General features: G+C 37.9%; 1 protein-coding gene across 1 annotated transcript; it reads left to right on the forward strand.

Annotated features, from left to right (window-relative positions):
- Positions 1-9,633: 9,633 nt before the first annotated feature.
- CFTR (CF transmembrane conductance regulator) lies at positions 9,634-174,832 on the forward strand. The gene is made up of 28 exons (XM_078059826.1): positions 9,634-9,859; positions 10,417-10,588; positions 38,042-38,152; positions 42,057-42,165; positions 52,711-52,926; positions 56,358-56,447; positions 57,308-57,471; positions 58,281-58,406; positions 62,419-62,665; positions 64,591-64,683; positions 71,411-71,593; positions 79,506-79,697; positions 100,086-100,180; positions 102,305-102,391; positions 104,106-104,832; positions 106,839-106,967; positions 114,217-114,254; positions 114,727-114,977; positions 116,498-116,577; positions 122,238-122,388; positions 123,274-123,501; positions 126,121-126,221; positions 139,830-140,084; positions 153,348-153,503; positions 162,095-162,184; positions 170,787-170,959; positions 171,818-171,923; positions 173,129-174,832. The coding sequence occupies exons 1-28, from the start codon at positions 9,634-9,636 to the stop codon at positions 173,327-173,329; spliced, it is 4,797 nt and encodes a 1,598-aa protein (XP_077915952.1). The 3' UTR covers positions 173,330-174,832.
- Positions 174,833-223,167: the final 48,335 nt, after the last annotated feature.

The following is a 223,167-nucleotide window of genomic DNA, read 5'->3' on the forward strand; positions in this document are numbered from 1 at the left end:
AAGGACCAGTTTAGCTTTCAGTAAATCACTAATGTGAGCGTGTGAAATTTGAAACACACACACACACACACACACCATTTATTGAGCACTTATTCTATGTCAAGCAATGCATTAAATTTTTTCCTTATAGGAACTCATTTAATTCTCATAATAACCCTATGTAATGAAAATTCTTGCTTCCCCCATCTTACAAATGAAGAAATCTCAGCTTCCGGTGGAAGAGTTCTAACACCCTGTGCTATGCTACCTGTTAGAAAATAAATTTTAAAATGAGATAATCTAAGGCTTGTTTTCTTACACAGCCAAATGAAAGTATATTTTAAAATTATGTCTGAGTGAACATAGAAGCAGATTCCAGAAAATAGTCCATTTTTCTTGAATTACTCAGATTGTTACAAGCCTCAGATTGGTTCAGGTTTGTGTGAGCATCCGGGTGACTGAATAGAGGTCTACACTTTTTCTCAGATCTTTAAATCTAAATTTATTTTGCAACATTTTCTTTAATCCTCAATTTCTTGAAAGCAAGCAAGATATAATGTTAATAATCAAATAGGCTGTTCTTCCCTACCCTGTTCTGGGCCAGATAATTTCCAGGACTCATTTGCTTTATTATTTAATAGGTATTAACAAAAAGAATTCCTAAAGACAAGTAGAATCATAACCAAAGTGGGTTTTGAAAACGAGAGCAGCACAGTTGCAGCTGGGGGCTGGCTCTGAGCCCGGCGATGAGCCTGCAGCGTTGGACTGGGTGTTCCGTCCGGCCTGGCTGTTCTCCAGGGAGCTGTCAGTTGCCGGGTTCCCACAGTGCCAAGCACTAGCAGGTGCAGAAAGGTTCAAGGTTTCTGTTCCCCAGTAGTGTTGAGGGCATGCAGGCTGTCTGACGGCAAACAAGACGAGTACCCCGTGGGCCCTGAGGGGCATGAGGAGTGGAGCTCCTGCTTTGCTTTGGGGGGTTGACATTGGCGTTGACAGGTGTGTGAGAACCCTCTACTGCTCCTCACAGGCCTCTCCCTGGCTTCTGAGAGGAGTGAGGGGTTTGCACAATCTTCTGGAGAAACAGAGGCCTGGGACACTCCCATTTTGGAGGCTTTCAGTGTTTGTTTGTTTGTTTGTTTGTTTGTTTGTTTTAAGGGGAAAATTGCCAAGATAGAGTTTTAAAAATTGTGTTTTATTTTATATGTTTGTGTTTTAAAAATTAATGCTCCTAACATGCAAAAAATGAAATGTGGTATACTGTGCACTTACACAAGATATATGAAGAGCTACATAAAACTCCAAGGCTTTATCAGAATATTATCTTCTAAGGAACTACTGGTGGCGGGAGCTGATTATGGGGCAAATGTTTAAAGTTACCTGATGGAAGGATTTTTCTTCTACTCCTCACAGGGTATCTTTGTGACTAGACGTAATGATCTCTGGGACGATTTTGTTTTCAGTCCCCAAACCAGGAATGGGGAAAGAATGCAGGCCTGCAGTGGGGGTAAAAGAAAGGAAGGTGAAAGAGATTTAGGGATTTACTGTAGATTTTGCGGGGCCAACGAGATTCCAGAATAAATGAAAGAAACATTGATGCTGGTCATGTAAACCTCTGGGCTCAGGCAACTAATGCTTTGCTTTGTCAGTTCGAGTAGCACTTTAAGCTCCAAGAAGCACTTTGAAAGTTGTAGCAGAATTCTGTCTTGTTCACTTTTCCCCTTTCCTGGCAAAAAGCTGGAGCACTATAGGCTTTCCAAAAGCATTTGTGGAATGGAGTCAGAAAGCCATTTTATTCACAGCATGCATTCCTTTTGTTTGTTCTGCAAAAATATTTGAAGTGTTTAGAAATTCATGGCATAAAATGATTGTGACATATATCTCTCCAAGCTTTTATTCATTGCTCATGCAAACATATATATATATAAACTTGTATGTCTCTTTTCACCTACTTCTTGGGACACAAGTAAGGTCACATGTCTTTTTGACTTTTGAATGTTGAAGTTAGCAAGAAGTTCAGAAATTTTTTTTGTAAGTTGGACTTTTGAAGTTTCTTCAGCAGTTTTGAAAGCCTACCCAGCATCCCATGCTGGGTATGTACACAAGGCATCCTTCCAGTTTCATCTGCAAAGTGGCCCATCTTCCACCAAGCGGTAAGCACTGGCATTAAATTTTTTCTCTCACGGTGTGTCAAGTCTTCCTCGGGCACCCTTGACATGCATATTCGAACATTTCAGCCAGGGTCATCTCCACTCATGAAATAGTTTCTAACTATGTTGAATCTCAAAAGAAAACGAGAAGAGAAGGTTTTCTTCAGTCCTTCCCGCCCCATGGATACCTACCTACTTTACATTCCTATAATAAATAGTCCTCTCAGTGGATTCTGAAGAAATGAAGAAAAAAAAGGAAAAAACAAAACAGAAAACCCCTTTGTGATAAGTACCCGTTTTTCAGCTAACCAGAGAAACAAATGGACAAACTGTAAAAGGCAGCTCCTTTTAAACAAAACAATCCTATATGGTCCAGTTATACACACAACATGGTGATTAAGTGCTCAGCTCTGGAGCTTCATTCAAATTCTGGCTCTATTTCTTGAATTGGTGCTTGGCATTTAACTTTCTGTACCTCAGTTTCTTCATCTGTGAAGTGGAATGACAATGATAATCAAACATGCCAACTTTTTCTGAGTTATGTAATATAATTTATGCAGCAAACTGGTATGTAAAACCTGTATTTTTTTTCCTTGCAAAAACAGGATCATGCTAAGCTTAATTTGCTATTATAAAAAATTACCATTTTTTTTATTTTTAGGTAAAACCTTGTGACAGTCACATTTGTTTAGAGGAAAGCTATGACACATACTTGTCAATTTGATTTTCTTTAGTTAGCATGATATGCTTTGTTCCAAAAATGATTTAGACAGTTTTCATACCTATCTTTAAGCATAATTTTTTGCACATGTAAATAAGAGTTCCAAATGCCGTAGTTTCATCAGTGCTGCTTCTCAACAGCCTTTGAAAGGAAGAGGTTCCAGTCACTCCTGGAGACGCCGAGATGTAGGCTGTGGAGACCAATGAGCCATAGTCACAGAACCAGGAATTGGTTGTCCTTCTGACCCTGTGGATTCATCACCATAGTTTCACCCATCGCATTGAACTTGAAGATCAATAAATGACCAGTATAGTGTCCTAAAAGAATAAGATCTCACAGACACTGTCTATGTAGGGTAAGTTAAAGCAAATCAGAGCCTGGGGGTTTTCAAGTTACAGTTTCCCCGGGCTGAACAAGACCTCCCTCGAATAATTGACTTCATGTTGTATCCTTGGTGTTAATCATGAATCGGTATAAGAAATGATCATAAAATAAATGTTTCTGAAAAAAATTATAGCTAAAAATGCCGTCTGTGATATCAGTCACTGACAATTCTACAAGCCTTTCAATGGCAAACTCTTCCAAAATTGGGGTGAAGGGAGGATGGCTTTTATTTCCAGGTGAACTTGCATATTAATTTCTATCAAATATCAGATAATGGGAATAATAAAACCTGTTGGGCTTCGAGGGTCGGGACATTCACAATTACTCTTAGTTCCTAGTTGCATTAGCAGTCTCCCACCGAGTCTCTCTTATTCTTTATTTCACATATCTTCTTTATTTACATGTTGTTATTATAAATTATCTATTTGGGGGAAAATAGTTATAAGTAACTACTTACTGTATACTCCACTGCCTTTCTAAGTGTGACTCTTCTATGTAGCATATGAGTTAGTATAGAATTCACCTAAAGAAACAAACTACTACTTTTCTTCCTAGGATCCATGTATATAAGACCATAGTTTTAATGCTATAGACAGCATCTGGCTTTCAGCCTGATATCGCTAGAGAAAATTTAATCTGGTCTTATAAATTATCTTGTTTCTAAAAAAGCTTCAGCAGGAAAATGAAAAGAGAACTAGCATAAATAATGAAACATGTCATGAATGACAGTTTTAGAAAACCCCAGAATTATTAGCTTTTATACTCATGACAAAATTGTATCATTCAAGATATTGTTCATAATTGTTCCAGTTTATTAACAGCACCAATAGGTTCTCATTTTGTGCAGATTGAGGATCTTTAAGATTTCCTTTATGAGGAAGTGCCTTTAATTTACAGAAGACCCATCAGGGTGCCAGATTCCACCTGGACACAGTAGTTAAGAATATAACACTGGTGATGAGCTGAAAATTTGAGGAACTGAAAAACAGAGCTTCAAATGTCATTTCAGTGCAAAAGGAGTGAGGACTTCCACCATATAAAAACCTAATTCCGCCTCTAAATCAAAATTATCTTATAGTTGGGAGGGTACCTGAATTTGTCTGTATTCATCTAGTCTAAATACAAGCAAATAACTTCAGAGGGAATGAGAGAATCTAATGTTCCTGAGAATTCTGATAGCCTTAGGGAGTTCAGTTTTCTGTAGCATTTTCTTTTGCAATGCTGTACTGATTTCTGATTTATCACCAGTGATATGTAACAATAATTTCTAAAATTCATTGAGTGCTTATTCAGTTTGAAACCCTTTATGTCTGTTACATGCATCATATTTAAGTAATTTCATCCAGTGATTCTCAACCAGGGACAATTTTGCCCTCCCCGCCCTAGGGATTTAGGTAATCTCTGGAGACAGTTTCTGTTGTCACAACTTGGGTGGTGGCGGGAGGCTAGTTTCACAGGCATTCAGTGGGTAGAAGCTAGATGCTGCTAAACATTCTATAATGCACAGGACAGTCCCCTAATCAGTGAATTACCTAGCCCCAAATGTCAATAGCACTGAGGTAGAAAGAACTGGACTTAATCCATTCAACAACCAGGTGAGCTGGGTATTTTTATTATTTTTTGTTATTAAAATATATTTGACATGTAACATTGTGTAAATGTAAGGAGTACAGAATGTTAATTTGACACACTCGTATTGTAAGATCAGTACCACTGTAGTGATAATTAGCACTTCTATCACCTTACCTAATTATTCTTTTTAGTAGTTGGAATAATTAAATTCTAGTCTCGTAGCAAGTTTGATGATTACAGTACAATATTGTTGTCTCGACTCACTGTGCTGTGCGTGAGGTAGGTATTATTAACCTCATTTTCAGGGAAGAGAACTGACAGCGGAAATGTGACCACACAGCCAAGTAAGCAGTGGTGCCAGGATTGAAAATTTAGCTCTTTATTTTCTCAAAGCCCAAGCTCTTTCGATTATGCTGCGCTACCATCTTCAGAGAATTTTGACGATCACTGGTAGAATCTGAGCTTTGAAGAGTGGAGATCCTGCCTTATTCTGTATACTTGCCTTAGCAATGAGCTCTTGCCTGAGAAAAGATTAATGTTAATCATTCATCTCTTGAGCATCTTCAGATTTCCCCTTGAGGATGACATTTCAACTCTTAGGTCAGTAAGCCCAAGAGAAAATTGTTATTTGCTTGCATATACTGTATTACTAAACAAAAGATGAGTAAAAGGAAGACAGAAGACACAATTCCTGTCTCCAAGGAGGTTGTGGCGCAAAAAGGGTTATGTGTGTATATAAATAAAAATATGTGTTATGTGTGTTTATAAACAGAATTGTCAGATCAAACATCATGTTGAAAGCAGTGAAAGTAAATGATCATCTGGCCTCCTCATGTACCAGGACACCTCTATCCGGGTCTGAAATGTCTTTGTAAGACTGTAATGTGTATTTACATGCTTGGTCATCATTGCAGCATGCTGTGAAGAGCTTTGACTGCCCTTGCCCTTCCAGCTTAGATAAGTTTATAAGCAGAACCAGCCTAGGCCCGTGAAGCTAACAAGGCCTTGCCTTTCCCTTTTTTTGATGAGCTTTTCTTCCTGATGGGGGTGACTTTTTCCTTCTTCCTTTTACTTGGCCAGTTTTCAGTGCACTCATGGCCACTACCTATTTATCACTATTAAAGCCCGTTCTCAGGAAAGAATCTAAGGAACACTCTCAAATGAAATGGAACATAATGGATAAGTAAAGTATAGTGAAATTTCACTCTGGTGATGTCTAATGGTGGGACTTCAGCCATCATCTGGCAGAGTGAGTAACGTATGACAGGAAGGTTATCTCATAAGGTTTCATTTATTGAGATCATTTGTAGGAAGCAAATGACACATTGCTGAACACATAGTAGGTACTAATAAATGTTGGCTTCCTTTTCTTCTCTTCATCTTTTTAAAATTAATTAAAAAATATTTATTTATTAGAGCGAGAGTACAAGAGTACAAGTGGGGGTGGGGGGTGGGGGAGGGAGAGGGGCAGCGAGAGAGGGAGAAGCAGACTCCCCACTGAGCCAGGAGCCTGACTGGGGGAGGGGGGTCCCCGGGATCATGACCTGAGCCGAAGGCAGATGCTTAACCAACTGAGCCACCTAGGTGCCCCTTATTTTAATTAATTTTTTAAAAGTAATTTCCACACCCAACATGGGGCTCAAACTCACAACCCTGAGATCAAGAGTCACATGATCCTACTGACCCAGCCAGGCACCCCTCTTTTTGTTTCTTCTCAACATACCTTTAAAATGATGCCGCACAATTTGTACACCAATGTTCATAGCAGTGTCACGATAGCTAAAACCCAAGTGTCCACCAGTGGATGAATCGATAAACAAAATGTGATATATACATACAATGTAATATTGTTTAGCCTTAACAAGAAAGAAATTCCACAATATGCTACAACATGGATAAATCTCAAGGACATCATGCTAAGTGAAATAAGCTAGTCACAGAAAGACAAATACTGTATGATTCTACTTATATGGGGGTACTTAGAGAAGTCAAAATCATAAAGATAAAGTATAATGTGGTTGCCAGGGGCTGGGGGGAGGGGAGAATGGGGAGTTATTGTGTAATGGGTATAGTGTTTAAGCTTTACAAGATAAAAAGAGTTGTAAGGATAGATGGTAGTGATGGTTGCACAACAATGTGAGTGTATTACCACTGAACTGTACATTTAAAAAATGGTTTTAGATTGTAAATTTGATGTTATATATATGCATTTTCCCACAATACAAAAAATGCCATACAAATGGCTACCTAATCTTTTTTTTCCTAAGATTTTTTACTTTTAAGTAATCTCTATACCCAGCATGCGCCTTAAATTAGAACCCCCAAGATCAAGAGTTGCATGCCTCACCAACTGAGCCAGCCAGGCAGGCGCCCCTGGTCACCTAATCTTCTAAATTGAATGTCAATTCTGCTTAAAACAATAGGAAATCTGTAGGGGAAGTATGTGTAGTGGTTAAACGCTTGGGCTCCAGCAACACAATGTTTAGGTTCAAATCTGTTTTCTCTGTTATTATATACTGTGCAACTTGCTTGGGAAAATTGCTAACCTTTTTGTACCTTAGTTTCTTCACCTATAATATATGGATAATGAAGAAGATACCTGTCCCATGAAAGTGTTATAAGTATTAAAAAAGACAAACCATGCCATGTATTTGGCACCGCACTTGGCATATATATATTCAGTAAGTGCTCAACAAATACAAGCTATTATAATAAAATTTTATGAGTTGATATTTAAGCAGCTTGGAGAGAAGAGCTTCACAGTTTCTTACTACCTCTTTCCGTTCTCATCCTGGCCATTGATTTCTTTCCTATTCCTGACGTCTCGAAGCCACATTTAGGATTTCAGTCATGATCTTCAGCCACATTTGGACACTTTCCTGGAGCATGAGTGTACATTCCCTCATTAGGTATGTACTTAGATGCAAATTTAGAGTATCATGTCTCAGTTCATTTGTTCATATCTGTTAACAGTGTTAATGTTCTGAATAATAGTGAAATCTTACTTATGCCCAGAACAAATTTGGGTTGTAATCTTTTATGATAAAAATCTGGGGTCTTCCTATATGTATGTGTGTATGCATGCTTAAAATGGAATATCATAATTGAATGTCTTTTATTAAAAATATAAAACTCCAGTAGCTACTTGGTTTGTAGATTTTTGCTTTCTTATCTCAATCCTGAACAGGTCTAGCAGTTATAATTTCATGAAACCAATATGAGGAGAGAAAAACTGGGTTGGTGTGTAAGTTATGGTATATAATAATACAGGAGGGATGATTTGATTAGAAGCAGTGTTACACACTGGTAGGAGTCATGGTTTGGAATTAGACCAAGTTTGAATCTTAGCTCTACCATTACAGATAGTTACCTAACTTCTCTTATCGGTTTCCTTAACCAAAAATTGGGGAAAATAACACCCGTTTACATGGTTGTTATAAGGTTTACCTGAGATGATGCCTGGCAAATAGTAAGAACTCAAGAAATAGTCACTATTTCATTTATTCTTTCCAGAGGAAGGAGATGGATTGACAAATACTTGGGGTCTTTTCAAACCATAGCACTTGGTCAGCTTCTGTGTTCTTTGGAACTTGATTGTTAATCCCTTTATTATCACTTGCTCTTTGGTAACAAAGAGGAACTGATTGCTAATTCATTTCAAAATGTGTGTACTATATTTGATGGGTCACACTAGCAGTTTTAAAGCAAACAATAGAGTGGGGGTGGGGAAGTGGATGGAGTGAGTTCAATCACATACCTGGGAAAAGTCAATAATGAAGACCAAGAGAGCCTTAATGTGTATGTCATAATGGAGAGAGGAAAACATGGGCACAGGATTTGAAGCAGGGATCATGAGTTAGAAATGCTGAAGTTCTTTCTTGGTATCCAACTCCATACATTTTGGTTTATATCTTTGCTCCTATTTTCTCTACTGTTAAAATTTAGCATAATGGAATTTAAATGTTTATACAACCCACATTAAGATGGGAAAAAAGGTAACATTGAAATTCAAAGTGGAGCTATAAAAACCTGCTGAGTGCGTTCATTAATTTAAATGCGTATTTCTTTCTATTATTGTGAAATGCACGTTTTATTTGTACTGTATTTGGGTGACCACAAATCAACAATAAGGTAATTTACAAGTAAACACCCTTTCCTTAGTTGTAGAGGCAGTAATCAGACCACAATGTTTACTTTCATTTGAATTTTTCAATTTTAATTCAATGTGCCCTTGCTTTTACACAATAGGATTCAGGAATTAAAGCCTTGGCTCTTTAAAAGCCATCAGGCAGGCGCACAATCCTTACACCAAAATCTAGGGGAAGTTAAGGCGCCCACACCTGGGAAAGCTTAGATGCCCTCAGAGAGTCGAAGATGGCGTTTCTCTGAGTCAGGTCGGAGTTAGCACGCTACCTTCCCTTCCCAGACTGGATTGCTTTCGGTGTATTAGTCAAGATGTTTTGCTGACCGAGACTAGGAAATCTATAGGAGGGCGGGTTAGTTTACACACTGTCGACTTGTCATCTTAGTCGCTAACACAAAAGCCTTCCTTCAGAACGCAAGTCGGGCTGAAAACTTAAGACGGTGAACAAATCCTGAGCGCGTACAGGACAAAGCGATTACCACCTTATACGAGTTCCCCCCACGAGTGCGTCTCGCCAGGGTCTGAGCCGCACTCAGCTCACCTAAGCCTGAAACTAACAAAGCTTGGTTCTTCCCTCCGACACTCAAAGGAAGCGCTAAGGTGAACACAGCAGACGCTGCCGCCGAACTTTCGGGTCTCTAAGGCTGCATTTTGATACAGGAGAGACAGATTTTCGTTCCCCCTTCAAAATGCACCTGGCAAACGGAACGCGAACCCGGCTAGGCTCTCGCAAGAAGGGTGAGCAAGAAGGCTCAGAAGTTGGCGGCCGCGTGCCCCGCGTCCCGCGGAACCCGGCGCTGAGGAGGGTCCAGGAGGCTGCCCGCGGGCTGGTTCTGCTCCTGCGGAGCGTCGGACGCAGGACCCGGAGAGCGGCCGCCACTGTCCCCCACCTGCGGGCTGGGTGGGGGCTGGACGGTAGGCTCGCGGGCCTGGAAGAAGCGCGCGCGAGGGAGGAAGGCTGGGAGTCAGAATGGGGAAAGGGAGACGCGGGGCAGCCAGGGAGCTAAGGAGACGAGAAGAACGAGCGGTCAGGGTGCACAGAGGGTGGAGAAAGCCGCTAGGGCAAGTTGGGGGCTGGACCAGGCAGCGCCCAGCTTTTAACCTGGGCAGTGGAGGCGGGGGAAGGAACTAAAGGAAAGGGGAGGTGTGTGGGGTAGGAGGGGGGGTGGTTGGAAGCAAATGACATCACAGCAGGTCAGAGAAAAAGGGGCGAGCAGCCTGCGCCAGACGAGTAGGGCGTTTGGCATTAGGAGCTCGAGCCCAGCCTGCCCCGGCAGGGACCCCGACGCCCGCAGAGACCATGCAGAGGTCGCCTCTGGAAAAGGCCAGCGTCCTCTCCAAACTTTTTTTCAGGTGAGGGGATGTCCTGCCGAGTTTTGGAAGGACACGTGCCCACGAAAGAAGAGGGCGTGTGTATGGGCTGGGTTTTGGGGAAAGAGGAATAGCTTTTTTTTTTTTTTTTTTTTTTTAAGATGCGCTATCATTCATTGTTATGGAAGAGAATGTGGATTTTGTGAACAAAATAGAAAACGTGAAGAAGAGATTAAAGAATAAACTGAAGCCAGTTGTTTGGATAGAGAGTTTTAGTTTAACTTTGAAGTCTGAACTACTTGCAACTGAAAGTTGCACTCTGCAGACCGAACTGTGCTACTGTGCAAGTGTTTTCTTCCATTTTTCTAAGAAATTAGTGAATGAAAAACTTGATAATAAATACTTCAGTTTGGTCCCTTGTTTCTCCCCACTTCATGCCTTGGAAACTTAGATGTCTTTTGGCATACTATTCCAAGTGCCATGTTTGCATGTAGTAGGTGCTCAGAAAACACTTGTTGACTGAATATTGAACTTTGTTAAGGGGAGACGAGTGAAGTGGGTAATATGAGCTTAAATGAGGTTTTTATTGTTATGATACTGAGTAAATCAACAAGTATATGCCACCATTCCATTATTCTTTTAAGGATGAAAGCAAATCCTTTGAAATATCTATCTTAAAAAAGCCAATTCTACAAGCTAAACTTGTTTTTTTTTTCAAGGGAGGGGGTAGGGGCAGAGGGAGATGGAGAGGGAATAATCCCAAGCAGGGCAACACCAGGCTCCATCCCAGACCCTGAGATCATGACCTGACCGAAATCAAGACTCCAGGGCTCAACCCACTGAGCCACCCAGGCGCCCCTACAAGTTATACATTTTTTACAAGGGGGTGGGGGAATCAGAATTATCATGGAAATGTGAAGCTATAGGACTGGATACTGAAGTTATACACAACTGACATGTAATAAATTATACTCTTATCCTACTTTGCATGTGATGAGTCATAAAAGCTTGCAAACTTCATCTATGTTTTTAAAAATGGATTCTAAGTTCCGAGTTTTAGGCCAAGTGTAATTAGATGAAGCATTTTAAATTTGAAGTGTTCTTTGGATACTGTATCTACTTTGTTCCTGTTATTTAATGTGAATGAATGAATAGGTACAACTCTGTCATGGAATATTACTTGACTCGTAATTATCCAATGAATCAGCATACTTATGTATCAGAAAAGCCAAATATAAATATGCCCATATGTGTGTGGGGGGAAGGGACTTTCATATCTTTCTATGTTTTATTCTTTGCATGTGCAGTAAGTGTGGAACTCAGATGCTAAGGAATGGCCATTGACCACTGAAGGAAAGTTCATCCCTGTGGCTAAGAGAGAAGGACTTTACTCTTTGGAATTACCTTTTGTATTTGTGTTTCAGCACTTTTTGTTACCCCATCTATAAAAATTGGATTATCTGTTCATTTATTTTCCTACCACTTACAAAATCAGAATGCTAATTGGCATAAATTGTAGACTTTTTAGTAGAGCACATTGAGGAACATAAGTGCCAGTCAGTCTAAAAATGCAGTTTTCAGAAAAATGAATATTGTAGGCTTACTTCTAATTACTAAGGAAATTTTAATTAGCACATTGTTGATTTAAATTAGATGACTGTTGATCTATCAAAATATTTTTTAACAGATCACCTTATAAATTTTAGTATAGTTAAAAAAATGCTTTGAGGTTGATTTGTTAAAAAAAATGTAATAGTTACTAGGTTTGTTAAGAGCATACTCATTCCCGTTCTCCAAACTATTTCATAATAAATTGCTCTAATAAGAGGTGTATTTTTAAAAGTTAAGAGTCTACTATTTATGGGAACTGACAATCACCTAAAATAGCAGTGATTATAAACTTTCTTCTCGGTTTTAATTCTGAAAGGGTAAGAAATTTTTTTCTGCATTGGGTCAGAAATTTTTTTTCTGCATTGACCACTACTGCTTCGTGGTCAAGGGTGTTAGGCTTTGGATTCAGACTGTTTTGATTCAGGTTGTTTGGATTCAGCTGTGTGACCTAAGGCAAGTCCCTTAACATCTCTGTGTTTGTGTGACTTGATCTATAAAACTCGAGACTAATAGGACCTATGTCATAGGGGTTAATTTGTTGAGAAAATGCATGTAAAGTGGTTAGCCCAGTAAATGTTAGCTAGTGTTATTATCATATTTTAACATTCATTACAATACCAAGTTCTTTATTTATATAAGATCCTCAATTCATCTTTGTTGAATATAATTTTGTGACTATCAGTCTGTAAGAATGGGCCTAGGTGAGAATTTAATTTAGGTAAAATCTCATCTAGCATGGCCTTACTACATAAACAGGAAAAAAGTCATATGCTTATATCATATGCTGTTAAATACTTTAGAATTTAACTTTCTGAATATGATCCCTTCAGTTTCAGAGTCATCAAAGAGTAAAGCTATTATGGTCTGGGTTATAGATTATATTAAATCTCTCATTGTTTTGTTTAGGTTTTATTATTGGAAAAGCTAATAAAGTTTGGGATAATATTAAGTACTTTCTTAATTTTGCATGGGCTTCACATCAAGTACAGAATTTGAAAGACATCTGAAGTCTTGAATACCTTGAATTTTAGTCATGGCATCCACACCAGGAGTCTAGATCAATGCTTGAAGAATTGTCAGAGCCCCATAGAATCCAAGTGCCACAGATTCTTACAAAACTGGATGGGGTTCCTGATAAACTTCACAGAGAAGCCTCAAATAAGATCAAAGAGAAATACAGTAATATTAGGATCTAAGGCCAAGAATTGCATAAGTCTCAGCTTAATAATAAGATCATTTAAGATACTTTTATAAGTACTAAATCATTTAAGATACTTTTTTAAAGAAAGATTTTATTTATTTGTCAGAGAGAGCACAAGCAGGGGGAGTGGCAGGCAGAGGGAGAAGCAGGCTCCCCGCTGAACAAGGAGCCTGAAGTGGGGCTCCATCCCAGGACCCTGGGATCATGACATAAGCCAATGGCAGCCCCTTAACTGACTGAGCCACCCAGGCGTCCCTAAGATACTTTTGTAACTACTAAACACAAAATAATGAGAGGTTTTTTAACAAACTAGAATTTATGTATTAGAATGGGTGTGGTGCATCAAAATAGCTATCAATGAAAACCAAACTCTCATTCTAAACATTCTGCCTTTGATCAAAATATTTTTGGATTTTTTTTATGAAATTACCTTTAAAAACAGTATATAAGTTTCCTCTCATGGGTATATTTTTATCTTCATTACTTTTTAGCCGCTATTTTTAGTCATAACTTGCATTAGATTATTAGTCCTATTACCCAGACTGGTCATTTGAACTTGCTCCTAAATGACTTTTGGATTGTATCTTGAAATCAAATCCACCCTGAAAGTGTAAAGATTCTTCATCATAATTTGCTTTGTTAACAGCCAAGTGCTACTTAAGTTTAGGTATTATCATTCAGAAAAATGTATTGCAAGCTTTAGACATTTCCTAATGAAGAGAAACATAAGTGCTTTTTTTCTTTTTGAATATAAGTGCTTTGAGCAACAGAAGCATAATTACAATAGGTTTATAATGAAAGAACCATAAAGATCACAGTTTTGAAGAGGACCATACTTGTTTGATTATATAAATTATGGCACATTGTAAAAAAATCTGTTACAGTGATTTTATATTTACATTTCACTACTTGTTTGTAAGGCATGAGGAAATCTAAAATTATGGCAGAGTCATAAATATTTTTGCAGTTTGTTGGCGGGCATTCATAGAACCACTGCCGAGAAAGACCAGTTGGCCACTCAAACAAGGATCTAGTCCTATCCTGATCAATACACATGCATTATCTCAGGTTTGTCTCTCAGCCAAAGCTGAGCCTCTCCCAATCAAAAGAAATAGATGCATGAAACAAAAGGCCAACATGAGATGCACAATTCATCTTGAGATGTCCAGTTGCCAAGGGGGCCTGAACCATGAGTCCATCTAATCAGTAGGTGCGCAAATGTCATCCAATGAGGACAACCCAGAGTTTCCTTATACTCACTTGGCTTTGTCTCCTGGAGGAATTGAAGGAGACCACTTTTGGAACAGACACCCGTTTCTCTTGGACAGTGTTGCCTGAACACTGAAAAATGTTGACTCCCTACACCAGTCCCTGACTATCCCTTTCTATCCATCCACCTTTTGCTGATCATGTTTTATTTATTTTTTTTAAAGATTGTATTTATTTATTTGGCAGAGAGAGCGAGAGAGCAAAAGCAGGGGAACAGTAGAGGGAGAGGGAGAAGCAGGGCACCCACCGAGCAGGGAGCCCAATGTGGGGCTCGATCCCAGGACCCTGGGATCATGACCTGAGCCAAAGGCAGATGCTTAAACATCTGAGCCACCCAGGCGCCCCACTGATCATGTTTTATGATACAGTTCAGATTTTCCAACCTGGGATGTGTCGATCTTGATTGGTTTAACTTTCAGAATTCTAAAATTATCTCTTTTGCGTGATGTGACTGAAATTGAAATTATATATACATATATAAAATATATATTTTATTATATATTTTATATATTTTATATATGTATATATAATTAAATTCCTTTTAGTTAATGTTCTAGTTTAAAAAATTCCTCCTTGGTTTTGAAGTGTATTTCAATAGTTCAAATTATTACTTACTTGACAGTCCAGGAGTATTCTTAGATACTTAAAAACGCATAGCAGATTGTTTAGCTTTAATGTTCAATTCTTTGTTAAACAGAGAAGTGGAATCTATTTTTCTTAATTCCTTCATCAATATTTTATGTATGATGTGGCAATCAGAATATCCCTCGGAGCCAACTGATACACTAGGGAAATCATGGTTTTCCAGTTTTCTGTTTATGTTTTGTGGGAGGAAGTAGGACTTAGTATGATAATATTCAATGCATAAATGTTCAAACTTGTTTAAAAGGCCCTTAAATGAGCACCACTCTAAGATGTATTATTATTGTTAGTGTTGTTTCCCAGGAACCTGTAATTTCAGTGTGGTACAGCTACAATATAAATATAGGATTGCAAAACCATCAGGGAAGGGTGTTAACCATTTAGCATGCAGCTATATGTTATTTGTCAAATTTTTTAAAAAACACCTCTGACTCAGCAGCAATTTGGGCAATTTTGATTCCACGGATTCCTGACGCATCTGTGTAGAGCACGTCCCTGGAACCAAACCCAGAGCTGCAATGAGGTCAAGAGGGGAAAACAGATTCTGGTGGAGGTCTGGCTGTGGACCCTGATTGAAGGTGTACTGTATCCAGTACGTTAAGTACCTTATCACCCAGCAAAACATTACCATTTCAGGTGCTTCTCACCAGCTCCAGAAGAATTTACCTGGTAGTTGTTTGAGAGGAAAATTAGCATTACAAAAAAATAGCTTAACTATTGAGCTCTGTGTCAGCCAGGAGCTTAGGCTTCTTTTAGCAAGAAACCTGTAAAAATTCAATTAAATTGCTTGGTGTAGAGAATGAATGTATTTCTTATAGAGCTCTGAAAGATCTGGCTTTCATAGCTGTTTCCAAGTGGCAAGGCTTGTCAAGTTTGCTATTCTCTTTGCAGCTCCCTTAGCTTATTACTGTCTTTTAACGTCAATGACGATTTCAAATCGTAAAGCCCTGGATGTCAGGGCCTTCTATGATTCGTTTAATATAGTATTCAGACCACAACAAGACCCCTGGATGGTTTAATAAATATTTCTTTGTGATGATAATGATTCCATGGTGATCAACCTGAGAGGCTTCTAGATATTGTAGATTGATGACATTCAACAGTTTTGTAATGCACCATCGTTCTGATAAAAAGGGGTCAACGCAAGCAGGGGCATGGACAGATTTTTATTGCTCAGAACAATTATTCTGTCAAATTTTTCTTGTTTCCCTTATGGCCAGGTCTTAGCCTTTCTGGGGAAGCCTGCTTACTATTTCCTCGCTCATGGGATAAGGAAATGATTTAAAGGTTTCTGCTAAGTCCTTATTGTTAGGATTCTCAGCCCTGAAACTGGGCTTTACTCTGATATAATCAGAGAAGTCTCCCAGAAGTTGCTTCAAGGAGCTGAATCAGAGCAGTACTTCCTTTGTAGGTAATGACTCAGGGCAGCTTAGAGGATGCACTAATTCATTCATTTGCCACCTTCTGTATTCTATTCAGGGCATTAATAAGGTTGAGATGGACAAGAAAGAAATTGGTGTTGCCTTTGCAGAATGAATTCTCTGAAACCCAGAGTCACAAGGCCTTGTAAAAACACTCCCTGGGGCATCCAATCCAGTCTAAGGCTGGTCAAGGAAGGCTTGCTGGAGAAGTGACTCCTGAGTTGACACCTAAAGGAGATTGTTCAGAGAGGGTGGGGATGGGTTAGGAAAAATGTAAACATGGAAGCAGCAGACTTTGTATAGGACTGGCTGCAAGAGGGACCATGACACCTTCAAAGAATTCAGAGACACTCCCTGTGATTGGAGCATATGATGTGTGACAGATTTGTGGGAGATGGGTCTGAAACTCTAGCCAGGGCCTGATTATAAGGGGCTTGGTGAGCTTTGTTTGGGCTTTATCATATTGGAAGTGAAAAGCCATGGATTTCAAGCAGAGGAGAGACACAACCAGTTCAAAGCTGTTGCAGTTCTGCCAAGGAAATGGAGAGCTGTAGGGATAGAAAGATGGATTTGAAAGGCATTTGGTGGGGGGATGTGCCTGGCTGGCTCAGTCGGTAGAGCGTGTGACTCTTGATTTTAGGGTCGTGAGTTCTAGCCCCATGTTTGGTGTAGAGATTACATAAAAGTAAAAAATCTAAAAAAAAAAAAAAGAAAAAGAAAGACATTTGGGAGTGGGAGTGGTCTTGGCAATTGATTAGAGGTGGAAGGTGAAGGAGAGAGAAGCATCAAGGGTAATGTCTAGATGTGCTGACTTGGATAATGGGGGGGATGATGGTGAAGTGTGCTGGGTGAGGAGATTGGGAGAAGGCTTGGGGGTGAGGGTGGAGGCCTGGTGGACCCTCTACTTCTCTTTAAGGTTAAAAAAGGAAATGATGCATATGGCTCAAGGCCAGGCAATACTATATTTGAAAATATAGTAAAGTGATTTTCAGCTTGAGGTAAGAGAAATTAAGACGTCTGAGGTGACAGTCAGGATTATAAATACTGCCCTCCCGCTGTTCAGTGAAGTCCAGGGCGGTGTCCAGGGGAGGATTTAAAGTGGCTCCTTGTTTGGCTTTTTTGTGCTACGGAGTCACCTTGAGAGTGCCAGGAATCAGCAGCTGCGTTCTAGGAATGGCACAAGGTAAGATCGACTTAGAAATTCTACCCTCCCCCCACCAAACCCACTGACTCAGGTGGAGTCTGAAGTGCCTCCAACTCACTGGAACTTTACTTCTTTCACAGTGGTTTTTACGTATCTGATTTCTATGATCATAGACATTCAGGGAGGTATGAAAATCGGCCAGGGCTGCAGGTCCTGTCTGCAGTGACTGAATAAATAAGAGCATGCTTACTAGCATGAAATATTTTGTGTGTGCATTAACGAAAGGGTCTCATTACTCTGGAAAAGATTAGGTATCATTGTTTCATGTTCAAACTTTGAGCTGTTAAAACACACAGTGTTCTCTTTCTTAGCACTGCCTACCGAGCTTCCACCCCACAACCCCGTCCCCCTGCCAAATGCCTAATGATTTTCTTAACTTGAAGTTCTTAATTTGAAAGAGAGACCCACAAATTTCATCTGGTACCAGTCAGGTCAATCTGTGAGAATGAAGCTGAAAAGGCAGAATCCCAGAGTTTGGACAGCTGTGTTTAGAGGAAGTTGAAGGCCAGAGTTTGGAGCCCCGTGTTGGTTGTGGGAGCAACAAGAGAATGAATCTCCTGCTAGTGGGGGTTACCAGTCCTACTTCTAGAGGCAGCATCTTGGAGAAACTTTATAGGAAGCTCTCTTTGCACATTTTGTTTATTTTAAACATCCCTGTGAACTCTGGAAAACAGAGCTAACAAAACTTTACTTTCTCAACCCAGGTTCATTGCTATACTTATTTATTTATTTATTTATTTAAAGTAGGCTCTACGCCTAATGAGGAGCCCAATGCAGGGCCCAATGTGGGGCTTGAACTCACAGCCCTGAGATGGAGACCTGGGCCAAAATCAAGAGTCGGACACTTAACCGACTGAGCCACCCAGATGCCCCAAGTTCATTGCTATACTTTAGATCAGAGTTTGGCAAAGTTTTCCTATAAAGAGCCAGATAGTAAATATTTTCAACGCTGTGGGCCATGTGGTTTCTGCCATTGTAGGAAAGCAGCCAGAGACAATATGCAAACAAATGGACATGGCTGTGTTCCAATAAGGCTTCATTTATGGGCACTGAAATTTGAATTTCATATAGTTTTCACATACAATTTTCAACAAACGTTAGGTATTGACATAAATCAGTCACAAAATATTCTTTTTTAAAAAGTCTATTGCAAGAAGCGTCAAAATATACAGCTTTAAAATTACTTAAAGATCTAGAAGAAATTTTCAAGGCTCATGTGTAATTCACATCATTGTTATTCAGTAATTGAGTGATTTTAAGAGGAAGTGAAACACAAATTTTAAAAGGAAGTGAAGCAATATGGACTTTTCCGAAGAGGAAAATAGTAGCTGAACAGCTATTAGTTAATTTCTCAGAATGGTTTTGTCTCATAGGAACCTATTGACCATTTCTTCTTGACTTCCTGTTCGCATATGCATCTTTTGATGTGTCCTGCAAGGCAGAGGCTCTTATCCATTTTTTTGATACCAAGCATCTGTCTGACTCCTTGGCCTAATAGGCCCTTAACATATACTTGTTGAATTAAATAAAACTTGACTAATTCAGTTTATGGATATACTTCTAAAATTTAATTTTTGATGGAAATGTAAACATTTACTTGTACATGTGTACCTTAAACTTTGGTATTCGGAAGATAGAATGTCGAATTTTGAATAAAAATATTAGTTGTTTTTACCAAATCCCTGTGTTCTGAAGTATAACATAAAATAGGAAAATCGGTTTCCTTTGTTTTCTTGTGTAATGTTTGGGACTTTATAGGAAATTCCAGCTTAGTACACTATCATTTTTCTTCAGAAGGTCAATGATAACCAACTTTGCCATAGATAGACTTTTCCCCTGAAATAGTTTTCTCTTCAAATCTCATGTTAGTCTTCAGGGTGCCTGATAGTTTAATTTTAAATCAGGTTATTAAAATGATTATTTCAAAAATTTCTTCCTAAATATATATACCACAATTTAGTCTTTAAAAAAAGAGGATCTTTAATTCATTTTAGTCTTGGATCTCTGAATACATTTTTTCAATAAAATAGTAAGTAGGCTGATGAAATATTTATTACCAAAAGCACTGCTACCTTTCAACTCAAAGATAGGGTTGACCTCTAAAAGCTCACATTACCTCTTTCCTACCCCTTTCACCAGATATCTAATAGGGTTACTCTCTTTTATCCAGAAAAGTCAATGTATAGCTTGTATACATGCATTGTGAATGAAAGTGCACAATGCCAATAAATCTCCCATGGGTTAATTTCATTATGGAGTCAACTGGGACCAACATCATTAAAACAGTTAGACCTTAGTTATTTACATAAATCAGTTAATTCAGAGCATAAAATTTAAAAAGAGAGAGATAGAGAGAGAGAGAGAAGCAAACCAAGAAACAGACTCTTCACTATAGAGGACAAACTGATGGTTACCCGAGGGGAAGTGGGTGGAGGGATGGGTTAAAAAGGTGATGGAGATTAAGGAGGGCACTTGTGATGAGCACTGGGTGTTGTATGTAAGTGATGAATCACTGTATTGTACACGTGAAATGAATATTACACAGTATTTTAACTAACTGGAATTTAAATAAAAACTTTAAAAAGTATGTATATACCTATAATGAGATCCAAAATTGTATTCACACATTAAAGAGTTTATAAACTGATAAAATTAATGATCAGAGGTAGCCATCCCAATAACATCAGAACTAAGTTTTATGTAATGGAATTTTATTAGAAAGACAATCACTACAAAGTGAACTCATTAATGTAAAAGTAATAACTTTAAAATGCATATGTGATTTTTAGTCATTCGTGAACACATACATGCATTTATTTAACATAAATATTGAATGTCTGGTATGTTTCAGGAATATAGTACTTTGAAAACTTAGAACGTATAGCAAAACTTATACATTCTAATTATTCTTTTACTAGAATTTTTATGTTAATATTTTTAATGATGTAATTTTTTTTTCCCTTTGGAGCACACAGGCCATCATACATCCATAGATCTTTCCCTTGACCCATTTAATGAAGGAAGCTTAAGTTCTTTATTGATTTATAAAATTGACTGAATAAAGGTCATCTCACATAATAAAATTAACTTGAAGTCAACAATATAATTCCTTGACAACAAAAATTGATGTATTTTTTAAAATTAAAAAATATTTCCTATGAAATATAAACATAAGGTGATTACATTTAGATATGTATATTGGAATTTTTTAGAAAGATATTTTATTTATTTAAGAGAGAGCAAGAGAGCACAGCAGGGGGAGCAGCAGAGGGAGAGGTAGAAGCAGGCTCCCTGCTGAGCAGGGAGCCCGATGCTGGGCTTGGGGCTTTGGGATCAGGACGTGAGCCGAATGCAGATGCTTAACCAACTGAGCCACCCAGGCGCCCCTATATATTAGATTTAATCCTTGAACAGAGTCTTTGGATCCCTTGAGATATTAATTTGGTAATTTGGCAGCCTTTTTGAACTCATGTAAAGCTTTGCTGATTCAATTGGGGTTTTCTTTTTGAAGATTTTATTTATTTATTAGAGAGAGCACGTGCGCGCGAGCTTGTGCGGGGGCAGGGAGGAGGAGCAGAGGGGAAGGGAGAGGGAAAAGGAGAGAATCCTGAGCAGACTCTACACTGAGCACATAGCGCAATGTGGAGCTCAGTCTCAGAACCCTGAGATCATGACTTGAGCTAAACCACGAGTCAGAGGATGCTTAACCAACTGAGCCACCCAGGTGCCCCTGATTCAATTGTTTTTGAAGCTGTTAAGGGTAGCAACACAGCTCGTGTCTTTCCTAAGTCATACTCTGTCACTCTAGCCACTAATTACTGCAGAACAGAGCCAAATTCTGGGATTAGTAGATATGTGTAAGTTATTATGAAAAAACAATGAGCCACCAAATCTGCTGCTTCTGGAAATTTGATCAAAGTTTAGTTATTCTGTTGAAAGAGAAATCTAACTAGAAATAAGATAAAGAAATTCTTTAGGTAAATACATGTGCTCTGAAAATTAGGAGCCTCTTCATAATTAACAATATTTGTATAGCTTTAGGGAAGTGCTTCTTAAACTGGTCTGCCAAATACCTGCTTTAAAAATATTGATATATTAATTATTAAATGAATTGTTAATTAAATTAATGATCAGTTAAGTAAACTTAAATTAAGATATATATGTATCTTAATCACACCAAATATGCAGATTCCTAGATCCCACTCCTTCCTTACTAAGTCAAAATCTCTGGGAGAGGGCAACCACATTTTTCTCAACGTTCCAGGGAATTCTTTTTGTCTACTAAAACCTGGGAACCCTTAGGTCAGTCTTAAGAAAATATGTTTAAATGGCCGAACTACTGCTTCTCAACCTTAGTAAAAGATTGGAAAACTACAGATTTGAGGACAAACGACAGGATTCCACCACATAATCATGAAATGGGGGATATGGAGGTGAGTCCATCTTCTCCCAGCTCCGTGAACCTTCTCTCCCAACAGTCCTCTTTCCCAACCTTAGTGTCCAGAGAAGAGGATTTTGAATTTACTGACATTTTTTCAGTAAATTAACAATAGAAACCTAGATACAGTTTAATGTGCCACATAATTCAAAATTTCCTCTCACGTAGTTCTTGAAATCTGTACTTTGGTCTCCCACTATCTCCTAACATTTACTAAGCACTTTCCATGTACCAGGGATTGTCTATATTACCTCGGTGAATTCTTCAATTCCAAACAGATTCTACATCTAAGAAATATGTGGTTTAGAAAGATTATGAAGAGTTTATACAAGGACAAGCTAATTACTGTGAAGTCAAGATGTGTATTTATATTGATCTAAATCCAGAACTCTGCTCTTAACCAGTACATACACTATCCAAAAGCCTAGAATGGAGTTGGTGAATTTTATAATTTCACTTCATTCTTACATAGATTTTCTTAATTTTCTTGTCTCTGAAATTTATTATCTTTGATACAAGCATTATAAATAATATCATTTAGGGGCGCCTGGCTGGCTCAGTCGGTTAAGCATCATGGGCTCAGATCATGATCCCAAAGTCCTGGGATAGAGCCCTGCGTCAGGCTCCCTGCTCAGCGGGAAGCCTGCTTCTCCCTCTCCCACTCCCCCTGCTTGTGTTCCCTCTCTCGCTCTCTCTCTCTCTGTGTCAAATAAATAAACAAAATCTTAAAAAAAAATGAATAATATCATTTAAATAAGCATTAGACTCTATTCTTCTTGGAAGTGCCAGAAACATGCCCTCCCACTTTGGTCCATGTGACAAGCTGCTTGGAGTTAGGGGTGAAGAAGAGAGGATGGGGACAGGGGGAAAGAGCATTGTCTTATCTTAGGTTAATGGGGTCTTTAAGAGTCTAAATGTCCCGTTTGGAGAATGAAAGATGTGCTCAGCCAAAAAGCATGCCAATAGCCAACCATTGTCACATGGGAACAGCTCAGTTGTATAAAACCAGACTGCACTTCTTATTCTGATTTGTTCCATCCAGGTACTAGCCCCCACCCTTCATTGTTTTTGTTTTCCAAATCCACCTGCCTGTCATTTTCCACTTCATCAAACCTACTGCTCCAGGCTTTCTGCCGAGTTTTTGCATCCACTCTTCCCATTACCAACTTCAGCCCTGAGCTGTGTCCCAGGTTCAGTCACTTCAGTGTTCCCCCCTACCACCTACCCTCATTGGGGTCCTGCTGGGATCATCAATTCCTAGATGTTCATCATTTTTGTCTTCTGTTTACTCTTATTCTGTTTCTTGGGACTGAAGGAAGAGGCAGAGTCACCTGTCAGATGGTTCTTCAACTTGATGTTTGACACTTTGTATATGTAAGTCTTGGATTTTCCTAGTTGCACTGGTTTTCACAATTTTTTAAAAACAATAGTTTTATCAGTGAATCCCAGTTTCCAAATGAAATCTTCCATGGAACTGCAATATATACAAATAAAAGTGGCTATATAAGACATTATTCCATAAATACAAAGATATAGTTAATTTCTTGCTCCCAAATAAGGGCTGAAATGATTATATAACATTTATGCACATTTTCTTGGTCCTATATGTTTGCTTTTTCCACAATGTTATGTTTTGAAATTGAGATGCCTCTTATAACTGATGGCAAAGGAAACTTGTCAGCCATCAGGCCCAGGGATGAATTATAGTATGGAAACTTAGCAGTATATTGAAGGTATATATTCCTGTGACCTCAGTTGAATTATTTGTACTGGTTGCACCTCACAAGGTTGACTTTTAACTGAAATTTAGTATCTTGCTTGAAATTTCTTGAGAAAGATTACTCTGGGAACTAGTTTTGAAAGAAACAGTTAATATTTAGTGTGAAGTTTGTCAGCCCAGACTCTGTAATTAAAGCAGAAGTTGCCCAAGCTCAGCACTTCACCGTGCCTTGAAATTATCCTGCCTGTCCTACAGGTGAATGTGTTATGAATGCAGCTTGTCACTGTAACCCTATTCATAGCTGTGAATAGCTAAGTGTGAGTCAAAAGAATATTTTTGATCTGAATGCGAAGAAGGCTTAGAAGAAAACTTTAATTATGATACTAAAGAGAAAGGGGTAGGTAATTGCATGAGTAAGTGTATAATATTGAAACTTTCTTTAAATAAACTGTATTTTTTAATGTTTCTTTTTGGAAAGGCTAGTACTAAATTGATGGTGAGTTTTATAATCATGTCACTGTATTAGGTGGTGTAAATATGATAAAGTATTGTAAAACCATGACGATACCTGATGTGACTTGTTAGCATTCCATGGAGATTGCACAATTCTGTTAGGCTGGGATGAGACCTTGTGTGAGCAGGAATGCCAAAGATACGGTGGGTTGTTAACTGAGCTTGGCCCAGTACATCCATAGGGACATGCTCACTTCTGCAGTGTGGAAATAACCAATGACAGATGATAATATTTTATCATATGTGCAAAGAGATGTCAGGGGAACCTCTCCTCCATAGTGGGCACTAAGTGAGTTAACCTGACTGTCCAGGAACATGTTTGGATGAATCCAGTATGCTAAAATTTTCATACAGTACACATGAGAATATGTGATGTTTCTAATTCCTATTTTTAAAATAGTAAAACATGCTTAAAAATATTGACACCTCAAATCAAAAGTTGGTGAGCTCCTTGAAGTATCTCTGGGGAACACTAGAGGGTGGGGCCCACAGTTTGAAAACCACTGAGCTTGTCTTCCCTCCATGTTGGTTGTCCTTGACCTTCTCTTGAGTTTCTTAGTTCACCCACTCTATACTCAGAGAAAATAGTCTCACATTCTACTTTGTGTCTAATCCTTATTGTCAACTCCTAGGCGGCAATATATAGTGGAAGAAGCATGTACTTTGGAATCAGACAAACCTGGCTGGAATCTTTATTATTATATATCCTATATATATCCTTATATATATAATCCTTTGTGACGTATTAACAGTATGATATTGGGCAATTTACTTATCTTCCGATGATGATGTTATGCTCATCAGTGCAATCAGTTATCCTCATTTAACACAGCTCAGCATTATTATGATATCTAACATTCATTGAGTGTTTACTATGTGTATTAGTCAGGGTCAGAGAGGTCAGAGAAACAGACCAATAGGATATACCTATATACATATGATTTATTCTAAGAATTGGCTCACATGATAATGAAGGCTGGCAAGTGCAAAATCTGCAGGGTGGGCCAGCGGGCTGGGGACCCAGGAGAGCCAATGTTCCCATTTTATTCTGAAGGCAGTACACTGGAGAATTCTCTCTTGCTTCAGGAGGCCGGGCTTTTGTTCTATTTAGGCCTTCAACTGACTGTATGAGACCCACCAATATTATGGAGGGCAATCTGCTTTACCCAAAGTTAATGATTTAAATATAAATCTCATCCAAAAACACCCTCTAAGTTAACACATAAAACTAAGTACTTTCCATGTATTAAATGACAGCAATTAACGCCAGACATAGAGCCGTTCCTTAATAAATGGTAAAGACTGCCATCAGCATGATTATTGTAATTAATTCTTATTCATCTTCACCACCAGGCTCTAAGAAAATACCTCTCTTCTCTAAGTTTAACCCTCCTCTTTTGTGAACTAGGCCCAGTGAATTCTCTGAATTATGGAGATCACATTCCCCGAAATCTCCTGCCCAATTCCACATCTGCAGCCTGTGCTTTGCCATTGGCTTTTTCTTTTTTTTGGCTTTTCTTTTTTTCTTTTATGTTCAGTTAGCCACTGTATAGTACATCATTAGTTTTTGATTAGTTCAGCGATTCATTAGTTACATGTAACACCCAGTGCTCATCACAACACGTGCCCTCCTTAAAACCCATCACTCTGTTACCCCCGCCATTGGCTTTATCTCCAACTTTTAACCTTATCTTCAGTCTTCAGAGTATCCCCTTTGTTCAGTTGTCCCTCTGCATGCACTGTCCTAACATGGAGCTTTTCTGTTGCTGGGGGCCAGTGTATTAGTTTCCTAGAGCTGCTGTAACAAAGCACCAAAACCTGGGTGGTTTAAACCACAGACATTTATTGTCTTACGGTTCTGAATTCGAAAAGCCCGAGATCAAGGTGTCCGCAAGTTTGGTTTCTTCTTTGGCTGGGAGGAATCTGTCCTGTGCCTCTCCCCCAGCTTCTGGTGATTTGCTGGCACTCTTGGCATTCTCTGACTTGAAGAGGCCTCACTTTGACCTGTGCCCTCATCTTCACGTGGCATTCTCTCCGTGTCTCTGTCGCTGTGTCCAAATCTCCTTTTTTAAATAAGGGCACCAGTTGTATCGGGTTAGGGCCCACTCTAAATGAACTCATTTTTACATGATCACCTCTGTAAAGATCCTAATCACCAAATAAGGCCACATTCTGGGGTATTGAGAGTTAGGATTCCAGCATCGCTTTTTTGGGGGGAACACAATTCAATTCCTAATAGTAACAGTGTTCAGAAACAGAATGAAATATGGAAGCAATTTGAAACTGTAAAGTGTAATACACATAAGGAGTTACACTTGTTTATGAACCTTTAAAAAAGCTATGTGTGTTTCATCTCTCATGTACAGAAATGACATGCAGATAATGCAGAAGATGTCAAGTGACATGATTGTCAAGGAGGGTGGAATAAAAGGGGCCATTTGCTCTTGGGTAGAATGAAGAATTACTTTCCATTGATAAAATTTTGGTACATCCCCATTAAGAATAGATAGAATGAAGGTCAGACATTTGGAAGAATGTTTTGGTAATGAAGGGTGTTAAATATGAAAATGTTTTATTGAGGGGAATTAAATAATCTTGGCTAGAAATGATTATTGGCTTTAAGTTATGACTCAGAAATGTTATTTAAGAATGTTCACTAAGCAAGCCCTAATATTTGAGGGTATAGCATACGAGGGTATAGACCCCTTGACATTTGCACTGCATTTACCATAGACTTGAGAAAGTGTTGACTTTGTTTTTGGCTTTTAATACATTTGAACAGAAGTATTGGCTGAACAGCACATATTTGCAATCATATCACTGTCCTCGGGCTATAGACATCCCATCTTTGAGTAATTAGTTAATACATTAATTTATTCTGTTTGTTGTTGTCCTAAACCCTGGAGAAGACAATGGAGATATAAAGATTTATATGACACTTACATTGTTCAAGAAGTTAGTCTTATAAGGGAAATAAACTAGCAAAATATAGTGTGGTAACATTAATTTAGCAGTTTTGAAAATAATTGAGTGACAGTTATGTGCTGTATGATAGTTGGAGGGGATACAGCAAGAAAAGAAAAGATCTGTAAGTTCTTTGCCCTCATGGAGCTGACAGTGCAGGATGTTTGGAGACAGGGGGGATTTTAGACAAGTAAACAGACAGTTTGTGGTTATGGCTCAGGTGGAGGAAGTGTGGGCAAGGATGGAGCACACAGGAAGAAAATTAAACCTGGATTGCAGAGAGGCTCATGCATACATAATTTATATGACACTATTTCCGTGCATTTCTTGGAAACAGAGGTCAGATTTTATTGCAAGGGATTTATTAATTTTTCTTCAGGGTAAGCTGGCCCTAGTTGGTATTGGTACAAAACCAAAAAATGCCCTGCTAGGTGATGAGACTAGGAGAATCCTTTTAAAAATTCAGAGCCCCCTTATCACCAGTGGTTTCATCCAGTGGGAACTCCTGCAGAGTTCAAAAGGAAGAGAATCTGGCTCGATATTTCCTGGAAAGTTCATTTTCCTAAAGTGTGTATGGAAGCAAGAGATCATGACATTTTAAGATCACAGTAATTCCTAAATGCCTATAAAATGATTTTCACTAAACTATGGTGATTTGTGTTATGATTTGTGTTTTCAGTGACCCGATTGGAAAGGTGACGATTTTGAACTCTTAAATTGCTTATTAGGATCGGTTAATAATTCAGTCATCTATTATTGTGTGTTTTACTGTTGGGGGTAAAAAAAGCTACTTAGGGTGTTTATGGACCTTTATTTACCCATATGTTTCTTATATGATAAAAGATGTAAATATTAAGTGAAGGGGATTTAAAGTTAGGCTCTTACAGTAGAGTTTTATTTCCTTGGTCAGCCTTGAACCATTGGCTGGCTCCATGCCTCTTTCAGGCTCCTTTTTTTCTGGGATTCACAGTGGGGCAAGGGTGAGGGTACTGCCACCTGTCCTCCTCCCTGAACCTCTCAGGAGTTCTATTGTCAGTGTCATTTCCCCGCCCCCCCCGCCCCCCGGAATATCAAGGCTCCAAGAAAATGAGAAATAGCATTAGCATTGCTCCACAACCTTAGGAACAGGATCTGAAATTTAAATCTTGAGTCATGCAATGTGTCACTGAAGGGAGAAGAAAGAGAGAGGATATTAAATTTACCTTTCAATGCTATAATTTGCAATTTGCTTTCTAAGGGTGAAATAATAGCAATAGAAGTATAAAACGGGTTAAAATGCCGCCAATAACCAAATTCCACATATAGTTTGAAGATGGGAAATCATCTGAAGCTGAGAAGTCTGAATCCAATGCCCTGCTCCTCTTTGAATCATTCTGAGAAGTAATCATGTGTAACAGTGTGAGAGGACAGACAGCATAAATAAATTAAAGTGAAGTGAAGGTTAAGATAAATGAGAAAAATTCTAAAATGTGACTGACCATTTATCTGGTTAGATGATTTCAAGCAGAACCCTCGATACCAACTGTATCATGACTGAATTTAAAAAATTGTCAACTTTGTTTTCCTGATGCAGCATGTATCAGTGTGACCCGGGGAGTATTCGTTCTTAACGATCTTTATCTTAGAACGTTTCCAAGGTGGCCTCCAACCTCCATTTTATCATTCCATTTGTCAAGCAAAATAAACAAGTGAATAAACATCTTTGAATAAACTGTGTTGAGTGGAATCACATCGTATTTTATTTTTTTTAATTTTGGGAAAAATTTCGTCAAGCCAGTAAGTAGCAAGCATATTTCAGAGAAGATCTGATAAGTAGTGATCCTTGTTGTGCACAGAGTGAGTGCTCATTAAGTGATCTGGGTGTTGAAGGTGTTGAGTTAGCTTCTGCTTTGCCTATGGCGGCTCATACCAAATAGACCCCTGACTCCACAAGAGGATTGCTGTCCCCGGGAGAGGCATATCATCTCCACACTGGGAGAGACACTTTATTTTTTTTTTTAAGATTTTATTTATTTATTTGACAGGGAGAAACACAGCGAGAGAGGGAACACAAGCAGGGGGAGTGGGAGAGGGAGAAGCAGGCTTCCCGCGGAGCAGGGAGCCTGATACGGGGCTCGATCCCAGGACCCTGAGATCATGACCTGAGCCGAAGGCAGACGCTTAACGACTGAGCCACCCAGGTACCCCTGGGAGAGACACTTTAACAGAGAAGAATCAAGTACCTTTGATTCCAGATGTTGAGTTTACTCTAGAATGAAAACCAGGGCTTGGAAAGGTTATAGATATTTTATTGCTGAAGAATGCAGAAGCCCATCAGAGACTGTTTACTTTGGGTCCTAGTCATGGTGTCCAAACAAACAAAGAGCTTCAATAAAGGATTCAGGCTTCTAGAAAAAGGGAGGGAATACCAGGTAAATGGGATAGTTATGAAACAAATACCACCAAAGTTAAATCAATATATGATGTGGGTGATATCCTTAATGTATCATTCATGTGAAGTCGGTTTTTTTCCTACCTTAGAGAGAAGAAGAGACAGAACTCGTTCTCCTTCTTTGCCTCTCAGCTCGCACTGGGCATGCTCGGAACCACTGCTCCGCTCTGTTCTCCAGAATGCGATTGTCTAAAATAACAGTAAGAGTGCTGAGGTTCTGACAGTCACACAAGTTTCTCTCTGTCAGCTTTTACAAATGCCAGCCAGTAACCCAGTGGCATTTCTACCGTCAAATCTTAAGGCCAATCCATTTCCCCGCTTCCTTATTTTCTTGGTTTCAAATATATTTCTTATTGCCAATGGAAATAAAACCCAGAAATTGGAGAGCGATGGTGTCACTTGTCTTTCTTGGTTAGTAAAGAGCTCCTAAGAGTGAACTTATATAGGATGCAGCAATTTTATAGGGCAGTTAATCATCCTATCTTTCTAGCCAGTTGTTCCAGCTACAATTAATTTGGTGGCCTTTGTTGGTGGCTTCATGCCCAGACAGAATAAAAAGCAAACAAAAATCATGGAATACCACTCTGAGGCTGCTTTTCAAAAGTACATGGGCATAGGCTATGAATCACAATGCTCTGTTTCTTCTCTGTTATCGTTCAAGATGGGTGGGAATTTTTGTACCATTGCTTGTTGTCTCAATTGATTGAATCCCTGAAATCCAGTGAATTAGGTCGAGCTGGTACAAGTGGTTTTTCGTCAATGGTACCCATTCCTCAGTTTCTTTACGCTATTATCGCCATGGTCACTTTTTCTGTATTTATAGTAGTTTCAGCTGTGAAGCGCCTTGCTTCTGGGGGGGCAGGAAATAAGCAATTTGCACCACTTATGATGCATGTCACCAATCTTTAGATCCTCTCACGGGAAGGGTGTTAATCACTCGCGGTAGCCACCCACACACTAACCTGTTTAAAAGGGCTTAGAGTGTCAAAGTCACTATAATAATGACTTTGCCTTTCAGGAGTTCTAGGGGTAAAAAATAAAATGGGGTAAAACTTTCCAAAATTGACACTGACAGTCAATTTCTGTATGCTATTTGTCTTAATACCAGCTTTATTGAGATATTATTCACATGCCAAACCATTTACCCATTTAAAACATTCAATTCAATGGTTTTGGCAGATAGTGAAACTATCAATTTTAGAATACTTTCAGGGCACCTGAGTGGCTCAGCCGGTTAAGTGTCTGCCTTCGGTTCAGGTCATGGTCTCGGGGTCCTGGGATCGAGCCCTGCGTTGGGCTCTCTGTTCAGCGGGGAGTCGGCTTCTCCTTCTCATCCTCTGTCTGTGCTCTCTCTCTCTCAAATAAGTAAATAAAATCTTAAAAAAAATTTTTTTTAGAATACTTTCATCACTCTGGAAAGAAACTCCATACCTATAAGCAGTCATTCCCCATCCTCTATCCCACCCCAGACAGCTGCTAATTTGCTTTCTGTCTCTATTGATTGATGTTCTGGGCATTTCACATAAGTGGAACCTTGTAGTTTTTGTGACTGACTTCTTCCACTTAGTGTGGTGTTCTCAGGATACGTCCATGCTGTACTATGTGTCAGTACATCATTCTTTTTTATCACTGAGTAATATTCTAATTGTAAGAATACCCATTTATCCATTCAGCAGTTAATATTTGGATTATTTCTACTTTTTTGCCTGTTATAAAAAATGCTGCTATGAACATTTGTGTACAAGTTTTGGCACAGACATCCGTTTTTATTTCTCTTGGGCATGTACCAGCAAGTAGAATTGCTGGGTCATAGGGTAGCTTTATGTTTCATATTTCGCGAACCTTTCAGGCTATTTTTTCAAAGTGCCTACATCATTTTACATTCCCACCACAGGGGATGAAGGTTCTAATTTTTCCACATCTTTTCAACACTCATTATTGCCTGTCTTTTTTATGATAGCCAATCCTAGCGGCTGTGAGCTGGTATCTCATTGTGGTTTTGAGTTACATTTCCCCAATGGCTAATGAGCTTGAAAATCCTTTCATTTGCTTTTGTATATAATTTTTTGGAGAAAACTCTATTCAAATCCTTTGCCCCTGACTAAATTGAGTTGTCTTTATATTATTGAGTTATGAAAGTTCCTGAATACTCGAGATAAAACTCTTTTTATCAGATATGTGATTTGCAAAAATTTTCTCCCATTCTTTGGGTTATTTTTCCACTTTCTTGACAGTGTCCTTTAAAGCATAAAAGTGTTTAATTTTTATGATGTTGTTTATCTATTTTTTTCTACTGTTCCTTGTGCCTTTGGTGTTATATCTAAGTGTATGCTTTTTATTTTTTTTAAATTGGTCCTAATATGGCACATTTGATACAAGTGTAGGCTTTGGTATCACAGTCTTATTTTTTTAATTATAACTCTTCTGTGGGCAAATTTATTTAAGCTCCCTCAGGCTCAGTTACTCATCTGTAAGAGGGAGGTAATACTAGGACTTATGAATTGTTGTGGGCGTCAGATGAAATAATATATGTGAAATCCCTAGCATTTTGCAGGGCTGTGGTAAAACTCTATTAATCTTAGCTGTTACTATTGTTATAATCTCGGTAATAATAAACTCTAGTGCTCTGAAAATTAAACTGAAGCCAAGCGATTTCATACATGAAGAAGCATGTAATAAGGTACATTTGTACTGCTTTATAGACAACATTGAATTTGGCCCCCATGAAAACCAGGTAAAGTAGTCATGGTAGTTGTTCTTTCCATCAGGAGCTGTAGCTGAGAGATCCAGAACCTTTTCCAAGGTCACATGACTGGAAAATGATAGAGACAGGGTAAGAGCCTAGAGTGGTTTTTTCTTAAATTCACTGATTCAGTTTCTTCAGTAACAGATTATAGTAGGAGTCAGGTGACTGGCATTTGTAGTCTTCATGATGAAGTAGTAGACAACCATATCAGGGGAAAAAAAATAATTTTGTGGGAAATTAGCACTGATAGTGAACATTATGTGAGAATCATGGAGTTAGAACACATTTGACTAGAGGGGCGCCTGGGTGGCTCAGTCAGTTAAGCATCTGCCTTCGGCTCAGGTCATGATCCCAGGGTCCTGGGATCGAGCCCTGCATCGGGCTCCCTGCTCAGTGGGGAGTCTGCTTCTCTCTCTGCCTCTCCCCCTGCTTGTGCTTGCTCTCTCTCTCTTTCTCAAATAAATAAAAATCTTTAAAAAAAAAAACCACATTTGACTAGAAAGTTTATGTTGGATAGCCATAACAAGTAATGGATTATAACTGTATGTTCCTTCTTTTAATTAAAAAAGAACTTCCTCCTTATTTCCAAAGTTAGACATGCTCATAGTTAAACATTGGGGAATATAGATAAGCAAAAAAGAAAATATCTTTTCAGACATTTCCTTAATATGCATACATTCCTAATATATTTAGAAGCATCTTATAAAATGGGCAGATAGATTTTCTATTTAATGTTTGGATTCCGTAGGCATGAGGTTAAATTAATTTATATTAGGATGCCTGTATGGCTATAAATTCTGGACTTCCAGAAGATTTTTCAGAATTGGATCATTGTCTTTTTGTTAAGCAGCAATTAATTATCTTTCTAGATTGTCTAAAATTCATTGACTACATTTACTATACTTTTCACTCATCTGGAGAAAGAAAAAGAACTTCTACTGTTCTCCTGGTAAAATTAGACCCTCATGAATAATTAACTCTCAAGCACAAAAATGGCTGATCTTTAGCAGAGCATGTTCTTTCTAAAGTTCTTTCGAGCTGACTCAAGTGGCTATTACTTATAAATTCACCATTTTATGGATAAGCAACAAACACTGTTTAAACACATCTGGAATCAGAGAATGAGGACTCCCTGACCTGACCCTCACCCCAGAGCTATGACTTTGGGGTGCACCCTTGAAGCCTGTAAGATTTACACAGGACTTTTGAGGGCCAGATACCACTACTGTCTCAAGTGTTATTTTCACTAAAATTCACTGAGAAAAATACATCTATGAGATAATATTGAATCTCAGTTGATAAAACAACTGTGACATTTGAAGTATTATTTCTATGACTTTTTTTCTTTAAATCCTTATAAAGATGAGAATGACTTCTGGTCTCAAATCAATCCTTCCCATCATAGCCATTTATCAAAAAACAAAAACAAACAAACAAAAGAAGCAACTCCCCCCCCCAAAAAAAAGCCCAAAGCAAAATGATAGCACTTTGCTGCAGAAATCTGAGATTATCACAGTGTGTTCAAGTGATTCCTCCTCTTTCCTCTGCGTTGAACTTCAACATTTCCTTCAATTAGAACTATCCAGATTATTTGGGCTAGTTCAAACTCAAGGTAAATAAGTTGGATGATGAGAAAACCTCTGGTATATTTAAATTTGTCTACACAAAATAGTTTAGAGTAATTTCTACTTACTTCCTCAAGTATTAATTATTTCATGCAAAAAGGAAAAAGGCTATTCGTCTTTGAGTGTATCAGTTTGTCAGTGTTTGGGAGAAGTGTTGTGCAACCAGTACGTGTTTTTGCTCTTTTATTTCATTTGGCCGGTTAAAGAAAATGTACAGTGAAATACTGTGGAAGCATGATTGCCTTATACAGACAAAATCATTTTGAACTGAAAAGGTCTAACACCTGACCTTCACCTTAAATTCTAGCACTTGAAAATGTCAGATGTCTCTGTTGGATTAAAAAAGCCAAATGTCAAATGGGAAAATGATTATAAGCTCTAATTATGTGGTTTTAGGGGGATAGGTTTTATGAAAACCAAGGCTTTAATAGTGGCGATGATTGAAAAATTATTTTCATTATAAGAAATTACAAGTCACTCTGCAAAAATTGGAAGTATTGTCCTAAGAAATGAAATTAATTAAAAACACTTTCTTCTGTGTGTGTGTGTGTGTTTAAAAAAATGAAGTGATAGCATCTTTCCTCAATAAAACCTGAAGCCTCATATAGTTATGTGAATAGAACAGTATATCTGGGATACTAGAACTTTGGAAACTGTCACAATTTCTAAGACCATTTTTTAAGTCCATTGTCACTACATAGTGACTGGTTATGAATGAAGAAGGATAAAATTAATTAGAGATGAGAGGAAGAGACGGTGGGAGCAAATTTGAAGAGGAGAAGGAACAGGGTTTATTGTTTTGGGTTGTTCCAGGCGTACCTGCTTTGCTTCATGAGCCACCTGATGCTCATTGATTCCCAATGAAAGAAATATGGAAGTAGAAATCCTGACCAGGCATTCCTAAATTCTATCCAAGTATGTTTAACCTACTCAGGATTATTCAAAAGGAGTGGCGGCTGGAGTTTTACAATGACTAATATTCCATAAAGTGTCTAACTGTAGATATCTGGGGAATTTTTTGTTTTGTCTTTGTTTTTGCATTTCTAAGATTGGCTTGAGGCAGGCATGAAGAACTCATTGGAGCAGAAATTTCATTCAGTGTTATCAGTTATCAGAACACATTTTTTTTTTTTTCTCTAGGGTAGTAAGTCTGGTGATTGCTAGGCAGCCTAAGGTCAACTGATTTTAGTTCTTCACTTTAAGCCAAGTTTCTATTTCAGGATACAAATATGGGTTTACTGTGGTAAACCTATCAGGAAACACTAAATTTTATTAATAATTGTAAATGGCTAACTTGAGTTTTAATATTACTGAATACGTTTAGTTTGATGATGCTGGGCTATGGAACTCTAGATAATCAAACCTATATATCAAGGTGTAATATACATATTAAAATGGACACAAATTACACAGGGAAGGTTTTTATAGAGGCAGCCAACAAATTATATTACTTTAAAATGAGCTTGAGACTCATTAATGGGAATGATCATCAGATATTAGATATGGACCAAAAGGTGTATGTTTATAGATTTTTTAAAGAGATGAAAAGATTTATTTTTTAATTTCCTGCAAATGTCTTATGGTATTTGGAATTTACAGATAGTAAAATTCTGTTTATTTGTAAATTTGGTATCATAATCTCAAACATACTAAACATGCAATGTTTGTTAATAGATGGAGTATATTTTCCTTTTTACTAGGCCTTCTATAGATCCCTTCCTTTCTGTCTTCAATGCCATTACCCTTGTCTCAAGTCTTTCAGCCATCTGGCGGTCAGTGATCTTCTGCAGTTGGCCCTTTCTGGCTGAGCAGATTGTTAAATTTTCAGGAAGTTTGTGAGCTCGTTGTTAAGTAAAACTAGTATTAAAAATTAAGTGATATAAACGTATAATTGAATTATATTAAAACAAAGGTAATAAAAACTCAGAAGTTGTCACTACCTAATTTGACATTTTATTATTATCTATGCTGTTGAGGTTATTTACCTTCATTGTAGCTGAAAGGTAAACATACTATGTTATATTATGCAACTGTGTATCTCTTCCCAACTCTGTGTTCAGTGACTTCACATTTGGTAGCTTGAAACTGATCACAGTGGGAGTATTTACGCCACAGAAATTGGCAAATGACTTAAGTCACTTTTTTTTTCCCCTGGAAAAGGGCTGGTTAAAGATGGGCCTGCCTACCACCCCACTGCGTGCATGTGGCCAGGTTTTGGGCTTCCTACGTCTAGACTCTTATCTCTGTGAAGATTATTTTGTCTTATCCATACTAGTTGGAAATAATATACTTGAAAATAACTGAAAGAAAAGAAAAGAACTGGGGTATCCTGTCTAACTATTGACCATACTAGCTTCACTAGTTTCCATCATAAATTGTTCTTTCTTAGAGGTGTAGAGGGCAGATGTGTGTAACTGCTGTGGGGTGAGGAGACAGAACATAGAGCTATGATTCCCACCCTCAAGTAATGATTCAGAAGTGATAATTAGGTCAACGAATTAATACAAACTATTCATTAATCCTTCAGCTATAGTCAATTCATTCAACAAATAGCTTCTTGCTGAGGACCATGTACTACAAGAACAACATTGTATAGGGCTATTGATTGAGGGTCCATCTTCTTATCATTCATAGATCATTTTATATTTAAAGTGATATTCAGTGCTTATAAATTCCTAGTATCTTGTTATTTGGGGCAGCTTTTTAAAAAAGGTTTATTTACATATGATCCAGCAATTGCACTCCTGGGTATTTACCCCAAAGATACAAAAGTAGGGACCCGAAAGGGTACGTGCACCCCGATGTTTATAGCAGCAATGTCCACAATAGCCAAACTGTGGAAAGAGCCAAGATGTCCATCAACAGATGAATGGATAAAGAAGATGTGGTATATATATACAATGGAATATTATGCAGCCATCAAAAGGAATGAGATCTTGCCATTTGCAACGACGTGGATGGAACTGGAGGGTATTATGCTGAGCGAAATAAGTCAAACAGAGAAAGACATGTATCATATGACCTCACTGATATGAGGAATTCTTAATCTCAGGAAACAAACTGAGGGTTGCTGGAGTGGGGGGTGGGGTGGGAGGGATGGCGTGACTGGGTGATGGACACTGGGGAGGGTATGTGTTCTGGTAAGCGCTGTGAATTGTGCAAGACTGTTGAATCTCAGATCTGTACCTCTGAAACAAATAATGCAATATATGTTAAGAAAGAAAAAAAGAAGAAGAAGAATGTAGCAGGAGGGGAAGAATGAAGGGGGGGGAATCGGAGGGGGAGAAGAACCATGAGAGACGATGGACTCTGAAAAACAAACTGAGGGTTCTAGAGGGGAGGGGAGTGGGAGGATGGGTTAGCCTGGTGATGGGTATTGAGGAGGGCATGTTCTGCATGGAGCACTGGGTGCTATGCACAAACAATGAATCATGGAACACTATATCTAAAACTAATGATGTAATGTATGGGGATTAACATAACAATAAAAAAATAAAAAAAAAAAGGTTTATTTATTTATTTGAGAGAGAGAGAGAGAGAGAGAGAGAGCAGGGAGGGGAGGGGCACAGGGAGAGGGAGAAGGAAACTGAAGCAGGCTCGATCTCATGACCATGAGATCAGACCTGAGCCAAAACCAAGAGTCAGATGCTTAACCAACTGCGCCACCCAGATGCCCCTGGGGCAGTTTTTTTTTTTTTTTTTTTTTTTTTGTTTTTTAAAGAATACTTTTAATATAGAATTTTTTCCTCTGGGAAGGGTTCTACTATTATTCCTGATCCTTTCTCTCAGTCACATTAGTTCAGAGGTATTGGTGTTTTATACAGATGTGTCCTATAAGATATGAAGCACTGGTGTTTTTATAAGTTGGAATATTTTATTCTCATATTTATGCACCTAGCATTTCCCACCTGCCAGAAGATGTAAAACAGTATCAGATTCCAAGTCTATATTGGAGACCAAATCAAGTGAATATTTACATCTGTCCCTTCTCTTTGTTTTAGCTGGACCAGACCAATTTTGACAAAAGGGTATAGACAGCGCCTGGAATTATCAGACATATACCATGTCCCTTCTGCTGATTCTGCTGACAATCTGTCTGAAAAATTGGAAAGGTATGTTCATGCACATTGTTCATTAGTTGACAGGTGGAATTAATACTATTAATTATTAATACTTTAGATGATGGAGAGCTAACTTATTAGAAGGCATAATTCTTAAAATGGCATATTTAAAATAGGAGCATTTTATTTTCTTGCTGAAGTCTTGACCAATTAAGAATTAAACAAGAAAGGTTGAAAGGTTAACCATTTTCCTGATGAATGACTTTTTTTCTGAAAAATAATTCTAAGTTACCTGTCTTTAAAGCACGTTAAGTAGATTTTGTGGAGACTGAAGTAGCATCTTTATGAAACCAATCATGTATATTTGCCTCCAAAATCTTAATATGTGAATATGAATGTACATACTTGGAAGTCTTAAGGTAATGGCTATCGGATATCAAAAAAATGTAAATATTTCATATTTTCGAGTACATATTGAATGCTAGGTATAGTATCTCCTCTCAGCTCTTGGAGGAAAGCATCATTACTTTCGTCTTTCAGAGAGCAAACTGAGGCTCAGAGAGATGATGGAATTTTCCAGCTAATGACTGACAGAGCCATGATTCTAACGCAGATCTGCACTTAATCACCTCCTCAGGATCAGTGCTTCCCATTGTGGACAAGTTCTCAGAGTTCCCTTTTCTGAGAGTATTAGTTAGAACCCTTTTGATTGCCAGTGACAGAAACCCAATTAACTAGCTTAAGTAAATAGAAGGAATGTGTTGGCTCCTGTAGCTTACCTGTGTGAGGGGTGTAGGCAGAGAACTGGCCTCAGAGACTTAGTGGAACCAGAGACTCTGATGCCACTTGGTGGCATTTGCTTGTGCTGGTTTTATCCTCTCAGACCAGATTTCTCCATGCAGCGGGTCCTTAGAACTCAGCTCATTTCTTTACAAACCACAGAGAAAAGAGCCCTTTCTCCCTGGCCAAATGTGAAAAATCCCAGAGACTCTAGGGTCACACACTCATTCCTTAGACCAAAGGAAAAAAAAGAAACAAAAGAAAAAGAAAAAGAAAAAGTAGCTACTAAATGATTGCCCCAAAATAAAAAAAGTTGAGGCTTATAATTTGTTTACCTTATTTTCATTAAACTCATTTCCCTTTAAAAAATATTTTCAGGGGCGCCTGGGTGGCTCAGTCATTAAGCGTCTGCCTTTGGCTCAGGTCATTATCCCAGGGTCCTGGGATCGAGCCCCACATCGGGCTCCCTGCTCTACGGGAAGCCTGCTTCTCCCTCTCCCACTCCCCCTGCTTGTGTTCCCTCTCTCGCTGTGTCTCTCTCTGTCAAATAAATAAATAAAATCTAAAAATAAAATGAAATAAAATAAATATTTTCACGGCAAAGTAAGATATTCAGCCTTATTTTTCTTGGTTTTATTCAAAGAATCAGGCTAGTGGGAATAATAGATTCATATTTCCAAGATCAAGGACCAGTCCCTGTTATTGAGCATGTACTGTGTGGAAATGCCATGAAACAAGGATATTTTGGTTGGTTTGATTTGGTTTATTTATGATGTTTCCCCCCAGTGCCTAGAATAGGGTCTGGCATATAGTAGATGCTCAATAAATATTTGTTGAATGAATGATAAGTGAATGTGAAATGACTAGCATTATGTAAAAACCTGTAATACTGTTGCAGAGATAAAATATATAAATATAATACATTGTAGGTATATCAGCAAGTTCACAATAAAACAGTAGATATTGAATACCTAAGTTCTGAACGGATGCCGAGGGAAAGATTAATCAGAGAAGGGCTAGGTTAATAAAAGACTGTGTACTCCAGTTAAATTTGTATTTGTGGCCAAATAGAGGACACCTGAATTTGTAGGATTATCTGGCCTAAGAATTTTTTCTCCTGTTTTTATTGTACTTCCCATATAAATTCAATTAAAAATACACCTTTTTTTTTTCAATTCAACAACTCTGTGCCAGTAGAAGTCCATAAATTCTTTCTTACTTTTGTCTTTATTTTGTATCTATTTTCACCCTATGCATTTCTATTTTTAAAAAAATAAAATTTTTAAAATTATAATAAAAAATAAAAAAATAAAATTGTTGTTTAGAATTTATGGAAACATTTTGGAAGAGTGACACACCATTTATAGTACTTTGTACCTCTGCATCCTTGGAAAGTGACCCTGGCTTCACATTTCATAACTGCCTTATGGCAAAGGTCCTTAGGTGGTTACCACGTAGTTGAGGCACACTGGACCATTTGGCTCAGTTTGCGACATTGAACGCTTTACATCACCCTCCGTGCAAACTGCACCTCTGTTCCATGAGAAGCTACAAAATTGATAAGTATAGAGCTTCTTCCTTTGTGATTTAACTCTCAGTGTTTGGGATTCTTACTGGGTCTGTTATGGTGCTGCGGAAACCACACCACCTACTCTTCCCTGCTCATTCCTTCTCTCAGGCTACACATTGTTCAAATCCCACCCATTAAAAGAAATTCTCCCACTTTGCCTTTCCCTCAGGTTGCTGCCCCATTCTTCCCCCCTCCCCACTTCTTTCATAGCTATTATTTCTCTGCTTTCCTGGTCTCTCCACTTCTTCACCTTTCCTTTACACCTCAGGTCCCTGAAATATGGTTTCCATGTCTACCATGTTGCTAAAATGACTTTGACCAGGGTCACCAGAGGTCTCTTAATGTAACATAAAATGGCCTCTTCCTACATGACTTCATGTTGACCACTTCTTCCCACCTTGAAACCATTTCTTTGGTCTATGTATCACCTCTCTTTCCTGACTTTCTCATCTGACTCATTCTTTCTTTGAAAGAGAGGCTGAATCTGCCTCCAAATTTAGCTTCTTACCCTGTTGTGAGTCACTGAATGATATGGACGGGAGCAAGGCCTGTGTGTGAGTGAAAGAGTAGAGAGGTGGGTAGATGGGATAGGGTGGTTGGGCATTGTAGATAGTAAGCTTCTTGGGGCAGCCAGAGTCAGTGCACAGAGAATGCCAGGTTTGCCCTCACACCTCAGTTGTGTGTTCTTCCTTTGGGGTAACTTAAAACCACCTCTGATAATCACAGATGAATAGTAATGGACATAGCTCTTAATTAAAGGCAAAACCTTTACCGAGTTCTTGCCTGTGAAACTTTTCATCTCTGTACAGTTTAGTAATGAAGATCAGGGTAAGATTTAGAGACATGTTTTAACCACTTGGGAAGAGAAAGGGCTTTCATTAACAGATAGAAAGGGCTCTTATGTAAACATAATACACTGATGAATTTACAGTTTTTAAAAGAAGATTTATTGGATACCACCATTCTTTCAGACTATGTGGTCTCTTTTCCTACCAGAAAATATAGAATTTGATTCTCTTCTAATTTCCCAAAGACTTTTACTCTAATAAATGACTTTAATAGTTGAAAATGAAGTTTGACAGTATTTGTTTCATACCCCTACATTTAAAAACAGCCACTTAGACAAGTTTTTCTAATGTTAAATAACAGAAAAATCCACCTGACTTTTTATGTTGTTTTTTTTTTTTTTTTTAGACAGTTAAATTTGTAAAATCTACTACAGTTCTAAACAAGTAAAGATCAAAAGATGAAGGGGGAAAAAAGTTAAATTTTTGTTTATTTTTCACTTTGTACCAAGCACAGTAATGTATATTCATAAGAGCCATACTTTATTTGTCCACCTCTTGCATTGCTTTAAAGAAGCCCAGAACCTTCCTTTAATACTAAAGTCTGACCTTGTCATGAAATCAACTCCCTGAAAATTGATATATAGTGACGCATCAAATTCTGCCAAATATCTGACTGAGTGTTGGTGTTGGAAGGTCTCTTCAAGATTTTTTTTGTCTCTTCAGTCACTTGGGTTAATCTCCTTGGACGTCGTTGTGAGACTAAAACTCAAATATTTGCACATGCAACTTATTGGTCCCGCTTTTTATTCTTTTGCAGAGAATGGGACAGAGAGCTGGCATCAAAGAAAAACCCCAAACTCATTAATGCCCTCCGGCGATGCTTTTTCTGGAGATTTATGTTCTATGGAATCTTACTATATTTAGGGGTAAGGATCTCATTTGTAAATTCATTATGGATAATAAGTATATTCATTATTATGATTTTATTTTATTTTATTATTATTATTTTTTTAAAGATTTTATTTATTTATTTGACAGAGACAGCGAGAGCAGGAACACAAGCAGGGGGAGTGGGAGAGGGAGAAGCAGGCTTCCCACGGAGTGGGGAGCCCGATGTGGGACTCGATCCCAGGACTCTGGGATCATAACCTGAGCCGAAGGCAGACGCTTAACGACTGAGCCACCCAGGCGCCCCATTATTATGATTTTATTAATCCAAAGTAATTATATTCATTTTTATGACTAGGGTAATCTCGTGTTCAGATAAAAGGACTAATTCAACTCCAAATACAAAGAAACCACTAAAACTCTAGTAGAGACAAGTAAAAATGCACTAGGGTGTCCTGGAATGCAGGTGGCAATCTACAATTTAAAGTGTGTTCAGAAATAAATAAATAAATAAATAAATAAATAAATAAATAGATTCAGTAAAATAAATTTCTTTGAAGAGGTTTATTTTCTGTTATGATCCCAAATCACGTTATCTTACTAGTATATGAGATTGCTGGTGCTTTTATTTTTCTGTATTTGACAGTAGAATTTCAAGATACAATGTCAGGAGAAGAATGAGGTCAAGTTTAGCCAATTATCTACGTGGATATCTGTAATATTTTGAAATCATATCTGCATACTGAGTTTCAGGAAAAAATAGCAAAAATTTAAAATTTGGCAGTGAGGTACGGTTGTGATATATTTTCTCAGTCTCTTAATGTCTCCATCAGTGAGAAGAGAGCTCCATGCCTGAAAGCCCCAGGCTTTCTGGTATTGAAATGTAGTCTGGGATGTTTCCCAGCTGCTGTTAAATGTGACTCGGATCTATTATTTTTTTATATCACCAGAGCATCATTTCATATCCTTGGTTGTAACCTGTAAAAGGCAATGATGGGTTTAAAACTTATTTAGTCCTTAAGTGAAGGCTGTGTACAACATTTGCTCTGGTGGAAGTACCATCTGGATTCACATGTGTTATACTCATATTGGTCTGCATGCACTGGAGAATTAGCAGTACCACAGTGTCTAGTGTCTCCCCAAAAGATGCCATTCAAGTTGCATGTTTTTAAGAATTTGTAGTTTGTACATACCAAGAAAAAAATGCATTTAAAATTTTATCTTGACAAAAATGATCACATTTAGATCCAGCACGTTTTGTAATGCTCTTGACAATCACCTGGAAAAATTCTTCTGGCTTTTGAAATTATCTGTCATCCATCTATCCATCCTTCCATCCACCCACATCTACCTACCTACCTACCTATTTACCTACCTATCGTCCATCTAATCTTTCTACCTCTCTATTCCTATAGAAACCTGCAACAGTTTGGGGGTGAAAATATTTTGTTCGTAAGTATGAGTAAGGCAGCTCAAGAATTAATTATCTTTTAAGATGTCTTTGAGGTGATTTTTCTCACTGAGAGCACTCAGAACTTTGGGAAACAATTTTATCCATAGCATCTGGCTCTATTTGACTTAATTAAAAAAATCTTTTGTTGGTTGTCTTAATGATTATACTGTATACATTTGAGTCAGTGTATAGAAGTACAATTCACTCTGGTCATACATAAGAATGTAACATTCTCAATAAGTTATTGTCGGATTGAAGTGAATGACACTTTCAACACTTGTTATGTCATGACTGAGACTATGGTAGGACTGACAGTTTTCCTCAGTCTCTCCTCAGTCATGGTCTCCATCACATGCTGCTTCCGTTGATTAACATAAGCACTACTGAGTAGAAGCAGGAAGAGAGGCCTTGTGATCAAGCACCTTTTATGCCCTGGCTTCTGAAATAATTTATCCAGCAGCATCGAAGTTTCATGCAAACAAAAGCACTCACCTAACTGTGGAAGTTAAGATGATACATGAGCATAATTGCCGATTTTTTCTCAGTCGTGTGTACAAAACCACGACTGAATATAGTTTAATATTTATTGAGTATAATGTTTATTGTACCTAATCTATTCCAGGTTCAGCATTAAGCCCTTTATGCAGATTGGTTTATTTAATTCTTCTAGTAACTCCATGGAACAGATGTTATTTTCTCTAATATACAGGAAAGGAAATTGAAACTCGGGGAAATTATGAAACTTTCCAGAGTCACCCATATGGTAAATTTTAGTGATAGGTCTCTTTAGCTCCAAAGTCTATGACCCTTCTGCAATATCAGATTATACTTGCCATCTCATTCTATTTGTAATGACTGTATTTAGCTACTCAACAGAATGGTGTCTCTAGTAACCAGTCTTAGGTCTGCTGGGTTTCTTTGCATCTTCTCAGGAGACCCAGGTTAACAGAAGCTGAAGGGTTGAGGATTCTTCCAGGGTCACCTTCGGGGCAAAGCTGCAGAAAGTTCACAGTAGGAAGCGGGATAGGGGGACCAAAGAGAATCTTCTCCCTCGCTTATACTCCAGAAGGAACTGTGGGAAACCCGCCCAAGGGCCAGTAGTGCTAGGGTCAAACTTATAAACAAAACTAAGGGGTAGAAGAATGGAGTGGGTGTGGAGAAGGACTTATTCTTAAACTTCTCAAGTCTTAAACCTATCCCAGCAAAAGGAATCTGAAAGGCTTTCCCATGGCTGGGAGTGAGGGATGAGGTGCTCTCCAGCTAACCTGAGCCCTGGGCTGCAGGTCTGGAACCATCGGCACGTTTGAAGTGCAGAGTTTATTTCTGCCAGCTCACCCGCTACTGCTAACCAACAGAATATTGGTGAGAAGAAGGGCGGATGGGAAAAGCAGCTGAAACAGGTGTGGTGGGAAGGCATGGAGAGAAAAATTTACATTGGTCGTGGTACAGGCGTGGCGAGGCTGGTGGTTTCTCCACCTTGTCACAGAGAAAAGGCCTCACTGAGGTTGTGAAGTTTTAATTAATTAATTTATTTTTTAAGATTTTATTTATTTATTTGACAGAGAGAGACACGGCGAGAGAGGGAACACAAGCAGGGGGAGTGGGAGAGAGAGAAGCAGGCTTCCCGCTGAGCAGGGAGCCTGATGCGGGGCTTGATCCCAGGACCCTGGGATCATGACCTGAGCTGAAGGCAGATGCTTAACGACTGAGCCACCCAGGCGCCCCAGTTGTGAAGTTTTAAGTAGTGAAAATATTGAAGATTTAAGTCTTAAAGACTTTAGATAACCATGTCGTCAGTAAGACGAATGCAGCTTTTCAGGGTGCCTCATCTCAGGGCTCCATATTTTTGTCACTTACAGAAGAAGGAAGAAAATGTAGCCATTCTTATAAGACCTCTGTCGTTTTAAACAACTTATACCAATGCCTTAGTATTGATGGTATTCTTTTTGGGCATTCTTTTTTTTCTCTGCATATATCAGCTTGGTAATTGTTAAAGTCCATGAAATGAGCGAGGGTTCTTGAAATTGCTGTAACACTACTCTTGGTAAAAGGTGGACATGCTTTCAAAATGTCCTGTACATCCTTAGTCCCTCTGAATCAGGATAATTGTGATGTAAAGAGTGTTTGGTTGGTTTCAGGACTGGTAGAAAAAGTACTGTGAAATTTGCTTTTGACTGTGAAAGGTTAAGAAAAAAAGGAAACGCCATCATAAAGGAGCTTATCTCTCTGCAATAGTTGCTGTAATTTTAAATCATATTAGTTATGGCCTCCCTTCATTAGCTATGTACTTGTTTTTTTTCCTCCATCTGACTCAGCAGCCAGATACAACATTATCTTTCACATTTAAGACTCCTAGCATAGAAGAGAAACAGGCTGTTGGAAAGCTGGGCATGAGAGTCAATTAAGGATAGTGAGAGGCAAGCCAAGTGGAGGGAGTTCTGTAAGCAGATTACTGAGAGAAGATGGTGATCCCTTCTTGAGTCTGAGGCAGCTCTGGGCATATTTCCATTATCAAGGTGAGATGTGTGTCAGTGCAACTTGGGTCAAACTCCTTTTATTCATTAAACCCCAAGAAGGTTAAGGACATAGAGTAGAAGTCCTAGTACTAATGTTGCTGGAGTTCCCAAGTCCCATGTCTGTATTGCAGAAGATCTTTGTCCCTTATGTTTTGACAAAGACATTGAGTAGGGACTTGAATACAAGCCTACTGCTAAGAAAAAGAGAGTGTTTTGGGGAATTTTGCACACAGATAGTCCCTGGAGTAGGCTTTGACTTATGTATTTCACTTTTACATGATTGGCTACCTAAGGACAGTTAGCTCCAGCAAATCTCCTTCTTCTAGATACCTGTTAGGTAGGACCCCTTTCTCATCTTCCTTCCCACTCCTACCTCTCCCCAAATGTAGCTCTCTCTCTAACCCTAGCAGTGACTTGCACGCTGTATTCCCTAAACTCGCCCTATATCCTATTTCTACTCCCTAATAGAACCCCCATCTCTAAAACACACTTCCTTGTACTCTCTACCCAAATGAAGGTAATCTACACCTTCCCTCAGTTCCAACAGAGTTGGAAGTCCTTGGGGTTTAGATTTCTTTGAAATATAAGGAATTTTTATATCACTCTTTAAAGTATCCAGTAGCCCCATGCCAGGTAATGTGATCTAATTGGTTTGGGATGGGCCCTGGGATACTAGTATCCTCATCAAGGTCCCCAGGTGATTCTGATTCAGGTAGACAAGCACCATTATCACTGAATGCATCTGACTTTTGCTAGAATCTAAGGGGAGGGGTTGGGTGGCCCACATTGAGGGAACTTTTTAGTTTGATTTTTTTCTTAATGATAATATGGAAAAATTTAAAAACATATAAAAATAAATATTAACTCTTAATGACATAGAGCAGTGTTTCTCAAACTTTAATATGCATACCAGTAACCCAGGGATCTAGCTGAGCTACAGATTCTGATTTAGGAGGTTTCTGGTGAGACCCTAAAGTTCTGTATTTCTAAAAGCTCCCAGGTGAAGGTTTTGCAGGGTTGTGGGAGAAGAGAAAGCCTAGGTCGAAGGAATAGTTGTGAAAAGAGAAGTAGGCAGATTCATCAGGGCTGAGGAGCCCCTGAATAAAAGCAATGGGGGGAATCCCACTGAGATCAAAATGTAGCTTAGAGGCATATTGGAAAGTCCCAAAGTAACTAGTGTTAACTTTCCATGTCTTCCTCCGGCACCCCTCCCAGGACTACTGGAGAGAGGCAGATGACAGGGTGCATGGAGAAGGCAAAGATACAGCTAAGAGGGACTCTGTTTCTCTTCCAAGATTGCAGTAGGAGATGTTACCTCTTTTTCTGTAGAAACTTTGTTATACAGGTGGGTTGGGTTTTTATGTACCGTATTATTTGAATACTATTTGAACAGAACGGTGTTCTAAGAGCATTTAGCGGTATATGTACTTTTTAAAAAAAGATTTATTTATTTGAGAAAGAGAGAGCGAGTGATGCAAACATGGTGGGGAGGACAAGAGGGAGAGAGAGAATCCAAGAATCTCAAGCAGACTCCCCACTGAGCAGAGAGCCCAACACAGGGCTTGATCTCACAACCTTGAGATCATGACCTGAGCCAACGTCAAGAGTCAGATGCTTAACCCACTGAGCCACCCAGGTGCCCCGAGCAGTATATGTACTTTTTTTTTTTAGATTTATTTATTTATTTGAGAGAGAGAGAGAGAACAGGAGTGGGAGGGGCAGAGGGAGAGGGAGAGAGAATCTCAAGCAGACTCCATGCTGAGCATGGAGCCTGACGTGGGGCTCGATCTAATGACACTGAGATCAGGACCTGAGCTGAAACCAAGAGTTGGAGGCTTAACCAACTGCACCACCAAGGCACCCCGCCTTGAAGGCTAACGTAGGAATCCAATAGCATGTCCAGTAGAATATTGTATCTAAGACAAAATTCATCTCCTGTTCTTTCATGTGGAACTTTGGAACAAAATTGATGTGTAAATTCGGAATTGTTTGTGATCGTATTTGTTAAAACTTCCACTGGATATGAGGGCCTCCAGGCCTCCCATTCCTGGTAGGAATATGGTGCATTTTTAGCACTTGTAGTTAACCGGTATCCAGTAGTGACTAAGGAATAAAATATGGTGAAATAAAGTAAAATATATGTGATGCACTCAAATATGTATTTTTTTTTTTCAAAAGTGGGATTTTTTTTTTTCCCTTAATTCCCCTAGGGCATGCTCATGCCTTATTGCCACAAGCTCATTTTATGATCTAGGGACAAATCAGAGAACTTGTCTGGATCTCAGTTTCCTTGAATATATGGTGAAAGCGGCTGTAGTAAAGTGTTTAATCTCTATGATCTCTTCAACCTTTTAAATTATGTGTCCATGCTATGGGTCCTAGAGAAGTAGCCTTCATCTTAAATCACAGTGATCTAAACTTATAACTTGATTTGGTGAGTTGATGTTGAACTAATCATAATCCTTGCACTGATGGTCAATTGAGAGAGAAACAGGTCATGTTATAACTTTTCCATTTCAATTTATGGTTATGAATAAGAAGAAGGCTTTGGAGTCAAATGTTTGGTTCAAAGCCTAGCTTTACCACTTAGTAGCTCTGTGACACTGGGCGAGTTACTCAAACTTGAATAGATCCCAGTACATAACAAGTGCTTCGTAAATGATAGCTATTACTGTATCTTTAAATAGAATATCTACCTACCTGCACATATACTCATATCATTTGCATTTCCCTCTAAATGCTGTAAGCAGTCTTAAAGCATCCATTTGATTTTTATAGGGCACAGGAATATGTTTTGCTAGTGTTTAAAAATGATAGCTAGATTCTAAGCGTTACTTCAGAAATTAAAGTTAATATTTTAACACATCTTCCATTATTACATTTTCTGGATTAAACCTACTATTCCTGCTATTCAACAAATCCAAGAACTTTTTCTTATAAAACATGAAGAATATAGCTTAGATTTCTAGTGAGGGCATTGCTGATAAGTTAATGAGTCAATAAACCCTAAAAGGAAAATAGCAAAAGCAAAACATTTGTATTAGGCATTGAATCTAAAAACACGATTCAGAGGTAGACAGAATCTCAATATTTTTTGAGATTCTATTCTTGATGTGGTATACAAACATTTTTATAAAAACTACAAACAACTGTGGCAGTGAATAGGTGTTATTTTTTATGCTGAATATGGAAAAATTCTTCCTTTAGCACTTAGTATAAAGCCAAAAATTACCATGAGGCTCTAGTGTATCAAGATAAACAAAAATCTGACACCCTTGTTTACCCTGTAAAAAGCAGAATCTTAAGCCTTTGTTTTGGTATATAAGCCAGAACTCTTTGTATCTTATGAAAAGTTATAGGTGTATATCTGCATGTATGTTTACTTTCTTTTGTGTTTTTGTGTGCATGTTTTCTTTTTATCATTTATTAATTATCATAAGTTATATGCAATTTTCTATCCAAAATTGTATTATTCTTTTAAGTATTTTTTATGACTATGAAAGTAATCAGATAATTACTGATAGATTGATGTCTATCCAGTTTTTTTTTCCCATGGGAACGTCTACTTAATAAAGACAGGGTGATCATTGCTTTATATAATGTGTTATAAATCTGCTTCTCTTCTTAATGTGTTATGAATGCGTTTTCATGTCATTAGATGCTTTTCTACCTAGTCACCTTAATGTTTAATGAATCATGTGGCTGTACCATAATTTATCAGTTCCCCATTGTTAAATATTTATATTGCCTCTAATTTTTCATAATTATAAACAGTCCTTCAATGCACATCCCTTTAAAACCTAATTTTAGCAGATTTGCAGATTTTCAAATTGCTTTCCAGAAAAGATGTACTAATTTACTTTCTTGCTACTAAAGTGTGCAAATTCAGTCCTCACCAATAATAGGTATTATCACTTAAAAAATATTTCCAAATCGCTCAGTGAGAAAGAGTATGTTATTATTTTTACTTGCATTACTTTTGTGAGTTTCCAGTGAGTTTAAACAGTTTTTATGTATTAATTAAGCATTTATATTTCTTTTTGTATATGCAACTGCCTTTTTGTGTATTTTGGTCTATTTTAGTACTTGTCTTTTTCTTTTTGATATATGAGAAAATATTTTCCCCAGCCTAGCATTTGTTTCTAGTGAGTTTTTACCTTTTATTTTATTTTTTATTTTTATTTATTTTTTGACAGAGAGATACTCAGTGAGAGAGGGAACACAAGCAGTGGGAGTGGGAGAGGGAGAAGCAGGCTTCCCACGGAGCAGGGAGCCCGATGCGGGGCTCGATCCCAGGACCCTGGGATCATGACCTGAGCCGAAGGCAGATGCTTAATGACTGAGCCACCCAGGCGCCGCTACCTTTTATTTTCTTAACAATTAGAAGTTTTAATTTTTAAAAATTTGCTGCCAAATCTATAAACCTTTTCCTTTGTTCTCTGCTTTTGTCATCAGACATTTTTAAAAGTCCTTCCTTCCCAAATATTTTTGTTTCTACATGTAAATATCTAATCCATTTGGGATTTATTTTGGTGTATGTTTGAGATAGAAATCTAATTTTAAAAATGAGTATCCAGTTTCTTCATCATTTATTGCATAATCTATACCTTCTCCACTGAATTAAAATGCCATATTATATATAAAATTATTACATGTACTTGGACCTGTTCACAGATAAATCTGTCTATTTCTTTGTCATGCCACATATTATAATAGCTGTATAATATGACTTAATATGCAGTAATGTAAACGCTTTCACATTTTTCTTATTCCTCAAATGTTTTTGACTAGTTTCTAATTTTTTCAAATGGAATTTAGAATCCTTTATCCATTGATTCAACAAATATTTGCTGGGTGGATATTCTGTGGTAGGTATTGTGCGTTATGTTGGGATTGTTGTAGAAACTAAGACAAACAGTCCCTGCTACTTTGGTGCTGAAAGTTCAGTTCCAAAGAATCTACTTGAAATTCTGATGAAGATTGCGTTAGTCTTACAAAATGGAGGAGAATGCTAATTTTCATAGTATTTGGTTTTTCTTTATAGATAATTTTTAAGTCCTTAAAAATTGGGAAATTTCTTTAGTTTCAGAATAGTCCAAGCCATGAAGTATACAAAGCTTTCACATATCAAGAATAGAGGACTTTGTTTTTCCCAGTCATTTACAGGGATGATTTTTGTAAAGGACTGTAATTCATAGACCAAGCTGGTTACCATTGTTTTCCTTTCTAAATAAAGAAAAAAAAAATCAGGTGCTATCTGTAAGTGGTTCCCTTGTAAATATTAGAGAACATGCTGCTTCAAACAGATTAAGGAAAATACTTTGGGGGGTTGGAGTGCTGATTTTGTCCTTGAATGTTGACAGTTCCATGTTGCGGTGAGGTTTATGTTGGTTTGCTGTTTGAAGATGATCCTATTATTGGCATTTTTCTCTACCAAAAATAAAGTACATTTTTTTTTCTGTGAACATGTACCCTCCCAGAGTAGCATAACTGGTGTCTCTGTGGAATAGCCATTATTGTTCAAAGGATGAGTATGTCCTCTTTTGGTTGAGGCAAGATGACGACTAACTAATTCAGTAATGGCAATATGTAAAATAGATGCCTGAATCAGATTAAGACATATTTTACTTATTTTGTTAAAAACTGCAACTGAGGGGCGCCTGGGTGGCTCAGTCGTTAAGCGTCTGCCTTCGGCTCAGGTCATGATCCCAGGGTCCTGGGATCGAGCCCTGCATTGGGCTCCCTGCTCGGCAGGAAGCCTGCTTCTCCCTCTCCTGCTCCCCCTGCTTGTGTTCCCTCTCTCGCTGTGTCTCTCTCTGTCAAATAAATAAATAAAATCTTAAAAAAAAAAACAAAACTGCAACTGAGGGGCGCCTGGGTGGCTCAGTCGTTAGGCGTCTGCCTTCGGCTCAGGTCATGATCCCGGGGTCCTGGGATCGAGCCCTACGTTGGGCTCCCTGCTCAGCGGGAAGCCTGCTTCTCCCTCTCCCACTCCCCCTGGTTGTGTTCCCTCTCTCGCTGTGTCTCTCTCTGTCAAATAAATAAGTCTTAAAAAAAAAACAAAAACAAAACTGCAACTGAATAACCATTCAGCAAGTAGGTCTGTTGTGATAGAGATGGCAGGTTATGGAAAAAATGTACTGCCAAACAGTGGCAGGGAGTGGAGTTCAAGTTACTCACTAGGAAAACACTTAGTACACCTGTACATTTCTCATTCTAAAAATTCTGTGTACAGCTCAACTGCCAAAATATTTCATGTATGTCATGATAATCAAATGAAAATATCTCATGAACTCTGCTATATAACTATAGTAGTGCTATGTAGATGTTACTAATGAACACACCATTCCGGAAACCACACATTTGCTCTATGGTCACTCTTCACTTTTCAATCAAAAATACCTCCAAATGACTTTTGCTAGAACCAAAAATCAAATCTTAGTTCAAAGCATAAAAATATTGAAAACAACGTCAAGAGTTTTACATACGGTGTGGCCCTCGGTGTAAGCCCTTTTTAAATCCTTCTCTAGAGATGAAAATTCTTGTGTTGAAATTATGGGGCCATTTTGTGGAAAGGAAATGAAATCTAATTTCTTTGTTTTTCCTCTTTTCAGGAAGTCACCAAAGCAGTCCAGCCTCTCTTACTGGGAAGAATCATAGCTTCCTATGACCCAGATAACAAGGAGGAACGCTCCATTGCGATTTACCTAGCCACAGGCTTATGCCTACTCTTTGTCATAAGGCCGCTGCTCCTGCACCCAGCCATTTTTGGCCTTCATCACATTGGAATGCAGATGAGAATAGCTTTGTTTAGCTTGATTTATAAGAAGGTAATGCTTTCTTGCACAGTCTCCGTGTTTTAAATGTCTTAAATGTCATGTTGATACACATAAGGGATAAACGCTGAAATCAATTTTGTATGCCTGTGTAGTAAATGGCAGCAATAATTAATGTTTCTAATTTTCCTTGGTAATTAATTCAGTTCATTTCAGCTAATAATTATTGAGCATCTTCTATAAACTGCCTGTATTATGGATTTCATTTTATTAAATTAGTCATGCCATCATTTTTTGGAATCTGTGGCTCCCCATTAAAATGATACTTACTATCTGCATAAAAGTCATTGACAAAATATCATCTTGTGGTAAAATGCCATGTATCTTTATGTTCAATAACAAGAGTATAGTATGTAATTGTTAGTCTTAATCCAAGAGGTAACAGTTTCTCCCTTAATTGGTTGTAACCCAGTGGTGGCATCCACTCATCCCCTGCTTTATTTTGAGTTAGATTTTTGTCATCCTGTGAGTCCTGCAAATTAAAAATTTTTGCAACAGCACATGCATGGCAACCATAAGAACCTTCTCTGCTTTTCTGTGTGCATTGTCTAGTCAGAAGCCCAAGTTGCTGAAGCATGATTTAGGTGAATGCAGATTAAGACCTACCTACCTTACAAAACCAATTTAAGGTCATTTCAGTAACATGTGTTTTCTAGACTATGTGTGACTGCTTGGATCTACCAAGTCATTACAGAAAGCTATTTTGGTTGAATCATTTCGATACTCTTTTACCCTTCTTCTCTTTTTCCTCCCCCACTGTAAAAACTTTATATACTTGGCTTATAAGGGACCTGGATCTGAAATTACCTCTAGCAAATAACCCATAACACTTCCATAATATATATGCAAGGTCAGTTGTATTGTAAAACCTCGACAGTCATACTTTATTGTTCAAAACAGCCTTTTATGGAGGCACAAGAAAAAAAAAACGGAGTCCACAGTTTAATCAGATCACCTCAGCTACAACCTCTTCAGTTCACAAGTACCAGGAAAACATGGGTAATAAATCAACAGAAATTTTATTTTGATCCAGAAGTTTTATGTAAGTGAATACATTATTGGGTATTACTTGGGAGGTAGAATTGCACAGCATGAATATCAAAGAAAGTTCAATTCAGTCTAAAAAATATTTATAAAAAATGCTTATTATCGTCATAATAAGTGATAGCTAAGGATGTACATGACAAGCTTCTAAGTGAACTAGGTATATTACCTCATTTGATCTTCTCTAAAACTCTCTATCATAGGAGCTATTCTCCCTGTTTTATGCATAAAGTATTTTAAGAAGGTAAGACCTATAGAGAACTGTGCAAAAAGCTCAAAATTTCTGAAATAGGTGAATCATAGTCCTTGACATGGAGGATTTTCCAAATATTAGAGGGGAAAAGTACTGGAATAATATAGCAAGGCAAATTGTCTTATATAGGAGGAGAGAGGTATGAGGTACTCTAGGCTAAGGGGAGGAGAGATCAAAGAAAGAGAAGGTTAGTTTGTAAATAAGTCCATATATAACATTTAGCACAAATACAGCAATATATGCACTTTCAGATCCAGAACACATTCAGGAAAAGTTAGACGCTATTGTATCTGTCCTTTTTTCTCTCATTTTTGAGTAGCTGTGTCATGACCCGGTTTGTTTACCCCTCTAGGCACACTTATTAGCCTGCATTGGTATCAGCACTAGAAAAATGCAGCTGTGTGTTCCCATGGCTGTGGTTTGGTCCCTAAAGTGAACCTAAAGTTAACTGGTCCCATATCTGACCAGCTCCATCCACATGGCAGGCAGCCACTGTTTCTTACAGTATCCTAAATATTATACTACAAAGCTGTTTTGCTTTGTTCTAAAATCTGCAACTATGATACATTCAAATTATATTTTAAGTAATGAATCTAAATACATTATATAAATGTCAAATCATTATGGTGTGCATCTGAAACGAAGACAAGATTGTTAAGTCAATTATACTTCAATTCAAAATTGAAAAATACAAGAAAATAATGAATCTAAATACAAACTAAACTTATCTTTGCCTGTGAATTTCTAGAAGATAGAGATAATTAAAATGAACAAATATTTACTGAGTGCTTACTGTGCACAGAGCTCCCTGTTAAGCCCTCTGAACTCAAAATCACCTGAGACAGTCTGTTACTGAATCATGTGTAACCCAGCTCAATAGAATTTTCCCTGTCATATTGTTCTAATAGTGTTTTGAAATAAACTGCTTTGATTCCTTCTTCATCTGTGCTTATCTAAATGCTATTCATTATTCCACACCCACCTTAAATTCTACCTCTTCAATAAAATCCAGATTTTTGTAACTAGATATGTGAACCTTCTCTTAACCACCCTATTATATTCTGCTCCCTTTAACTCATTTATCATATCAAATTTAGTTATGTGTGTACTAGGTTACCTTGAGGTAAGAATTATGTATTAAGAAATCCTAATAATAATCCCTGAAGCCTTGAATCCAGTGATTTACATCTCCTAAGTGCTCAAAACATATACATTCAGTTGAAACAAATGTTGGATGGGTATTCTCCAACCAAAGGCATCTAGTGGCTAATCAATTCTTATTAAATTTTGCAGGCAAAGTTTGACTGTGATCTTTCACAATCGTGATTTATCTACTTAACAATTTTACTTGTGTATAGGCATGTATTTTTCTTTGTAATATTTAAGGATTTTGTATTGTTAATACAATCTTTCACAAAATCATTAATGATTCAGTTATTCATAATATACTTTTATTGACTTTAATCATAATTTTATTCAATAGAATTACTATAGGACTCTACTGTAGGTCAATAGTGTTGCTTTAAGATTATCGTTTTTTTAATTTTTAATTTTTAAAGATTTTATTTATTTATTAGAGAGAGGGAGAGAGAGTGAGCACAAGTGGGGAAGAGGGGCAGAGGGGCAAAGGGAGAGGGAGAAGCAGACTCTCCAGTGAGTAGAGAGGCCGATGCAGGGCTCAGTCCCAGGACCTGGGGATCATGACCTGAGCCAAAGGCAGGCACTTGACTGACTGAGCCACCCAGGTGCCCCAAGATTATAGGTTTTAATCTCAAATTTTGCTACCTGTCAAAACAAAACAAGAAAGCCCACCAAAATCTCCACACTATATAGATGGATATTTAAGTGTAATATCATTCCTGTTTGGGAGTAGAAAGCATGTCATTACTGTCTAGATGCTGGAAAATGAAATAACTACAGGCATGTTAATATAATATTTTTTGTGAAGAGAAATATTTATAAATCTGAGAAGATACCAAGGTAAATGGACATAAAATAATAATTTTCATGACCTTTACTTAAAAATTCATGCATAGTGACCTCATTCTTCAGCTGTTTTACAATGTTACTTATTCATATATTTGTCTTCTCTTTGTCAGCATCATCTAACTTCCCATTTTCCCTTTAGACTTTAAAGCTGTCAAGCCGTGTTCTGGATAAAATAAGTATTGGACAACTTGTTAGTCTCCTTTCCAACAACCTGAACAAATTTGATGAAGTATGTACCCACTGATTTAATCTTAATCTTTTCTGCATTATTGTTATACCTCATACAAGCCCAAGGGTTTTCCTGGGTCAGTTAACAGTGACATATGGTTAAGTCATACACATCCTTACCTTCTCTATTTCTGCCAGCGACGGTTGTGTAGCCAGGTGCCATTCTGGGGTCTCACGGGACCACCTAATGCAAAGGCATCTTGGCTTGCTATGTATTTAATGAAGCTTTTCAAAATTCGAGTTTTATCAGATCTTGTTTCCTTTTAATACTTTAAATCAGTTATTTACTTTGGCTGAATGTGATACTCTGAGCAATTCTTGTTCAGTGCTGTCTTACGACACAAATAAATGCAAGGTCTTTGAGGACAGAGAGTGTGTTTTATTTATCTTAGCATTCTCAGTATTTAGCAGAGTGTTAAACCCCCAGCAGGTGCTAAATAAGTTACAATTGAATTAAGCATGCATTTATTCTTAATATTTTGTCAGGTGGTAGAGTTGTTATACTGAAAGCCTTTGGAGACCCCTTTGTTCTTGCATGTTTACATCGTGGCTCTTGCTTTAGACAAATAGAAGTAAATTATGTAAAATAAATCCCTGACATGATACTTAAGATATTTAATCTTAATTGCATTGAATAAAAATACACTGAAAAATGCAATGACTCGAAATTTGTTCCCTGGGAAATCCTAGTCTATTTGTAGAATGTTTAATCACGTTGCTATGCCCTCCATGAAAGGAAGACCTTGATTTTAGCATGCTGGGAACCATGCTGTGTTTGACTGTCTAAGCTCTCTGTGCCCACTTTCTCTCATCTAGGCTTGTGTGTCTGTCACTGGTTTTCACTGTGATTTCATTTTCCAGGGACTTGCACTGGCACATTTTGTGTGGATTGCTCCCTTACAAGTGACGCTCCTGATGGGGCTGCTCTGGGATCTGTTACAAGCCTCCGCCTTCTGTGGTCTTGCTTTCCTCATCGTCGTTGCCGTATTTCAAGCCTGGTTGGGAAGAATGATGATGAAGTACAGGTAGTAGCACTCTAGTTACATAGCTCGGAAGGGTTTTAAATTAGATTTTCACAAAGTCTACTCGAGTGAAACCAGGACTGCTCTATTTACTGAACCGGAATCTACTTACTGGGTGTCACTAAAAAGGAATTATTTTAATAGTGTAAATAATACTCCCTATATCAATGGGATGTATTTTTTTTTGGCTTATCTGTCTATAGAATTTCTTTTTAAATATATAAAGATTCAGTTCATTTGTATAGATCGTAAGACTTAGGTAGAATGGATAAAGCATATAGGTGCATGGGAGGGAATGCATACATATTGGATAGAGCTTTATAGGTTTTTCCCACTCTGGTTCATGTCATGGATCATCACACCAGAACCTTAGTTACTTTTTATTACAGAATGTGTCAGTGATACCAGTCCCAGTGTATGATAGAGGACTTCTGGAGTTTGTCAGCTAGAAGATGATAGAACGCATACAAATTTTGGAGTCTGCTAGCTCTTGGCTTGAATCCCAAACCACTTTGCCTCACTGAGTCTCTGGTTTTTCATCTTTAAAATGGAAATAACCACTTCTCCTGGAGCGCCATGAAGTGTCCTACACTGGGACAGTCTATGGAATGTGTCTAATAGTGTCTGGTACATAGAGGGCATTTACTAAAAGATAGCTATTATTTTTGTTATTATCTATCAGATAATAAAATAAATGTCCATCTGTTTGGTACGAAGTGTGGCCTTTTAAAAAAAGCTTTTGTAGTTCTTAGTGACAATTTGACTTGGTTTTACTAAGTATTTGATTGATTGATTGATTGATTGATTTACAGAGACCAGAGAGCTGGAAAGATCAATGAAAGACTCGTGATCACCTCAGAAATGATTGAAAATATCCAATCTGTTAAAGCATACTGCTGGGAGGAAGCAATGGGAAAAATGATTGAAAACATAAGACAGTAAGTTCTTCTGATAATTTCAATATCATTAGTCAGTTAATGTTTAATATTTTAAAAATGAGTGTGTCACAGTGGACTTACTTCCAGTTCATATTTGAAGTTTCTGACTATCAATTGTTTTAAGTTACATCAATATTCATGCATCAATATCAAGTGGCATAAAGTCATTTTCATGGGCTGTAGTTTTATTTAGTTGGTTAAGTGTGTTATTTTTCATTACAAAGATATTTATGTCTTATGAAAGAATCTCCTGTATGTGTTTCTGGCTGCTTATTATACTTATTGACTACAATAATGATCACGATGCTGGAGGCTGATTGAAACCTTAAATGAAACTACCAGAGGGCACCTGGGTGGCTCAGTTGTTAAGCGTCTGCCTTTGGCTCAGGTCATGATCCAGGGTCCCAGGATCGAGCCCTGCGTCGGGCTCCCTGCTCCGCGGGAAGCCTGCTTCTCCCTCTCCCACTCCCCCTGCTTGTGTTCCCTCTCTCACCATTTCTCTTTCTGTCAAGTAAATAAATAAATAAAGTCTTAAAAAAAAAAAAGGAACTACCAGAGTCATAACTGTATAATTCTGAACCAAATAAGTGGTTTTCTGTTATTCCATTTCACTTAACTTATGTTATGGCTCATGAAAAATGAAAGAAACCCTTCTCTTTGGTTAAAATATCATATCATTGGGGCGCCTGGGTGGCTCAGTTGGTTAAGCAGCTGCCTTCAGCTCAGGTCATGATCCCAGGGTCCTGGGATCGAGCCCCACATCGGGCTCCCCGCTCAGCAGGAAGCCTGCTTCTCCCTCTCCCTCTGACTACCACTCTGCCTACTTGTGCTCTCTCTCTGTCAAATAAATAAAAACCTTTAAAAAAAATATCATATTATTGTTCTTCCTTAACTTAAGAATAATAATGCAGGGTAATATATCCATAAATTATGTTTCTAGAAACCCTGCACTTGAGAGGTCAGCTCAAGCAATGAAAGCCATCACCTGAGATAGAATCAGTACTTGGCACCTGTCTCTTGTCTTGTTTCACCTCAGATAACCTCTCTTTCACTGATTGGTAAGGATTATATCCAGCAAAAAGTACAGCCCAGACTGAGATATGATTCCTCTGACAGTTTGGGGCACAATATAAATTAGGGCATTTCTGCAGCCATGAGACCATTTTTCTTCAGTCAAGATCCGTGTCTACAAACCGCAGTCAAAAATGGTTCTAGGAGACTCAGTGATAGACACACTACTGTTGACGACCAGGTAATTTAAGGTCCTATAGCACATGAGAGTTTCACAGGGAAAAATATACTAAAAAGCAGAGTACCCTCTTGGATGGTGTGAATATGGTTATAAGGAATCGGGGCTGCTGATTCTGGTAGACAGTGGTAACTGAGCTGCAGGTGTGTGATTGGAAAAACACAAGAAATGCTGAAATATTAAGTCCTTTGCCATGTAAATAGAAAGAGTGAAAGAGTGAATATTTCCCAAACATTATTGGTCACCTGTTTTTATTATGCCGTTGAAGACAAATCCAGGAAAGGAATTATATTTTCTTTCCAGAAACATCCTTAAAGATCTTGGGGAATCGTTTAGTCAGTTGAGGTTGTTTTTCTTAGTAACCTGTGAATTTTCCATCATACTCATCCCCTTGGTCACTTCTATGCCTATAAGCACAGGCACACCAAGAATCGGATGAAGAGTTGATCTGAGGATCCGGTTGTCTTGGGCCTCAAGAGAGACCCCTGGTCTGGTCATTCTAGGTGCTGACTTTTCTTGACTTTGATTTTTATTTTTCTTCTTCCTCAAAAGATGAAATTCATCCTTTCTATTTCATATTTCTGTCTGACCAATTCTAATAGCAAATGGTTGGTTGTAACTTGTGTAATCTGGTTCCTTAATCTGGCATGAAATTATTACCTGAAAAGGCTGGGAAGTGCTGATGTAAATGTGGGAAAGCAAGAGTTGCTTCTACTCAAAAGAGCAAATGTAATATTCTGGAAGAAATCGTCAGGATACACTTCAAAGGGGTGATTGCCTCAGCCTGGGCACTTATTGAACTGGGCAGAGACTGTATAAAACTCCCTGCCAATCTACTCCTTTATCGCTCTTCTGTAATAAAGTCACTTTCAAGTTTTTTTTTAATAAGAAACTGATAAGATATTTTTATGACTCATAAAGTACAAGTGATTTTATTACAGAGAGTACTGCTTTCTGGGTGATCCTTAGAAATGTTTCTGAGTCCATTATTCTTTTCTTGTCATACCACTTCTTCCATTTTCCTCAACAGTTTCTAATACATTTCAACAACACTTTTCACAAATTTGTGAACATTTTTGTGAACAAGGTTTTCTAGCCTTTTATTAACATCAACCTAGCCACTATTATTCTTTTTTTCTGTTGAGGACTAAGGATTCTAAGCATAGATTCTCAGTGCCAGACCCTCTGCTGTGCTCTCATTTCTCTTGGCAATGACTCTGCCTGGGAGATGGTATGTTTCCCTTCTACACACTTGGATTCTGTAGGATCAAAGGGAAGAGCAGTTGGCTTAAGAAGGCATGGCTATCGCTGGCAGAGCCAGGGGTCAAACCCCAGTGAGATTCCAAAATCACAGTCTGCCTTCAGTGCCAAGTGATTGAACTAACTAAGCATTAGACCATATTACATTGTGAATGATGGTCTAGGTTGGGCATGTGGAACTTCATGTTCTTTATCAGGGTGCTCAGGATTAGACTTTTTCTCAGACTAAAAAAAAAAAAAAACCGAAAGTTTTTTTTTTTTCTGAATTCTACGACTTGAGAATGAGAACTTCTCTGAATTCTACACGTGTGAAACTAGCCCCCACGTGCCAGGCACAGCTGGTGCTGTTGCTCGCTCCCCCCCAGAACCCTCTGCGCGTCTGTTCATGGCTGCCTTTCCCCCTGCAAGAGCCGAATAGGAGGATCACAACGGACTCTAACTTTTCTGGTCCCGGCAGAGTGGGATGGAGGTTGAAGGCAGCATTGTTCTCTCTTATTACCAGCGTTGGCACTCCCTGTTTTCTGTCTGCTAGAGCACTGAAACCTCTTCTCTGTGTGTTTAAAAAAAAAAAAAAAAATTCACATTTGCAGTTTAGACTAGAAGATCAGAAGTAAAAAATGATTGTTGCAGGGGCACCTGGCTGGCTCAGTCATTGGAGCGTGTGATTCTTGATGTTGGAGTTGTGGGTTTGAGCCCCATGATGGGTGTAGAGATGACTTAGAAATAAAATCTTTAAAAAATGATTTTTGCAAATAATTATACTAAACTGAGAGACAGAGAAGCTATAGTAGCCACTCTTCTGTAACTTTTCAAGAGCTACCTGCAACAGAATCACTTGGGTTCTTGTTAAAACGTGGATTCTGGAAGCCTATTGAAAACTCAGTCAGTCAGTATCTCCGGGTGGTGGGCCTGAGGCTGCATTTTAACGAGTTTGTCAGGTGATTTTCACCCATGCTAAGGGTTGAGAAACCCCTCCTTTGCTGCTTATCTGTTGTTTTCAGTGTTCCCCAAAGCCAAGCTAGAATTTCTAAAATGTTAAGAATCCATTAGGGAATCACAAAAGTATATTTTTCCTTTATAAATCTTGCAATGTTGTCCTCATTTCCACACTTAATTACTTAAAACACCAACCAACAAATAAAAAATTTGAATCAAAATCTTTACTAATCTTACAAAGTAATAATGAAGTGATTAAAGATATTGAAATACTGTCATCATAGCAATAGAATTAATAATTGAGATTATGAATTATAATTTAAAAATAATATTTACAGGTATGATGTCCAAGACACTGGTGCATTCATTACCATCCCCCTCTCAGAGAAGGTAACTGAGGCCCAGAGAGATTAAATAACTTGCCCAAGGTCACACGGCTCATATAGGGTGGAGCTAGGATCAGAACACAGAAAGCCTTGAGAGCTTCTGTTCAGGTTTTACATTCCAAGATGCCCGGTATTTGAAAAGTTAATAAGCATCCCAAATTTTATATTTTTTTTTTTATAGAACAGAACTGAAACTGACCCGGAAGGCAGCCTATGTGAGATACTGCAATAGCTCAGTCTTCTTCTTCTCAGGGTTCTTTGTGGTGTTTTTATCTGTGCTTCCCTATGCACTGAACAAAACAATCATCCTCCGAAAAATATTCACAACCATCTCATTCTGCATCGTTTTGCGCATGGCAGTCACTCGGCAGTTCCCCTGGGCTGTACAAACCTGGTATGACTCCCTGGGAGCAATAAACAAAATACAGGTAATGTACCTAACTGGGCATCGTATGCAATGATTTTAGAACAGTTTTGAACTTTTCTAGTAAGTAAACTCTCTGGAGACAAAGTCTTGGTCTTGGGCCTGTTCGATGCACAGGATTTCCTCTCTTGATGTCTATGTGTAGTCTAATGAGCCCTTGTGATGAAAGCCCAGTGAAATAAATGAAGGTCTGTGAGATTCTCTCAAGTCAAAGAAGTTGAAGAAAATATTGTTTCTGTAATCTGGAGAATTTTATTTAATCAACCAGTAGATCAGTTCTAATGAACTTGGCAAATGTGCAAAAGATGGTAGCAGATTCACCAGGAAGTCATAAAACATTCCAGCTAAAACTAAGAATGTTCACCTTAAACCTTTAAAAAATTTTCAACCTACTTTCCAGAACGTAAGATAGATGAGAATGGCATTTTATGTCACATCCTAGCAATGCTGATGTAGCTGGTAGCTTGGAGGAGAAGTTCTAAAGTCCTCAGGTGATTATACTGGTATATATAAAGCTAATTGAATCACCACCATGAATTTATGTGTGGTTATAATTTTTATAATTAATATACAGATCAAAAATGTATTCTTATACTTTTTTGATATCCACTTAAATGTTTAACCAGAAAATAAATCACTGTGATAGAAAGAAAAATGAGGGTGAAGGGTGAACCACTTTTAGGTGGTTCTGCCATTATGTAATCTTGGCCAGACTTTGCCAATGGTGGCCCATGGACCTAATTTTGGCCTTGAACCTGTTTCACTTGATCTTTAAATTAAAAACAAACAAACAAACAGCCCATTTGCATTAGTTGCCAGCATTTAAAAGTTGGGTGATGTTACATATTCAATAAATCATGTCTTCAGCCTCTTTTGAAGAATTGGAATATATAGTAACTGGGTCCTCTTCCCTTATAAGCTGTGGCAACTCCCCCCCCTCAAAGAGGGCCTGCTCTCTCCCGTTCTACGCAGTCTCTACTCAGCCACCCTCCTTAAATTTATCATTTTGAAAATATGTGAGTTTGAGATCTGTGAGTTAGACAAATTGGGGAATGTAGTTCAGAACCCATAGCAGCTCTTAGACTAATCTTATTTCTTCTGTTAACCCTTCTCAACTGAGAGAGATAGAGATAGAGATAGAGAAGAGAGAGAGAAAAAATGAACATACATACAGACTTGAAGAGAGAACATCACAAAGACAGGGAGAGTCACTGAACAGGAACATAGTCAGAGAAACAAAACTGGGAGAAAAAGAGAGAAACCAAGGTAGAGATAGTGAGTGAGAGAAGAGTAGAGGAGAAAAAGCAAAAGCGAGGCAAGGAGCAGGCTGTCCTCAATACCTGCTGTGGTAGGACTTCAGGACTTTATTCTTCCTGATGCTCCGCCTTCCCTCATAGAGCCCTAATAATGTCTAATAGAACCCTTCTTTTAGAGTCGAGGTTCGATGCTTTAAAATCAGTTATATCAGATTTTCATACCTTTACGTAACCCAGAGAAGTGATGCTATCGATGCCTCAAATAAGGAGGGTGCTGTAGACGTGAAGACATTAGCTTTCTCTCTGTCCTAATTGTTGAATTGAGGCACATTGGAGGGTAATTCAGGGAGGGCTTATAAATTTATCACCCAGGTTAACATGTAAGTGTAGAAGGAAGAATCAGTTGCGTGTTAAAATCTAATGTATAAAAACAGTTCTATAAAATAGCACATGTTTTAAGAGTGCCTTTCAAATGTGATAAATCCTAGTGCTTGGCAAATAACTTTAGAACACTGAGAACGATTATTTTATTAAGAAGTAATTTCTAATCTATTCATAAATCTTCATAAAACCCAAATACAGGATACAGAACTATTAGAGTGTAAAATAGGTGTAATAAAGCAATAATGCTATTCTAGTTCTACAATATGTTTTTGCCTTCTTTTGTAAACAGGATTTCTTACAAAAGCAAGAGTATAAGACGTTGGAATATAACTTAACAACTACAGAAGTAGTGATGGAGAATGTAACAGCCTTCTGGGAGGAGGTCAGAATTTTTTAATTGTTTGCTGTAAATACTTCAGCATTTTCTCCTTTGCAAATCTGGTTTTCACCCTAATAGACAAGAAAGTTAGAACGATAATTGAACTGGTAGTGCTGAGAGGGGAGCCGCTGCACTTACTGGATCAATTAAGATTAGGAAGTAATGCAAACCTCAGAGGTTCTGGAGCCTGGTAAGAGCAGGGCTTGAATTTTGGCTCCACCATTTATTGTGTGTAATTTAGATTGAATTTCTTGTGGAGCCTGTGGTTCTCCATCTGTAACATGAAATATTAATATTTCCCTTGCAACCAGTGCCTGGTTTCTTGCGAGTTTGTTGTGAAGTGTGAAGCGCTCAGCAGAGTACCACGCACATAATAGTTCCTCAAGAAATGCTCCTTTCTCTGATCTCAAGTTCCAGTCCAATGTGTTTGCATACACCGGTCAACATAAAGATGTAGGAGAGATACATCCATGTGTTGTTTTCTATTTTTACTTATATCCATTCACTATTAAAAATTCTCTCGTATATCTCAAAGTCAGAAAAATATTATCAAGGATGTTCAGCCTCTCAAGAAGCAATATTTGATGATTGAGAACACCTACTGAGTTCCTCTTTCCTTATCGCTGATATCTGCCGAGTAAAGATAGGAGTTACGAAACCAGTGTCCTATTTCTACATTTTCCAAAATATCTGCAACTGGTTTTATTTATATAAGCAACTTGACAGCGAGGCCTTCACTTCACTTCACTTTTAAAGGTACAGGTTAGAGAATAATTCTTTATCTGCCTAGCAAAATTGTTTGTGGGAAAATGTCAGGTCAGAAAGGGATCAGATTGATTTTACTTCTTTGTTTTTAGGAGCTTCAAAGGCCGTTCTCGGCATGAGGGAAAAATAAGAAGTTTAACATTTTCCCTCCTAATTTCAGACGAAATCGTTTCCCTGCTCTGCTGCAAAAATCTTCCATTACCCTCTCCTTCCATCTAATAAAATAGGTAACATGCTCAAACCCTTACTCTGTGCCAGGCCCTAGGATAAGTGCTCGATACGTGTTGTCTCATTTAATTCACTTAACATTCCTGTGACCTAAGTAATTTACTGATAAGAAAGTGGATGCTAAGAAAAGTTAAGGGTTCTGGCTCAGCTCACACAACTGGTAGGGGCCGAAGCCAGAATTTGGGCCCAGAAGTCATAGTCTACAATCCGTTCACCCAACTGTTGCCTCCCATCTGGCTATATCCTCATCCTCCAGTCTTTGACTATCACCTGCCAAATTCTGGACACTTCTTGATCACATTTGCTCAGGATAGTGGTGCTTGTTTCGAAATGTTACACTCTGAAATCTCTTCTCAGCCCAGAATTTCCTAACTGTCCAGCTCTGTCTGTCTCTAAATCCCACCTTTACAGTAGTCTTTCAGGTTCAAGGTTTCTAGTCTCTTCAGTGCTCCCTTTGGACCCTGCCTGGTACAATCTCTGCTTATTCCAAGACCAGTCATTTCAGTTCTTCTCCTACAACTCTCTCAATTCCCATTTCCTTCCACTGGCTCCTTTCCTGCAAAACGTTACTTTATGGACCTTGGTGAGGTAGGTGCTGTCTAGGAAAATCATAAAATCATTTGTAGGCTTTACACTGTTCTTGTCTCAACCTTAGTGGGGCCTGTAAACCTTCTTGGGAAATCTTTTCATTTGTCTTAATTAATTTTCTTTACCATTTCCCCAGAAGCTATTCCAGATTTTTATCACTTTCCCGAAAGCCCCAACTTCTCTCAGGATCTGAGAGAAGTTGCCTTCTACAAAACAGAAAGAAAAGAGAAGCCATTATCATGTATGAATGCTTCCAACTTCCCTGTTCACCCTTGGAATTATGTGTTCCTCCTTCCTTCATGTCTAAGAGAAAGATAGATGTTTCTCCCTGCCCTTGACTGAGCTATTACTACTTCGCTTCATCTTCTTAGAACAAGGGGCCAGCAGACCTCTCTCTAAGAGCTTCAACATCTCCTTTCAACTGACTCCTTTTCCCATTCAAATGTTTTCCAGTTGAAAAAAAAGTCTTCCCTTGCTTTTGTCCACCCACCTTCATCCTCCAAACCTTATCCCTCTCTGTCCCTTTGTTGTCACGCCTGTTGTTATTTCCTCATCTTTCATGGGCTGCTCCCTACCGCAGTCTGGATTCTGCCCTCGCCGACACATCAGAATGGTTCCTTTCTTCTTGAATTGATCACTTAGCTTTAGTGCAACCACTCTTTCCATATTATTTTATCCTCAGACCATGACTTCTACCTCTTCCCTGCCTGCTGCTTCCATGGTGATGGGCATGGGGTCCCCATTTAGGCTTTCTTCTAGCATTTCATGCCCCCTGTGGGTGACCTCAAGCTCAGGGCAAACTGCGATCAATGTACTGATGAGTCTCAAATGCCAATTTCTGGCCCCAGTTTCTTTCCTGAACTTCTCTTATGCATTTCTAAATTTCCTGCATGCTCCTCAAGCACTTCACATTCATCACTCGCCAAGCTTCACACACCCTCTCCTCCCAGTGTATTTGCTATTTCCTTTGTTGGCATCAACAGCACCCAAGGGGCAAGTCCCTGGTGAATTATATATGATTCTGCCCTCAATCCAGGACTGGGAGTGGGTAAAATTACTACTTACTTATTAGGAAGCTGAAACTTAGTTTAAGCAACTAGAACAAAATTAGACAACAAATTAGGGAAGAGCTAAAAGGTCAGCCTAAGTTTCTCTGACTCCAAAATGCTTTACCACGCACCATACTGCTCTTTATTTAAACAAAACAAAACAAAAAAGAGTGACTGCTGCTTTACGGTATATTGCTTTCACATACATGATCTCATTTAATACCCTCAACAACACCAGAGACTGAAGTTCAGAATGTTAACAATGACTTGTCAACCATTAGCCAGCTAGTTGATATGTCACAAGAATAGGGTAAAGACAAAGGATATCGTAACCGTTTCATGCACAACTACAGGGGACATGTAAACATGGAAAAAGTTCAATCTTATTAGGGAGCAAATAAATAAAAATAAGATCAATAGGGAGATTCCATTTTCACCTATAAAACTACAAAAAAAAAGTTAAAACAAATCCCAAACCAAAAATCAGTGTCGATAAGGGTTCTTGAAAACAAGCACTCTCATATAATTATTGGTGGAAGAAAATTTAGAACTACTATTGACAAGACTTGGAATTTCATATGTCTTTTGCTCTGGAAACTCCACTTGTGGGAATTTTTACAAAAAAAAAGTGCTCCCCAGTTTATAACAAAGTACATGCGAATAGTTTATCCATACTCTTGGATACTATCTTACAACTAAAAATTATATTAAAATAGTATTTAATGGTATATGAAAATATTGATGATTTATTATAAGTCATAAAAAGTGGGTCACCACCTTATTTTTTCTTAATTTTGTAAAATATATATATATTTTATTGAAATATAGTTGACCTATTATGTTAGTTTCAGGTATACAACATAGTGATTCAACAATTATATACATTATGAAATGCTCACCATGATAAGTGTAGAAACCATCTGTCACCATACAGAGTTATTACAATAATATTGACTGTATTCTCTATGCTGTACCTTTCATCTCTGGTTATATGTATATATTTATATACAAAATTGTATATATCTATATACATAAGAAAGTGGAGGGATTTCTTTTTTTTAAAGATTATTTATTTATTTATTTGAGAGAGACAGAGAGAGTCACCGAGAACACAAGAAGCGGGGAGGGGCAGAGGGAGAGGGAGAAGCAGATTCCCCACTGAGCAGGGAGCCTGATGTGGGCTCGATCCCAGGACCTGGGAATCATGGCCTGAGCTGAAGGCAGACGCTTAACCGACTGAGCCAGTCAGGCGCCCCAAGAAAGTGGAGGGATTTCAGTTGAAATGTTATGTATGGTTTCTTCTCAGTAGTAGTACTACAAGTGATTTCTATTTGTTTTGCTTTTCTGTATTCTCCAAATTTCTTGAAATAAGTGTCTTCTATAATCAGAAATAAAGATTATTAGCCACAACAGCCTTCCATGGGTCCACATGCTTATCGGTTAAAAGTCCCACTTCCAAGCATGGCACAAGTCCTTCAACAGCCTGCGTTGCCCATCTTACAAGGACACCTTTTGTCATTTTGCCACATACATCTGACCTGGCCACTCACCACTGCTGAGACATGCTGTTTTTTTAAGCCTAAACCATCGTACATGCAGATCTGTCTTCCTGGAGCACCTCTACCATTTCTTGGTCTTGGAAATCCCACTTCTATCCCTCCTCAGGTCATTTACTTGGTCCAGTTCCAGGCTGAGTTGCTTGCTCTCTGTAATGTACTCCCATAAGATTTGGTGTGATTTTCAGTTCTAGCACTAAGCATGTTTCAGTATTAATATATATTCATACGTTATTCTCCTGTGTGGGATTTTTGAAGTGGTCTTTAATATAGAGCTGATGCTCAATAAATAGCTGTGAAACAAACAAACAAACAAACAAATAAATAAATAAGGGAGGGCTGCCTGGGTGGCTCCGTCGGTTGAGGGTTGAGTGTCCAATTCTTGGTTTTGGCTCAGGTCATGATTACAGGGTCCTGAGATTGAGCCCGGGTCAGGCTCTGTGTCAGTGGGGAGTCTGCTTGAGATTCTTCCCTCTCCCTCTGCCCCTTCCTCTGCTCACACTCTGTCTCTAAAATAAATAAATAAATCTTTTACAAAAATAAATGAATAAGGGAATAACAAATGCCTTTGTCCCATTTTATAAAGACTTTTTATTGTCTACTTCTTAAAAGCTTTGCTTTTAGTTGTTTGATGACTAAGGGGGACGTAGGTCATCCATATCATGAGAACTCAAAGCAGTGGTCTTCAAACTTAATTGCTTATGTATGACCTAAAAGAATTTTGAAAAACTATGACACATAATCTCTGACACATTGTGAAGTTGACATAAATTTTTGTGTAGTTTTAAGTGGTGGCAAGAGGTGTAATTCCTGTTTATTGTATATTGTCTAAGTATGTTAAATGGATTTTTGTCAAAACCTTGGCATTATAGTTTGAGTGCATTCAGTTTATGGAAGATAAATGAATTTATGAAGTCAGTTCTCATTGTAAAGCCATTCAGCTTGCTTTCTGTCAGAAAAAGTATAGCAACCTTAAAATTAATAAGATAATTAATGTGTATCAACTAAATTTTTTAAATTATTAAAAATTAAGTTATCAAATAATTAATTAAAATACCTTATCCTGCCACTAATTTCTGTAATCTTATTCTAAGCTAGGTAAGACCCATAGATTGCCTTCAAGTGAAATGAGATGTTACCTCCTTCAGTATTCCTGGCTTTGCTTTCTTTCACAAGAAAGAAAATTATTCTTCTCTGTTCCCCTTGTGTGTGTCCTAGAGGTTTTTACACTCCAGGAGGGACAGCACAGTAAGACTTAGGACTGGTGACAGGCTCCTCTTCTTTGTCAAGTGAGGCAAGTATGACTGTGAGCCGGGAAGTGGGAAAGAAGAAATGACAAACAGCAAGCAGATCTTAGGCAGACTGATTTTAGGAAGGAGTATATTTGGTGGTTGAGAATGTGGGAATAGATTCCCTCAAGACTGTATGCACGAGCTTCCTCCTGATCAGTCCTTGGGGCTGGTTACTCTGGATTGAAGACCCCGCTACCCTAAAGCTTCCCATGGGGCAATAGAGAAGCAGGGAACTTTCTTTTTCTTTCTTTTTTTTAAAGTTTATTTATTTATTTATTTATTTATTTATTTGAGAGAGAGAGACAGGAGAGAGGGAACAGAAGCAGGGGGAGTAGGAGAGGAAGAAGCAGGCTTCCTGCTGAGCAGAGAGCCCCATATGGGGCTCGATCCCAGGACCCTGGGATCATGACCCGAGCCAAAGGCAGACGCTTAACGACTGAGCCACCCAGGCGCCCCAGTAGGGAACTTTCAAAAGGGAATTCCTTCCTCCCAACTATTCTCATACAAGGGAATTCATCTGAATTATCTGGCAATCTCATCACATTTATACTTAAGAACTACTTAAGTGCTTTAGGCTTCTTAGAGGATGGTGCCAGTGGTGTGTTAGAAGAGAGGTTCAGGTTGGGTTGTAATTTCACTCTGGCCAACTTTAGTCATTTCACCTCTGAGTCACAAAGTCTACCGCTTTGAAAGAGATGGATTGTAAAATCTACCTCTGATGTTATTATTGTGCTGAGGATTAGATAATATTTATTTGCTCAGCCTATAGAAGAAGGTACATGTTTTCTTCAATATTAAATTAAGTTTAATTTAATTTAATGGTGAGTGACAATCTAGGATATTGAAATTATGTTTCCATTAAATGCTTTATTAAAATTTTCAGTGTTTTGCATCATGTACTCTAGAACTCATATACTATATAATTACATGCTATAAAGTATGGATCAGGTGGGGCGCCTGGGTGGCTCAGTCTGTTAAGCATCTGCCTTCGGCTCGGGCCATGATCCCGGGGTCCTGGAATCGAGCCCCGCATCGGGCCCCTTGCTCCGCGGGGAGCCTGCCCCTCCCTCTCCCTCTGTCTGCCGCTCCGCCTGCTTGTACTCTCTCTCTCTGTCAGTAAATAAATAAAATCTTAAAAAAAAAAAAAAGAATGGATCAGGTGCCATGTGTTTTTCATAATACATAAAACAAATACCTATTGAAAATACCTGAAAAATCTACCTTTGCATTTTCTGTATTTTCTTTTTTTCAGGGATTTGGGGAATTACTTGAGAAAGCAAAACAAAACAGTAATGACAGAAAAATTTCCAATGGTGATAACAGCCTCTTCTTCAGCAACTTCTCACTTCTTGGTGCTCCTGTCCTGAAAGACATCAGTTTTAAGATAGAAAGAGGACAGCTGTTGGCGGTTGCTGGATCTACCGGAGCAGGCAAGGTAATGTCTTCTATTCCTCACTGTGGAGAACTTAATTTGGCGTGCACTTCTTTCTTTTCCTAGTTTGTCTGTAGTGTAAGAGGGTATGTTGGAGAAATTCTTACATCGGTAGTAGGAGAACACCTGGATATAGTGTCCCTTATATAAATTATTCCACTGATAATATTCTCTAGTCTTTTTTTTTTCTTCATATTACTTCAGTGACTTTTTCTTCTGCATCTTTATATGGTATATGGCACACAACACAGTGTTTTTCCCCCCGCCCCCATGCATGTGCTGATCTTTACATTTATTAAATTTTTTTCTTCTTTTCTTTCTTTTTTTAAAATGTTATTATGTTATGTTAGTCACCATACAATACATCATTAGTTTTTGATGTGGTGATCCACAATCCATTGTTTTTGTATAACACCCAGTGCTCCATGCAGTACATGCCCTCCTTAATACCCATCACCGGGCTAACCAATCCCCCCTCCCCCCCCCAAAACCCTGTTTGTTTCTCAGAGTCTATAGTCTCTCATGGTTCATCTCTCCCTCCAATTCCCCCCCCATTTTTCCCTTCCTTCTCCTAGTGTCCTCCATGCTATTCCTTATGTTCCACAAATAAGTGAAACCATATGATAATTGACTTTCTCTGCTTGCCTTATTTCCCTTAGCATAATCTCCTCCAGTCCCATCCATGTTGATGTAAAAGTTGGGTATTCATCCTTTCTGATGGCTGAGTAATACTCCATTGTATATATGGACCACATCTTCTTTATCCATTCATCTGTTGAAGGGCATCTCGGGTCTTTCCACAGTTTGGCTATCGCGGACATTGCTGCTATGACCATTGGGGTGCATATGGCCCTTCTTTTCACTACATCTGTGTCTTTGGGGTAAATACCCAGTAGTGCAATTGCTGGGTCATAGGGTAGCTCTCTTTTTAAATTTTTGAGGAACCTCCACACTCTTTTCTTTTTTTAGATTGGAGCATAGTTGACACCCAATGTTACCTTAATTTCCGGCATACAATATAACAATTGAACACTTCTATACATTACGCTATGCTCACAAATGTAGCTACCATCTGTCCCATACAACGCTATTACAATACCATTGGATATATTCCCTTTGCTGTACCTTTCATCCATGTGACTTATTCATTCCGTAACTGGAAGCCTGTATCTCCCACTCCCCTTTACTCATTTTGCCCATCCCCCCACACCTCTCCCCTCTGGCAAACATCAGATTGTTTTCTGTATTTATGGGTCTTTTTTTGCTTTTTGTTTGTTTATTCTTTCCTTTTGTTTTTTAGATTTCATATATAAGTCAACAAAGTGTCTTATACATGGTGGACATTCAGTAACTTTATCGAATAAATGAACCATTCATTTTTACCAATCTTTGGCATAGACAGTTTTTTTTCAGAGCTAGTCCAGGAAAATCATGGTGTAGATTTAACCTCAGAACCACATAGGCAGAAGGTCCCTATTTTGTTGATTCAGGATTTTAGAGAATGGACTCAGACTTGCGTAGGATTTATTATGAGGAAAAATTACTGAGTGGAATAGATTTTGGAAAGAAATACATAGGAATGTTAATTTATTCAATGCTGGTCCGTTTCCTACTCCCTACCCCCATCCCAACTTATTATAAACCAAGAATATTTAGAGATACGTCTGACAAAAATTTACATGTTAAAAAGCAAAAACAGCTAAAGAGTTGAACTCAAGGATGAAAGCAAAGGAAGGAAGGAGGGAAGGTAGGAAGGTAGGAAGGAAGGAAGGAAGGAAGGAAGGGGCACTGCTGCTGTAAGATAAAAATGTAAATAAAAGTAGAAATTAAGAAACATTTCTGAAAGACATTCATTAATATATAGGAAGAACAATATTTTTGAAGAATTTAATTTGAAACTTGGGAAACAAAATGCTACAGAAAATGTCTAGTCATTGAATTTGGTGTCCACAATGTTAGTAATACAGTTTGCTTATTTCTCTTTCCAATTCTCTTTTTCTACATGTGAAACAGGCTTTTTAAATAAAGTAGCTGTACTTGTATATTCTTTTCTTAGGAGAACTTGTTCCTCCTTTTAAGTATCATTTTTTCCTTCTGTTTCTTATATAATATTAGTAGCAATTTTCACTATTAAAATAAAAAGATAACAATAGGAGGAGTTGTTCATCAGCAAATTATAGATGGTCTAAACAAGAAAGTTTGCTGGTGGGAGGTAATTATGTTTCATATAATTTTTAAAATTCTGTTTATATGTTTAAAGTTACTTCTTCGAAAGGTATACAAAAATAGCTTTGGATTCACCAATTATAAGACTTACCAGCAATTAAATTTCAGGCAATTTTATTAAGAATTGATGAGCAGATAATTGCTGGCTGGAGTTGCAGTTGCATCTTCTGGGAAGTAGCTCTGAAGACCAAGTCAGAGGAAGGCAGTGGTTCCTTAGGGATAATTAAACTCTTCTGAGGGCTTGGCAGCTCAATCCAGGAGGGAGCCTTTTCACAGTATTAGGAATGGAGTATTTTTTTTTTTTAATTTTATTATGTTATGTTAGTCACCATACAATACATCATTGGTTTTTGATGTGGTGATCCACGATCCATTGTTTTCTTATAACACCCAGTGCTCCATGCAGTACGTGCCCTCCTTAATACCCATCACTGGGCTAACCAATCCCCCCTCCCCCCCAAAACCCTGTTTGTTTCTCAGAGTCCATAGTCTCTCATGGTTCATCTCTCCCTCCAATTCCCCCCCCTTTTTTTCCCTTCCTTCTCCTAATGTCCTCCATGCTAGGAATGGAGTATTTTATAATCGACTGGACAGAAGATCTAGCTAACATATAAAATTGAATAGTTGCAGATATTAACATTTGAAGTCAAGTCCCATCACACTCAGTTTGGTATATCACAAGCCTTCAAGATAACCGAATAATTCTACTTGTATGACAGCCTGGTATGCTTGCAGAGATTTTATAGCATAAAGATATTCATCACAACATTGTTTCCATATCCAAAAACTGGAGGGGCCCCTAAATGTCTATATTAAAGAATTGGTTAGATAAATTTTGGTGTATAGAATGGCATGTTATTCAGTCAGTAAAAAGGATGTTAAAAATGACTGTGAAGGATATGTATGATATGCTGTTAAGAAAGAGCAAGTTACAAAATGTCACATCCATAATGACTTGTGTTTTATAAAAGCATGTATATATGTATACGTGTGTCTGGAAGGACATTTATTGATCAAATTGCTATCTCTGAGATTTTGGGTGTATTTTGTATCTCTAGATTTTCCAAAGTTACAAATATTTATATATATATTAACATATGTTATTTTCTTAAAACACTAAGGTCAGGTTTAATTTTATCCCTCTTTCCTGTTACAATTGTCTAGACTGTAAGGGACCCTTGTCTTTATTCTGTATTCCGAGGACTGTCCTAGTGCTTAACACACATTTATTTAATCGAACATCTTTGAGAAGACAGATTTTTTTGTTCTAATCTACGTTGTCTTTCATTTATGAAACTTCTGTGAATTATTTTAATTAAGCAAAATTGGTTTAAGAGTCTGCACCACTGGGTACCCTTGACTGAGGATGGCTTGTGGCATCTCCCCCAGGGCGGGAGGGGAGGGCGGGGGGGGGGCGGGATTTTCATTTCTTCCGTTGTCCGCATCACAGCTGAAGGATTCTGTGGTCTTGCTGACAACCCTGACACCACATAGTTTCTGTCATCCCTCCTGGCCTTTCCCTGGTACTAGATTTTAGCGTGGTTTTATAGTAATGGAGCAACAGATGTGTAGAAGAGCTATCAGTGCCTGCTTTTGTTTACATTTAAAATAAAATACAAATGTCTGTGAAGTTTTATCAACATTTTCTTGTCAGTGTGTGTATATATATATATATATGTTCAGTGATGGTTTCACTTAATGTCCTATCTCTCAAAATACCAAAATATTGATAAATAATTTTTATATATTTTATGTATTTTGTATATAATTATTTTTATATTTATATTATATTAATAAGTATTAACATCAACATTAATATTAACATATATATAATATCAATATTATATAGATTTAACATGGATAGGCAGATCTTTTCCATTGTTTGGGTTTATAAAGCTGTACTATATTAAAATATTGCTTCTAAAATATTTAAAAAATAAATATTGCTTCTAGCTTTAATTTTTATACAAAAGGATTTTACATAGAAATAAAATATTTTAGATTTTGTCCTTCATATAACAAAAATTATAAAATATACTGAAATCGATATCACAAAGATGTCTGTTACCTAATCCTGCCTTCTTCCTAATATATTTTAGGTGATATTATTATTTATTAAAATTTAACTGACGATTAAAAACTCTAGAAAATTAAGATATATAAAAACTGGAGAAATTTCCTTTTCACTCTGTCTCTGCTCTATTTTCCACTTTCGACCATTCTGTCCCCCAGCCCAGGTAGCCAATCTTAATTTTTTGAATATATATATATATATATATATAGCTGCATAGTATTCTACTATACAGGTGGATGTTGTATAATGTAATGAGTCATCAATTGATATTTGGGTTGTTTCTAGTGTTTTGCTAACACAAAAATGACACTGTGAATATCCTTGCACACGTGCCATTTAGCACATCTGCAAGTGTATCAGTAGGATAGCTTCCTAGAAATGGTAAAGCATTTGTGTATTCCTTGAGCTTCTGTCCCTGAAGTTTGCACTAATCTATGTGTGTACCGTATGATCTATATAAAAGTAGGATTTCTCCATAGCATCGCCAGCAGATGATGTTATCTAATTTTTAAATTTTTTCCAGTCTTATTCTAGGAGGAAGTGGCATATCCATGTATTTTTAATTTGCGTTTCTCTTATTATGAATAAAGTACAATATCTTTTCATATGTTTAAAGGCCTCCTCTACTTTCATTTTTGGTGAAATAACTGTTCACATACTTGGTACATTTTTTAATGGGTTTGCTTTCTTTTTTCCTTTTGATTTTAGAATCACTTCTTTAGAGAGAAATTATTCTTTTGTGTGTTCTAAGTTGCAAATATTTCAGTTTTGCACTTTTGTCTTTTGTTTTCTATGCACAAGTTTTTTTTTTTAATGTGGTTTGATTTATCTTTTATTTTATGACTTCTGGATTTTGAGATAAAAAGCCTTTCTTACTCCACAGTTGCTTTTTTTCCCCTTTAGGCATCCCCTAGTGTTTTCTTTAAGGATTTTAAGGTCTTGTTTTTGTACTTTTTCTTTGACCTATTTGGAATTCGTCATGAATATAGTATGAGGTGTGGACACAATTTTTTTGTTTGCCCTCTGGATGGCGTTCCAGCATCCGACACCATTTATTGAATAATCCATCTTTCCCCACTGATTTTAGATGCCACCTTTATTGAATACTAGTTCCTTTGTGCATTTGGTTCTGGTTTGTAGTTTTATTTCTGTTCCATTGGCTTGTTTCTTTTATTTATTTATTTATTTATTTTATTATGTTATGTTAATCACCATACGTTACATCATTAATTTTTGATGTAGTGTTCCATGATTCATTGTTTGCGTATAACACCCAGTGCTCCATGCAGTACGTGCCCTCTTTAATACCCATCAGCAGGCTATCCCATCCCCCCACCCCGCTCCCCTCTAGAACCCTCAGTTTGTTTCTCAGAGTCCATAGTCTCTCATGGTTCTTCTCCCCCATTGGCTTGTTTCTTATGTAACAGTAATTCATTTTTAAAGTTATTGAGCCCTTATAATTTAATATAGTGTATCATATTATTAAATTATATCATTTAACAAATTTATTGAGTCGCTACTTTGTGCCAAGTATTATTCTAGGCCCTGAAGATATAATAGTGAATAAAACCTACAACATATTCTCATCCCCATCCAAGGAGCTCACATTCTAGTGGGAGACAAACAAACAAAAAATGAGTATATGGAATATTACCTGATGGGAAATGCTATAAAGATAAAGCAGAGAGAAGATTGGTGATGGCGTGCAATTTTAAATAGGGGAGATAGAGAAGGCCACACTGAAAGGTAACATTCGAGCAGAGACTTGAAGGAGGTGAGGGCCAAGGTCGTGTGGCTACCTGCAGAAGAGTCTTGCAGAGAGAGGGCGGAGCAAAGCCTTGAAAGGGAACTGGGCCCGTACCGTTCACAGAACAGCAAGGAGGTCGGTGGGGTTGGCACAGAGTCAGCCGTAGAGAATAGAGCTGTCAGAGGAGTAGTGCAGGCTAGACCATTACTTGGGCTCTTATAAAGGAGCCTCAAGGGCCTTACAAAGGGGCTTGGAAAAAGTAAGGCTTTTCTTGCTGAGGAAATGAGAGGCCATTGGAAGGTTTTAAGCAGAAAAGTAACATGATTCGACTTAGGTTTTGATGGGGCCCCTTTGAAAATAGGTTGTAGAGAGACAAGGGCAGAAACAAGGGCATGAGTTAGGAGGCTATTGTGCTAACTGGGCAGGAGATGATGTTCGCTTAATCCAGGTAGTGATGGAAGTAGTAGTCAGATTCAGGACTGTTTCTAAGAAAGATACCACAGAATTAGATTGCAAGTGGCATATGAAAAAAATGGAAGAGTCGAGGATGAGTCCAAGGACTGAGTAACTGGAAGCTTGAGGGTACCATTACCTGAGAAGATTATAGGAGAAACTGGTTTGGGTGGAGCTAGATTTTAGAACATTAAGTTTATAATGCATATTCAGCATCCAAGTTGGGATGTTAATTGGATATACAGGTCTGGTTTCACTTGATCTTAACCAAAAGGCCGAGAAGCAATTACAGGTCTGATTTCAAAGGGGTGGGGACTGGCAGTACAAAAACTTGAGGCCACATGAGATTCCAAAGGACAGAGTATGCATAAGAAGGGAAAGGGGTCGAGGTGTGAGCCCTAGGACCTTCCAACTTTTAGAGGTGGGGGAGGTAATTTGTCATAGAGGTTATATTTATAATAACTTTACATTAAGTCTTTGGGTTTTTCTTTCTTTTATTACCTAACGTGAACTCCGATAAAAGCAATGTTTTTTCTTTCTCTGCTGCCTCCTTCTCTTCTACTCAATTTTAGTCAGTAGTATTATCTTTCTTAATGCTTTATCTTTGTATTGTTAAATATGCTTAAGCTTCTGTTACCCAGTGTGTTATGTTTAAATGATATCCTTTGACTTCCAGCTTTTCTTGATAAGGCAATCAGCAAATTTCCTTTATACCCCATTTCCTTTGTTTTGTTTGTGTTTTACTTAAAACTTTTCTTATTGTCAGGGCATATAATGTATTTAAATTCTCTTCTTCAACTCTAATTCCCACATTAGTTTAAATTTTAGTTCACAGTCTTTTATATAAAGTCTTTGCTCACTGATAGTCCTTTTGGTGAAGTTTCTTCAGTCATCTTTTGGATGATTTTATCCTTGTTTCTTCAAGAAGGGCTCATGGAAACAATATTATGTCTATATCTTTTTTTAACTGATCCCTTCTTTGTTAGATGAAGATCATATTGAATCTACCTTGTTGGGTTATTGTGAGAATTAAATAAATGAATGCAGTTAAATCACATAGAACAGCACCCAGCATAGACCGAGTACTCAACGAATGTTAGCTGTACTAATCTTTCCCTGACATCCTCCAAACCCATCACAATGATCTGAATCAGGTTCTCCATCCCTGTGAACCTCTACCATAGCACTTATCATACTCCACTGTAATTGTCTCTTTTATTCCTCTTTGTATCTTTTGTGCATAGCAGCATATCCAGAACAAGAAGTGCTTAATAAATTTTGAATCAAATGAATTAATATAGAATCCTTTAAAAATCAGAACAGATGCCTCTGCTTAGGATGATAGTTGGAGGTGGCGTATTCTGAGAGTGATTTGATCAAATGATTTAACTTAATAACCATGGTTTTGTTTCCAGACTTCACTTCTAATGATGATTATGGGAGAACTGGAGCCTTCAGAGGGTAGAATTAAGCACAGTGGAAGAATTTCATTCTGCTCTCAGTTTTCTTGGATCATGCCTGGCACCATTAAAGAAAACATCATCTTTGGCGTTTCCTATGATGAGTATAGATATAGGAGTGTCATCAAAGCATGCCAACTGGAGGAGGTAAGTAACTATGTGACATACTTCTGATTATGCATATGAAATCTTCAAACTACCAAAGGTATATAATTAGCCCCCTATTCAATCAGTCAATGTATATTAATCAAGTTTCCAACATGGGCAAACTACTCTGAGTAAATCAACTAATAAAATATCTGACCCCTGCTTTAAGAGACTTACAAAAACATAGAGAAGGTACAATTTATTTTTAAAAAGTTGGGCTGATATGGTTACAATAAAAACTCTTTATGAAATGGAGAGAATTTTATTGACTCATTAGTGACACATATCCTCAATGTGTTATATGGCATGCATTTTTTAAAAGATACTTCAAAGTTACATGAGAGGATTTTAATAATTTTAATAACCACTATAGCCTAATGGAATGAACATTGACCTGCCAGTAGAGAATCAGAGATAAAATTGTGATTATATTTTATCCTTTGGCCTGAACATGTAGTCATATGACTTCTAGTGACTGTCATTCTCTGAAACAGAGGAAAAATGAAGATGATGCTATTGACTCATTTTATTTTATTTTATTTTATTTTTTTTAAAGATTTTATTTATTTGACAGAGACAGACACAGCGAGAGAGGGAACACAAGCAGGGGGAGCGGGAGAGGGAGAAGCAGGCTTCCCCGCGGAGCAGGGAGCCCGATGCGGGGCTCGATCCCAGGACCCCTGGGATCATGACCCGAGCCGAAGGCAGACGCTTAACGACTGAGCCACCTAGGCGCCCCTTGACTCATTTTATAATAACATTGGGGGAATGGGCTAATTAACTGAAAATATGTGAAATATTCCCAGTGAAGCCAGTATGTGGATCTTGTGCTATTCAATACATAAATTGTATGGTGCAGGGTTCAATAATTATTGATGTAAATGTTAAGTCAGAGAATATATCATTTTGAGGCTTATCACCAGTATTGCCTGAATAGTGATCTTGATTCAAAGTCACTGTCTTTGGGGCACCTGGGTTGCTCAGTCGGTGAAGCGTCTGACTCTTGATTTGGGCTCAGGTCATGATCTAAGGGTCATGATTGATCCAGCCCTTCTCTTCCTCTCCCCTCCACCTCTGCTTGTGCCCTCTCTCAAAAAACAAACAAATAAACAAACAAACAAAAACACCCCAAAGTCACTATCTTTAATAGGTGGCATTTGACACTAGTGGGTTTCTTTAAGTCACCTTTTATGAAAAAAAAAATTGCGGTGGGAATAAAATGAAACTTAAATACAGTGCATGAAAAATAGAAAAAGGCTAATTGTCAGTTAGATAGAAGCCGCAATTCTTACAAAAGAGAGATGCCTCCACTGTACAAATGGCTCTCCATGTATATACTGACCCATTCAATGGGAGTTTTTTAGAGCTCCATTCTCTTATTTTCTATACATGAAAACATAATAACAATAAAAACCATCCTGAAAAAGTATTGGATTTATCTTGAAGAAGATACTCTTCATTCCTCAAAAGCTCTTCTTCCAAGAATAGTATTTCACAACCTGGAGGTTGAAACTCTCAGGAGATTTGTTATTAAACAACAACACCAAAAATCTGGGTGTTTTTAGAGACTAGAGGTATTTGTCTAGGTGCGGACTGGGATGTAGGAGTGGTTGTGTCTTGCTAGGTAAATCATAGGCTTTATTTATTAGTTGAAAGGTGTTGGAAGGTTTCTGGTAGGCTTAACTTTTTTGCTTTGAATATACTTTTTCTCATAGAAATAATTTCGTAAGTGGTGATTTGATTCCACCAAATGAAAGTATATTTAATCCAAATAGGGCATAGCTATATTACTAATAGTAAATTCAGAGCTGGGGGTCCCTCATTCATGAAATGAGTATTTACTGACTTGAATACTGTGTTAAGTGGGAAAACCAAGCTGAAAAATACATAGTCCATTATCTAAAGGGTTCATGTCATAGTGATCTGCGTTTTTGTGAACTATTGTATGGTATGTGAATTATATCACAATAAAGCTATTAAAAATAATGAAAGAAAAGAGGATAAGAGCAAGAAGAGCATATTCTTTTCTTTTCTCATTCTATGACCAACCTCAAAATTATTTTTAAAGTGTATGTTAGTGTTTTTTAGTATATTCACAGGGCCATATACCCATCACCACATCTTCAACTCCTCTGAAAGAAGTGTCATTAGCTATCAGTTTCCATTTCTTCATACCTACCCTGCCCCCCAACACACACACCTGGTTCTAAACAACCACCAATCTACCTGCTGCCTCTAAAATTTTCCTGTTCTGGATATTTAACACAAATGCAAACATTCAATATATGGCCTTTTATGCCCAAATAAACTTTTAAACTAGAAAAAGTTAAGAAGTCTTCATTTTGAAAACATTTAAGACTTGCTGCATTTTGTAAAAATATGAATAGAATAAGATCCTTATACTTGAGAGGTTCATGGACCAGCAGGGGAAAGAAACATATCAATAAGAAATGTAATTGGTGCTCTAATAGAAAATGAAAGAGCCATTTCTGTAGGAATGAAAAGAGGGAGTATAGGAATCGATCTCCATCTGCCTGATGTAAGGAATAACCTTCAAAGGAGGTACAAGGCTAATGTCCTCTAATAGAATGATTCACTGTGGAATTCCAATGGTGACAAGAGTGAAATTGATGGCTTTGGAGGAATTTTTTTGATTAAGAACATTAGAGCTGCCAATAAAGTAGAGAGAAGGTTAGGTTGGTCTGAAGAAGTGGGAGATTAATGAATAAATGGTAACTGGATTATTGAGAAAATTAAATGGGATAAATATATGGTGCGTAACATAGCATCTGGTGTAAATTAGCCATTCAGTAAATATTATCTCATTTCTACTTTGTTCTGAGGTGGAGAATACTGCTAGAGAGTGTGATGTAAGATAAATACGTTCTTAGAGTCAGTTCTTGTTAGTGAGTGACTACTATGGAAATACAATGGAACTTGGTGTAATTAAGATGGGGAACCATGATGGCCATGAAAAGTCATCAATGTGAATTTTGATGATGACGAAAGTGGTTATAAGAAAAAATGATAAAAGTTGTTATCTGTAAATATGGTAGTTGTTCTTCATGACCCAATCAACAAAAGTTGGAGTATTCTATGGAAGAAAACAGATGGCATTGGACAGTTTGGAGTTCAGGCACATTGGTTGCATGCTCCAGAAATGGCAATGGGGTTGGGAGGCGATTCTAGTTTCTATGTGCCTTTCACACCCCAAAACATGACTCTGTACCAGACACTGTTCACTGTGGTGGGGTCAGGGCGGGTACAAAATGAAAACATTATCCCTTCCCTCAAATAACTTATAGGTTGGTTGGGGGAAAACATACAGAAAGAGATAGCAAGTGTTGGGATAAAGGTATTCTTAGGGCATTGCGGAAGCCCAGTTGAGGGCTTTTGGCTTGCCTCAGCATTTTAGGAAAGGCTTTCTGTAAAAGTGGGCAGTCCGATGGATGAGTAAAAATGGGAAGGGTATTCTGGACAAAAGCAACTGAGCAGAAACACAGGATGTGAAACCAGTTGGTTAGTGCAGGGAACCACAAGCATCTTCATAGAACCAGAGTATAACTGGGGGACACTGAGTGTGGAGGGAGGAATGAACCCAGAGGACCATGGCCTGGGGGCCTTGTACACCAGTCTCAGGAATTTTGTCTTGGAGAGGTTTAATCAGGGGAAGAAGGATGCAGGCAGTTTTGCATTTTAGATATATCACTTTGGCTGTAATATGAGAAACAGAATTAAGGTGGGTGCATTTTGAAACTGTGGGATGGCAGGAAGAACGTATATCTTGAAATTTGACAGAGTTAGGTTACTAAAGAAAGTTACTTAATCCTATTATACACTGAGTTTTATCCTCTGTAATATGGAGATTATATTATTTATTTTGTAGAGTTTTGTAGATTTTTCTGGCACACCAAAAGTACTTAATAAATAAAACAGCCAGTAGTAGTAATAGTAGTAGTAATAGTAGTAGTACTAATAATAGTGGTAGTAGTAGTATTTGCTGTTCTGACTAGAGGGGAGACTAGCAGGAGCTATTTCAGTAATCCAGATAATGGTTGTGAGGGACAAGAGAAACAGAAGTTAAGCAGAGGCATTGTGAGGAGATCAAGAATGCCATATTTATATACTATTTCCATCCAAAGGAAAGGGCATCAGGGAAAATGGGCCTTCAGGGAAGACTGAGGGTTTTTTTTTCTGAAGAAATTAGAAGAAAGACAGTGATTTAGGATTAAGGATTCCCTGCACAACGGGAACTGGAAAGGGGGACAGGTAGGATTGCTATGGGTTTAGGAAGGAAGCACGTGGAGGTGAATTACATAGAACTGAGACATCTGATCAAGGCAGAAAGATCACAGGTCTTACTAACAAAGTTTCCAGTGGAGGACACCAGTAGGTGGGCTTGAATAAGTAATTGTTATAACGATGATGACGTGCATCTTGCTTTTGTAATGCACACTTGGCTCTTCTTCCCCTTTGCCTTAAATTGTCAAAACACTTAGCTTTTCATTTCTTTTTTTTAAAAATATTTTATTTATTTATTTGACAGAGAGAGAGAGCGAGAGAGGGAACACAAGCAGGGGGAGTGGGAGAGGGAGAAGCAGGCTTCCTGCTGAGTGGGGAGCCCGATGTGGGGCTCGATCCCAGGACCCTGGGATCATGACCTGAGCCGAAGGCAGACGCTTAACGACTGAGCCACCCAGGTGCCCCAGGTTTTTGTTTCTAATGATCTCTGGGTCCCTGCTCCCTCCTGTCCTGCTGACTTTTGCAACTAGGTCTTTCCAGTCATCTTATAATAGGCAAACACATCCAGCACCCTAAATTCTTTGTACTTGAGACTGGCAAATGCAGTGAATACACTGAATGTATAGCGTGTCTGCTTCTCTTCTTGTTGCTGAATATTCCCTGTATGTTGTTACCTATCCAACTACATGGTGAATTGCTTGAGAGCCGTGACTCTTAAAAGTTTATTTTGGTATATTCCACGCAGGGCGTGGAGAGGCAGTCTGGTGAATTCTTATGAGGTGACCGTTTCAGCAGTACTTTGGAGTAGGCATGCCATTCCGGGAATTGTGCTCAGCATGTGTTCCCCTCCGAGCCTTGCAGTCTCAGGGTTGGAGGAGATGCTGATTCCATGGCGGGAGGACGTTACTCCTGGAGTAATGAAAGGAATTAGAAGTGCTGGACTATCTTAGTCAAAACCAAAGGTCTCCTCTATTTTCAGTCCTTAAGAGTTTCCAATTTTGGTAATTTTCATGTCGTTGTTAAACAAGTGTTCCCCACCTTTCAAGAAGAGGCCAGTGGGGGCCTTCCCAAGGGAAGTTTTTCTTTTTTGAGCGTGGGGGAGTTTGGAGCGGAGGACCACGACACACCCGCAGTGTCCCTGAGGGTGGAGCGGCTGGTGCCCGCCACAGTCACCCTGGCCGCGTCCCCCCTGTGGCCCCTGGCCCCCAGTACAAACAGCTGTGAGTCCACCTGTTTTCATTTTGACGGCCAGCGTTGATCTGTTTCTGAACGTGCTCCAGCCAGACTTGGAACTGGAGATGAGAATGGGATATTTTCTTCCTCATTTTTGTGTTTTTGTTCAGCTCTAATATCTACAGAGCACTTGGTATGTAGTGATGTATGCTGTCCTAGGAGCGGGCAGGTAGGTGTAAATTGGCGTGGTTGGGAAACAGCATGCACAACATATTTCACATAGTTTTCCGATTTCAGTTTGTTGAAAACTCTTCCCTCAGAGGGATAGCTTGAAGACGTTATCACGGGGAAGGGCATGGAGACAGCTCTGTGCTGATAGAATGACTTGTAGGGTGCAGACACGAGGGAGCAAGTCAGGTGCAGGTCCTTCGCCTTCAGTGCTCCTTTAGGAACATCTCCATGTCTTGCTTTACGTTTCCTACTTTGGATCTAGATGATGGTACCATGGATTCCTAGACAAATGTAGAGTTGTTTGGTTTTTTTTTTAAGATACCATTTTATATCCCGGTGCCCATTAACTTATTCTTTTCTTTCCATGTAACCAGACTGGCCCTGAGGGTCCTCCTAAATATTTGTTTGCTTTTGTAACCAGCACTGGGGATTTTGCTAGCTTAAAAAGAGGACTCTGTGTAACTGGGCCCTTATTAACTTACTTATCCCTTAAGGTCCCTTAAGGAGATTGTAACCCTGTTTCATTATTAAAAGAGGGACAGATTTCATTGTTCTCTTGTCTTTTTTTATTTCCAGGATACTGCTTTTTTTTTTTTTTTACACTTCACCAATACCTTGCCCTACCACAGAGCCCCACAGCTGACAGCAAGAGAATTCTAGGCAGGCTGGTGTTTGGATAATGGGTAGTTGGACTGACTATATTCAGTGACTCACTCTCTCGTAAAAGTACCTGGGTTTGGCTTTTATGATAGTGCGTGGTGGGAGGTGGGGCGTGGGATATGAGAAGCAGCTAGGGACTTCGGATATGTAATCGGTTTCCACAGAGCTGTTGAGATCCTTTTGTAACCGCAAAATGGTCTTCATTAAGTATTTGTCTTGGCAGCCATTATATATGCATTGTAATAAAAATATTTACTATGTTAAGTTGCAGAATTAAAATCTGTGTGTGTTTTCTCTACCACCACTGCTTGGCAGTTTTCATCTTTAAGTCACTAGAAGAAAACAAATTAGGAGGAAAATTGGCAAGAAGTTGCTAAAGGAAAAAAAAAAAACTTGGGAGGGAAATTGGCAAGAAATATGAAAAACTTGGGAGGGAAGTAAGCAAAGAAATGAGTTAAGGACTGTTCTGGAAAATAAATTCCATCATGCACATACCGCAAGTCTAATTAAATTGAATTTGACCTCTGGATATCCAGATCTGGCCAAAACTAACCTGTATGAACAGAGGCTTAACCTTTGGATGGTCAGTCCACCAATATAGGAGAATTCAGGAATGTTCATTTGAGAGATCTGTAAATAAAAAGAGGCCATATGAATTAACATTTGCATTCAGTAGCAGCCAAGACATAATGGAGACGTAAAACAGATATTTGAAACACATTGAACTATGTCCCCTAAACCAGAATAAACCACACTTAATGACTGCACCATGAACCACCTGTAATTTTCTCCTAATAGGTAATTAAGTTGGAAAGCACTGCCATTTATTTACTGTAATATGAAGCAAGTACATTTATTTTATAAAACCATTGAACCAGAACCTAACAGAAATGCCATAGCGTTTCCTGAACTGAACTGTTATTTCACTTCATCTGAGCCCTGGAACTTAAAAATAAACACTAGCTAACATCTGTCTAGTGAGCACATGTCAGCTCTGCTGTGCTAAGCACTTTGCACACATCGGTCCATTGAATTCTCACTTTCTCGTTATCCAGTGACAACTTTGCTTAGAGTTTGCATCAAAGAGAAACTGTGCTGAATTCTAACAGTGTGAACCTGACTTTAGGAATTGAAATTACAAATCCTGGAATTAATTATCAGCTTAACAAATGAGAGTTTTACATCTCTAAAACCAAAATAACTGTAAGACTGCTCGTCTTAGGAAGATTTGGGCAAGTCAACAGAACAGTATTATAAAAATTTAATTATAATGGTCTGGGACTAGGCTATCTCGTGAATAAATAATGAAATGAAGATATTTAAGGTAGGTTTTCGTATTAAAAAACAAAACAAAAAAATCATGAAGTTTTCCGAAAGTAAAAGCCATGATGTATCATTATGTCTATGCCTAAGGTTTCATCCCTCCTGAAGAACTGGGATTCTGAGCAAAACTCTTGGAATTTTCCTCTTTGTAACAATGGCTAATAAAACAAGATCAAGGGAAGATCTTACACTTATATTTTCATAGAACCTTAGAACTCAGTCATGTTCATAAAGGTCTTTGTAGGAAGAGAAACGGTTTTTCTAAAAATTCTGAGTACAAGTGTTCTCTTAACAAATCAGCCCCCGAAATGACAATTGTATTACCATCAATGTCTTTCAGAACGAAGTCTATAATACCTAATTTTTATTCAGAAGGTTTAGCTAGCCTCGATTCAAATTTACTAAATTAAAAAGTTGATTTCAACAAATATTTGAGTTCCTCCTATGGACACAGTAGTATGTTAGGCACTCTGGATGCTGCCTGCAAGTGTAGCAAGGGTCTCTGTCTGCAATTAATTTTTGACTTACAGATATTTGGGGGGAAAGATATATATATGTGTGTCTGTGTGTAGATAGATATTCACTCACTTAGTAAATATTTATATATATATTCACTCATCTAGTAAGTATTTGTAAGTGTAAACATTGAACTAAGGACTCTGCCCAACTCTGGGAATTATTACTGAACAAGACACAATCCCTGTCCTTAAGGGGCTTTTATTCTAGTGGAGATGGCCAAATAAAAACCAGAGCAGTTTGATGAATTGATTAGTTAATTCTATGATAGGGATTAATATAGGGTCCTTAAATGAGTACAGAGAAGTAGCATTTAATCTGATCTTAGAAGTTCAGGCAAGGCTTCCCTGGAGGAAGTGACATCTCAGGTGAGAGATGTTGGATGTGTAGGAGTCATTTGAGTGAAGAAGAACAAGGAGAACATTCCAGAAAGAGAACAGAATGTACAAGGCCTAGAGCTCAGAGGGAGCACTGTATATTTGAGGACCTGTAGTCAGTTCTCTGTTGCTAGAGTGTAGAATGAAATGGGCCGGGAGCCAGGAGAGAGGGTTGCACTTTTGCAGGAGCTCTAGGTAGGGAAGCAAGACTGGGGTCTGGAAAGACAGGGGTATATTGTGATAGCTGAACTGGGAGAGGACAGTCAGATCATGGTTTCTGTCCTTCCATATGCCAGCAATTAAAAAAAAAAAAGCCAAAAGAGGCAGAAAGACAAATTCATCTGTTCCACTTTTGTGTTTCATGTAAATCCAGTTGGTGAAATCCAATTCTCATCCAGCATTCCAGCTGCAGAGAAGTCAGAGAAACATGGTAATTGGTGGGAGCACAGGGAAGTACCCTAGGAGGAGAGCAAATGGGTCTCCAGCATCCTCTGTGCTGGCTTTTCTTTACTGGGGGGAGTGCCATAATAAAAACAACATTTTAGGAAGATTCATCTAATATAATATGCAAATTGGAAGGTGATAATGGAGATGTTGTGGTTAGAAGTTTATGAAATACTGTCATTCCAATTTTGAAAAAAAGGAAGTAAAATTTTTAAGGGACTTGTTGAAGATCCATAATTGATGGGACCAGCAAGAGAATCCAAGTCTTCTGACTCCTTATCTTTTTTCTGTTCTCTATTAGGGTTATTGCTTATTGGAAAAGAAACTCTATATTAGACTCTAAGGACTTACCCATTGAACATTGCTGACTTTAAGTTAGAAGTTTAGGCTAATTAATCTTACTGTGATGTTAACAGTATCATTAAACCATTAAGATTGTAAATCTGCCATTTGTAAAGGGAAAGATTATGATAACAAAGCCTTGTGACCTAATGGCATTGAGAACTCCATGACATAGTTGTGAAGACTATTTGCAGGCTGTTTGTTTTCATGGAAATGATATGTCAAGCCACATGGTCCTAAATAAGCGTATCTTGGGAAAGCCACCTATACTACACACTTGAAATTTAAATAAGTCAGGAAATTTCTTCCCAGATCCTCTTCCAAATTGTCTTCTCCTTTTCCTTTCCCTGTGAGGCAGAATCTCTTCTTCATGCCTCATAGCCTCAAATTTAAAATATGGAAGTCCAAGTAGGTGGGCAGCCCACAGAGGGGAGGAAGCCTGCTTGGGGCGAGTTGAGCAGCGGGGGCTCCAAAGTCAGGTCTTAAGAGAATAAGGATCATGGTGGGATTATTTCAGAGGAAATGGGTGACTGAGTGTTGAAGACCGGCTTCTAAGGAACTGAATTCCAAAGCTGACTTAGGTACTAGGGAGCTGGGAGCTGAATTACCAAGTCCAGAGCAGGATCAACCATAGGATAGCACAGTAATGTGCGGCATAGTACTGGGAAAGAAGTGCTTTATCAGGCATTGGATTTGTCCCAGAATCTTGGGTGGGTAGACCTAGAAGAGATAGTAAAGGAATTAACAGCTTCCTAAATGCCAGTTCTTAGACCAGCTGAATCAAAATCATCTAGGAAGCTTTTAAAAACTAGATTTTTAAATGTCATTTCAGAGAATCTGAAATCTGGAGTCCAGAAGTTATATGAATGTAATGTAGAGTCAGAATAAGAGAAACAAGATTCTTTGTTTAAGTATCTTTTCTAACTTTACTTCCTTGGGAGTATTTACCCAGGGACACCTTAAATCATTGCATTTCACGGTTCTTCCTTTAAAAATGCTTATGTTATTTTCAAATACAAATACAGACCTACATACATGCAGAAATAAACACTAAAGAAGGATAGAGATATTAACAGAATTACGTATATACTCAAAAGTTCATACATAAAACCATATATATATGTATATCTCTGAATGTTAAACAATAGTTTAATACTGGTGACAAGACTGTAACATCCATTACATGAAAGAAATAGCTTTCTGTACTTTTGTTGGCTGCAATATAAATTATATTGGAATTTGAGTGTTCTGCTATAAATTTGGTCAGTCCCAAATCTCAATGAAAAAAGAGCTTTTATTTTTCAAGTTGATAAAAAGTTCTCACTTCTTAAACTTCTAACAAAGATTAATCTTTAACCAGTGTTTCTATGTACAGCTACTTGTAATCAACAAATTATCTTTCCTAATAAGCAGAACTCCAAGTTTTAATTTATGAATTCATTCATGTGTATTTACTGCTATAGAAGTTAACTTCTGTTGATAAATCATATAGAACTACTCAACACTCTTAAGATAACATCCATGTTTACAAAAGCTATGTGCAAAAATGGTTAAAATTCATTCTTTCGCTCTCTTTCTAGAGCTCTCTTAGCTTTCTCGCATTCTCTCCTTCCCTTCCTCTGTTCTCCCTACCCCTTCTCTCTGTTCTCGCAACACTTCTTTTTGTCTCCCTCCTTGCTCATTTTCCTTGTGTATAAAGCACAGTGCTTACTAATTATTAAACATTAATAACATTGGCACTGTCTAGTGATTTACTGTTAAAAACATGCTTTATTACATGTTATTACCTCTAAAGTTCATGTTCTCTCAACCCACGCTTCACACCCTTCTCCCTTACCACAAGCAGCTATATTGTCAAGGTTGTTCTAAAGAGTGATAAGGTAGCCTTAAAACAAGGTTTATGATGTTTTCATATCTACAAAGTCACAGAAAGCTCAAAGGTACTCAGCAAATATTGCAGAATTGCAAAGAACCATTAAATGTAACACTCCACCCTTTTCTTAAAGTTCTCCCTCTCTTTAATGTAATGACACCCTATATCATTCCTCTGTTGTATGTTCAAGTCAGTTAGTGAGCTTTATATTAGCAATTCCTCTTTAACAACTTCTGGTTTGTCTGGCTCAGTTGAATAATATTAGGGTGGTGTTTAGGTGCATTTTTAAAAAGTAAAATGATAAACATTTGTGCAAAAAGTGCATATTTCACATTGGGCATATTATACATTTCTTAATAGTAAGTTAATCTTTATTGCACACTTATTATAGTATTACTTTGACCTTCTCTCATACTCTTTATCTAGGTATTTTCAAGTGTTTTACAATCTCAAACAGGCCTAATATATTATATGCACAGAATCCTTTGACGTTGGCATTTGCCTTTCTGACCAGCGTATTGTAAAGGAAGTTAGCCAAAAGAGTAAGGATCTGTATGAGCAGGTAGAATAACCACAAGATGCAAATTCCTGGGCTCTTCTCTAATTCATCTGAGTAAGAGTAGGTACAACAGTTTGAACAAGCTCCCCAGGTGATTCTGAAATAATTGGTCCACGTACTTCACTTTGAGAACCAATGATCCACATATTTGATTTTATCTATAGATAAACTGTGCTGAGGAAATTATGAAAAGATGAAATGGTGGTGTAGCGGGGCTTCAGAAAAAGGTTTTTCAGGGTCTCCTTCAACAAGAAAGTTTAACACAATGTTTAAAAGTTTATATTTGATTTATGTTATGGCTTAGGTTTTTTATTTAAAAATCTCAGTAGTCAGTTTTTACATAAGAAGTTACATCATGCCCAGCATCTTAATGGCACTGAATGATTTCCTCCAACAATTTTTATGGATAGCTCCAGAGGAACTCAAGTTGTGTGCCGGTGAGGAGAAATAGCATTTGTCTCTCTGTGCGAGTCTTCTCTAAGTAACACATGCCCTTACAGTGCTTGTCAAACTCAAGAGTACCAAGCGGTACAATTTTTTTTCAGTTTATAATTTTCACATAAAAGAAAATCTGCTGTGAAGGCTTACAACCAACACCCTTAAGATAAATATATTATCAGAATTGAGTGCCCTTAGTAATCAGCAAAGATAAATGTTTAATACTTTATACAAAAGTGTTTTATGTTTAACCAAGTAGAAATAGCCAAACACTAATAAAGAAATCTACAAATGAACAATAAACTAGGCAATCAGAGCAAGTACTCATATGAGCAACAGGATATTGGTATTACTAATTTGTTTGATCTTAAAATAATGAGCTTATTTACAATTCTAGTCAATCTATCTCAACTACTTTGTTTCCTTTCAATCTCAGCTGTTTCCTATGAATTACACTCTTTGAGAAACTTATTAAATTATCCACATTTATACATTTCTCTTCATAAATGGCTTCCGTCCAGAAAAGGAAGCCAAATATGCTAGCTCAGAACCTCAAATTTTTTCAGATGCGGGAATCTTTTATTTTTATGCTTTTTGAAAGATAGTCTGTATCCTAGTATCCATTCTGGATAGGAAACAATTATATGACAACATCCCTGTTTTCTGACTGCTTTGTTAGGGGCCTGGACAAATTCGAAGTAGAATTTTTAACCAAATCTTTCTACCATCATTTTTTCACAAATCCCCAACCTTGAAGCAGTCACTATGATGAGTGTGATATGTACTTTTCTGATCCATTTAATTGAATTTACACCTATGTATACATGTACTTATCAATAAATATTTAACAGTTTTGTTTGGGTGGCTTTAAATTTATGTAAGTGGTAGACTTTCCACACATCATTCTTCAACTTGGTTTCTTTGTTCCTATTATCTTTTTGAGGTCTAGCCATGCTACTTATATGTGGAGATATATTTCATTCTTATATTCCTATGTCACATTTATTTACTCATTCTGCTACTGATGAACATTTAGATTGTTCCAAGATTTTACACAATACTGCAATGAAAATCTTTGAATATTTCTTTTTGCACATCTGCAAGAATTTCTCTGGAGTAGATATCTAGCAATTGAATTGAGATGTTTTTGGGTACATAGGAACATTTCAAATTTTACTAGATACTGCCAAGTTGCACTTTAAAGTAGTTGCACCAATTTATACTACCACCAGTTATTTATGAGTGTTCCCATTGATTCACATCATTGAAAGTTCTTGTTATTGATACTTTAATTTTTGCCATTCTGATTTGTAAAAAGTCCTATCTCTTTTTTTCCCCCTAATTTGTAGTTCCCTGATTACTGGTGAGGTTATACATACTTTCATGTTTGTTTGCCATTCTGATTTCATATCCTTTGCCAATTTGGGCGGGGGGGGTCAGGTATTGTGGTGATTATGAGCTATGCCTTACAGACCACTGTTGTAGGCAGTGGAACTGAACAGTGGCCCCAGTTGCTATACATGAAATCCTTCACTCACGGAGTTTGTGTTCTTCCACAGGTAGCTTCCCGTGGATCATTGAGTGTGGCACGATACTAAAGCAGATTTGTGTTTAGAGGATGTGGGACTTACTTATTAAGTGATATTGGTTCAGAGACTCCCAGATGGCTTTCCAAGAGTCAGTTAGATTTAGACAGTGGTCTAGGGTCCTTCCGTCCAACCTTCTGTCCTTCTCTCCTTCACTTGGGGGTTGGACTTGCATTAAGGTCTGACATATCTCCCAGCCTTCCCTGCCCCCTTCCCTGTTTCCTTATGCACCAGTATTTCCCCTAATAAAATCATTAAATGTTTAATTCTGTCTTAGCTTAAGAGAAGAGATCTTCAAAATTACTTGGAGGGGATCTAAACTAATAGGAAATTGAATATGTCTTAAGTGTTAGACAAGATTTTTTGTCTTCTAGCAATGCTTTCCTCAACAGCATTTTAATGGTGTATAAAATGCCATTTTTTTTTTTTAAGTGTGGTACATCTAACCAGAGGTTATCACAGCTACTATCCAAAATTAAAAACCTAAAAAAATTTCCTCACCCACAGAAACTGGATGATTTACTAGCAAGTAATCAAAATTTATTTCAAAGCACAAAAGGACTTGAGTAGATATATTACCATTGTAAAGCTGGTTTAGTGTCTACTAGTTCAAAAGACACTATCATTAGATGATTTTATAATTGAATTGTATCTCACCCTTAAGTAACATATACTTCCTCTATTATTTAAACTATACCAAACCAGAGAAAAAGATGGAAAACTCTTCAACTAGTTTTCTTTTCTTAAAAATTGAAGTGTAGTAGACATACAATATTATATTAGTTTCTGGTATACAGCATATTGATTCAACAGTTATATGTATTATGAAGTGATCACCATGATAAATCTAGCTACCATCTGTCACCATACAAAGTTGTTATGTACTATTAACTTTATTCCCTATACTGTACATTATATCCCTGTGCCTTAGAGTTTATACCTTTTATCCCCCTTCCCCTATTTTGCCTATCCCCCATCCCTCTCCCCTCTAGCAACCACCAGTTTGTTCTCTGTGAATCTGTTTCTGTTTTGTTCGTTCATTTGGCTTTTTTTTTTTTTTTTGATCCCACATATAAATGAGATCATAAGGTGCTTGCCTTTCTCTGACTTATTTCACTTTTTGTATTCCTGCCAACAGTGCACAAGGGTTCTCTTTTCTCCCATTTTTCTAGAGCCAGAACAGTCTTAGTACCAAAATCTGAAAAATAACATAAAAATAAAACTATAGCTAATCATACTAATGATACAGATATTCAAATAAAATGTTATCAGATAAAATATTAATAAATAGATTCCAACATGGTATAAGAAATGATAAAATATGACCAAGCAAGATTTATGATAGAAATGCAAGGGTGCTTGTATTGCAATATAAAGAAATCTTTAAATACAGTATAATTTGTTATATTGATAAGGAGGAAAACCATATAGCAGGGTCAGTAGATGCTACAAGTGTACATAAAATTCAGCAGTCATTTATAATAAGAATTTAAAGTAAAAATAGAAGTAGAAGGAAACTTCATAAATACAGTAACTTTTTTTAACCCAACATCCTGAGGTAGACAGGATTTTAAATGGTGAAAAATTAATGTCATTTGTCTTAAAATAGGGGCAATATTAAATGTTTGTGAAAAGATTGTTTATACAAAGAAAACCCAAAGAGGTTCTAGCAAAGAGCAAACAAACAGAAAACAAAAGTCTGTTAGGATTATTAAGGGAGTACAATAAGATGGCTGGATAATAGATAAGCATACAAAAATAACTAGCTTTTCTTTATGCTAGCAACGGTCATCAAGAAATAAAAATGGAGGGATGCCTGGGTGGCTTAGTTGGTTAAGCAGCTGCCTTCAGCTCAGGTCATGATCCCAGGGTCCTAGGATCGAGTCCCGCATCCAGCTTCTTGCTCAGCGGGGAGCCTGCTTCTCCCTCTCTGCCTGCAGCTCCCCCTGCTTGTGCTCTCTCCCTTTCTCTCTGACAAATAAATAAAAATCTTTAATTAAAAAAAAGAAATAAAAATGGAAAGCTATTCAATTCACAATAGTTTAAAACAATAAACAATAAAATACTGAGGGGTACTGGTGGGAATGTAAATTGGTGCAGCCACTGTGGGAAACTTAATTAAAAATTTTACTACCATATGACCTATCAATTGTACTTCTGGGTATTTAACCAAAAGAAGCAAAGTCACTATCCTGAAAATGTATCTGTACCCCCATGTCCATTCCAGCATTATTTAGAATAGCCAACATATGGAAACAACCTAAGTGCCCATTGACAGACAAATGGAAAAAGAAGATATTTTATCTATCTATCTATCTCCACCTACATACACATACATATAATGGAATATTATCCAACCATAAAAAACATGAAATCTTTCTGTTTGCGACAACATGAATGAACCTAGAAGATATTATGCTAGGTGAAATAAATGAGACAGAAAAAGACAAATACTGTATGATCTCACTTACACGTGGAATCTTAAAAAACTTGAACTCATAGATACAGCAAACAGATTGGTGGTTGCCAGAAACAGGGATGGGGCGGGGGGTGGGTGTGAGAGGACGAAATGGATGAAGGTGATCAAAAAGTACAGACTTCCAGTTTTAGAGTAAATAAGTCCTGCGGATGTCATGTACAGCAAGGTGGCCATTAGTTAACAATACTGTAGTATATATTGGAAGATTACTAAGAGAGCAAATCTTATAAGTTCTTTTCACACAAAAAATAAATTTGTAACTGTGTGAGGTGATAGATGTTAACTAAATTTATTGTGTGAATCATTTTGCAATATATACATATATCAAATCATGTTGTACACCTGAAACTAATACAATTTTATATGTCAATTATATCTCAATTTAAAAATATTAGGGATGGGGTGCCTGGGTGGCTCAGTTGGTTGAGGGTCCAACTCTTGGTTTCGGCTCAGGTCATGATCTAGGATTGTGAGATTGAGCCCTGCATCTGGCTCCATGCTGGGTGTGGAGCCTGATTAAGATTCCCCTCTTTCCCTCTCCTTCTGCCCCTCCCCACTATGCACACATGTGTATGCTCTCCCTCTCTCACTCTAAAAAAATAAAATAAAATAAAAATAAATAAATAATAGGCATAAATCTAACAGGAAGTATATAGGAAATATATGAAGTAAACTCTTACTGAAGGATCTAAAACAAGATCTGCCTTGGTGTGGATCCTGGCTCCAAACTAGCTGTGCTATTTTGGAATTATATTTATCTTTTCTAACTTTTAATTTCTTCATATTTAAAATGAGGATAAGGCTGTTTTGAATATTTAAAAAGTTAATACATGTAAAGTGCTTAAAGTGGTATGTGACACATAGTAAGCCCTCAGTATACATTAGCGAATATTACTATTACTTTTGGTGTTGCTGATATTGTTATTATATAGAAGACTTAATGAGCAAAAAGAGCCAAAAGATTTATGAATAAGAATTGTGCTTTGTCAGATATTAAATCATACTTAATGCCATTAAAAGACCAAAACCAAAAAAACAGCAGAGTATTAGTATAGGAATAGGAAATGGATCAGAGGAACCAGAGAGCCCAGAAATAGATCTTAGAAAATATGAGAACTCTCTATATAGTAGGTGATATTTAAATTCAGAGGAAAATTATTTAATAAATCGTGTCTGCTATCCAACTAAAAGGAAAGAAGGTTAGATTCTTACACCATTGTACAAAAAAAAAATTGTACCTTGAATATTTTTTTAATTTTATAATAATAATAAACATTTTAAGAGAAAATTTAGGATATTACAAGAGCAACCTGAAAGTGGAGTAGTACTTTTTAACCAGTATAGGAATTTGGGTAGATATATTGACTTCATGAAAATGAAAATTTTGCATTGTCACATGGTATAAACAGAGTGAAAACAAATAGCAGAAAAAGTTGTTAATATCTGTAACACACAAAGACAAATGAGAGAAATTTGCCTGGAACAGCCTCTTATTTGTTGTCTTAAAAAAAGAAAATTAATGTCATAAAATTGCATCTGTGCTCCTTGGACATTTAAATTCAGTAGGGAAAGTGGAAATGTTCATTCATGATCTTCTATTATTTCTTATTTTCCCCTTCACTTTTCTTGTCTCTTTTATTCTGCCAATATCTTCTTGCTTTTTTCTAAAGATACCTACTTCGACACTATTCCTTTCCCATTTTCTTTCTCTGCTTTGTACACTTTTCTTCATTTCCTTTTCTTATATGCACCCCTTTCTTTGTTGCTTCATGTTTGGTTACCCACCCTTCCTTCATTCTCTCTTTCTCTCTTCCTTCATTCCACAAATCTTTATTAAATGTTTGTACTGGGCTAGGATTTTGTATCCTCTAAATTCATAATCTATTCCCTAAGTGTAACTATGTCATAATCATACCATCAACATAACTACTGCTATTTCTAAATTTTAAAAATATTAAAATCTTTTAACTGATTAACTAGTATGGTGTTGAATTCAAATCTGAGGAAATGAAAACTCCAATAATTCTAGCACCATCTGGCTTTTTAATAATGTGTTAGAAAATTTGCCTTCTTTATTAAAGCCTGCACTCAATACATTCACCTAAGGCAAACTGTTCTTTATTTTTTTCACTCTAAAAGATTTATTTTTTTTAAAAGAGAATGGGATTTGGGGAAGTCAGTGGGGTGCAGGAGAGAAATAAACATGCGAGCTTTCTTGTTCTTTGCTCTAAACCAAGTACAGAGGATGTGCTTCATCCACCAGCTCAGGAAAAACCTAAGGACTGAGGTGCTTTTTCAGTGAGGCTACAGATTTTAGACTCTGGAGGGTAGAATTCAGCTATAGTCCTTGTATTTGGATAGAATCCTAGATATGTGGTTTGGCTTATGGGTTGAAAAAAATCATTTAGTTCAGGGGCACCTGGGTGGCTCAGTCGGTTAAGCGTCTGCCTTCGGCTCAGGTCATGGTCCCAGGGGTCCTGGGATCGAGCCCCGCATCGGGCTCTCTGCTCAGCGGGAAGCCTGCTTCTCCCTCTCCCACTCCCCCTGCTTGTTTCTCTCTCTCGCTGTGTCTCTCTCTGTCAAATAAATAAAATCTTAAAAAAAAAAAATCATTTAGTTCAGTAGAAGGAAATGAAGCACTTGGTTTGCTACGTCTCAACCACCAAGGTCTTCCTCACCTGCAGGGCTGCTGGCTGTCAGTGACGTCTCTATGTGATCGATCTCCGACGCCTGCATGGCCAACTCTACTGAGTCCTACTGCATGTCCTCCAACATGTCAGCGTTTTTTTTATCTCAGACCTCTGGCCCCACTATGTCAGGAGGATTGACATTAACAGTGCATGGGGGCAGTGGCTAGCATGGTTCTAGCCTCCAGGAGCTGCCAAATAGTTTTTTAGTTTTTAATATAAACGAATAGTTGTTCCTTTACCTGCTTTATGAGTTTAGAGTTTCATATAGGAAGTTCTATTTAACTTTCATAAGGTGGACAACAGAAACCAATGAATAACAGAAGTAACCATTTTGACAATTTAAATATTGTTAATGGTGGTGGTAGGTCAAGGAGAGAGGGTGGATTGCTTCTGGATTGTGAAAGAAAAAGGAGAAATAGTATGGAAGTTTTTTTTTTTTGTTTTTTTTTTTTAGTAGAGGGAGAGAGAAGAAGGTGGTAACAAAAGAGAAGAGTAGATGTTTGCAGATGAGAGGAGCACAGGTTGAACAACCTTTTTGAACTAAAGGGAGAGTGCTACCTGTCTAACTCATTCTTCATGTCTCAGGCGAACCTCATGTCTTCCAGAAATCCTTCTGGCATTTTCTATTATAAGATACTTCTGTTGTCTGTACAATTAATTTGCCAATTAATTGTGTACTGCTTTGTAACTTAGATTAAAAGAATTAATTAAGTCATTGGGGTGTTAGTTAGCATTCTCCAGGACTAGGGCTTATCTTCCAAATTAGACTTAACAATAACCAGGAGTCAAGGACTATTTCTTATAAACTCTAATCTTCTTTTACAATGCCTGGCATGGGTGTTGCGTGGAGTTCACTAACTGGGAGTAAGGATGTTATGACCCATGTGGACAGTGGTGACAGGAGAGGCAGAGTAGATGACAGAAGACTTAGGATTGAGGTGCTGAGGATGGACGGGGAAGAAGACTGTGGTAGGTGGGTGAGAGAAGTATGGAAAGGAATTGCCTTGTATCCTTGGTCACCCATTCAATATGCTTAGGTACTGTAGGGGATGTGAATAGTATTCTTTTAGTTTTTCTTGTTAGGAGGTTTATTTATGTTTGGAGATTTCCTTTTAAAAGAGTGAGTTTAAATTGGAAGGTAACAGCAGACCTGTGGATAATATACGCACGTTTACATACCCATACATGTACATTTAGTTTACCTTTTGACTTTTCCAATTCTTATTTCACTGTCATGAAGGACATTCTAAAAAATAAAGAAAAAATTTGTTTCTAAAATTTCAGCCATGTTCTGCCCAATTAAAGTGGATTTGAAATAATTGAGATGTGGTGTTTTAAATTTCGGCTATGGTTAGAGCCACAGTCTGATATATGATTACATTTGAAGGAAAATGTACCTTTCAAGTTCAGAAACATACTAACAATTGCTCTCTAACTTCCTGTTTTTGATAATAGGACATTTCCAAGTTTGCAGAGAAGGACAATACCGTCCTTGGAGAAGGTGGAATCACACTGAGTGGAGGGCAGCGAGAAAGAATTTCCTTAGCAAGGTGAATATCTGATTATTGGTTCAGCGAGCATTTGTTGTAAATATCAAGCATGTAAAAATTATAGACATTTCTCTATTTTTTATATTCTGTTTCTGAAATTGAAAAATGCCTGGGGTTTTATTATTAGCAGGTTAAGAATCACCTTTAGGAAATATAGATAATGATTTAGTATTCATATTTGATGAAGGTGATGGCTTTTTCAAATTGCATGCTCTTTGGCATCTGTATATTTGTTTGCCTTATGGTATGATTTAGTACAAGTAAAAAACTCTGGGATTCTGCATAGCACAAGGAAAAAAGTGTGTTTTCGTTAAGTCTATCACAGGGCCCCCCATTTCCCCCCACCCCACAATGCACTCGCCTGCTTTAACCTTCTGTTTCTCCTTCTTGGTTTACATAAACATATATTTTCAAATTTTCAGCATAATTAGTAATGTTCATAACAAAAATAGTAAGGCAAATGATGTCACATGGCTTCAAGTCTGTAATCTTTAGGGAAAAATAAATAGAACAAGCACATCTAACATTGTGGGGGACAGTGAAGTCCCTTGGTAGAGACATTCTTAGTCTAAGCATTTTGAGCTGTCAAAGAGAAGCACGTAAAGTTAATTTGTGTCAAGAAGAAAACTTTGTGGTTAAACTGTAACTTTCAGTTTAAAAAATTATTGGTAATATGAGAAGTCAATTGTTCCTCCAGTTTTATTTGAATAGGATTCTTACTGTGTTGCCAAGGTCGTTAACAAGAAATCACATTGACTTATTGATATGTTGGCTCCTTATTTATTCTTATTCTGATTGGAATTTGTCATATGTTGCCCAGTTTTGGATGGTGAATGTACTATTTCCATTTCTTGAGAAACTGTGGTCATAGATGTGAAGGAGAGAGAGAGAAGTAAGAACTGAGTAGTAGGGAGCAAAGACCTTGAGGGTACATTTTGATGGGGTCTTTTATCTAGCTCTTGCATGTTATCTTCAAAAATAATTTACACTGCAAAAGTTCTTTTAGATTTCACTTTGCCTTTTTGCCATTTCTGATTTTTTTTTTTTTTTAAAGATTTTATTTATTTATTTGACAGAGAGAGACACAGCGAGAGCAGGAACACAAGCAGGGGGAGTGGGAGAGGGAGAAGCAGGGGGAGTGGGAGAGGGAGAAGCAGGCTTCCCACCGAGCAGGGAGCCCGATGCGGGGCTCGATCCCAGGACCCTGGGATCATGACCTGAGCCGAAGGCAGACGCTTAACGACTGAGCCACTCAGGCGCCCCCATTTCTGATTTTTTAAAAAAATTACTTCTCTCAGTTACAAGCTGATTGAATACAATTTTTATAGAAAGGACCAAGAATTATACGTAAACACTGAATCCTATGTGTGGGATAGGGGTCGTGTCACTAACAGCCACACCTGAAAAATTAAATGTTGTGAAGATTTAATCTCATTTCCATTAATATGGGACTATATCTTCATCTGTTCTCAGATCAATTTGATGAAGATTTTACTTCCTCATAAAGTTTTTTTTTTTTTTTAACTTAAAAAGTAAAACTGATACGGGTGTCCATTTTTGTTGTGAATTATTTATCCTTCCCTTGTTTGGAATTCTTGTAAATATGGTACAGAGACTGAAACTCTGGGGAACAAAATGCAATAGTAATATTACAGCGACAACAATTTGCTGGTAGTGGTCAACACTGAAAAACATGAAAATGTTTTTCTTATGTAGTGCTGCTATTTAGTTGTGGTCTCTGACATTTTACGGTGTTGAAACAGTCTGTTTTCTTCTTTGCTTTCCCACCAACATGCAAGATCTTTGAGGGCAGGGACTGTGCCATTTTTACCATTGTATTCCCAGCACATAGCATGGTGCTTGGCTCTGCACAGATACTATTATTAAAAATTTTCTTTTTTTTTTAAGACAATATTTTAAATTGTATGGTATGGTGTGATTCAGTTTAACTTCTGCTAGCTTATGCCACTTACATTTAAGCAAAGCCACTTCAGTCGTTCTTGGATATTGTGAAAACCATAAAAATCATTTATGACTTACCTTTTTGCTTCTCATTTAGAATTGTCTCCACTAAATGACAGGAAATATTTAAAAAATCGAATTTAATATCCATTTTCTTTTTAGAGCAGTATATAAAGATGCTGATTTATACCTACTAGACTCTCCTTTTGGATACCTGGATGTTTTAACAGAAAAAGAAATATTTGAAAGGTATGTTCTTTGAATAATTTATAATGCTCATGCTAAAAGGGGAGAAGGAACACCGTCAGAGACTGCATTTTACCCTTGAGAATTATGGCCACCATTGTGACTCATTGTGGCAGAAAGAGACAATGCACTCACTCAAATCTGATCTTCCCTTCACAGTCAAAATTCAGGATCACTTCCTTTAAAACCTTTTCTGATTACCTCATGGTAAACCAGTTTCTTCCATTTTATTGTGACAACAATCACTATCTATATAGTTTTTGCAGTATTATTACCTTGTGGCATATATTATTTGAATTGGTTATTGTACTTAACGTTTTTACTCTTCTGTGTTAGATACAATATTTCTTAAGAAACTAAACAAGCTGAATGTTTTAATGCAGGTGACTGCTCAGACTATTCATCTACCTTGGTACCGCCTACAGAACTTCTTCCTTAGTCACACAGAACTGGGGATATACAATTCATGGGAGCCCCCACTAGGGCTCAATGTATGTAAAATTCCTAAGAGGAGCAGTTTGTTATATGACTTGATTTCAGCTTCAAAATGATTTCATGAACTATAAAGTAGTTTTTTAGGAGAATTACTATAATGCTCTTCTAAAATAAAGATGTTTTAAGCAATAAGGATGTAGAGGTGTGTGTGTGTGTATAAAATGGTTGCATTACCCCTAGAAGCACCTTTCCTAGAATTTAAATTTAATACCTAAAAGTTTTACAGTCCTAAGAGTGTGATAAGTAACTTCTTACTAATATAAACTTTGTTAGCCAAATTAGTATGTTAAAGTATAATCTAGAATGATGCCTCTTTCTTTCCCTCCCTCCCTCCCTGCCTTCCTTCTGTCCTTCCTTCCTTCAGATTTTATTTATTTAATTGAGAGAGAGAGCTAGCGTGAGCGTGGCAGGGAGGGACAGGAAGAGAGGGAGAAGCAGACTCCCCACTGAGCAGGGACCCCAAAGCAGGGCTAGATCCCAGGACCCCGAGATCATGACCCGATCCGAGGGCAGATGCTTAACTGACTGAGCCAACCAGGTGCCCCTAGAATGATGCCTCTTTCTATACAATATATGTCTTAATGTCTAAAAGAAATTGGTCTCCTTAGATGGTTCTAGTCAGGATTTACTTTTAAACTAAAAGGAAATTTTATTAGAGGAGGGTCAAATTTATTATTCAGTTCTCAGGTTTATTGATTTTTTTTTTTTTAACAAATCAGATTAGTCTTAATATAAGCTCTTGAGAACTAAATTCCTAGCCAACTTAAAAACGTAAAAGGAAATTAATAGGAAATGTAAAGAATGAGAAAGCTCTGGCATTTTTAAAGGACGCAGAAATATAGACCCCCAGGGATCTTTAAAGGTTATCTAACAATTCTTTCATTTTCTAGATGAACAAACCAAGACCCACAGGGTAACCAATTTGCTCAAATCCAACATTTATTTAATATCAGATATTTAATTTCACTCTAGATCTGTTAACACTCAACTTTATGATATAGCATCCTCTAATAATTCAGTAATATATTTCATGCTATAATAATTCAAGAGGCACCAAATTAATTGCTGTTATTTACTTGTAGAATTATTTTAAGTGTAATAATGACTTTTTATGATAGATGTTTTATATAAGAATACATTAATGTTAAAATGCAACACAAAGACTTGTAATAAAGTGTTTATATAATTGATATCTTATTTATATCTTTTTATATTCTTAAAGCTGTGTCTGTAAATTGATGGCTAACAAAACTAGGATTTTGGTCACTTCTAAAATGGAACATTTAAAGAAAGCTGACAAAATATTAATTTTACATGAAGGTAGCTGCTATTTTTATGGGACATTTTCTGAATTACAAAGTCTACGGCCTGACTTCAGCTCAAAGCTCATGGGATATGATTCTTTTGACCAGTTTAGTGCAGAAAGAAGAAATTCAATCATAACTGAGACTTTACGGCGTTTCTCTTTAGAAGGAGATGCAGCTGTCTCCTGGAATGAAACAAAAAAGCAATCTTTTAAACAGACTGGAGAGTTTGGTGAAAAAAGGAAGAACTCTATTCTTAATCCAATCAATTCTATCAGAAAATTTTCGATTGTACAAAAGACTCCATTACAAATGAATGGCATCGAAGAAAATTCCGATGAGCCCTTAGAGAGAAAGCTGTCCTTAGTTCCAGATGGTGAGCAAGGAGAGGCCATCCTGCCTCGAAGCAACATGATCAACACTGGCCCCACGTTTCAAAGACAACGAAGGCAGTCTGTTCTGAATCTGATGACGTGCTCCCCAGGAAACCAAGGTCAAAGCTTTCACCGAAGGACAGCCGCATCCACCCGGAAAATGTCGCTGGCCCCTCAGCCAAACTTAACCGAAATGGATATATATTCAAGACGGTTATCTCAAGATAGTGGCTTGGAAATAAGTGAAGAAATTAACGAAGAAGATTTAAAGGTATGTATAAATGATCAGTGGTTTTGTGTTTGTCACAGAGTGCAACTGAGTGAAATGCAGTATATAATGTGATACAAAACTTACTCAAATTATGAGCTGAAGATGAGGATTATTTTAAGATTCAGAAAGTCTGGAGTCCATAAATTATGTAAGCAACTTCAAAATGTACAAGAATAAACTCTTTCCTTTGGCAATGGATATCTCTCTTCCCGTAAAATGTATTGAAAGGGCTAGTGTTGGGTCCTTGAGTGGGTCAGTGATAATCATTATTATAAATTAGATAAATTGTAAATTATTATAAATCTGCTTTGTTACCACCTTAAAACCTCTGTGGGAAGAAGTGGAGTATAAATAAATATATAAACAAATAACAGCTTCAGTTATTTAGAAGCCAAGAAGTATTTGGTATGCAGGTAGCCTAAGTAAGGTATATAAGCCTCTAGTCTCTCGACAGGACTAACTAACTAACTAACTAACTAACTAACTAACTAACTAACTAACCCATATTCTGGTTTATACATCAGTCTTAACCTGACTTTGTGTGGGCTTCTTTTTATCTTTTAAATTGGCTTTATAAGGTAGCTCTCTGGACAGGTTTCTCTTAAAGAAGGTATATGAAACTCAATGTGTACTAGTGCCAGCCTTCAGATAGAAAGTCTTCTATATTAAGTTTTAAAGAATGAAATGCTTTTATTCTTCAAATAGGAGGCAACATAAAAGAGGAGGGTTTTTGTTTATTGTGTTTTGTTTTTGGCTAGAAAAATTCCTCAAGTGCCTTGCGTGAATTGGGCAGCATTGTAACGAATTGACTGTTTAATAGCATAGATCGTTTAAGAGCAGTATGACCTTTGGCAAGGCACAAGTCATTTGACATCTTTGGACCCAAATTTCCTCCTCTGTAAAATGAGAGAACAGAACAGGTGATCTCTAAAATGCATACTTTCAGCATTTCTATGATTTTACAAAGGTTTCCTAAGGGATGGTTTATGCGTATGGTTTTAATATCAATCTGAATGAATCTCTCAAACCAGAACCTATAAATTTCGTTGTAAAGAATGATCTCTTTAACTGATAATAGTTAGTATTTCGGATCACTTCTGTGCCAGGCAGCGTGTATTTCGCCCCCACCACTACCCCAGGAGGTACGTAGCCTTATCCTCATTTACAGATAAAAAAACTAGAGTTTGGAGAAGTCCAGCTGCCTAAAGTCAGGCAGCTCCTAGGATGTCAGTGGTGGGGTTCAGATTCAAATCCAGGTTTATTTGCTTCCAAAAATCTTTACGTCGAATCAGTGTGCTATATTTCAATTTCATAGAACCTCTTCTTTGAGTTTCTGGGGCTTCTTTTATGAATTTTGTTGACTTCATAAGAAACAAAAGTATCTTTTCCCTTGGGAATATCTGGGCTTGCTCTTTTTCAAATTTTGGAAACGCATCCACCAAAGGACAAACAAAGACCACCAGGGAAATATACTAAAGATTAGAATTATATAACTTATGTCATATTTGGAAAGGGAGATAATCCCAGCTCCTGAGGAACATACAAACATCAGCTGGCCTTCCTGTCTCTTGGCAGACCTCTCTAGCCAGCGAAATTCCAAACTGTATTTGTCCACGGACCCCTGAAGAAGTGGGTTAAATCATGGAGAGTTCTAGGCAACTTCAACTTGATGGTACTATTTATTTGATAAAAGGTGTGATGCTGTTACATTAAAATGGCAAAAAATGTCCAAAATCAATACAATTGTATCATCAGGGATTTACTTCCAGAATTTTGAAAAATTACAGCATTTCTCATTTTTCAAAAAGCTGTGTTGCTCCAGTGGACATTATACTGGCCATGGAGCGACATCACACACGTCATTCAGAATGGTTCGGATGTGTTGAAACTCATTTAGCTTCAAATACCAGTGTTCCTTTATTTCCACACATTCATTCAAAATAACGCCACAAGGGTGGTGTGAAACTGTGTTGTGTCCCTGTAGTAATCATGATTCTTCTTGTTAGGAGTGCTTTTTTGACGATATGGAGAGCATACCACCAGTGACTACATGGAACACATACCTTCGATATGTTACTATCCACAAGAGCTTAATTTTTGTGCTAATTTGGTGCTTAGTTATTTTTCTGGCTGAGGTAAGAATTTTCTGTTGTAAAGTATTACCGTGATTTAAAGTTACATAGTTTGGAAGGATATATACATATATATGCATATATAATGTGTATATATCTACGCATAGATATATATATGTGTATATTTACAATTTTACATTATATAATGATATGTATAGTTTTATATAGTTCTATTGTTTTTTTCCTGTTTCATATACAGCATATAAAATATACTTAAATCATCTATTTCAAGAGCTTTTAGTAGAGAGGTTCAAAACCTCTAAGTAGAATGCCTTTATATGGATTGAAATAAAACAGTGAAAATTATTCTGTACTCAATTTTATGTTCATTTGACTATAGATAGTGCATTATTGAATATGCAAATAATGAATCACCACCTTTAAATGAAATTGAAATAAATATGTATTAGTGGCTTGGTAACCGTTTTAAGCAATCATTTCAGAGATCCGCATCACCCGCTTGCTCATAGAATTTGTCTGTCTTTGGTGCCACCATCTTGGTCTCTTTGTCACATCACATCACCAGGATAAAACAACAAGGGAGGGAAGTGCAAACAGCATCGTAGGGCTGCAAGTGCAGTACACAACAATGTAAGAGGTTCTTGAAGCTGGATGGTGGATGAGGCTTCTCTGTAGATGAGGAGCAGCCACCAAAATGCTAAAAGGAGCCTGGCGGAGAATGTCTGTGGGTGAAGTGGCTCAGAGGCTGAATGGAGAGCATTTGCCCTCCAGTTGTCCAATGGGGCCAACGGAAACGCGGCACCAGCCAAGGACTTGCCGTGAGGGAAGTTGGGATCAGTTTTGCTAAATCTTTTTGTTTATTGAGATTTTTTTTTCTGTGAAGCCTTCCCATTTTTTAAATGTAGATAGTTGATTAAATAAAAACAAACAAATGAACGCTCGGTGGGTTCAGCAAAACACACGTGTGGATTGGATTCAGCCTGTGAATGACTAGTTATCCTAGATATTTATTCCAGGGGACACCGCTGGCTGCTCCCTAATATACAAGCTAAATCTGACATGAAGACCCATACTGCCTTCAGGGAAGAAATGACCCAGGTGAAGAACTGCCTCGCCTGAGACAGTGTAAACGTATATGTAACCGAAACCCAATCTTATAGCTACAGGTGTTTTCCTATTGTTGGGATGTTTCTAACCTCAGTGGAGAGGTCTACATAGAATATCATCACTTCTCCCTGACCAACTAAGATAGTGTTAAACATCTAAAGGCATATATATATATACATATATATATAGCAAAAAGTTGTACATACTGTTTCACCTATAAACCATCAGTTTCCATTTGATCCTTGAGTTCCGGTGATGTCTCTTCTTTTGTAAATTAAGACACCCGATGGAGGTTGGCTGAGTTGTAGTGTAGTACAGTACCAACCATGGTGTCACACAGCCTTGGCCGTGACCTCAGACTGTCTTGTTAACACTATGAAACTGAGCAACGTAGTCAACCACTCTGAGCCTCGATATCCTCATCTACAAAATGGAGATTGTAATAGTACCAACTTCCTTGGTCATGTTTGTGAGTTAAGACACATCATGGCTGAAAAGCACTTATTATGGGGCTTGGCACAGGGTGAGCAATGCTAGTTGCTGTTCTCATTGATGCCCTTAATGTCTTACCATTTTTATAAAGCTCAAGATAGTTTGAGGTGAGCAAGTCCATAACTGAGATATAATGAAAGTTTCAATAATCGCTTTTATACTTTAATAAAAATATGGGGTTGGGTAATTTGACACTCTCACATGAGTCATAAAAATTGCTTTGAAATGTATTTTAAATTTACCTCATTAATCTCTGCTAGTCATGCCAAATGACCAACATTAATGTGAATGAAACCTAGTCCTGTGCCACATTTACTCTCAAACCAGCCCTTCGTAACTGTTAATGATTTAAATCTCTGCACTGAAAGGTCACCTTTCTTGACTGTCCTCAGTTTATAGAGTTACATAAGAAAAAAATGGTCCTATCTGAATATGGAGATGATTTATGTTAATTTACAGGATCTTTGTCCTATCCAGCTCCATAGAGTTGAACTTAATGCTCCTTTCAAAATGGTGTATAATTGATTAACTAATTAGTGATTGAACATTGAGCTACTGCACATGCATACAATATTACTAGCTCATTTAATCAAGAAGACAGTGTTCCTTTGTCTTTAAGTTAGAAACTAAATTACAAGAGAGGATGTAAATGATTAGTGGAGCCCTCCCAGTTATTGCCAAAAAAAAAATGTCTTTTTAATGGACAAAACACATTGATAATGCCATTTTCTAGGCAAGAAGTGATATACTATGATGAGGCTTTTTGGCCAGTATCCTAGGGGCATTGCCAATAAACTATCAAAATTTTGAGTAATAAACCTTGGTGATAGTAGACGGATAGCAATTGTTTTAATGATGTGCACAGTTATATAGCTAAACACTGATGTTCACAATTCTGTCACCTTCTTTGAATCAAAATTTACAGTTTTTCTTTTAGATTAAGCTTCTTTCTTGATACCAGTGTGCTCCTTTCTCAATACGATTGACATATCTCATCAGTATGCATCATGGTGCAGGTACTCACCCTAGAAGATAACTTAGTTCTTTTAAGCCTTGTTTAGAGCCTCATACTCATCATGATCAGAAAGCCTGAAGAAAGGTTAAGATACACTTCTTCCTTGATGACAGTAATTTATCCATTTTTAGTTTTCATAGGCACCATACTTCAGTTTAGATTTTATGATTTTATAGAGTAGGTTCCATACGCTTCCCTTTCTTATTTCTTCAAAGCATGAAATGTTACCACATATCATTAATGTGTTATTTTGATAAGGGAGTCAGTCTACCTTTATATATTTGTACGATTTTTTCTACTGCAAAGCAATATTTTCTATAAGTTCTTCGATATCAGCACCAAGGGTATAGGCTATAAAATTTCTTTATTTTTTAAAGATTTTATTTATTTACTTGAGAAAGAGAAGCAGAGAGAGAGAGCATGAAAGGGGGGATGGGGAGGGGCAGAGGGAGAGGGAGAAGCAGACTGCCCGATGAGCAGGGAGCCTGACATGGTGTTCGATCCCAGGACCCTGGGATCATGACCTGAGCGGTAGGCAGCCACTTAACCAACTGAGCCACCCAGGTGCCCCAAGGCTATAAAATTTCTATAATGTTGGGCTTTCTAGTGCTTCTGCTTGGCAGTACATCCCTGAGTAGGTATAGAAGAAATGCAAAGAAGAGTAGGAGACAGTTTCCTGCTTTTTCTTACAACAACCAGAGGGTATTGTTGACTGGAGTATCTGAAGATCCTAAGTTTAGTATTTTCATTCTGTAATTTTTAAGAGATGTGTCAGAGTACTGCTGTATCCTATTCTTTTATGATTTATCTTCTCTTTGTTAAGAAGGAAGCTCTGGGTAGCTTTATATTACTAGTAAAATAGATATGTAATATACTTCCGTAATACTTCTGTTGTAACTGATTAATAATCATCCTTTCAATGCAGCTTTACTTAGCATGGGTCTATGTTTACTCATTCAACACATATTTCTTTCAATGTGACAGGCACAATTCTGTGTATATGGTGAGTGCCATGTGTATAGTGAACAAAATAGAACTTATGGGTAGAATGCACTAATGCACTTATGTTTATAATGTTAACAGAACACTTATGATACTGTGCTCCTTTGGTGAAAACTCAAAATAACAGTTGTATTTTAATAGATATTCATTTACATACCGATCTGATTGTGTGAGTTAAGAGGTAGCTCTGAATTCTGTGTATATAGAAACTTGTAGAATAAATTGGTTTGGATTCTTTAACTATACCCTACATTACATGACATGTTATCTGCTTTTCCAAATCTGTTTTTTTTTTAAAAGATTTATTTATTTATTTCAGAGAGAGTTGGGGAGGGAGAGAGGGAATCTCACGCTGACTTCCCACTGAGCACAGAGCCCAAGGCAGGCTCGATCCCACGCCCCTGAGATCATGACCTGAGCCGAAATCAACAGTCAGATGCTCAACCAACTGAGCCACCCAGGCGCCCCAATACTGGCTACTTCTTTTTCATCTTGGGGTCATTTGCACAGTTCATAAATCATCATCTTTGTCATTCATGGAGCTGTCCTTAGAGATGCCAACATCAGATTTTGGTTGCAGAGATGTAATCATCAGATTATTACATGAATATGTAATATTGTCTATACCCCTATAATTATTATTATCTATGCATGTACTGTCTAATACAGTAGCCACCAGCAATATATGACCATATAAATTAAATGAAATTAAGTAAAATAAAATCAAATTTAAAATTCAGTTCCTCAGTCACACATAGTAGCCACATTTCCAGTGATCAAGTGTCCCCTGTGATAAGTGACAACAATATTGAACAATGCAGATATAGAATATTTTTATTATTGTAGAAATTTATTTTTGACAGGGCTGATTTAGACTGTTTTCTAGGTGATATGGATTGAAGTTTAAAACCCTAAAAAAATAAAATAAAAATAACGGCCTTTTGCTTTTCCCTTTTAATGACCCAGGACTCTCACTCTATCATAAACTGCATGAACTTTACAACTTTGAAACATTTTGAAATGAAATGATAGAACTTGCTTAATCAATTGTTCCTATATGCCCCAAATATTTGTACTAATATCATTATATCAAGTCCTTGGAAGTGTTTTTGTTCCAGTCAACAAAAGTAGTTTGGGTTGGCAGTTCTGTGTCTCTACCTACTAGTGGTCTCTATTCACAAAAGCCAGGAAATAACTTTGTATTACGTTGACTAGGCCAGTTCTTTGGAAAACTGCTTTGGTTATTGTTCATTAGTAAATATTATAAAATATTTGTTTCTGGGATTTATTCTTATCCCGAGAATGTTGGCAATGCCAGCAATATTGACACTCCTTTAATTGGAACAAAGGGGGACTATAATAACCCAAGAGTGACTTAGAAGTATACCCTTATCTAGGTTCTTGAGTGATTTTTATTAGGCTTAGGAAATAGGAAAGCGTTTATACTGGAACACAGACTTTTGAAATAGCCAGATTATTGCCTTGTTTCTTGTCAATTTGAATTTTCTTAAATTTCAAGGAAACAGGAATTGTTTTTTTTTTTTTTTTCTTCTTTATGAATACAGTGCATGGAGGCTATGTGTACAATAAAAAAAGTAGGAAAGTAAGAATGATGACATTAGATTTTTCATTATTGTACTCCTGATATGTGAATTTAACTACAACTTATACACCTCTTTAAAATACAGAACTTCATAATGTAATTTCTTAGTTAATGCCAGATGTTCTTTATGCATGTTTATATAGTACTGTTACTTTAATTGAGTGTGAAAGAACACTTAGAGATTTCTTATACCAGGCATATTGGTTTCTTCTCTATTAATTTTTATGCTGTGTTAATTTTCAAATTATTTTACTCACAGTTTCTTGTTTTTTCTATTAGATCCTTTGGTAAAGTTAGTTTTGGGAGAATTGTATAATAATAGCCATTTCTAGTATTACAATTGTGATGGCATTAACACAAGATTGTCTCTCCACGGGGTTTAGGAGAGTAGAATACTAAATTGAAATAGAACTGAGTGCAGATCTCTTAAATATTGAAGGAACTAAAAATATAACAGTGGTTAAAAAATTTTATTTTTTCAGTTATGGTAGAGAATATCCCTTAGACAGAAGCTTCCACCTTGAGAAAGCCTGAATAGTACTAGTAAGTGTAGGTTTTAACCTGAAGTGTATGTTTTGTCTTTATAACAAAATGAATTTATAATAAACTGAATTTTTGTACTGTTGAGACTTTTTTGGGGATGAATAATCTTTTTCTAATTTTAATTTATTTATTTTTAAGTTTTTATTTTAATCACCCAGTGCTCATCACAAGTGCCCTCCTTAATCCTCATCCTCTATTTCACCCATCCCCGTACCCACCTCTCCTCTGGTAACCATCAGTTTGTTCTCTGTAGTTGAGTCTGTTTCTTGGTTTGTTTCTCTCTTTTTTTTCCCCTTTGCTTATTTGTTTTGTTTCTTAAATTCCACAAATGAGTGAAATCATATGGTATTTGTTTTTTTCTGACTTACTTCACTTAGCATTATACTCTGTAGCTCTATCCATGTCATTGCAAATGGCAAGATTTCATTCTTTTTTATGGCTAAATAGTATTCCACTGTGTGTGTGTGTGTGTGTGTGTGTGTGTGTGTGTGTGTGTGTATCACATCTTCTTTATCCATTCATCAATCGGTGGATACTTGGGCTGCTTCCATATCTTGGCCATTATATATCATGCTGCTATAAACATATGGGTGCATGTATCCCTTTGAATCAGTGTTTTTGTATTCTTTGGGTAAATACCCAGTAGTGCAATTGTTGGATCGTAGGGTAGCTCTATTTTTAACTTTTTCAGGAACCTCCATACTGTTTCCCACAGTGGCTGCACTAATTTGCATTCTACCCAACACTGCAGGAAGGTTCCTTTTTTTCCACATTCTTGCCAAAACTTGTTGTTTCTTGTGTTTTTGATTTTAGCCATTCTGACAGGTGTGAAGTGGTATCTTATTGTGGTTTTGATTTATAGTTCCCTGATGAGAAGTGATGATGAGCATCTTTTCATGTGTCTGTTGGCCCTCTGTATGTCTGTTCATGTCTTCTGCCCATTTTTATTTTTTTTAGTTAAAAAAAAATTATCTTTTTCTGCCCATTTTTAAATTGGACTATTTGTTTTGGTGGTGTTGAGTTTTACAAGTTCTTTAAATATTTTGGTTGCACTGTTGAGACTTTTAACTAATTTTCACAAGTATTAATATCTTTTCCAATAATTAATTGGTTTCATAGGAAATTAGTCCCTCATCCATTGCAATAAATGAAATTATTTGTGACAACTAACTAAATTAATTATCTGCCAATAGGCTGATATTAATTTCTTCATAAGAAACAAAGTTTATTATTTGAAACATTTAACTGTAATCTTAGCTCTTCCGCGAGGTTCCATGAATAGTTCCTGTTGAATGATGGAGAGAAATGGCAAAGTATTTAATACAGTAAAATTTGAATTCTATTAACATGTCCTCACCACAAATAATGGTTTTTAGAACAATTATTGCAGCTGCTGGACCCAGGAAAGCAAAGCAAAGGAAAATGAAACTGTGTGTATTTTGCTCTTGGTTGTGGTGGCATTAGAAGTGGGTATGGGAGGAATAGGTAGAGATGTTGAAAAAAATCAGATGTGTATTGTTTTATTCCAGGTGGCTCTTTTTTTGGCTGTGTTGTGGATTCTTAAAGGGTGAGTATTCCATGTCCTATTGCAGACTATATTTTGTTTCTATTGATTATATGGGTCTTATTAAATATTATAATATCCATGGTGCTTCATTTCCCCAAAGTATTATAGAAATGGAAAATTAAGTTCTTTTGTTTTAAATTGTGAGCGTGGGTAGTTTCTGCAGCTGTTTGCCAGTTCCTAAAGTGTTTAGTCCCTAAAGTGTTTAGTTTCCATAAAATGCAATAAAAATATTGAAAAGAGCATTTTACATTTAGTATTTTCTCTGACTGCTTAGTGACTGTCAATTTTATCCGTTTTGATGGTGAAAAAATATACTCTACTTCACTGCAATAGTTAAGTCCTTGAGATCAAAGGCATAACTCATGCTAATGAAATATGTTATCTTCAGACTCAAGTTCAGTTTTGTCTACATGTATTGGAAATTCAATGGGAAAGTTTGGTTGCCAAATAACGATTTCTTTTTGCTTTGCAGAGTGACTCCTCAAGACAAAGGGAATAGTACTCAGAGCATAAATAGCAGTTATGCAGTGATTTTCACCAATACCAGCGAATATTATGTTTTTTATATTTACGTGGGAGTAGCTGACACTTTGCTTGCTCTGGGACTCGTCAGAGGTTTACCACTGGTGCATACTCTAATCACAGTGTCGAAAATTTTACACCACAGAATGTTACATGCTGTTCTTCAAGCACCTATGTCAACCCTCAACACGTTGAAAGCAGGTATTTGACTAGGTATACAAAGTGATACTGCTGATCCACAATCAAAATGTGCTACGATTTTGTTGGTTTTCTAGCAGCAGCGTTGGCTTTTGATGGAGGCATCTTCCTTCTGACTGACATGCACATTTCTTAGCTGCTGTAGGCTGTCAGACAGACATTGCTGCGCCTCATGTTTCTGTCTTAGCTAACTAGGATAGCTTAGTTTGTTACACCATGTTGCTGATGGGAGTGTAGCAACAGAAATAGGCCCTCTGGGTGAGTTGTCCTTCTCCATTCAGATATTTGGTCTACCCCTTTTTAGCCATCTTGTTGCCAATATACAGTATTATTTAAAAGAGAAGAAGACTTGAAGTGACCAAGGAAAATATAAAATTCTCTTACTAATGAAGTCTTTGATGGGGTGGAATAATCTAGTTTCATATAACTGCTCAAAGATGATCAAATAAATTTGTTCTAAGGTTTTGTTTTCTTTGTGTGTGTGTGTGTGTGTGTGTGTGTGTGTGTGTGTGTGGAAGTGGAGTAATAAATCCCAAATATATTTTTAAAGTATTTTTACACTACTGTAGAGGTTGGTAAAAGGGCAAACACTTGCCCTTTAAGATAAATAAGGTCTGAGGAACTAAGGTATAACATGGTGACTGTATTGAAAACACTATATTATATAATTGAAATTTACTAAGAGAGTAAAACTTGAATGTTCCCACCAAAAAAGGTAATTATGAGAGATTATGGGGAACTTCTTTGGGGTAGCATTAAATATTAAACTAAGAATTTTGGACTTTATCATGCAGTTAATGGGGGGGGTTGAATGATAAGATTCAATATCACTTTGTTTGTACTGTATTATGTTTTATCTAATTGTGTCTTTAACTGCCCCTAGACAATGAATTCCTTAAGGGCAAGGAGCAAGGCTTATTCACCTGTTATCTCAGTGCCTAGCATTATGCCTGGCACATAGTAAACACTCCATATATAACTTTTTTCACTGGAGGAAAACATTATCAGACTTATAAACATGAGTCTGGAATTCAGAAGACAGGCTGAAGCTTAGATTGCCAGTAAAGAGGGCGGAAAGAGAGAACATGGCAAAGAAGGTCCACATAACAGGCAGGCAGAAATTAAGAGTAGCCATGGGTTCAGCAAAGGTATGTCAGAAAGGTATAGAAGTCAGAGGAGAGGGAGAGCCATACGTTATGGAATACAGATGTAAGGGAATGATGATAGCATATCCAGTAAATTATCATTAAATTCAAGCTTGCAAGTGTGAGATGGTAGTAGTAGGATGAATCTTACAGCAATCTGCGTTTTATGAAGGTTTAAAAGTAGGAGAACATAACTTGAGCACAGTTGCTTAGAATCTTTGTACAACACTAAACTTTTCTAAGTCCTTATTTATCTTATTACATGCTAATTCTTATTTGAGTTCTGAAAGCTTCTGCTGTGATCCAAATTGATCAAATATTGATATGTCTCTTCAAGATTACTGTTTTTTTAAGAAACGTATCTTCTTTATATTATAGGTGGAATTCTTAATAGATTCTCCAAAGATATAGCAATTTTGGATGATCTTCTGCCCCTTACCATATTTGACTTCATCCAGGTTTGTAAAAATAAGAATTATTAAGTGTCTTTACATTTATCATACTTTTAAAAATAATTAGAAAAAGAGGTAAATTAAGTTTTGCTTATTTTTCTTTTGAGAGTGGAAGTCCTATCTATTGTGTGAATTTTGTCAATATCAAAAGTCTTCAAAATAGGCATCAATTTAGTAAATTCAGTGATAAGTCAGAACCGTTTACCTGATCCAAACGTAAGGCAATTCCTCATTTAGATGTAATAGCTGTGTACTTGAGAATGGTTTAAAAGATATAATAGACCATCTTTCCCCAAATCACTGTTCACAAAGTATGACATTTTTGACATTGGCATTACTGTTTGATGGAAGTCCCCTACCTCCAAAGGGCCGATGTTAAAAATGAAGAGCTATTCCTTGATGGGCTACAGTTTCAACCAATCTTATCCAGGAACACATTGGCCCAGATTAGCTAGCCAGCATCCTCACAGTAAGGACCATAATACAGCGACAGAAGTACAGATACATTTTCAAGCAGATGAGAGGGGAAAGAAAAATCCAGGACTAGAGTGAGGACTGCCCCTGGGTGACAGAGCTGAAGCTACCAGGGCAGCCTGGCTCCGAGCATGTATCCCTGGGGTGTGGTGATTGACTGGAGGTGAGAATGAGAAGAAAAGGAGGAGATGGAGATGAAGGTGACCTAAGGGATGCACATTAGGACTCCATGAGGGGCAGGACTTAAGGAGTGTTGTGAGTTAATGATCTTGGCTATTGGACCGGGCTTGAAAACAGCTTCCTGTGTGGCTTAGATCGAGCAAATGCCACAGTCTCTGTGATCTCCTTGGAGAAACAATTGGAACATTGCAGCCCATCTTAGGATGAGTCATGAGTCATTCTCTACCTCCCCCCCGCCCCGTTCCCCATAATAATACTTTATTTGAGAGGACCTGTAACACAAAATAAGGGCTACCACATTTGTGTGTATACACAACTGACATTGGCAGGTGCAGAAAAACCAGATTGTCAGTTTGCCTCATCTGAAATGATTGGCACAATTAAACGCATTGACTGTTCCATGTGAACTATAGCATTTTGGATTTCCTTCAGTTGCTCTATTTAGAGATATAACTCAGCAGTTGCTGCTGGAATTCTTTAACCGATGCTTTGGGGTCATGCATTTGAAGGACCATGTACCGTGTCTTTCTTTAAATGCAGTTTATTTGTTCCTCGTTCTAGGAGTGTAACTGACTAACTGACTGGTTAGGTACAACCTGGAACATGGACATCTTGACATGATTGCAAAAGGATTCACAAATGTTGGCCCTTGATAATTTTTTTTTTTTTTTTTACTTTTGTAGTTTACTATTGTCTGAATCAATGTGAAGCTCGCTTCAGAAATCCTGTGGGAGAAATATTTTTTAAATCTCTATTTTATGAATTAACCCTTTTTAGACACATGTGATGGCTCTCAAATTCTTTCTCTTACAGCAATGTGAATAGTTTCTGTTCAACTTCTAATGTTGTTGCAGTTCATTAGTTGTGGTTTCACAAGTAATTAGGCAGGGCTCTTTTATTTATTTAATTTCCCTATTTTATTTATAAGAGGGCCTCACATTAAGGAAGCATAATATATGATAATCAAATGGCAGTAAAAATCCAATTAGTTTCGATTTTATTTAAAAATCAGTCATTCGGGGCGCCCGGGTGGCTCAGTCGGTTAAGCCTCTGCCTTTGGCTCAGGTCGTGATCCTGGGGTCCTGGGATCGAGCCCCATGTCGGGCTCTCTGCTCAGTGGGGAGCCTGCTTCTTCCTTTCCCTCTGCTGCTCCCCCTGCTCTCTCTCTCTCTGTCAAATAAATAAAATCTTAAAAAAAAATAAAAATAAAAGTCATTCCTCATAGTTTTTATAAAAAACTCCTCTAGATTATGAGCTTCTCTGGTTATACTTAATTATGTTCACATTAAAGAAATTTATTCCAGTCACAGTGTTACAGGAACATATTTTTGCACGGAATAAGGCATACCTGTAAATTTCCTTTAAAAATTAACTTCTATTTACTCTTTTTCCTAACATTTAATAACGTTCTAGCAAATTTGCTTTCTGGATTGGCACACTGTATAATGGACATGGAAGATCTGGATTCTCTTTCTAACCCGTAAAATAAGGTAGATAAATCTGATGATGGTCACTTTCAGGACTCAAGTTCTGTGCCTCAGATTGGCATACTGGAAATGGCCCATATATGACACATTTGCTCAGGCCATCCTTAGGCACTGAGGTCAGAAACTAATAATTTAGCACTGCGTGCAAAACTAAAGGCAGTGGTTTAATATATTTGATATTCTCGTTACACAGAAACCTTAAATCCTGTCCTAGTTTTGAATTCAGAGTAGATAAGAAACAAGTCATTTTAGGCCAGATATTTTTGTGAGACAGAGAAAAACCATGTCTTGGCATCCTACTTATCTCCACGTTTGGGTGAATGATTCTTTTTTTTCATTAAATAGAAGCCGATGTATTTTAAAATACCAAAATCTTCTCTTTTCAGCCTCACAACCCTTAGGTCTTTTTGATTTCTTCTCTCTTATCCTAATACATGATTCCACACTGAGCCCTACTACTTTGATTTCCTCTGTGTCCTTCACATCTTTCCCCGCCCCATTCATTCTATTAATCCCATTAATCCCTTACTTAAAAATTCACTTATGAATTAAATTCCAAACCTGGTATTCATTTCATTGTTTTAAACAGGTATTTATTTATGTATCTATCTATCTATTCATTCATTAACTTACTGTAGATTTCAGAGTGATCCTTCACTCTTCTCATCTGCTCCAACTTCCCAGCAACGCTAGGTGCCCTTCAGTGACAGGAATGCTTTCGAGCTGCTTTCAGTGTGTGAAAATGCTGCCTACTTCTGGGACCGTGAATGGATGGTGCCTTGCAGGCTTTACAGTCTGTTGAATTTTTTTTTTTTTTTTCCTGGAATTGGTAAGGATGATTAGGAGTTAGAATTCTGTGCTATATTTTCATCTTGTCTTGAATTCCTTCTTTTTATTTTGTTATGCCCTCACGGATGCTCCTGATCTGAAATGACTTGGTTCTTATCCAATGTGAATTAAAAACTAGAACAGAATTTAAGTTTTCTTTTGTAATGAGAATGTCACATTTATTAAACCAGCGCCTTTAGTTTAGTCCACAGTGCTAAATTATTAACTTCTGACCTCAGTGCCTATAGATGGCCTCTTACGGAACAAATAGAATTATTTTTCTCAATACTTAGACTTCTTTGTCTCTTATTTCTCAGTTTGAGCTATGTTCTGGATGATTCTAATTGCTGGAAATTTATCTTGTGAGTGTTTCATAATTTCCAGTTGTACCCACCTTTCACATTCTTCTCTAACCCAGTGTGAGATCTTGGGTATTCTGATTACCCAATTCTACCTATTCTATTGTAATATAGTTGCATTTTTATTCCTAAGAATCTCTAGCATATCAGCAATCATGAAAAAAAAATGATCACTTTCTGTAACTAATGTTATAATCCAACAGCACCAAATTGGAATTATATGGTAAAAATAGCACAAGCCAAATGAACACAGTGCTGTTTACAACTGTCAACAGCAAATAAAAGATCCCGATCCTAATGGAGTAGCTGAATATTTCTATGATGCCAGTGCAAGAGCCTTTGTCTTTCAGACATACTGGTATTTAATGTGATGGTCCATTTTAATTAAATCATATTCCCTAGTTAATCATGCTTGGAACTTAATTTTTCTCCCCACCCCCCAAAGATCCTATTTCTGGGAAATAAATGTCTTTGGTTAAAAAACTGGTTTGCCATTGATGAAATCTTGTCAGTAACACAAGTAAGTAGGGCCTTTGGGGCTTTCTCATTGTATTGATGGCAGTCATAGGGCAAGAATGGAATAGGGAAGGGGTGCCTGGGTGGCTCAGTCAGTTAGGCGTCTGCCTTCGGCTCAGGTCATGATCCCAGAATCCCGGGAGCGAGTCCCGCGTCGGGCTCCCTGCTCCGCGGGGAGCCTGCTTCTCCCTTTCCTTCTGCCCCTCCACCCGCTTCTGCTCTCTCTCTTTCTCTCTCTCTCTTTCTCTCAAATAAATAAATAAATAAAATCTTTTTTAAAAAAAGAATGGAATAAGGAAGACTGTCCTTAGATTACTGAGTCATCGTGTGTACTTGGTCAAGTGTCTGGCACAGTAAAGACTTATCTGAGTATTTGTTGATGAGTGAGGGGCTGGCATGGCAGAATTGATTAGAGACATAGAGGCATTTTCCCCCTAGAAAGGTGTCATTGAGAGATCATCATCTGAAGTTTTAGATGAAAATAACAGTCCACTCAAAGAAGTTCTATGCAGCTCTTAGCTACCCCTATCCCCACTGACATCTAACAAAATGTTCTGCACTTCACTGCATCTGCTGGAAAAATGCATGTGTCACCCATGGAAATTGGTAGAGAACTGGCTCACTGATTATCATATGAATGTTCTAATAAGTTTATTTTTAACTCTTGTTGTGACATTACTTTATACTTTATTCAAATGGGTTACTGTGGAGCAACTGTTAGCAGACCTTTTTATTTTATTTTTTATTATTTTTTAAAGATTTTATATATTTGTTTGACAGAGAGAGACACAGCAAGAGAGGGAACACAAGCAGGGGGAGCGAGAGAGGGAGAAGCAGGCTTCCCGCAGAGCAGGGAGCCCAATGCGGGGCTTGATCCCAGGACCCTGGGATCATGACCTGAGCCGAAGGCAGATGCTTAATGACTGGAGCCACCCAGGCGCCCCATGACTTTTTTTCTTTTTAAAGTGTATGGATTTAGTGTCATGTGGAAATATGAGAATATAAGACTTTCGCTTGATTTCAAAGAACACCAGTATGGTTAGCTTGTTTCTAAGACTGTCAAGGGCTCCAGTGTTTTAGTGGATAATGTGAAAAGATATCTCTGATGGGTGGCTTGACTAAAGCACAAAGTTCATTTTGACAACATATAAGATGGAAATAAAAATAAATCAGCCATATCCCCAAAATCTTTTTTTGAGCCTTTAGGTCATCTCCAATTATTTTGAGGAGTGGGAATAGAAGCGTTGGGGAGGGGAGTAAAATGTATTAAATATAATTTTAAAAAATCTTAAACATGAGTCAACTGTGTTTGGAAAAATTAAGTAGCTTGCCTAATTGACCAAGTCTTCACTTAAACCAGATCTTTCTGACTCAAAAAGTGCCCAGATGAATGCCCAATTTTCAGCAATTGTCTGAACAAAATCAATCTTAAAATTTCACATTTATGCCAAATTATTTCAAAATTAAAAAATCATTATTTTAAAAGAAGGCCAGGCTAGAAAAGAAAATCATATTCATCTATGATTATTTATTGTACAGCATTTTAAGGCATATGGGAAATGAGAATATCCTGAGATCCAGGAACACCATGTTTTCAAAGCTTCACAATGTTATTCTAAGCAACCTGACCAATTTTTTGAATTTTGATAGAACTTATGAAAAACGTTACGTTCACGTAGATGCCTTCCTACCAGATAGCTGCCCCTCGTGAAGAATGGAACAGAGTGTGAAGAGCTTCTTTAAAAAGACATCTCTGTCATACCTTGTGCGCTTTGCAACATGAAAACATTTACTCACCCAAGTGTTTTCTCTGATCCCACAGTTGTTACTAATTGTGATTGGAGCTGTGGTAGTAGTCTCGGCTTTGCAACCCTACATCTTCCTAGCGACAGTGCCGGTGATGGCAGCGTTCATTTCACTGAGGGCTTTCTTCCTCCACACCTCCCAGCAACTCAAGCAACTGGAATCTGAAGGTATGAGGCTGCACCTACAGCGCTCGCCGTGGAAAACAACCACAAAGGCTATTTGTGTGTCTCGATCTTTCACCTACTTTTCCCATTTATTCCCCTACTTTTAAACTCTTGCATTATGTAACAATGGCTTTTAAGTACGTGTATGCAAAAGAGCAGAGTAAATTACAAAGCGCACGTAGATTGTGTTTGTAAATGACCATGGGACTTCATTTTGGTTTTAAAACAAGTGTATGGTCTTATGAGGGTTGGAGTATAGGATATTCATACATAATATACATAATTATATAAATTAAATTTTAAAATGATAGTGCTACTATTACTAAAGGTTTGTCTAGGTTCCCAAACAATGCTGGATAAAACTTTTCAGATACCTTTCCTTTTCTCTTGGGGGCTACCTTTTTGTGTGCCCCCGAGCACTGCTTGAGCTGTTTGGGAAGCACATTTTTCAGTAACAGCTTTGCTGCTGGTGTGTTTTCAGGGTTAAATATCCAGGGTGTTTCTATTGAAGGTTATTATCTAAATGAAGTCACATAAACTTAAATAAATTGTCTTAAAAGTAAAACATTTTCTCTCAGCGGTGATTAATTTAGGATTAGCTAGGGAAAAAAGCGCCCAGTGGTAGCCAAGAAATATGAATAAGACATGGCATTGATTTTATAATAAGTTCCGATCCATGGTGGCCAAGTAACAAAGGAGTTTAATTCGTTAAAAAAATAACAGATGGCATCTATTCAAAGTACGGCACCAAGATGAAAAACCTCTAACCAATGACATTTGGTGTATGATCACTCTTTCTTAAGCTAATCTTTTTCAGGTACCTATTAGTGAGAATTTGCATTATGTCGTTACATCATTTGCATTGTTTTCTATGGGAATATTTCGCAGGCAGGAGTCCAATTTTCACTCATCTTGTTACAAGCTTAAAAGGACTATGGACACTTCGGGCCTTTGGACGACAGCCTTACTTCGAAACTTTGTTTCACAAGGCTCTGAACTTACATACTGCCAACTGGTTCTTGTACTTGTCCACGCTGCGCTGGTTCCAAATGAGAATGGAAATGATCTTTGTCATGTTCTTCATTGCTGTTACCTTCATTTCCATTTTAACAACAGGTAACATGAACTTGTTAACTATCTAACTGACCATTTAATTTAAAATTTTGTCAACCCCAAAATGCTACATTTTTATTGGTTGAACGTTTTAGATATCTTTAAATAGATTTCAGGGGGAGTTTATTAATCTAAAAATTCATTTATTGTGGAACAAATGATTTCTTTGAATGAGAGCTGTATTATCTTAGCTTTACGGTTTGAAAAACAGACACGGAGAGTGTCAGATAACAAATCTGTGATTGAAAGAGAAAAATCATCTTTTGATTCTCATATTGGTAAAGAATCCTGGCATCAAAAATTACAGATTTCATTTACTTAAGAGCTCTCTGAGACGGGGGAAAGAAACATCCCTGTTTATACACACAGACACACAAAATCCCCCTCCCTGGTAAATTTGTTTCTTTTTACCACCAGTTGTGCAATTCATTATCCTACTGTGAATTTTCCACAATGAAAAAACTACCATAGAAGTGAAATAACTAGATAGAAGTACCATATTCTTAAGATAGAAGTGTCCTGAATTTTAAGGTCTTTGGGTGAAAAACACAAAACCTTTCACCATAAGTATAATGAAAATCTATATGGACAAAGGAGTTCTTTGAAGTTAAGAAGCTGAATTACTGAGATAGAAGTGTTGAAATAGCTTACACATGTGACAGTGGGCACGGATTCAGAGCACTTGCCAAGCCGAGGGATCGTTTGGTTGTTAGGAATAGAATCCTGATCCGACAGAAAGAACACAGGCTCTGGTCACAGGAGGGTCCCGTGGAGGCCAGGGTGGGAGGCACGCTGGGTCTCCAGAGGGAATGGAGGACGTGTGTGTGGAGTGAGACTCAGCTCTTCTCATCTCTTGAGACCGGATGCTGCCTGTGTGCAATCCTCTGTGGCTGCTTGCTGCATTTCTCTCTCTCTCTCTCTCTCTGAAGACTGGTTTTCCGGGTGAACCCTTGAGTTAACAGAAGTGTTCCTCTGTCCAGTTACAGAGTACTGGAGAGAACAGAAAACAGGCTCACCTTGGCTGCTTCAAGGGAAGTGGGGTCCCCACATTCATTGTTCTCTCAGCTCGCGTGGTGGGAAAGGACTCTGCGATGAATATAAGTGAGCGGGCAAATGATCTAAATCCTTAGCAGTACAGTCAAGTTTCTCATTAGGTTCAGAATTAAAAATTTTTTCCTTTAAGTTATTTGAAACAGGATCGAAGAGGGCTGAATGAACAAAGATTTGTTCACAGTGTGTCATGTGCTATAAAATAGTGGTTAAGGATCTGATTGAATCCTGATATACTAGGGCTGGTAGTCAAAGCATTGACAGATCACTTTAGTTCAGGACCTGTTGGTCAAATCTGATTCTCAGCCAGAGTGAATGTTTCGCCACACGACGAATACCAATCCTGCTTCTCTTGGTCTTCAGCCATGGTAACTTGTACATATTAATTAGCTTCTCTAAGGCCCTCATTTTCCCCATATTGTAAGTATATATAATAATAGTACCTATCCTATAGTTTGTGGTGAGTATTAAATGTGATAATTTGTGCAAAACAATATAGTGCCTGGTCCCTAGTAAATGCCCATAAATCTTCTTTATTATTGTTATTATTAAGATTTTATCTTTCATCTTAACCTTCAGAATGAGTAATATACTGACAAATCTTACCTATTTAGAATAAACAGTTTAGTATGAATAAATCTGATAGATCTTACCTATTTAGAATAAACAGTTTAGTATGAAAAGCACATGCCTACTGTGTATGGTTTGTCTTCTGTCAGAGGAAATGTGGAAGAAAAAATTTCAATCAATAAGAATAGGACAAATTACTTCTCCCAGTTTTGGAGCCCAGTGGCAACCTTACCCTGCGTTACAGTTGCCAGGACTGACTCTCAACAGAGACTTGATAACCTAAAGTTTTAAGAACTTTCCTGTTAGAAAATTTTTATGACCATAAATTAGTGGTCCCCTCCAGCCCTGAAAACTATTTATTCTAATGAAACACTTAAGTATTGTTCATCCTGGGCGAACTAGTCATTTTTTTTTTTAAACATAAAAGGCAGTTTTCTCCCTTTCTCAATGGCAGATCCATGAGTTTAGACTTCCTCATGAAACCCTAAGTCCACTTTCTCCCCCAAAGCATCTGATTAGCGAGAAAGTCCTCCTCACAAAGGCAGGAGACATATCTGAACATCTAATGGATGCTGCTCAAACACACCTTTCTCCTGCTTTTGACTTCTTTGGGGAGGAGTTCATCGAGACACAGAAGTTTTTGCATTGCCCATTGTAGTCTTTGAAGGTATTATTACTTACAGAGGAGTAGTAGAAGAGATGACCATGGTATTTACCCCACACCACCAGCCCCTTCAATATCTGAAGCTTTTTTTTTTTTTAAAGGGCAACTCTTTCCTAATAGTCACTCTTTAACTAAAAACATCAGTTGAATACTTAACTATATGCAGGATATTATTACTAGTGGTAGATACTGTGGTGAACTGAGATGAAAGGTGGTTCAAATTAGCACAGAATTGGAATGTAACTTTAATATGACGTATGCCCTAGGAGCAGCATAAAGTGGTTCACAGAAGAGAGAAATAACATAAAGCCTGTTTATATCTTTTTTCCCACCTGTAGGTGAAGGACAAGGAACAGCTGGTATTATTCTAACGTTAGCCATGAATATCATGGGTACATTGCAATGGGCTGTAAACTCCAGCATAGATGTGGACAGCTTGGTAAGTAATTATTATTTTTTAACCTTCATGAAAAATTTGGACAAACCAAAAAGCATGGGTAATGACATGAGGGACAACTACAGACCCAACCCCCAGCTTAAGGAGTAAAACATCACAAATAATTCGAAGGCTACTATGTGTCTCTCATTAGACCCATATCTCTTCCTTCCTCCACATAGAAAGCCACAGTCAAGATCTAGTGCTGCAGTGAAAAATCTTTGCCGAGGATTTTTGTAGGACAGATACACAGGAGTGTCATTACTGGGTTACAGAATTCACCCACATTCGTCTTTACCAGATGGTGCCCAATTGTTCTCAAATATCTTGTATCAATTTATACTCCCATCAAGAGAGGGTAAGAATTCTCATCAGTCCATAGCTTCAGCAATACTTAAGGTTGTCAGACCTTTTAATTTTGGCAATCGGATGGATGTGAAGTGATTACTAAGCAAATAGGGCTGCTTAATACATATTTATTGACTTTATGGGCTTCCTCTTCTGTTAATTGCTTGTTTCTGTCAATTGCCCATTTTTCTAGTAGGCTGAGGTTTTTCTTAATTCATGAGAGTTTATGAATTCTGGGTTGTCAGTTCTGTATATTTTAAACATGGTTCTTTAGTCAGTGGCTTAACTTATAGTGTCTTCTGATGAAAAGAAACTTTTAAGTTTAATGAAGTTAATCTTTCCCTTTATGTTTTGGTATCTTGTTTAAGAAACCCTTCCCTATCTTGGATTTTCCAGTTTATCAGCATTACACTTTTCATAGTATTCTTTTTTAAAAATTTTTTAAATTTCCAGTCTTTAGTGATATCTCCTTTCTCATTCCTAGAGTGTTTCTTTTTGCTTTCTCTCTCTCTCTCTCTCTTTTTTTTTTTTTTGGATCAATATTCCCACGCATTTATATACTTGATTAGTGTGTACGAAGACCATGTTTTGGTTTTGTTGTTTCTCTTGTCTTGGTGCCTGCAGTAGTATATAAGTGAGTGAATACTGTGTCCAGGGCACAAATCCCATGGCAGCAAGAGTGAGAGATGAAAGGAAGAAAGACAGATTTCCCACTTTTCATTAAAAAAATACATGATTTTCAAGAATAGCTTCATCATCAACTTTGATTAGTCTGCCTGGAATAGTGTACTTAAAATCAGTCATCCATTACTGCGTTTGCAGAAGGGCTAGAGACCCAGGTTGAGAAGGACTGTATTTATAACACTGTCCTCACACTTTTTGCATAAGTTCCTTCTCCATTCTCCTAATAAGTCCCATGGTCCCAGAATGCACATGTTCATTCAGCTGTGAAAATTTTATAACCAATTCCTATCAGAACAGATATCCTCATGGGATGCCTGGGTGGCTCAGTCGGTTAAGTGGCAGGCTCTTGATTTTGACTCAGGTCATGATCTCAGGGTCAAGAGATTGAGCCCTGTGTTAGGCTCCGCCCTGAGGGCTTGTCACTCTCCCTGCTCCTCCTACTGTTTGCGTGCTCTCTCTCTCTCTCTCTCTCTCAGATAAATAAATAAATAAATAAAAATCTTTTTTTAAAAAAAGAACAAATATCATCATAAAATAATATCTGTAGGGAAAAAACAAAACTTTTCATGCCCTCTTCCTGCCCATGTGTCCTAATATTTAAGCAAAGCATTTTAATAATTCATTGAAATGTAATTTAACCCTAACATGATTTATAGTAGGGTTTCTCTCTTTTCCTTTAACATTATTTTTTGGGAGGTTAGCCAACTTTTTCAGTGGCTTCATTTATCTCCTCACTTAACTCTTAACGTTTTTGGGGTTGGGTCTCATAAATGTACTTAGAAATGTTTCTGTTGGAAAATAGCAGGAGAAGAGTAAATCAGCATTGTGCTTACATTTATTTAATTTTTTTGTTCAAACTTTCTACAACTTTGCCTTTACAATAAAAATCCTCATGTACTTCACTTCTTTATCTAAAAATATCTCTTTACCTTGTATATGCACAGTTCCTTTGTTGTATTAATTTTCTTGGTTTATGAAACAACCTCTATACATTTGATGTTGAAACCGTTGTCTGGTACATTTCGATTCTGCATGTCCAATCTCCATTAAAGTTTAGTGTAAAAAAAAAATAGTTTCTTTAAGGTATGTTGACTTCTCTAAGTTTTTCACATGGGCATCCTGAGCTTCGTAACCCTGTGCTTTGACATTGTGTCTTTGATCTTCTGGCATAAAAGAATCTTTGCAAAGAACTATTATGTTATAATACAGCCTATGAAAAGTATCAATATTTGCATTTGATCTCGTTTTAAAAAGTCATGTTCTTTTGTTTGAATATCAAAGTGATCACGTTAGTTTTCATTTCCTTGCCAAATAGCGTAAGCGGTCTTTCCTGGACCCTTGTGGACATTCATCTAGTTATAAATTCCCATCATACTGCTTTTACCTGTACCCCGACTAAAATTGTACAGGAACCTCTTTATTTTCACCTGGCGTGTGTTGCGGGTAGGAGGGGAGATAGCTGTGCCCTCAAATTTCACATCTATATAATGTTAACACTGAAGGTCCTGTGACCTCTGAAGGAAAAATTCACTGTGTTCTCATGTTACATTACTGAGTCTTAACTGAATTTAGATCTGAGTTTAAATGCAGTAAAGAGGGTGTTTTGTTTGATACACACTTCCAGTTTTCCAGTGCAGAGCTACTCAGGAAAAAAAACTATCTTTAGACTTAGAAAGTATATTTCATTTACCTCTCTGGCCTAGTTTAGACATGAGCAAAGAATCAAACATAAATAGAACTATGAAGTTATAAAAATGGCAATATGACTTTTCTTTTACTGCTCATCAGTTCCTTACACCCAGGTGCCTGGCTTTTATTAGCTTTCAACCAGTAAGGGTAATATTTGAATGATAACACTTCCTCATTGTTACTTCATGTCGCTTTGTATTTGTAACTGACTGCACATCTCAGTTATCAGCGCTCAAAGCTGACCAAAGACCCTTTGATTACATTTTCCTAATAAATTCCTTATTATATTCCCTAAGATAGTTCTTTCCCACCTTCTTATCTTTTCTTGGGAGCACCAGTAATTCCAGCCCCTGCACTCTCAGCCCATGATCTTGCTACGTACTTCATAGAAAGAACCAGATGCAACTAGCAAGAATTTCCTTGTTTCTCTCCACCAATTGCACCAGCCTACTTCACCTCTCTTCATCTGCCTTACCTTCCCTCTGTGTCTTTGTTCCTATTTAAAGACCAGTAATATGCAATTAACTGCTCTTTGTGGGACCTCTGTCCCCATCATAAAACTACCTTCCCTTGATGTCTAACTTGCACCTCTTGTCTTTGATCTATTTATAGCACAACTTCTTGAAAGAGGGCCGGTCTCCATTTCCTCCTTCCCATTCTTGCCACAGCCTACTTCACTTTGTTTGCATTAGCCCCATGACTCGTGACTAACATCTTGCCAGAGCCAATGTCCTTGTCTCCCTTACCCTCTCAGCAGTACTTAACGCCAGGGACAAATCCTTGATACTTTCTTCTCTCACTACCATGATGCGCCTCCCGCCTGTCTCTGCTACCTCTCAGGTTCCTCCTTAGTTCTCTCTGCTGGCCCCTCCTCTTCTTACACATCTCTGAACATTAGCTATGTTCCAGCCCTCTTGTATCTGTCTTCTCTCTAGTTACTAGCATCTAACTCCATGCTATAGAAACCATCTCTCAATCACTCATTCATATCTCTAGTCTAGACCATTCCCCTGCTCTCTGAAGATACACTACCAACTTGACCCCTCTCTATGTTTAGAAAGCACAGTGATAAGAATGTCTTCCAGTAAACTTGACATCTTGGGGCCTAAGTTATTGTCTAGAATCTCCTCAAAATACCACATGGGGTATCAAGAGACCATTAAAAGGGAACAAAGCTTCTATTCTACCTACTCATTTGTCTGGCTATATCTAGAAGTTTGGAATAAAAATCATCTGAACATTGTCACCTTATGAATGATATAGTTTAGTAGGTTGTGAATCACCCCAGAAATTTAAAAAATAGTAAAATTACCAGAGAGTCAAATTTAATAATTCCCACTGGAAACCCCCATTATAGGGAATTTCCAATTATTTTAGTTGATATCATGATGTTTTAAACACTGTTATTTCAAATTCACTCTTCATTTTAACATGAATTGTGTATATGTCTTTCTATTTACTTCACTGGTGTATTTTATACCATTCTGTAGATGGGTTGAGGAAAGAAGTGTTAATTCCTTTTAATTCCATACCTCAAGTACTATGTGAATTACAGCTGTTATTGCTAAAGCTATTATTTTAATTTTTTTTTTTTTTAAGATTTTATTTATTCATTTGAGAGCGAGAGAGTGAGCGAGAGAGAGCTCAGGTCAGGGGAGGGGTGAGGGACAGGGAGAAGCAGACTCCCTGCTGAGCAGGGAGCCCAAACCAGGGCTGGATCCCAGGGCCCTGAGATGATGACCTGAGCTGAAGGCAGATGCTTAAACAACTGAGCCACCCAGGCGCCCCAGTTTTTTGTATTCTTAACAAATCTCTCTACTAATTTATTTTCTTTGGATTCACAAGATGCCTGCCATTTTTAGTATGTAAAGCTTCTCTTTGTCCTATTGTTAGCTCCATAAGCATTATGTATCTTAAACAGGCAATGTATAGACCTATATTTCTGCCTCTGTGAATGAATGAAAATTAAATAAATAAGAGTTAGAATGGGTGCAGAGGTGATGTTTCAAACTTAGCAATATCAAGCCATCTGGTGACTGGTAGATTACCTACACTCAAAGTCTGAATATGAGGCAGTTGACAATTCATGTATTTTTCAGGACTGTTTACCACTTAGTGAGCACAACTAAAAGATCTGAGCATGTGAATAGTATCCTGCTTCCTTAATTCTCTAACTACCTCAGCAGATAAGACATGCCTGTTGTACTCTGTGTTCCTAATAAGACAAGAGGAAGGAAGCCACCAGGATGAGCAGGGAAGACCGAGTATCTGCAGGGCTCACATTTAGATTCCAGTTATGAGGCTCCAGAAAGTTCTTGCAAGAGTGATGCAATCTGAGAAGAGTTTTCTGTCAATAGAAACTCCCTCTGTTTCTCCTTTATCCTTTTATTGCCTGTGTTTATTTTGGATTCCAGTAAAGATCAAGCGACCGATGATACGGTGACCAACAAAAGAATGAGAAAAGGGGAACCTGGCTTCTCTTCTTTGCTCCTGGTGCCTAATTCTCTGGTATTGAAAGCAGTTTTTGCTCTAAGAATTTGAGGGGAGGATTCAGTCATCCTATTTTTTTCCTCTTTCAGTAGTCTCTTAATCATATCTTTCTTTGTTTTTCTGTTCTCATGAGGCTTTGTGGCATGTTTTCCATTCATGACATCTGTCTCAAGACTTCTTTTCATCCAAAGATTTTCTTTCTATCTGCAGGCTTTTCTACTCTGCATTCCACTCTTGCTTTATTGCCAAGATGTTGTGTGGCCTTAGGCAAGTCATCACCCCCCTGAGGGCTTCACTTCTCTCTTTGTAAAAGGAAACAGTTCGGTTAGAAATTTTCTAAGGTCTATGTTAGCTCTGACATTCTCTTCTGAATCCTTTTCATATGAAAGATTTCACATCTTGATTGGCATGTATGTAGGCATTATTACAGACACCCACAGGAATCAGACCTATCTGCCCCCATCCCTGATGGCTAAAGTCCAGGGATTAAGTCATTTACCACTGCATTTATCAGAGCAGAACAAAGAACTGAATTAGGTGTTACTAGAGCCAACAGAGAAAGTGCCATGGAGATGTTCTAGAGTCTTGAATTAGTAGGAGAGGCTTATGAGAGCCATAAAGGATTGCTGGAGTGTTGGAAAATTTAGAAAATTTGTTGAGCTTTGTGCCTGTCACTTTAACTTCCTGGGTTTAGGTTTTTTCATTTGTACCAAGAATGAAAGGATTAAATCAGATGTTTTCAACCTCAACAGCACATGAGGAAATTTTACAAAAATATAGATTACTCAGGGTCCTGTAAGATCAATTAAATCAGTTCTCTTGGTCAGGGGGAGGGTGACTGGGCATGATGTCTGTATTTTTAAAACTGTTCCAGGTGATTCTAATGTGTATCTTGACTTGTGAATCACTGGATTAGATGATCTCTAACATTCATTTTAGCTCTGATGTTTTGTGTGTGTCATAGCAGGGGGTCAGCAAACATTTTCTATAAAGGGTGAGATAGTTACTATTTTCAGCTTTGTGAGCTATATGGTCTCTATGGCAACTCTTCAATTCAGCCTTTGTAGGGCAAAGCTAATGTGAACAATTGGGTGTGGCTGGATTTGGCCATTGGGCCATAGTTTTGTGGTCTATGGAATAAAATTTACTTTGGAATTGATGGACCACCAGCAAATCATTTTTGCCCTATATATTAACTAATATATCTACAGTACATATAAAGGATGACACTTAATAACAGTACTTTGGGGAAGCCAAAATATTTCAAAATTAAGATGCTTAGAGAAAATCTTATTAAAATTATATAAACCTTGAAAAAATATTTTGATATGATATTTTAGACCCCTCTTCTTGAGATTTTCTTTGAAATACTTTTAATGGATACTGCATGGACCCAATTTTATTCATCAAGCACTTGCTGATGGCCTTTGGTCATTGCTTTTAAAATACAATAATTGCTTTTATAAAATAATAATAATCAGAGTTTGAGTAGTAGTTTCAGTAAGTGATGTGAGATTTTTCAAATTAAAGGGTAAATTTGGGAGTTTTTCCTGCCTGTTGGCACACTTAGTACCATGATTACTAACGTTCTTAATTACTGAAAATAGGCACCAACGTATTTGATACCTCTGTGTTTCTTAGGTTATGCCTTTTGTCATTAACTGTAATAGATTTTCTTTCTCTTATGTTAAGAACCCCATTTCTATTACTTCTTGCAGTCAGAAAAAGTAACCTTGATTTGCCATGTGATTTGCCACAGGTTGGCAATAAACAATTTGTGTAGCTAGCAGGCTATAATAATTTACAAAGAATTAGAGTGTATAGTACACTGTAAGTAGCTCACTTATTCTGTTAATAATTTATAGCAATACAGCCCTTGACTGACTTTTTAAATGCCTAGGAGCATAAGTGATAGACATAGAAAGATGGACCAAAGTTTCAGGAATATGTTTTTGGCAGAGAATTTGTTTTCATGATAACCATTATCTCATAAGTCTCTGTGCATGGCCTAAAGATTATGCCAATGACTGTAATGTGTCTTTGGGTTGCAGGTCCATGTTAGTGAGTCCTGAAAAACATTTCATTTGGACCTAGTAGGAAGGATCTATGGTTTCAAAACTTCCTTTTATATACTTCATGGTTTGAAAATTTCTCTTGTAAAATGTGTGAAGTTTTTCACCCTGTATCAATTTTGCAGATGATTGTCTTCATATTTATTTCTTGTAATCTCCCTATCACAGCCAGTTATGAATTCTCTGTGTTGCCCACCAGATGTCGGGCGTATGAAATATATTTTCCATTATCATGGCTCTTCTGGTATTCAGCATATAGTTTAGATGGTCATGCATAATTTTGATGCCCTGTGTTCTACACAACCAAAAGGATAAAAGGAAATAGAGCAAATATTTTTGTGGAGGAGGGGAGTCTGGCTTTCTGACTTACTCTAGAAAAGGTCTTTAAGCCTTTTCTTCCTTCATTGTCAACAGAGAGGGAAAAGGAAAATCAGAAATCACTTTTTTTTTTTTCACTGAACATATTGCTTATAAAATAAGGTCGAGATAAGTCTGTGGAGCTTTTTTTTTCTTAAGACCATCACATTCCCTAAAGACTTTGTTCTCCTGATGCTTAGATTAGAAACTTCAGAAGTTATTATAAAGATAATAAGATTCAGTGTTAAAGATTGACTCAGGAGAATTTTTGGAGCATAGTAAATTTAAATAACAAAACCAGAAATTAATTAATTAGTTAATTAATTTTATTATTTTTTAGCAAAACCAGAAATTTATTTTTTAATTGTATTTTATTATGTTATGTTAGTCACCATACAATACGTCATTAAAAACCAGAAATTTAAAGCAGCTGATTCTCAAGTAAAAAATCCCACCTCATTTTGGCTAAACTTGAATTTCATAGAAGTCTGTACGGATTATGTCAGGTTTTCCACTTCACATGAAGAGTAGGTTGAGCATCTCACGCCTAAGACTCATTTTGCCTTCATCGTTTATTTCTCAAAGTCTAAGACAAATGCTCTCACCTAAGCTGGTGACAGCTACTTGGAGACTTTCCTGTCAGGGGGCCAGGTAGAGCTGCCCCTCATTCCTCCTCAGGAAACCCCTTCACTGTGCAGGAAGACGCAGCTCGTCCACAGTCTACAGTCACTCTGAGAATTGCCAAATCTGAATTTCCATCCAGTGGCACGGTGGTTTTTACGTATCACCTGAAAATGTTAACAGACATTCTAAATTAGAAAAAGGAGTAAGTGAAAATAAAAAGCTCGGTTGAAAACAGCTAGATGAGACTAAAAATAGTTTGGTGTGTTGCCACTTCCTTCAAATCCAAATAGCAATGTCTGTTTCCAGACTGAGAAGCTGAGAGGTACAGCGGCAGACTCGATTGCCTGCTGAGGGACTCAGCGCTGTCATTCACCTTCCAGCAGATGAGGTAGAACAATGGAGTCACTCATCCTTAACAAAGATTTATTAAGGGACTGCTCGGTGCTAAGCCCTAGATGGGGAGGATACAACAAGGAATGCTTTGAATAAGATTACTATAATAGGCAACATGGGCTTAACATGAAGCCCCGTGGAGTATCCTATCAGCTTCAGGTCCTCTCTCTTGCATGGACACCTTCGGAGGCCCTATACTTAATTATAAATGCATAATTTTGATGCTTTCACATAAGAAGAGACCCTTCAATTATTTAAGCTTTAGGTTCCGCCAAACTGGGGTCCATCCCTGGTCAGCTATGAATCTCTGGCAATGAAATCAAGTATATAAGAAATGACTCTACTTTTGCTATAGTTGAATTTATTTTCTGCTTGAACACATGGGCTGCTGAGTGCAAGAAGCAATTCCAACTTCTGAATGGAGTTTACAGAATGCCAACACACTGAGGGGAGGTAGCATCTGGCCCTAGGTTGCCCCTTGTCTGTGCTGTCTCTGAGGCACTGATGTTGCTCTTTGACCTAGAGGTGTATGGTCCAGGAAGACTGCATTTTTGTTCTTCTGATCCTGATTGTGAGCTCTTCTTTGACGAGCTCTCTCTCAACTTCCTCCATGCCCAAGACATGGAAGACCCTGAGGGACCAAAGGATTGGGATTTGGGTTTCCTCTAGCACCACTCTGGAAATACAGGGGAATCTGAAGCTATCTGGGTCTAGACATGCCAAGCACCCATGCCCACTCTACTGCTTCCATGCTATGCCACATACTGGAAGTTTCTCTAAGGCATGCCTCATTCCTGGGCTCCACCTTGATATTGAAGCATAGGCCTTCTATGTTCCAAAAATCCCTCAAATCTACTCAAGGATAGAACTAGAGTTTGGTTGCAAGGCAGGACTCCTTTTTAAAGGAACTGGTATCTAAGTCCTCTTGTTACCGCCATTCATGAGTCAGATTGTGGGGTGAGGAGAGGAGCTGTTTCTCATCCATCATAAATTCATCTATGGCTACTGTTTTTGCATAAACACTGTGCTTTGAGGCTTTCAAGCTTTGGTTTTTGAGACTTAACAGCCAATATTCATGTGGCTCAAAATTTTCAAACTATCCATCTCTGGTTCCAAAAGCCAATTTTTGAAACTAGAAAGACCAAAATTGATTTTTTTTGCTCTGGTTCTGTTGTGGCTCCTCCTTGAAAAAGCAGTGGAAGTAGAATGTGTCAATTGGAGGGCCTGTGAGGTACAAGGAATTAGTAACTTATTATCTGGCCACATCATCTATTCAGTAATGGCATTTCAGTGGTTGCAAAATTGGTCATAAAGCAGGTGTCTGCACTAGCTACCTTTTCTTCCCATCAGAAAATGTCCTAACCTGCTGAACTGAATGAGTGTCTGCTCGAATGCTGTGCATGAGTGTCCATTGTTGTTTTTTTTTTTTTAAGATTTTATTTATTTATTTGACAGAGAGAGAGACACAGTGAGAGAGGGAACACAAGCAGGGGGAGTGGGAGAGGGAGAAGCAGGCTTCCCGCTGATCAGGGAGCCCGATGCAGGGGCTCGATCCCAGGACCCCGGGATCATGAACTGAGCCGAAGACGGACACTTAACCAACTGAGCCACCCAGGCGCCCATGAGTGTCCATTGTTAAGATGAACTTGTTCTTGGTCAGGGATATTTGACTATGCTGTGGGTAACTATAATTGCCTGTCTTGGGGTCACTTTAAGCAACTAGACTATATGAAAGATGATGAGTTGAAAATTTCATTTTCTAAATTTGATAGGTATATTCCATTTACTACATTTGACATTAGAAGTTCTAGATTCACCCTCAGTGGTAAGCCTCACTAATGGAGTATGTAATTTGCTATACTCTTCACAACTCCTTATGCAAAAAAATTGTATACATTTCAGTGCTGCCAAAATAATGGTTTTAAATGTCATTTTCTAATAGCACTACATATAATTTTGAGTAGTTTAGATAGCAATATTTAAGTGTTTTGCTTACTGTTTGGAAGTATTAAAATATAAAGGATTTTTTTTATATGGTGTCTTTCTTAATGTACTAAAGCACTTAAAGACTAGTTTAGAATTCTTCACAGCATCGACATGCAGAAATGTCAACAGACTTACTTTATTTCATAAAATTAAGCTTCATTTCTGCATTTCTCTCAATCATTTCAAGAGTGTAATATTATTCTCATGCAGGATAAATAAAATAAAATATTTTAAATGCATTTTTTTTTTAGATTTTATTTATTTATTTGACACAGAGAGAGAGAGCACAAGCAGGGGGAGCAGCAGAGGGAGAGGGAGAAGCAGGCTCCCTGCTTAGCAGAGAACCTGACGTGGGGCTTGATCCCAGGACCCTGGGATTATGACCTAAACCAAAGGCAGCTGCTTAACCAACTGAGCCACCCAGGCGCCCCTTAAATGAGCTATTTCTCTGGCAGTTCCATCTCAATGGTAGTTACAATTCTAATTGATCTTCCAGACCTTATATAGGCTAGCAGCTCTCTAGGAAAATTAATTACGATGAAATGGAAGAGTATACTTTAATTCAAAGTTAATAAAAAAATAACTGAATCAGGATTTAACAACCTCTGAAAGTCACCCATGATTTGGAATTGAAATTATTATGTGTGGGAGCCACTCTAGAGTTATTTATAATGGATGTGGGCTTTGGATATTTCACTTCCAATAACAATGGGTTTGGTTTAAAAGGATTCTCCTCTTGAATCTTGAAAAATTATTGAAGATGATATGAAGATATTTTCAAGATGAAAAAAATGAAGCAACAGAATTTCTAGATGGAAGAATTTCACAAACAGCAAGCTTGATCAGTAGCATGTGAAATAGGCAATACAATTACATTTGCTAAGATTGGAATATTTAACATTCAATTAAGGATCAGTATTTAAATTCCTCTGATTTATCTACCAATAATTCCACAGTAAAGATGAAAAAAATTTCTCATTTCATGTTCTGATAAGGAAAAATAGCAATAATAGAAGCAAATGCCTCGAATACATTTATTCCCATCTTTTTTTTTTTTTTGGCAAAAGAAATCATTTCCAATAATCTAACCCTTAACTATAAATAAGGTTATAAATTAACATTGTAAAGGAGAGAGTTGAATTCTTTTTCTCTCTCTCTCTTTCTTTTTTTTTATTTTTATTTTTTAAGATTTTATTTATTTATTTGAGAGAGCACAAGCCAGGGGAGAAACAGAGGGAGAGGGAAAAGCAGACTCCCTGCCAAGCAGGGAGCCTGACATGGGACTTGATCTCAGACTCCAAGATCACTACCTGAGCTGAAAGGCAGACACTTAAACACATGGGACTCAATCCCAGGACTCCAGGATCATGACCCCGGCTGAAGGCAGACACTTAATCGACTGAGCCACGCAGGCACCCCAAGAGGGTTGAATTCTTGACCAAGAGTCCCTGCTCGCTGGGAAACCTGCTTCTCCCTCTCCCACTCCCCCTGCTTGTGTTCCTGCTCTCGCTGTGTCTCTCTCTGTCAAATAAATAAATAAAATCTTTAAAAAAAAAATTACTTTTCAGACGGGGTGCCTGGGTGACTCAGTCATTAAGCATCTGCCTTTGGCTGGGGTCATGATCCCAGGGTCCTGGGATTGAGCCCTGCATGGGGCTCCCTACTCCGTGGGAGCCTGCTTCTCCCTCTCCCTCTGCTGCTCCCCCTGCTTGTGCTCCCTCTCTCGTTGTGTCTCTCTGTCAAATAAATAAATAAAATCTTAAAAAAAAAAAATTACTTTTAAGACAAAAAAAAAAGCGATAAATTTCCTTCCAGTAAGCTAAAAACTCCTGGGCATGGCTGAGCCATCAAGGATTATCTATCAAAAATAGGAATTGAGTGAATTCAAAGTCTTCAACTCTTTCTTGTTATTCATTTACTGATTCATATATATGTAATCATTCACATATTCATTCCTTTATTCCTTTATGAATTTTTCAAATATTTATTAAGTGCCTATTATTTGCATGACTATTTTTAAAATTATATTCCAAATTCCAATAAATCATAACTATCCAGAAGAATATGGTCTTGTTAAAAAATTTAAGCAACTTTGAAAAATAATTGAGCTCTTTTATTTCTGTATACATTAAAGATATACTTTATTAAATGTTACATGAATAGATTTATAGAGCAACCGTGTATTTAATTTCAAATACAACTTTTGTATGCAGTGACATTTTACAATGTCAGCAATGGAAATTGGTCTGTAAGTAATTTAATATAAAAATGTAATTATTTAATAATTACATAATTACAGATATAGAACAATGACTTAATATAGAACAATGACTTAAATTTGTTTGAAGATTATTGTAATCTTGTTTGAAGATTATTAATTTGTTTATAATTAATTTGAAGATTACTAATTTGTTTGAAGATTATTAATATAGAACAATGACTTAAATTCATTTGAAGATTATTGTGAAGTCATTCAAAATTTACTAAGCCTCACTTGCCACCCAGCTGACATATAGAATTGTAGACAGTTTTTCAGGCAGTTTGAGAGAAAGGTGAGAATCTTCAGTAGTGGTTTTGAAGCATGGAACGTTTTATTATAATATACCAGTTGTACAACAGTGTGCAGTGTTGCTCATAGTTGAAGAAAAAATTTCCCCTTGACATCATCTATTCCTTTGAGTATAATTTGGCCATTTATGTGTGGCTTGCATAACTGAGAATTAAATGATCACAAAAACAAACAAGTCTATACAGAGCCCATTTATATAAATCCTAGTTAATTCTCTTTGGTTAAGCTTTTAATTATATCCAATTATTTCCTGTTCATTGAAAAACCTCCTGATAAATAACTAGGTGGCGATGAGCAGCGTCACATCTTACATGTTATTTTTTTAAGGAAACATCACACTAATTAGGACATTGCCTGCAGTTATTAAACAAACAAACATAAAATATTATTTCATTTCAGATGCGATCTGTAAGCCGAGTCTTCAAGTTTATTGACATGCCAACAGAAGAAAGTAAACCACCCACCAAGTCATTCAAACCATCCAAGGATGCCCAGCTCTCAAAAGTTTTGATTACTGAGAATCATCATGTGAGAGATGATAACATCTGGCCCTCAGGGGGTCAAATGACTGTCAAAGACCTCACAGCAAAGTATATAGATGGTGGGAATGCCATATTAGAGAACATTTCCTTCTCAATAAGTCCTGGCCAGAGGGTGAGATTTAAATATTCCTTGCTTTGTTTGACCTGTGTTTAGTTAAGTAAATCTCAGGAGCCTCAAGCAATGTTTTGGTAAATTCCATTGGTAACAATATTATTGTAGACTAGGGCCAATATTGAATATACATATTTCAAGTTATTAATTATAAAGCCATTATTTTTTCATATGATATTTATTTTGCCGAGGACAGAAACGATATAGTTGGTTCATTTTGAGTGTGATTCTACTTGTAGAATATTTAATCAATTGCTAGGTTACTAACTAAAAGAAGCTGTTAAATAAACCAAAATTATAAAATATTTTAGATTTTGCATGTTGAAACTGTCTTCCATTTCAGGTAAGAGAAATATTTTGTTTATCTAATTTCTTCATGAATTTTACCTAATTTATACTCTGTCAAACAAGTGGTACTTTTTTTCTTAGCTTAGTTCAGTTTGTTTGTTTGGAATTCTAATCAAGGTATGGATTATTTAGATTTTTTTCCCAATAATTTACCAAGCAAAATTTGTTTACCAAGCAATAGTTTTATTGTTTAATAAGCAAAAATAACCATGCATTATTTTGAAGTGGTCCTTATAGATCTCAGCCCTGGGCTGAATACATGGATGGTATTCAGATATACCAATTCTGGAATTGATTCTTGGAGAAAGGGACAGTTATTCTCCCTATATTTCATGTTCTAGAAATGTGGTGTTATATTTTATATTTCAAATATATTTCAAATTATATTTCATATTTCAAATCTCTTATTCTGGGCTGCTCCATAAATCTAGACATGATTATTATATTCCTTTGATTGCTTCATTTTTTTAAATTGAGATAACATACTATAGAGCCACTTCTTATGAAAACTGAATTTTAAAACTTTCTCTCTTTGTGGTTTAATTTCAAATAGAGATTTTTTTTTTTACCACTAAGCTAATGGTCAGTAAACTTTGTTAGGCCACCATCACTGTCACCAATATAGCAACAGACTATTATCACTTACTTTGGCCCATCGGTTTAGGAATATTTCATAATTTGATGCATTGGAAAAAATTCTATTAAAGAAATATAGGGTGAGCAAAAATGTTACCATGCTAAATGGCTTGAAATGGCACAGCAGAAATTTTGACTCTTCTTTTTTAAGATTTTATTTATTTTTGAGAGAGAGAGAGACAGAGAGAGAAATCACAAGTAGGCAGAGTGGCAGGCAGAGGGAGAGAGAGAAGCAGGCTCCCCACTGAGCAGGGAGCCCAATGTGGGACTCGATTCCAGGACCCTGGGATCATGATCCCAGCTGAAGGCAGACGCTTAACCGACTGAGCCACCCAGGCTCTTCTTTTTAATCTTATAGTTAGGGTAAATAAATTCACATACTACTAAAATTACCTCTTACTATGTTTTTGCTCATCAAGAATGGGATTTGTTTTTTTTTTTTTTTCTTTTTTTGTGAGAAAACAGTTTTTTTTAATTTTAAGTTTTTATTTTGATTCCAGTTAGTTAACATAGAGTGTTATATTAGTTTTAGTTGTATAATATAGTGATTCAACAGTTCCATACAACACCCGGTGCTCATCACAAGTGTTCTCTTTAATCCCCATTACCTGTTTAACCCATCCCCCAGCCCACCTCTTCTCTGATAACCATCAGTTTATTCTCTATAATTAAGAGTCTTCTTAATTTGTCTCTTTTTTTTCTCTTTGCTCATTTCTTTTGTTTCTTAAATTCCACATATGAGTGAAATCATATGGTATTTGTCTTTCTCTGACTTACTTTGCTTAGCATTATACTCTCTAGCTCCATCCATGTCATTGCAAATGGCAAGATTTCATTCTTTTTCATGGTTAAAAAATATTCCATTACACACACACACACACACACACACACACACACACATATTTATAGATAACATCTTCTTCATATATTCATCAATCAGTGGACACTTGGGCTGCTACCATATCTTGGCTATTGTAGATAATGCTCCTATAAACATATGTGTGCATGTATCCCTTTGAATTAGTATTTCTGTATTCTTTGGGTAAATACCTAGTAGTGTGATTGACAGATTATAGGGTAGTTCTATTTTTAACTTTCTGAGGAACTCCATACTGTTTTCCACAGTGGCTGTACCAATTTACATTCCCACCAACAGTGCAAAACAGTGCATTGTTTGTATTTCTGTGGTGTTGGTTGTTATTTCTCCTCTCTCATTTGTGATTTTAGAGAGCAAACAGTTTTAAATCAGCATAAATGGAAAGACTAGGATTTAGATTAAATTTATCCCTTATTATTAGAATGAGGTTGTTTACATTGTTAAAGTTATGCTTTGGAACTATGTAAAATTAATTATTTGCTTTTGGTCCTTTTGTTATGTGAGAAAACACGTAATTAAGTATTCTCTTTTGCTTTGCACATAAGTGAATGCCACAGGCAGTTGAGAATGTCCTTGAGACCACCATGATAGATTCCAAAAGTGATGTCAGGTTACAAACAATAGCAGCAAATAGGTTGATATAAACCAGAGTGAAAAGCCCTGGTAAATTATTTCCTTTCCCTCCTCCTGACATCCTCCCAACCCTTTGCTTTACTGATGCTCAATTGCCCACTAAATTAAATTCAACCAAGTCCTAGTAGAGTGACAGATTTGCAGAGTCCTCATTTCTGTAGGTAGTTTCCTTGATGTGGGAGTAATAATAAGAGCTGCTGTGAAATGAGGAAGAAGCAGTATGCTTAGGCATTTCATGTTCTCTGAACCTTTATATAGAAAATAGGCCATATGTGTTCAGTAACTATTCTTTGCAAGGAATGGTAGGTGCTTTGGGGGAATTGAAAATTACTTACATAAGGCTATGGATCTTGCCATCCAAAGAGGGAAACTAATGTTTATCAAGTCCTTATCATGTCCTAAGCACTGTTTAAAGACATTTATTTGCTATCACATTTGATCTTATTATAATTTCAAAGGTAGATATTATTACCTCTTTTGTGCAGTGGAAGAAACTGAAGTTCACTTAAGTGAGTGAGTTAGCAGGGATCTTAAACCCAGATCTGTCTGACTTTAAAGTTCTTTTTCACCTGCTTCCCTTAAAAGTAGAAAAAGAAGGAGCCAAAGGATAGAGGGAGAAAGAGAGAGAAAAGAAGAGATACTTGTCCCAGAAGATGGCCATCTAAAGGGGGAAATGCAAGATCCAGTAAGAACTGAGGTGGATCACTGTGAAGTTAACAAAGCTTAAATTTCAGAGACGTTTACTTGCCTGAGCCCCTTCCAAGGCCCTGTACTTAATATTTTATTTCTAATTTTGAAATCTTTATTCCTGGAAAGAACTCCTCCATACTGTATAAGCTTTAGATTCCAAAAAACCTTGTTATACCCTTGAATAAAAGATAAAATGCTAAGGTAAGGAGGAAGCAGTTAGTATCAGTTAGCTGGGAGTTAGGCTATTCAGGGAAAGTTTTCCACAGGAAGTGGCATTTAGAGGGAGACTTTGAGACCTGAACTGTGTATTTGAATAAGCAAAGGTGAGTGAAAAAGGGTGCTATAGGCAGAGGGAACAATACAAGGCATGGGGCATGTTCAGAAAACAATGACTGGTTTGGTCAGATTGGTGGATCCATAAAGGATAAAATAGAAGACAAGATTGGAGCAAGATGATCAAAATTATGAATCTTGGGAGCTGAAGTCATAAAGGAAGTTGAAAACTCAGAGAATCTTACCCAGTTTTGCTACTAAGTGGTCTTTGGTCATCTTCAAGAGAGCAGTGGTTCTCTAAAGTTGGTTCCCTGGATCAGGATCATCTACATCACTTGAGAACTTGTGAGAAATGCATATTCTTGAGCCCCACTCAACCCTACTGAATAAAAACTCTGGGTGTGGAGGCAGTAGTCTGTATCACTGATACATGCCCTTTCAAGTTTAAGAGCCCAATTTAAGACAGTCATTAGGTGTAGAGAAATGAGGGTAGAAGTCCAACTGCAAAGGGTTAGGGAATGGGTGAGTACTGAAATGAGGAGTTATGTAGAACAACAATGTTGGTGGTGGGAAAGAGATAGCAAGAACACCTGCCTAAGAGGAAGGCTACATGGAGGGATTTTGCCTTTGTACTGTAGAGATTTTGTGTGTTTTTTTTGTTTTATTTTGTTTGTTTTTTGAGACAGAAGGAAAGCAGATAACTGGAGTTAAAGAGAAAGATGAGTAAAGAGCTGGAGAACTGAAGGTGTTCATATTATACAGCCTTGATCTTTTAAGTCAATTATAAGTCAAAGTCATGGGAATTGAGTAGTGTCAGTCCTGTAACTTTGTTCTTCTCCTTCAGTATTATGTTGGTTATTGAGGGTCTTTGCATCTCCATATAAACTTTAGAATCAGTTTGTCAGACCCACAGAATAACTTGCTGAGATTTTGACTGGGATCGCATTGAATCTATAGATCAAGTTGGGAGGAACTGGTGTCTTGACAATACTGAACCTTCCTTTTCATGAACGTGGACCGTCTCTCCATTTACTTAATTTTTCTTTGATTTCATTCATCAGAGTTTTGTGGTTTTCCTCATCTAGATCTTATATATATTTCTTTATGTTTATATCCAAGTATTTTGTTTTGGGAAAGCTAATATAAATGGTAGTATGTTTTTAATTTCAAATTCCACTTGTTCATTGCTGGTATTTAGGAAAGCAATTGACTTTTGTATATTAACCGTGTATCCTACAACTTCGCTATAATCACTTATTAGTTCCAGGAGTTTCATTGCTGATTCTTGTAGATTTTCTACATATATAATAATGTCATCTGTGAACAAAGACAGTTTTATTTCTTTTTTCCCAATCTGTATGCTTTTTATTTCCTTTTCTGGTCTTAATGTGTTAGCTAGAATTTCCAGTATAATGTGGAAAAGGAGTTACAAGAAAGGACATCCTTGCCTTGTTCCTGACCTTAGCAGGAAGTCTTTGAGTTTCTCACCCTTACGTATGATGTTAACTATAGGGTTATTATAGATATCTTTATCAAGTTAAGGAAGTTCCCCTCTATTCCTAGTTTGCCGAGAGTTTTTATCAGGAATTAGCGTTGAAACTTGTCAAAAGAATTCTGCATCTATTGTTACAGTTGTGATTTTTTTCCTAGTTTAGCCCACTGATAGAATAGATTATATTAATTCAATTTTTAATTTTGAACCAACCTTGTGTATCTGGAATTAATCCCACTTGGTCTTGGTATATATAATCTCTTTATACATTGTTGGATTTGATTTGCTAATAACTTGCTGAAGATTTTTGGTTCTATGTTCATGAGAAATGTTGGTCTCTAATATCTTTGCCTGGTCTGGGTATTCTGTTAATGTTGGCCTCATAGAATATTTAGGAAGCATTCCCTCTGCTTCTGTCTCCTGGAAGAAGTAGAGGATTGGTAGAATTTCTACTTTAAATATTTGGTAGAATTCACCAGCGAATCTATCTGGACCTGGAGATTTCTGAATTGGAAGGTTGTTAATTATTGATACAATTTCTTTAAAAGATATATGCCTATTTAGATTGTCCATTTCTTCTTGTATGAGCTTTGGAAGACTATATCTTTTGAGGAATTGGTCCATTTCATCTAGATTGTTAAATTGGTGGGCATATAGTTACTTATCGTATTCTTTTATTCTCTTACCATGGGATATGTAGTGATGTCCCCTCTTGCAATTCTAATATTAGTAATTTATGTCACCTCTCTTATTTTCTTAGTTAGCCTGGCTAGAAGCTTATTAATTTTATTGATCTTTTCTAAGAACCAGCTTTCATTGATTTTTCTCTACTGATTTCCTATTTTCAATTAGGTGATTCTCCTCTAATTTTTATTATTTCTCTTCTGTTTCCTTTCAATTTAATTTACTCTTCTTTTTCTAGTTTCCTGTGGTAGAAACTTAGACTATTGATTTTAGATATGTCTTTTCTAATATATGCACCTAATGCTGTAAATTTCCCTCTGTACTGCTTTTACTGCATGCCACAGGATGGTTAATGTGAGCTGGAGTTGGGTATTTTCATTCCGTAGATCAATTGAGTTCTAATAAAAAACCCAGTAGGTTACAGTCTCATAAAATAATTTCTCTTAAGGGAGGCCTTGTGAAGAACAAAATTCTTTAGTGCTCTGGAGTATTTCAAAATTTAAATTTAAAAATGAACAGATGTTAGAAGACTTTTGATTTTTCAGTTTGGTCAGCTTTTTACTTGTTAGGACAGAGTGATAACATTCAAGTTCCTTATATTTTGGAATATAAGAAGAACAGAAGCAGAAGTCCTGTTTTTCATCTTTTCATCCCTTTACCTAGCACATTGCCTAGCTTACTATATGTTAAATATGAATGAATGAATAACTTATACCTGCTTCTAGGTCATATGATTGATTAGTGTAGGAATTGATTGCTAAGATGTTATTCTGAGCAGCTCTCTTAAGATTGTTTCTACTGCCTTGCCCTTAGCACCTATAACAGCATCTTGCAATCTATAACAAAATGCCCCAAACATACTTCTTGCATGCTAAATTAAGAAGAAGACTCAAATTCAGTGTATTATTTTGATTATCCAAAATCCTGCAAGATCAGCTCTGGTCTAATTCATCTTCTTGAAAAAAAAAATAAAACATTTGAAAAGGACTCAAGTGGGCATTTCTTGTTTAATTTTTAATGGATTTCAGCATTCTTGATTAGATGGTGTGCCTGAGTCCATTTGGGCTGTTGTAACAAGATATCATAGGCTGGGTGGCTTATAAACAACAGAAATTTATTTTTCACAATTCTGGAGTGTGGGAAGTCCAAGATCATGGTGCCAGCAGATTCATTGTCTGGTAAGAACCCACTTCCTCATAGATGTTTGTCTTGTCATTGTAACCTCACATGGTGAAAGAGGTGAGGGAGCTTTCTGGGGTTTCTTTATAAGGGCATTAATCTCATTCAGGAGGGTTCCACCCTTATGACCTAATCACCTCCCAAAGGCCAACATATGAATTTGGGGGAGACACAAATATTCAGTTCATAGCATGGTGAAGGATTTTAAAAATCAGTATTTTATGCAAAAAAGTTATTCAGTCTTCATATTAAAACACTTTGTCCATAACAATTATTTTAGGGAAGAGATGTCTCTTTATCTTCTTTGCTCTTAATTTAGGCCTTTACTTCACGGAATCTGTATTTTAAATTTTATTTTCAGTGCATGAGAAATAGGGCAAGATTTTCACAACTTTTACTTAAAAAAAAACAACCCTATTTCTTCTTTTTAATCTCAAATAGTTGTTTTCTTAAAAGCTTTTGATTTTTTTTTTGCCTGTATTTTAATATCCAGATTACCTTCCCCCAGTGGAATATCTCTTCCTTTTTCCCTTTTCTTTTCCTCTCAAAATAAAGACTGGGATTCTAATATGGAGCCAGGTCCTTCATGATAAATGTAGACTTACCAAAATGCGCTAGGTGGTAAATTGTGTCTATCACAGTACTGGACAGTCCTCTGATTAAATAGATATTTAATTCAAGGTCTATTCTTTTGGGTGAGCTTGCTGCCTTCTTTATTTGTAGTCTCTTCAAAATCCTGAGATGCCAGAAGCAATTCAGACAGGATCAAGGGTTCAGATCATAGCAGCATAAGCACTGACATGTCTCTTTGACTCATTAAACACATACGGCATCCTGTCTTGATAAAAGTTGGTATTTAATAGCTGAACCATTCTGTAATTTATCTTGGAGTTATGAGGAGCATATTCTCAAGAACTTACTATGTTAAGAATTATGATTCGTTAATGATAAGTATATAAAAGTTACAGTTGTTATCACTTTGGAGATCTAAATTTCATTTTATTTGGTATCTTGATTTGTGGAGACCACAGAAGATGAAAAATAATTATAGCAGGTTTCAGTCTGTTGCAATACTAAAATAGTGAATCAGGCACTCAAAAGAATGTACTGAGACTGTTCTATTCATGGTACAGTGCAATTACAGCCAGCATCAAATTCAACACTGTTTAGCTGTCCACATAATATTTTGATTTATCTTGATCCAAAATTCTCAGAAAGGAAGTTCAGTGAAGTTACTAGAAATCACTGACTTGGAATTAGGATATACCTTAAAAGCTCATTTGCGGGAAGTACTCTGGCCTTATTCAACAGATCACTGAGAAGCCTGGAAAAACAAATCCCGGAAAAGAATTATTATGTGCCAATTATATAAACAAGAAGACTTTGTTAGGTATGAACCAATAAGATTCCTTGCTGTTAAAACATGTCAGACACAGTGCAATATCAGCAGTTCAATAATATAGAAGAACCAGAGATTAGCTACAAAACTTTAAAGCTAAACAAAAGATTTACCGATTGCCTCTCAATTTAGTCTTATACCAACAGAAAAACTGAGTTCTCGAAGACTGTCAGTATTTGCTTCTTGAAAAGGAACATGGTCATTTATCCTAGTTATTAGAACCCTGGCTAATGATATAGAGGTTTGGACTCAAGGTACTTTTTATTAAAATTTTGTGATATGACTTTATTATTTTTTATCTATTTATTTTTTTAAAGTTTTTAATTTAAATTCCAGTTAATTAATATACAGTGTGATATTAGTTTCAGGTGCACATATAGTAATTCAACACTTCCATACAATACCCGGTGCTCATCACAAGGGCACTCCTTAATCCCCATCACGTAATTCACCCATCTCCCCACCCACCTCCCCTCTGGTAACCATCAGTTTGTTCTCTGTAGTTAAGAGTCTGTTTCTTGGGGCGCCTGGGTGGCTCAGTCGTTAAGTGTCTGCCTTCGGCTCAGGTCATGATCCCAGGGTCTTGGGATCAAGCCCCACATTGGGCTCTCTGCTCGGCGGGAAGCCTGCTTCTCCCTCTCCCACTCCCCCTGCTTGTGTTCCCTCTCTTGCTGTCTCTCTCTCTGTCAAATAAATAAATCTCCAAAAAAAAAAAAAAAGAGTCTGTTTCTTGGTTTGCCCCTCTCTCTTTTTTTCCTCCTTTGCTCATTTGTTTTGTTTCTTAAATTCCACATATGAGTGAAATCATGTTGTATTTGCTTTTCTCTGACTGACTTAGTTCACTTAGCACAATACTCTCTAGCTCCAGGGACACATGGGGGGCTCAGTCAGTTAAGTGTTTGACTCTTGACTGTGGCTCGGGTCATGGTCTGAGAGTTGTGAGATTAAGCCCTGTGTCAGGCTCCACATTGAGGGTGGAGCCTGCTTAAGATTCTCTCTCTCACCTTTTTCCTCTGCTCCTCCCCTGCTCATGCTCTCTCTTTCTCTCTCTCTAAAAAAAAAAAAGAAAGAAAGAATTAAATACTCTAGCTCCAACCATGTTGATGAAAATAGCGAGATTTCACTCTTTTTTTATGGCTGAGTAGTAGTCCATTGTGTGTGTGTGTGTGTGTGTGTGTGTGTGTGTGTACACCACCTCTTTATCCATTCATCAGTCGATGGACACTTAGACTATTTCCATAATTTGACTATTGTAGATAATGCTGCTATAACATCAGGGTGCCTGTATCTCTTTGAATTAGTATTTTTGTATCTTTGGGTAAATACCTATTAGTGCAATTGCTGGATCGTAGGGTAGCTCTATTTTTAACTTTTTGAGGAACCTCCATATTTTTTCCCCGGTGGCTGCACCAGTTTGCATTCCCACCAACAGTGCACGAGGGTTCCTTTTTCTTCACATCCTCGTCAATCCTGTTGTTTCTTTTGTTGTTGATTTTAACCATTCTGACAGGTGTGAAGTGACATCTCATTGTAGTTTTGATTTGTATTTCGCTGATGACTGGTGATGTTGAGCATCTTTTCAAGTGTCTGTTGACCATCTGGATGTCTTTGGAGAAATGTCTATTCTTGTCTTCTGCCTATATTTAAATTGGATTATTTTTTGGGTGGGGGGGTTGAGTTTTATAAGTTCTTTATAGATTTTGAATACTAATCCTTTATCAGCTACGTCCTTTACAAGTATCTTCTCCCATTCTGTAGGTTGCCTTTTAGTTTTATTGATTATTTCCTTCACTGTGCAAAAGCTTTTTATTTTGATGCTTCCCTCGCCTCAGGAGACATATCTAGAAAGAAGTTGCTACAGCTGATGTCAAAGGGTTTACTGTCTGTGCTCTCTTCTAGGATTTTTATGGTTTTAGGTCTCAGATTTAGGTTTTTAATCCATTTTGAATTTTTTGTGTGTGTGTATGGTGTAAGAAAGTGGTTCAGTTTCTTTCTTTTGCATGTTGCTGTCCAGTTTTCTCAGCACCGTTTGTTGAAGAGCCTTTTTTTTTTTTTTTTTTACCATTGGATATTCTTTCCTGCTTTGTCAAAGATTAACTGACCCCATAGCTGTGGGTTCATTTCTCTGTTTTTTATTCTATTCCATTGATCTATGTGTCTATTTTTGTGCCAGTACCATACCATTTGGATGACTACAGCTTTGTAATATAACTTGAAGTCAGGAATTGTGATGCCTCCCGCTTTGCTTTTCTTTTTCAAGGTTGCTTTGGCTATTCAGGGTTTTTTTGTGGTATCACACAAATTTTAGGATTGTTTGTTCTAGCTCTGTGAAAAATGTTGTTGGTAATTTGATGGGGATTGCATTAAAAGTGTAGATTGCTCTGGGTAATACAGACATTTTTTCTTCCAACCCATGAGCGTGGAATTTCTTTCGATTTCTTTGTGTCATCTTCCATTTCTTTCATCAGTGTTTTATAGTTTTCAGAGTAGAGGTCTTTTACCTCTTTGGTTAGGTTTATTCCTAGGTATCTTATTATTTTTGGTGCAGTTGTAAATGGGATTGATTCCTTAATTTCTCTTTCTGCTATTTCATTCTTGGTGTATAGAAATGCAACAGATTTCTGTACATTGGTTTTGTATCCTATAGATGAACTGAATTTGTGTATCAGTTCTAGCAATTTAGCAAATAGTCTTTCAGGTTTTCTATATAGAGTATTATGTCATCTGCAAATAGTGAAAGTTTTACTGCTTCCTTACCAATCTGGACACCTTTTATTTCTTTTTGTTGTCTGATTAAATTTGTGATATGACTTTAAAGCAAATCACTTCCTCTTATTGAACTTTCCTCTGCCCATACCTCACCTACACAAGGCATATTCAGATTGCTTATAAAAGCTTTATTGTTGTGGTTGAAAAATCATGGCATATGATGAATATATTTGTACAGCAGGGGCTGATTCAGAAATGGAGGTGTGCATATTAAATTTCACAAGATTTTAAAATAAAACTTGATTTGGTATTTGACCAAAATTAACTAAATCATTTGTTTGTTAGATCAACTAAATAAGTTTGTTCATTCATCTGCCTTCTTTCTCTCCCTCCCTCTCCCTTTTCCTCTCTTTCTTCCTTCCTTCTTTCTATCCATTCATCCACCCACCCACCCATCCATCCATCTATCTAATCCATATGTCCATTTGTCCATTCATTCATCCTTCCATCTGCCTGACCCTCAGTCAATCCAAACACTCAATTATTGAGTACTTTATGTGCACCCACCCTAATGGCAGGTGCTGAGAATTCAGTGGAAAACAATGTAGACCACCCTGTCCTTGTTGAACTTAAATTCTTGGGGTTAACACAAGTAATAATCAAGAGAAAATAAATATAATAATTACTGCTTTTGATTAGTAGTGTGAAGAAAGTCAAAAGGGGGTTGTATATAACTTTTGGCTTATCTGATTTTCTCAGTTGTCTCAGAGAACAAGCATTCATGAAAGTCTTGTTACAGAGCTCTTACAAACAAAAGACATGGTATCATTATTGTTTACCAGCTTATCCCAAAGGCCTAGTTTATTACCAGATTCCTAATAAGTATTCAATAAGTTATTATTATCATGGGTTGTCAGAAGCTCTAAAGCATTCATTGTGGTCCATGAACTGGTTCTGGTTTATAAGCTGTTAGTGGTCTCTGAAAAGTGTAAGAATTGAGAGTAAGCATGTAGAAATTCATTTTTATTATCTTTTATTTTAAAGTACTGTTATGCAGTGGATCGGAAACTAAAAAAAACACAAAGCAAAACAAAACTGTTCTTCACCGTAGATAGTGTAAAAAAGCATTCCTCTAAAAAACCCATGGCTGAGCTCTCCTGTAAAAAAAAAAAAAAAAAAAAAAAAAAAGGGGGCGCCTGGGTGGCTCAGTCATTAAGTGTCTGCCTTCGGCTCAGGTCATGATCCCAGGATCCTGGGATCGAGCCCCACATCGGGCTCCCTGCTCCTCGGGGAGCCTGCTTCTCCCTCTCCCACTCCCCCTGCTTGTGTTCCTGCTCTCGCTATCTCTCTCTCTGTCAAATAAATAAATAAAATCTTTAAAAAAAAAAAAAAAGCTAAATGACAAAAGAAAAACAGGAGTCATCTAAGGGGAAGGAAGTAAACATTTATTCAGTGCTACTCAATGTTGGGCCATATTTCAGTGTTCAGTTAATGAGTGCAGGAATGTTCTGCCCACTCAAAGCATCTTCATCCAAGGGCTGGCTGTAAGCCAACATGGAACACAGAGGTGGGGCCCCTATCCTGGAGCAGCTGCACTCCCCTTGCACCACATGGCATTGACATTCTATGCTCTTAATAGTCTTTTGGTAACAAGAATAGTTGTTTTTTTTTTTCCCCTTTTCCTTAATATCCTTTTTGCTTCTCCAAGTTCTCTTCCTGCCAGGCAGGGTAGATGTAAGAATTTGATTTGACAACTGTCCAAGTGCTTATCCATTGAGTGGCAAGGCTTGGCCTGCCTTCTCTGGGAACACAGAGCTCGCCCTAACTTTTTCTTGTTTATTGTCAGGCCTAAACTGCTGCTTAATATATTATGGACAGTATCTGAACATTAGAACTGTTTCAGATCCATTAATTTTCAAGCTCATATTCATGTTAGGAACTAGGTCAAGCTATATAGGTCCCTGCTTTTGGCCATCCTTAGAAATGGTATGCATTAAGACCCTGTATCTTTGTTTTCCCTGATGCAAAATGGGTATTTTTAGCCTATATGCCATTAGTAAAGGTCAGTGATAAATGAAGGGTCCAGAATTAAGAGTCCAGTTCCTTATGGCCAGTTTCTGTATTCTTTTCCAGGGTTGCTCTGCCCCAGATCACTGTTGGTCAGAATTGGGAGTATTATAGAAAGGTCTGAATGAATAAGTTGAAATCTTACCCTGGTGATATTAAGAAAAAAACAGAAACAAACCCAGTTCCAATGTTTTTTAGTGAAGTATAATACTAGATTACATTTCTCGTATGGTGTCTGTATGTCACAGGAGTAATTCTGTTGTTCTTGTTTTCTAGGTGGGCCTCTTGGGAAGAACTGGATCAGGGAAGAGTACTTTGTTATCAGCTTTTTTGAGACTGCTGAACACTGAGGGAGAAATCCAAATAGATGGTGTGTCTTGGGATTCAATAACTTTGCAAGAGTGGAGGAAAGCCTTTGGAGTGATCCCACAGGTAAGTCAGAAAGACTTAATAAAAAAAAAAGTGACTAACTATATATTTTCACCATTATTTGACACTTAAGAAAATCACATTTCCCTGGAAAATGTATTTGTTATTTATTGCTATCTTTTTTTCTGCAATGCAGTGTTTTCATAGGGAAAAAGAAAACTATCTCTAAAAATTTGGAACTCTCTGCCATACAGTGATTGACCTATTAATAGTTTTGACAGCCTTTCCCAGAAGACACAATCCACATGGGAGCATGGGACTTTTGTTTTTAATCAGTGTTTTCTCCCCTCCTTCAGTGGTCTGAGCTCCAAGTTAGCAATCCCAGCAGGTTGAGAAATGCTTTGCAAGATGTAAATGATGCTGCTGAAATAAGAAACACTTGGAAGCACCAAGTAGTGGAATTGAAAATAGAAAGTCTAATGATTGCTTTTTGTTCTTTGCATAAAATGAACCATGTCAGATTAATCTGTAGCTTTTTTTTTTTTTTTTTTTTTAAATGTCACTCTTTGATTTGGGTCACAAAGGATCTCTAGCTTCCCTGGCTTAGTAGCATTCTTTGTGTGTCATTGTAGAAGAGGATTTCTTACATATGAGAGAAATAGCAGCAGTTCCAGTTTAAAATGATCTCAGTGGAAACCAAGGAATGTCGTTACTAGAGCCAAATCTGAAAGGCACGTGTTGCACTTCTACTGGCATTTGCTTTCTTCTCTGTGGGCATATTCACTGCTTTAGTTACCACATTGCTCCCTTTGTACTAATGGGCTGAATCCATTCCACCAGCACATTCTAAACAATTCTCCACATTTAACACAAAATTAAAATGCCAGGAGCATCTCCAGATAGATGGACTATAAATCTAGCCTGAGAAAAAAGCTTGTATTTCTTGATAGATTACCTTAGTGTGGAACATTTGCTTTTTTTCACCTAATGAGGCACTAAATATTGTAGCTGCTGGATTGATGCTTTTAATTTTTTTGTCTAGACTTTGCCATATTGCCAGAAGCTTAATCCTGGTCGAACTTTTGAAAAACAGTATTGTTTTTCAGAAAGAAAGAAAAGATTGTCAGATGGTTAAAGGTAGAGAAACACTGGGAATACGAGTATCCCGAGGTGATAGCCTTAGGCAAGATAACAATGTTGAAGAACATGGAATAGAATCTGGTTGTCCGGTTGTCTAAGACACGTTGCTGTTCATTTGACTCTAAGTCTCCCGGTCCCATTTCTAACTGCAGTAGTGAAGATTTTTTTTTTTTTTTGGTCCTTATTCACACAAATCTATGCATTAGCATAAGTACAGCTCTAAAAAATAATTTCAATTTCACTGGGGATCCTTTAGTTTATCTGCCATGTGATAGATTTATTAAAAATTATGTGTTCTATTTAAGGAACCTAAATATGCAAGACCTGGAGGAAAACTGAATGAACCAGTTATGAAAATTCTTTATCTTCTCTTTCTGCTGAAGTAAATCTTCCAAACTTGCCTTTATTTCATTTCCCCTCTTCTGTGGCTTCAAGCTTTATAAAATTATATCAACTAAACAAGAAATACTTTGAGATATGCCTTCAAAACTACATGATCATGCTAATATAGATGCATCTCATTCTACATTTTTATGACCCTGTTTCTGGGACTGTCTCCTAGTATCACAGGGGTATCTGTAGACAGAATGTACTACTTTTTCTACAGTGACATCTTGAGAACATTAAGTGAATGACCGAGAAAGAGAGAGGGCAGTCTCCTCATGCCCTTTTAATATCCTAACTAGGAGATGCTTTTATTTTCCTAACTTTCCTTTAGAAGTTCAAATTAAGTAATTTTTTCTTCTTTGCCTGGAGTTTGATCTTAAAAAAAAAAAAAAAGAAGAAGAAGAAGAAGGAAGAAAGGGTAAAAAATCCAAGAAGAACTGTTTTTTGTTTGCTTTTCCATCTTTCTTCCTTCCATCTTTCCGACCTTGCAAGGGCATCTCTGACATGGAATCATCAGATATCTCTGGGTCAAGTAGTCACTTATTTTGAGACACATGAAACAGGAACAAACTTCGAAGAAAAACTTTTTCTCTCCTTCATAGTGATCCTGAGACATCAGCTGTAGAGTCACAAGATATCATTAGTTTCAGTAAATTCTTGCTGTGTGTGTGTGTGTGTGTGTGTGTGTGTGTGGTCGCGCGCGTGCATGGCATTCTCTCCTGTAGCTAGAAAGCAATCTTGGAGAATGCACCAGCCTAGAAAAAAGGCTACTGTGCACATTTCAAGGTGGAGCCTTCCTTAATCTGTCCTGCTTTACCGGTGAGCTCTGTCTGAGGGCAAGGAGAGGAGGTAGTGTGGCCTCCAGTCAGAACCCCATTGCCTTAGGCAATTCGAACATCAAGACTTGCAATTGTTTATTAGCTTTGAACTTTGTTGAGCACTTTATTCCTGAAAGACAGAGAAACAGTTTTTAAATGTGTTTGTAAAACTTCAATTACGACTTTAAAAGGCTGCAAGCTGTTTCAAGTAAATGGTTTTACTTGCAATGAGACCTTATGACCGGAAAATAATCCATGCCCACATAGGACTGTCCACCACAGAGCTGGAACGGCTTTTGCCGGGTCTCAGATAGGGCCAAAACACGTATCTCTAGATTCGAGCAATGGAATCGGGAGTGCAGCAGTTCTCATTCAGTGTAATAATAAATAGCAATTAAATAATTAGTTGTGAAACTCCTATATGCTTAAAATTATAGCGTACTATAATTCTCTATGCTATAGATTCTATAGTTATGTGAAAGGTATTGAGGTCCCAATCCCACCTATGAGCTTCCAGTGAGAAGTTCAAAATTGAAGTCAGAGACCAAAAGAAGAAACGAAAATGATAAACCAAAGACAGTTAATTAGATATAGTTATGAGTCAAGGGGGCGCTGTGGGCACTTCTTAGGAGGGTGAGGACAGGCGGAAGCGCTTGTCGTTGCTGCTTCCCTCGGCTCACTGTCGCTGTATCCTTCCTTCTTTCCTCCTCCCACTGGTGGCAACAAATGAGTACGGGCAATTTCACAGAGAAGGCGGTAGTTAAGGTGGGTCATAATGGGCCATGACGTTTGTAGGTTTTAGAAAGGTTGGGGGCAGGGTGTGGTGGAAAGGATATTCCAGGATCCCAGACAGGGATATTAGGAAGAAGTACAGAGAAGAGGGTTAGAAAGAGTAGGGGCGCAAAGGCCAGGGGAGTCCATGTGATAGGGAGTATTAGGGCAAAGGGGGAAAGACTTGATAAGTACTGAGATGGCCCGGTGAGGAAGGAGTTGAGTTTTTCTGAGCCAGGAAGTGCAGGGTGAAGGGATGGCGGAAGGGCCTGCTGCCGACAGCAGCGTGTGGGGGAGGGACTTCTGGGAGGGAGCGGGCGAGAGGCGGCCAGATGGGCTGAGAAACTCCCCAGCTGTGCTGTGGTAGGGTCCTGGACTCTAGCGAAGACTACAGTGGGGGCGGGGTGCGAAATTCAAGGGAAAAGAGAAGGGGTGCCTGGCTGGCTCAGTGGGTAGTGCGTGGGGTTCTTATTCTCAGGGTGGTGAGTTTGCGCCCCACGTTGGGGGTAGAGTTTGCTTAGGAAAAAAAAGAGAGAAGAGAAAAATAACTAGTATGGATATTAGTATGACGTTACTATTTCTGAGCTGAAAAATTTGAAAATTTTAACAATTTTGTCGGATCTGGAAATCATTTTTTAAAACGCTATCCCTACAAAGTGTATACTGGAAAGTTGTAGTATAAAAGGTTGTGAAGCATGAAACGACTTTGCAGGAACCAAATATTTGAACGTCTTACATGCAGTCATTTACATATAAATAAATAATATGTACATTAACATTATAAAATTATTCTCTATTCTAAATCTTAAACATGTTTGACTAATACTTTGTTCAGCTTGTTCTCGTTAATAGATATTCTTAAAAGCCAAACGACACTTATTTTTAGATATTCTATAATGTAACCTTAGAATCTTGATTTGTTTGAATTGAATAGATTTTTATTGTATAGATTCAACTTATAATAAAATTTTGCAGACATTGCCAGAAGGTAAGATCACAGCCACTCTGCTGCCTATAAGCATTGGAGCCCCATTTTAATAGAACTTTACATGATATATGTGTATATATATTTCCCTTCTGGCCAAAACAAAGCAGCACTATAAACATAAGGATAAGGAGTCATTCCTCCCGCTTATTTAGTTTATGCTATATTCAATCACCATGGAAGCCAAATTGCTTTTTTGTTTCATTTGACATCCAAGGCTAAAGCATACTGCCTGCTTCAGTGGGATGTGAGCCACTCAGAGCACCCCATGTAGGCTTGGCGGTCTCCACTGAGTTGAGGAGTTGAGGAATCAGCTTCAGGAAAGACATTAGTCAGCTGGTGAACAATGGTGCTTTCTTTATTCTTCCTGGAGTCCTAAGAATTGCTCTTTATCCATAATCCATGACATTAAATAAATAATCAAATATTTACACATCCTCATTTTCCTATTGGTGAATAGTTTCTTAAAATAGAGGATCATTGTGATTTTTAGTTTCAGCTGTATTTTTTGCTGTATAATCCATCTGACTGTGTCACCTTGGCCAAGCCACATAACTTCTTGGGGCCTTGGCTGTTTCATTTGTAAACCTGGGAAAAGGACATAGGTGAACTGCAAGGGCCTCTCGTCTTTAGAGATGCCTTTGTGGAAACTTCAAACAGTTTAGAAAACAGAACTAAGACACTGGCTGGCACCTCTAAAAGGAAGAGATGCTATTTATAAGACAGGAATGAAATGTGTAGTTAATTGTATGAAATCATTCTAACTGGACTGGTCCATTCAGTTAATTTTTTAGAATTAAAATGAAAGCATTACTTTAATGCTAGACAATCAACTGTAAACAAAGGACCTACAGAATTTCTGGGTGGTCTCAAATCCACTATATCTAAGCCTATTAGATGTCGAATTTCCACAGCTTTCTTCCTTCACAATTTTGAATATATATCTATTTTAAATAAAATGAACATATAACATTGCCAAACACTTGATAAGTATTATATATGAATTATTAAGCTATTATGAGATTAAATTGGGCATGCCATTTCTCAACAATGACATAAAAAGATCAAAGTTTTAATGGGTAGTTAGTATTATTCCTTTAAAGATTGGCCATGGGAAGAATGGACAGGCTGAGATTCTTAAGCAGGATGAAAGAATTGAATAGATTATAAAGAAACTGAGGAAGTGAAATAAAGCCATGTGGCTGGGGTGAAAAAGGGAGGTGATAGAGCAGGGCACTAAAATGAGCCAGAAGAAGTAGGGGGGCGGCTAAGTCATATAGGGTCTGCAGGCCATCTTAAGGATTTTACATTTTGCCTTGAGTGTAATGGAAAGCCAAAGGTTTTTCAAAAGGTTAATGATAATCCAATTGAGATGTGTAACAATTGCTTTGGTTGCTAAATAAAAATAGAAGGGAAGCAGGAGTGAGAAGAAAGAAATCGATTAAAAGGTTCTTGCAGTGTTCCAGAGAGCGATATTGGTGTTTTGAACTATATGGTGGCAGTAGGGATGGAGAAATAACTGGATTTGAGATATATTTGAGGGGAAAATCCACAGGACTGATGATTGATTCCATTTGGGAGGATCAGGGAGAAAGAAGTCATGGATGACTCTAAAATTTCTGGATTGAGGAAGTGAAGTTGCCATACACTTATCAAAATGGAAAAGCCTATAGGTAGAGTAGGTTTGAGAAGAAAGGTGGCATTTCCCCATTTGACAGTGAGAACAGTGAGGCTCAAAGAGCGTGGGTTCCTGTTCGTAGAGCTGCATTGTTAACAGCATCTTTGCAAGCCACATTACCTTTAATCACTTCTGTGGCTGCTTTGTTGTCATGATACCTTTGGCCTCCACCCATGGTCCTCCAGAATAATGACATTATTCCATTTGGCCAAATTAAAATTTCCTATTGTTCTGTTCCACTGGATGTGTAAATATCCTTGAAGGTTACAAAGACACTGTGACCTGTATAAAAACCCTTCCAACTCGGGTTCTGGCTAGGAAGAGGAAGCAAGCCTCTCCCTTCATGGTGCAGGAACTGAGCCTTTCACCGGGGGATGGCTAGTGATGCTGACACAAAGGCTATGCCGCTAAGCACTGATGGGCTCTTTATAGACCCATTGGGCTGCTTCTGCCCAACCTTTAATCATTCCTGAGCCCCAGATCAGGAATAAAAACTGGTTTGCCTAGGACTTGAGACATTTTGCTGGGGTGGTAAAGAGCACACATTTGGAAACAAACACCCTTGGGTTTGAATTCTAGCTCTACAATCTACTAGCTAAGTGATGTTGGAAAAGTCACTGAAGTTCTCCCAGCTGCGATTTCTTCGTGGGCCATGATAGGATTTATTTCGTTAGGCTGATGGGAAGATGAAAAGAGATAATGCATGTCAAGAGCCTTACCTGGCATACGGCAAATCTGTCGTAAAACGAAGCTCTGTGTTCCATCTGCTTGGTTCCCGGTGGAGATAATTTCTCCAAAGCGTGTCACGCATGGTCTGTTATTTGGTAACCCCTCACAGTGGTTATTTCCTGTCTTTCTCAGTAATGCAGGAAACCTTTTATATAAAGAATCACAATACTTTTTTAAAAAATGTAAAAAACAGTAAACAGCAAAATTCCCTTGGTAAGCCTTTGAACTTTAGGTACTAAATAAACCCAGTTGCTTAAATAATGAATTGACTCAAGTTTTCAGGGCCACTTCGTATTTGATTCTTCGTTTATCAGAATTCCCCGATAGTGCTCTTTGTCTGTCTGCTCTCTTTAGCTTATTTGGACATTACTTTCATTTCCTGGGAAGCTTGGAGGAAGATGCACAAATAATCCATCGTCTCATGAGTCATATATTCATCCCTTATATTATAAAGCAATGTAAGTGCCCCTAAGGAAGATGGTTTTTTTTTTAAGAGAGAGGAAGCACGGGAGCACAAGCGAGGGGGGGGGAGGGGCGGAGGGAGAGGGAGAGAGAGAATCTTAAGAAGGCTCCATGCTCAGCGCGGAGCCAAGGCCAAGGCCGGGCTCAGTCTCATGACCTGAGATCATGACCTGAGCCGAAATCAAGAGTCAGACACTCAAGAGTCAGACACTTAACCAACTGAGCCACCCAGGCACCCCAGGAAGATGATTTTGATGCAGGTTAAGACCTACCAGCATAAGTCTTGTTGCCTTCTCCAGATGGTTGCTCAGATATTTGGTACAACATTGTTCTTTAAGCCATAAACTGTGCCCTGGGGAATGAGGTCTTTAATGTGACCTTCTTTGAACTTGACTGCCATGGTGAGGATACTCGTGTTCTGCCCAAGAGGCACAGATACCCACCTGTCTTGTGCAGTTTCTAACGGATCAGATGGACACTGAGCTTTCTCCCTCAGTGTAAGGCAATTTGTGAAAACTAAGACTTCAAAAAGTGTAGTTCTCAATTCTCTTTACTGGATATTAATCAAAGGCAAAAGGAAAAAGGCAAAGAAAATATTATTCTGAGTGTTAACATCAAAAGTATTTTTCAGTTCACCCATATGCACAGAGAGAGGACTGAATATTAGTATTGTGACATCAGCACTTCTGAGACAGTGATTTTCTTTTAAAACATTTTTTTAGCCCCACGGGCAGACCTGAGTAGACAGTGATATGGCAAGGAGAGTGTCTCAGGGTGATAGTTGTGCATTTCTCCTTGCTGGGTATTAGATGGTCATTTTGTCAGCTCAGCAGGATCCATCTCATCTGGTACATGCATTCACTTAGACAAATATTTGATTTCCACTTTTTCACTGATTTCTAAGTTGTGGCTTTCTCCTGGTTGTACAAGTCGAGGTGTGCCTTGGTTTATAGACCAGACGAACATGGGTGTTTAAATAAAATGTCTATACATTCAAACAATCTCAAAATCCTTTAGGAAGCTAGACTTATCAAAGGAATCCAAGGAAACTATGTGAACAAAATAGGAATTTGTTCTAACGAGTTAATTATAACTCATAAACATAATTTTTTAACTCTTCAATTTTCTATTATATTTGCTCTTAATAAGGAAAAGTGCTAGGTATAAAACAAAATTTTAATTTCCCACAACTTACAATGATCTGTTTCCTGATCCTAAGGACATTGGAATGAGATAAGTGTTCACTAGGGGCTTCTAATGTAGCTGTAATGTTTATTTCTTTAAAGAAGACACAAAGCAACTATGATAAAATCTTAAAATTTAAGAAAACCAGGGGTGCCTAGGTGGCACAGTCGGTTAAGCATCTGACTCTTGGTTTTGGCTCAGGTCATGGTCTCAGGGTCCTGAGATCGAGCCCCAAGTTGGGCTCTGTGCTCAGTGTGGAGTCTGCTTAAGACTTTCCCTCTCCCTCTGCCCCTCCTCCCTGCTCTCTCTCTTTCAAGTAAATAAATAAATCTTCAAAAATAAAATAAAATAAAATTTAAGAAAACTAGATGGTAAGTACATGGACATTTGTTATTATTTTAAAGTATTTTTTCTGCTTCAGGTATTTTGCAGTAAAATAATGGAAACATGCAAAGATGTTTAGGTTATTCATACTTTCCTCTTTTCTTTATTGCTCTAGAAAGTATTTATATTCTCTGGAACATTTAGAAAAAACTTGGATCCCTATGGACAGTGGAATGATCAAGAAATATGGAAAGTTGCAGATGAGGTAAGGATGCCTACTGAAATAATTTTGAAAGAAGTAGCTCATATGCGCACAAGAGTGGTTGTCATAGCTGAGATAGTTTTACACACTTACCTTTATGCCTGTACGTACGTGTATAACTTTAGAGAACACTAACACACCTGGAGCCCCCAGTACTTTGGACTAGGCCTCCCTCTTCCTCCGTGGTGAGTCTCCCAACTCTCAGACCCCAGAGAGTAGCACTGTGTTAGCCTTCTTCCCTTCCAGAGTACATCAGTGAGACACAAGCTGGGAGAGACCCAGGCACCTTACAGGGCACCAGGATTATTTGTGATTCTAAAGATCGTCTCTCCACACCTTCTCATCCACCCACTGTCTGGTTCTGAAGCATTCCCAGCACTAGGAGAGGCCTTGGCATAACATGATATACTTCTCTAGGAAGCATGAGTTTAGAAATGACGATCCTTCTAGCACACCTGCAAATGGCCGCAGTCTTCTCTGGAAGTCACCAGGAGTCACTTGCTTTCAGGGGATGTGGCTATGAGCCTTTCTAGGCAAAAAGTCACATGACCTAGTTGTGGTGTGCACCATCCCTTGAGGTCAGTAGGGCCATATTAGAAATATATGGATTAAAATGGAATCAAAATTCTTAAGTAATACCCTGTATTTACCCAATAGGTGACTGTAGTTGAAGGCATCATATGGAAGAATTTAGAGCGCAGGGAGTGAAATTCTTGGTTTCCTTAACAGAATACCCTGGCTGTAAACCAATTGTTTTTGGACATAGAGGCATTATAAGAAAGAAAAAGGGAACATAAACTGTTCTATTTCATTAAATTTGAGGCTTACATCCAAAGCCCTGGTTGATGGCAGACTATAATTACGGGACCTAAGAACATTGAGATTCAAAGGTCTTCTTAGAGAACAACTTTATTTCACTATTTCCCATAGTTTTGGTCTTTATTGTAGCCCAATTCTGTTTATCCCAAACGTTCTTCCCTTTTGTGCCTCCCTTCAGACTGGATCTTGCCAGGAGCTTTGACGGGCTCGTGAGTGTTAAACACTTACCCACTGAGTGCCCAACCTTAATATGCCCCTCATAAAATACACTTAGATTAACTATTTTTATTATCAAAGTTTCCTTATTACCCAACAAACAGGGGTTTTAAAGAAAACATTAACTAAATTGCAAGTGGTGCATTTGAAGATCTTTGATGTGACTGCAGAGAATGAGCTATAGGAACACAATGTGGTGGGACAGAAACTGGGGAAGGAGATATTAGACTTTATAAAATCTGCAACTATTGCCAAGTCGCAATAAAATTTACAGGAATCAGGATCATAAAAATAATCTAAAATTTTAGAAGGCATGGTTAAAATTTTAAATATCGACATAATGCATAAATTTTACCTGTCTAGATTTTCATTTGATCAACTCATATTTAGCTCTTTTTTGCTGATTTTAAAAAATACTTTGCTATTCATAAACCAAAATGATGCTGTCCTTACATTCATGTCATGTGTTTTGAGTAGTAATGAAAACTTTCTGTTGAGGAGGCCCAAATATAGCATACAAATAAGCAACAGTCCAGAAGAGCAGAGAAGCAGAAAATCATTGGTTTAAAAGTTACAAGTCCTGGGCTTTTGTCCACGTGGTTGTTCGTATAATTTATCCAAACAGGAACACTTTGGGATGTGTCAGTTTCTATCTGCACAGGATACTGGGACGAAAGGCATAAACCAGTACTGTCTGGGGCAAACCAGGACACGTGGCATCTCATCTAGTCCTCTCTGTGACCTTGGTATGACTTGTGTCAATACAGGGAAATGAACTGAGTAACAACAGGTTAGCCAAACACCTGAATCTTATCTCAACAGCGCCTCCTTCTTAATTACGCTTTCCATCAAATGAAAATCAGAAGTACACATGATGACAACACCAGGCCAAGAAACACTTTATTCGTCCCTTGCATTTGGCCCCATACACCAGTGTGAAACCTTATTCTTGCTGATCTGGACTAGATTTTGTGAAGCCATGAGGATTGTGCCTAGTTCCTACTTCTAAGACTCAGAAACAAAGCTAACATAAATAGCTTCCTTTCCCTTTGTGCCCTAGGCCATACCTTCATCTTGGCATGCTGAGCCTCATCATTCTGTGGATGAATTTAAAGCAAGTCCAAAGGAGGGGAAGCGGGTTTCTATTTGAGACCTTGGACCGAGATGGTCTAATTTTCCCATCTCCAAATGACTCAGAGCCAGATAGCTTCTCCCCAGGAGCACTGACTTTATCATCTGTGTAGACCAAAGAGAATTTCAAGAGACTGAATCCCAAGAGGAAAAAAAAAATAGACCCCCTAACATTGTGGCTCAATAAATTGGTAGGGTTGTTGTAACTTTTCAGACTTACACATATAATGGGCAAGCACAGTGCCTGGCAAATAATAGGTATCAAGTGACTGTTAGCTATTCTGATCCTATTTCCATCTGATCTTCACCTAGCCATCTCTTAAATGTTGGTGTTTGCCCTTATAATAAGTCCTATTTTACTTCTTCTTCCTGGGAAATTTCACACCACCTCTTGGTTCTAACTAATACCACGATGCTGTGACTCCCAAATCTGCCTGTCAGCTCCCTACCTGACATCTCAGCATGGACGAGCACCTTGTTTCCACAGTCACTTTCTCTGCCCCAATGCACACAGCTGTCCTGTGTACCTAATTCCAGCAAATGTTATCAGCACCTTCTAGGTGCCCAAAGCCAAGACCTGGGACTTATTCTTGACTCCCGATTTCTTCACCCCTCTCCGCCTGTCAGGTCCTGTTAATGCCAGCTCCTGCACATATCTAGAATGTTTCCATCCCCATCTGACACCACTACCAACTCTCATGTGGATGTTTTAAATAGGCTGCTAGCTGGTTTCCCTCTCATTGGCTTCCTCCAGTTCAGTCTGCTCTTTGTAGCTCTGGTGATCTTTCTTAACCCTGTCTGATCACTTGGTTCTCCCCTTCCTAGGGTTCTTTGTCATCCTTTAAATGAAGTCCACCCTGCTTACAGTGGCTTCCAAGGTCCTTCATGGTTTGATCTTTGCTTGCCTCTCTAAACTCATGCTCCAGCCTCCCCCTGCTTACCGTGATCCAGTTCCTCTACAGCACCATGTGCTCTCTGACCCCCGGAGGCTTTTTCTCATGCTTTTCTCTGTACCTGGGAAACCCTGCCAGCCCTTCCTTCCCTGCTCCTCCTCATCAGTCAGGTCTCTTCTTATATATCTCTTCTTCCGGCAACCTGCCCTGATGCTCCAGTCCTGAGGAGGAGCCCCTCCTTGCTGTGCCCTGTACCCTCAGCCCTTCCGTGGCCTTCTTCACACGGGATAGACTCACCTCTTAACTTGTTCATGTTCCCCATCGGATTGTAAGTTCCTTGAGGGCAGGGATACTGTCCCATTTGCTGCAGTATTTCCCGTGCTTACAGTAGTGTTGGGATGTGGATGGTGGTCAGTAAATATTGGTTGGTTGAACGAACACATAAATGGCTTAATTCATTTTTTTTAAATGAATGATTTGATTCCTTTGTTGAAATGAATAAACAAGCGATTCGCGTATGCTATAGCATGGAGCTAAGCCCACGGCTGGGCAGGTGCTGCCATTGGCAATGAGGACACTGAGCCTCGAGACGTCTCGGGCTCGCGGGTGCTTGAGCAGCTCCCTCCTTGGACTTCGGGTTCACCGGCTCTTACCACTGTCTTCGTTGTCTGTGTTCTAAGCAGCGCATCTCTTGGTTTTATTTTTTTATTTTTATTTTTTTTTAAGATTTTATTTATTCATTTGAGACACAGAGATACAGAGAGAGAGAGAGAAAGCATGAGCAGGGAGAGAGGCAGAGGGAGAGGGAGAAGCAGGCTCCCTGCTGAGCATGGAGCCTGACGCGGGGCTCGATCCCAGGACCCCGGGATCATGACCTGAGCCGAAGGCGGACGCTTAACCATCTGAGCCACCCAGGCGCCCCAACATCTCTTGGTTTTAGAATGAAGGCTTTTTTGGCAGTTGTTGGCTTTTTCGGTAACTTATAACATAGTTCTCTTCCTAACACATTGATAGTCAGGTAAGTTGTTTTAAAGAGCAAGCTAAATAGGAGACGCAATGGCCTCTTAAGCTGAAAATCTGCCCTGGAAAACCTGCCGAGCGACAAAAGGAGGGCCTAGAGGAGTTGAGAGTGTCTATTTTTATAACTGCCGGCTAATGGACTATTCCGTCCAACCATAATTCACTTCTGTTTTTTTTCCCCCATGTTTTCTTGTCACAAGAGCAAACTCTTGCTCCACAATACCATTCCAGAGTGTGGCAATAGCAGAGTCAACATTTTGAAGAAAATGTCTGGTCCCTTACAGACCGTAGTACCTTTTTTTTAGTTTGATGTGTCACAAAACAATTTTTTCCTTGCAAATACAGGATTTATCAGCTCAACTGCATTAAGCTGGCAAATTCGTTTCTTGTAAAGTTTTTTATATCCACAAACTGTGGATGCTTGTATTTATTTTTCAGGCCAAGTTGGAATAAAACTAATTAGAAATGTTTGGATTCTAGTAAATTTTAATTTACCTTCGCTTGGACAGGGATAAGCTAAAATTTATATTTACTTTAAATCTACTGAAAAATAATTTGTGATATATGTCATTAACATTATATCAGGAATATATATGGATATATTAATGTGTATATATTAACATACAAAGAATTCTGCTACTAAATTACTAAATTAGATTATCTCTATGGCAATCACCTTTTCAATTTTTTTTTCTCACAGCACTTTGAACAGTAATTTCTCACTTACTATTTTTCTCCTCACCTGGACCATGAATTTCTTCAAGGCAGGGCCTAGTGTGATTCATCTTTGAATCCCCAGGTCTCCCATAGTACCTAGAATTTAATAAACCCTCATTAAGAGCCTATTAAAGAATGCATGACTGAGCAGTCATTTACATTCAAATAATCTTTAGGCTAATTTAAGCCATTCTTACCAGCACATAAAGTTGGTTACACCTAGAGTTATGGTAATAACTTTGTATCTTTTCAAAAACAATTATTAGTCTGTCTTGCTTCCTATTTTCTCTCCAAAACCTACCACAATATCCAGTGGAAATTAGGTAATTGATAAATTTGTCAAATGTTCACTTACTTCAAAGCTTAAAGTTTTACTAATTCATGTTGATCTTTCTCTAGTAAATGTGATTAAAAATTTTTTTTTTTTTTACTATACTTGATAGTGAGTAAAACAGTGAGTTAGGAATGTTGCCAAATAGACCCTGGATTGGTCTGTCTCACTGTCATTTATTTTTTATAATTTTGTTCTCCAAATATTGACAGTGATAAGTATTTAGGTACTTAATTATTTACTTAAGAAATAGTTTCATTTGGGAAAACACACACACACACACAATATAATACAGTAAGAGGGCTTGGGAAATGATGATATGATTGGTGCGGATCTCGAGGGAGAATACTGTACATGCCACCACATTTCCACCGATATCTCAACCTGTTGTTAGAGGTATGATATAAATTAATAATGTTGCAGTACTTCCTGCTAATGTACCTTCCAAGGCAACTTCTGAAGGCAAAAATCTTAACAAATCTTGTCATACCAGGTAGTGTTTCAGGACCAGGCCCCTGCCCTTGGGATTTCCCAAGTTGTACTAGTAGTTAGGATGGATTAGATACTTACCATGTGCTCTCTGACCCCCGGAGGCTTTTTCTCATGCTGTTCTCTGTACCTGCACTGTGTGGCAACCTCTTTCCAGAAATTATCTCACTTAATCTGTGGTACAGTCCTTTGAAGTCCATACTATTATTTTCCGCATTTTTTTCAAGTAAGATAAACGAGACTTAGACCTGATACCACCTGCAAATGAGTGGAGCAGTGCAGATGCGAAGCCACTTCTGTTGGACTCCAGAACTCCAATCTTTAACCAGTACTTTTTAATTGAAGTATAATTGACATATAACACTGTATTAGTTTCAAGTGTACAACATAATGATTTGATAATTGTATACAATGTGAAACGATCACTGCGATAAGCCTTGTTAACATCCATCTAATCTGTACTTTTCCTGATAGTTAATTTGACTTAAAATTAAAAAAAAAAAAAAAAAAGAGGGCATGTATTGAATGGGGCACTGGGTGTTATACACAAACAATGAATCATGGAACACTACATCAAAAACTAATGATGTAATGTATGGTGATTAACATAACCTAATAAAATAAAATAAAATAAAAATCCTTATCAGTGTTAAGGAACTTCTAATTTTATACTTCTATTTTTAAGGGATTTTAAAGAGTCTTAAAGATGAGAACAGGGAAGCACACAGATGGGACGTGGCCTGTCTTAGATGGCACTCTATATTGGCAGAACAAAATCAGCACTTGTTCACTTATCAGTTGTCCTTCTTAAGTTTGGATTCATTTTTGCATTCATCAAAACCATGTTTGGGTTTTTTTTTTTTGGCCAGCATTCCAGGGGCTCAGTACATACTTGTTGAACAAATGAATGACTGTCAAAGCTGACAGCGCTCCCAGTATTGGCACAAGGGACATAGAGCTAAAAAGCATATGTTTTTACCCTCAGGAAGCAGTCTAACAGGGGAAACTTACACAGATCCTACCATGGCTATGTGCCTGGCTGCCCTAGAGGATGATCAGGGGTATTCAGAAGGGTACGTCACGGTGTGTAGGGAACTATAAGCTGTTTGGTGCTGCTGGAAGCAAGGGTGGAGGGGACTCGATTCTGGATGCCTTTTATGTCTCGTGAGAGAGCTCGGTTTTTATTCTGTCAGGAAGAGATTTTAAACAGAGAAATGAAATGGTCAAATATGTATTTTAGAAGGATCCCTGCGGTGTTTGTGTGGTCAATTGACAGATCGACCACTTGGGATTTACAGTGTGAAGCTTAAGGGATAATGATAGCCGCCGCGATGGGGCTAGCCAGGAGAAGAATTTAAGAAATATTTGGAATATGGCCGGAGCTAGAGATAAAGATTTGAAAAAGCATTAGCTTATTAGTGGTCATCAATACCCTAAGAATGAATGAGTTCTCAGAAGGAGAGTTTGGAGAGTTAGGAGTGAGGAAGACCAATATTCAAGGGACAGGAAGAGGGAGAGGTGCCCATACATGATAATAAGTGGTCATAGAGTATGGCTTCTCATAAGCCAAGGAATAGATGTTCAAGAAGGAAAAAATGTTCTCTGTTGTGAGGCGGTAGAGACAACAGATGCAAGCTAATTTTTTTGAGATTTCTACAAAGGGGGAAGATATGGAATAATAGCTAAAGGAGAACCCAGAGGTAAGTGATGGCAGAGACTGTCGCAGGTTCACAGGCTGAGACCAAGAAAAAGCAAAAAGATGAAGATGGAAAGAAAGAACACAGGTCCTCTGACTCCTACCCAGTGTCTTTATTCACATTCTCAGATCCTTGGATCTGAAAGTAGTTTTACATTTGAGTCTTCCAGGATACATCAGAGTAAACCCCCTTGTCTAATTAATATGTTTACATTCCCTACCATCTCAGAAACTCTTCAAAATTAATGAATTCTCACAAAGTGAGATTGCTTTAATGAGAGCCCAGTCAAGAAAAGAAGTATCACCACAATACCTTTCATGGACACACAGTATTTGCTGATCAAACATGGTGATATGGGCCATCTGTGAATTCATCACTGAACTCAGGAGTCTTTCCTAAAGCCATTATCCCAATCTGCCTGTATTACAATTAGTATTATATCTTCCTTCTCAGTACTAAATCCCAGGTTCTCCGAGAGTAGGGACCATCATCCATGTATCTTGTTGGCCCTCAAACACTCAGGAATATTTGGCAAAAAAGAAGTATTAATGTACACTTACCTGAATAAGTGATAAGAGCCAAGGCTTAAATCATTTTTGTCTTATTTTGAAGGGATTTGTTTCTATATCTTGTTCACATTTTCATCTTATTATTTCCTACCTAGCTTAAAACAATAAGCCATTGGCCCTAACACAACTCTCATATTCCACCTCAAGATCTAAGCACCTTTAAATCTCCTAGTTATATACCACTATTTTAACTTTTCTTTTACTTCATCATTTCATCAATTTCTTTAAAAAAAAGGTTTTTATGAATTGAGGAAGCTCCCCAATTGATTATTTTCTGTTACCTTTCATGCTGTATTATGACCGAGTAGGGAATGGAAGGTAGAATAAAAGAATCTGTTGTAATATAGCAGATAACTGCATTATATACATACTATCTTTTCTAGCATATTCGATTGTAATTATTTGTGTATGTCTTTATAAATCCTGAGCCTTGCAGGGGCCATGTGCCATTTACCATTTCTTCGATCCCTATGTGGAACATCTGGCACAGAATAAACACTCACTGAAAATTTCCTGAATGAAGTACAGAGCTGAAACAAGTCATAGGCTTATCCTTTAGAGCTGCCAAGATTATATGTAGACTTTTGTTGAATCAAAACCAAATAGTAGGAGTGGTAGGTTGTTGATACGAGATCTAAACTTTCAACCTCTCAAGTGTCTTTAACCTTGTGGTATCTAAATTTCCTTTCTAAGCACAGTGTTTTCCCTCTTTCTTTTCTGCAGGTTGGACTCAGATCTGTGATAGAGCAGTTTCCTGGGAAGCTCGATTTTGTCCTGGTGGATGGTGGTTACGTCCTAAGCCACGGCCACAAGCAGTTGATGTGCTTGGCCAGATCTGTTCTCAGTAAGGCAAAGATCTTGCTGCTTGATGAACCCAGTGCTCATTTGGATCCAATGTGAGTTTCAGAATTCCTGCTACTTAATAGCATGATGGGAGCAGAATCTTTGATGCCTACTTCATATTGACACAAATTCCCATTAGGTGGTCATGTCTGCAAGTGGAGGCCACCCCTCCCCCCCAGGATATGAAATGATTGCCCAATGGAAAAGTCACTGCTTGACATGAGCACAAGTGCTTATTTCCTGGTATAAGAGCCCTGCGTTCTCTTCTGAGTGTAATTTTGGAATTTCTTACAAACTCATCCCCTTGTCAACACATGAGGAAATATTTATTTATTTATTTATTTATTTATTTTAAAGATTTTATTTATTTATTTGAGAGAGAGAGAGAGAGAGAGCACATGAGAGGGGGGAGGGTCAGAGGGAGAAGCAGACTCCCTGCTGAGCAGGGAGCCCGATGTGGGACTCGATCCCGGGACTCCAGGATCATGACCTGAGCCGAAGGCAGTCGCTTAACCAACTGAGCCACCCAGGCGCCCAACACATGAGGAAATATTTAGTTACGTAGGCATAATCTGATTCTTATGATTTTCCTTTCTATGTCGTTTATATGATAAGAAATTTTTATAGCACAAAAGAACCTCTCGTGACTCCACATGATAATAAAATGTACTCACTTGTGAAATTTTCTTCAAAATATCTGTCCTGTTTATTTATGAAAACTTAGAATCTTCCCCATGGTTGAAAAGCCGATTGTGGCCGACTCTATATCAACACTATGTCCATAAAAGTATTTAAAAAAAGGTAAGTAATTTAAAGAACTAAATCGACAGGACAATAGGTATGTCATCAAAGGTAAAGGCAGATTATTGACATTCTGTGTTGTTACATGTGGTATTTTCTTTCTTTTCTAGAACATACCAAATCATTCGAAGAACCCTAAAACAAGCATTTGCAGATTGCACAGTAATACTGTGTGAACACAGGATAGAAGCTCTGTTGGAATGTCAGCGATTTTTGGTGAGCTTATAATTTGCTTAAGATCTCATTTCTCCTTTACTTCTTGTTAACCATGTCTTATATGGGAGTTCCTGCAAATCACAACACAACAATGTACAAGTTCTTCCTTAAAATAAGTGTCACACAGCTGTCCAGCTTTACTCAAAAGAGCTGCACTAATTTGAGCTCTGAGGTGAGGTTGGAATCCAGTAAGTCTAAAATAGCAGCATATTTTAAGTTACACTAATAAATTGAAACATCTGTACATTTGAATTCTTTATTTGGGGATCAAGTCATAATAAAGTCTAAGTCCTGATGCTTTTTAATCACTAAGTGTCCCTTGGATGGGGTCCAGGACAGGCCTGCATTATCTTGCAACCCAATGTGTGGTTTTAATGCAATAGTTTGAAAGACTCATTTCATTCCTCTAGTCGTTGTTCGGAGCCCGGGTAAGTGCCTCTCCCATCCACCTTCTTACTGTGCTTTCAAAAGTGTCACAGATTCTTTCAAGTGATGTTTACAAATTCCCTCGGGTTTAATCACAAGGAAGTTCTGAGGGTGATGTAGCACGTCATTTCTATTAAGGTTTTTGAGGCTCCTGGAGGTAAATGCTTTTCTTACCGAAGGATTGTTATTACCAATAAGCTTCGAGAGACAAATTAGGGGGCCAGCGCACAGCCTCTTGCCCTGCTGTGGCCAGGTTCAGGAGATTGGGTAAAGCCCTTCTATCATCTGGCCTCGGGTTCGCTCCACTTGAACATGTGAGGGAGGCATATTAAACTCAGGCACATCCTCACCCATTTGGAATTGTTAAGCTTCAAGCCCCCTGTTGAAGAGGCTCAACTCTTTTACCGTGCTGTGGATTTATTCATTTTTAAGGTTGTATATGGGGATGTATCAAAGATCATTCTGGCTTACCAAGCAATGTTAGTTCCTTTAAAGTTCTCTGAAGAAGCACATTGCTCAGTCCTATGCCAATTAAAAAACAAACAAACAAAACTCGAGTTGCTAAGTAGAAAGTTATAGCTACTTTCACAAATGGAGAAGCTCCATAAAGCAAGAGGACTCCCCATTGAAATGAGATACCTCACTGTTCACGGTGCCAGCCTGTGGACGCCTGTTTTCTTTTTGGCTTTTTTTCTTCCTCTGAGCCTCTGCCACTTTCTGTCCTGGCTCTGGTCCGCCCTGCCTTCTGTCCGAGACCTCACTAACGGCCACTTCCCTAGGTCATAGAGGAGAACAAGGTGTGGCAGTACGATTCCATCCAGAAGCTGCTGAGCGAGAAGAGCATCTTGCGGCAGGCCATCAGCCCCTCGGACCGGCTGAGGGTCTTCCCGCACCGGAACTCAAGCCGGCACAAGTCTCGGTCCAAAATCGCCGCTCTGAAGGAGGAGACGGAAGAAGAGGTGCAAGAAACAAGGCTTTAGAGAGCACTACAAATATTGGCACGGGATGGTCGCTTGTGAAATTGGAGGAGAACACGGTTTCTGCTTCAGAAAACAAGGATGAGTAATGTTTATTTTTAAAAGGAAAAATTTTGATAAGAGGAATTAAGGACGCTCAGATCGGGTCTGGATAAGTGGCTTCCTGGCAGTGGTCAAATTGTGTGAAAGGTACTTCAGATCCTTGAAGATTTACCGCTTGTGTTTGCAAGCCAGATCTTCCTGAAAACTTTTTCCTCTTGGTGGCACTTGGAAAGGTGGCCATCCACGTCAGCCAGCGTAATTTTTCAACTTACTGTTTAGTGAGACTTGCTAATTTGTAGTATTGGAGGAGAACTGTAATCATACTACTTAGAGATATGATCAAGTAAAGATAATTGGAAACTTTAGTGATTTATATAAGTTTATATCTCTTTTTCTCTACTCTCCCCAAGATATTTAAAAACACAACTCTGTCATCTCTTCTGTATTCAGACTGTTCTGTTTCAAAGCACAATTAGGATACTGCAAGAGTCACAAGTCAGCTCATCCAAATATATACCGCATAACATCTGGGTATCGGGAGAGAGAACTTCCTGATCGGGGAAATCCGTGTTGATACCACTCACTGCTTTGCCAGAAATCCAAATAATTCAGACAGTTAGAATACATCCCTTACCCAGAAGGAGGGCTGTTACAGTCCCGTGTGGGGGACAGGATAATTCCCTCGATGCAGAAGTTGACATGACTTTCCCCAGCTTCCAGAAAGTAACAGGCTCCTAAGACCTTTGAACGGAAGGATGGCTAGAAAAAAATGCTTTAACGCGAATTGGCACAGGCAATCCTTCTTGCCCCCAGAAGCTCTGGGAAGAGAGTATGTAAGCAGATAGGCTGTGGGCGCTGATGGTAGATGTACATGAAATCCAAAGATGGAGGTATATAGAGGGTAAGGTTGTGTAGTTTCAGGCTTGCTCTAGGCATTTCCTACTGTGTAGACTGGGTGGGACAGATAATGGGAGACACAGGGAAGAGTCAATCAATTCGTTTTATATACTTCTTTTTTTTTAAGTTGGTGATGCAAAGAAAACTTTCTCTAGGAAATATTTATTTTAATATTTCAAACTCATAAATGGCTGTATTTTAAGATGATTATATTATGAATTATATTTGTATTAAAAGAATTTTATATTTGAAATGTTGGCTTTTTATGGCACTAACTATTTTTATGATATGTTAAGACTGAAGGAAAAAAATTGGGGGGCTATTGACCAGAGGTTATGAATTACCTTGATGGTGTAGAGAGAAGCATCGGGGCTCACAAAGATTTGCACATCTGTATGATTCCCTGCCAGCACATAGGCTCCCTCTTAGAAAACGGTACCACAGAATCTGACCGCTCCTCTCAAGGACACATGCCTTCCCAACTCCAAACTAACTGTTAAGATTGCATTCTATTTATTACTGTAAGAAAATATCATGTGCCAATAAAATCCATATATTTGTGTGAAACTTAGCTGTCTTCAGATGTGTTCATTAATCATGTCTCATTGATCTCTTACTTGAGTCTCTAAGGATCATGGACACAAAACATGAATCATTTCATTAAATCCAGCTTCTTGAGAATCCCACATGAATTAAGATGCTCTTATAAAATGATTTCTTTTTAAAAACTGTAAAATATACATAACCTAAAATTTACCATTTTTGACTGTACCATTCAGTGGCCTTACATACATTCCCATTGTGGTACAGTCACCATCATCGTCCCTCCACAGAACTTTTTCCATCTTGCAAAACTGAAACTCTGAAGCCCTTCGACAAAAACTTCCTATTCTTCCCTCCTCCCAGGCCCAGGCAATCTTGCTCCACTCCACCTTTTGTCTCTATGAATGTGACAACTCTAAGTACCTCGTGTGAGTGGAATCATAGAGTATTTGTTCTTTTGCAACTGGCTTATTTCACTTATGTCTTCACAGTTCATCATCTTGCAGCATACGTCAGAGCTTCCTTACTTCCTAAAGCTGAATATTCCATTGTATGGATATACCACATTGTGTTTATTCATTTGTCAACTTAGGATACTTCCACCTTTTGATTATGTTGAATAACGCTTTTATGAACAGAGATATACAAGTATCTTTTTGTGTTCCCCACTTTCACGACTTAGGACACTTTTGAGGTTATTTTTGTTTGAAAGTTGAGGCTAATAGAACAAAAAGGATGTATATTCTGCAAGGGTCCATTTATTTATTTGAAACTGGTAGCTTTCTGATAGCTCTTGATGAGCAAATCTCATCAAGGGAAATAGTATTTCTAAAAGCTGAGTGGTTTTTCTTTGTTTAAATCGGTGCGTTTAGTTGATGAGGCTTCTTTGGTCCCCCTTTCTTCCTTGCAGAGTTTCTTCATGTAAGATGCAGGGGCCAGGGTGTGGTAGATAGAAAGTAGACCCCTACTAAGTCTTCCAGCCCTGTCTTTCCTTATTCGGAGAGGTTTGTTTTCACACATGACCCCAAGAGGGCAGTCTCAGAGCATGCTCTATTCTAATTCTAATTTTTTTAAAAATTAATATACCTTATATTATAGGGCAGTTTTTAGTTCACAGCAAAATTGAGCAGAAGGTACAGAGTTCCAATAAACTCCTTGCACCCCCATATACACAGCCTTCCCCACTATCAACATTCCACACCAGAGTGGTACGTTTTTTACAATAAGCATATCACTATCACCCAAACTCCATGGTTTACGTTAAGTTTCACTTTTGGTGAACCTTATTCATCTGTTCCTTCTCCCTACTCCCAGGTAACAACTGACCTTTTTACTGTTTCCGTAGTTTTGCCTTTTCTAGAATGCCACATAGTTGGAATCATAGAGTATGTGGTCTTTTCAGATTGATGGCTCTTACTTAGTAATAGGCATTTAAATTTCATTTTTAAGACATGGAGCCATGCCTTTTCATGGCTTGATATCTCATTTCATTTCAGTGCAGAGTAATATTCCATTATCTGGTTGTATCTACTGAAGGACATCCTGGTTGCCCCCAAGTTTTGGCAATTATGAATGAAGCTGCTATAAACATCCTTGTGCAGGTTTTTGGGTAAATACCAGGGATCTTATGGTAAGAGTATATTTAGTTCTATAAGAAACCATCAAACTATCTTAGAGAGTGGCTGTCCTATTTTGCATTTCCACCAGCAGTGAAGGAGAGTTCCTGTTTCTCTGCAACCTCCCAGCCACTTTCCATTGTCAGTGTTTGGGAATTTGACCATTCTAGTGTAGACGTGTAGTGGTATCTCATTGTTGCTTTAATTTGCATTTCTCTGATGACACATGCTATTGAATGTCTTTCCATATGCAAATTTTCTATTTGTCTATCTTCTTTGGTGGGGTGTCTGTTCAGGTCTTCTGTGCATCTTCTAGTTGGGTTGTTTGTTTTCTTATTGGTGAGTTTGAAGAGTTCTTTGTATATTTTGGATAATAGTCCTTTTTCGGATATGTCTTTTGCAAATATTTTCTCCTAGTCTGTAGCTTGTCTTTTTATTCTCTTGACATTGTCTTTTGCAGAGCAGAAGTTTTAAATTTAAATGAAGTCCAGCTTATCAATTTTTCTTTCACTGATTGTACTGGTGTTGTATCTAAAAAGTCATTGTCATACCCAAGGTCATCTACGTTTTTTACTATGTTACCTTCTACAAGTTTTATAGTTCTGCATTTTATATTTAGGTCTGTGATCCATTTTGAATTAATTTTTGTCAAGAGTATAAGGTCTGTGTCTAGATTCATTTTTTTAAAAAGATTTTATTTGGCAGAGACATAGCGAGAGAGGGAACACAAGCGGGGGAGTGGGAGAGGGAGAAGCAGGCTTCCTGCCGAGCAGAGAGCCCAATGTGGGGTTCGATCCCAGGACCCTGGGACCATGACCTGAGCCGAAGGCAGACGCTTAATGACTGAGCCACCCAGGGGCCCCTCTAGATTCATTTTTTAGCATGAAGATGTCCAGGAGTTCCAGCACCATTTGTTGAAAAAAACTTATCTTTTTTCTATTGTATTGCCTTTCCTCATAGTCACAGATAAGTTGATTATATTTATGTGGGTCCAGTTCTGGGCTCTCCTCTGTTCCACAAAACTACTTGTGTATCCTTTTGCCAATACTATACTCTTGATTACTGTAGCTTTATAAAATATCTTAAAATTGGGTTGTGTCAGTTCTTGGACTTTATTCGTCTCCTTCGTTACTGAGTTAGGTATTCTAGGTCTTTATTTTCTCTGTATAAACTTTAGAATCAGTTTGTTGATATCCACAAAATAACTTGCTGGGATTTTGATTGGGATTATGTTGAAACTATAAATCAAGTTGGGAAGAACAACATCTTGACAGTATGGAGTTTTCCTACCCATGAACATGGATCTCTCCCTATTTAGTTCTTTTTAGATTTCGTTCATCAAAGTTTTCATCAAAGTTTATTATAGTTTTCCTCATATATAGATTTTATGTATATTTTGGTAGATTTGTAACTATTTCATTTTTGGAGGGCTGCTAATGTAACTGGCAATGTGTTTTTAACTTCTAATTCCACTTATTTATTGCTAGAAATAGGAAAGTGATTGAGTTTTATATATTAACCTTGTATCCTGCATCCTTGCTATAATCACTTAATAGTTTCAAGGGTTTTTTTTTTTTTCAATTCTTTTGAATTTTCTACGTATATGATCATGTCATCTGTGAGGAAAGACCATTTTATTTATTCTTTTCCAATCTGTATATCTTTTTAAATTTTTAAATTTTTATTTTTTTAAATTTATGTATTTGAGAAAGAATATGAGCCAGCATGGAGTGGGGAGGGGTAGAGGGAGAGAGAGAATTTCAAGCAGAGTCTCCCACCCCTACACCCCCCCACCCCCGAGTGTGGAGCCCTACATGGAGCTTAATCTCATGACTCTGAAATCATGACCTGAGCTGAAATCAAGAGTCAGACGTTTAATGAACTGAGCCACTCAGGCACCCCAGTGTATACATTTTGTTTCATTTTATTGTCTTATTCCATAGGTAGGACTTCCAGTAGGATGCTGAAAGCAATGGTGAGAGGGGACATCTTTGACTTGTTCTTCATCGTACTGGGAAAGCTGAGTTTCTCACCATTATGTTGGCTGTAGGGTTTTTGTAGATGTTCTTTATTAAGTTGAGGACATTCCCCTCTATTCTTATGTTGCTGAGGGTTTTTGTCAGGAATTGGTGTTGGATTTTGTCAAGTGCTTTTTCTGCATCTATGGATGTAATCATGTGATTTTTTCTTATTTATCCTGTAATTGTGGTAGATTACAATTATTTATTTTCTCAAAAAAAGATTTATTTATTTATTTATTTTAGAGAAAGCGCAGGGGGTGGGGAGGGGCAGAGGGAAAGGGAGAGACAGTCTCAAGCAGACTTCACACTGAGCATGGAGCATGATGGGGGGCTCGATCTCATGACCCCAAGATCACGACCTGAGCTGCAAACAGGAGTTATATGCTTAACTGACTATTCCACCCAGATGCCCTGATTCTATTAATTGATTGTCAAATGCTGAACCAGCCTTGCATACCTAGGATAAGTCCCACTTGGTCATGGTGTATAATTCTTTTTATACATTCTTGGATTAGACTTGCTAATATTTTGTTGAGCGTTTTGCATCTATGTTTATGAGAGATAATGATCTATGGTTTTCTTTGTTTGTTTAAGTATTAGGGTAATGCTGGTTTCAAAGAGTGACTTAGAAAGTATCACCTCTGCTTCTATCTCCTGAAAGAAATTGTAGAGAATTCATAGAATTTCATCCTTAAATGTTGGATAGAATTCACCAGTGAACTCATCTGGGCCTGGTGCTTTTTGTTTCAGAAGGTAATTAATTATTGGGGCACCTGGGTGGCTCAGTTGGCTGAGTGTCTCTTGATTTCGACTCAGGTCATGATCTCAGGGTCCTGGAATCAAGCCCTGTGCTGGGCTCTGTACTCAGTGGGGAATCTGCTTGAGGATTCTTTCTCTGTCCCTCTGCCCCTCCCCCCTTCACACATTCTCTTTCTCTCTCTCTCTAATAAATAAATAAATCTTAATAAAAGAAAATTAATTATTGTTTAAATTTCTTTAATAGGCTTATTCAGATTGACTATTCTTTTTGTGTTTTAGCAGATTATATCTTTCAAGGAATTGGTCCATTTCATCTAGGTTATCAAATGTATGGGCATAGAGTTTTCCATAATATTCTTTTATTATCCTTTTAATGTCCATGGGATCAGTAGTGGTTTCCCCTCTTCCATTTCTGATATTAGTGATTTATGTCCTCTCTGTTATTTTCTTAGTTAGCCTGGCTAGAGGCTCATCTATTTTACTGATCTTTACAAAGAACCAGTTTTTCTGTTTTGTTGATTTACTTTATTGATCTCCTATTTTCAATTTCATTAATCTGTCTTAATTTTAATTATTTCTTTTCTTCCACCTAATTTAGATTTAATATGCTTTCCTTTTTTAGTTTTCTAAGGTGGAAGTTTAGATAACTAAGTTTAGATCTTTCTTCTCCTCTAATATATTCATTCATTGCTGTAAATTTCCACCTAAGCACTACTTTTGCTTCATGCCACAAATATTGATAAGTTGTTTTTTATGTTTATGTAGTTCAAGGTATTTTTCATCTATGTTGAGATTTCTTCTTTGACTCATATGTTATTTAGAAATGTAATGTTTAATCTCCAAGTATTCTGGAATTTTCCAGCTATTTTTTTGTTGATTTCTGGTTTAATTCCATTGTGGTCTGACAACATGTAATTTCTTTTCTTTTAAGTTTGTTAAGGTATTTTATGGTCCAGAATGTGATCTAGCTTAGTGAATGTTCCATGTGAGGTTGAGAAAAGTTTGTATTTTGTTGTTGTTGGATGAAGTAGTCTATAGATGTCAATTGTATCTAGTTGATTAATGGTACTATTAAGTTCTACTATGTCCATACTGATTTTCTGTCTGCTGAATCTGTTATTTACTTTGGAGGGGTAGTAAAGTCTCCAGCTGTAATAGTAGATTCATCTATTTCAGTTTCTCCTTAAGTTCCATCAGTTTTTGCTTTGTGTATTTTTATGTGCCGCTGTTGTTAGGCACGTGCATTAATGAGTATCATGTTACCCTGCTATAACTTCCTACATGCTTTTATTTTTAATCTATCTTTATATTAAAAGTAGGTTTATTGTAGATAACATATAATTGGGTCTTATTTTTTGATTCCCTCTGACAACTTCTGTCTTTTAATCAGTATTTCTAGACCATTGAAATGTATAATGATTATTGGTATAGTTCAATTAATAGCTCCTGTATTTTTTACTATTTTCTATTGGCTATTTTAATTATTTTTTTTTAAAGATTTTATTTATTTATTTGACAGAGAGAGAGACAGCAAGAGATGGAACACAAGCAGGGGGAGTTGGAGAGGGAGAAGCAGGCTTCCCGCTGAGCAGGGAGCCCAATGTGGGGCTCAATCCCAGGACTCTGGGATCATGACCTGAGCCTAAGGCAGACGCTTAATGACTGAGCCACCCAGGCCCCCCTCTGTTATCTATTTTTGACATTCTCACTTTTTCTCCTCTTTGTGGCTTTGAGGATTTTATATGATTCCATTTTCTCTCCTTTCTCAGCATATCAATTGTATTTTTTTTTTTTTTTAGTGGTCACCCTGAAATTTGCCATATATGTTTACAACTAATCCAAGTCCCCTTTAATAACACTATACCACTGCATTGGTAGTACAAGCACCTCAGAATAAAAAAAAATATTCCTAGTTCCTCTCTCTTGTTCCCTGTATCAATGCTGTGATGAATTTCATTTCATTTATACATAAGCATATTTATATACATAGTATATGTGATCAAATACATTGTTACTACTTATTGAACAGCCTGTAATTTTTTTTTTGAGAGAGAGCGGGAGTGCGAGCTGGGTGGAGGGGCAGAGGGAGAGGAGAGAAAGAATCCCATGGATTCTGGCCATGGAGCCTGACATGAGGTTCAATCATGCCCCGAGCTGAAATCAAGTCAGAGGCTTAACTGAGCCACCCAGCTGCCCCCAGGCTGTAATTTTTTGATCAGTTAAGAACAAGAAAAAAAGAAAAAACCTCTCCTTTTCTTCACCATTGTGGCATGTGCAGTTGACTATTCCTCACCATGTCTTCTCCCAAGATTTTCAGGATCAAGCAATTCCTGGCCAAGAAACAAAAGCAGAATTGTCGCATTCCCTAGTGGATTTGGATGAAAACTGGTAATAAAATCAGGTATAACTCCAACAGGAGACATTGGAGAAGAACCAAGAACCTGGGTCTATAAGGAACCACACATGAGATGGTAAAAGTATTTATGCTGCATGAAGGTCACTTGCTTGTATCATATCATTGTAAATATCACTATACTTGAACAATAGACATGTTTTATTAGGAAAATGATTTTTCTGTTACTTTGTTTCTGTATCAGTTAGGTTGGTTCAGTAATAAATATGTGAGACCTTTCATTTGGAAAAAAAAAAAGAATAAGAAAAGTAAAAGTTTTTATTTTACCTTCACTTATTCATTCTCTGATGTTCTTCCTTTTTTAATGTAGATCTGAATTTCTAGCCTAAATAGTTTTCCTTCTCTCTGAAGAACTTCTTTTAACATTTCTTTCAAGTTAGGTCTACTGGCTAGAAATTCCCCTAATTTTTGTTTGTTTGTGACTATCTTTATTTCTCCTTTACTTGTGTAGGATAATTTTGCAGAGTACAGAATTCTAGGTTGGTGGGTTTGTTTTTGTTTTTGTTTTTTTCCCTCTCTCTCAATATTTTAAATATTTCACTCCACTCTTCTTGCCTGCATGGTTTCTGAGGAGTAATCATATGTAATTCTTATTTTTTCTCCTCATAGGTAAAGTGTTTTTTTCCTCTGGCTTCTTTCAAGTTGTTTCTTTTTTTGTTTTGTTTTATTTTTTAATTGATTTTCTGCACTTTGAATATGCCTAGGTTTAGGGTGGGGTTTTTTGGCATTTATCCTGTTTGGTGTTCACTGAGCTTCCTGGACCTGTGGTTTAGGTTTTGACATTAATTTGGGGGAAGTTCTCAGTCATTATTGCCTCAGAACTTTCTTTTGTTTCTTTCTCTCTTTCTTCTTCTGTATTCCAGTTACAGGTGTATTATACTTTTTGTAATTATTCACAGTTCTTAGACATTCTGGGTTATATTTTTCCAGTCTATTTTTCTATGCTTTTCAGTTTGGAGATTTCTGTTGTCATGTCCTCAAAGTCAGGGATTCAGCCATGTTCCACCTACTAATGAGCCCATCAAAGACATTCTTCATTTCTGTTACAGTGTTTTTGATCTTCAGCATTTCTTTTTGATTCTTTACTAGAATTTCCATCTCTCTGCCATTATCTACCTCTTCTTCTATCTTGTCTACTTTTTAATAGAGCCCTTAGGATATTAATCATAGTTTTTATGTGTTCCTGGTCTGATAATTTCAACGTTTCTGTCATATCTGCCTTTGGTCCTGATGCTTATTCTCTTCAAACTGTGTTTTTTGACTTTTAGTATGCCTTGTAATATTTATTCAAAATCATACATGATATAGTAGGAAAAAGGAGCTTTGGTAAATAGATCTTTAGATGTGTAGTAATAATGTCTGGGAGGAGGCATGCATTCTGCAGTTCTCTAATTAGATCTCAGTCTTTTGTAAGCCTGTGTCTCTAGACTGTGAACTTCTCTAGTGCTTCTTAGCTTTTTCTCCTCTTTTAAGTGGAGGAGGATGGTTAAAATAGACTGGAATTGGATATTTCTTTTCCCCAGGTAGGCTAGGCTCTGGTAAAATAGTTTCTCCCGAGGGTAGGCCTTGGTAAGAAAAACAGAATGCTCTGTTTGTGTGTGTGTGTGTGTGTGTGTGTGTGTGTGTGTGTGTTTATGTTTTCCAAATGGTTAGTTTTACCCTCACTCTGCTGGGAGCAAGAGGGAACTTTTGCCCATTTTTACTGTGAGTACCTGTTTGAGCTCCTGGAGGTAAAACATGGAAGTGTGTGTCCCTCTCCTCTGAAGACTGGGTCTCCTTAGAATTTTCATCTCTCAGGCTTGTCCACACTGAGCCTCTAACAATTCATTGGTTATAGTTTAGGTTTCATTGGTTATAGTTTAGGTTTTCCTAACCCAGTACTGGTTCCAGAGGTTTCTGCATGGTGGTTTCTACTCAGGTAATTTGTGATTCTCTGTATCCACCTGTCTGTTTCTCCAACTACCGGGTCAGCGGTTTGCCCTGTAACCTTACTTCTCCAACATATCTAAGAAGAGTTATTGTTTTTTCAGTTTGCTCACTTTTTACTTGTTTTTAGGTTGGTTGGAGTCATGACTTCTAAGCTTCGTATATGCCAGATTTGAAAGCAGGAGTCTTTGTAGCTCATTTTGAGTTAAAAAAAAATTGAGCTTTGCAGGTAGAAGGAGTCAAATGCAAACGATATGTGACAAAAGAATCCCTAGCTCTGAAAGACCACTTTAAGAAGAAAAGTACTGAAACAAGACAGAAAGTCAATGTTGGTCATCCAAGCTCCATTGCTCAGACTAACAGTTGGCCCTTCTTTACATCAGAATTTTTTCCCCTTCTCTTTAACATTAAAAAAAAAAATCTATTTTGGCCACAGGCTTCCTACTTTTACGTAATTGTTTCTATATTCAAGTTGTGAGTTGGGTTTTCCATGTCTCAGTCAATGCCCACTCCCATCTGACACACAATTTTTTCATTTATTTCTTAGCCCTTTTATTTTGTTCTTCCTCTTTATGAGAAAAAAACTAAAGCTTAAAACAAATACATTTCCTTCCAGTAACCAGGGATCTTCTAGGGCTGGGAAATTGTTACATATTAGAGTGAAAGGCTAATAAAACCCCTAATGTAAATATTTTAGTAGTTTGCTAAATAAAGAACCTCAAATACTATGTGGAAGACAATTTAGAATAAGGTTTAAAGGGCTCAATATAAAAACCTGTTTGGCCTGTTAAAACAGGTGTGGACAATCAATTCCTTATTAAAAAACCCCTTTAAACCCTTGTAAATTCAAGACAAATACATTAGGGTATGAGAACTCCAAATCAATAGGTTGGGAATTATAAGCTGTATCCAATCTGTAGACCCAAAGAGACCCAAGTCATTATCTGTCAGTTGAAAGGGAACTGAGGGAATTAGTATCTCTGTACTTTCTCAGAGAAGGGAGACTTCTTGGCAGAATTTTAAGGTTTATCCTTAATTCGTTATGGTAAGAACACTCATTTGTTTTTTAATAATTGTTTCTCTAGTTGTAAAATGATAGAGTGCACTGGAAAAGGTGGTCACAAATTTTTGTTTAAGTGAATATGCTAATGCTGGCCTTTAATTTCATGTAGCAAAATGAATTAATGCAGCAATAATGCTGAATAGTAACTTGGATAAAAAGACACAATTCACATCTTCCATTCATCAAAGTATAGAATCTTCCAAAAATTTGGAATCTTTCAAACTTCCAAAATCAAAGTACAGAATGACCTTTAAGAACTCTCCCCTTGTGGATATTTGGTTCTATTTTTAGGATAACTGATTTCCCCAAAAAACACATATGCTAACTACTAAATTGAGCACAGAGAGTCACACACCAACTTAAATGAATCTCCAAGACATTTTCTCCTTAAACCATTGTGAATATTCGGAATTAGGTTAAAAGTTCTGGTGTATAAACAACTCTTTAGCTATAGTTTCTTCCATTCACCTGGACTTTGATGGAATAATAGCAATGAACTTTAATTATCAGGAATGACAGATACGCTGATAAATGGAACTGAAACTGAATTGTATTTTGATTGGCAAGTATTGGCACAAATGCTTAAAAAAATACAGAAATGTACCTTGCAATTAACTCGTATGAAATGAAAGTTGTAATTTAACAAAAATTTTAATATAAAGAAATAAGCTTTTCCTGTTTTCTTTAAAAAAGAAAGATCAATACACAGAGTAGAATGGTGGTTACCAGGCGCTGGTGTCTAATCCCAGACATTATATAACTTGAGCTGTATACATCTGTAAAAGACAAGGACTTTCTCTCTTATCCTACTTCCCACCCCTTTTTGTAACATATCCACAGTACCATTGCCACAACTAAAAAAAGTCCTTTATATCCTCAAATATCCACTCAATATACAAATGTCAGTGTCTCATTTTTTTTCAAATATAGATGGTCTTTGTTTTGCACCGTAGTATGGAACTATAAAAGTGACCATGCACGGGTGCCTGGGTGGCTCAGTTGGTTAAGCGACTGCCTTCGGCTCAGGTCATGATCCTGGAGTCCCGGGATCGAGTCCCGCATCGGGCTCCCTGCTCGGCAGGGAGTCTGCTTCTCCCTCTGGCCCTCCCCCCTCTCATGTGCTCTCTCTCTCCTCTCATCCTCTCTCTCAAATAAATAAATAAAATCTTTAAAAAAAAAAAAAAGTGACCGTGCAAAGATAATATAAATAATTAAGGGGAAAAATTATAACTGTTCCATGACCTTTAAAAATATTAAACAATTAAACATTAAAAATTCCGTTACTGTTGGTTGTACATATGTAAGAAAATGAAAAATCTAATAAAACTAATATTTAGTTAGTACACTATAATTTAAAACATTAGGAACATTGAGAATTAAAGTGTTTTATTTCTTGGTAAAATACTTGGTAAAATACCGAGAAGAGTTTGAGCAGTACTTGTCTTCTTCTGGTTGAGAGACTTACAATATGAAGACAGCATCTCTTTTATGTCTTGGCAACTCCTTCCTAAGTTTGGATCGGCTTGCAACATTTATCCTTTGTGCCTCCACTGTTATGAAATATCTCCAAGATGTCACTTTCCCTGGAACATCTTTTTGTTTTGTCACAACCACTTTCCTTATTTATGTCCCTAAGTTTGCCTTCACTAAGTTCTTCTGGCTGCCTATCTGTAGTCTCTTGAATGGCTACAGTATCAACATGTCCTCGATCGGCTCTTTCTTCTATAACTCGATTGAATCTCATTATTGCTTTTTACCTCTGCTGCATTTTCATCTTTGTTGGCCAACTGTCTCTTTTGATTCTCCATTTTTGTAAAGTATCATGTAGGTTTATCACTGAGAGACAAGGAGGCAACATAACCATACACTGCACACTTTGTTGTTTGTGTGTATGAGTAACAATTGCACAGTGACCAATCACCCACAGACTGTGACAAAAATGATATGATGGGTCACTGAACATGGTGCCAATCTGTTATTTAGGTAGTGATTTGTGGACGGAAAAGCTAGTAGTGACGTTTGCACTTTATACAGTAATTCACTGTTGATAATACTGTGGTAACTGAAATTTGAACCAACGGTACAAAACATAGACTGCCTGTAGTTTGTTTGAATCAAGATCCAGTTAAGGTTTATATATTGTGATTGGTTCATATATCTCTTAAGTCCCTTTATAGAGTGTCCCTACATTTTCTTTCTTTTTTTTTTCCCGTGCAACTTACTAGTTGAAGAACAGGAGTGTTTATCCTTTGCAGTTTTCCACAGTCTGGAGTTTGCTATTTTCATCTCCATGGTCTTGTTTAACAAGTTACTATCCTCCATATTTCCTATAAACTGACAGATCCAAAGGCTTCTTCTTGGCTTCTGAATCTTTTTTGATACACCCTAATAGATTTTGATAGTTTCCTTGCATTTTGGTATGACAAGATATTCTAAGCTGACTCATATATTCTAAGCTTACTTGCAAACATGGAATTAACCATTCCTTCAAGGAGCCCTTGTTCCTTTTAGTGGGAAATGGTATTTGAAGACCAAAATTTGGTCACTAGAGTTGCTAAGTTGAATTGGTCCTTGGATTAGTCTTTCCAATGGATTGACCTAAGAAATAAATAAAAAATATAACAGATTTGAAGTGAGCCAAGAAATACATCTCTATATATGTCATTTTCACATTTATATCTTTACCTATTTTTTATATTTACTATCCTGAAAATATGTCATAAGTTTATACTATTACTTCCAATTCAAATTCTGTACTTCAGGGTTTTTGCTTACCCTCTTCTATCTTATATCTGTATTTTCTTTCTTCCATGCCAAGAATCTCAGGTCTCAACAACACCCACAATGATAAGAATTAGGATATTACATAATTTTTCACTTGTTCTATCCCATTCTGGTTTCAAAATAACAGTACAACACAACACCAACACTATGATTACTGAAGAATATTTAATTTCCTTTTTCTTATTTTCCCTCAAGTTCTTTTCATCTTTAGGGTATATTCCACCAGAGAGATTCAGGCATATTACTATGCTTTAAAATCATTTGGAAGAACCCCTCTCTGTGTGATTATGCTACCAACTGGAGACATATTTAGATTTATTTGTTTTGTTTTTTCTTAGCTCTTTTCCCCTGATTCTCTCTGATAAATCAACTGACCCAATGGTTTAGCTTGTTGTGTTTGTTATTCTGATATTGTTACCAGCCTACTCTCAATTGCTTACTGCCTAAATCTCCATTGTTTCTGAGAGCGTCTTCAGGCTTGAGCTTCCCCCACTCTGTCCCAAATAAAGTCAGTTTTTTGGGGGAGAGTTCTCTGTCCTTATGGTGTGGCTTGCCACCTGGACAAAATCTGGGAGCTACACCCTAGCTTTATAGCAAAGTGTTGGGTAGGGGTGGTAGACTGGTCTTCTAAACTTGCGTCTCCTGGCATAGAACTTCCATGCTATGAAGGAGCTGGAGTGATGGCAGTATTCTTGGCCTGCCATACCTGGGATGATCCTCTGCCCTACAATGGGGACTCGGTGGAGGAAGGGAGCCCCTGACCTCCCCATTGCACTCATCTGGAATTAACCTTTGCAACACAGAGCTGTGGGATGGGGGAATGAGAAATGTTGTTGGCCTGCACCCCTAGGGAGACACTATGGTCCAACTGTGACCTTTGGGGAGAGGGAACCCCACCTTCTTAGCCACAGCAGCTGGAGTAGAGCTTCTGTCACAGCTAGGGGAGGGAAGAGGGGATAGATCGTGGTTAAAGTGCCATAGACTTATGTTATTCTATTAAGAGTTACATATTTTCTTGAATAAATGTTTCTTCATTTGCTGTGTGCCATTAGGACAATTTTCAGAGAGTTTAAATGGTTGTTTGATAATTTTTACCAGTAATGGTTTTTTTCACTAGGGAGCAGGGCCACAGGGCTCCTCACTTTGGTGTTCTGGAAGTTGTCCTCCAGCTTAATACTAATCCCTGTGGTTTTCAGTTTTTTCTGATTTTTCACCTCCTGGGTGACTCTTTGAATCAGCTCATTTTTAAAAAAAACTATGTGCCAGTTGCATTTTATATATAATTCTCATTTCATTTCTCACATAATCTAAGGAGGTTCTTTTATTGTGAGGCTCGGATAGGTTGCAGGTGTTTCCAGAAATCACATCTTACTCCTGAATTTTGAGCCACTGGAAAATTTAGACTCATTTCTAATCAGAGGAAAGTCATCTGAGTTTGCCACACAGAGAGTCAGAGTATCATTTCCTAGTTATTCTTTCATCTTTAGAGATCCTACCAGCCCTTCTCTACCCTCCCACAGTCTTAAACTGCAGAAAATCTCAGAAAAACAGAAGGCTCACAGCATGATCAAGCTCATGTTTTCCAGCACTACCAAGATTCAGGATTGTGGCTCTGTCACCGATTTTTAATAGTCTTTGCTAATGTCTGAGTGCTTCCTTTTAAAATATTCCAAAGTCTATAAAGATGTAATAACAAAGGGTTTGGATTAACCTGTATCAGTAGTTTCTCAGTCTGTTTAGTGGGATGTTATACGTTACTACTTGTAGTAACCTACAATATGCAAAGGTGCATTTTTGACTCTGTAAGAGTGGAATATCATATGCAATGTTTCCTAGTATATTTGGGCATGCACCCCAATTTCCATGTGCCACTTGCACTCTGTGTTTTGGGGAAGGTTGGCCTAGAACATTTATTCAGCAAGGAAAGGACACGAGAAATCCTTACCACCAGCTGGAAAATATTTGCATATCAACAGTGTTTCCATCTGCTATCCTTTAGGGTCTGCTTAGGGAAGATAGTACCTACTTTTTGTAGGGGTACAGCTCTTGGACAAACTGCTACTAGCTGCTAGGATATGTGAGGGCACACCCAGTTTCCCATAGAAGCCTAATCTGCATTCCCACCTGAGAACTCTGGAATAATCCCATAGGCTAACTGCCATCCTTGGAAGGAATTCAGAAAAACACTTTGGGACTGGTGGTTAACTTTGCTATGGCAACACACTTGTATTCTCCAGTGCCCAGCATGGTGCCTTGTGCATCATAGGAGTTTAATAAATACTTGTATAAATACTTTAAATAAATACTAAGTCAGCACAACTCAGAATCAAGCTTTCCAAAAAAGGAAAATTAGCTGTGTCCTCACTACTGGGGAGGAGACTTATTTTGAGGAAAGGGAGAGTGAAAGAGCCTCAGCTGTGGGATCTCTAGGAGGAGGTGCATGGAGGGTAGGGCCAGGATTGCAGGAAATGCTGTCCCACTAAGAACTCCTAAACTCTGTCCCTGGAAAGATACTGAAGTTACTCCACAGAAATATTAATCAACCTGAAAGAACTAGACTAGTGGTTCTGATAGGGTGGTTCTGGGGCTTGCAGCATCTTAACATTCCCTATGATAATGTAAACTAAGTGAGGAGAGAAATTAGGACACAGAATGGGCCAGGTATATTGAAAAGGTAGGTGGTTCAAAGGACTATGAATTTTGTTGGGTCTAAATGTTTTTGTAGTTGGGATACCACAGAGAAGGAGTTGGTTGGAGAATAGAATGCTTGAAATATGGGTGAGATGGCAGAGATTGGTAATGATAAAACCAAGGTACTGCATGGGAGTGTGTAGCTGAGGTAAGGTGGAGGAAGAGGTTGCCAAACAGAAGTGTCAGGGTATCAGGAATAATTTACCTTGATATTAAAATCACCAAAAATGATACCAGATGAGGGGTAACAGTAAGCCTGGAGGTAAAATCTTCAACAAATGAGGGAGGGTAACCCTAAAGAAATACTCTAGAAAGAGCTGGTGTGATGTGGTGGTAAAGTCTGATGTCAGAACTCCAGTGAAGGGCATTTGCGGAGGAGGGAGGTACAACGTGTGGATGGGACGATGAGTGTCAAAGAGGACATCATCCTCTACCTCCAGGTCTGGTGGTACAAGATGTGTGTGAAAGAAAACATTCCACTTGAAAGGGCCCCAGGAAAAAAAACAGTGTGCTCAGAAGGAGCCAGGTTTTCATTAAAACAATGTGATGAAAGAAACAGTTGGCCAAGATGTGAGAGCTGTGATTCCAAAGGGTAGCAGTGGGAGAATGTGAGGGAGTTTGGGAGATCTGAGAGATGGGGTCAGATGGGGGGGTGGTAGTATGTGGAGTCCCAGGGGATGAGAGCTCAGGTGATGAAGTGCTGGGTTTCTTCTTCTGTTACTGCTGCTTTTATGGTTACTGGTGAGCAACAACTCCAGATAGTTCAGTTTTCTACCTGTGCAGCTATACATTATCTAACATCGCTTTTCAGAGAACCTATTTAAAAAAAATAGAAAATATTTTTAATAATCTAGCTGAGAAAACTGCTTTGCCTTTCCTTAACCCTTTCTTGAAATTTTCCTAAAGGTTATCAATTCCAGAAATGAAAAAATGAGCGAGAGAATCTTGTCTAATCCCCTGCCTTCAAATAATTCATTCTAGAAGTGATTTTCCATTTTCTTCAAGACTTTCTCTTTAAAGACTCTTTGAGTCTCCTTTTTGATTTGAACAATGATCTAAATCTAAGTAATCCTGGTTCCATCTTAATCTTACGTATCTGGATATGAGCCTTTGCTATGGAAGTGAGGGTGTATATGCATACATGTGTGTGTTGTTGGAGTGGGAGTGGTGGTGTCCTGGGTGCTCTTTAGACCTGATCTTTATGACTCTCTGTGGACATGCTTCTATTTCCTGTGACCTGTGGAACTTTTGTTGTGACTCATCTTGGCTAATACTCTTTTCAAAAATACTGTGTACTGAAGGACAGTTAGAAAATTCTAGGAATCTGTCCAAGTTCTAATTGAGATTCAATTCCCCACCCTCACAGCTTTTTATTAGGCAACCTTTATGAGCACTTGTTTTCCAAGTTACGAGATTACTCATTTCAGAGTTCAAGAACCCAGAAACTACCTGCTTCCATGCCCACAATAAGAGGCAAACAACGATGTCTGCAATAAAGTCAATCAGTAGCTACGATAAGGGCGGGCATGTGGGGTGGTTCCATCTTTGCTGTGAACTTACAGGGAAGAGGGGAGGAGAGAAGCCAGCTTTCTGGCAGGCAGTTGAGTAACCCCAGTGGGACATCCCATCTCATATCTTGGCAGTTGTATTCATTTGGCTCTTGAAGGTCACAAGAAGTTCTATACACACCACCTTAGTGATGGAATTTTTTTGTCCATATATGTGAGAATGTGGGGTAGGATGGAAAATTTCTCAACAGCTTTACAATTCCTCTTGGTCTCAGGGTTTCAGAGCTGAGATGATGATGATGCACAACATACTTCTCACCTACAATCAAAGGGCAGCGAAGTAATGTGTTTTCTCTTTGTTTGCTTCACACAACAGAGTGGTTGACTTCTGACTGTGATCTACCCAATTAGAAATGGGTCCCAACAATTCACCTCTTTGATGGTCAGCTTCACTAGCATCTAGCTCCATGAACCTCTGCAACCCCTGGAATTAAATGCCTGAATGTGGGTCTGTCCATATGTGCATTTTCTTAGGAGAAGATTCGATCAATTTCCAAAGGGGTCTTAATCCTTCAATTAACTGGGACTAGTATAACAGATTTGGATGTTACTCATGGCCCATGACAGAGTAGGCAGGAATGAGTTTGTTCAAATCACTACCCTCAAAGGGGGTTCCTGTCCTGGCAGCAACTGGAAGCTTCAGAGACTCCTCTATAGCTGGTCACATATTAATGTATTATGTGAGGCAGTTTTCTCAGTTCCTCAAACCAATTTCTGATACCTCCTTCTGGTCCTTGCATGAGTCACAGAAATTTCCCCATCTGTCTACAAGTGCTCATATACAGCCCCTGACTTAGTGACAGAATGCAGGAAGTTTATCCTCTGTGGTTCTAAGGCTAAATAAATTCCATTCAAGCTGTTCAAATAGACTCTGCTTTATGACCTTAACACTGGGTTCCAGAGTTCCACTTGGTTCTGTTTATCTCCCAAGTGATTGAAGTTGTGTTAGTGAAAGGTATTCCAGGATTTTCACTTCTTATAATGTAGACAGTTTAAACATCAGTCCCCCACACCCTGGTAGCAAAGATTCTACAACCGCATATACAAAAGAATTCCAGGCCACCCCAAAGGTTTTTCTGGCTCATGCCTTTGTGCAGAGGTAAATTTTTAACTACCTCCAACAGGGTTTTCAGTATTTCGAATGTTGACTCAGACCCAATCAATAATAGCATTAAAAAAAAGAATAAAACCCAAACAGCCAGTCTAAGAAGGAAGTCTAAATGATGTTGTTCAATCACAAAGGTGGAGTGGGTGACGTGAACTTGTGTTGTTTTTTTAGTCATTTGAAGTCAAATCCACCTCCCTCTTAATGTAATCAATCACTTTCATGATTGTAGGTCTACCCGCGCTGCAGACTGAAGAATTGGAGAAAATGGAAAGGACCTTTGAATGCTCTTTGGCTTTGGAAGCAATGCAGCACGTGGTTGAAATTCAACCTGGGGTATCATCAACTCTGCAAGTCAGTTAACCAGTAGCACCTACCAAAGCTAACCAAAGCTAGGAAACAAAATTTATTTCAATAGAGTTTTCAGTTCACCGACAGCAAAATGGTTTAGAGACTCGATAATGTGAACATATCATAAGCATCTTATAATTTTTCAAGACAGATCTGTTGAGAACAGACATGATCACTCTTCTGTTAAATTCCATTGGCATCAAGGATTATTTCTAATTTTTGTAGAACCTTTCTCATGTGAAAATCAATGTAATTTATAAGAAATACATTTATCCTTCGGGAAAGCTAAACTCTTTTTAAAGGGAATGAGAACTCATTTCAATCAAAAGGGCATTTAGGGCTTTAGTTTGTATTTTCACATTTGTTTTGGAGGATTGTTTATAAATACCAAGTCTTTTATTACAGTATTCTATCGTTTAGGGTGAAAAAAGGCCAGTGTTTCATTAACATGCTCTATACAAATCTTGAATACAGTTCCTATATAAATATGTAATAGCCTCCAGGAAAGGCATATAAAGCATGCTGGTCACATTTTACTTTGCGCTGTTGAGTTGGAAGGGGCTGGAACAATATTTAAATTGGAACAAGGAAAGACAATACCCTTATGAAAGAAGACAGATCAACACAACTGCCTGGCTTTATGTTTATCTTCTCAGCATTTTTTTTTTTTTAATGTTTTTGGCTATCTTCTAACTTTGCCTTTTACACTATTGTTCATTTGTTTTTCAGAGGGCTTGGTTCTTTTCATTTCATTTGAACAGACATCCTGTTTGTTGGAAGAAGTTCCATTAAATTATCTTGTCAGCTCCCACCAAACTTTCTTTTCATGGCTCTTGCTGTCTAGGTTATAAAAACCCATGGCAAACACAAGAGGCCCCAAAGGAATGTGTGATGGATCTTCTGGAAACAGCATTGCTCCGGATTCTGTGAGATCTTTGCCTCTGGAACAGTAGCAGAGAGAAGGTAGGTCGGCCGATCGGCGTAAAATCTCTCCTAATGGAAGGGATTCTTGTTGAGAGCAGCCATGGAAAGTAGTGGTGCCTCAGGCGCTGACTGATACCAAGCTGAGGGGTTGGCCGAATGTTACTAATAAATGTGAAATAGACAACTCTCCTGTAGGTATTTCTTGGATGATTTCCGTCTAGTGCTCTTGAGTACGATCTCCCAGAGTCCAGAAAGTTGCCTCCTTTCTCCCTCAAAAACAAATGAGCTATTGATTAGAAGATTTTTGCTATGAAGATAAAAATAATAAAAGCAGCTATGCCAACCATATCTTACTTCGGTGACCAGTTTTATGTCCCCTAATGACCAGCTTTGGTCAGTGTGACTGCATTAGGTTAGCATGGCTAACGGCATGTCTGAGCTGATCGGCGGTCCGTAGGCAGGCTGCTCTCTTTGGAATGCGGCCTCTGCTGGGCAGTGAGACCGCTTCAGGCTTGCCTTAGGTTGGAAAAGAGATGAAAGAAAATAATCTATTTTCTTGTGCTTTTAAAACCAAAGGGTCATTTTAATTAATACAATAGGCAATTTATATTTAAAGTGATACGCAAGTTGGATTTTAAAAAATAAATACCATCTAGGTTTGAGTGATTTATTTGTTTATTTTTACTCGAAGTATAGTTGACACCCTATAATGGGACATAATTATTACACTGTTACATTAGATTCAGGGGTACAACGTAGTGTTTCAGCAACTCCATACACAATGCTTTGCTTACCACGAGTGTAGCTACCCTCTGTCACTGTACAATGCTGGTTCAATACCATTGACTATGTTCCCTACGCTGTACCTTTTATACCCATGACTTATTCCACAATTGAAAGCCTGTATGTGCCACTCCCTTCACCCATTGTGCCCGGTCCGTCCCCTCTAGCCACCCTCAGTTCTCTGTATTTACGGGTCTATTTCTCCTTTCAGTTTGTTCATTGGTTTTGTTTCTCAGATTCCACATATAAGTGAAATCATACGGTATTTGTTCTCTGTCTGACATATTTCACTTAGCTTAATAACCTGTAAGCATATCCACGTTGTCTCAAATGACAAGATGGCATTCTTTTTTATGGTTGAAAAATAGTCCTATTCAGGTGTCCCAAATTTGCTGTTGTTTGAACATGGGGGGGGGGGTAGTGCCAGAGTCAGGGTCCAGGAGCCTGAGGGTCTTATCTGCCCCGGTGTGAGACCTCCCTTCAGGGCTGAGTTGAGGGCGAAGGTCAGGGTGAGGTTCAGGCTGAGGGTTTGTGTTCAGGGAGGCACTGAATGTGTGGGTTGGTTGAGGTTTTCATTCAGATTGCTTCCAATATAACCCAATTCTGATCTTCCAAATGGCATGATTTCCTTCTGTGTTGCTGGTTAAGTTTTCTGATGTCGGTCATGTGTTCCAAATCTCTTGTTTTTCAGAACTAGGTTTTAGGTCTGGGTGGTGCTAGAGCCATGACTAGGGTTAGGATTACTGCTCTGGATCTTGGAGGGTCCTATCTGCTGGCCTGGTGGAGATCTCCCTGGCATTTTGAATTGAGGGCCAGGGATTGGGTAAGGTTCAGGCTTAGGGTTTGTGTTCAGGGTGGTGCGATTGTGTGGGCTGCCCTAAGTTTTCATTCTGACACCTCCACACTAGCCCCAGTCCGGTCTTCTAAAGGGCACAATTTCCTTCTGTTGTGTTAGTTGACTCCTCTGTTGTTGGTCAGATGTCCCAAATCCCTTGGTTTTCAGACCAACATTTTGGGCCATCGTAGCACCAGAACCAACTCTAGGGTTAGCGTTAGGGCCCAGGAGCTTGGAGGGTCCTATCTGCCAGCAGTGTGGAGACCCCCCCTGCTGGTCTGAGTTGAGGGCAAGGGATAGATGGAGGTTTAGGCTTAGGGTTTGTGTTCACCGGGGAGCTGAAAGTGCGAGTTGGCTTAGGGTTTCATTCACATTCTTCCTCTTCTAACTGCTTTCCAATCTTCCAAATGGCACGATTTCTTTCAGTATTGCTGGCTGAGTATTCTGGTGTTTGTCAGGTGTCACACATCCCTTCATTTTCAGACCGAGACTTTGGGCCTTGGTAGTGTCAGAACCAAGTCTAGGGTTAGGCTTAGGGCCCAGGAGCTTGGAGGGTCCTATCTGCCAGCAGTGTGGAATCCTCCTTGGTGGGCTGAGTGGAGGGGCGGTGTTTAGGTGAGGATCAGTTTAGGATTTGTATTCAGGTGGCCAATGTTTGTGTGGGTTGCCTTATGATTTCATTCAGATTCCTTCTCTACTAGCCCCATTTGGGTCTTCCAAATGGCACAATTTCCTTCTGTGTTGCTGGGTGAGTCTTCTGGTGTTGGTCAGGTGTCCCAAATCCTTTGGTTTTCAGATGGAGTATTGGGCCTTTGATGGTGGCAGAACCAAGTCTAGGGTTAGGAGTAGGGCCCAGGAGCTTGGAGGGTGTTATCTGCCAGCAGCACCCCTGTGGGCTGAGTTGAGGGCGAGCTTTAGAGTGAGGGTCAGGGTTAGGGTTTGTGTTCGGATAGGTGCTAAATGTATAAATAGGCTTATTTTTTCATTCAGATTCCTCCTGTGCTAGCCCCATTCTGGTCTTCCAGATGGCAAGATTTCCTTCTGTGTTGCTGCCTGAGTCTTCTGCTGTTGGTCAGGTCTCCAAAATCTCTTGGTTTTCAGACCAGTGCTTAGAGCTTTGGTAATGCCAGAAACAAATCTGGGGTAGTGGCCCAGGAGCTTGGTGGGTCTTATCTGCTAGTACAGTGAAGACCTCTCTGGAGGGTTGAGTTGTGGACATATGCCACAGTTAGGTTTTGGAGAAACCTCACCTATATACATATATAATGTATATATATTTATATTTAAGTGGTTATTCATACATATATATGTATATATATGTATTTATACACACACACACACAACATGTTTTTTATCCATTTATCTATCAATAGACACTTGGTTGCCTCTTTTCTCTATATCTTGACTACTGTGAACAATGCTGCAATAAACACAGGGGTGCAATTATCTTTTGAAATTAGTGTTTTTGTTTTCTTTGGGTAAATACCCAGTGGTGGAATTACTAGATCATATGGTATTTCTATTTTTAATTTTTTGTGGAACCTCCATACTGTTTTCCACATTGGCTGTACCAGTTTATATTCCCACCAGCAGTGCATGAAGATTCCTTTTTCTCCACATCTTTACCAACACTTGTTATTTTTTGCCATTTGGATTCTAGCCAATCTGACAGCTGTGAGGTGATATCTCATTGTAGTTTTGATTTGCATTTCCATGATCATTAGTGATGTTGAACATTATTTCAAAGGTCCCTTGGTCATCTCTGTCTTATTTAGAGAAATGTCTATTCGGGTGCTCTGCCCATTTTAAATTGGATTGTTTTGTTGGTGTCATGTTGTATGAATTTTTTATATACTTTGGATATTAACCCCTTATCAGGTATATCATTTTCAAATATTTTTTCCCATTTAGTGGATTGCCTCTTTGTTTTGTTGATGGTTTTGTTCATTGAACAAGTTTTTCGTTTTGGTGTAGTCCCAGTAGTTTAATTTTGCTTTTGTTTCCCTTCCCTGAGAAGACCTGTCTAGAGATATGTTGCTAAGGCTGATGTCAAATTACTGCCTATCTTTTCTTCTAGCAGTTTTATGGTCTCAGGTCTCACATTTAGGTCTTTAAACCACTTTGAGTTTATTTTTTGTGTATGTTGTAACAAAGTGGTTCAGTTTCATTCTTTTGCATGTAGCTGTCCGGTTTTTCCAGTACTATTTATGAAGAGACTGTCTTTTCCTCATTGTATAATCTTGCCTCCTTTGTTGTAGATTAATTGACCAAATTAACCTAATTCACCAAATAAGCATGGGTTCGTTTCTGGGCTCTCACTTCCATCCATCAGTGTGTCTGTTTTTGTGGCAGTACCAAACTGTTTTGATTACTACAGCTTTATAGTATATCTTGGAATCTGGGATTATGATACCTCGAGCTTTGTTCTTTTTTCTCAAGATTACTCTGGCTGTTCAGGGTCTTTTGTGGTTCCATAGAGATTTTAGTATTATTCTAGTTCTGTGAAAAATGCTATTGGTATTTTGATAGGGATTGCTTTGAATGTGTTGATTGCTTTGGGTAGCATTGCTTTGCTTTTAATAATATTAAATCTTCCAACCCAAGTGCATGGAATAACTGTCCATTTATCTGTGTCATCTTCAGTTTCTTTCATCAGTGTTTTACAGTTTTCAGAGTACGGGTCTTTCACCTCCTTGGTTAAGTTTATTCCTAGGTATTCTTTTTGGTGCAGTTGTAAGTTAGATTTGATTTAAACGTTTCCATTTCTAAAATTAAGGATCATTGAGCTTTGCTAATTTGGCATGGAATGGTAAAAAAGTTAACCCCCCCACACTCTGCATCAGGGGACTTATTTAGTAGTGTTTTGGACACTGGAAAAATCCTCACTTTGGACTCAATGTAAATGTTACTCCTCTCACCAAAAGGAGCAGAGAAGAAAGTCCTCTCCCTAAAAAGTCTAGGCAGAATGCATGAAGTCGAACCTTATGAAATTGCTGATATTGACCATTTTTGCCTAACAAAATGAGTAATTTCGTATCATGCAACACAATAGAATCAGCAGCTCCTTCCATAAAGTAGACTGTGTGTGGCCTCTTCCATTTTTTCCTCCCTCCCATGCTTGAGTAGAAAGCCCCAGTAAGGCCACTTGCTCTGCCCCTAGAATGCACAATGAGTTGTCTTCTTTTCTCTCATCCTTCTGTAGTATCACAAAATATCTTGGAGTATCCCGTGAGACCTCAACATTATGCCTGCTCTTTCCTGAGACCCAGCCTTCTCCCGCCCAAGTAATTAAGCCTCACGTGTTTACTGGGGCAGAGGGAGGATGTAGGCAGAGGTGGGAGTGCTTTTCTCTACATGTATAAAATTATTTTTCCATAGGGTAGGTTTAGTTATTCTCAATTCTTATTATTTCCGAATTTCTTGGGTTAAGGAACTCCTTTAGGTATGGTAAGTAATGTAATATAACTTCAACTGATCATTTCAGTTAGGATTGTGTTGCCCAAAACGTATAGGCCAAGGAAGCAACATTCCTTACATAATGCTGTGGTTTAAAGAGTGTTTTACCTGTCTAGGTGTGTTACATGTTAGGCATACGTAAATTTTGGCTTTCCTAGAGGCTGTCTCAGGATATATTCATATGAATCAACTAATTCTATGTTCTTGGCTTTCTGTCAGTAAAGGTCATAGCAGTGTATGCTTGTTTACCTCACCTGCTGTGAAGCTGAGCACTTATTCTCTGGCATGGGAATAGGACTTCTAATTTCTTCAAGCAAATGTCTAACAGGCCAGGCCAGATCATGGTTAGTTCCTCACCTTAAACAAGCTTGTTGCTTATAGAATCTCCAGTATTTAAAATGGAGGAAATTTCAGAGATCACTATTGAACTCTTTTCATCATATTTTCAAAATTGACACCATCGTATCTTTTGATTAACAGCATTTTTTAAAAAAAGAGAGAAGTGGCGTGTTATGTTTCCTCGGGATGCTGTCAAACATACCACAAACTGAGTAAATTAAAACAACAGAAAGTTCCTCTCTCACAGTTGTGAAAGTTCTAGAAATCTAAAAGCATGCTGTTGATAAGACTGTGCTCTCTCTGAAGGCTCTAGGGGAGGATCCTCCTTACTTCTTCCTAGTTTTTGGTAGGTTCCAGCAATCCATGGCATTCCCTGGCTCGTACATGCATCACTCCAGTCTCTGCCCCTGTCGTCGTGTGGCATTCTCTCTCCTTTGTGTGTCTCTCTGTGTTGGCATTTACTCTTCTTATAAGGACACCAGTCACTGGCTTAGGGCCCACTTTCATTTTCAACGTGATGTGATTACATCTGCAAAAACCCTATTTCCAAATAGGGTAGGATGGGATTTTGGAGCAAAGCCAGTGGTAGTCAGATAGTAAAAAGTGCTGTGAGGCGAACACAGCTTAATGGAGAGGAGGGGTGTGAAGGAAGGCAATTACATTGGGGAGCCAGTAGCTAGAGAAGGCATCCCCGAGGTGACATTTTAGCTTAAACACGAATGACCAGAAATGGTCAGCCTTGTAAGATCCAGGGGAAGGTAGAGGGAACAGGAATTGGAAAGCCCTAAATTTGATGTGTTGGGGGAAAGAAAGAAGGATAGCTGGAACCTAGAAGATTACAGCCTAGGAAGTCAAAAGATAGCCGTAGGGAATGAGGGAAAAGAGGTAGGTGGGGCAGCTTCAGGTGAGCCTCTGTGGGCCCTGTCTTGGTTTTCTGTACTTCCACAGAACACCAGAAGGAACAGAAGCTCTATGGCTGCCTACAAGGAGCAGAAAACTCCACCCATGCCTACGGAGTCACTGTTTGTGGCACGTGGGCTCCCACTGCACTGTAAGGTACAGCGTTCTTCAGTTAAGAGGGAGTGACCACTTTCTAAGATACCTTCCTTTCATTCAAGGATGTCCCTCCTCAAAGTGTTAGAACTCATAATTTCTTTTTTTTTTTTTAAGTAGGCTCCATGCCCAACGTGGGGCTTGAAAGCACGACCCTGAGATCAAGAGTCACATGCTTTACCGAAAAAGCCAGCCAGACACCCCGTAGAGCTTATAATTTTTTATAATTTCAAAATGTCTTTTCACACAGCAAAATAATTTCTAGGAATCTATCGTACAGAAACAGAATTACCAATACTTAAATATAAAGATTTTACTGTGGCATCGATTATAATAGCAAAAATAACAAAAAACCCAAACATTCTGAATAAAGCCCATTAAGAGGGAGATGGAAGAATAAATTATTTTACATATATAAGAGGGACTTCTTTGTAGCTTAAAAGTATGTGTTAAATCTGTATTTGTTAACTTAAAAAAATATCCACAGTACATTATTTTGAGTAGTAGATTGGCTTACAGAAATATGTAAATAGAAGGCATAGTAATATGGAAAATATAAAATGATCTTTAAATACTCACTGTATGGTGATGGAAGTGTTTTGTATCTTAATTGTAGTGGTAGTTTCATGGATGTATATAACTGTCAAAACTTGTGGAATTTTATATTAAATGAATGCAGTTCATTTTACATAAATTATTTCTCAAACAAAGCTGAAAAGAAGGTTCCATCCCTAAAAATAATTTACCTACTTATCTGTCTATATTTGAGTAGGTTTGTATAAGCAAAGGAAGATACTATGAAGAGATAACAGTGGTTATATAGGGATGAATTTGGAGAGGATGGTAACTAATTCTGTAATACTGTAGTGTCCTTAGCCCCAAGCCCCATCTAGCTAAAATGTCTTAATGTGAAGATATACATTTGTCTACACAGCAGAGCTAGGTAAATGTTTGGGCTGGTTAAGTAAGCAAAGTAGATTCCATGTCAGTTCTGCACTTTGTGTGCTTATGTGAGTAGGTGAGAGGTAAAGCATTCTATCATAGCATGGTGGTATCCAGCTAAAATAAAATTATCATCAACAAAAAGATTATTATCCTTTTACAGCCTATCTTGGAACATAGTGAAAGAGCAGAACTTTAAGGTTAGAAATACCTGGATTGTAATTCTGGCCTTGCCTCTTCCTGGTATATTAAGATCTGTGTGGGTTTGGAAAACTAATTTAATCTACCTGATCTTCATTTTCCTCAAATGCAAAGAAGTAGTACCCCCTAGTATTATGGTGTTGATTAAGTCAGATGAAATGTTCACAGGGCCTTTGATGTTGTCAGGTTGAAGGTCAGAACATGATATTACCCACTGTGTAAAGAAAAAGTTGGGGGGCACCTGGGTGTCTAAGTCATTTAAGCGTCTGCCTTTGGCTCAGGTCATGATCCCAGGGTCCTGGGATCGAGCCTCCCCCTGCCTGTGCTCCCTTGTTCTCTCACTCTCTCTCAAAAATGAAATCTTTAAAAAAAAAATAAAAGTTTGGAAAGTTCTTTTGCTAAGGATCAGTGAATTTAGTGTGCTTTTCTGCATGGCTGAACAAAATGTTGTTCTTTAAAAAGTCCTAATTCTAGATTCTGCTAAGAGCACACTCTATAATGTGATTTGGTAGACTTTTAAAAAACTGAATTTGTAATAACTTCAGCATGCTCTCCAATACCTCAGTGAAATCGTTATCATGTTTGGTCAGATAGCATGTAATTCTCTGAGATTTGTTGTGTCAGATTTAGGGTATCCAGAGCTCCCTCCCAGTACCAGGATTTCCTTGCAGCCAGTGATACTGCTCTGATGAAATGATGCCCACCCACAGATGTTCATGGATTTTAGGAGAATGACTGCCCCAAATGGCTTCTTAGACTTGGTGGTAGTAGGGTGGGTTGTCATCCAGGAAGGATTTATTCCTTTCAGGTGACAAGCAGAGGGGAGTAAGTTGCCCTTTGGCCTCTTTATACAGATGCTGCACAGTCTGCCAGATGGTCTTTGAGGTTAAGCCTTGTGCTCAGGGACACATGGAGTGAGGAGAGGGAGCTTTCTCTGAAAGATGTCTCTGTGTCCCATCATGGTGGGGCAGCCTTTGCTGAAAGACCTGGCCTCCCTTACGTTTACTCTGTCACTGTTGAGCCACCATCATGTAGCATGAGGTGCTCTGCATTAATAAACCAGAATCCTGGGTCTTAGTTTCCCTTTTGCAGCAGACTTGCTAGCTGACCTTTAGTTAATTAATCTGGGTCGAAGCTATCCATCTGTAAATTGGGGATAAGAATACTATTTCCGTATCTGTCTAAAGGCAGAGGAGTGAACAGATAGTTCTTTCTATTTTTAAGTCTTATTATGTCCTATTTTATTTTTTGTCCTCTTCTTTTCTGGTTTTCCTATCTATCAGAGATACTCTAGACTATCACCCAAAATTGAGATACAGAGTTTTTATGGTAGAAACCACCATCCACGCAATTTCTATCTGGAGAGAAGAAGTAAGGGTGACTGGCAGGTTTTGTCTTTATGCTTCTGACAACTGAGATAAGGAACTAAGGATAAAAGCTCATGAGGGGAAAGGAGAAGGAGTAGGTTGTGATGTGGACATACCATATTGGAGGCAATTATCTGACATCCATTTCACAGTCAGCTAGGTCTAGGTTTGTCCAACCCACTATACAGAGATGTATTTTTGGTAAACATCAGCATATATGTTGTTAAAATCATAGAAGTGAATGAGATTCTCTGAGGAAAAATACACTGAGCAGAAGAGCAACTGCAAAGGCCAATTGTGCTGGGACTTTGGAGGTGAACAGATAGAGAGGCCAGTGAAGGAGGCTGAGAGGCTTCCACCAGAGAGTAGAAAGACTAAACTTGATGTCATGGGGGCCATGGAAGGAGAAAGGCTTCGTGGTGAAGGAGGGGTGAGGGAAGCCTGATCAATGGTGCCACATACAACATAGAAATGTGTTAATTTCAAGCTTAAAAACTGTCTCTTGGTTCTGGGAATTAGAAAGTCCCTGGTGATTTTAGGAATAGTGGTTTCACTAACCGAACACATTTTAGTTGATTAAAGAATAAAGGAGCTCAGAAAAAGTCTGGATGAGAAGACATGGAAAGAGATGTCGTTTGCTAGAAGGTGATCCTTTTAATTTTTTGAATGGGGGCTTTTTGAGCTCACATGCAGGCTTCAGGGAAAGAATTACAGTGAAGGAAGATCAAGGGTATCCAGTAGGTCTCTGAAGGAGCTAGGTCCTGGGATAATCATACAGGTGAAAAAGAAAACCTCATTTGTGATAGAAGTATCTTGGTTTGGGTTCTCCAGGAAGCAGACACCAAGATGTGATTAGATGTGTAAGAGATTTATTGGGGAAAGATGAGGAAGAGGGAGCAAGAGAAAGTGGGGAGATCCTTCAGACCTCAGGGGAGGTCTATAGCTATGAAGGAAAGGGACACAGGGAGGATTAGGCAGGAAACATCTCAGCTATAACTCAGTTCCAAGGAAGTTCTGACGAGGCCCATGGAATGCCAAGGTCTACAGCTGAAGAAGTCCTATGTCTCAAGAACTGGGCCTGTCAGCATCCCTTCCATGCTCAGTCACTTGCTGGGGGTAGCACAGGGGAAGCCTGGCCTCCAAACAAATGCAGGGGTGGACTCGGACGGGCAGCAGCTGGAGTCATCAGCACTTACGCTTGCACATCAGGAGATCTGGATGGTGCCTTTTCATGGGAAAACATTGCTATAATGCTTTGGATATTTGGATGTCAAGAAATAAGACTAGGAGGATGAGGGAATTCCCAGCTGGTGGCCTCATTTATCTTTGGAGAAAGAAGCATAATGGTTTAGTCTGGCTAGGATGAGAAAAGAGGAAAGAACAGTATTGGGGAAGGTACTTGCATGATGAAGTTTTTGAAGAACAGGAAATGAAATAAAAAAATTTTGTGCCCCTCGAGGTCTCATGGAGACTAGACACTGGGCTGGATGGTGATACATAGTGGCGCTAACGAGGCAGGGTTATACATTTTTCACCAGAATAAAGACAGTAGATTGTACCACTGGTCCCTTTCCTCTTACAGGCACCCCTGCTTCCAAGGCAGCCTCAGTTTTGTAATCTTAAGTTATTAGTAAGTTATTCCTCATTTAATTAAATTTAATTAAATGCAAAATATATATGGATTTATTGAGCAGTTACTATGTATAAAGCACAGAGGGAGATATAAATATGGGTTTCTACCCTCAAGGAATGTGTAACTTAATAACGACAATACCTGGGGCACAAGGCAGACGATGATAGGCAGTATAAGAGAGGCACAAATGAAGTCTCTGGGACTTCAGAAGAGGTACAGAGCGCCGGAGCGGGTGATAGGGTAGGAAGGTGGAGGTAGCTTTTGTAGAAGTGGAGTGGGTGTTACTGTGACAAGTTTGTCATCTTCAGTGTCTAATGTAGTACTGGGCACCAACCCTTTTTCTCTCCGGTTCTTAGTCTTCCTATCCAGGGCCTTGATCTGGGCTGGATGGTGACCACCTCGTGTCTAGATTGCTAATCAGCTGCAGAATCCCTCTTTAAATCTACTGTATCATATGATCAGTTTCAAACACAACTGGATAAATTATGTTGTTCATATACTCCAGAAGTTTTTAGGGACCTCTCCTCTTATTTCTCAATTATAACTGATGCTACTGCATTTTGCACTTTTTGTACATTTGCAAGTTTTTCACATTTGCACAAAGTCTTACCTCAGTAGAGTGTGTCCCTCTACAAGACTGTGATAACCCGTGGGCAGGAAATGACCCATGCTTGGTATATAGTGGTGTTGGTATAGGGTCTTAGCTCTCTCACCTGCAATGAGTTTGTAAATCATAGTCAAGGTCTGGCTTTGGAGAGGCAGGGAGGTAGTCCTGCTATGTTATCTAATCTACCTTAACCAGTAAACAAGCTGTGGGCAGGAAATGACACATGCTTGGTACATAACAGTGTTGGTATAGGGTCTTAGATCTCTCACCTGCCAATGAGTCTGTAAATCATAGTCAAGGTCTGGCTTTGGAGAGCTGTGCTGTGTTATCTAATCTACCTTAACCAGTAAACAAGCTAATCCTCAATGTTGATTCTTAGTTTGTTCGTGATGCTGTAACAAAAATACTGTAGACTGGTTGGTTTATAAACAACAGAAATGTATTTTTCACAGTTCTGGAGGCTGGGAAGTTCAAGATCAAGGCACCAGCAGGATCAGTGTCTGGTGAGTGCCTGCTTCCTGGTTCATTGACAACTTTCTTTCCCTGTGTCCTCCCATGGCAGAAGGGGCAAAGGAGTGGTCTGGGGTCTCATAAGGGCACTAAGCCCATTCATGAGGGCTCCACCCTCCTGACCTAATCATCTCCCTCATCTCCCAAGGGCCCTACCTCCTACTATCATCACAGTGGGGATTAGGTTTCACCATATGAATTTTAGGGGGACACAAACATTCATTCTATGGCATTTCTTCACTTGGATCCTTTTAATGGTTTCCAGTAGGTTGAGACTCCCACTGTTTGTAATATGTGGAATTATCTGAATGAAGCTTTCACCTCTCCCTGATAAACCTATTATGAGTTTCTCTTTTGCTTTTTTAACAACTTGGGGTAAGAACTACTAGAAAATACAATAAGTGTAACATCATGCACTAGGGCCTCCATCTTACGAAGTAAAAATGGCCACTCTTTCTGGGAAATGTACTTACTGTGCAGTATGGAGGTTATTCAGTACTATTGCTAAGTTCTTCAGATGAAGCTTAATACAGTCCATCAACTAGCCACACCTAAACACATTATCTTCATTGTTAATGCTACACAGTGGCCTCCAGTCAAGAGAACTCCTTTAACACCCTTCACACTTGACTACTTCACTCCAGACTCCAGAGTCATTCAGAGGTATCAATAAATAGTCGTGAATGAAATAAAAATCACAGATGTTTTGTCCAACATGGTAAGCCCCTCAAAGAGAATTTTCAGATGTTTACTCACATAACCAAATGCTTTGATGTTTCCCAGTTAGCGATTTTACATACTCCTGAAGGTCGAAATTTTATTCTCCACTTGGAGGTAAACACTGAAAACAAAGATTTCAGCTCCAATTTCTGCCTGTTACATTGCTGCCATTTGTCTATCAAGGTTCCTTTTCTTCAGAGGAAAAGACCTCTTTTAGGAAACTTTGTCAAGGTCAACAGAACACAGAGTGGATTTTATTTAATAATCCTTTTGTATCAACAGTATTTACTTTTAGGATTATTGAGTTATAGTTTTCCTCCCAGACGGCAAGTTGGGTTGTCGCCCCTTGGGAAAAAAAGGGTGTGTGTGTGTGTGTTATGGGGTGGTGTTGTGTTAATGGCAGAGAAGAGGCTGGAAACTTAATATCATAAAGAAAAGGAAGGTGTAAATGGGTAGAACCTCAGGGCAGATAATGAGTGGGCTCTGAGGGAGGTTTATTCTTCTCTCTCAGGTGTGGTAGAAACTTCCATGTGAGATCATTCTCTAACCTATACGAAAATCTGTTTTTAATTCTCCATGTATCTGACTTGAAGCTTTTCCTTTGCACTTTTTTTTATTCTCTGAGGGTTGGGGAGGTAAGCTGCCTCTCCTTTGATTTAAGGTTCTTACATTTTTCATGTATAACTCACTGGGTCTGCACACAGAGGGCATTCAGAGCTCCATTTCACGAAGCGATTGCATCTTTGATCCAGTAATCCTCTAGAACCAGAATTTGGCAGTCCTTCCCAAAATCTGTTTTCCACACAGTGCTTACAACCATCATTTTCATTAGGTAAGTGCCAGATGGATAAACATGGCCAAACACTCCATGCTGCCTTAGCCAGGAAACCTCTAAGACATAGAGAATTCATTGACCCGTGGTTGTTGTAAGTTTGCATAATATTCTACCACCTCTCAAGTTTGCTTGTGACTGCTAGGTCAACTGTGACATTGGGCTGACAGCCTACCTTTAGGCTTCCTTGTTCTCACCTATAAAATGTGATAGAATTACTTGTTCAGTGTCTCAAAATGACTTGTCTGTAGACCACTGAAATATACTGGCTGCCTCATGTCCATGTTCAGCCTTTAACGTCCTTATAATACAACCTTGGTAGCTGGATCTTCTTCCTCTCCCCTTCCTCTCTGACTCACTCCTAGAGACTCATGATTTAGATAAATGGCCAGTTCTCAGGCCTAGGCTTAGGAATCTGCCAAAAGAAATCACATAAAGCTAATGAAGCTTCAATTCATGGACCTTCATTTGTACCGACCCTTTCCAAGCCTCCAGATATTCTCAGAGGTTGCAGGATTGTATAGTAGCTAAGCATGTTAGAAACACAGGGTACTTCACTTGAAATCTTGATGGTCCCAGACCAGTCCTGCCTCTATGCCTCTAAAATTTGACCCTGGTAGACCTCAATCAGCATCAAATCCTATCTTTTGCCCCAAGGAGAAGAACCTGAATGAGTCACTGCTTTGCTTTCCAATACATGGCCATCTGGCTTATCCTGCCCACAGCCAGAAATAGCACCATAGCATTACCAATAGAGCTAAATTTTTTTTGTCTATACTGTCAATAATTAGAATGAATTTTGAGTGGCTCTGCTAGAATCAAGACTGAATTGTCTATTTTTTCTATAAAAAATTTCATATCATTGCCATATAAAAAGGAAAGCAATTGTGTGCAACCTATGAAAGACAGTGCAGTCCTTAGATTGCACCTTTTTGTTAGCTTTCTTAGAAACTACAGTGTTCTGTGGGAAGATTAGTAAAGGTTTCTTAAAATATTCTCAGGCTCAGATTTCCTCCTGTTTCAATTCCTTGGTGTGGATAAACAGACACTGGGTCCTGTTCTCTGCACTCCAACTGGCCTACACCCATAACTAATCACACCATTTCCTTTAAAAATTAAGGCAGAACAAAGTGCAATTTTCTGAGACTTTATATCAATATATCAAAGCATACCATGGAAAAGGAAAAAATAACTACAGTGTGTTAGAGAATGTCTTTGATGTACTGTATGGTGACAAACATAATGTAATTAAAAAGAGAGAGAGAGAAAATCTTTGACAAGTTTTAGATAGGCTTTCTTTCCTTTTTACAAAATTTGATCATACATGGCATAGTATAGTAATAAGTTGTATTAGTTGGGATTTCCAATCATGAGAGACAGAAGTTTGACTTATCCCAGTTTAAGCCAAAAGGGGAATTTACTCATGTGAACTCAGGGTTCCTTAGGCATTGCCAAATCTAAGTGCTCAAATATCATCAAGGCTTAGTCTTGTTCTCTCTTATGCTTTTCTTTGGGTTGACTCCATTCTAAGGCAGGCTTGCTCCTCAAGGTAGTAAGCTAGCTGCAGCAGCTCCAGGCTTACAATCTATTCTCTCAACAACCTTGGTAGTGGGTGAATGACTATTGGAACCTGAAACATAGTTCTAGAATTGAGTGTTTGGCCCTGATTGCTTGAACTAAATCACAGGCCAGCTCTTGAAGCTGGGGAGGGAGTCAGCTCTGCCTGGTCCACTTGTCTGAGAAGAAAAGGAATTGTTTCCCAAGAAAAATCAGGTGCATTACCAGAAGTGGTTATGGTGATGGATTTGGGGCAGGTAAAAACAAAGGATCTTGATTAAAGAGTGCTGCAGCATGAGTCATAAAATCTGGGCTGTAATCTAATTGGCTACTAAGTAGTTTTATTACCTTAAACAATCATTTATCTCTGTAGGCCTTGGTTCCCAGTTCTGTAAAATTACAGACTTGCATAAAAAGTCCTCAAAGTTCTCTGTTAATCTAAACTTCTAACTCAGTGATGAATTTGCTAGATATTTTGGTATTAAAAACATGACTAAACCTGAATTTCTTTGATAAAATCAATACAATGACTTTCATGGGATAGCAATATATATTTTTTTAATTTAAACTCAATTAACCAACATATAGTACATTAGTTTCAGATTAGAGTTCAGTAATTCATCAGTTGCGTATAATACCCAGTGCTCATCGTGCCCTGCTCAATGCCCATCACCCAATTACCCCATCCCCCCAGCCACCTTCCCTCCAGCAACCCTCAGTTTGTTTCCTATGGTTGAGTCTCTCTCATGGTTTGTCTCCCTCTCTGATTTCTTCCCATCCAGTTTTCTTTCCCTTCCCCTATGATCCAACCTAAAGAGGTTGCCTGTTTCTTATATTCCACATATGAGTGAAACCATATGATAATTGTCTTTCTCTGATTGATTTTGCTCAGCATAATACCCTCCAGTTCCATCCATGTCGATATAAATGGTAAGTATTCATTCTTTCTGATGGCTGAGTAATATTCCATTGTGTGTGTATATGTATGTGTGTGTGTGTGTATATGTCTTTTTTATCCATTCATCTGTTGATGGATATCTCAGCTCTTTCCACAGTTTGGCTATTGTAGATGCTGCTGTTGTAACCATTGGGGTGCATGTGCCCCTTTGGATCATTACATTTGTATCTTTGGGGTAAATACCTAGTAGTGCAATTGCTGGGTCATAGAGTAGCTCTGTTTTTAAATTGAGGAACCTCCATACTATTTCCCAGAGTGGCTGCACCAGCTTGCATTCCCACCAACAGTGTAAGGGGGTTCCCCTTTCTCCACATCCGTACCAACATTTGTTATTTCCTGACTTGTTATTTTGGCCATTCTGACTGGTGTGAGGTGGTATAGCAATATATCTTATAGCAAATGTAGTTCTGTCTGGAGTCATGAGGTTGTGTGCTGTCTTTGAAACTGAGTGTTGACTAGAAGTGTGCAAGGTTTCTAACTCATTTTTTAACTCTCCAGTCTGTTTAGAGAAGTTCAAACCGTTATTTTTTAGAATCAGCCATGCTGGATATTAAGCTGTTTCCAGCACTTCTTTATATTTTTTTATCTAATATCTACTCTTGTGGTGTTACTTAGAGAACCAATGAAGTCTTGAAGTAGCAAGGATCAATTAGAAAAAAATGAGATAGGGGCGCCTGGGTGGCTCAGTCGTTAAGCGTCTGCCTTCGGCTCAGGTCATGATCCCAGGGTCCTGGGATTGAGCCCCGCATCGGGCTCCCTGCTCAGTGGGAAGCCTGCTTCTCCCTCTCCCACACCCCCTGCTTGTGTTCCCTCTCTCGCTGTGTCTCTCTCTGTGAAATAAATAAATAAAATCTTTAAAAAAAAAAAAAAAGAAAAAGAAAAAAATGAGATAGAATCAGGTTGCAAGCATAATTGACCCTTCTAATATGCTGCTTGAAAGGGTTATCATCATAAGTTAAGAATCCCAGAATTGAGCTGGAGAAAGGAGTGAACCCGAAAGAAAAGTCTTAAGATATTTGATTGGTGCCATGACTAGTACTCAGTGTACAGTTGGCCTAGCTCATGGCGTGATTAAGAGAAGCTGGAAGGACCTCGGTGGGGAAGGGAAAAATTCTTTATGTTTGAGCATGGCACATGAATTTTCTCAACTAGAGATTCTTCCTTTGGAAGCATTTTTTAATAAGTTTTCTATCTAAATGCAAATATGTGACCCACAGATTGTTGAGACTTAAATATAAATTAAAAATCAAGACTGAAAAAAGTATCACTGTTTAAAAGTTCCATCAAAACTTGTATGCTTCGGGGCGCCTGGGTGGCTCAGTCGTTAAGCGTCTGCCTTCGGCTCAGGTCATGATCCCGGAGTCCTGGGATCGAGCCCCACATCGGGCTCCATGCTCCGCAGGAAGCCTGCTTCTCCCTCTCTCACTCCCACTGCTTGTGTTCCCTCTCTCGCTGTGTCTGTCTCTGTCAAATAAATAAATAAAATCTTTAAAAAAAAAAAAAAACTTGTATGCTTCATCTGTCTGTGATGTTGGCAATATATATATTGGCTTCTGACTTTGGTATAGATGACTCATCTGGAGTTTCAAAGCAATACCTCTTTAATTTACGGTAGGTTCTTTGTCAGCTTAGACAAGAATGGCAGGTACTGTGGCAGGTGGACATTTTTCAGAATCCAAAGGTACCATTCACCTGAAATTCAATATAAACAGTGTCCTCTGAAGCACAAGTCTGTATCTCTTTAAAGACACTGTACTGATTAGACTCTGCAATAAAGAGGATGCCTACTCATAAGGGGGATCGTGGCTTGATGTGAAATAAAAAAGCAGGCATTCAGTCTCAGGTCTACCCCAAAGTACCATATGCTTCCATGAATCTGGACCTCGTCTTTGAAAAGTCTGATGTGGTTATGAAATAGATCTGTCAAGGAAGGCATGAGAAAGAACAAAATAATAATCCATATTGGCAATGCAAATACTCTAATTAATAAGGAAGATGTGAGCTTAAAAGGGTATAGGCTTAAACTGAAATACATACATACATACATACCACAAGACTTCCACGACTGACGTGACTGCCCAGTTGTGGACACTGTATAAAAGGTTAGTTGGTACAGTGATCCTCTTTAAGTACATTGGGGTAAATATTAGATTTAAAGGTAAAGGTACTTAATGTATAACTGTTTACAGAATTAAGTGAGGTGTAAGTTAATATTTAGCACCTCAAAAGAAGGGAAAAAAGATGATGTTGTCATCACTCCACAGAAGAAATTGTAACCCTTCACCCAAAATTTAGTTCAGATATCAAAACTGATGATCTTGCACAGATGCACGCACGCATGCGCACACATACACACACACACACACCCCAAGAAAGTATGAAAAAGTTTATTACTCATATAATAAGGTTTTCTGGGGAAAGCAAGCCAGGCACCCAAGCAAGTCCAAAAGTGAATTGGAAGTAGGGAGGATTTGGGATTTCGTGGTGGTTAGGTAGTAGGGCTAGAGTGAGGGTCCCTTTGTGTGAGTGGAGCTTGCATGACTGGAACTTCTCACCAGTGAAAAAATAGAGAGCATCCAAGGTTTCTTAATAGCTTGTCCAGATGTGAGTAAGGGGAAAGGGAAGTTATGCAGGTCAGAAACTGCTAGTAGTCAATTTTTAATGATTAGTACTTTTTATATCCTAAGAAAACTATGCCTAATCTAAGGTAAATTCCACGCCCCCCGCCCATGATTTCTTTTGGAAACTATATACTTTTAGCTCTTACATTTAGGTCTTTAATTCATTTGAGTTGATTTTTATATATGATTTAAAGGATGAACTTTTTCTTTCTTATTCTTTTACATCTGAGTATATGATTGTTTCCATGCCATTTGTTGTAAAGATTAACCTTTCCCCATTTCCCCATTGTGGGTAGGTCTATTCTGGACTTGCTGTTTCCAGGATCTGTATATCCAACCTTAGGCCAGTACTCCTTATTCTCAATTACTGTAGCTTTGTAGTAAGTCTTGAATTCTGTTAGTATAAATCCTACAACTTTATTATTATTTTCAAAATTAATTTGGCTATTTCATGTCCTTTGTATTTCCATATAAGTTTAGATTCACTTTGTCAACTTCTTAAAAAACAAAGCTACAGATATTTTAATGACTATTGCTCTGAATCTATGGGTCCTTTTGGGGGGGAAAAATACTAATCTCATCATATTCCATTGTATGTATATACCACATTTTCTTCATTCATCCATTAATGAATTCTTAGGTTGTTTCAGTGTCTTGGTTATTGTAAATAATGCTGCAGTGAACATAGGGGTGCAGATATCTTTTTGAGATGGTGATTTTTTTTCTTTAGATAAATATCCAGAAGTCGGATTGCTGGATCATATAATTCTATTTTGAATTTTTTGAGGAAACTTCATACGTTTTTCCACAGTGCTGTACCAATTTATATTCCCACCAAAAATACTTAAGGGCTCCCTTTTTCCACATCCTTGTCAATTCATTATTTATTATCTTTTTGATAATAGTCATACTATTCCGTATTTATTTGCATTTCCCTGATGATTAGTGATGTTGAGCATACTTCTCATGTACCTGTAGGTCTTCTTTGGGAAGAGCTCTATTCACATCCTTTGCTCATTTTTAAAATCAGATTGTTTTTTGCATGAGTTCTTCATATATTTTAGATATTAACCCATTATTAGATATATGATTTGCAAATATTTTCTCCATTCTATAGGTTGTCTTTTCATTTTGTTGATGGTTACCTTTGCTGTACAGAAGCTTTTCAGTTTGATATAGTCCCACTTGTTTGTTTTTACTTTTGTTGCCTTTGGTGTCAAATCCAAAAAAGTCACTGCCAAGTCCTATGTCAAGGAGCTTACCCCCTGTGTTTTCTCCTAGGAGTTTTGTGGTTTCAGGTCTTCCTTTAAGTCTTTAATCCATTTGAGTTAATTTTTGTGAGTGGTGTGGATAGTGGTCCCCTTTCATTTCTTTTACATGTGGCTGTTAGTTTTCCCAGCATCATCTATTGAAGAGACTATCCTTTCCCCATTGTACATTCTTGATGCCTTTGTCATAAAGTAATTGACCATCTATGTACAGGTTTATTTCTGGGCACTGTTCTGTTCTATTGATGTATGGGTCTGTTTCTATACCATACTTTTTTGATTAGTATGGCTTTGTAATATAGTTTGAAATCAGGGAAAATGATGCCTCCAGCTTTTGGGGTTTTTTTTGTTTTTTGTCCCCAAGATTGGTTTGGCTCTTTGGGGTCCTTTGTGGTTTCATACAAACTTTAGGGTTGTTTGTTCTATTTCTGTAAAAAGAAAAAAAATGCCACTAGAAATTTTGTAAGGATTGCATTGAATCTGTAGTAATAGGGACTTTGAGTAATAGGGACATTTGAGTAATAGGGACATTTTAACAATATAAGCTCTTCCAATGAGCACAGAATATCTTTCCACTTATTTTTGTCGTCTATAATTTCTTTCATCAGTGTCTTATAGTTTTCAGTGTACCAAGTCCTTCAGCTCCTTGGTTAAATTTATTCCTAAGTTTTTTTTTTCTTTTTGATGCAATTATAAATGAGATTGGTTTCTTAATTGCTCTTTCTGATAGTTTGTTATTTATGTATAGAAACACACCTGATTTTTGTATATTTATTTTGTATCCTTCAACTTTACTGAATTTGTTGTTTAGTTCTAACAGTTTTTTGGTGGAGTCCTTAGGGTTTTTTATATAGTATCATGTCATCTAAATAGTGACAGTTTCACTTCTTCCATTCTAATTTGGATGCTTTTTATTTCTTTTTCTTGCCTAATTGCCTTGGCTAAGACTCCTGATATTATGTTGAATAAAAGTGGAGAAAGTGGGCATCCTTGCCTTGTTTCTGATCTTAGATGAAAAGCTTTCAGCTTTTCACCTTGAGATGTTGGCTGTGGACTTGTCACTTATGGCTTTTATTAATGTTGAGGTATGTTCCCTCTATATGCAGATTGTTGTGAGGTTTTTTTCATGAATGAATGTTGAGTTTTATCAAATGCTTTTTCTGATGTACTGAGATCATCATATGATTTTTTTCAATTTTATTGAGAAATAATTGATATACATCACTGTACAAGTTAAAAGCATACAACAGGATGGTTTGATTTACATGTATTGTGAAATGATTACAACAGTAGGTTCAGCTCATCTCTTTTCTTATATAGATACAATAAATAGAAAAGAAAAAAAAGGAAAAATTTTTCTTTTTGTGATAAGAACTCTCCAGACTTATTCTTTTGAAACCTTTCTTATATGTCATAGAGCAAGGCCTGCTATACTCAACATGTTCTACATTACATCCCTACTACTTATTTATCTCATAACTAGAAGATTATACCTTTTTTCCTTTAGTTTGTTAATGTGGTGTATTACATTGATTTAGCACATTGAGCCATCCTGGCATCCCTGGAATAAATCCCACTTGATCATGGTATATGATCCTTTTAATGTATTTTTGAAATTGATTTGCTAATATTTTGTTGAGGATTTTTGCATCTGTGTTAATGAGGAATATTGGCCTATACTTTTCTTTTTTTGTAGTGTCCTTGTCTGTTTTTGGGATTAGAGTCATGCTGGCCTTGTAAAATGAGTTTGGAAGTATTTCTTCCTTTTCTGTTTTTTGGAAGAGTTTGGGAAGGATTGGTATTCCTTAAAAATGTGATAGAATTTACCAATGAAGTTGTCTGGTCATGGACTTTGTGTTGGGAGGTTTTTAGTTACGGATTCAATCTCCTTACTAGTAATTGATCTGTTTAGATTTTTCTTTTCTTGAATGATTCAATCTCAGTTTATGTTTCTAAAAATTTACTTCTTCTAGATTTTCTTATTCATTAGTGCATAATTATTCCTAGTAGTATCATGATTTCTTATATTTTTGTGGTGTCAGTTGTAATGTCTCCTTTTTCATTTCTGATTGTGTTAGAGTCTTCTCTTTTTGCTGAGTCTAGCTAAAAGTTTGTTTTGTTCATCTTTTCAAAAAAACAGCTCTTAGTTTTATTGATACTTTCTATTGTTTTTTTAGTCTCTATTTCATTAATTTCCTCTCTGATATTTGCTACTTTCCTCCTATCTTTGAGCTTTGCTCTTTTTCTAGTTCCTTGAGGTGTAAAAGTAGATGCTTTATTTGCGATCTTTCTTGTTTCTTAATGTAGGCATATATTGCTATGAACTTCCCTCTTAGAAATGCTTTTGCTGTATCCCATACATTTTGGTATGTTGTATTTCCATTTTCATTTTTCTCAGGATCTTTTTAGCTTCTCTTTTGTCATTTTCTTTAACCCATTGTTTTTCAGTACTATGTTGTTTAATCTAAACATATTTGTGGATTTTCCGTTTTTCTTATATTTGATTTCTAGTTTAATACCATTTTGGTCAGAAAAGATGCTTGATATGATTTCAGTCTTTTCAAATTTATTAAGACTTATTTTTTTGTTAAGTCTTAAATTTATTAAGACTGCTTAAATTTAATAAGACTTTGTAGATCATAGATATATGATCTATCCTGGAGAATGTTCCATGTGCACTTGAGAAGAATGTGTATTCTCCTATGTTTGGATAAAATGTTCTATAAATGTTTGCTAAGTCCATCTGGTCTAATGTGTCACTTAAGTCCAATGTTTCCTTATTGATTTTCTGTCTGGATAATATATCCATTGATGATAGTGGCATATTAAACTCTACTATTTTTGTTTTGCTGTTTCTCCCTCTAGGTCTGTTAGTTATTTGCTTTGTATATTTAGATGCTCCTATCTTGGGGACATAATTATTTACAAGTGGTATATCCTCTTGTTGGATTGACCACTTTATCATTATACAATGACCTTCTTTCTTTCTTACTACAATCTTTGCCCTGAAGACTATTTTGCTTGATATAAGTGTAGCCACCACTTTGTCTTAATTTCCATTTGCATGGAATATCTTTTTCCATTGTTTCACTTTCAGTTTGTGTGTGTCCTTAAAGCTGAAGTGAGTCTCATATAGGCAGCATATAGTTGAGTCTTATTTTTTTTATTCATCCAGTCACTCTATGTCTTTTGATTGGAGAATTTAATGCATTTACATTTAAAGTAATTATTGATAGGTATGGACTTACTGCCATTTCCTTTGTGTAAATCCTTTGTTGTTTTCTTCCTTTGCTTTCCTTTGGGATCTGATAATTATCTGCAGTGGTATGTTTAGAGTCCTTTCTCTTTAGTCTTGAGAGAGTGGTCTTATGGGAGATAAACCTTGTCAACCATCCTAGCCTGTGCTCCTGGTTGTTTCTCAAACTTTTGTGATCAATCGAGTTGACTTCTTTGTTTTTTAGTGGTTCCTCTAATGTGTCAAGATGTGTCAAGACCCATCAGAGTCCCAAAGGGAAGCGTAGTCAGTACCTAAATGCAGGCTAGTTGGAAGCCAGACACTCAGGTAGTGTTTTGGAAAGTACATAATTAGGCTGCTTCCAGGGAGAAACTGGGAGGTGACTGTTTTTGCCTGCTTCCTCTGTAGTGGGCCCAGATGTATAGCCAGGAGTGGGGATGGGGTGCTCCTGAGCCAGCAAGAACTTATTCCTTGTTTCCTATAATTCTGTGGACTCCTGAATGAAAGCCCCATTGGCTGGCAGAGTCGGGATCTGCCCTTTGGGCAGCATCCATAGAAGCTGAGGTGCAGACATTTGTACAAGCTCTTTCCAGGGAGATACTGGTCATTTGGGGCAGGCAGGAGGGAGATGGCGAGGAAGTGCCCACATTGAAGTCAGCCCTTACATGTGTGCTAAATTAGAAGCTTGACCCTCAGACAACAGCTTTTTAAGTATGCCAGTAGATTCCTTTTAGGGAAAGGCTGAGAGATGGGCATTTTTTGCCTGCTTCTGAGCTGAGCCCTGGGATGATAGCTGCAGTGAGTGTCCATGCTCATGCCCATTAATAACTGCTCCTTTGTTTGCTATTCTCTTATGGGTCTCATGGACACAGGCCCTGTTGGGCTTCAAGTGAAGGTGTTTTGGTAGCCCATCCCTCAGGGAGAGTCTTAAAACTTGGGGGGTGCTAGATGTGGGGTCCAAACCCTTGGCTGCTCAGGGAGAAGCTGGGAGTTAGGGGTTCCCTTCTGATTGTATGGCACTGTGTTGGAGTGGGGTTTATGGCAAGAATGTTTCAATCTTTCCTGCCTGTTTTCAGTGTGGGTCTTTTTTTTTTTTTTTTTCTTAGTCACTGGATGTGTAGGAGTCACTCAGATAGTTTCTGGTTTTCTTTCAAAGGAACTTACTCCTTGTGTAGCTGTTCATTCCATGTGTCATGGGAGGAGGGAAGTTCAAGAGTCTCTTGTGTCACCATCTTTGAAGACCTCCTCTGTATTTTTGTGTGTTTTTTGTTTTGTTTTTTGTAGATGTCCTTTCTTGAGTTAAATCTCTTTTCCTGATCAACTCAAAGTTTTTATCATGAATGGATGTTGAATTTTCCCTAATATTTTTCTGTCTGTATTGAATGATTATATGGTTATTTCTTCTGGTTTTTTTTGCTATTTTTAGAATATATTTTTCACCAGATATAGAAATTTAGGTTGACAGTGTTTTTTCCTTCAGCACTTTAAGAAACTACTTTGATTTTTTTTCTGGCTTGTATCCTTTCTGGTAAGTTATGTGAAGTCCTTATCTTTGCAATGTGTCTTTTTCTCTGGCTGCTTTTAAGATTTTCTTTTCATCACTTAGTACTCCCTAATTCAGGTAGTTAACCCAATCTGAAACCCATGCCCTAGGGATGGTCAGCTTGAATTCTAAAGAGGAAGGTCAGGCAATAGAGGCAGTTACTATAAGCACTTGTCTAATTTTATCATTGATCATCATTAGAGTCTTGGTTAATTAGTGTAATAAATGTCAAAAATGAATTTTCTTGGGTGAAATTAGTGACTTGTTAGTTGGCTTAATGTTAAAAATATCTTTTTGATTAAATAAATATTTTAATTGTATCACCTGGCTAAAATATTTTAGAGACTTTTAAAAAAGATTTAATTATTCGAGAGAGAGAACATGGGTGGGGGGAGGGGCAGAGGGAGAGGAAGAGAGAGAATCCTCAAGCAGACTCCCCGCTGGACATGGAGCCCGATGTGAGGCTGGATCCCAGTACCCTAAGGTCATGACCTGGGCCAAAATCAAGAGTTGGACACTTAACTGACTGAGCCACCCAGGCGCCCCTAGGAGACATTTTTAATGGATAATAAAGTATAAACATCTTGAGATGCACCTCAAGGATGGTGCTTGATCTCTTAAGTGGCCTCTAACCCAGTCTTGGTTAGAAAGATTTCTGGTTGACTAATTCTGATGATAAAGTAAATGATCTACCTTTAGAATATCATTATGTCTGCCTCAAGTGAACTTTTCATGAAAGATGTTGTTATATCATCTAATAGGATAAAAAGCTGAGACTTCATCAAATTCATAAAACAGTTATATGAAGTACTTGGTGTCTGCTTTCTAATGAACGCCTTTTAAAACAAATTTGAATGTGAGACAAAATTTGACCTAAGATTCTTGCTTTTATAATAACCCAATAGTGAGGTTGAGGGAAAGTAGTTATCCCTCACCCACCTCTAATCAATGATGGCTATCATTATTTACCAAAAAGAACCTAAGAGTTGTGCATGGCCAATTTATAACAGGCCCTAAATTAGTTTAAAGGTCTTTATAAAAATGTTTATTAAAATGTACTAGATGAGGGGCGCCTGGGTGGCTCAGTCGTTAAGCGTCTGCCTTCGGCTCAGGTCATGATCCCACGGTCCTGGTATCGAGCCCCGCATTGGGCTCCCTGCTCCGCGGGAAGCCTGCTTCTCCCTCTTCCACTCTCCCTGCTTGTATTCCCTCTCTCGCTGTGTCTCTCTCTGTCAAATAAATAAAACCTTTAAAATAAAATAAAATAAAATATACTAGATGTGTAAATAGAAAAATAAGATTAAAAAATATGAAGCCACCACAACAGCTTTTTTCTGTCCTCCATATCCATCATCAAGGACACCAGAAAACTTAAATCACAACCTTGAGTCACAGAGTCAGGTAGATCCAGATCGGAAGAAACATTCAAAATTATCTAGTATAGCTTTTAATTTTTCAGTACCTTTCCTAGAGACTTGATTAATTATTCAAAGGATTAATCAAGATCCTCCATGAAAACTTTCTCAGGTTCTCATGAATCCTTTGTTCTCTTTATTGAGCTTTAAAGTTTAATAACTTAGAGACTGCACTTTCTCATATGCTGACCATATAATAGGTTCTCAGTGGTACTTATATTTCATTAATTTATTTGATCTTTGTAACAAGCCTATGAAGTGTAGGTACTAATATTATCGCCGTTATTCAGATAAGGAACTTGGAGTCAGAGACTTCAGTAATTTCCCCAAGGTCATTCTCAGCTAGTGAATGGAGTAGCCATTACTCAAACCCAAGTCTGTTTATAGAGCCCAAACTCTTAACACTATATGATACTGTTTATCAATATATTAATTGGGATAATTTATGAGATAACACTTAACACAGGACCTAGCATAAAAATATTTTGATAAACATCTAATTTAGGAGGTAACTAATCTTTCCACTTTTTTCCCTCTGGTTTGATGGATACTTTAAGCTTTTGAAGTTTTAATTGGCCAAGAAGTTCCTGTGAAATAAACTAAAAACTTCTCTTCTACAAGGGGAAAGGACTTTGATGGGCAGGAAATGATGGAAGTAGGAAAGAAAGACCAAAGAAGGGCTTGAGGAACCCCAAAGTTAAAAAAAACAAACTAGGGGATCATTAGGGAACATGGTTTAAGACAGAAAACATGTGGGTGCCGGTCAGTAGCCAGAGAGAAAGGCCATTGCAAGAGGCCTTATTTGGGTGTTCAGGACTCTGGATAGACAGTGTGTGTGCAAGCTGATTGTATACACTTTCCACAGTGCCAATTCTTTTTCTTTGGTTTTTGTACTGATACCAATTCATTCCATTCAGTGACTCAGGATTTCTAAAATCCTAAATGAAAAAGTGTAGCTACCTATTGTGGTGGTGGTGGTGGTGTAGTGGTGAACATGGGAACTTTCTACAGCTCTACTTGAGAGGAACTTGAACTGAACTGGGGTTGCTGGTTAAGCAAGGACATCATCATCATATTTTTATCAAGTTCTTGCCAAACATCCATATAGTGCTATGTCAAAGGTTCAAAATAACCCAATTAAAACCAATGAATCAATGAAGTAATGATTAGTAGAAATTTATTATGCACACACCAAAAAGACAATTTGCAAGCCAGGAGTATTTCAAACCAGAACATAGAATGAGGCTTTAGTGGTATATTGCTATAAATCTGCTTATATAGGGAGAAAGCAGTGACTATTTATTCTTCACAGTGATTAGTTACAGTATTAAAATGTGCTTACCTCCTATCAACCTTGGGAAACAGTTTGAGTTGTGCTTAGCATTTCCAGAGGCACAAGCAAGAAATTATCCAGGTCAAGCTAGTCTTGCAAAATAAGCTAAATTAAGCTTTGCCTACATGACTAAACTAGTTTTGTCTGCTCAAGGAACCTTCAAGACTGGTCTCTGTCCTTGATTTTAACAACTACTACAAGGCCATTGTAGTAGCTGTAATTTTTTTTCTCAAGATTTTATTTATTTATTTGTCAGAGAGAGAGAGAGAGAGCACGTGCACGTGTGCACAAGCAGGGGGAGTGGCAGAGGGAGAAGCAGGCTCCCGGCTGAGCAGGGAGCCCGGTGTGGGACTGGATCCCAGGACCGGAGATCATGACCTGAGCCGAAGGCTTAACCCAACTAAGCCACCCAGGCTTCCCTGTAGTAATTGTTATTGGCTATTAGATATTGGAGGTAAAAAGAAAGAGTAAGGTATGAATGGCCTTTGCCTTCAAGTAGCTAACAGTACTTTCTGTTTGATGTTAAATATTTGGAACAACATGATATTTTTTTTCTCTCCTCAAAGTTCCGAACTCAGCTAGGATTAGCTGGATGAAATGTCTCTTCAGCCTGTGTTTCTTAGTTGTCTTATCCAGTTTTCTAGCTTTTGGTCCCTTTTCCTCAGCTTTGTTGCTCCTTATTCACTTCCTGTTCCAGTGTTCCCGTGTTCCACTGCTCCCTACCCCACGCCGTGCACCTGGGGCATCACTTGATGTTAAGGACTCCATTTCCTTTAGCCTATCTGATGACTTCCTTCTAGTTAAATGTAGGGATTCTGATTCCATCCCTCAGTGTTCAGCTGAAAATTTATTTTAAAAAAGCTATTCTGAGACAATTTGAGGTACTTGATGATTATAGAAGGAAAGATTTCTGAAGTTAGGAGGTACTTTTGTTTCAAATAAAAAACCTCGGCCTAGAAAAGTTACGTTTCATAAGGCCAGTGACACAGGTCACTCGGGCAGAACAGGGTGTTTTATTTCCGTTTCTGTGCTCTATTTACTGTAGCACAAAATACCACAATATATCACATTGAATAAGACGGTTCAGAAACAAGGAAGAAAGGGGCAGGAACATCCTGTCTCACCTCTCAAATTACCCCACACAGGTGCGACATATTTCACTAGTTCCTATTTCATTTGCTTAAAAGGACAGTCTTGAATATTCCAGGGTAAATTGTCAGAAATGTGTGAACAACAAACTGGTTTGACCAAACCAACTTGTGCTGCTTTTGCTTTAAAAAAATATTTTAGTGAAAATATTATTATATTTGGACTTAAATACCCCTTGAAGGATTTGTCAGGAAGAAAATAGAACATTGATTGTTTAGGTTCCCTGAAGACACAGAAGCCCAGAAATCAAATGAATTTGATCAGTCTGTTTTCTCCTCATAAAGAGAAAAAAAAAATGTCCCAAATCACTGGGTGGTCATCATAGATAGAATTCAGCTGTAAGCAAGAGTTACTTGAATATCTATAGACTGTTTCCGGTTCAGAGCCAAGCAGATACACCGAAACTTTCTGGACTAAAAGGGAAGCCATGTGGCTAAAAGAGTATGTCAGTTTCCTTAAAAAAATCTTGCTGGGATTTTTGTTAGGGTTGCTTTAAGTCAGTAGATTTAGTGAAAATGGACTCAATAGTCAATATTAAATCTTCATGCCACTAACATGCTGTATCTCTACCTTTATTTAGGTCTTGTTTAATTTGTCAGAAATATCTTGTATTATTCAGATATTACACTTGTTACACACATTCCTGAATATTTTATATATTCGATGCTATGGCAAATGACATTGTTTTCCAGTTGTTTATTGGTAGAATATAAAAATACAATTGATTTTTGTATACTGATCTTATATTCTGGACCTTATTAAATTCACTTAATTAGTTGTA

The sequence above is a fragment of the Halichoerus grypus genome, chromosome 12 (genome assembly GCF_964656455.1).
Source record: "Halichoerus grypus chromosome 12, mHalGry1.hap1.1, whole genome shotgun sequence".
NCBI classification, from domain to species: Eukaryota; Metazoa; Chordata; class Mammalia; order Carnivora; family Phocidae; genus Halichoerus; species Halichoerus grypus.

Excerpts from the sequence above, each read along its gene's own strand:
- CFTR (XM_078059826.1), top strand. The coding sequence starts at position 9,634 with ATGCACCTGGCAAACGGAACGCGAACCCGGCTAGGCTCTCGCAAGAAG. Across the intron at positions 106,968-114,216 it reads TAGTTATTTTTCTGGCTGAG|GTGGCTCTTTTTTTGGCTGT; the intron begins GTAAGAATTTTC and ends GTTTTATTCCAG. Across the intron at positions 123,502-126,120 it reads CATTTCCATTTTAACAACAG|GTGAAGGACAAGGAACAGCT; the intron begins GTAACATGAACT and ends TCCCACCTGTAG.